This window comes from Solanum dulcamara, chromosome 5, assembly GCF_947179165.1.
Source record: "Solanum dulcamara chromosome 5, daSolDulc1.2, whole genome shotgun sequence".
NCBI lineage: Eukaryota > Viridiplantae > Streptophyta > Magnoliopsida > Solanales > Solanaceae > Solanum > Solanum dulcamara.
Genome location: NC_077241.1, coordinates 4,865,514 through 5,153,871, shown reverse-complemented (window position 1 = coordinate 5,153,871; position 288,358 = coordinate 4,865,514). Strand labels below are relative to the sequence as shown.

The following is a 288,358-nucleotide window of genomic DNA, read 5'->3' as shown; positions in this document are numbered from 1 at the left end:
AAAGCATGAACGGACGCGGCAACAATGTCGGCTTGTTGTACTGTCACTGGATTATAAGTGATGGTTGTCGGATAAGAGAAACTCCCACGTAAGTCTTAATAGTACTCTGAGTCGGATTGAGTTGAATGGTATGTGATTGGTCCCGTCTAGACCGTATTCTTGTTTAGATCTAGGACACTTGATTGAGTTATTATTTCTCTTGAGTTGAGTTCTGATAGAATTGATGTTTCCTTTATGTCCTTCCATTTGGCCATTTTACATACCAGCGCATTCTACGTACTGACGCCATTTGGCCTGCATCGTTTTATGATGCAGAGACAGGTACCAGAGATCATCAACCGGCACTCCGTTGAAGATCCCCATCCCCTCCCAACTAGCGGTGAGTCCTCCTAGTTCCAGAGGATGTTGAGCTCTTCTTGTATAGTTCTGATGTCACTTGTTTTATTTTGATTACTGGTAGCCATGGGCTTGTCATGGGCACCTTCCAAATTATAGATAGAGGCTTCATAGACCGGAGTGTAGAAATATTGAATTGTTCTTTTGAGTAGCCTTTTTAAAAAATTTCTTGTCGAGTTGATGATTGTTTGGCCTTTGGACCTAACTTATGAACAGTATACCCTTAATTGAGTTTTCCACTAAGAGAATGTGATTGAATGAACGTGTGACTGGACCAGGTGGTTTGCTCGGAAGTGAGAAATGGCCTTTGAGTGCCGGTCACGCCTAGGGTACCCTCCCGGGGCTTAACAGTAAACCTATCTCCTATTTGAGTCAAAGCATGCCAACAGGCAAGACAATATATAAATCGACGAGTCTATTATAACATATAGGCACAACTGTTCACACATACATATACAACCCACATACAGATCTATAGGGCTCTAATAGTAAAAAGAAATAAAAACATAAGGCGGGACAGGGCCCCCGCCGTACTACTGAATAAACAACAATATACATTATATGATCAGCACCAAAAGCTAGGCTCCGAAATAGAGGAGCACTTCTGACATAGCTGAGTGGGAGTCCTAAGCTGGCGAATCTCCAAAGTAAGTACCTATACCTGCGAGCATGAAATGCATCCCCCCCGAAGATAGGGAGGTCAGTACGATATATATACTAAGTATGTAAAATATAACACATCATAACTGAGACCATAACTGAAACAAGGATGCAGGGGACAAGTGTAACAATTAACAAATTAATGTACCTTCACCTTAGGACACGTAGTCATATACATCATCATACATTGTGCTCAGCTCGCTAAGGAACTCGGTATCATAACTATTTTATCATATTACCAAAACACCATATCCTCATCCCCTTTCGGCATGTATATTATTTCATCAGGTCATCGTATACGGCATCATATCATCGTATACGATATAAATTTATCGTATATATCATCATAGTACATCCGGTCCACTATAGGGCTCGGGGTCACAAGTGTATCCCTATATTTTCATTGCATACCTACGTAAGTATTCGGCTTTGTAGTGAGGGACTCGGTGAAAGAGTAGTGTACATAACATATCGCACCCGACCCCTTTATGGGACTTGGTGCCATTATCACATAGTAAAATATATCGAGGAACGTTCGACTCGATTCATAATTTAAAACAATGCGAAGGAACATACGGCTCGATCCACATTTTTATTATATCATCATATGTATATGTATCCGGCCTAGGAATTGGTGAATAACTTCATCACATATGGTGTCATCATATGATTCAACTTCATCGTAAATGGCATTTCATCATTGTATACTTCATACATATATACATACCCAGCCCGGAACTCGGTGAAGGAGTAATAAAGCTGCGTACGATAACGTACCCGGCCCATCGGGGGACTCGGTGAAAGAAGGGTTACCGTATGCAACTAAGTCATCTCCTGAGAATCGACAAAACAGTCAAGTGAATAGTCACTTGAAGACTAGGGAAGTAATTCTCCGAGGTACCCTTTAGATGTTATTAGAGATTTCATCAATTAGGGCCTCAGGAACCACAGGAGTGCACCAAGATAATGCCACATAGTTTATGCAATCAAAGACACAACTTATCCAATCAGACAGATAGCTTATGCAATCAGAGATACAACTTATACAATCAGAGACATTTATCCTCTCAGAGCCTTTCAGAATAGGAGCTTATATCTCCACTTACTATTCAATATATTGATGGCTCAGGAGTAGTAACCTATCTACTTTAGGACCTTTAGTATTCAAAAGTAACTACGAGTCACGAATTACATTCAAAACCTATAAATGGAATTACCTCTAAACTCATATCAGACATCATTTCCCTTACCTTAAGCCCCTTTCAAAGAGAGAAATAGGCGAGCCTTATATGTACTACTTATCATCCTATAGAAGACTTGAAAGGCGATGATTCTACTTATTGCAGGGGTTCTAACATCCAAAAGTAAATGAAGGTCTTCACTCATACTTAGAGCTCTATGAATGGAATGACTCCCAAGTTTCGTATACAAATAACTTAAGGCTAAGACATGCCAAAAGAAAAGAAAGGGTAAGCTTCACATACCTTTTGTGGATTAACTATAATCTAGCTCGCCTCTTTACCTCCTTGACCTAATAATATGAGATTAATAGTGAGGTTAATGACCATTTGCTTTCCAATTTCCAACTCTACACCCAAGTACTCATAGGAGTTATTTCCTTATCCATTACCCTCGACTAGTTTGTTACTAGTTCCGAATCTACCAAAAATTGGGCAGTATTTACCCTATAACTTCAACATCCCTAAAATTTCAACTCGGTGACAATATCAACAACCATACCAACAACAACAACCAGCAGCATATTTACAAGTAAATCACTTCAACCTTACACAATACAAGCTCCAAACTACGATATGAAAATAGAGTTTTTAATCTTTATTTCGTAAATTAATGTACCTTCACCTTAGGACACGTAGTCATATACATCATCATACACTGTGCTCGGCTTGCTAAGGAACTCGGTATCATAACTATTTTATCATATTACCATATCACCATATTGTCATCCCCTTTCATCATGTATATTATTTCATCAGGTTATCGTATACGGTATCATATCATCGTACTTGACATAATTTTATCGTATATATCATCATAGTATATCCGGTACACTAAGAGACTCGGGGTCACAAGTATATCCCTATATTTTCATATGCATACCTATGTAAGTATCCGACCCTTTAGTGAGGGACTCGGTGAAAGAGTAGTGTACATAACGTACCACACCCAACCCTTTTATGGGACTCGGTGCCATTTTCAGATAGTAAAATATACCGAGGAACGTTCGGCCTGATTCATAATTTAAAACAATACCGAGAAACGTACGACCCGATCCACATTTTTATTATATCATCATATGTATATATATCCATCCCGAGACTCGGTGAATAAATTCATCATATATGGCGTCATCGTATGCTTCAACTTCATCGTATAAAGAATTCCATCATTGTATACTTCATACATATATGCATACCCGGCTCAGAACTCGGTGAAGGAGTAATAAAGCTGTGCATGATAACGTACCCGGCCCATCGGGGGACTCGGTGAAAGAAGGGTTACCGTATGCATGAGTAGAGTAGTGAGAAACCATATGCAACTAAGTCATCTCCTGAGACTCGACAAAACAGTCAAGTGAATAGTCACTTGAAGACCAGGGAAGTAATTCTCTGAGGTACCCTTTAGATGTTATTAGAGATTTCATCAATTAGGGCCTCAGGAACCACAGGAGTGCACCAAGATAATGCCACATAGTTTATGCAATCAAAGACACAACTTATCCAATCAGACAGATAGCTTATGCAATCAGAGATACAACTTATACAATCAGAAACATTTATCCTCTCAGAGCCTTTCAGAATAGGAGCTTATATCTCCACTTACTATTCAACATATTGATGGCTCAGGAGTAGTAACCTATCTACTTTAGGACCTTTAGTATTCAAAAGTAACTACGAGTCACGAATTACATTCAAAACCTATAAATGGAATTACCTCTAAACTCATATCAGACATCATTTCCCTTACCTTAAGCCCCTTTCAAAGAGAGAAATAGGCAAGCCTTATATGTACTACTTATCATCCTATAGAAGACTTGAAAGGCGATGACTCTACTTATTGCAGGGGTTCTAACATCCAGAAGTAAACGAAGGTCTTCACTCATACTCAGAGATCTATGAATGGAATGACTCCCAAGTTTCGTATACAAATAACTTAAGGCTAAGACATGCCAAAAGAAAAGAAAGGGTAAGCTTCACATACCTTTTGTGGATTAATTGTAATCTAGCTCGCCTCGTTACCTCCTTGACCTAATAACATGAGATTAATAGTGAGGTTAATGACCTTTCGCTTTCCAATTTCCAACTCTACACCCAAGTACTTATAGGAGTTATTTCCTTATCCATTACCCTCGACTAGTTTGTTACTAGTTCCGAATCTACCAAAATTTGGGCAGCATCTCCCCTATAACTTCAACATCCCTAAAATTTCAACTCGGTGACAATATCAACAACCATACCACCAACAACAACCAGAAGCATATTTACAAGTAAATCACTTCAACCTTACACAATACAATCTCCAAACTACGATACGAAAATAGAGTTTTTAATCTTTATTTCGCAAAATCTTTAACCATACCAAATGGAGGATTGTGTGGCTTGCAATCGGAAGAACCCACACCATTTTTAAAACAATTTAAAGCCCTGCAACACGCAACCCAACCAGCTGCACCCGCAGTACCACAACGACAACCCACTACTCGACTTCGATTTCGCGATAACTACTTCAATTTAGTTTATTTCTAACGTCACTCATCCTTAAGAAATATTTCCACTTCAAACCTTATTGAAGACATGTAATATACCTCGTAAAAACACCATAAACTCCAATTTGAAACGAAAGCCCTTACCTTTCCCGAAACTCATCGAAACTTGCCTCTGAAGTTCCTTTAGCGCGCCGACAACTTTGTGGCTTCTTGCTAACGTTTTGGTGCTGCTCCAAACCATAAAGTTTCATTAATAATACCTTTATAAAATTTTGGTACACCCTATATAATTAATTCACAGAGCGCAATCGAAAAACTCAAAAAAAAAATTCCTTCCAAAATCGTGGCTCTCTCTCTCTCTAGTTTCTTCTCTTCTCTTCTTTCTTGTTCTTGAATTTTATAGAGGAATATAGAACTTAATGAGTCATAAGATATGTATATATGTAAGCTACTTTAAGGGGGGACACATGTCATCCCCTAAGTGGTGACATGTGTCAAGCCCTAAGTTGTGACACGTGTCAAGCCCTCATTGGGCCAACATATCCATTCCTCCAATCACGGGCTCCCACGTGGCATGTGGGGGGTCCACCCCCTTTGCTCCAGCTTCTGCATGTGGCACTCCTAGCTGCTGCCATGTGGCGCTCTCCCATGCTTCCACGTGGTACTTTCTTTTTCCTCTCGTGGGTTCGTAATCTCATCATCTTTTACAAACCTATGTAATCCTTGATACGTAAGCTTGGTATGTACTCCAGTAGCTTAAGTATGTAAGATTTCCAAGTTGGAAGCTTACGTAAATAAGTCGAGTCCTACGACTCATTTTTTGGTCTCCAACTTCTTCCTGATTCTTCTAACTCTATTTCCAATCTTCTCTACTATGGGGTATCGCATTCTCCTTTCTTTAGAGTTATTTGATAGCGTTATAGATTATCCGGCTCACATGGTAACTCTTAAGAAGCTTAATAGTTCTTAAGAAGTCTTAAGAAGCTTTAATAAGCTTTAAGAAACTTTAGGAAACCTTAAAAAACTTAAGAGGCTTACGATCCTTCCAAGAAACTTAAGAGCCTTTCAAGAGACTTAAGAACGCGTTCTAAGGTACAAAAGTATGGGGTGTAACAAAAAATTTAGCTAATTTCAAAGAAAAAACAAATTACTAAAAAAATCTTCTTTTTAGAAATAATTAAAACTCTTTTGACACTTGTAAGGTCTTAAAATAATTCTAATTTAACATTTTCATCCATAGTTAAGCTTTTAAACTAAAATATTCGTTTGAACTTATAAACGTAGATTAAAAGAACCTTGTTCAACAACTATGAAAGGATATAGGATATCCTTAAGTTATTCTTACAAAGTCCCAAAGTTCGTCAAAAAAGACAAACTAAATTAATTTTTAGAAAACTTACATTAAAAAAGACTACATAAATAACATGAGTAAATGAGAAAATGAAATAACCATTTAAAACCCAAAATATTGATGATTCACCTAAGTTAACAAAAGGAAGTAATCACAGTAACACAACAAAGAAACGAAACCAACAATATGAAAATCAGATAATATACTAAAGTTAGGCTTTTAAGCCTAAAATTAGACATTTTGGCCCCTGGACTCTGCTACTGCCTCACTCATGAGTTTTAACCCAATAATATTAGCTTCCATTTTGCACTTTACGTCTATCCAATTTCAAAGAGGCAGACTCAAAAAAAGTGATGGTATGACCTTCATGGTCTATTTGGTAATGCAAGGTTGAGATTGAGTCAAAAAGGGACTCAGATCAATGTCACATGTAAAAGAATAGATAAAATCACATAAGAACCTTGCTCATTCAAAGCTAATTAATGAAACACATAATGATATTTTAAAGTATCAGATTTAAGAGTATCCAATTGTATCAATCGAGAGAATGCAACTAAGAAGTGCAAGTGAGATAACCTTAACTTTACTGAGAAAGAACCTTTATGGAAAGAACAAATCACGAAATGAATAAAACAAATATATATGATTAAATCACAGTAACTCATGATAGCAACAAAGGCAAAACAAGAACATATTGATGAATAAAGCATCCTTTCAGACGTTAGCAACTTCTTACCAGAAATTCCGAATAAGATTTCTCATATTTGACAAAAGAGAACAAACAAATGGGTTGGAAACTAGTATTACACATAGTCATGTTATCAAACCTAAATGTATAGGAATCGAGACCCATTTTCGAAAAAAAGTTGAAAAGATTTTCATCCATCAAATAAAATCTCTTCTTAATTAATTATAATCTTACAAACAGAGGCATAGAATGAGTAAGAAATCTTAATAATAAGGTTTCAAATAGAGACATAGGACTGTGATGAGATAAGCCTTAACCATAATAGCGTGAGTTGAAACCAAGAAAAGATATGAACAACATTCAGATTGTAGAAGAACAATAACTCATACTACTTACTAAGCAAGATTAGGGACTAGAAGTTATCTTCAACCATGAAAATAAAGAACCATTCACGTCCACACATTTTACGAAAAATGAAAATAAATTCATAAATAATTCCATAGTTCATAACTAAACTTTAAATTCTAAAGAAATATATTTAATCATGCTTAATACCATTTCAAACAGAAAGTTACCAATTGGAATTATAAATGATATAAGAGCATGAGCACGTGAGAGGAAATATAGTTTTTGAAACATGAATTCATGCATCAAATAGGAACTATACCTAAACTTTCCAGCAACAATCAGTGACTGTTATATACTGGTGAAAATTGCTACAACAGACTATGAAACAATAGAGAAAATAAGTTGAACATTGCTACTGGACAAAACAATGAAGAAACTTGAAACTCACGACGAAAATTAACTGGTTTAAAGATAAGCAATCTTAGATTCGTGAGCAATAGGTAACACATGAACATAGATAGAAATGTTTAACATATTTAGATATGAGGCATAAAATGATTAAAGTATAGGTCTTGCTTGAATGAAATTTAAGAGAAGGACGTTGACATCGGAAATAAGCTAACCTAACTATCATGGTCATTCCAAACAAATAAGCGGCAGCGTGTTCAACCTGATAAACTCCAGAAATGTAACAAACATCAAACATCCAAGTATTTGAAGCATTGGTTAAATTGCAACATGTAATATGCCTAAACTCTGGCAGTTATTTTGCCTTAAATCTGCCTAAACATACAACAACAGTAGGCAGGCAACAATAAATCCAACATAATAGCAGCTAATAAAGACTCCATAACTCATGTTCAATTCAATAACATTTGACTACAGGCCACATTTGATCAAAGCAAAGAACTTGAAGCAGAATCACATACGACAAATAATGGTGACTGAAAGATCAATATAACATTGAGCAAATTTAGTGACTTTGTCACATTCTGACCATTTTAGACGAAATTAAAAAACAAGACAACAAATAAAAGAGCAAGGTTCTTTTTTATCCATATTTGATCAATAGGCAGAAAAAGGAAAACGGAAGACTGCAGCATTGAGTGGCTAAATATAGCCAAGAAACATCTTCAAGAAAATTCACACACAATATTCAACAAACAAAATGAAACTAGAGCATAATTTTAGGAACGTATAAGCATATGAACACACAACCCATTCTCCATCTTAATTTCAGAAATAATATATATATAAAAAATCGAATACATAAAATAAGAAGCTATATGGCAGAGTTAAAAAATAGAAAACTAAAGCTAAACTAGGCTACTGGGAATACACACATCCTAAAGAATACAAGACAAAAAATAATAATTCTTATGAACCAAAGCAGATAATAACCAAACAAAAAACTCTAAATAACACTAGAATAATTCGAAAAAAAATGATAAAATGACCAGAAGGTTACCTGGTTCTGGGAGCGATTCGGAACGACGGGTTGAGAAGATGATTCCACTGTCGACTTCGACTCGAAATAGCTGCAAATCAAAGAGGTTTCAGCTATTAGACTAAGAACTCCCAAACTTTACGGGGTGTTCTCTGTTCTAGACCTCCAAATCCCGTCCTAAAAACTTATTTTTATGGTAAAAATCTTGTACCCCCCTTCTACTCAATGGAAATAAGTGAACAATTTATAGCCAAAAATAGGGCTTGAATTTCAAAAAAAAAAGCCGTTTGAGAGAGGGGGAAAATCTTCTTTAAGATCTTGTTTGAATTCAAAATTCCACAGATTAAGAAAAGTAAGAGGAAAAGGCCGACAAAGGAATGTGATTACCTGCTCCCATATTGACTTGAGGGAGATGAATGGCCTTGGAATCTTGCGGATTTTGTAGGGAAAGAGTTTCTGGTGTTGTTTGTTGTTGAATGAAGGAAGAAGAGAATAGAGGAGTACAAAGGATTTTGGATTTGGGAATAAGGAAATTGGGTCGGGTTTCAGGTAATTTTGGGCTAGGAAATTGGGCTACTTTAGTTGAAATGTTAATGAAAATTAAAGGGGTTAAGCGACCTGGTCCTTATTCTCTTCGACAATTAAAATGATTCGGTTTAAAATGATTTGATAAAACGGAAATGCGACAAACTTAAACTCAATTACTTATTTAAGCTTCTTAACTTTGACAACACAAAATAATTATTTTGAAATAAAAGATTATTTATTAATTAGATAGTTTTAAACGAAATAAAATAAAATAAAATGCATAATTAACTTAAATTTTATTTTTGATAAAACAATAATTCCAAATTTTATTAAAAGTAATAAATAATAAATTAATAAATATATAGAGATATATTTTATAGGAAAAATGGCAAAGTTGTCTTGAAAACGATCTCAAAAGTATTTTTGATTTTTAAAAATAATTATTTCAAATTGTTGAAAATTAAAGAAACTTAAAAATTAACAAAATTGTGGAGGGCCAAAATTGGGTGTCAACAAATAGTCATGAACTTTCATTTTATTGTATTAAAGTGATTAAGTTATTCTTTTAAGAAAAAGTAATTCAATTTTATATAAGTGCTTTTAATTGTTTTTTTTTTGTAACCAAAAAGCAATTCAAACTTTACTAATCGTTTTTTGTAACTAAATTATTAATGTCCAGATATTTATTTATCGAATTTAATTTATACACAATAAACACCGTCTGATTTAAAAATACTTGTGCATTGGATTTAAAAGTATTTATTTTGACTTTTAAGGATTGTTTTAGATTACTTCACTAAACAACAATTACATGAGTAAATTCATTTTGGTAATGCAATTTAGTAAATATTTTTTGGCTTAATCATTAATTATTTGGAATATCTATGATGTTATTGATCACGGAGGTAAAATGTTCCATATTAAAAGGTTCTCTAATTTATTATTTTTCAATAATATCGATAATTTGGTTCTTAGACTAATGATATTGAATTATCATTGTATTCAAATATTATAACAATGCATCACTATCACTATTTTTTTTCTTGAAATTTCTCACTGAAAAATGTTCATCAGTTATTTTTTCATTGAAATTTCTCTTTTTTTATACTATGTAGCTTAATATTTCTCTTTTACCGTTATTTAGTTGGACCAAATATCCCTTATTGACACGAAAAGTAACAGGGAATAATTAGAATACTAGCTGGAAGTTGGTTACGAAACATAACAGAGCATAATTAGAATATTAATTGGAAGTTGGTTATGAATTTGCATGCATACATACTTATTTTAATGTAGTATTCCTAAAATACAAAAACTGATTACTTTCACGTATTAATATAATTATTTATAATAGTTGTATTAATTCAAGTTAATAAAATGTTGTAATGACCTTGAGGGTCATTTTTTAAAATTTGTGTGAATTTACCATTTTACCCCTATCGTTAGTGCCCCTGAGTATTATTTGATCGGTTTGTGTAGTTGAAAGTATCAAAATCTTTATGGTTTATAAATTGTGCACATTCTTCAGTTTTATAGAGTTAAAATGTGAAAAAGTGATTTTTGATACCAACTAGAGCTACGGTTTCGAAACAGAACTTCTTCAATTCCAGCTGCTTTGGATTGTGGAAATTGATCTAGGAGAGTTTACGGAATTAGTTTTGGAGTTGTAAAGAAGATTTGAGGTCTTCAGTTGGGAATTTGAGAAATTTTAGGCAAAGGTTTGACTTTGGTCAACTTTCAGAGTTTCTATACTAGGAATAGAATTTTGAAGACTCCGTTGGATTTGGGGGATGGTTTTTGGTCTAGAAGAAGTGTTGGCTGAATTTTTAGAGGTCCCGAACCCATTTTGGTATTTTGAATGCGTAAATTGGTATAGTTGCGACTTTTCGAGTTTCGGGTCAAGGAGACCTCAAATTTGAATTTTGATGGTTCCATCAGCTTCGAAATGGCAAAATTAGGTTACTAGCATTGTTGGCATGACTATCGAGGTAATCGATACGAGTTTGGAGCTATTTGGCGCTTTTGACTTTAAAAGTTAGCCTATGGTTGACTTTGATCAATATTCTTGGAAAACGCACTCGGATGAAAATTTTGACTGTACAGTTAGTTTTGGAATGTGATTTTTTCTAGGACAACCCTTTGTTTGCTTCCCGAAGTTTCCAGTCTAATCCCGATGCCCATTGTGGAATTTTGCTTAAAATGGCACTTGGGTGTAGGACTCATTTTTCATTAAAATGACCTTGTATGAGAATTTTAAATGTGTCATTGAGTCTGGAACGTCGAAATTAGTGTAGTAGCATATCTCATTTATTTTTATCGGGTTCTGAATGATTCCGAACGTCCATTCGGAGACTTTAAAATGTAATAAAAGCTGAAAATCTGGTGCTTTCAGCTTTTCTCTCAACTTTGAACCCCAATTTCTTGAGCTTTTCAAGTCCAAATCTAGCGATTCAAGAGGCTATTTTCAAGAGAATTTCATGGGGAGTCCATTGGTGACTCAGAATCTTGATTAGAAGCTTCGTTGGAGTAATCAAGTGGTGAGCTCAAAAACATGATTAGGAGCTTCATGTGAGTGGGTTGTCATTCCGGGCGTTGAATTCGAGAGTTACTTGTTCGGTGGACGTGTTCAAGTGTGGTTTTGGCAATTGAGGTAGGTTTGTCTATCCTTCTTTGAGACTGAGATGGGGCAATTAGTCATTCATATGTTATAGACTTTGGGATGGGGTTGTAGTATGAATTGAGACTGTTATTTATATTGTGATGCCCGTGTGGGGGTTATTATTACTGTGCTGTCGTGTGGGGCTTATTTATCACATAGCTCGTGTGGGGCCTTATTAGCTATCTTATTTGCTTTGAGAGCATATGATTCATGATTTGCCTATGAAAGAGGCTTGAGGATATTATTTAATTTGTGATGCCCGCCTGAGGGGTTGAGTTGGGGGTTTTGAGAACACTTGAGTACCGTAATGATTAAAAAAGGGCGAATATTTATTTCAAATACATTTCTTTCCCATACTTATCTATTGAGGGTGTAAATCATGCTGAGGTTAAGTTTTTGAGAACTTGGAACCTAATATTACATCTTGAGTTGAATATTGCCATCATGCCAAATGTGTTTTGATGCATTCATCCTTATTCATCATATCATGAAACATGGGAGATTGAGAAATATGAAAATTCTTTTTGAGAAAGAAAATGAAACACCTTTAAACATTTGTATCTTGAGTCCCTGACCGAGGCAGTTTTACGACAGGGTAGTGGATATATTGTGATCCCTTGACCATGAGGATGTGGCAAGAATGATGAGATATGTGATTGAAGTATATGGTCTGTGAGACCCCCATGGGTCCTGCTTGGTAGAACAGCTCAACAGGTGTGTATACGACAGGTTGTGCGACAATCTTGATTCCACCGTACCACCACATTATTGCATCATCATATTGCATTGCATTGCATCGATATCTATACTATTTGACTTAACTGGTTAACTGTGATAATGAGTTGATATTATGGCTTTACTTTACTCGCGCCATTATATATATAAACTGGCGGCATTGATGCCGAAGTGAGACTTTTCTGTATGCAGCTGGAAGCGTTCCTTAGTTTATTTCATAGGTTTGATTAATTTCTTTTACTCAGTCGGCTAAAATCTACCGAGTACATGTGGATTGTACTCACACCTACTTGTGTGTCCCTTTTTTATGCAGATACTAGTCAGGGTACCTACCGTGACAACTGATATTCTAGCGGATTGTGTAGTGAGGTCCTGGGATTCAGATTTTCACTAGTCTATCTATATTTCTCAGTCTTTTGTATTATTCAAAGACTTATGTTGTATCTTCAGACTCGAATCTTGTATTAGATGCTCATTATACTTATGACACCAGGTTTTGGGATAATTTCATTATTGTCCGTTTATTAGGTTTAATAGTGGCCTGACTTTCCTTTGAGAGTCTCATATGGTTTTATTTTTAGGCTTACACATCGATATGGGATTTTGGATGTGTGACATTATAACCTCGATTTTTGGGGTCGTGACACCCCACCCCAATATAACTATATAACTAAACCTCTTCTTCATCATTTAGTATCAAATAATTCGTATAAGTCTCTAGAGATGTGTTGTTTTATTTTGAATTAAAGTTATGCATGGTTCAAGAAAATAGTACTTATGGTGTTTGTTGTGAGTTCAATGATCAATATGGATCGTCATCGTCGAAAAAAATGAATTCCTTTTGTTGTGTTACACATGAATGTTTACCTTGGTCAATAGAGGAAATTAATGCAATTTCTTTAGAAGATAAAGAGGAAGAAGAAGAATTGAAGAGTAAAAAACATGGAGAGTTGATTGATTATTATATAAAACGACATAAAGAGAAAGAAGCAGAATTAAAGAGGCACGAAGAGTTGATTCAAAATGTGAAGGAAAAGAAAAAGAATGAAGTTTGTGTTGGTGCTATTGAACACTTATATTACCTTATTCCGCCAGGTAAGAGAAGCAAAATAAAAATAAAGTCGAGGTATAGCGTTTGTACTTCGACTTCCTTGAAAAAGGAAAATAAGAAATTGAAAATAGTTCTTAAAGAAAAGGAGCCAATTCAAGATTTTGAGTTTCCAGGAATCATAAAGGTTGAATCTTTATTGAAAAATGTACATGGGGATTTGGAAAATATCAAGAAGTGTGTGATTACAATAGAGCCAATGGAGAAAGAAAGAACCCTAAAGATTGAATCTTTCTTGAAAAGGGAAAACAAGAAGTTAAAAATAGTTCGTAAAGCAAAGGAGCCAATTCAAGATTTCGAGGTTCTAAGTATCATAAAGGTTGAATCTTTATTGAAAAATGTACATGGAGATTTGATGAAAATTCAAGAATTGGAGAAAGAGAAAACCCCAAAGATTGAATCTTTCATGAAAAGCAAAAAAATCAAGAAAATGGTTCAAAACAAAAACCCAAACAGAGTTTCACAAGCTGTTTTGCCAAGGAAGTTCAAGAACAAGATTCAAGAATTAGGGGTTTCAATATATGAAGTGTCATTAGTGATTGAGAAGCAACTTTTTAGTACAGATTTAAGTGACAAACATATGCGTTTATCGATACAAGTGAAGCAAGTGCTTAATGTTGATGAATTCTTCACTCCACAAGAGAAACATATTTTGAGGCGCAGGTTGCTCTCTCTAGTTGAGGCTGCATTCATTTATTCATATTCAACATGACACGTGGGAAGGGGATTGGTTTGGTTACTTAGAGAATCCCAAGCAAAACAATCTACTCAATTCCTTTTAGATTGCTTAGTACATCTCATTATTAATTGATTGTTAAAACAATTTGAATATAAGAATTTTTGTCAATAATGCTAGGCTAAAGTTTGGACATGTCTAATTATTATAACTACATTTAGTGTAGGTGTAGTTTGACATGATTAGCACTAATAATAGCTTTCTTTTTTATACTAGTTAGTACAGTTGTTCACTTGCACTACTTGTGTAAGTGATAGTGCTATAATAAACTTCTACTATTTAACATGTTTTGTAGTCTTGACTCTTTTCCTTTTTTGTTGAAAATTTTTTATTAAATATTTACTTGTATAGTTTTCTCTGCTTAGTGTTGATGGTAGAAAAAGTGGGTAAAAAGTGTCATATTGTTTGGGGAATGGATCGGTGGTTTCCTTGTATGGACTTGGCATCCTCTCCTCATTATCTAGCTTTTGGGGTTGAGTCATGCCTAAGTGTAATATTTTTACGTGGTATCAAAGTCAGTTCCATCTCTATGGGCTTATGGTTCACACTCTAGTTGGGCCTGGGAATGAAAAAGGATGTTAGAGTGGGTAAAAAATCTCACGTTGATTAGTGAATGGATTGGTGGTCTCCTTATATGGACTTGGAAATCCCCCTTGTGAGCTAGCTTTTGGAGTAGAGTTAAGCCAAGGTGTTATATATTTACATTTTTCATATGTGTTCAGTTATAGATGGATGTCGTGACTAATTGTAACGATCGGAGCCATCGTTAATCATGATTAAAAAGAAATTCGCAAGAATTTAACTTGACTTGGTCCCACCACCCCGCCAAAGCAGGATGGTCCTGTCGGAGCGCGCCACTAGAGTGAGAATAAGGCCGCCAAAGCGGGAAGTCGTGCGATAGAACTTAAGTCGTCATTTTTTTATTTTTCCCACTTCTCCCAAATGGAGGTTAGAGGCGAGGGTTCTTGCAAAACCCTCCAAAAAGGCTGCTTTTGAATGAATACGAGGAGGGGAGGGAATCTCAGCTTTTAAAAAGCTTCAACCCGTGGAATTCAATCTGGTCTTGCCCGTGGAATATCTGGAACCAATGATTTCAGCAGTGTTATGTCTCCTCGAATGCTTGGCACCCAGGTAGGCTAGGATTCTCTTTTCTGAATAGTAAAACGATACCTACAGTGTAGTATAAAAGGAAAATTAATGAGAATTCATATACTAAGTTATGGGTCATGGGTTACGGCTAGAAATCCGATTATGATAGGGTCAAATTCGAATGTGACCTGGGTAGAAAGGTGTTGTAGTGAATTGAGAAGTTATTGATTGTGATGTTTTTGTGTACAGCTGGTTAATCTATATCTGGCATATAATCTCATACAAAAAGTAAAACTAGTAGATTTTGAGGTCAGACCTGTAAGGTTTGGTAGTGTGGACATTGACTAGTTCCAAAATTTTCTTAAATGCGTAATTGAGTTACGTATGATATGCCTAAACGTGTACAAATAAGGGTAATAGGTTAGTCCTTCTATAAATGAGCACTTGTTGGCATATTTTTGTGACGAACCTGTTCTTGGTGATATAAATATTGTGCATACTGAATGTAATTGTCAATGTGGTATGTTTAGATTGGGTGTCACGTTCTGATACATATATGGATTAGGTGTCACGTTTCGACACATATTTGGATCGGGTATCACGTTTTGACATATTGTTGGATCGAATGTCACGTTTTGCCATAAATATGACTGAATTGGGTCCCCTGAGAGTGCCAAGTATGTGTGTGTGGATGGTCCCAGGAGAGGACCTGATGATACATATATTTTCATGTAATAATAAGGTTAGTGGTAGATGAGCCATGGACTAAGAACTATAAATGAACTCTTGAGTTGTGGTATGCTAGATATAGAGAATTATGATCATCAATACACTTATTGGTGAGTAAGAGGATGGGCCCTATTAGGCCTGGATGTGATATATATATATGGTCTAATCATATTCTATATCGCCTATACACTTAGAAGTTGAGGTTTCTAGTTGCTAGAGAGTATTACCATTGTGATTTTCATGAATAACTGAGGTAGGGATAGTGGTTATCTAGAACGCAAGTGAGTTGGAGAGTGTGGTTATGAGACGGATATAAGTTATATTGTGAGACAATTAGACCAACTAGTGAGGGTTGGGCGAAATCATTTAACAGTTAAGGTTGCTAGGTGGTGACTATTGGGGTGATGGAATAACAGTAAGGTGGGTACCTAACCCAAAGGTTTAAGTTGTGACTAGGGTGGTAGTGGTACCATGTTGTTTAGGGTGGTGAATACCCTAAGGGTGAGAATAAGGAGTGCATTTATTGGGCTGGGGTGACTAAATTGAGAAAGTTCAAGTATTTTGATATCTCTTATTTCTCTGTTAATATATTATGCAGTGGGTATCAAATTGATGATTATGCATACCAGTACATGTTGCTTGTACTGATAGTACTCTTGATATGCCACTTATCATAGCCTGTTTGCAGGGTCAGTTATGTCTCTTAGGTGAAGATGAAGGCGATTCTCCAGCAGCTTCTATTTTTCCCTTATCTTGGTGGAAGCTGGGTCATTGGTATTTTATTTTATTTCTACTCTTAGTAACTCTTGTACCTATTTAGACTAGTATCCTTGGGGGATTTTGTATAATTATATAAGCTCGTCTTTAATATAGTTTTTTTTAGAAATTTTGGTTTAATTATTCAAGTTTGTTTTGAATTTCGCAATTGTTCTTATAGAAGGGGTTAAGGATTCTCTTACTTAGGGTGTATACTGGGTTCCCCACGGCCCGATGGGTTGGGTCTTGACAATTTGATATCAGAGCCCAGGTTACCGGTCTCCTAGTACAAGAGTAAGTGTGGAATAGACTCCTTTGGATTGGTGTGTTGATGTCCACATCTAATCTTTAGGAAGCTATGAAGCATTTTAGGAAGTAGTTCCATTCCTTCTCTCTTATTCGTGCGGTCTGTCGCTTGTGGTATAGGTTTAGTCCAATTCGTATCTTTGGATTCCAATTGGTATCTCAATGAGGTAAACTGAATGTCGTTGTCACGGTTGAAGGAACACAAGTAAGGAAATTGGAACCAAGAAGGTTCCAATTGGTATCTTGCCTTTGAGACGGTGAGAATGCATAGATGATCAATTAATGGTCATCTATGAAGCGAACTAAATTACTTTACTTGCTTGAGTTATGTAGCTGAATATTTGATTATGTGCATAGTGACTCCTGATTTAAAGTGTGAAATACCCTTGCTTGTGTGTTGAATTTGTGTGGTATATGTTTTCTACTAAGTTCTATGAACTAGATGTCAGAGAGGAGTCATAATTGTATTATGTGCTTTGGATTTTGTAAGACGCAAGACTATTAAGGGTTGAGTCCTAATGTGTTGAATGATATACTCATGTGAGGGAATGTGGCCTGTAAATAGTGTATGGACTTACCATTAGTGCTGATTGGTAAGGTATGGACTTACCATTAGTGCTGATTGGTAAGGTAATTTAATCGGTGGGGAATGTGGAAAAACTCTAGTTTTGGGGCAGTCGAAATTTTATTTGAAATCAGGTAATAAGAATTTGATGTCAAAAGTTGGTTTAAATGATGCTTTGTTTATCTTGATGTCCTTGGTTCTAAGGGGAGTGATAATCCCCTATATATAGTGCTGGGTTCGATTCTGGGATAGTCCACGTCAAAATTCTCGTGGAAAAATGAGTTAGAGGGGTTGAGTTTAACCTTGGGAGTTTAAGAGGGAATAGGGGGCAGGAAGAATTCCCAAGAGAATTCTTTGAAGCTACTGTCTCGGTGAATCCCACACCTGCGGGCATATCTCGCCAGAGTGGGCCCTCCAGAGCAGGAACTATCCTGCTAGAGTGGGATCTCACAAGACAGAATACTCAGAAAGCGGTCCCCTGTTGTTCCCCAATTTTTGGCATTGATCTTTTAAGCGCAATGGCTAGATCTAAGGTTGTGTAGTGATTGACTAAGACCGAATAGCCATAAAAACAGTAGTGATAATATGTATGGAGATGTGAAGAAACTAAACAGCATTCGGTGATTACAAATTTAAGGAAAATAGTAAAGGAAAACGATAAATTATTTGTTCCTTACCCAAACGGGGCAACCTAATCAAATAACAAATCCTAATGGGGGCGAGTGGGCATGTCGACATCTGAATCTAGGTCCTCCAGGGGTACTCTCCCACCGAGGCCTCATTCAGGAAGGGAAAATCGCGAAAATCATCGGGTTCCAACTTGGGCAATTCCCTCTGGGGAGCGACACATGAGAAGATGGTGTTGATAGTCTTCCACGTCTTCATCATGAGGCGGTCCCTCTCTATGCTCTTCCTTCTCTCCCACTGAAGCCAACGATGAAGCATCTCCACCTCCATGGTAGTAGCTAGTGGCACTGGAGTAGGGGTATGGGCAAAGTAGCCTCCTAGTCGCCTCTGAACCGCGGCTAAGGATTCAGCAAAAAATTGATAGAAGGACTTGCTTTTTCTAGTATTTGGCTCACTTCTTGAATTAGTAGAAGAAGGTGTTGAAGTATCAAAAGGAGCAAATTTGTTGCTAGCAGGTTGCATCAACTGGTGACATAGTGGATGGACAAAAGGCGCGGAGCGAGAAGCAGCACGTGTAGATGAGATCTTTCCAGATTTGGAGATGACATGTACAGTACAGAAATCAGGAGCCCCTTTTGACACACCTCCTGGTATGTCTTCTTGCTTTAAATCTGCAATGTAGAAAGATCCACACATTCTAAGCCAAGTTTGTAGCATACATATGCATTAATATCGACATATTCCTATGGTGAGTCTAGAAAGATTGTAATATTCGAGGGTCTTAAATTGAAAAGACATATCTATTCGTGAAAGAGTATGACTTTTCATAAGGAAAATCTGCAGTATAGTAGACTTTGTTGGATACTATGTACAGAGTCATACCTGAGAGACCGCCTCTCGTTGAAGCACCAACAATCAATACCTCTACTCCTGTTCGATTCACATATTCAACGATTGCCTTGGCTACATCCGTGTCATCTAACACAACATCATAACATTGTATCTGTTTTTTAAGTATTAGAAGAACCAAAGTTAGAACCGCGAAAGCTGAAAGGAAATAATTAGCAAGACTTGAAAAATTTTATGAAATGTTTGTTATACTTTTCACATAGTTATAGAGGAATTCATCAAAGGTTTTGAGTTACTAACATCTTTCCGTGTACAAAATACTCGAAAAGGAAGAAACAACTCCTTTGTCTGCAGATCCAATTGAATATTTCCTGATCCACCTTCATTAGAATTCTGGTTTGTTTCTGAAATGTAAAATGTACACAGTTAATTCTGCAATTATGTGATTTTACACTAATTAGAACAACATTATAAGGTAGAAAAATCCCTCAAAAATCAGATTTGGATTAACCATTTCTGCACAAACAAATAACTAGCTTACCTTTTGGTAAGCTAATATCATTAGTCAAGTAAGATACAGCTCTAACACAAGGAAATCAAACAAAAAAAGATTGATACAAGTCTAATAAGTTTTGACATGTGAAGTACCGATGGATGTGGCCTACTAGTCGATAAAGTGGGATTAAAACAAGGGGAGGCCAGGGTTCAAGCCCCGAAGGAAACAAAAAATGATTTCTTTCCATTTGCCTGAGCAACATTTAACTCTTAACTTTGTTCCAACCAATGCCATGAACTCATATCTCTAACACAAGCAAATCAGACAGAAAGAGTGATATTTGTCCAATAAGATTTCGACATGTGAATGTATCCATGGTTATGGCCTACTAGTTAATGAAGTAAGATGAAATCCAAGGGAGAAGGGTGTTCAAATCTTGTTAGAGACAATAAAACACTAGGTGATTTCCTTTCATCTGCCTAAGTCTTGGTGGACAAAGTTATCCAGTATGCAATCAAGTTTTGCTAGTTTTGACGTTGCAAATATGCTTGCTACAATAATTAGCATAGATTTGACAAAAATGTAAATCATTCATCGTGCTTAAATTTTTGCACCTTTAAGCTACAACATCAAAAACTTATCCAGCATCAACAACATTTTCAGCACAACTTGAAGTTGATTCCTGCTTCTATTTATGCTAGACATTATGGGAGCCCAAAATATGCATAACCTACTTAATATTTTCATTTTGAATTGTACAAATGACCATTCTACAACATCAATATACTCAAACAAATACCATAACTATATATCTAGTACCCGTGTTGACGGGAGGGAAGATTTATTCAATGAAATAGTCCTTAATATCTTCATTTTGATTTGTACAAGTGACCATTCTACAACATCAACATGCACGAGCAAATACCATAACTATCTGGTACTCGTGTTGATCTGAGGTAACACGTATTCAATCAAATAGTCCGCCTAAAGATACACATTCTACAACATCAACATGCACAAACAAATACCATAACTATTTGGAACTCGTGCGGATGGGAGGTAATACGTATTCAATCAAATAGTCTACCTAAACATACACATTCTACAACATCAACATGCACAAAAAAATACCACAACTACCAGGTACTCGTGCTGATGGGAGGTAACATGTATTCAATCAAACAATTCACCTAAACATACACATTCTACAACATCAACATGCACAAACGTATACCGTAACTCTCTGGTACCCGTGTTGATGGGAGGTAATATGTATTCAATGAAATACTCCGCCTAAACATACACATTCTACTTATTTAGATTTTTAAAAGTGGTCATTCTACAACATGAACTTCCACAAAAAAATCCCAGGGTCTCTACCTACCTGTATCGGTGGGAGGTAGCAAGTATTCCATGGGATAGCCGAGGTCCATGCAAGCTGGTGGTCGGACATCATTGTTATTAAAAAAGCATAACATGCACAAACAAACAAATACAAGAGAGAAAGATTAGAAGAATTACTTGTAGAAGGGGATTGAAAGGAATTGGTAGATTGTTTAAGTTTGACATGGATCAAAAGAATAGTTTGTCCTTTGGCTAACAAATGATCAACAGTCCATTTCAAAGCAATTTGGCTTCCTCTATCTTTATCTATTGACACTGCTATTAACTTATTTGGTAGTGGCATTCTTTCTCCATTCATATTTGGTGGTGGTGGCCACAGTTTTTCACTTTCAAAAACTTATTTGTTCTTGAATTCACCTTAGAGAAGAAATATATGATTTTTAGTGATAAAAAAAATCAGAGAATTTTAGGGGAGCTCCATCTTTGGTGGATACTTAATCGGTTTTGTGTAATAGTAACCACTAGTAGTATTAATTACTATAACAAACTTCTAGTTTCAACTATAATTCCATTAGTTTTTCTAATATTTGAGCAATATACTTAATATTTAATTAATTCAAATGTGAATTTATTATTCTTTTGCTTGTGAATTTCATATATTTAATAAAATTATTTGTTGTTCCACCATTTAATTATCATATGTGTTTTATTAAATATCATTTTATTAATTCATATATTTGAGGGTAATAAAGTTTTATAAAATAATCAAAATACAACTTTTTTCTTTTAATAGAAGGACCAAAATAATTAATTGAGAGCAAAATCAAGACAATTTACCAACAAGTGAGGGATAGAAATGCTATTATCCTATAAAAAATTAAATTATATACACTACACTCCATTCGGATCATTGTTACCCATTGTTTTATAATGTACTAAAATATCTTATGTTATATATTGTATTGTACAAATTTATAGATATAATGTTTTGATAGATTGTATCATGTGTTGTTGTTTAGTAACATTATTATTATTCGATATCGTTCTATATTGTAATTGATAAGTTTACTAAAATGTCCTAAACTATTGTAATTATTAATCAAATTAATTTAAGAAGACTTCTTTCTGCTAACTTGTCACACATTACGCCTTGTAAGTATATTAATTTATTGAACGACTTTTCGTTATAAAAAAATATTTAGCTACAATTAAACTTGAGTGATAATTAATCCAATCATCTTGCATGTCTACAAAACATGAATTTTATTTATTTACAATAAATATCGCCCGATCTGAAATATTTCCATGAATTTTAAAGGTTTTAATAGATAAGTACAAAGAGTGATTAATTATTTATTGTAATCTGAAATAATTCCATGAATTTTATTTATTTACTATAAATAATTAACAACTATTTGATTTTATCTATTCCGACCTTTAAGGATTATTTCAAATTATGTAACGAAATGTTCCCATTGTTAGGGATAGGCCAATGGAGGAGAATTTTGAACCAGAAAACTTCGGGTAGTAACTTCAAAAAATTTGAGCCTAGGCCAAACTTGGACGAATTCTTAGTCAGGTGAAATATAGGATGATCACGTGAATGATGGATAGTCAAATTTATAATTGATTGGACAAGATGATAGCCCAGATGATACGGAGCATTTACGATTTCGTGGGATAAGATGATAGCCCAGATGATACGAAGCATTTACGATTTCGCGAAATCGCATTCGGGTGAGTAAATTCTAAGAATCAAATTTGGCGTGAAGGGTATAATTTTAAGGCGTCTTTAGAAGGGGTGTGTTGAGAAATGGGGGCTTGGAACACAAACTTCGAGCTCACGTTTTCCACATATCCCGCTAAAGCGGGATTATTCCCTCCGGAGGGGGCCACCAGTGCGGGATCTATCCCGCCAGAGCGGGACAGTCGCTAATTAAATCGTGAAAAAGACCAGAAACGGTCTTTTCTGCAACATTAGTTTCTAAAACCCCAAGAGGCGACCTAGGGAGATTTCAATTCATTTTCCCCAGATTTTCACGTTTGAGGTATACTTTTTACTCCCTAAATTCATACTTTGATTCTAAGTAACTAGAAGTATGGGTGATAATAATTAGGGGAGGGTTTGAACTTAAAATCTATGGTGGCAAATAGCCCTAGGGTAAGGTTAGGATCATGGATTTGGCCTAGGGAATGGAATAGTGTCATATTTCTTGATAGTTAGGCAATTGTATTGATCCTTGATATGTATTAAATATTTCTAGACCAAGAACGAGAAGAACGAATCCGAAAAGGGAAGGTTCTTGCATTGTAAGGTTGTGAAAGCTTGAATTTGAGGTAGGCGATGGTCTAGTTTTGTCATGCCCCGAGAGGGTACCCTAGGCGTGGCCGGCACTCAGAAACCATCTCTGGCCTCCGAGAGAACCACTTGGTCTCATCACTCATTCGTTCATCAGCGGAAGACTTAAGTGAAAATAAGAATACTTATGTGGGTTCACCATCAACATCAAGGAAAGAAATAATCCTTAAAAGAAGTAGTTTCAAAGGAGAACTACTCCAATTACATCATCAAACTCTGTTTATGAAGCCTCTAATACTCTTAGATAGTGTCAATGATATGTACATGGCTACCTTAAAAGAAACATAATACTCAACAATAATAAAAGAATAAAGAGTTCCTCCGAATACAAGAAAGACTCACCAAATAGCTAAAAAATAATGATCTTCAATGATGCGCTTGTTGAGAATCTCTAACACCTGTATCTCATCATAAAATGAAGTAGGTCGAATGAAGTCAGTACATAGAATGTACGAGTATGTAAAATGGCAGGAAGATAAGGACAGATATCAAGAAACTCCTCTCAAGAAAACTCAACTCAGAACTCAACATCATCTCAACATTAATATGTAATGCAAATTTCAAAATAATAATAAGAATTGCTTACTTAGTTGGGAGTTTCTCTAACCGACAACCATCATTTATGAGCTAGCGATGATACAACGAAGAGATATCGTTGCCACATCCATCCAATACCTTGCCAGGGTAAAGGACATCACCATCTTGGATTCCCTCATCAAAGTCCTCTTTTTGGGACTTAAGAGGCATAGCCTCCATCCTACGCTGGCTATGTAATTGTGAGGTTTGAGTCAATTAAACTCTTACCCAACTCGGTGTTCAATACTACTCCCAAAATATGTGCTCAAATTAATCTCACTATCTAGTCTCATTGGACTTTAATTTAAATCATCAAATTCATCTCATTACCTCTTCATCAATCATTATACTTCAAAAAAACATCATTTACATCTCATCAAAACATCTTGCTCAAAACATCATTTACTCAAATTCATTTAAAATCAACTATTTTGCTCTTTCAAAACTCAATAAAATAAATATATAGTATTAATTCATATCACTCTTTTTATCAATAAAAATATTAAAAAGCCAACATCTTTACTCAAAATATGTGTAAAAATATTCATGAACATCAAATCAATTAGGATTCATGGAAAAGTAGTCATGAACAATAATTCCAATAATATGAGAGATAACAATAATAATAATATTAATGCATAAATATATTTAACTCAATAGAAGAAGAATTAATTCATTTAGAATTCAAGATTTGGATAAAACTCAACTATAACTCAATTATAATGAATTTAAATATTGGGCGCATGAATGAACTCAATCTGATGCTATGAAAGTCTTACATACCTTAAATTCGAAGCTTTACTCCGAATGAGAACACTCTTGGACCCCTAGCTTTTTTTTATCGCCGGAGCATTTTTTATACTACCCAGAGTATAAGAATCATCGGAGTAGTATTTTTATACTATTAAAACTAAAACTATATTTAAGAATGAGTAAAAAAGTATATAGAGAGAAGAGTTGTTTAACAAAGCTTGATGAATAAAATGAGAAAATAAAGTGGGTATTTATAAGTGTGGTGGAGGGACTTAACAATAAATAAAAATAATTATAAAGGATGATATTAAAAAATCAATGGAGGATTTTGACATCACGAATGATGTTAAATGGTTCTAGATCTTTCTATGGTATGTGAAATGAGATTTCTTTTAACAGAATATCCGTTTTTGAAGCTGTGTTTGAACAAGATAAATTTCTTATTAGGATTTAGTGTCTTCATAATAATTGTAGATATAAAGGTCTAGTTTCAGTTAGTTCAAGAATCATCTAATTTTGAGCATGTTACATCGAGATATGAATTTTATTCTACAAATACTCCATTCCATCACAGCACTATATCTTGCAAAGATTAATTTATTTGATCTACTTAAACTCTGAATCATAAGATATGTTCTCATGAAAGTTGTAGGTAATGATGTTGTGGTTACTCAGAAATTTGAATCACCTAATTTAGATTAATATATGAAAAGTTATGCCCAAAATACAGAGACATTATCATTTTCATCGAGAATTGAAATACCGACATACAATGTTTTAGGGGGTGTTACAAGTTTCCGTATGTATTTTATATACTTGTTAAATTGTTTCATTATATGCATGTGTGTATATGAATAGGGAAACATGCTAGATTATGTGTGAAATAATCACATGCCGGCCTGTTATTGTGATGAACCTGTTCTTTGTGGTATAAATGTTGTAAACATTGAATGTACTTGTGATTGTGATATTCTAGGATCGGGGGTCATGTTTTGAGACATAGTTTGGATCGGGGGGTGTCGCACCCTATTTTTGAATGGGTCAAAATAGTTCACAACATAAAAGTGGCTATGCCTCTGATTTTGAAAAATGTTTAGTGTCGCCACCTAGTTTTAAGGAAAAATATTAGGAAAACCATTTTTAAAAAAATGTAAATGTAAACTCTGTTTTGATTTGCGAAATCAGTGAGATTCTAGGTAAGGGTTTTGGTTACTCGAGGAGAAGGTGTTAAGCATCCCTCAGAGTCTATCCGAAGATAGTCCTTAAACTTAGTTTTAGAAAAATGATTAGGGATATTTATTCATTTGTTCATTTTAGAAAATATTAACAAGAAGGATTTTTTATTAATTTTGAGAAAATGGTGAAAATATAAGGTATGTCATATATATACGTCTTATAATATGAATGGAGCAAATTTAATAATAATATATTTATTGTATGATAAATAATAAATAATATACTTGAAATATATGAAAATTTTATGTATGGAAATACAGATGTATGTTTAAAATCATTTGAATAAATAAGCTTATCTAAATTTATGGTGACTAATATGAATGTCGAGTATTAGAACTGGTTAGTTTATTTGTAGACACGATATAAAAGAAAATAAATAAAGAAGTGAATAAGATAACAGACAAGTGTAGATATATGGATGTGTAATATGTTATAAATGTGATTTGGGTGAAACTTCTAATAAGATTAGCAATGCCTAAAAATCATTAAGTTTTTAAAAATATTAAACTACCCCAAATATATACAAACGAAAATATTTAAAAGTTGACAGGAAATAAAAGTATCAACATTCTTATCTTCTTCGAATCAGCGCTGGCTTATTAATCGGAAGACAAAATATATAAAGTTTGTCATTTTTCTGCTCGGATCAACTTCCATCATTTTTGAAGGGCCTATCTACCCCTACCCTCCTAAGTTTATTTATTATTATAATCTTAAAATGATCTAAAACAAATAATAAAATCTAACGTCCTAAAAGGTGTCTAACGTCCCAACTTAATATCCAAGAGGAATTGGACGTACTATTAGGGTAGGTTTTAGATTAAAGAAAATATAGGCATCCTAATTAGACACATCGTCAAATAAAATAAATAAGACGACATTTAGCACATAAAATCTCAAATAAGCCTCTACATTAATTAATTAACATACTTAAAAACACAGATAAGTTGTGAATGTCATAATGATTATGTGTGTGCATACAATCAGATGTAGGTATCGTAAATATAAAAATTTATATAACATGGAGGCAAATTTTATGATTTAGACATATGAGGGCAATTTTAATTATTAAAATAATTATAAAAAAGAGAAGTCATGCTTGACAATTTTAGTTATTAACTAATAATAATGTTTATAAATCCTATTAATATGATTTTAGTTAATAACATGCTGAAGATTTATTATTAAAATGTAGACATGATTTCAAAAAGGAATAATACAATAAATATTTGTTAGAATCTTATAGACACGATTTCTATACATAATATCATGATAAACATTTATTAAAATTCTATAGGCACAGTTTCGATATAAGAATAATATGATAAATAATTATTAAAATTTTATTGGTATGATTCCACGTCAAATCGATATGTTCTTGAATTCACTATAGAGAAGAAAGATATGATTTTTAGTGATAAAAAAATTAGAGAATTTGAGGGGAGCTCCATCTTTGGTGGATACTTAGTTCATTTGGTGTAATAGTAACCACTACTAGTATTAATTATCATAACAAATTTCTAGTTTCAACTATAATTAATTGAGACCAAAATCAGGAGAATTTACCAATAAGTGAGGAATAGAAATGTTATATATGCTACACTTTATTTGGATCATTGTTACCCATAGTTTCTGTAACGAACTAGCCCGTTGTTACTAAAAATATCTGCGATAAGGTATACGAATCTCATTCATCATAAGTTTAGGATCAATACCTCTATATGTGAGTGCATTAGTTGTAAAACGTTATTCCCATTTTACTAGACACTATCCGTGTCACAACCCAAAAATCGAGGTCATGATGGCACACATCCAAAACTCAACCTGATGTGTAAGCCTAAAAGTAAAATTCATACAAGACTAAGAAAAAGTCATGCCACAATTTAAATGAAAAAAAAAGACAATGAAAAAATTATCCCAAAACCTGGTGTCATAAGTATAAAGAGCATTTAATACAAGGTTCGAGTCTGAAGATACAACATAAGTCTCTGAATGATAAAAAAGACTAAGAAATAAAGATAGACTAGTGACGATCCGAATTCCGGGACCTCATCACTAATCTGAGAATACATAATCCGCTAGAATATCAGCTATCACATTAGGTACCCTCACTAGTATCTGCATCAAAAAGGAACACAGAAGTAGGGATGAGTATAATTCACATGTACTCAGTAGGTTTTAGCCGACTGAGTATAAAAAATTAATCAAAACTATGAAATACACTATGGCACACTTCCACCTGCATACAAAAAAGTCTCACTTCAGCATCGATGCTGCCAGTTTATATATATAATGGCGCGAGTAAAGTAAACCCATAATAATAGCTCATAATCATAATTAACTAGATAATTAAAGCAGCACATATATCAATGCAATGCAATGCAATATGATGATGCAATGATGTGGTGGTACGGTGGAATCAAGACTGTCTCACAGCTTATCGTATACACCTGCCGAGTTGTGCTACCAAGCAGGACCCATGGGGGTATCACAGACCATATACCTCAATCACAATATCTCATTATCCTTGCCACCTCCTCGTGGTCAAGGGATCACAATGCATCCACTACCCTGTCGTAAAACTACCTCGGTCAGGGACTCAAGGTACAAAAATTTAAAGGTATTTCATTTTCCTTCTTAAAAAGAATTTCTATATTTCTCAACTTCCCATGTTTCATGATATGATGAATGAAAATGAATGCATCAAAACATATATGGTATGGAAGAAATAGTCAACTCAACATGTAGTACAAGGTTCAAAGTTCTCAAAACTTAACCTACACATGATACTCACCCTCAATAAATAGAAATAGGGAAGGAAATATTTTAATTTAAGTGTTCAACACTTTCTCCACAATATTTCAATACTCAGGCATGCTCAAAACCCCCAAATCAACCCCTCAGGGGGGCATGACAAGTCAAATAATATCATCAAGCCTCTCTCAAATGCAAATCATGGATCACATGCTCTCAAAGCAAATAAGATAACAAATAAAGGCCCCTACACGGGCTATGTAATATAAATAAGCCCCCAAATGGCAACACATTAATAAATAAGCTCCCACACGGGCTATGTAATATAAATAAGCCCCAGAATGGCAACACATTAATAAATAAGCCCCCACACGGGCATCACAATGTATATAACATTCTCAACTCATACCACAACCCTATCTCGAAGTCTATAACATATGAATGACTAATTACCCCATCTCAGTCTCAAAGAATGATAGTCAAACCTACCTCAATTGCCGAAACCGCACTCGAACACCTCCACTGAACAAGCAACTCTCAAATTCAATGCTCGTACTGACAACCCACTATCAACGATAAAACATACACATCACATGGAGTCCAATGACACCCATATTGATAGGTTATGGAACCAGAGATAAAATGGTCCAAACATTAATTATTTTCAAAAAGGATCAAATTTGGAATTTTATTTAAAAATTATGTTCTATATACCAAGTAGAGTTTGTGGCCAAAAATCTTATTAAAATCAAGCTAGAATCGAGTTCCAAATCATGAAAACACAATTTTTTAACTATGAAGAAAACCTCATAGCCCATCTTTAAAATCTTGATTTAAAGATGTTTTGGAAGATAATAATTGCAGAAACTGGTAAATCATAATACCACCATGATGTTCCTTGTGGAAAAACTCACAATTTAGACTCAACAATCATTAAAAATGGAGCTAAGATGACCAAGAAACAATCCTCCAAAAATCACCATAATTTCATTCCAAAAATAGCAAGAGACAGCAAATTTGAACAACGATGTACCAGAAATGAAGCCTCTACAGCTAACACTGATCACACGACAACGATCCTTACTAAAAACTCAATAATTTTGCCTCAAGAATCAGAGAAAACGGACCCAAAATGCTCAAGATATCAAATTTTAAAATTCATCAAAAATTGAATCCGAAAATAGGTTAGGCAGTTGCTATAACGCGAATTTTACCTCAAACAAATTTTCTCCATCACTTTCCAGTTACACCACTGGATTCCTATAGAAAAACTACACAATTTAGAGCTTTAAATCACTCTATTTTGATCTAAGATGGCAATAAATCATCTTCCAAAATTTACAAAAATCTAAATCCAAAAATGATCAAGTCAGCATCTAAAACATTAAATCTTACCTAAATAAAATCTTCTAATCAAGATTCTCATCTCACCAATGGATTCCTCGCGAAAATCTCTTGAAGATAGACTCTTGAATCACTAGATTTGGAGTTGAAAAGCTCAAGAAATGAGGGTTCAAAATTGAGAGAAAATTCTGAAAAATCTGATGCAAAATCTGTACTTTTGCACCAGATTTTTCTAGTTTTGCACTATTTAAAGTCTTCAAACGGACCTTCGAAATTCGTTTGGAATTCGATAAAAATAAACTAGATATGCTATCCCACTAAATTCGATATTCTGGACTCAATGGCGCATTTAAAATTATTATACGAGAACATTTTAATAAAAAGTGAATCCCACATCAAAGTGTCATTTTAAGGAAAATTCCACAATCGGCCTCGTGATTAGACCAGAAACTTTAGAAAGCAAACAAATGGTCATTCTAGACCAAACTCAATATTCTAAAACTAGCCGTGTTGTTAGAATTTTTGTCCAAGTACATTTTTCAAGAATGTTGACTAAAGTTAACCATAGGTTAACTTTCAAAGTCAAAAGCACCAAATGGCTCCAAACTCGTATCGATTGCCTCGATAGTCATACAAACAATGCTACTAGCCTAATTTAGCCATTTCGGAGTTGATGGAACCATCCAAATTCAAATTTGAGGTCGCCTTGATCTGAAAGTCGAAAAGTCGCAACTAAGCCAACTTAGGCCTTTAAAATACCATAATGGGCTCGTAACCTCTAAAAATTTAGTCAATACTTCTTCTATATCAAAAACCATCCCTCGAATCTAATGAAGTTATCGGAATTCCATTCTGAATATCAAAACTCCGAAAGTTGATCAAAGTCAAATCTTGGCTTAAAATTTCTTAAATTCCCAACTCAAGACCTCAACTTTTTGTTACAATTCCAAAACTAACTTCGTAAGCTCTCTTAGACCAATTTCCATATTTTGGAGCTGCTGGAATTGACAATATTCCGTTCTGAGACCCGTAGCTTCGGTCGATATCAAAAATCAATTTTTTACCTCTTAACTTTATAAAACTCAAGAATTTGCACAATTTACAAACCATTAAGATTTTGACACTTTCAACTATACAAACTGATCAAATAATAGTTGGGGGCACTAATGATACAGGTAAAATGGTGATTTCATATAAATGTTTAAAAAATGACCCTCAAGGTCATTACAGTCCGAGTTAGAGCGGGATAAAGGCCGCTGTAGCGGGATCCGATGGTCCAGAACCTAAAAGTGGCATAATTTTATTATCTCTTTCTTTCTGTAAGTGCCAAAATATATGAGGCTTACCCTAGAAACCCCCAAGAAGCTATTCTAGGCTTAGAGAGAAGGGGAGAAGAGATTTCTAACGCATGGAAGGCTACAACCCACGGATTCAGGCCCGTCTCCGTGGATTCTCCTTCCAAAATTCAAGGATCATGCTATAATATTTCTACAATTACTTGGCGCCTAGGTAGGCTAGGTTTCTCTAATTGATGAGTTGTAAATCTAGTCTCACACATTCTATATTATAATTGACAGTAGATTGCATGCTTAGGCCTTCGGGTACGGAGTTTGGATGGGTGAATGTATTGTTATTATTGTTTAGGATAGGAATATACCATGTGAGTATGATTATCCTATGACCAGTGATGATAGTCTAGTTCTTGGTTGATAACTGTAATACTGTTTGTTGATAGGATTGATAGTTCTATGTGAATTATCTAAGTAATGTGAATCATGAAGTAAGGGAAGGAGGTAATTGATCTAGTATTTATAAATCTCTTGAATGAACCTATTAATTAACTTTGGTTATAGGTTGTGGTTGGTCTATATCATAAAGAGACTCTCAAAAGTGATTAAGTAAGGTTATGACGTCTTCCATGTATTTCATTGTTGTGGTTGAATGGTTGATATGTTGTTGTAATGGGTCTATAATTCCAGGACTGTAAAATCCATAATCTTGAACTTTCTCTACCAAAAGTGATGCCTTAAATAAAAATGGCATGATAAAATATTGTTAATAAAGGAAAAGATAGAATGTAACTAATGAAATGACTATTGTAAACAATTACATGCAATGAATCTGTTACTTGATTGTGTAAGTATGTGAACTATTCATTGTGGACTGTGATTGTAGTTGTGATTGTGATATTGGATCAGGTGTCACGTACTGACCTATATATTGGATCGGGTGTCATATTCTGACATATATATATATATATATATAGAGAGAGAGAGAGAGAGAGAAAGAGAATCAGATGTCACATTTTGATATTGTCACATTTTGATATATATATATATATAGGATTGGGTCTCATATTCCGACATATATATAGGATCGGGTGTCATGTTTTGACACATATATGATTTGGGTATAGGTTCCATAAGAGAACCAATGTGTGACTATCATCTCTGAATTGATCTTGACTATATGTGTGATGATAGAGAAACTAATCAGATTATAACTCAGAATGCCCATCCTGTGTAATAACTGATATGAAAGGATCGAAGGTCCTAGTGTTATCATGTTGATTGCTGTAATTGAGATTTACCTTGTCAAATTGTATATTTCTCCTGAAATGGTAAATTGATAATGTGTTCGTGTATATGCCTGATTGGATTATGTTATGGGTGTTAGATGCATCCGCATAATAGGTATGAGATGGTGGATAAATCAATGGAAAGCAGTCAGTGTGTTGTTAAGGGAGATTAATGACTTAAGGTCAGTTATTGTTGATGTCTTGTAGGCATATGGGTTAAAAAAGGATTTGAAGGTTTTTGGAGATTTTGTCTACGGGTAGGACATCCTGGCGGGAGGAATCCCACTGTGGCGAGGCCGCCAGAGCTGGATAGGTCCCGACATGGCAGGACAGTAGCAGTTAAGAGGTGAGCTTTAGTTCCCCTAATTTTGTCCTCTTCCAAGTGAGATGTTAATTATCCTAAGGCTAAGTGATGGTGTGAAACCAAATATAGTAGACTGGTTAGACGAATTTAGTACTGACCTATAGTTTGGAAACTTCTCTATGTGATAGAAGGGTCAGGCATTGATCTGTATTAGAATTGGCAACGGACCAACTAGAAAGGATGAAAGTTAGGCTTGAATGACTCTAATGAGGTTAATGAGAGATAAGAGTTTTGCACAAGGTTTGGCGGTGAATCTCTTAAGAGCATATTTTCTTTTTGTTGATTCCTTTATTATGCGATGGGGTATCGGGTTGACCGATGATGCCTACTAGTAAATGTTATTTGTATTGATACTACTTTTGCTATGCCACTTTGCATACTATGGTTGCAGGGTCAGTGATGTTTCGTAGGTGAAGATGAAGATGAATCTCCAACAGCTTCTACTCTTCATTCTTTATGGTGGGAGTTGTGTCTTGCTTTTATTTATACTATGTATCTTTAGAAGCTCTTGTATCTGTTTAAACTAGTATCCTTGGGGGTGTTAAGTGACAAACATATGTGTTTATCGATACTAGTAAAGCAAGTGCTTAATGTTGATGAATTCTTGACTCCACAAGAGAAGCAAATTTTTGATACAAGAGACAGTTGCAACAGAAGGTCACAGATAAACTTCAATTTGGTTGATCCATCACTTGAAGTATGCAATATTCATTTGGATAAGTGTCCAATGAATTCAAGTTGTTGTTATGTGTTGTTGAATGACTGGATGTCAGTGTCAAGAGAAATGATCTCAAGGTTAATAGGATGGTCCAGTTATTGTATTTTCGTAACGACTCGAATCGATGGCTGGCACTTGTTGTGGTTCTTCCTGATCAAGTTTTTTCCTAAAATTCCCCTTTCCCTTCACCTTAGTATGCAACATTCATACTTTGTCTCAATGAATATTCACTTTAGATTGTTTAGTCCATCTCATTATTAATTCATTGTTAAAACAATTTGAATATAAGAATTTTTGTCAATAATGCTAGGCTAAAGTTTGGACATTGTCTAATTATTATAATTACATTTAGTGTAGGTGTAGTTTGATATGATTAACACTTATAATAGCTTTCTTTTTGATACAAGTTAGTATAGTTGTTCACTTGCACTACTTGTGTAAGTGATAGTTCTATAATAAACTTCTATTGTTTAACATGTTTTGTAGTCTTGACTTTTTTCCTTTTTTGTTGAAAATTTTTTATTAAATATTTGCTTGTGTAGTTTTCTCTACTTAGTGTTGATGCTAGAAAATTTTGTTTTGTTACCTGGCATTTGTTTTTTTGTTAGAGTGGGTAAAAAGCACCATATTGGTTGGAGAATGGATCGGTGGTTTCCTTATATGGACTTGGCATCCTCCCATCATGATCTAGCTTTTGGGGTTGAGTCAGGCCCAAATGTCATATTTTTACATGGTATCAAAGTCAGGTCCATCCCTATGGGCTTACGGTTTACACTCCAGTTGGTCCTGGACATGAAAAAAGTGTTAGAGTGGGTAAAAAATCTCGCGTTGATTAGGAAATGGATTAGTGATCTCCTTATATGAACTTGGGCAATCTCCCCTCGTGAGCTAGCTTTTAGAGTTGAGTTAGGTCAGGTGCTATATCTTTACATTTTTCATATGTGCTCAATTATAGATGGATGTCGCGACTAATGAGGCTTATGGACAAGTCTCACTAGTTCCTGACAATCATATATTATGAGTTTTTTTGTTGTCGTTGTTTTAGCATTTTTTTCTTGTAGAGTTCTCACTAATTGAAAGCCTTGTTGAGAAATTTTTTATTTTTCTTTAATATAAATAGTTAAACACATTGTCCAGTGATAAATTCGTTAAAGGATATATATGTATAAATCATCTCTTTTGTAACTCCAATTACTTCATATTTTTTTAACTCGTATATTTTGGTATCAAAATCACATTATTGTATGTTCTTTCGTTATATACATTTATATTATTGATATAATAATAATCTTGGAAGAGTTTCATACAAACTATGATTAGAACTCTTTCTAACAAGAATTCTAATACTAGTGAGATTTTATGTATGCTCTAAAATTACTATGTTTATTAGTATTTGAAAAAATGGTCAAAAAAGATTTTAAATAGCATTTATCCTCCATTAAAAGTTTGGCTCTAATTTATCGTTATTTAATTGGGCCAAATATGTGTTATTCACACGAAATGTAGCAATTTGATTTAATTTAGTTCCTAATTATAATTATACAACAATTTGGTTAAAATATAGTGAATTTGCTCACTAACTTTAGGCCTCAAATCGAACATATTTTGTGCATTTTTAAGGAATTTAAATTAGAAGTGTAAATTCTTACGTAGCCCCATTACTTGTAGTTAATTTTGCTAAGAATCTTTTATTTTTTTTAAAAAAAATCTAAACAATAATAGTTAAATAAAAAATCACAATAATTAAATTAGGATAATTATAATAAAAATAGAGAGAAAGACGAAGGAAAAGAGGAGGAGGACAGAGAGATGGGCACAAAAAAACAAAAGGAGGAGAGAGAAAAGAGGAGAAAGAGAGAGAGATGGACATAAGAAAACAAAAGAAGGAGAGAGAGAATCATATTAAATGCCTAATATATATAGGTATTTAGTTATTTTTGGTAAATAAAAGTTAAGTTATTTTAGGAAAAATTATTACTCCCTTCGTTTTTTATTTATATGTAACCATTTTAGATTTCACGTGCATTAAGAAATTAAGGTCTCATTTATTTTCATTAAGATTCAGACGTCTGAATCTGAATAGACATCTGAATATTAAGATGTGCATTAAGATTTAGATACACATCTGAATATTAAGATGTGGTCTCTAGATCTGTACACCTGAATGATAAGACGGTTGTTTTCAATATCTGAATGTGCATATGAGTAGAGAGTTTGATGATCAAAGAGTCTCAATAAAATTAGTTACCTAAAACAAAATTATAATAAGAAAATATACATAGTTCAATAATTAGTATATAACTTGGAAAAAGTTCTTTTAAGTTAAAAAATGTTAGTCATTTGTTGCAATATAATACCTTGATTTTCGTTCTCAAAAATATTACTAGTATATTAACTTTAAATAGTTTATTTTAAAATTTAAAAATATCAAATAAAATTCTATAGTGATTTTACTAAAAACTTTAAAAAAAAAATGGAAAGACAAGTTATGATAGTACTAATGCCAAAACTATATACAAGGAAATATTTAATATTTTTAAATATTAATTGTGATCTAAATCGAAATTTTAGTAAGAGACCTCAAGTATACACTTAGTTTAACAATAATAATAATATATCTAGTGTAATCTCACCAGAAGATTTGATCATACAGGCGAGTTTGAGAGTTTGAAAATTAAAGAGAGTCAATAAAATTAATGGCCTAAGATAAAATTCTAAAAAAAGGCCTCAAATATATACATAGCTCAACAATAATAATATATATAGTGTAGTCTCACAGAAGGTTTGTTCAAACAAAGTCTCAATAAAATTAGTGGTCTAAAATAAAATTTTAATAAAACACCTTAAGTATGTACATAGTTCAACAACGATAATATAGTGTAATCTTACAAGTGGATTTTATGATCAAAGAGTCTCAATAAAATTAATAGTCTAAAACTAAATACTAATAAGAAACCTCAAATATGTATACATAGTTATTGTTTTTTATCATAGCTAGTATTTACCAGTTCAAGAGGGAAAAATTGATGTTTGATTGAGAAAAGAGAGAAAGAAAGTTGGTAGCGGTGAGAGCAAAGTCGTGCAAAGAGCGAGAGAGGCGATCCATAATTATTTTATAATGTATTTAATAAGTCTGAATGTTGTTAAGACTCTCCTACAGATCTGATTCGTTCAAATCTTTTCAAATCCATTAAGAGAATTTTTTAAAAAATAATAAATGGACTTAATGGGCTGAATTTGAATTATTAAGATTCAAACCTCCATTAAGTGCAACCAAGTGAGGCCTAAGTAAGTTTACTATTTTACCCTTATTTAGTTTTTTTTTGAAGTCAAGTTTTCAATCAATAAACATAAATTAATTTATTTTGATTAATTAATTTGACCAATGGACATGAATTATTTACTTAGTTTTTCTATGTTGGTCAGTAACGACTCATTAGGTCGTTTTAAGAACTAGAGCTTTTTATTTCATAAAAGACTCATACCATAAATTTTAATGGGTATCTTGAACTATTCGATAACTACGATTATTTAGTTGAGGGATAACTTTATATAACTAATTTAATTGGTAGGCTAAAGTGATAGAAAAGAAAATGAGAAGAGAAGGGTTTGAGAAAGAACTTACTTGTGCGGCGTCGAACACTGAACGAAGCCGCCAATTGCTCCAGGTAAATCATCCATGCATAAGTCTTTTATTATGAATGTAGGTAGTTATATTATTATTATTATAGTAACTTGGTAAAGAGAGAAGAGTAATTGAATTAAAAAGTGGAAATTAGGGTATATGCGGTAATGAGTTTAGATTGAGTGACAATATGTGTGGTTATATGAATGAAAAGTCTCTGGCCAATAAGTGGCAATCATTTTGTAATGATTAGGAGGATATGTATCCTTTTAAAAATCCATATTTTGGAAGCCATTATGTCATATCTACCATGCGAGTAGTAATTGAATTCGGCACTTTTTCAATTCTGCATTCTACTTATCGGATCTCCCATATAGTTATCAACTATAGTATTAATAAATTGATGTTTAATCCTGGGCTTGAGATTTAAGAAATTGATTGTAAAATAGTGTGAAGTTTTGGATTTAGGCTAGGCATATAATAATAGGAGTGTCTACATACTCGTTTACTTATGAATATTTTTTACCTGATAGATGGGAAGCGTGAGACATTGAAGAAAGGAAAGACATTGATGAATTAGCTTGTTTGACTTCTGATTCTTCGGTTGAAGTAGGTTATGGTTTATTCTATATCATAGATAGACTCTTAATAGTGATTGATAGCTATTGAGTAATGTGTGAAATTTACTGTGCATTTAATTCTTGTGATTTGAACGGTTGATATATTGTTATGATTGGTCTGCAATTCCAAGACCGTGAAATCCATAATCTTGAACTTGTCCTATAAAAAGTGATGTCTTGAATAAAGAAGGCTTGATGAAATCCTGTTAATGAAGTAAAATGTGATAATAAAAAATGATAAATTAATTATATTTGGATCGGCTGTCACGAGCCAACGGTATATTTGGATCGGGTGTCACATTCCGGCACGATAATATTTAAGGAAAACAAATTAAAATGACTTAATGTTACCCAATCTACAATAACTCATTTTCCAAAAGAGTATGATATGGAGGCCTGAGTCCTCATATGTAATCTTGATATTGTTGACTGGTTATGTAATTATTCATTGTGTTATCACTTGATCTTGATCTTGTTGATGCCCACCTGTTAAGTAATATGGTTGATTTCCCGCTATTATTTTATGCATATTGATTTCTATTTTGAGTCAGCCGATAATACCTACTCAATACATATTGTCATGTACTGGCCCCTACTTGTATTTTTCTTTATTTTATTTTGTAGAGTGCAGCGAGTGTTCCATCAACTTCGACTCGACCTCAGCTCTAGCCAGTGTCCAGCACATTAAGTTCCAAGGTGAGCTATTCCTTCTAGCTCTTGTTGGATTCTCTCGGGCATAGCATGATGTCCTTAGTTTTTGAACACATTAAGTTATTTATTTATTCTGTTGTTTGGTATTTTTAGATTTGGTATTTTAGAATTAGATATCCTTGAAGTGATGACTTTCAGGTTTTGGAAAAATATATCTAATAGACTTTAGTGGTTTTATTATTTCTTACTCTCATAAATTGAGTTTCATCGTTATTGTCATATTTCATAAGTTGGGGTTTGTATCGTCAGTTCTCTCATCTAGAAGGTTAAGTGTGGGTGTCACTCATGCCATTTTGCGTCGTAACATGGTCAAATGTATATTTTTCAAAACTAATAACTCATAGGGGTAAAATAGGAAGAATAATGTCATTTATGTCTTGATTTTGTAAAATGACAAATATTAAGGATATTTATAATAAGGATGACATATAAATAGGAACGGAGTGAGTACTATAGTAAAACCTTTCTAAATTAATATTGTCGGAGTTATGAAATATTATTATTTTATAGAGGTATTATTTAATTGATAAATTAATATTTATTAATTAAATGAGTGTTTTCAAGATTCAATAAATGTTAATTTTGATTATATCGTTCGAGGGATGAAACCTTAAGAAATTTAAATGACATTCATGAATTTGATATTATGATTAATAATGTCAATTATTGCAATAAAATAGATGTTAATAGCCTATTAGATTACTCAAGTAAAAATGACACATGTTTAGAGATCCACAACTTAGAAAAAATTTGTAGATACCATCATAGAAAATAACGTTGATGATAAAAATGAAAATGATATAATCTCTTTGAAACTAGTTATGCACAAGAAAACATTTATCGCGTTTAGAACTCTTCACAATTTTTCGGTGCAGCTCTAATAGACAACACTAAAACTTTTCATGCAATTAGAAAAATTAGATATGAGTTTCAACTAGATTTAAATTTTTACAAAAAACACAAAAATATATTATCTTATTATGTTATCGAAATTGTTGATTTATTCCATTGGTCCAAGTTGGAACTGGAGAAAAATGTTATGTTAAAAAAGTTTATTAATTTACAGAGTATTAGTTTAGAGAGATTTTAATGTATAATTCGTAATTAAGACATTATAATAAATTATTCAAGTAAAAAAGCCAATTAAAAATCTACACAAATTTATTTTTCCCGATCTACATTTTCCCTTTTAACCCAAATTGCAAATAATAATTGAAATTCCTTTCGCTTTTGATCTCTCTCCATCGATTTCAACAAAGCTCAAGGTATGTTCTTCAATTGCTGAATCTTCAACTGATTGATGTGTATTAATCCCTTTTCCCAATTTTAATGATTATTAGAATTTGTGACATTCTTGATTTCTCAATTTTTTTTGTTTTCTTGGTTGTTGATTGGTATGATTTAATCGTTATTGCTTGAAATTTTTATGGGTTTCAACTGGATTGTAAACTTTTTTCATCCCTAGTTGAGATTTTTGTTTATTAAGCAAGAAAATTCAATAGAAATGAAACCCATATACAACAAGAACAGAACCCCCAAACCCAACAGTTAGGCCTTTGGATAGAGGTCTTTTTCCATTTTTGTGTACTTCAAAAGTCGTCAAAGTTTGATCTTTATGATTGTGTAATGCAATTTGTAGGTGGAGATTAGTTTCTTGTTGTAAGTGTATAGGTAGAATGGTAGATGGGACCTCAAAGTCTCTAGAAATCCATGAATGGCTAGGAAGGAACTGGTCCCTCATTTCCTTCTTCAATTTCGTTCAAGTATCAATCCTTGGCCTGCCAGCACTCTCATCGTCCGCATTCCTAGTTCTCTACCACAATTTCGCATCACCAATCAAGTACATCGTAGTGATGTTTAACTTGTCGTTTACAGAAAACCGGGCAGTTGAGATATACTACTCCATATCTCAAAGGAAATTTATCAAGTCTAGAGAAACCTCAAGATAAATACTCAATTCGTAACATAAAATTTGTGGTTGCGTTCATTGTTGATTTCTCAACTTTTTGTTGTTTTCTTGGCTGTTGATTGGTATGATTTTATTGTTATTGCTTGAAATTTTTCTGGGTTTCAACTGGATTGTAAACTTTTTCATCCCAAATTGAAATTTTTGTTTATTATACAACAAGAACAGGACCCCCAGACCCAACTTCCTTATGGCCGCAAAACCTCACACTTAGGCCTTTGGATAGAGGTCTTTTCCATTTTTGTGTACTTAAAAAGTTGTCAAAGTTTGATCTTTATGATTGCATAATGCAACTTGTAGATGGAAATTAGTTTCTTGTCGTAAGTGGATAGGTAGAATGGTAGATGGGACTTCAAATTTTGATCGAGTCTAGAGAAGCTTCAAGATGAATGCCCAATTCATAACATAAAATTTTTCAAGAGTTTAAATGCCCATTATGAGCATCGTAGTTCTAGTACTGGTCGGCCATGTTACTCGGATTCTTCAAAAATGTCATTGGGTACGTGTTGGTTTTGAAGGATCCGAACATATTTTGAGAGTCCGAGCAACATAGCTAGTCGGTCGTATTTTTTACTTTCCCAAAGTTTCTTATGGGGATTTTCTTTAAAGACAAATTATTTACCTGTACTACTCTTTCTTTAAACGAAAGCCCTTAGTTCTCTAATATACCTTTGCTCACTACATAGCGGGAGCTTTAGTGCACCGAGCTGCCCTTTTATCTCCTTTGATATCTTCTGACGTCAAGTCTATTACATATCAAACCATATTTTCAACCATTTGTTATATTTGACCCTAAATCTAAAGCATAAATCTGTTGAATCTCAAAATTTAAGTGGACTTATATAAGAGCTGTTATTCAAAGTCATTCTACGAATTTACCTTATTATTGCCGAGTTTAGAGAAATTGAGCTTTCGGGTATGTATTGTAGGTGCTTTGTTTTCTACATTTTGAGATCAGACTTCTTCTTCTTCTTTCTTTTCCCAAATAAAAGGAGAAGAAAGAGTCTGAAACTAATGTGGCAATGTTTTGATATATTCATGTCTACCCTTTTATGAAGTTGGTCACCTTTATTGTACTCCTCCTCTCGTTTAGGTGTTAGAACCAATATAGTAAAATCTTGAAGTTTGTAAAACTGAAATATCTGTATAACTTCAAATTGTTGGAACTGGATATAATATCTTCGTTTTGGACCAAAGCATCTGTGAAATTGTTAGAACAATAATAATCTTTTCATGCTTAGAGGTGCGTAAATACGCTTCTTGAAGATAGTTGAAGTCTTCCCTTCGAGCAGATGGAAAAATAGTGACAATGCCATCTCCAAGATTCAACTAAACCACAGTAAGGTAGCATTCAAGTACGCCACCTTCTATCCTTGAACAGGGTTTTACCTTCTGACCCATGTCTCTCGTTTGTTCGAATATTTTTTTCTCATGCTTTTTTTTGGAAATGAAAGAACCCGTATTTGTAGGTTTAGATTTCTTGAATAACAACATTAATTAGAGTTTATGAATAAATTCATGAGTCATGACTTTAAGAATATGAAAATGTATTTACAAAATCAATAATGTATTTAGGCGTCATTTGGTAGCTAGTTAAAGTTATGTGTTTATTAGTAATGTAGATTAGTTTCGAGGGCATTTTTTTTTTTTTTTACCCCCCATTTTGGAGGATTTATAGTGTTTCCACACTTCCCCTCCAGTGTGACTCGAACCCAGGACCTACCGGTCGTAGGTGGAGGTGCTTAACCAACTGAGCAAGCCTCACTTGTCAGTTTCGAGGGCATTTATGTATTATTTTATGCAGTATTAGTTATTCATGTATTATCCATGTATAAACTAATGTAGTGTTTGGTTTGCAATTTAGAAACTCACATAACTAATTCATGTATAAGTTACGAGGGAATCTATGTATAATTTTATACATGATTCGGCATGTCCGAATATGGAGTAAGGATGAAATGAAATGAAGGAGTGGAGTAGTAAAGAAACTATGATGAAGTTAGTTATTCCACCTTCTATCATGTATAAAATTATACATAGATTCCCTCGTAACTTATACATGAATTAGTTATGTGAGTTTCTAAATTGCAAATCAAATACTACATTAGTTTATACATGGATAATTTACCTCCTAGCCTACTACCAAATGTGGTATTACTTATACAGAATTTAATACATGCTTAAGTTACCTCTCAACCAGCTACCAAACAACCCATAAGAGTTGTAGAATGAAACTAACATTACCATCATCTAAAAAGAGTTCTTGAATGAATCTAAAGCAAATAAAAGAGGAAATATTTTCTAATACATGCCCACACAGATATTTCCTATAGGAACTTCATATATGCTTCGTATCCCTTTTATTTCATGAAGCAACAACATTGAGGATTTGAATTCTGATGTCATAAGCAATGACTTGGACTATAGAAATGGCCAAAGGGAACACACCATCACCATGAATCAAGAATAAAATGACAACAAAAGCGACGTTTTACTTTCTTAGCTTCTTTTTTAAAAATCTTTATTGTTATTGTTATGATATTTGTACGGAATCTATTGTCTACAATTAATAAGATAAATATCCACCTTATGATAATCTTGAGTTATATGCATGATTTATTAGAGATGGCATATGCTTATATGTTATACTTGTTATTCGTTTGTCAAAATGCTAATTAATTGGCATAACATATTTGTTGCATGCATGAATCACAAGAGATATGCTTTCATGTTTGTTAGAAGATATGAAATATATTTACCTAGAAGTTCATAATTATACTTGAAAGGTAAAACACATGTATGTTGCTAGTATGAGATCATGAAAGATACACCTTCAAGTTTTTGCAGTGTATGAATATACTATTGAGATAATTTCAAATACATACAATAAACTAATTAGTTTACAATAAATATAACCATGTTTTAATCACATAAAAAATAGCCAAAAATCATAGGAAATATACAGTGACTATACAATATAGCTTGCCAAAAGTCATAAAAAGTATACACTGACTATACAATATAGATTACTTATACATGAGCTATACACTGAATATACATTATAATACATTCTATGCATGAAATATACACTGAGTATACATGAATATACATTGAATGGCCATTTTTTTTGGGTAATTAAAATAATGGTCATCTAGTGTAATTATCCCTATATTATTTAGAAAGATCATATCAATGTTTGAAAGTTGAATATCTTTTTGACAATTGAGATCGGGAGAAAATGATATCGATTGCATTAAAGTTTGGAGACATTTTATAAATTTATGAGATAAATGTTTTCTTGTGACGAGCATAATATATAAATGCATGTTGCATTATGCTAGGAAAACAACATGATATTGAGTTTCCAATTACAGAAAAGATCTTGGGGTATTGAAACCTCAGCATGGTGCGTTTGGCTAGTTGTCAAAAGCCTATAGTAGACTGGATGTCTAATATAATTTTTAAGAACCCGAGGACATAGATTTGTTATGTCAGCCCACGATCTTGATAATGCCTAGTTGATTGAAGGAATGAGAATCAAGCTTGTATTGAAATCATTGTACTCTATAGACAACTCTACCTAATGATATTATCTTAGGTTCAAAAGGACAACAAGTAAAGTTACAATTGTTGAGTGGCACATTCGTAGAAATTTTCATTGGTGTAGATTAGATGTAATGGATGTACATATTCCTACTTGTAAAGGAAGATGTGATTCTATTCTTTTAATAAATTCTGTAGACTAATTTTGGTTGGACTGCATAGGAACATCCCTGATAGATTCATTGATATTTTTTTGTGGAGGAGGTTGTGATTAATTTTTCTTAATCAATTCATAGACTATTTTGATTGGAGTATGTGGAAGTACTCTTGATTAATTCGTGGTTCTAAGTGTCAAGTGGAAGACGATTCGATAAGATTTAGACATAATTTTTTAATAATAATTCGATAAAAGGATTAGGGCACATGGTCGTAAGGTGCCAAAATATTTCGATTTTCACCATATTACAGTAATGAGAGTGATGGTATTTCTACTTAATTCAATGAACTTCTAGGTCAAGATTCATTGACTAAGTAGATGATTTAAAATGTCTTCAGTAGCTAATGGTTCAAGTCTCCAAAGGACACCATTATTCATGCATGTTATTAAACAATTTTGAAACAACTAGGGGATTATTGGAACTTATTTTTCAAATATTTTGATACAGTGAATTTAGTTAAACACATTCAAGTCTTTTTTTTATTTATAACCGTGGTGTCCGGATCAGCTTGCGCGCACCTCGACTAATTTCACGGGATATCTGTCACCTCCCACCAGCAACAAATACTCGGTAACTCTTCCACCAATGCTAGGACAGATAGGAAGAAATCACCTAGTGTTTTAGTCTCTACTAGAATTTGAACCTGGGGCCTCATGGTTTTGAACCCACTTTGTTGGCCACTAGGCTACACCCTTGGGTAACACATTCAACTCTTCTGGATCTCCAAAGTGGATAAATCTTGAAATTTAATTTGGAAAGTTCATTTTAGATTCATTTTAGATTTCCTAAATACATTCTTGATTTTGAAAATACATTTTGATACTATAAAAGTCATGAATTTATTTATGAACTCTATTTAATGTTATTTAAGAAATCTTAGCCTATAATTTAAGGGTTCTTTCATTTGGAAAAACAAGCCCAAGAACAATTCTTTCAAAAAAAGAAGACATAGTTAGATGGTGAAATCATCGATTTAAGATAAGAAGAGAGTAGCTTTCTGGAATGCTACCTTGTTGCGATTTAGTTGAATCCCAAAGATAGTGTTGTAATTATTTTCCATCAGCTCGAGGAGCAGACTTCAACTATTTTCAGAAGCCTATATATGTGCCTTTAAGTATGACAAGATTATTATTGTTATTCTGACGATTTTGCAGATTCTTTAGTCCCATAATAGGCAGATATTTTTATCTCCTGTTCCAATAATTAGAAATTATTATATCCGATTCTAACAATTTGAAGATATTTCATTTTTAGGAACTTCAACAACAACAATATACCCAGTGTAGTCCCACACAGTGGGGTCGGCTCAGGGCAAAAACAGTTTAGGAAAAGACATAATGATAGTACAATAAACAATAGATAGTAACAAAACAACAGTTAGGAACGTAATAGTACTACAGCAAAATACTACTATAAACAAACTATACGAAACAATAGATAGTCACAGAAATTGACGAACAAGAAACTACAAGAGTAGTCCTATGACTACTAGTAAGTGTAACAAGACAAACCACTCCTACCTACTAACCTTCTATCCTAATTCGTGTAGTAGGAACTTCAAGATTTTATTATCTTCGTTCTAATAATAGGTTTTGAGTTTTTGATAAGTGAAAATATTTAATAGAAAAGTGATCAACCCCCATATACAAGAAGTGAAGCAAAAGTGAGAGTTGTACAAAGTGTCTTTCTGATCTTCATGAAAATTAACCTATCTATTATGTTAGAATAAATATGTGATCCAAAGACAACACCATTTGGGACCATGAAACCCATCATTCATATTAATGACATAGTTTCAGGTTGTTCAAATGCTAGTGAAGTTTTTACGTATGGATAGCTTGAATCTCTATCCTGTGGAAAATACATAATTGTTTTTTAAAAATGCTCCTAGAGTTTCATTTTAAAGGACATTTGAGGACACAATACAAGCTAGAAGCTACGTAGGATTGACAAAGAGAGGAAGGCGATATGAGAACTACGCATTGTGCATCCTTTTAGTTGTCTGAAATGAAAGAAATAGAAGAATGTTCCATGAAAGAGAAAGTGTAACATTCTTTTCACTTCTTTGGTGTAAAGAGAAAATCATTACTTGTATAGATGATTTGGATAACTTGCTAGTTATCAATGGTTGAGCCACTCATAATCCTTTGTACATATTTCTCATACCAACTTGGTGTGTTCAATGAATAAATTCTTTGATGTATCATAAAGAAAATTCTGACAATTGGATGGGGTTAAACAAGGTATCTGATATTAAACTAACAAATTTTCTTAAATGATATGATGATTGATGGTAACAGTTCGCTTTGTAACCTTCAGAGTAATCCGTTATTAAATATGTCAAAATTTTTAGTAACTTATGACATTTTTGCTAGACTAACCCCATCCGCACCTTCTTCTAGGTTTACTTGTTATCATGATTATATCTTGGATTTAAGGGAGAGGTCATTGAAATTTTATGACATCGATTGATTGTGTTGAATAATGTGTTGAAATTTGGATGGAAAAGGAGACAAGTGAAATAAAATGCAAATTGTGGATGGATGATTAAGACTAAATTGACGTTAGTTAAATAAGTTAGTTTAAATGTTGTCTTTGCTGTGTATAGTGGACAAGTTAATTGTTTTATTTGCAGCTTGATTTTGTGTTGTTTGCAGCTTTCTTGGTTTCTTCACTGTCTTCAAAACTCATGGATGAAGTGCATGATATACACATGTTTAACTTTTGATGTTTGAATTCTGGCTTATTTGATATCCGTTCTCTATGGCTAATAGGTGTCTTTTTTAGGACAGTTACAAGCTTTTGATCTGGCGATCGGTCTCTCTATAGCTTAATCTCCACTTTCCTGATTTGGGTTTATCTTGTCCCGAATTTCACAATGGTAAGTCGGAACTTTTACTCCCGTTATATTTTGCTTAAAACACATTAAGCCCATCCCTGTTACAATTGGATTTTCCTTGTAATTATAATCAGAATCATTGTTTTGTCTGGCCAACAAAGTCTATATGCACCATTCTTTTATATGTACTCAGAAATGCATTTCAATATCTGTTAATCTGGTAATTGTTTTTTACTAGATTAGGATTCCTCATTTCTACTCTTCACCTGTCTGAACTTTAAACCCTTAGAGTTTTTGTTTGTTGCATCTCTGTATGTTTTTATACATGCAAAATGTGCTTGCAAGAGAGAGGAATGCCATAATGATAGATTTACCTTGTAAAGCAGACTTAAAGACATGTTAACTGATCCTCAGCCTGGAGAGAAAGGATTAGTGGTTTGTCTAAGGTTTTCTCTTCTTCTTTTTTTCGTGTGTGGGGAGAGGGGTTGTTAGAAATTCATGCAGCATCTGGAATGAGTCAGGAGACATATGCTACTCAAACTAAGGACGGGGAGCTTGGGCCCTCGAGAATCCGCGTACCGCCACAGGGGAAACGATGTGTTGGGTACTAGGTTATCAGCATATAAATTTCATGCCACTATACATATATGCATTACTTTGGTAAAAAGAATTGGATGTGAATGGATTTTAATATTGTTTTTTATCTTTCTCAATTCCTTGCATTATTACCCTAATGATGTGATTTAAAGTCGTGCGGGCCTAGATCTAAAACGGACAATATCAGTAGCGGCTGGGCTGTTACGGATGGTTCAAAGCCACTGGCTTGTAACCCTGGGTGACAGTGGGGCAAACCTCAGTGTTCAAGTGAGTTTAAGATGATGGTGGGCAAACCTCAGCCCGGATGCTGAGTCCTTAAGGGGGCTGAGGGGATATGTGGACAAATCCCACATCGGCAAAACACAGGTGAGAGATGTTTGGTATATAAGGAAGCAAGCTTTAGACCCTATTGATACGTTTTAAACCCTTGCCGGCCTAGACAAAGTGGACAATATTACTAGTGGACGGGCTGTACATGTAGGTGGAAGAAAATTAATACTATGGTCTTATCTGATATCCCCTCAAGCCAAGAGGAAATGAGAACACAACAAAACAGAAGAATTGTGCTTGAATAAACATTATTGTTTCCAACACAAATTCCCCACTGGAATTAGTTATTTTGGGTCATTAGCTTGGATAGTGTCACAGTTTTGGAAATTGAGTTCCTATTCTTTTTCTGTATGCTCTCCTGAGCCTAGTTGTTACTGCATACATAGAATAGTGAAAGCAAACAAGACTTATTCTGACTATTGCTCTAACAGTTCATTTTCTTGTTACAGGCGGCAAAAATCCTTGCTAATTTAATTGTCATGGGCTCTACAATATTGGCACGGTCTTTTGTTCAAGCATATCGTCAGGCACTGGCTAGTAAGTACTTTCTTACGCCTCTTCTCCTCATCTTGCAATGAATTGATATAGGTGACTAATCTGGAGAGTCTCATCTGAATAAACATTTCAACGGCTATTGCAGTGTTTTTTTTTTTTATATACATATGACGTTGTGCAAGTCCTGAGGAAAGCAATGGTCACTTGCTAATTAAGCATACCATGAATCAGCCTATTTTGCTCTCACTCTCCTAAAATGCTGCTGCAACTGTGTCAGATCCTCCAAAAATGCACTATTTTGGGAGGATCCTACACGCAACCATTGACACTTTTGAAGAGTCCGAGCAACATAGGAATCAGCAATGAGCACTTCTTGACTCTAATATTTCATTCCAAGAAACTGTAGATCAGTGTTTAAAGAATGGGTCTATCAACTGATTCACATCATTACTCCTCGCTCTAGAACTCCGACTTATGTCACTTGAGTCTCATGTGGTTTGATTATCTTGTCCCGAGCGTATAATACATTTTTATACTTCCTTTACCAAACGATGGCAGATGCCTCTAAGAATGGGGTTGCTCAAGAAGCAGTACAGAATATCAAAAGAGCGAAAACCATGACTGATGCAGAGGCAAGGCAGATTCTTGGTGTCACTGAGAATGCATCATGGGAAGAAATCGTGCAGGTTAGTCTAATGTAGTGATATTTAGTATTGGTCCCAAGCCCGGATAAAGGAGGAGGATTGCCGAGGGTCAATTGGAAACAAGGCTACATACATCTTACCCTCCTTGGACCCCACTTGTGGGATTACACTGTTTTTTTTTGTTGTTGATGTTGATGCTGCTATTCATGTACGTGTGACCTTAAATTTGCTTCTTTCTGCAGAGATATGATAACTTGTTTGAGCGAAATGCTAAAAGCGGAAGCTTTTACCTTCAGTCAAAGGTTCATAGAGCTAAAGAATGTTTGGAAGCAATTCACCAACCTAAAGAACCAGAGGAAAAATAAACAACTTTGTTCAGCATGTTTAGTGTATAGCTAGCTCTGCTGCATAGTTGGTTTACCTATAGTCAGTTTGTAGGGTTTTGTTGTGAGAATAACTGTAGTAGATTCTTTTAGATGGAGGAAGCAATTTATACTGTAGTAACTTGAGGTTACTATTCAAGTTTCATGTGTGGTATTATATCTGGAATATATACCTAAACATTGTACAATAGCTGGACTTATAAAGGGTTGTTTACCACAAGTATGTTGACATTGTGTCAAACATAATTGACAGTTTGCAATGAGAGCTTTACCACTCACTAATAACCCTGAACCTGAACCCTGAACTCTTTCTAGGCTATCATGGTCAGAGTGCGGTTGTGAAGATGTCGTGCAAGTAGTGTGGTCAGCACGATGTCAATCGTATTCTTATGACCATCTATTTGATTCCCTAGTAGTCTCCGATATATGCTCTAGTTACAACAAAAATTATAATATTAGAATTGTGATAAGGTGAATAATAGTGAAGGAATTATTGTATAGTGAGTAGCAATGCATAAATTGTTATACACTGAATAATGACTTGTGAAGTTAGGATGTCGTATTTCAATTTGTTTATCTTACTTTTCTTTTAGTCTGTTTCAAAAAGAATGTTTCTTTACAATTTTTTAATTCTAACTTTCAACATGACATCCACAAGATTAAAAGATATTTTGATATATTTTTATATATCTTTAATTTAAGACTATAAGATACTTTCTTAAACTTTGTTCAAATCAAAACCAAACAAAAGTCTTTCTAGATACTCATTCATTTCTTGCTAATAAGCATACTATTATTCTTGTATAACTTGTATCCTTATTGGTAATACAACATTTGGTCTTCAAAATTAAGTCATGCACATGGTCTTGCTTTAGTTGCATCGATCATTCGTAGAATATATTAGCACTACAAAATTTTATACGTTGAACAAATTGACACATGTGTTCTACGTGACATAATACATGTAAGATGTCACATAGGATGTGGATTGGCACGTAGGACACATGTGTCTATTTTTTTTAATTTTAAACAAGTTTAAGTACCTATTTATGTACACTTAAAGTCGGAGGACATAGATATCAACTGATGCGAAATTAAAAGACATGTTTATGTTTATGCCTTTATTTTATCTATAATAAATGGTGAAGCATCAAGAATTTCAAGATCTCTTCCATCTTCTAAATATAAAATATGCCTTAGTTTATTCTTGCATATAACATGTTAAAGACTAGTTGGGCCATAATTCCAACAGAAAAAACAAACAAAACTATTAACATCACTTGGACAAAAAAAAATGAAAAGAGAAGCTAGAAGAGAAAAGATAGAAAAGGACATGTTTTCATCATGTCCACTTTCTTTCTCAATTCTTATACCAAACAAAAGTGAGAAAGTAACTTTCATTCACTTTCTCATTCATCTTTCCATTCTCAATTACCAATCTCAAGTCTATTTTGAAGTGATAGAAAAAAAAAAGAAGAGAAAAGATGTTAAGCCATAAAAGTTTTACTTTTTTGGACCAATGTGTTGTGTGTCATCAAAGAACCAACAACTAATCGACGTGAATTGCGATGAGATGATTGAAGTTCAGCTACTCTTAACTAGAAGTCTTGAGTTGGAACCTTTGAGAATGAGAAAAATCTTATTGAGAACATCACCTCCAAAAATGAGTCTTGAAATGTGCAAATTCAAATTTAGTGGAACATATAGAATAAGGAAAAAAAAAGAGCTAATAGTTGAATACTACGTGTAGAAAGAGGTTAGGTACAGACAAGCTACTCAAAAAGCATTAAAAGCCTATAAAGATAGAAAAAGAAATTAAAGTTAAACCACTTGTTTAACAAAGAAAAGTAAAGATTGGGAGTCTTTATTGAAGTACATAAAGTTAATTCAAATTAAACTTTCCTTTTTTTAATAATTACTCCCTTTATTAGTTTACCTCCATAGTATTAAGTAAGGACTAATCTAAAATAAGATCAAATTTAGTGGAATGGTCGATGAGAATCATATAGCCCGACTCTAGCTTAATTGAATAATATAATTGTTGTTATATTGAAAAAAGGACTACAACTTAAACTAGTCTGAGGTAGACTAAAAAAATATATTAATAATACCCTATTAGGGGAAAATATAATTTTGTAATTTTTTTATTAAAAAATACATAAATTCTTTTTTTTGTTTATCAAACATTATTTTGATATTTTAAAAACTAAACTTTAGTATTTACAGTAATCTTTTTTTAAACTTATTATTAGAGAAAACAATGTCATCCACATAAAAGTAGAAGTAGGATAATATATGATGTCGGCTTCCTTATAAACATTGAATGATTCAATTTATATTTTATATTTTTCAGTTACTCCTCAAGTGTTAGAAATCTTAATATGTCTTTTCCTAATGTTTTGTTTCCACCATGAGAAAATCAACATTTCTTTTATCAACTTTTCTAATGCATATTTGGTCATACTAACATGGTCCTACTAATTTATTTTTGATTGGAGCACAATTATAATATGATGCGCTGTTTTAGTGGTTCGATCCTAATTTAACTGCTATGAATACTGTTTTTACTTTTCAAATCAAGTTCTTGATCCCTTTTTTTTTTATATATAAAAAATAAAATTAACTTTGAATATTCTTTTCTTAACTTCAGCTATATTGTCCTAAAGTTTATTCATTATTTCAAATTTTCAATTGAACAACTTTTAAGTTCATCTTTGGATCTATAGCAGCCTTTTAAGGGTCGGTGCAATTAGTCCCAACTAAGGCCCACTTATTTTCAAGAAAGCCCTCAATGTTTGTCCTATTTGCATATTGACCTCTTGATTTTACATTTAACCAACAATACTAGTGAGAAGATTTATGGATTTTTTCTTAGTGAATAATATTTATGACTCGTATAAATCAATAATGAAAATTCTCACAACACAGATAAATATTTTTGTTTTCAAGGCTTAAAAAATTATTTATAAAAAGATGCGAAGAATTTTCTCTTATAAATCATAGTCATCATATTAATATGAAGACACTTGTTTTTTCCACACTTCATAATGATGTGTTTATACATTATAGGTAGAATTTAGGAGAAGGACAAGCTAATAGGCTAATTAGTATCTTTTATGAGTGGACTCAACCTGATAGCTAATTTTGGTTAAGAATATGGACTTGGGAGTGGAGGTTGTGATATGTACATTGATGGTGGTGATCATCATTCCAAGGTAATTATTAGCTTTTTTGACGGACATTTCAGATTCCACCAACGATCGTAATAATTTGGCTCAGTTGGTTTTCCATTTATCTGATCGGAGGTATGAATAACGAGGTCATCTTCACAATTTTCTTCCTTTTATTTCTATGTTGAAATAAGATAAAATCAATTTCTTGAGTTATTCAATCGTTCTTTAGCTCGATGCTCATGATGTGCTAAATTATAAAATCTAATGGTAAATTATTCATTCCCAATAAAATGATTGAGGTTTAATATTATTCTCGGTTGAAAAAAGTAATAAAATCTACTTATTTCTTGGTAAAAAGTTAAATCACAAATTTAAAATTTTAGCAATATTTTAAAAATAATCAATAAAATTAATTTTTTGTACAAATTTAGAAAGTCAATTAGATAGGCCTATTGGAGAATATACCAACAAGGTCTATTCATTGGTCCAATCTTCTTTCTTTTCAAAGACAATAAAGTTAGAAGAATTAAACTGACCATATTAATATAAGTTGATAAATTAATTAAAATACATTATGCTAAAATGCCTTTTATATATATATATATTATTAACAGTTGCTTAAAAAAATTATCGATAATTTTATTTAGACATTTGAAATATGAGTTATTTTATTAAAGTATTTGAACACATATTGATAAAGTATTCATGTTACCAGAAGATCGAGGTGCCGGGATTCCAACTTTATGATTTCTGAATTTTATAACGACGAGTTCAAGTGGTAATAGCTTGGTTCTAAATTAAATATTTGTACATATTTAATAATTTTTTTAACACAAATATACCAATTTGAGCAAAAGCTAATTGGTTCGACTGAATCTGTATTTGGGCTTTCAGCTCCACCCCGGACTTATTAGACACTTTTGATTTGATGAAACGTTTACCCATGTTATAAATGCATGTTTATTAAGTAGATAAATTAATCACTTAAAATATCTCATTTTCTTTAATTATATGCATGAGCCTTAATAAGTCAAGTCGTAAACTCTAGACATGGTTCAATTGAGTCAGATTTATATAATCGAAAGAGATGGGATATTAAAATTAAAATTAAGATAGAACAAAAAGTTGTGGATCATTCATGAAAAGATTCTTTTTAAAAAAACTTAAGGATTAAGAAACTTGACAGTCAAAAAAGCAGTCGATCCCAATGTGTCATATAAATATTGAGGAAACAAAAGTTACAAGTTGATATTATATTTGCCTTTCCTTTTTCTTTTCTTTCTTTTTTTGTTTTTTTCCAATTCTTTTTTTGTTTTTGGATTTTGTGGGACTGTGAAATGCTAGACCCAAAAAAGGTAAAAAAGAAAAAGACTAATCAATCGATAAAAAATATGATTAAATGGTAAGTATTGTTTTATTTCTAATCAGAAATTTTAAATTTGAGTTTTTTTAATATACGAAATCGTTTTTATTAGAGAACGCTTTTACACTTTAACGCAAGACTTCTTAACGCAAAATTGAGTTTTGTCGAAACTCAAATGTGAATATCTCAAACGGAAAAGCCAAAAGAAAAAAAAAAGAAGAGAAAGACTAATCAATCAATAAAAGATCGTGATGAAATGATAAATACTATTTATTCTTTGAATTTGAATTTAAATTTGAATCATTTACATACAATGTCATTTTTATGGAGGAGCTTTTACACCCTAACGTAAGACTTTTAAATACAAAATTGAATTTTGTCAGGATTCAAATACGAATATCTCGAATGGAAAATTAAAACCAAAGAAGAAAGAAAGAAGAGAAAGACTAATTAATATACAATGAATGAGTGATGGTTAGTGCCTTAGTGGGAGATCTTAGAAATGAAATCATAAGAAAATAAAAAGTCACATTTAATTATCCCATAAATTTTTTGTTTTCTTTTGTTTCTAGTTTAATTAATTGATTTTTTGTGGATTTTCGTTATTTTAAAATTTAAAGTGTTTTTCTTTTTGAAAAAATAATCTTTTCGTGAAAAATGATATTGTTTTGATACTAAAAGAAAATTTCCCATACTCTTAGTTTTCTCAGTAAAAGTATAATAATTTAATTTATTTTAATTTTTTTTTTATGACCATGTAACTTTATAATTACTCAGCTAAATATTTTACAAATTGATATTTAATTAATTCTAGCACCATCCACTTAATTCAAAATGCCCCACAGCTGTGCACCAGCAAAACAAATTATTTTAATATATTGATGGCCTAATTCAAAAATACCAAACTACGAAAACTAAAACTACTTGTGAGATATTTTTTAAAATTATTTGATATTCAAATATATTATCCAACTAATATTAATAATATTGCGTAAGATTTATTTTTAAAAATAAAAGAATCTTATTTATCACGTCACAAGGTGAAATTCTTTTTTATATTGAATATTAGTGAGTCACGTGATTTCATTTAACCCTTTTTTACACTTTGGTGCTAGGCATGCTTTAATTTTAATTTGTTGTGATTTCCACTTGGTGCAATGCAAGTACAATAACAATGACTAAATTAATAAAATACAGCTTTTGTAATATTAAAATATCCAAAATAACTGGTGTTCTATACAGAAAGTATCTCAAAATGTTAGTAAAGGATAAGAGTTAATAATTAAAAATACACTTAAACGAATAACTTTTTCTCGAGTTTCATATTTTAATTATATAGTTTGAAAAAAAAACCAGAAAGAATCAGATGTGAAAGAATTTTGTGAAATGGGTTTATATAAAAAGGATGCTATAACTATTCCGAAATAAGCTATACTGACTGAAAGAACTGCATCCTTTAAAAATTCATTCCAATCCATCGAATTATTCGAATTTGGATGCAAAAGATTTATAGATGGAGCTAACCATTTCGATAAGAGATCCAAATTTACTCCTTCCTGATTGAAAGGAATTCCTATAGCTCCAACAAACAAAGTAAAGAGTCCTAATACAAATATTGGGAATAGCATAGTATTGTCCGATTCATAAGGATAGAAAGAAACCACTTTATGCTCAAAATGAGCAATAGTCATAAAAGATCGTGTCATCTTTCTTCCATTTTTATCAATTGGATATTTTGTTTTTGAAAAAAAATAAGTACTTTCGTTATTATTCATTGTTAATAAACAAGAGTTTTTCTTAACTCCGTTTTTACCCCATAGAGATATTGAATATAAAGGTATTTTGTGTTTCCCACCATAATTTTGAAAATGAATGTTTAAATGCCCTTCAAAAGTAAGTAAATAGATCCATGCATAATATCAGGAAAAATGGATACAAATTTTTGACTGCTACTTAGTATTGGCAATAGGTCTGAAAAAGTATCTAAAAATATCAAATTTAGATATTTGTACCCTGTCGAAGTAAGGAACCATGGCATATATGTTTGGAATAGATTCCATTTTGAGAGAGTTGAAAAAGCACTACCTCGTTGAAAGGTTCTATACATCTGCCCTTTCTCAACGCATTTCTTTAGACAAAGACTCCATTTTTGCTTTTTTTCGGATGATAAATCTTTCTCAGAACATGAAGTGTGAATCAAACCCATGTTTGAATTGAAATTGAGATACTGATGCAAGTTCTTCCCTTCTGAATCAGATAGATTCATATCTGAAAGAGGTTGACAATAAGTTCTTTCAAAATTGACTATTTGCCCCTCTGTTAGAGGTGTTCCAGAAATGTCTGCGATCGAGTAAATAGCTCTACGAACGAATGGATCGGATCGACTTGGAAAATGGAAAGATTTGTACAAGTTATACGTTTCGTCACCACTTTGTGGAAAATCGTTAGGTATGAATATGTTAGATACCTGTGACTCGATTGGTGAAATAGTATCTCTCCCCCAAAAAGCATATATTTTTTTACCGACGCACAAAGAAAATATTTTGTTGCGAATGAACAAGATATTGAGAAATTGTCCATACGTAAAATCCGAATTATTGATACGGGCCTTTTCCAATGTATTTTTTTGGACATTTAAATTATCATTTATTCGTATTAAAAAGTATCTGGATGTTGAGTTAGTCACATATTTATCCTTAATCGATAACAAGCGTGTATAGTTCAACTCTGCATCAAAAGTGTGTGTTAATACAAAGAATGCGACTTGTTGAATATGTTAAGGGTACGCTTGATTCACTTTCAAAGAATCTACTCGAAGCTACTATCAGATCCGATTGGATCTGGTCCTATCCGATCCAACCCCGGGCTTCTAGCACCACCATTGAATTACTCCAAAAAGTTCACGATAAAAAAAATGTTGAATTTATGTTTAAAAAATTTAATCACTTATAATCAATGTTCAATAAGTGTGTATATACTCATAATAATTGTAAACACACATATAAATCATCCAGCATAATTAACAACTTACTTTCTTAATTAGACATAAACGTGAACATCAATTTAAGCAATAATATTCATTCAATAATCTATATATCAAGTATACATGCACTATATACAACTATATAATTTTCCCTTATATAATTTTCCCTAATATGCATTAGTATAGACACCCATGGAACCAATAGTGGGACTCACCATAAAAAGCTAAGCTTGAATTTCACCGTTATTTATTATTAAGAATTTTTTTTGTATATTTAAAAAGGGTAGTTTAATGTATAAATCTTTTAGTAAAAGATGAAATCATAAAAGTCTATTGTATGTATACAGTTTTATCTTGCATCAAAGTTTTATTTTCATATCTCAAACTCGTTATCTTATGATTACATGTAATCAACTTTATCAGTTACGCAAGACTCAAAGGGGATGCACATTCTATGTTCATAGAGATATCTCTATATAGTATGTTGAAGTACAAAAATAAATATTTTGGCTTAAGCAGAGCTACAAGTGAGGATTCTTTGGGATCTCTATTACCTAGGTAGCTTTTTTTTGTTGGTTTGTTTTTCATTCGGTGTTCGAAATTTATGGGACTCCGACTAAATTTGAATCGCGCACTGTAGGACCCATTCGGGAGTGGCGCTCCCAAAAAGATTTTTTTCTATTTCCACGGCTTAAATCTGAGATTTCTAGTTAAGGATGAAGCAGTTTCTATTCTCACCACAATCCATGTTGGTCCTAGCCAACTTCTTTACCAAGTGGTTCCTCTATACTACCTCACTAAAACCATTTATTATGTACACCATGTTTTTTTTTTCAAGTGAAAAAAATTTGAGATAATTTTTTGTGATTTAGAATTGAGAAATGTATCTTTATTATTATACAAATGATTCATATATATTCTTTTTTACTGACGAAAGTGAAAAATCAATTATTGTTTTTTTGATTTTTATTAAAATAAAATTCATATAGATATATATTTGATCATTCTCATTAAGTTTCGGAGTATACTTCATCCTTCTTAATCCTTCTTACACTTGAATTTTTTAATTACTTTTTTGATTCAATGACTAGCTAATTTGAGTTTATTATCCTTTTCTTTCACCACACTAAAATATGACATCATCTAAATGCTAACTTGATGGTAATTGTTATGATAAACAACGGAAAAAGACCTAAAATGCCCTTGAACTATTAAAAATGGTATAAAAATGTCCCTCATCCATCTATTGGGGCTAAAATGCCCTTGACATCCATCTTTAGGTCCAAAAATGACCTTTTCTTTAACGAAAAAGGGCATTTTAGGACAATAGATGGATGAGGGACATTTTTGTACCATTTCCAATAGTTCGAGGATATTTTAGGCCCTTTTAACAAAATTTTAATTAAATAATTTGAACAATTTTTTTAAACAAGTGGCGGTCATCTATTGATTACAATTTAATTATTTAAAATTAATTATAAATCAAAATTTATTTAACAAACTCAATCACAAGCAAATCCTTCAGTATAGAATATTATTTTCCTCCTTCATTCGATTTTTTTTTAAAAAAAGAAACTCCCATAAATTCAATCCTCACATAGGAATTGGACCCAGTTGTTACTTTAAAAAGAAGAAGTGAAATTACTCAACAAAATTAAATAATAAAAAAAGAGGTATATATAATATGGTAATTATAGCTCATCCCAAGGGTATAAAAGTAATTTAACACTACAAAACAACTTTATCTGGTGAAATTGATTCTTGGCTTTTCCTTCTCAAAACCTTTTCTATATAATCATTCACTTGGCTTCTCTTATTTCCCCCCCTTTCTTTCCTCCCCCCTACTCCCAAATCACTCCAAAATATACTTTCTTTCTAAGCGTCTTGATATATGTGGAGAAAAAAATGGCTAATATTCCTAGTAGAGATATGAAGAAAAGTCCTTCTGTATTGTCTTTGGAGGAGTTCATTAATCACAACAAATTTTATGGAGAAGTTGCAAAAATTGGTGATGATTTTGGAGGGAGTGATCATCATCAAAATACCAATAATAATAATAATAATATTAATCATGATGAAAACAACAACAACAATAATGGTCATCATGCTCAACTTTTTGATGATATGTGTTCTATTGCTCCTTCATTTACTATGAAAAATCAGGTTAGCAAACTTTCCTCTTTTGAACACTTCTTGAATAATTCCTTTTATAATTGTACTATTCAGCTCAATTTACGCATACCTCAATTAATTTTATAGATATTTGTTATCTTCCACTAACCACCTCCTGGATGCTTCTTGAATACATAATTCTTTTAAAATATGTTTATGTCTTTTTTGTTAGTTATGTCAACGTACTTTTAACGTGTTATAAAGATAATATGTTACTCGATTTTGAGATATTTGTTTGAAAGATTACTTGGTAAATAATATTTCTTTTATATGGTGTTAAAAAAATCCATATATTAGAACAAAAAAAGAAGGAGAAATGAATTGAAATGAAAAGAAAGAAAGATGAATTTAATGTTGAAGAATAAATGAAGAGGGTGGGTTGATATTTAAAGAGAAAGATGCTACAAAGATTTTTGGAATCTAATTGGGTGAAATAAAGTACAATTGGTGATTTAATTTATTTTTTTATTTAAATATTATATTATGATATGTCCTAGATACTTTATAATGTTTATACAAATAGTATTAAATACAAAAGAGGGGGCCAATCTTTATTTGGGACGTGACTCTATTATTGGTGGTGTACAAGTGATAAGTGACTACAAATATTTCTAATAAGTTTTTTTGTTTGAAAATATAGAAAATAAAATAAAGATTATTTTTTAAGAAATTATTTAGAAGAAGTAATGTTTAGTTGACATAATTTGGGATCTCACTTTTTTTAATCAATAAATTAAGGAATCAAAATAATGTTTTAGAGTTTTTTTAAAATATAAAGTCTTGAGGTTAATTAAATATTGAATTTCCACGTTACTGTGAACAGTCGGTTTTGCTGTGTAACTTTCAGAAGAATATAATCATATTATAATATGACAAAAACTTGAGTTTAAGAAAGTGATTGTACAGTTATCCGGCTAAGTCAGAATTTTAATTAAAATATGAAGAAAAGTGAACATCGAAGAATTTTAATTAAAATATGAAGAAAAGTGAACATCGAAGGGAGTCGTATGAAGTTCTACATCTATTATATATACATAAAAAGATGGACCCCTGAACCCTTACTAGTTCTGCCCCTGATTACCCGTGAGGATGAATAAATTGGTTAAACGATTGATTCCTCAAATAGAGATCCCAACCTCTCAAGTTCGAAATTCTTGTATGCTTTTTCGATTGAGATCATCACACGAAATTTATCTAGTGCGATTTATCTCTTCTGCATAATTTATGGGGTTATCAAACTGAAGTGGAATTTACCTTTTGTGCACTCTAAATAATTGTTTTTTTTTCAAAAGAAATTAATTTCTCTTTTTCTACTTTTATTTTTTAATATAGTGGGGAGTTGATTGATTTATGTCTTTGATTAGGTTGTATGGGCAGTTTGTGCTTTTGAAATCGTTTTTGTTTTTTGTATTATATAAAAAAAAATTAGGTATAGATTGAGAATGACAGCATCAAAAATTAAATCAAAAAAAAGAAAAAGACAACAATTATATATTCTTCTGTCTCTTTCATACTACACACACAAGTATAAAAAAATAAAGTAAACTTGAAAGCATAGTTTGAGTCTTTGAGAGTATTTCCCTAGGGACATATTTAGAAGATCTTCGTTTTATTTGGGGGTTGGGAAGAGGTGAGGTGGGGGTATAATTAGGATTAAATTTTTTGAAGTTTTTTTTAGTAATTTAACAACTCTAATGTCCTTTTGAGTAACTCAATAATATATAAAAAATATCAATTATTGGTAAAAATTAATTTTGTATATATATATAATTAAGAAACTGACAAGGTCTAAAACTCGATGGATAAGGAATGTTGATTCTTTTACCCTTTTTTAGTTCAATAGTAGATTCTCGACAGTAGCCAAATTCAAACATGTGACATACCATATCCCCAATTGAATTTATTGTTTATATTTTTCTAACTGGTATACCAAATTATACATGGTTATGTATATATAGATATTCACCGCTATTTTTAATTTAAGTGATTGTGTGAACGATTATTTATATTAACTTTTTTTTAAAAAAAAAAAGGAAAAAGAAGATATCTAGTTGAATAGTGAAATAGCCATTCAAGCTCTAAAAATATACCTTACTTGATGGTGCAACAATACCAACAACTTTTTAGAATATTGCAGTGATAATAATACCAACTTTTATTTCCAGCTTCTCCGAATAGTTGGATTTCAAAAATAGATAATTTTATATCTAATTGTTTTATTTCGTTAATATTTGCAGTAAAATTATGTCCTTCTTCAAACAGTAATATGAACTAAGGATATAATTATCTTCTTTTTTCTAAAAAGGAAAATACTAAAAATAATATTCTACTAGTTATTTATTTATTTATTTATTTTGCATACTTACTTACTTATTTTGCAATGTCAGGAAATATTAAATGGTTTCTCAAATTGTGCATTGACAGAAAAGCCCCTATGGTCTCCAACTGTGGATTCACAATCTTCAATATGTGGTATGTTTACTAATTCTCCCTCTAAAAATAAATTATTTTTTAAGATTATATTTGGTACGGTGAAAGTCATTTATAAAAAATAATTAAATTACGATGAAGTCATTTTTCAATAGTTTATTACCAAAAAATATTTAAGAAGGAGAAAAAAATTACATAAAAAAGTGGAATATATAGATGGAAAAATATTTTCCATGTGATTATCTTATTTTTTTGATTTTATATTTCTCGCTCCAATCAAAGCGTAAAAATATATATCTTTAATAATAAAATTTCATAATACACTGTCTAATTTGATAAGTAATATATTTTTGTCATTCATTTTATTTTATACGACATAGTAAATAAGAATAACTTTTGAATCTTGTCTTCTTAGATTAAACATGAAATAGCCTGAATAATAACTATTATCACCAATAGAACACTGGCAAAAATTGTTTTCATGAATTGTTTTTTGAAAAAATGACTTTCTTCATAGCAAATTGCACACTTATTTTATTTATTATATTTTTTTTGATAGAAAAAAATTTGAATATGGAATTTACATAAATTAATTAAATTTCAGCTGGAAGTCCAACACCAACTATTATTATGCCCAAAGTGAGAGACAATCAAGCTATGGGAGCTACTAGTGGGTCCTACCAGTCTGACGATGATGACCTGGAGGGTGAAGTGGACCCGGGCGAGGAAAGCACGGACCCTTTGGACATTAAACGTATCCGAAGGTAAGACCTGTACGACGAGTTCTATTCAGATCACATATAAAGAGTTTTGAATTTGAGAGTTGGAAGATTTACGCTCAACAATTCAACAAAAAGTCATATAAAAACAAAATAGTCCTTAAATTTTATAAGTTTTAATCAATATATAATTTAATTATTATAGAATAATTGTCAGGCAAGCCTCTAATAGGGAGTCTGCACGGCGTTCGAGAAGAAGAAAGCAAGCACATTTAGCAGATCTTGAAAATCAGGTAATTAAATTATATAATCATTATTATTATTATTATTATTATTATTATTATTCTATTGAGAAAAAAGAAAAGATATTTAAATTAAGAGTATATCTTTTTTATTTTGTATGTACATTTGTTTCTCTTTATATTAATATGTTAATTCACATAACTCACTAGATCCTTTCTAATTCAAAATGGTCAAAAATATACAAGGTAGAATACTTGGATTGTCCTTTAAATTTAATACAATTTGTAAATTAGACATTTAAACTTAGCTAGTGATCAAATAGGCACCTTGACTTGATAAAAATGTATTTACTAAACACTTTATTAAAAAAATCAAGGCATGTATATATAATAATAGGTACTAATTAGAAAATATATAACGTAGGATTTTTGGATCTTACATAAAAATGAAATAATATACAAGGATTGGAACAATTCCGGTATATTATTCAAAGAGAAAGACCTCAAATATCTGGAGTTTCTTTTTGTATATTGTATGAACGATTCGATCCGCAAGGATCGTGATTGAGAATTATTTGATTGTCTTTCTCTGAGGAAGAATCGAAATAGAATCAACTTGAATTCGGGGGCCACTATTCAAAATCTTAATGAAACATTGGATTTCTTATCTCATATCTTCTTTACTTGAAAAAAGTCAATTGAAGTGGTGGGTTTCTTCAAACAACAAGAGGCTGGGTCAACTATTCAATCAAATGATATTGAACATGTTTTCCATTTCTTCTTGAGAAATATACAAGGATTGGACCGAAAAAGCGAGTGGGGACACTATTTTTGCCATAGTTAATTTATTCATCCTATTTAACAGTTTCAGCTTTATATCAAGATTGCACTAATATTTATTTAATATGAGCACATTAGTAATATTAATTATTATAAGTTTTCCTTAATTTTACTCTTCTTTTTTTTAGGTTGATCAATTTAGAGGTGAAAATGAATCATTGTTTAAGCAGCTAGCAGATGCTACACAACAATACAAAGATGCTTTGACAAATAATAGAGTGCTCAAATCAGATGTGGAAGCATTAAGAGCCAAAGTATTTTTCCTTTTTCTCTTACACTCAATTTAATTTCCATTTGAATGTTTTTTTTTTATGATATGCTTAAAGGTAGAGATTCAAATTTAGCTCGTAAAAATATAATCCGTTTAGTTCATATAAGAAATGTTTACACTAAAAGGTTCAATTAATTGAACCAAGTTATTAAAACATTTAAGGGATCACTATTGATTAACAAAGTCCACAACAAAAATAACCTTGGTCTTTAATTTTTGGCAATTTTTTTGTCAATTTGCAGTGTACAATCTTCAATTTTATCACTATTGTTATTTCTTTTATTTTAATTATTTTTACTATTTTTGCTATCAATACTTTTATTTTATTTGATATTTTCATCATAGCTTTTGTTTACTCCTATATTTTTCAAACATGAGTTGAAGTACACTTTTCTGAGCCGAAGGTCAATCTTAAATAATCTATTTACCCCACTTATAGGATAAGGTCCGTATACACTCCACCTTTTTTATATCTTACTTGCGGAATCATATTGAGTATGTTGTTATAGTTATTTTGCAGTGTATAATATGTATATGTTATGTATAATATAATACAATGATTATATATTTTTGTTATACACTTGTTATATACTTATTATACATTGAGTATACACGGGCAACATCTACAAACTGTTATGGCTAGGCAGGTGAAAATTATACTAGCCGGCTTGCTACAAAATGTTAAAGAATTTTACTTATTCAACTCGCTTATGTGATATTCCTTGTACGATTAATTTTATGTGATTCTTTTTACATGATGCATTTCTCATATTTAATTTTTTTTTCATGCATTAATTATACAGGTGAAATTGGCAGAGGATATGGTAGCTAGAGGTTCATTAAATTCAAGTTTAAGTCAGCTCCTACAAAATTTAAATTACTTGAACACTCCTCAATCGATTGTAACCAATAATAATAATAGCAATAACAATAATAATAACACTATGTGTCGTCTCGATAACGTCTCTCCAACCATCACCGTTCCCGGAGAAGACTCGTGGGGTGCAATTTCTAGCCAGAATCCGATGATCGGAGTCGAAAATGTTTATGCATTCAATCGGAATTTCAAGAATGGAGCTATGAGTGATACCGTTAGCTGTGTTTCAGATGTTTGGTCCTTGGAATAGCATGTTCAAAGTGAATTATGGATTTTAATTAATTAGTTATATAAATATTATTATTGTGGTATTTATGTAATGATTATTTAAGGACAATATGTTTGTTTTATGTGAGACTTATCATAGTTGTAACTATTTAAGGACTTTTATATGTTTGAGTTTGTTAACACTATGAAGTTTAATTTAATGTATTATTATTTGATCTAAGAAAAATTATGGATTTTATTCATTGATTAATGTATATTATGTTATTGTTTAAGTTTTAGTTCTTGTTATGCGTTATAAAGACAGACGGACTAAATCATATTTCATCATACTTACTCATTTTTTTCCATCTCCGTCCACATCACGTTGTCGTCACTATCAAAAACTGGAATCGTTTCACATCTTCCATTAAAATCCATAGTTACTACGGCAAAAAAATCACAAAAAAAATAATTTATGTTATTTTTGGTAAGTTTTTGTCAACAATGATATACAACAAATACACACATATATATATATATATATATATATATATATATATACGCGATCGATAAAAGACATGTATGTTTGCCCTCCCATCCAAAACACCATTAAAAAGAAAACATTGTTTAGAGTGTAATTAATGTATATAGATGTATAAATGTGTATATACAACATGTTATACATGAAATATATACCTATTATACAATATATACACACTTGTACACCTGCATTCTAACACCATAATCACAGAGAGAGGAGGAGGAAGATTGATTCAAACTGGTTTTTGAGCTAGAAAGCTCAAAGTTTGTGTGTCATGTATGTGATTGGGTGTTCGTGGTTTGATTTGAATCGGTATTTGATCAAAATTAAATTAGTTTAATCCGTTTTTAATATTTAAAACCTGACCAAATCAAATAAAAAAATGTTGGTTTGGTTCGATTTTTATTTTATGACTAACTAGTGATAAATCGATAATAGTAAAACAACATGGACATGCGACAGAGCTGTACAGGGCAAACCGATAAACCGAACCAAACCGACAAACCGAACCAAACCGGAAAAAAACCCGACTAGTGGTTTGGTTTGACTTGGTTTGGTGTTTGGAAAAAAACCCGACCATTATAGGGTTGGTTTGATTTTAACTAAAAAAAGTCAAACCGAACCCAAACCGACCCTATTATAGATATACTACTTTTAAATTATGTTATACATAAAAATATTTATTAAAATGTAATTTATAGATATTTTTTAAATTTTTTTCATAATTTTTGTTTTCTTTCTTACATTTAGATTTGGACTTGAGAAGCTCATCTAAATAATATACAAAAAAAAGTCCATCTTATAAAGTTATATTATAAAGTTAAAACTTTAAACAATGTTCTGCCTCCATCTTATATGTTGATATTTTGTACTAGAACTCTTTTTAAGAAGCACTGTTCTGTGCTTTTTATTAGATACTATGAAAAACCCAAGAAACCCAAAAAAATCCGAAAAATCCGAAATAACCCGAAAAACCCGAGAAAAATTGATATCGAAAAACCCAACTTTTATTGGTTTGGTTTGGTTTATAGATTTAATAACCCGACACAAATAATTTGATTTGGTTTGTAAAAAATCCGAACCAACCCGATCCATTTACACCTCTAGCGACAATTATTTCAAATTAGCATTAGAAATCAACAAATTTCTCTCTACTTCGCAAGATAAATGTATTGGAATCTTATATTATACATTTCAACACTATTTCGAAGATTTTGCATGTTGCAAAACTATAGGGGTTCTTCCACTTGACATATCTAACATCCACAAAAGCAATATACAACTTTAAATAGAATGGTGAATCCTTCTAAATTATTATTTGCTAGCTAACTGTCACGATCCAAAATGGGTCATGAGTGACACCCATACTTAACCTCCTAAGTGGGAGAATCAATGATACAAACCCCAACTAATAAACATGACAATAACGCAGAAGCTCAAGAAAATACGTTTTCCCAAAACCTGAAAGTCATCCCATAAAGGACATCTAAATTCTAAAACTAAGTCTGGAAATGTCAAACACCAAAATAAATAAATAACATAATGTGTCCGAAAACTAATGACACCATGCCCTGACCGAGAGAATCCATCACGAGCTAGAAGGATAGCTCACCCTGAAATCTGATGAACTTGAGACTGACTAGAGCTGAGGTCGAATCGAAGTCGGTGGAACACTCGCTGCATTCCACAAAATAAAACAAAGAAAAATACAAGTAGGGGTCAGTACAGGACAACATGTACTGAGTATGTATCATCGGCCGACTCAAAATAGAAATCAATATGCATAAAGTAATAGCGGAAAATCAACCATAACACTTAACAGATGGCAACCAATGAACAATTACATAACCAGTCAACAATATCAAGATCACACATAAGGACTCAGGCCTCCACATTACGCTCTTTTGGGAAATGAATTATTGGAGATTGGGTAACATTAAGTCTTTTTAATTTGTTCCTTTAATATTACCGTGCCGGAACGTGACACCCGATCCAATATACCGTGCCGGAACGTGACACTCAATTCAAATATACCGTGTCGGACGTGACACTCGATCCAAATATAATTAATCTATCATTCTTTATTATTACATTTCACTTCATTAGCAATATTTTATCAAACCTTCTTTATTCAAGGCACCAGTTTTTGATAGGGCAAGTTCAAGATTATGGATTTCACGATCTTGGAATTTCAGACAAATCACAAGAACATACCAACCATCCAAACCACAACAATTAAATGGATAGTAAACTTCAGCATTACTCAATGACTATCAATCACTATCAAGAGTCTATCTATGATATAGAATAAACCATAACTTACCTCAACCGAAGAACCGAAGTCAAGCAAGCTAATTCTCCAATGCTTTTTCTTTCCTCAATGCCTCAAAATATTTTCAATCTATCAAATATATAATATTTATAAGTAAACTAGTCTGTAGACACCAATATTATTTATATGTTTAACCTAGACCCCACAACAAACCCAACTCTATAATCAGCTCCATAAAACTCAAGTCTAGGGTTAAGTCTTAATTCCTCCAATATCATAACTCTAATGGTATTTAGGTAATACAATACACCTAATATTTAATTATCTATCTCAATACATCAAAACTTAAATTGTCATGCAATAATTATATGGAAATAAAGACCGAAGCCACGTTTTACCATTGGTCGTGGTGTTACTGTATAAGAAACCAACATTATACTTTAATTAAGAACCCAACATTATGCTTCCTGCAATTACATCATATGTATATAATAATATATAACCTCTAACGAATAGTTAATAATTTCCTCACTAACGCTTACTTTTGAAATTTTCAATTGCCTTCCATTCTAAATATTAAAATAATCAATTGTATAAACAAGTAAACAACAATACCAATTCTTAAACCTAAATATTGAACTTTGTGGCTTTACCTGAGGTGTTTGCTGCCGAACCTTTCTCTTTTCTTCTCACGTTTCTGTTTCTTCCTTCGTTTCTTTTCTTTTACAAATTAGGGTAATTAATTATGAACCAATAAATAATTAATAGTTAAATCCCACAACTTATTTTAATAAATATGGATAAGTGGTATAACATATTAACTAAATTATCAATTAGTCCACTAATTAAATTAATTATCTAAACTTATCCCTCAAATAAATAACTGTAGTTATCGACTAGTCCAAATACCCATTAAAAATTTACGGGATGAGTCTTTTATGAAATAAAAATCTCTAGTACTCAAAACGGCCTAATAGGTCATTACACTAACCCAATTTAAAAAGAATTTCAAACTAATAAAACTAGTGAAATATATATATATATATATATATATATATATATATATATATATATATAGACACACACTCTTCGTCCTAATTTATATGACAATTTAAATTTTGATGGTAATTTTTTATATATATTGACAGTATATTCAGACATACATTTTTTAAGATTTTTGAAAAATAATTTACATATATAAAAACTACATAAAAAGTATAATTTAAAATTCATAAATCGGAGGTGGGTGTAAACAACAAATTTTCGAGCCGAGGAAAATAAATAATCAAGACCGGAAAATTGGAGTAACAAAGTGTAGTATTTGATTTCAAAATGTAATGCGGTTACAATCTCTATAATAATCCTCTGATTCTTCAAATAATATGAAACACGTTGAACTTGAATTTGAATGTGATTTAGAGTCAAGGGCCTGAATAGCTTGAACTTGAATCTTCGTCTTCGAATTTGGATTTGAATTATTCGTCACGAACACTTGTATGGTTATGACGAACAGTAAAGATGAACAAGTAACTTGATCTTGATCTTCTTCTTCGTTCTTGATCTTGAACTTGAATTTGATTGCTTGAACTTTGTAGCTTTGTAGAGAATTTGCGGTCTTTGATCCACGAGCTCTCTTCTTGCTTCTTGTTCTTCCCAAAAACCTCCTCTCTCAGAATAATGAGGACCCCTATTTATAGTTGTAGGGAGTGGTATGAGGGTGTGATTTGATTGGTTGGTTTGAACTGACCAATCAGATTTCTTTGTTGAAGAGTTTTAATTTGATTGGTCAGAACATGTCACATGGACACGTGGCATTATTTTAGTGGCTCATTTAATTTGACTTAGATTGCCACATAACTCTGACATGTGGCATGATTTTAGTGGCTTATTTAATTTGACCTGGATTGCCACCTAACTTTGACATGTGACATGATTTTAGTGGCTTATTTAATTTGACTTAGATTGCCACATAACTCTGACATGTGGCATGATTTTAGTGGCTTATTTAATTTGACCTGGATTGCCACCTAACTTTGACATGTGGCATGATTTTAGGCCTCTAGGATGAGATGATATTGGGCTTAACAAAGTGGAGTCATCTTTATAGCCCAAATCAATGGATTTTTTTTTTTATATAATTAAATCCACATTTATTGGGCTTAAATAATTGACCCAACTTTATTAATCCAAAATATTTATTTGGACTAATATATCTTGAATTTAATATAAATTGAACCATTCTACAAATTTATATTCAATAAATTGTAAATGATTACAAATGCCCCCTGCTTCAAGTCTTGTCGAGATATTTTATCTTTTGAAGACTAGGCTTGAAGTATTACTTGTAGGATAATGACATGCCATTTATTTTGAGATGTATCGTGAATTTATACTATATTGATGCACCCCTTCATCATTGTTGGAGTAGGAATGTAGCAAATTAGTTATATCCAATGAGGATTAGGAAAGAGAAGAAAGAAAAAAAATGATTTCTTTTTTTTCACGTTTTTTTTCACGTTTTTTTTTTGCCTTTTTTTTTGGGTGTTTACTTGTCATGCAAGATTCCACCACTAATTGGAATCCGATTAGGAGTCAATTTTGGAGAAGCCTAATTCAAGTTTGAATCTAATTATAATAGGTGCTAATAAACCTCTATAAATAGATGTCTGACCTTCATTGTTTTGCAGCAATGTGGCTTGACGATCAGCGTCGTGGTACTTTCTTCTTTCTTTTCTTTGATTTTTAACAACCTTTTCCTCATCTTGACATGTCTGTCGTAGAAAATTCATATCTTATTGTAGATACGTAAGAATCATGAACGGTGTGATTTTCTAGAAACTAGACTTCTCGATTTACAACATATCCAAAATTGAGAATTTAATACTTTCATGACCGTTCTAGATAGTTTATTTATTTTTTCACGTTTTTTTTTTCGTTTTTTTTTTTTTTTGCAAATGTCTACCCTTTATTCTGTCTTCCAAATCCAATTAGAATTCTGAAAGGACACACTTCTTTTAGAATATGAATAGCCCAAATTTTCACAATTTCACATCCAATTAGGATTTGGAGAGAATAAATTTGTATCATTTTACTAGAGTCCTACCCAAAAAGTAATTACAATTACTTTAGAAAAAGGACTCTCTCACCATCACTACTTGTCTATAAATAGACTCTCTCCTCTTATTTATTTTCATCATTGGAATTGATGGTTTTGATACTACTTTTTGCATATCCTCTTGAGTTCATCAACATATGAGGTACATTTTATATATATATATATATATATATATATATATATATATATATATATTACTTTTATTATTTCGTTTTAAATAATTCGTTTTTTTTTTTTGCAAATGAAAATATTACTTCATATGCAATAAACTTTTATTCTATTGGTCCAAGTCAAAGACTTTACACCGTCTGAGACAAAGACTTTACATGATTTGTGGGAAAGAAAAGGCATTCCATAGTCCGAGCTAAAGATTTACACCGTCTAAGGCAAAGACTTTACATGATTTGTGGCAAAGACTTTACACCGTCTGAGTCAGAGGCATTCCATAGTCCGAGCTAAAGACTTTACACCGTCTGAGGCAAAGACTTTACATGATTTGTGGCAAAGAAAAGGCATTCCATAGTCCGAGCTAAAGACTTTACACCGTCTAAGGCAAAGACTTTACATGATTTGTGGCAAAGACTTTACACCGTCTGAGTCAGAGGCATTCCATAGTCCGAGCTAAAGACTTTACACCGTCTGAGGCAAAGACTTTACATGATTTGTTGCAAAGAAAAGGCATTCCATAGTCCGAGCTAAAGACTTTACACCGTCTAAGGCAAAGACTTTACATGATTTTTGGCAAAGACTTTACACTGTCTGAGTCAGAGGCATTCCATAGTCCGAGCTAAAGACTTTACACCATCTGAGGCAAAGACTTTACATGATTTGTGGCAAAGACTTTACACTGTCTGAGTCAGAGGCATTCCATAGTCCGAGCTAAAGACTTTACACCGTCTGAGGCAAAGACTTTACATGATTTATGGCAAAGAAAAGGCATTCCATAGTCCGAGCTAAAGACTTTACACCGTCTAAGGCAAAAACTTTACATGATTTGTGGCAAAGACTTTACACCGTCTGAGTTAGAGGCATTCCATAATCCGAGCTAAAGACTTTACACCGTCTGAGGCAAAGACTTTACATGATTTATGGCAAAGACTTTACACCGTCTGAGTCAGAGGCATTTTATAGTCCGAGCTAAAAACTTTACACCGTCTGAGGCAAAGACTTTACGTGATTTGTGGCAAAGAAAAGGCATTCCATAGTCCAAGCTAAAGACTTTACACCGTCTAAGGCAAAGACTTTACATGATTTGTGGCAAAGACTTTACACCGTCTGAGTCAGAGGCATTCCATAGTCCGAGCTAAAGACTTTACACCGTCTAAGGCAAAGACTTTACATGATTTATGACAAAGACTTTACACCGTCTGATTCAGAGGCATTTCATAGTCCAAGCTAAAGACTTTACACCGTCTAAGGCAAATACTTGATATGATTTATGGCAAAGACTTTACACCGTCTGAGTTAGAGGCATTCCATAGTCCAAGCTAAAGACTTTACACCGTGTAAGGCAAATACTTTACATGATTTGTGGCAAAGACTTTACACCGTCTCAGTCAGAGGCATTCCATAGTCTGAGCTAAAGACTTTACACCGTCTAAGGCAAAGACTTTACACCGTCTAAGGCAAAGACTTTATATGATTTGTGGCAAAGACTTTACACCGTCTGAGTCAGAGGCATTCCATAGTCCAAGATAAAGACTTTACACCGTCTAAGGCAAAGACTTTACATGATTTATGACAAAGACTTTACACCGTCTGAGTCAGAGGCATTTCATAGTCCAAGTTAAAGACTTTACACCGTCTAAGGCAAAGACTTTACATGATTTGTGGCAAAGACTTTACACCGTCTGAGTTAGAGGCATTCCATAGTCTGAGCTAAAGACTTTACACCGTCTAAGGCAAAGACTTTACATGATTTGTGGCAAAGACTTTACACCGTCTGAGTCAGAGGCATTTCATAGTCCAAGCTAAAGACTTTACACCGTCTAAGGCAAAGACTTTACATGATTTGTGGCAAAGACTTTACACCGTCTGAGTCAGAATAGGTTTTGCTCAAAGAATATAATAGTTCATTATTGAGATTCATTACCATGATTTTTTTTTATGGGAACAGACCCTACACGAGGCTCCCACCTCTCGTGCACAGCCAGGGGTTGAGCGGCACACCCCCAAGCCTTATTATACATAAAACAGAAAAATACACGGAGGGGGACATAAACCTAACCTCCAATCCTATGGTGGTTCATAAGTCGGTCATCCTACTAAGGTCAGCCAACTCATCCCCGATACAAACATACGAAAAGGAAACCTAGAAACTATGCACCTAAAGAAGAGGACTCCTCTCGATACACAGAAACTAGGAAAGCATAAATAAGGGAGACTCGCCCTTTACATAAAATAAAGGAAAAATCTAAATAAAACTGGGGATGAATCCTCATAAAAGCTATATACATTTTAGCGTCAACGAGGATCATCAAATAACATGGCTAAAAATATAGCATGGAGACAAACACTGCAATTGGGCGCTCAATCCAATGCTGCAACACTAGTAGTAGATCATGGAGGCTTCTTAATCCTTTTGGTCTTCCTCCGTCTAAAGCTAGGTAGGCCGGCTCTATCTAGCATGTAGTATCCTCGTGTACCCCGAGGTAGCTGCTGGAGGGTGGTGTAGTGGCCTGGAGTGGTAAGAGTGTGACTGTGCTTGGAGAGAGCATCCGCAGTGAAGTTTGCCTCCCTGTATACATGCTTGCAAGAAAAGAAAACAAATAATTCGGAAATATCAACAAGGTCATGAGTTATCCGGTGAAGGCTCCACGGAGGTTTCGTCTGATGATTGATCCATTTAGTGATCAACTCTGAGTCGACTTCTAGGATAACGTGCTGAAAGCCCTGTTGAATGCACCATTTAAGCCCATAAACTGCCGCCTTTAGTTCGGCTTGATTGTTGGTTCCCTCCCCTAACGGTATGGCGTAGGCAAAGATGAATCTACCCATATGATCTCTTAAGATGTCACCCCCCCCAATTGCCCCCGGATTACCCAACGCGCTTCCGTCAGTGTTCAGCTTAACGAAACCGAGTTGTGGTTTAGTCCACGAGACTTGGGTGATCTTCATTTCATGAGCACACTTATCTATGTAGGAAATAGTGTGGATCCAGTTCGAAGGCCAATGGATATAGGGGTACGCGATTCTAAGTAGATTAGAGATGTCTTTGAAAACGGCAAATTTCACTCTCGCCAGGCTAGAAATCTTTCCCCCGTATTTGCTCGCGCACCTATTCTTCCACAAATTCCAACATATAAATATTGGGGTGGAGTGAAAGATAAGTTTGTGAGCTTCTGTGTGGTACTTGTGAAGCCACCAACTCATAACAAGAGGTTTGAGGGGTGTGGCTTCATGCTTTATCCCTAGGGAGTCAGAGAAGTAGCGCCAAATATTCCTAGCGAAGTGGCCCGTGCTGAAAATGTGCTCTATGGTGTCTGGACCTGGACTGTGGCAGCAATAGCATGGAGTGGAAACCTGACCGAATGCAATGATCTTTTCCTCCGTTGGCAGCTTGCCTCTAAAAGCCCTCCACAGCAAAAAAGAGCATTTAAAGGGGATGTTTTTGTGCCAAGTGTAATGGTCGGAAAGTGTCTTGGTCCTATGTTCCCTCACAAGCTGCCATGCCGAGGAGCATGTGAAGTTCCCATTGGTATTCAGCTTCCAAATGGCCTGGTCCGGTGTGTTTCCTTGCAGTTGAAGTGTGGAAGAAGTGATAAGAGGAACTAGTTGCGCTGGTGCCAATTGATTTAGCATATCGATGTTCCATTGTCCATCTATAAGAAAATCAGCCACCCTAGCATTGCTTGCTCTTCCCAACTCCTGCCTATAGTTGGCTAAGGGTCCGATACCTAGCCAATCGTCCCACCAAAAACAACATGAACCCGAGTGAATCCTCCATTGAATGTGAGGTTCGGCAATGTGTTTATTGTGCATCATGTGTTTCCACACAAGCGACTGGCCAGAATGGAATTTTTTGATGATGGGGTTGGCTCTCTGACAGTATTTGGCTCTAAGGAACTCACCCCACAACGTTGGTTTAGCTCTAAAGATCCACCATTGCTTTAACTGAAGAGATTTGCACACATCTATAGTTCTCCTTAACCCAATACCTCCTTTGTCATAAGGGTAACAAAGTTTTTTCCATGAAGCCCAATGGTATTTTTTTTGTTATCCTTCCACCCCCAGAAAAAATCAGCGGTGACTCTCTCAATCTGTTTGAGAGTGGTACGGGGGGGGGGGGGGAGTAATGGCCGAAAGAAGGTGAATGGGGAGCGACTGAAGTACGTATTTCACGAGTGTAGCTCTACTGCCGTAGCTGAGGATTTTGGAGTGCCACCCTCTAATTCTGTTGACAACCTTAGAGACCATGTCCGTGTAGTACATGACTCTCTGCCTGCCAATGTACAGAGGGCATCCTAAGTAGGTAATGGGACTATGCTTCTGAGTGAAACCCGTAACCTATTTCACCGTTTCCACATTGTCTTGGAGCGCACTGGGATGCATCATGAAGTGGCTCTTATTCTTGTTTATAAGCTGCCCCGATGTCTTTTCATACAGAGTCAAGGTCTTCATGATAATTTGAAGAATTTCCCTCCTTCCGGAGGAAAAGATGATAATGTCATCCGCAAAACTCAAATGATTAATCTGTGGGCCTCTTTTCTCCATATGAAAACCACGGTAGAAGTGGTAACAATGAAGACTATTCAACATTCTTGACAGCACCTCCGCTCCCAAAATAAATAAGGCGAGAGAAAGAGGATCACCCTGTTTGAGCCCTCTGGTGGAGTGGAAAAAACCATGTCTAGACCCATTAACGATAACAGAGTACCAGTTGTTAGACATGATTCGCCAAATCATATCAATAAAGGTCTCACCGAAGCCCATCCTTCTCAGTACCAGACAAGTATAGGACCAGGAGACTCTATCATATGCTTTGGCCATGTCTAACTTGATAACCACGTTGTCGCCAATAACAGGCTTTCGGATATCGTGGATAATCTCCTGTGCTAGCATGATATTTTCGGAGATGCTTCTTCCTTTTACAAACCCGGACTGATTAGGAGAAATAAGACCGGGGAGAATCGGAGCAAGCCTGAGGCAAATGAGTTTTGATATGATCTTATTGGTGAAGTTACTGAGACTAATGGGTCTATAGTCAGAGAGTGTGTTGGGGTGATATACCTTTGGGAGCAGGATCAAACAGGCATGAGAAAAGAACTTAGGCATAGCATACCCCCCAAAGAAAGAAGTAACCACTGCTAGTAGGTCTTCCGAAATAATCTCCCAACAAGCTTGGAAGAATTTTCCATTCATACCATCCGGACCAGCTGCAGAATTAGGATTCATGGAGAAGACTACCTGTTTCAACTCCTCTATGGTAGGCGTGGCTTGAAGGTTTTCATTCTGAGCATCTGTGATCATTCTAGGAACGTAATTCAAGATGTTCTCCGGAATCGGAGACTCATCGCCTGTAAATATTTTCTGAAAATGATCGCATGCTGCTCTAGCAATGTGTTCGTCGCCTTGAATCCACTCCCCCTCTTCGTTGGTAACCTTGTGAATGAACAGTCTCCTTCTCCTACCACGGATTAGAGCATGGAAATACTTGGTGTTAGCATCTCCATCCTTGAACCAATGTAGCTGACTTTTTTGTTTGAGAATGTTCTCTTCAATTTTAAGAAATCTGATATATTCGGCGTTGAGAGCATGCAATTGCATCCTGTTCTCTTCATTATTGGACACTATCAGATTTTCTTCGGCACTTTTCACCAATTCTTCATATTCCTTAACCTTGGCAAAAATGTCGCCGAATTCCACTCGCGACCATTTGCTAAGGGTGGAGGAAAGTCTTTTCATTTTATGGTGGAAGGACAACATTGGATTCCCTGTCATGGGTCTGCTCCAGCAGGACTCTACTGTTTCAAGAAAAGTAGGGTTATCCACCCAACAATTCAAGAATTTAAAATATTTAATCGCGGAATCCTGCCTAGCATTCATCTCTATTAGTAAAGGGTTATGGTCAGAACCAGTAGAGGGAAGATGGGTAATTGAAGTGTGAGGCATAACGGCTAACCAATTATCGGACACCATAGCTCTATCGAGTCGCTTCTAAATTCTTTTATGCATATCTCGTTGATTACACCAAGTGTAGTCTGAGCCATGATACCCTAAATCTGTAAGGCCGCAAGCTTCAATAACGCTGATAAACTCGAAGCTTTTTCGCATGTTATAAGGGATTCCACCTAGTTTCTCATTAGTGGAGGTAATGACATTGAAGTCTCCAACTGTGCACCAAGGAAGGTTAGTGGGAGCGTGGTGAAGGAGCCTATCCCAGAGCGGCCTTCTAAGAGTATCTTTGTATTTTCCATAAACAAATGTCATAAGAAATGCATTTTGATGCTCTACGTGTTTCACCTCGCAAGTGATCTGTTGGTCGTCAACATCAATAACTTTACAATCGACATCTTGAGTCCAGAAGATCCAAATCTTGCCATTAGGATTACAAGCGGACCCATCCATACCAAGGTTGATTCTAAAGCTTTGTAGATGAGCATTGTTAGAAAAAGGTTCTAGGATGGAAATTATGGACGTTTGATGGATATGTTTGAGAGAGTTTAGTCTATCTATGACTCCTTTGGTATTGATACCTCTTGCATTCCATACAATTGTGTTAATCATTGATGGGATCTAAGGTTGTGGAGCCTAGTGTTTGGTCTGCTAATAGAAGCACGAATAGTTGTAAATTTTGAATTGTGATGAATGCCTCTAGGTGATAAGCCTTGCTCACTAGCTAGTTGGTTCATCTCGTCATTCGTGACCATAGTAGTGGTCTTGGATGGAGCAGCTGTTTTAATGGACTGTTCAGTAGTCTCTCCTTCATCCTCAAATTCAACTTCACCTTGAAAGTCTTGGTCATATTCATCCTCCGAATGAATAACACCATATTCATCATCACTAGCAGGAGTTGAAGTTTGAGCCTCATTGTTAGTGCATGGGATGTTGGTGGCATTTTCAGGTTGCATAAAAGGAGCTGGCTGAATATTCAAAGGGGTAAGATTAAGGGGATCTTCACAACCAAAATCTGGACTTCTTATTGGAGTGGTCTGATCTAGGAGAACATACTGTGAGCAAGATATTGAAACCACCTCACCATTGTTATCTTTTTCACTTGTATGAACAGTGGTTGTAGGGGTGGAGGCTGCAACTTCTGGTTGCTTTTCTAGTTTCTTCTTTCTAGCTCTCTTTCTCCTTAGAGTTTTAGAGGTAGCATGCTGATTAGAGTTGCTAGGGGTAGCTGAGAATTTCATATCATTAATGTTGTAAGTGTCTTGTTGTTTGGAGTTTGAATCTTGCACTTGGTGGGAGCAAGGACTAGACACTTGGTCACTTAGGATTGTGCTGAAACTGCAGCCAGTAGCTTGGTCATTTTCAGCCCTCTCAATGTGACCAAAACTTTGCCTTTGGTGCTGAAATGATGCAAGTGTAGGAGCCATAGCTTGCACATTTTTTTCTTTCAAACTAGGGGCTGAACTAGCACCCAAAACCTGCAAATTTTCCTCCAAATCTGCAGTTGAGGCATGCCCCAAAACCTGCAGTTTTTGAGACTGCATATGGGCTGAATAACCTCCCAAACCTGAAGCTGCATTTTGACCAAATTCAATAGCAGTACCAGCAGGTCTGAAATCATGCACCTGAACAACCTGTTGAGGTTGTTTTGGGGGCTGATTTGCTCCCACATCTACACTCACAGTAGGGGTCAGTTTGGAAGCCATTCTTTGAGCATTAATAAGGTCCATTTTGTCACTTTGTTGGGAAGAAGGATGCTGAAACATATTTGTAGTGGTAGCAGGGGCTCTAAAGTCATTCCTAGGGTCAACCAAAAGATTCTCATGCAAAACATGAGACAAAACCCCCCCTCTGGACACCCCATCCTGCAGGTTAGTTGGCTTCTCCTGAATACCATCCTCACCTCCATCAGCTTCAGAATCAGACAATACAGTTAAAATATTGTTCGGGGAGCCATGGGGGATTGGGAGCATTGAGTCAATACCTGGTTGTCGACCGCTTTGTCCTGTTTGCATTTTACTAACAATATCACAATTAAGATGGGGACTGGGGTCTGGGAGTACTGAGTCAATACCTGTAGTCTTGGCTTGAGTGGGTTTATAGACCTGTTGAGTGTTACTTTGTATCTTTTGGGTGTTTTGCACAGCTTGAGTCTTACCTTTGAATTTTCTTCGCTTTTGGGTTTCCCATTGGTCGTTTGCAACTTCATTCCTGTTTTGATTAGTTGAGTGCTCTTTAGCCTTGCGGCTTCCTTCTTGAGTTGAGGTGGTGGTTTCTGCTAGTGGTACCTGTTGCCTGAAACTTACAGCATTAGTTAAGACAATAGGAGTAGAGATCATACCTGTGTTTTTTGGCGACACATCTTTCTTTGGCTCTTCTTCCTTGCCTTTGGCCTTGTTTCGTTCTGTATCTCTTCTGCTGACGGGGCAGGCAAGAGGAGTATGACCTTGGTGTTTGCAGTAAGTACAGTAAAGGGGCACATCTTCATATCCGATGTCCTGCCATCTTCCTTCTCCATTTGGATCATCGTTTTCGTCGAATCCAATCCATACACTTTGGATTCTAGGCTTAGTGATGTCCATTTGGACTTTTGCTTTTGCTACACTCCCCCTTGTCTTTTGCATGAAGGCCATGTCCAAGTACAACACTTGTCCCACATCCGCAAGCAAGAGCGTAACAAATTCTTTATGGAAACAATGCCAAGGGAGCTCCGGTAGTATGACCCAAACTGGGAGAATGGGGGTTTCATAGTTTGGATCGAAAGTAGGGGTCCAAACTTGAAATCTCATGAACACACCGTCGATGTACATTCTCTTACTGTCTAAAATAGTAGCTCTATCATGTTCATTATCAAGATCAATATATATATGTCTAGAATTAAAGTGGGTGATCTTGACCTTGCCCCGAAGTTCAGTTTGAGTAATGAACTTCTTTCTTATAACCTCCATCTTGGGCATTGGACTATAGAACTTGCCTATGAGAGTATACTTACATGATTCATCCATCTTAATCATGTAGTCTTCTCTCTTAAACATGATAGCCGGACAACCTTATTTTGTCACCCTTTTTGGAGTTATTAGGTCGATTTTGGTTGTAGGTTCGACTTGATTAGCTCTTAGTCTTGTAGCCATGGATTACTTTGGTATAGGGGGTGGAGGGTGGTTTGTAGTTGTGGGTTGGTTGTTAGGGGACTTAGTCTTTGGAGGTAGTGCACTAGGGGTTAAGGACACTATCAGATTTTTAGTGTTTTTCGGGTCGAATTTTTCAAAATTGGATGAAATGGTAGGAAATTTTGAAACTGTGGGGTGGTTGGCACCTTTGGGATCAGTGGAGGTATTAGGATTGTCCGAAGCAGTGGCATGTTCAACTAATACACCGCCGGACATTAAATCACTGTTTTTGGGTCTATTGGTAGAAGTTGAAATTTTGGAATTTGAGTTTGAGGTGCCTAAAAATTGAGATTTTTGGTTTTTATTATTTCTAAGGGTATGAGGGTCGTTCTGGGTTGGAGAATTGTTTTGAGCGTTCACCGGAATAGTGATTCCGGTGGCATTTTTGAGAATTCCAACACAAGAATTGACATTTGAAATGATGGGGGGGGGTCGTTTTTTAGAAAATTTTGTTCTTGAGGGTTAGTTGGAAGCTGGGGAGTACAATTTGATTGGAAATTAGTTTTTCCGGCAGTCGGAGCTCCGGCACCACCACTGTCTTCGGGACTAGTAACATTGGAAGTCCTAATTTTGAAATTCGAATTGTTAGGGGCCATACCTGATGGGGCTTTTTGCATGGTTGGGCTCCTCTCATCTTGCTGATCAACTTGGCATTGCCAATTTTGAATTTGGGGCTCCGCCACTGCACCACCTCCGGCAGGCGGAGATGTAACCCTAATTGTCAAATTGGAGGAGCTCGGAGATGATTCTGATGGGGCTTTAAGGATGGGTGTACTTATTGATGAGTCGCTCACAAAACCCATTAAAAAATTTGACTTTTCGCCACCACACGCGGTGGAGCCGCCAGTGCCAGAAATCGCCCCGCCGCCGGAAATCTTTGGATTGATATTCGACGAGCTCGACTTTGTATATGTTGGTGATTTTTGCATGGTTGTATTCGTAATAAAATTCTCTACAAGATGGAATTGGTCTCGTTGGTCGAATACCATCGGATCTCCGTCATCGGCATTCAACAGTTCCTCGCCGGCGCCACCATCAGCCATGTGTAGATTCTTAGCAAGTTGCTAGAAGAGAGGAGAGATCATGGAGCAGAGAAGAGAGGTCCGATCCTTTGGCTTTGGAAAGCAGAGGCGAAAGTATTCAACAGTTTATCGACAATTTTTTTCTTTGTTACCACCATGATTATTGAATTACTAATTTAAGCGCTAACACTTTTTTTTTTTTACAGATTGAATCATGGTTTACCTTAGAGATTTGACTTCCTCTTCTTCAGAGTTGCGATACCTTTTGTGTTTCGATAGTACAAGAGATATATCATTGTATGAGAGCACCAAATCCAGGAAAGGTTCAATTTATCAGAAACCAAACTTCTTAATATATCCAAAATTTATAGTTTAAGTCTAGCAGGATAGTTCTAAGCAATCTTCAAAAATGAATTTCACATACAGAAAAGCTGATAGATTCACATTCGCATGTTCTTATTAAAAGAAAATATTCGTAACTTAATGTAGAGAACCCAAAAAAACTACAACATGTACAATAAACACAGCTAATAGCTTTATGGATTTGTACGAATATTTCTTTGAAGTCAATTCAAATTCTGTCTTGATTGGCCCTCTTTAATTCATATGTCATATATGACAACATACAAGAACATTGTGATGCTCAAATAACAGTGTGCCCCATTTCTTTTGAACTTATGAGACTAAAATTTAGGATGTAACTCATGGATTATGGTGGAGAGGGTCAAGAGAGACTATGAGTTCTTTGGATACTCATGCGACTGAACTCAGAATGTAATTCTAAGTGCCTACGTACCTCAGTGAAGAGGATCAAGTCATAACGTAGTTCTGAAAGTTTTTTTTTTTTTTTAACTTTTGCCTAGGCCGCCTCTTTCGAGATTTTCAACCTAGCGGACATTTTTTTTATGGGGTGCCGTGCACAGTTTATACTCTTGCGGACCAGGAGAAACATGCAGTTTATACTCGTACCTTAAGGAGTGAGTTTCTTTTCTTCAAGGATAGTATCTCTTTATGAACTTTTCGTTAATGGGGCCAATGCGCAATCCTTCTGAGTCAACCAGTCTGTAAGCACCACTTGAGTATACTTCTTGTACCACATATGGTCCATCCCATTTGGCAGAGAACTTGCTTCCAGACCGACGAGAAGTAATAATGGGCCTTCTTACAACAAGAACTTGATCACCCACTTGGAAGCATCTAAGACGAATCTTCTTATTAAAAGATCGAGCTAGACGAGCTTGATAGCATTGCAGACTTTGTTGGGCCTCTAGTCTTTTTTCATCAAGAGCCTCCAATTCTTCAAGGCGCAGCCGAGCATTTTCTTCATCAGTGAGCCTTTCTTGAATGGCAAGGCGCAATGACGGTATTTGACGTTCAAGTGGAAGAACTGCTTCAACTCCATAAACAAGAGAGTAGGGAGTCGCTTGTGTTGGCGTGCGATACGTAGTCCTATATGCCCAAAGAGCCTCTTCCATTCTTTCATGCCAATCTCTCTTAGACTTGGAAATAACTTTTTTCAACAAGTTGCAGAGTGTCTTGTTAAATGCTTCAGCGAGACCATTAGCAGCTGCATAATACATAGAGGAATTGCGTTGCTTGAAGCCAAAAAGATCACATATCTTCGTCATTAACTTGTTATCAAATGGCTTGCCATTATCTGTCAATATGTATCGAGGAATACCAAAACGGTAGATAATATTAACTCGAATGAAGTTGGCGACATTCTCTTTCTTTACTTCTCTAAGAGAAACAGCTTCTGCCCATTTTGAGAAGTAGTCAGTTGCAGCCAGGATGTACAGATGTCCACCAGAGGACTTAGGCAATGGTCCAACAACATCCAAACCCCAAGCTTCAAATGGCCATGAGGCAATAGTTGGGTGCAATACTTCTGGGGGTTGATGTATAAAATTCGCATGGAATTGGCAAGTTTTACATCTTCGGACGTAATCCAAGCAATCTTTCACCATGGTTTGCCAGTAATATCCCATCCTTTTTATGTGAAAATGAAGTTTTGGTCCAGACTGATGCGCTCCACATACTCCAGAATGCCCTTCTTGCATAGCTTGAGTAGATTCATCTGCCCCCAAACATCGTAAGAGAACTCCATCGAACGATCGCCTGTAAAGTGTATTTTTATAATAAAGAAAACGAGGGGCTCGTCGTCGGATTTCTATTCTTCTTCGAAGGTTTTCTGGCAATATTCCATAACACAAGTAATCTATTATTGGTTGTCGCCAATCGTCAATTTCAGCTTCCGAAGTGGCGATAACTTGTTGAAATTCTTCTTCATGCTCAATTGGAGGTGGAGTTATCCATCTTTGGCAAACCACAACTTGTATTTCATCAGGAGATACTAATGCAGAAGCTAAAGCTGCCAATGTATCAGCCTTTTTATTTTCCTTTCTTGGGACATATTGAATAGTCACCTCTCCAAGCCATCCTATCATCTTTTGAGCGTAATTGCAGTAGGGGATTAACTCAGGCTTCTTTACTTCATAATTACCCAAGACTTGATTAATCACCAACTTGGAATCCCCAAAATCTTGTAGTTGCAATTGTTTCATATCAATGGCCATCTCAAGCCCAAGTAAGAGTGCTTGATATTCAGCAACATTATTGGAGCAGTTTTGTGTTAGAGTGAAGGAGTATGGCAAAACTTCTCCATGGGAAGTGAAAAATACCACTCCAGCACCGGCTCCTTCACGATGTGCAGCACCATCAAAATACATCTTCCAAGGTGGCTGATTTCTACTAGCATTGCGTCTTCATCAGGTAATTCATCAGATAACTCCCAATCATTCGGAATTGGATGATTGGCCAAGAAATCTGCTAGCACTTATCCTTTCACTGCCTTCTGAGATATATACACAATCTCAAATTGTTGAAACTGGAGGTACCACCTTGCTAGCCTATCACTTAAGACAGGCTTGGACATGACAAATTTGATAGGATTCGCTTTAGAGACAAGTTGTATAATATGAGCCTGAAAGTAATGCTTCATCTTCTGAATTGAGAACACGAGTGCCAGACATAACTTCTCAATAGGTGAATACTTGATCTCGTTTTGTGTCATCATCCTACTCAAGTAATATAGGGCATTTTCTTTCCCTTCATCATTTTCTTGTGCGAGAAGTGCTCCTACTGACCTTTCTTGTGCTGCAATGTATAAAATCAATGGTTTTCCAGGTATAGGAGCTACAAGTACTGGAGGTTTCATTAGATAAGACTTTATGTTCTCAAAAGCATTGGTACAAGCTTGGTCCCATTCAAAAGGAACATCTTTCTTCATAAGGCGACTGAATGGTTGACATCTCCCAGCCAGATTTGAGATAAACCTCCTAAGATATGCTAATTTTCCTTGTAAGCTTTTCAACTCATGAATATTTTTTGGCTCAGGCATCTTCAAAATAGCATCTACCTTATCTTGATCAATCTCGATTCCTCGATGTCGAACAATAAAACTGAGAAACTTTCCCGAAGTAACTCCAAAGGCACATTTTAAAGGATTCATTTTGAGTTGGTATCTTCGAAGCCGTTCAAACACCATTCTCAGATCTTTCAAGTGGTCATCACTCTTCTTTAATTTTACTACTAAGTCATCGACATAACACTCAACATTTTTATGAAGCATGTCATCAAAAATATTCTGCATGGCTCGTTGATAAGTGGCTCCAGCATTTTTTAAACCAAAAGGCATCACTTTGTAGCAATATATACCTTTAGGAGAGCGAAATGCAGTAAGTTCTTCATCCTTTGGTGCCATGCGAATTTGATTGTATCCAGATGAACCATCCATGAAGGACATTGCCTCGTATCCAGTTGTAGCATCAATCATAAGCTCAGGGATTGGAAGAGGAAATTCATCCTTAGGGCATGCATTATTAAGATCTCTAAAGTCAACACAAATTCGTATTTGGCCATTCTTCTTTCTTACAGGTACAATTCTTGAAATCCATGTAGGATATTTGACTTCACGAATAAAACCTGCTTCAATGAGCTTGTTAACTTCAGTTTCGATCAAAGGAACCAATTCAGGTCTAAAGCGACGTTGTGCTTGTTTAACAGGACGAGTACCTCGTTTTACAGCAAGACGATGAACTGCAACTTTAGGGTTTAACCCTGGCATCTCTTTGTAACTCCAAGCAAATACATCCCTAAATTCCATAAGCAGCTCAATATATTTCTTCTCTTCATCGTCATCCAGCGAAGCACTTACATATGTAGGCCTTATATCATCATCAACTCCAAGATTTACTTCCTTCAATGCATCAACAGTATTCTTTATCCCTTCCTCGAGTTCAGGTGGCGCATCTTCAGCATCCTCATCTTCTTGAGGATCACCATCATTAAAAGATATGTGATGGCATGCATGAATATTAACAAATCCATCATCAATTTTTACATATAGTGGAGTACTTTCTTCGTCACAAATTGTGATGTGATTTGATGATCCCACACTTTCTTCATCTTCATCTCGCTCCCTAGAGTGAACTATGGTATGAGTTTTTGCTCTCAGAACATCTCCACATGAAACTACAAGTTTTGTTTCTCGCCTCATTCTAGAAGGGATCAAACTGGGCCAATTCTTGGGTGAATTATGCTCCCGGGCATATACCCGTTCTTCCACTGTTCTATAATCTCCTTGGCGCTTGTATTTCTTCTTCATTGGTCCCAATCGATCGAATACTGAAATTTTTGGAGTTGATTCTATTAGTCGATCAGATGCAGAAACCTTAGGAGTCATGCCACTAAGTCGATCAAACACAGAAGGCTTTTTATTGAACATCATCGATTCTTCCACAGGGGTAATATAGTTGATGCTCATCCTTTTTATAGAGATTCGGATTAGTGACGGTTGTTTGTAACCCAAGCCTCCGCGCGATTGCTTGACATCATACCCTTTCTCTATCATCATCCTTTGAGTTGGATTTAGGCCATGATTTGCCCTTTCAATAACTTTATTTGGAAGCTTCCCTACTTTAGAAGCTTCATTGGGATTGTATCCTGCTTTCACCAACAACTTATATGCATTCGGGTCAAAACCCTCATTTGTACGATTTTTAGGGAGTGATTCATGTGAATTATGATTCGATGGTCTGACAAATCCCTGTATCATTTTTGAAGGTGATTTGATCACATCAATTTGCTTGATAGGGAATGTCAACTTACTACTCTGCAACTCAGAGGGTGGGATCTTGACTTTGTTTGTCTTTCGGACATAGTGAGAAACATGAATCATTTTCTTACTTGAAGATGCCTCACTTATCTTAGGTACTTTACTCATATCTGAAAGCGTTTTATCCTTTTCAATCATGACCCTCGCATTAGCAGGTGATACATTAACCCTTTTTGTGATATCAACAGGTATCACGTTATCAACTTTAACTTTTTTTGAATTCTTTAAGTAGAATTTTGCATCAGCAAAGTGCGCTTCCGTCTCGGTGAAAGGTTCATCATCAGCAACTACCTTCTTTTGAACCCCATCTTCAAAGTATTTGAAACATTGATGGTAGGTGGACGGTACTACTTTGTTCTCATGTATCCATGGTCTTCCTAACAAGATGTTATACGAGGTCTTTGAGTCAATAACATGCATCCATGCACTCGAACGCATATCCCCCATCGTTATATCTAATTTGACAGCACCAATGGCTCTCTGCCCCCCTTAGTTAAAACCTTGTATCATCAGACGACTTTCAGACAGTTCATTTATCGGTATTCCAAGTTCTTTCACAATACGAATATGGAGAATATTGACCCCAGATCCATCATCCACCATGATCCTATTTACTTTATGTCCACGCACAAAACCTACCATATATAAAGGACGATTATGCAACACTTCACCCAATAAAAGATCGTCATTAGTGAATGTAAACTTCGCATCACAAGTGTCCACTTCTTCAGAGTGAGGCTTTATAGGGACTTCATGTGATGGAGGTAATGATGGTGATGAGCTTTCTACCATCGTCTCTTCTCTATCAATGTTACAACACGAGGCCTTGGTGTCACGATGAGAAATCTTTTCACGAAACCAACTTGGCAAGAATTCCTCTAATGTCACCGAAGGGCGTTGCTTTTGATAGTAATTTCCCTCGACTCTTGACTTCTTCACATTCTTCTTTACCCTTTGAGTTTTAGGGGTAGGTGGATGGCACCACTTTATTCTTATCTTCGCTCTAGTCACTTGCTTATTTGGTTCTCTTTGCAAGCTCATTTTACGACGTCTTCGTCGTGTCACTAAAATCCATCCTTCATCATCAGTATAAGCACCGCAAGATTGGTTTTCCTCTAGAGATTTATCTTCCCATATTACTTCATTCATCAAAGGAACAAGTGATGATACGTCAACATTTATTGGTTTGAAGTCACCAAATTTAATCATCTTTGATGGTGATATGGCTAGGTCATCACCACTATCATGTATTTCGACAAAGTTGCAAAGAACTATGGGGTCAAGTGAACCAAAAGTGACAGAGACTTGATTTGAACTCTCCTTCTCATCTTCAAGCAATATCTTTCCTTCACGGGCCAAGTCCATAATCTTTTCCTTAAAGATAAAACACTTTTCAATAGGATGGCCCATCAAACGGTGATATTTGCAGTAATTTGGATCATTAGTCCTCCCAGCCTCATCTGGACGCTTCATTTCAGGTAGCTCAAAGAGTTTTAACGCCAGAAGCTCTTCGAAAATTGTTGGAACATCTGAGTCCAAGAAAGGATACTCTTTTGCCTGCATTTCCTTCAAAGTCAGCTTTCTACCAGCGTTATTCTGAAAAGTTGTGGTCTTCACCTTTTGATTCTTGCTTAGATTTGTATCCACTTTCAAAGGTACGGCATTAACACTCATCGACTCCTTGTTTCCAAACTTAGGTGTCGATTTTCCCCCTTTCTTTACCTCCATTTTGTCTTTTCCCTTGCGAGGCCCATAAATAATTGGTCCATCAATCCCGCTTGCAGACATGCTCAACTCCATATCATGAGCACGTGTAGCTAGTTCCTCAAACGATTTGGGTTTAATACCCTATAGGATATAACGAAGTCCCCAACGCATTCCTTGAATACACATTTCTAATCCGGAAGTTTCACTAAGCCTATCCTTACAATTGAGGCTTGCATTTCTCCATCGGTTGATGAACTCAATGACGGGTTCATCTTCCCATTGACGTGTATTTGTGAGTTCAACCATGCTCACAGTACGCCTTGTGCTATAGAAGCGATTAAGAAATTCATGCTCAAGTTGTTCCTAACTATCAATAGATCCTGCCTAGAGATCCGTATACCAGTCAAAAGCATTTTCTTGTAAGGAGCGCACAAACTGCTTGACTAGATAATCTCCATATGTTCCAGCGTTATTGCAGGTTTCAACAAAATGGGCAATGTGTTGTTTTGGATTTCCCTTTCCATCAAATTATTGAAATTTTGGAGGTTGATAACCTGCAGGCATCTTCAAAACATCGATTCTTGAAGTGTATGGCTTTGCATATGTGAATGATGACTTTGAAGACACGTCATACTTATCTTTGATAGTTCCCATAATGAAGTCCTTTAGTTGATGAATGGGAATTCCTCCTTCAGCAGATACTTGCAGCTCATCACCCACATTTATTTGTTTTGTAACTGAATCTCCCTTTTCTTGTATCATCAGACGTTTTCCAGGTGCATGACTTGAGTCTCCCTCCATAACATTCTCAACTATGTCCGTCAACTTGACAATTCGATTATCCTGATCTTGCACATATTTTGTTAGACCTTCAATTGCCTTCGTCAAACTCGCCAGTTGTTCTTCAACAGTTGAGGTGTTAGTCATCATCGCTTGGATGGCCGTTATGGATGATGGAGCAAAGCATGGATTTTCCCTCAAACTGAAATCTGTCTGAAACAAGTTACGTGGAGTGACTGAGGCAGATCTAGTGATCAAGACATCATCTTCATCTTGAATAGTGCAATTTCTCGTGTTAAAAGGACTAAGTCGAGCCAACGTCTTTTCAACAATATCAGCTATATTCTCTCCTTCTTCCAATTCATTCGGAAAAAATCTTGCCCCTTTGAAGATGGAAGATCAAAAATAGGAACTGATGCGGACGGCACTTGAAGTGCTTGTTGTCCTAGCAAGTTTGCTCTGTTCCTAGTGATGGGTCCCAAACTTCCCATAGTAGCATCCAGTATGTTCTCCACCTCAGAGGAAAACTTGGAATCAGTAGCCTTAGCAATAATAGTCCTGGAGTCAAACTTCTTAGATGCCATTTAAGTGTTCTTGAAGTTTGATGATCGATGTGAAGAGATGAGAGGTAGAGATTGTCCCACTGGGCGTGCCAAAATTTGTAAACAACAAATTTTCGAGCCGAGGAAAATAAATAATCAAGACCGGAAAATTGGAGTAACAAAGTGTAGTATTTGATTTCAAAATGTAATGCGGTTACAATCTCTATAATAATCCTCTGATTCTTCAAATAATATGAAACACGTTGAACTTGAATTTGAATGTGATTTAGAGTCAAGGGCCTGAATAGCTTGAACTTGAATCTTCGTCTTCGAATTTGGATTTGAATTATTCGTCACGAACACTTGTATGGTTATGACGAACAGTAAAGATGAACAAGTAACTTGATCTTGATCTTCTTCTTCGTTCTTGATCTTGAACTTGAATTTGATTGCTTGAACTTTATAGCTTTGTAGAGAATTTGCGGTCTTTGATCCACGAGCTCTCTTCTTGCTTCTTGTTCTTCCCAAAAACCTCCTCTCTCAGAATAATGAGGACCCCTATTTATAGTTGTAGGGAGTGGTATGAGGGTGTGATTTGATTGGTTGGTTTGAACTGACCAATCAGATTTCTTTGTTGAAGAGTTTTAATTTGATTGGTCAGAACATGTCACATGGACACGTGGCATTATTTTAGTGGCTCATTTAATTTGACTTAGATTGCCACATAACTCTGACATGTGGCATGATTTTAGTGGCTTATTTAATTTGACCTGGATTGCCACCTAACTTTGACATGTGGCATGATTTTAGTGGCTTATTTAATTTGACTTGGATTGCCACCTAATTTTGGCACATGGCATAATTCTAGTGGTTTATTTAATTTGACTTGGATTGCCACCTAACTTTGATATGTGGCATGATTTTGGGCCTCTAGGATGAGATGATATTGGGCTTAACAAAGTGGAGTCATCTTTATAGCCCAAATCAATGGATTTTTTTTATATATAATTAAATCCACATTTATTGGGCTTAAATAATTGACTCAATTTTATTAATCCAAAATATTTATTTGGACTAATACATCTTGAATTTAATATAAATTGAACCATTCTACAAATTTATATTCAATAAATTGTAAATGATTACAGTGGGTTGTTGAACCTTCTTTTTTATCGCGGTAGAATACATTTTTATCAATAAACCATTGGTGCTTGTTGGTTTAAGATTATGATTTTCTTTATTTATACTCTCTTTAAATTTATTTTTCTGCAAAAAAAAAAATGGACTTCCGAACATTGTTGATATTTTGTAATTTTTTTATTTTTTATTTTTTAACAAAATCATCTGGAGATCAATTTGCATTTTTTTTTATTTTTACACTAAAAACTTCAATATAAATAGATCAATTTTATTATAAGATAATTTTAAAAAATATTTTTTTCAAAAATCAATATTCTGAAATCGATTTCTAACTGTTTTTTTATAGTGAATGTAACAATATAACCTAGCATGCATGTGATTAAATCAGCCATTTTTAGCAGCCTGTAAAATGAGCCATTTTGAGCTTACTTTATTAAATTGTAGGGAGTTTTACCTACCAATCTTTGCCTTATGAAGTAGGTATACAAGTTAAAAAAGGATTCCTTATTGTGATTTCAAATTTTTGTTAAATATATAAAACTTGATTCATAATATTATATTATTTTATTTTTAAGAAAATACAATTTTAAATTTTATAAAAATTACGATAATGTAACTCCAGAGACAAATCACAAATCTAATATTTGTTGAAACAAACGATCTATACATATAATAAATTTGGATCATGACAAATATAATATTAGAACCTTTCGCCCCTAAGTAATGTAGTGGGAAAAGACTTAATAAGGATGTTGAGTCTTTAAAGGAGCGTGTATGTGACATTTATAATGGATGGCGCGGGTCAAATTAAAGAGAAGGTCTAGCAGATTTAATCTCACTTGGGAAAGAGAAATTAATTTATAAGTAGTAATACAAATTCACATGATATGTGTGTTTTTAGGCTCGATGATAATGATAATGTGTGTATGTGTTTGTACGTTGAGGGAATTTCAAAAAATCATGTATAGGGTGTGACTAATTGTCTGGGCCAGATATTTTGTTATGTCATGTGCAAAATAATGGTGTAAAGGATATCAAATTGTTGTTAATTAACAAGCCAAGTTGTTGAGTGCCTATCATGAACTAAATAGTAATACTAAATATATTGGATTAATTTTACTTATGGTCACAAAACTTTATTCGCTATAACAGTTTGATTAAAAAACTATTTTTTATCATGTTTAAGTAAGGAATCTTTATATAAATTGGTGAATGAATTTACTATTTATTTTTTTTAGCTAACATATATAAACTATATGATAATCAAATATGGTTATAACATATAATACATGAATTGTATATTATATATCTATATTTTTCAATTTAAACTATTGAGTGAAAGGTAAATTTCCCATGCTTGGCTATGAGCATCTGTAAAGGTCAAATTAAGTTAGGCCATTTGCTAAATTAAGAGTTATAAAACCTCAAATGGCAGTTAAGGGTCAAGTTCAGAAATGACTCTCTAAGATGGATTGATTTTCATATTTTGTCCTCCATGAAATAAGTTTAATAAAAATGTCATTTATAAAAGGAGGTCTTGATTTTTTGATTCCGCTTAATAATTTTTTTTAAAAAAAATAACCTTTATTTTCCAAAAATTCTAACTTTTGTCCATATTAGACGTTCTAAATATTTTAAGATAGTAAATCTACTTAATAAATCAGATATTTTACCTTATAGGCAAAAGTTAAAACATAGATATGTTGCCCATAAATTCTAACTTTTTTCTTTTAAGACAGAAGAACATTTTATTGTATATTTGGATGTGCCTGCAGTCAATCTAATTTCCTTTTTCATTTGCCCCACGGACCGATCCAACCTATAGCTTCTATCAAGTCTCTAGGAAACCTCACTTAGGTCGGGAAAAAAAGTCTCGATTTTAAATGAATTCGAAAATTCTTAGCCCAGTCCTATCAAACAAAAGGATTAGATTGTACCTGTCCAACGTACATGCCAAACTCATATTGACGACTCTATTTGCAATTTCTACGAGGAAAAAAAAAATACATCAGTGAATACCTAATTCATTTCAAGTAGATAAAATTGAACAAAACCATGCACATTAATTCTTAGTGATATTGTATAGTTCGTTTAATCAAGTATCTCATTATTTTCAATTAGACATGAGACAGTACAAAATCATCACCATTTTCAATTTTATACTCATGATAAATATTAAAATTAAGTGTCAAAAACACATTTTAACTAAAAAAAATTTGAGTTTTATATCTAAATTACTGGAGTATGAGAAATACACTTAAACTATCATTCATTAATTTGAGAAACACACATCAATATTAACTGGACCACTCTACACACACATCAGGCACGTCTGGCCCAAAATTTTCGTTCACATGACTTCTTTTTTTTCCGACGCATTTTTTCTTTAGTTAAATGACAAAAAAACACATAATCCATTTTTTAAAATTTCATACACAAATTATTATTGTGAGTGTGAGAAACACACCTATATTATCACTTGTTAATTTTAAAAATACATGACTTCAATGGTGATTGGACCAAATGTGTGTATACACACACTTAGGTGCATGCATCTGGCTTTGACTTTTCGTCTTTTGCTGACACGTCCTTTTTTTAAATTATATTTTCAATTGATTTTTAAAGAATGAAGTTATGTGTTCCAATTCATATTTTCAGCTGGCCGGATTATTACATGTGTTAGTTATGTGTTGCCATTTTTTGCCATGGTGGAATTGTTTTCCACGTAGCAATTCATGTGGTAATTTTTTTCTTTTTAAAAAGAGAGTAACGTGTAATTAATACCTTCACATATTACTGGAGGTGTGTTTCTCAAACTTATGAGTAATAGTTCAGGTGTGTTTCTCATACTCCGAATAATTTAGATGTGAAACTCAAAGAAATAGAATAATTTAGGTGTGTTTTTGACACTTAACTCTAAATATTATGCTTTATTCTTCCCTTACAAAGAAAAATGAGGCCCTAAGTTGAAAACGTAATCGATTATCCTCGTATTGTTAAAAATTGCTCAATCCCAAAATTGGTTCTATACCAAAAGAAGAAAATAAATGCTAATATATACCCCAAAAAACAAAGATATATACATTAATGAATAATTCTAAATTCAAGTAGATAAAATTGAATAAACCACATTCTTATTGATAATAATTCATAGTCAAGTATCTCATTACAATTAGACATGTGACATTACATAATCATCACCATTTCCCTTTCCATTCTCATGATGATGATGAATATTATGCTTCATTTTCCCCCCCTTGTGATCATCATGAGAAATCACAAAATCAAGATTGTAAAGCACAGTAACAAGACTAATAGAACTCAAGAAAACCAAAACAGGACCAAAAATCCAAAGTACAAGTGTCAATGCAGAATAGAACAACCTATTAGCTACAACATTCAAAATAAAAGCCTTTTCAAGTAACTCTGCTATGTAGTCAATACTCAAGATGAATATTCCCAAATTATGTTCTTCATCAATATCATTTGGACAATTGATGAGGAAATTCACTTGGTTGATGAACCTAATTGATATAGAATAACAAATAAATGAGAAGAGGAAAAATAGTAAAAGTGTAACATATTTTAGTGCAACCATAAATTCACCATGACCACCATAAACGGCATCGTTTAAGGGCTTTTTAACACTATAAGTACTACTTATAACAGCAGCTAGGCCAGAACATAAAAGGATTGAAGTTGTAGCCATTAGGGTTGATCCCATTATTGTGTTTCTAAATGTTTGAACAGCCAAAATGTTTTTCTTCTCATTATCCTGCAAAAAAAAAAATATATGTTCGTTACGGGACGATAATTTGATAGTTACGCTAGCTAGAGGATCAATAATGTTCTCACTTACTGTTCAACGTGATTCGAACCTTTAACCTACTACTGGCTGATGGTGGAGGTGCTCAATACTTTATGCATAAAAGTAATGATTTTAACTTTTAATATACTAACAATGTAGAAGAATTTTTCACTATCTGGTTATCTAAACGATAATTATAAGTAATCGTCTATAAAAATAGAATTACTTAATAACTGAAAAATAAAGCATGTTGATGTGTTAAAATAGGTTAATGTGATATAATAATAGTGTAAAAAATTATTTACATTATCGATATATATAGGTTGAATTCCTAGATAGGTAATTATAAGTAAAAGAAAGAAATAAATACTTTAGAGAGTTTCAATAATTTTATCCATTTAAAGTATTAAAGATACGTTATGATTTTATCATGTAACAACCCTAACAAACAAACCCACTTTTCCCAAAATTAAAATTAAAATAAAAAGGTCAAAAATTGTCTTTCTTTTTTCTGTATCATCTAAGGAATTCATTAGAATAATTTGAGCAAATGATAGTAATACTTTTTTTAAATTCTAGATTTGATCAACTTTAATTTCTCAAGGTAGGTAGAAAATGATTTTGAGAAAACAAATGCTGTCTCCCAAGTGCTTTCACTTGCAAAATGCAAAATGGCCATTAAATAAGGCTACATATATGGTCCACTACAAACAAACTTCTCATCCCCCATGCACCCCCACCCCCACGCAAAAGGTGAATTTTTGAAGGACGTTTTTGTTAGAATGTTGATGGAAATAGGGAATTTTTTATTAAAATTATGTTAAAAACATTTTTAACGAGCCAATTTTTGATGAGTTTCGCGTTTTTGACAATCACCCAATGCATAATAATAAAAAGATTTAACCTAGATAGTCGTTCACTCAATCAGTTAAGCAAAAAATAATTAATAAATATAGAATATATGTATAATTTATGTAAAAACAAATATATATATATATATATATATAATATTTATATAACCTATGTATACCATTTAGAAAAATAAATATTTAATCCCGCCTTATTTTAAACCCAAAAATCCTCTGTTATATTTTTTTGTCTTATTTTAACTTGACAAGAAGTTTAAGAAAGTAAAAAAAAAATTGTGATCATAAATTAAAGATATGTCAAATGTATTGAATTATCTTTTAATCTTGTGGTCTTAAACATTGTTGAAATTAAAGAATTGCAAAAAGAAAAAAACGACATTTTTTTTTGAAACAGATAAAAAATAAAAAAATAGGACAGATAAATTGAAACGAATGAAGTACATATTTTTACCTTGATAATAGCAGAAACCCATAAACGTCTTCCATTTGCATTGGTTCCAATAATAGTAGAAAGTGGTTGTGTCTTAACCTTATGCCATAACCAAATATGATATGTCAAGCTTATCATAAACCCTAATGGAACTAATATCACATCCAAATAACACTTTTTCCATTCCATTTTTCTCTTCTCTTTGTTTGTTTTTGTGTGTGTGTTTTTCCCACACCTTTTTCTTCTTCTTATTGTGTTAGTAGAGAGGAAGACTTTGTTTCTCCTATCTACTTTATTAGGTTTATGTGCTAGCAAGCAACATATATATAGACTATAAGTTACATCATCATCATCTAGTGTTAATATATTTTTGTATTATCAGGTCATTGAAATAAAGAGAAAATTTCACAAATAGCTATTATAAATATTTTCGCTTATATAATTTGCGGTCAATATACAAACAGGAAAAGTATATATAAATTCTGTATTTATACATTTAGATTATTTTTCAGAATTTATAAAAATCAAATGTATCAACATGATAATTATATACAAGTTAGGGTAAGGATATACAAATTTTGGATTTATACAATTAGGAAAATTCTAAATTTTTAAAATTAGGAACCAAATTATACAAATTCTGAATTTATACAATTGGGAGCCGAATTATACAAATTCTGAACATGGGCCACATAATTATGATTGTAAGTTAGTAGCGAATTATTCTTTAATTAAACTGTAATTATGTTAACTAATTAACTAATGTGTATTTACTTATCCGCATAATTTTTCCTTTAAATAATTTTTTTAGGTAAGTCTCTATAAAATGTAAGATTTGACATTTTCTATGATAATTAGGTAAAGTTAAATAACCTTTTTATCACAAAAAAAGTTTAATAACTTTCCCTAATAGTTAGATAAAAGTAATTGACTTTTTTTTTACAAAAAATACTTTGATGCGATTACAATAAATTAAACATTAAGTAATTATTCAAAAAAATTACTAAATAATTAACCGGTCAGAGGAACTGTCAAGTGTAAAAGCTTTAAGAGATAGGAGGGAAGTGATAGATTAGTTCATGCTCAAATACAGGCGGCAGTTGATCTAGTTGTTTCCGCTTTTGCTTTTCCATTTGCTTCTATGACGAAAGGCCTAGTAGATAGATCTATTGGATGCTACCTCCCAACAGACGTAGCAAGAGGAATCAGCCACATGGTAAGCCTAATACCATTTAGGTCTAAGCTCCTGAACCGACAGGAAGAAGAAGCGCACCCGAACCCCCCTTTGATGTGGTTAAGGCAAAAGATAGATATAGATATCAGAGAAGAAATTCTAAGGGAGCTTGCCGCTCGCTCGCTGTCTACTAAATGAGCCTTTACTGCCCGCCCGACCCCTATCTTTAATCTTAAGTAAAGTGAAGTCAAATCAATGAAGTGAACAGCCCAACCTCTGGGCGGCATTCTTTTCAGTCTCCCGATGCAATTGGGCTATTTTTGCAAGAGAAAGGCCTACTGAAATCTCGTTGAGGTCTGAAAGCGTAGGCGTAGGATCCGCATATATAACTTAAATTCGATGCACATGAATTTCATGGCAATATCCGAAATTAAAGGATAAAAGGCTTGTAGTTAAAATAAAATAAAATAAAAAAGGTAGTATTCCACTTTGTATTAAATTAGAGTATCTATAAAGAGTCACACCTACATATATGCTTTATAGTTCATATATTTCTTTAGTGTTTCAAACACAAAAAAAATTCAGTGGCGCTATTTCTCGTTTTTGCCCCATCAATAAATAGAATTTTTCTTGTTATAATTAATGAAAAATAATAACAAATTCATAATAAAACAACAAAATTTTATTAGGATTATTTTTAAAAAAATAAATAAATTAAGCGTTCATATGAGATCATTTCTTCCTGTTATTTTAACTTGTAAGCTCTATACTTCTTAATAGCCCTTTTTGACAAAATATTAAGTTACATAACAATATTTAGTTAGTTAGGTAAGTAATATTTAATTTAGTTAGGTAAAACATACTGTTAGGTATTGGTTAACTTCATCCAAAACTTTAATCAAACCAAATGATCCAAGCAATCACTATTATAAGGTATACAAATTACAAAAAAAAATTAATAATTTTATAATTAATGATAAGTTACTAAATCAAAGTATAGTAATCATTTATGATAAAAAAAAATAAAGGATATATAGTCTTAAAATAGTAAATAGTTTGGATTACTTGTTGCTATTATATATGTAAAAGGAGTAATTCAATTTATCCATACTAAATTTCTTGTTGACTAAATAGTTCAATATAATTTTACTAATTATTTCTGAACTAACATGTCATCAAGCTCATGAGTGTCATGCAATATGATGGTTTATTTATGTGGGTAAAACCTATTCGTACTGGATATTTATATCAAATTAATGTAACTTACTATAGTAAAGTAATTCAGTGAGGCGAGAATGCATATTAATTAATCATGATTACGTACTAAAGGTGTAGTGTGAACACATAAGTTATTTTATCTAATAATTCAAATTTTTAGATGAGATAATGACATACTTCGACAATGTGGAATTTCAACGTCCATTCATTATAAAATAAAGTAAAAAAGAACTTTCACTTATTGATTTCTTAAAAAAAAAAATCGCAAACGAGAGCGTATTGAAATCATAATTGAGTAAATATACATGTGATTTCATTTACTAACATAAGTTTTTAGATGAAATAGTACAACAAAAGTTGATTTGCACTCTTAACATTTTATACGAGCCTTGACGTATCAATTGAATTTTATATTAATATAAAGTAATTTATAGTTTGTGGGTTGGAAGTTCAACTTTTTTATATACCTAATTTGCTTAAGCAAATTGCTGAGTTAAAATCCACTGAAAGAAGTCCAAAAATATTAAAATAAACTTCACTAAACTAGAATGGATTTTGTAATACGAAACTAATTATAAGTTTTAAAGAGGCTACACACCTGTATGCCACTATATTAACCTTAGTATAATAACGTGCTAAGGGTCAAATTGGCTATTCAAAGCTTTTGGCGCTACTCCATATCATCGAGGACATGACCTTAGATAAAAAGGAGTGAAGTCGCGGATTAGGGTAGAAGGCTAGTAGAGATAGAATTGTATGTTGTTATGTGTCGGTTTAGAGTTAGTCGTAGGTCCAGGCATGTCATTATAATTGTGTTGTTATTGCCTTTAATTATCACATTACTTTGCTATCATTATTGTTCTTATATTGTAAAATTTGCATAGTTTTTTTTTGGTCATTATGCGATATATATTATTTTTCTCTGTTACTTGGGGCTGTGACTTTAAAGCTGAGGGTCTTTCGAAAACAGTATCTCTATCTCCATGAGATTGTGATAAGGTTTGTGTACATCCTACCCTCCCCAGACCCCACTTGTGGAATTTCACTGGATATGTTGTTGTTGTTAAGATTTTAAAGCTTGATATATATATATATATATATATATATATTACATGACTGATTAATAAATCCACTCAAAAAAAAATTAGCATATTTAGCATGTGATCTAACCCTAAAAAAAAAAGAAATTGTGATCGTCGCAAATAATAAGTATTTTTTGACGTGACTGATCAATAAATCCACTTGTGTCATATGTTTTGAAAATAGGTTAAGGCCAAGCTGAGGCTACGCACCAACTTGAGGCCAATTGATGTTAAGTTGACATGCCTAGTCTCATCAATATGTTTTCAGACCCTTACATGCCTAACATGTTTAATACATTATACTAAATAGATATCATATTTTAATAAAATGCAATTCACTTTTAAGATACATAAGACTCAAAATTTCATAAAAAGATCGTTGAGGTTTGAAAATGCTTGGAAAGATTCCAATTTAAAAGACAGTCTGAAATTTTAATTTCATGATGCTAAAGATCGTTGAGTTTTGAATCCTTATCAAAAATAAAATTAAAAATGCTTGGAAAGATTCCAACTTAAAAGACGAGTCTCGAAAAAAAATTCGTAAATGATCCAATTTACTGCATGCAGTCCATATACATGATCAAAAAAAAAGTTATATTAAAAAATTATCTGTAATTATTTCATAAATGACCTGATCGTGTAATATTTTTCGTGGGTGGGTGGGGTGGCTGCATAGGTGGAGTCTATGCTTTATTAGGTCAATATGTAACTACGTGATGATGATATAGTATTCTTAATCAAGATAATTAAAAGGTGAAAAACGGCTGTGCACTAATTCTTTTTTAATTAGTGTTAAAGGTTGGCTTTCTTTCTTAATAATAAAATATTATGAAAAGAAGAATAAGACAAATTAAGAGTGGATTAAGTGCTTTCTGATTAATTGGCCACTTTCTTAGCACTCAAATTCTGAACTCCCATGTTATTTTACTTCCTATTTTAAGCACTAAGGATGTAAAAATATATTTATATAATCACACTAGTTCTTAAATTACAAAATATTTTTTTGTTATTGTAAGTACAAATTGATAATTTTCTATTACATATTAAAATTCACTAATAATATATATTTTAAAAAAACTTTAGGCTGATAATATATACTCATTTTGTTTCAATCAATTTGTTTTACTTTCTGTTTTTATGCATTTCAAAAAGAATGTCTTTTTTATTTTTTAGTATTTTTTTAATTTTTAATTTTCCATACGACATATTTAAAATCATAAGATAAAAAGACATTTTGGTATATTTACTACAACAAAAATAATTTTTAACAGTAGTTAATTAACGGAAATAACTTAATTGCCGCTAAATATGTTTTTTAGAGGCAATTACTAGTGAAAAATACATTTTAACACTCTTTTTAAATGTCGCTAAAGCCTATAGCGATAATGGATCTCTATGACAATTAACTAGGTAAAGATTTAACACTCTTTGTTAATGTACATATTTATTACCGCTAAAAAATATTTTTATTATAGTGATTTGATATATCTTTAATTTATAACCACGAGATATGACAAATAAATTAAAACACATAAACTACAACTTAAATACTTTTTCCTAAACAATTTTTTTCTTTGTTAAAGGCTAGGACAAATAAATTGAAACACATGAAATACAACTTAAATACTTTTTCCTAAACAATTTTTTTCTTTCTTGGAGGCTCATTATGTTCCACATTTTTCTTTGGAGTTTATCCTAATTTGGTGTCTTTCTCTCCATCCCTTTTTCCACCAACTCATATTCATGGAAAAGTATATTTTATACCTTTAACAAATATAGGTATATATAGCCTATACAACTGGTAAATAGGTGAATTGAGTTGAATTTAATTAAAATAAAGATCAAATTAATCCTGTTCAAAGTTTATGAGAAGTGCATGAATATTTTATTTTTTTACATCATCATTTAATCGTGTGTACACGTTAAGTATAAACGTTACTCATATATATGTCACTTTAGACATTTTGTCTAACATTTGATTTTAGAGCCTGTTTGGATTGGCTTTAAGTTGGTTTTGACCAACTTAAAGCCTCTTTTCAGTTTTTGGACGTGTTTGCCTAATGCTAACTTTAAGTCAGAAAGTTCTTAAAGTCAGTCAAAAATGAAAAGTTAGGATTCCTAACTTTTTTTTTTCTAAGTGCTTAAAGTTATTTTCTTTGACCATGGAAATTACTTTTATATCCCTTATATTTTAACTAAATTCTCAAACTACCCTTTTTATTCTTTTAACCCTAAAATTCACATATTTCTTCTCATTTAAGCACTTTTATCCAAACACTCAACTGCTTATTTATAAAAATAACTTTCAGCACTTTAAAGTTCTAAAAGCACTTCATACATAAAAGTTATTTTTTTTAAGCTCATCCAAACGGGCTCTTAATTACTGATGTTTCGCTAAAAAATAAGATAACTAAAACCTTGTATTGTTGTATGACATGTATATACGTCAATGTATACAATTGGCATACATATAACATACAACAATATATATTGACATTTGACATACACAAATCATACAAGACACATACATGACATACACACAACATAAAAGTAATATACAAATTTACATATTGTATGTACTTGTATGTCAGTAAACATATGTATAGTGATACATAGGACATACATTATATATATACCTGATATACGTTAAATATATATTAAGTTTTGAGTGAGATACACTCAATATAAGTTTATTTTCACCTTCAAACCACACCACAATAATCATAACGACCATCTATCCCACTATAAATGCAAAACTTGTTTTTATACCAAGAAGAAGTTATAAGTATTTTTAATAAGGGTAACTTACACAAACTTTACTATGTAGGAGCTAATTACTTAAATACACGTTAATTTGTAACATTATGAATCTTACCAGATATCAATGCGCCCAGATACATGTATCTCGGGATAGATGGAAATTATGTGTAATTTGTTATAGATACAGTGTATTCTAGTGGATTTTTTGCATGTATCTGGGATACATAAACAAATCTCACTCGCCTCCCTCCCATCTCTCTTACCACTCTCCTATTTTGCTCGCGTATCTAGTATCCCAGATACATGTGAATCACTCCAGATACATGTATGTAGTGTGTATCTAGTGTGATTCGCATGTATCTGAAATACACAGGCAAATTTCGCTCGCCTCCCTCCTGTACTCACTCGCCACCCTCCTATTCTCGCTCGCCTCCCTCCTGTACTCACTCGCCACCCTCCTATTCTCGCTCGCCTCTCTCCCTATTTCATGGGTCAAGTTCATGCATAATGTATAATAGGTACATCCATATTCAAATTGTATTTAATTCTTAATTGTATAATATAGTTATACCTTCAATAAATACAAAGATAGTAGCTATAATTGGAGCTCTCTAAAACTAGTTCCATGATGAAGGCAATAGAAAGGACTAAGGAAGCCTAATATCCCTTGAATTTTGAGATGAGAAGAATTTTCAAATAAGACTTACAAATACTTTCTCCATTCCTTTTTAGTTGTTATGTTGCATTTTTCAAGAATCAATTTAACTAATTTACAAAGCTAAATTAGATTACATTAATTCAATATTTTAAAATAAAAATTTAGATATGCAAAAATTATACAAAAAGTATTATAAATTATAATTTTTTTCATATCAATATGACGAAAAACACATCCTAAAATGTTAGTCAAAATTCATATCATTTGACTCTCAAAAGGGAAACTATGAATATATGACAATTAAAAAGGAACGAAGAGAGTATTAATTTGTAATAAAAACTTTAGGAAGCACTCTCTCTTGCCCATTTATATAGTACTGTTTGAATTTTGAGAGCTAAATTTTTTAATTTTAACTGTGAATTTAGAGATTAATTTTTTTAAGAAATTAAAACATTTAATATATATGTTAAAAATATGTAAAAAAAAATATTAAGTCACAATTTTTGACCAAAAATATTGTGATAAAAATAATGTTTGACTCTGAAAATTTGAAAAATACCACCTAAGCTATCAAGTTTCCAAACGAATTGTCTTAATTAGGGGAAACTATCTTAACTTTCTTACTTTTATTATCTCATAAAAATATGATAGATGGACTCAAAACATGTTAGAATCAAGATTATTTTTGTCATAATTATTTTTCTATAACCAAAAAAACCATTTTATAGAAAGAAAAAAAAACTTATATATATATATATATATATATATATATATAGTTCAAACAATAATCTGCTCGATCAAGAATTAGAGTTGGCCTAATCAACGTAAAGATACTCTTAACGTTGATATTATTTGTTTTAATTTTAGTTCGTATGGTTTTTTTATAAAAGGGCTCACACCTTTAAAAGTGTTTCTACGTTGTTTTACATATAGCTCCAAAATCTTTTCAATTATCAATGTGGATTTAGTTTGTCCACCTAACAATTTCTCCCTCAAATTAATTAAGTTTCACATGACTCATAACATCTAAAATCTTTTCAATTATCAATGTGGATTTAGTTTGTCCACCTAACAATTTCTCCCTCAAATTAATTAAGTTTCACATGACTCATAACAACGATTGCGAATCTTTTTCTTAAACTAAGTTTTATGTGGCCCATCATCACAATCTATTAATTAATTCGAGATTTACTATGTGTCGCTCACATAACCAAGTATTTATAGCCACTAAAGTCCTGAATCCTTATCTAGATTATTAAGTGTTGTGTATCTCCTAGCTATTTTTGACATATTAAAGGTAATAAATCGAGTCTTATGTCATCACTCTGTCATCTTTTTACTCAGTATCGTAAAGTTATTGTCTTTGATATCAATTAATTATTAAGCTAAGTTAATCCAAAAATATTTTTAATATGGTAAGATAGTATTCCCTTTGGATCAATCCCACATTTTTTCCCCAAAAAGTCTCATACGATTAAGAATATTCTACAAGTAATATGTAACTTCTTGATATCTTTTCAATTACCTATATAAAACTTTGTTCACATGCCTAACAAATAAAAGTTTCAAAATCCCTCCCTAATATGAAAGTACAATATAGGAATATTCTTTTCATAAAATACACTTATAAATGATTTTAAAATATCATGCACAACAATGGAGTGTGTTAAATCAATGTTAAAGTGGAGAATTTAGAAATAATAATTTAGCATAAAATTTTATTAGGTGAAGTTGATGAGAATACAAGAATAAATAAAATCAATTCTTCTAAATCCTACTTATTCCATCTAAAAGTAAAAATCATATTTAACTTGGCACGAATAAATATGAAAATTGAAGATGTAGAATATTTATAAAAGTAAAATACATGTGCTTCATTATTATTTTTTTTTAAAATAAAATATAGTAGAGAAAAAGTTGATGCACAAAATGCTCAAGATTGGGATTAAAAAAAAAAGCTTCACATTGCTTTTAGAAATTATAAAATATATGTCAACGGTGTTCTATCTTTATTAAAGGAAAATACTTCAAATCTTAAGTGGTTATATTCTGTTGTTAGTTAGAAAAAAAAAATTAAGAAGAAAAGTTTTCAAAGGAAAATTAGACCCAACCCCACCCAAAAAAAAAATGTCCCAAATGCTTTTATTTAATTTTTCAAGTGGTGCTATTGCAAATAAAATGTGATTGCATTTTTTAAATGAGATAGACTACACATATGTTTATATGCACAATATGGTATTTTTTCCTTGATATTTATCTTGTTTTCTTTACAAGTAGTCGTAGGATTATTTTGTAGCTTTTTATTTTTATTTTTTCTATTATTTATTATTTTGTGTAGTTTGATTATAGTATTATTTTAGTATTGTTCTACTATTATCTATTATTTTTGTTATATTTATTGTTTCTTCTACTTATATTATGTTCTTTTTTAGATTGTTTCTATCTTGAGACGAGGATTTATTGAAAACAGTATCTCTAACTCACCTCTAAGCTAGAGGTAAGGTCTGTTTATACTCTACCCTCTTCAAATTCATTTTATGAAACTACACTAAATATGTTGTTATTGTCATCATCATCTTATTTCAAGAAATAACTTTTAAAGTTTTAAAACACTAATGATAATTGGACAAAATCATAAAGCTTTTCAAGTTGGACAAAAGTATTTTCTTGTTCTTAGAATGGGATTCTAAAATATATATAAATAAACTAAGTATGTAGGAGTAACAACATCTAGAAAGTTCCTTTCCCTTTCTAACAATGACAAGATAATAAATAAAAAAAATACTATATATTCTGGTATATTATATAAAATGTTCATGGGTTCTTGATGCTTTTTGAAAGAGAAAAAATATTTAAAATGTAATTTATTTAGTTATTTATTTTGATTATTTTATAAGAGCTTCAAATGGCATACAGCTGGTTTTGTCCCCTTTTAAGAAAGAAAAAAAATATAAGCTCCACCAATATATGTCTAGGACTAGATTTTAGGGATGGTTTGATTTGGATATAAATTATAATGACATTAATTATATTGAATAAGTTATGTTGGGATAAGTTATGTTGGGATTAGTCATATTGAGAGTATTTTTTGTTGCTTTTTGATTTGTCATATTTAAAATTATATTCATTGCATAATTTCTAAGAATAAGTTGTTTGTTTACAACAATACCCTCCACCTTATTTAGTTTATTTTTCTTATATTTTTTTTGCAAGTTTTAATTATTCATTCTTTAAAATTAAATTTTCATCATATTTAACTTAAATATTTTTGTGTATGTATTTTCATGATTGTACCGTGTGTTTTTTAAAATTAAACTTTCATCTTATTTAACTTAAAAATAAAACTTCTATCTTATTTAGTTTTAAATAAAATTTCCATCTTATTTAACTTAAAATAAAACTTTCATCATATTTAGCTTAAAAAAGAAACTTCCATCTTATTTAGCTTTAAAATAAAACTTAAATTTTAAGCTTATTAAAGTAAAATAAATTTTATTATTAAAATTATCTATATTTAAAAGTTATCTACATTTTAATTGATATATAAAATATAATTTTTAAGTGAGTAATAAACTATTTAATTTAAAATGTGTAATTTAGTAATGAAGTGAACATTTTAAGAAAGATCAAAATATAAATAAACATAAGAATTAGACAAATAAATTCAACTTATAATATATTAATAAATAGAAATTGTATTTATAAAATGTAATTTTTAATAGAAAAATATATTATCATAAAAATAACGATTAATTAAGGTTGTGAATGTTTTTATAAATGTTGTTAAAAATTGTGTTAATATACATGAATATAAAAAGTGATATATAAAAGAGAGTTTAGGGGGGTATTTTTATTATTTTACCTACTTTATCCCAAGATAAATTATCCTAGGATAACTAATCCACCCTCCCTGAGGGATAACTATTCCAGTATTAATTGTTAATTTTGAGATAAGTTATCCCATCCATTGCAATCAAACAAGAGATTTAAGGACACTTAAAAATTATCCCGAGATTAAACCCTCTTATCCATCACACCAAACGACTTAAAGTTTGTTGTTTCCTTAGTCACCCGATTTTAAGCTAACATTGTCCAAAAATCTGAACGAACAATAATTTCTTACTTTTTTAATGTACATCCAATTGTATGTCCACATTTCATCATTTAATAAAGGGAAAAGGATCAAAAATGTCCTTAAATTATTTGAAATGAACAAAAATGCTCTCTATTTATGATTTGGTTCAAAAATATTGTTACCGTCAATACTTTGGTCTAGAAATGCCCCTATTGTTACAAAATGGGTCAAAAATTTCCTTTTCCGAATAAATATATTTTTTTAAAGAAAAACAAATCTTGTTCCTTATAAAAATATTACTTTTAAGCAACTCTATTCTTGTTTTCTTTCCTTTTAAATCACTCTAAGTAATAAAAATGTAGCAAATTATTTTATTCTTCGTAATCTCATTTTATCAATTAAAATAGAATAATCTCATGTACTCTAAGTTTTAACGGATAATATATGTCATATATATAAGATCATAATAAATCTATCATTAATTTTTCAAACAACGATAGAAAATAATTATAATAAAATAAAAAATATTTTTAATTTTTTAATTTTTTTCTAATTGAAGTAGAATAAACATTTGCTAATAAATAAAATATTATTAGGAAAAAAATGTGTTCAAAAAGAAAATAAATAATATATTTATTTGAAATAGGGCATTACCAAGCTTGTCCTTTCATGATTCAAAACCTAGTCTTTCCTGCTGATTTGATTGAAATGCCTTTCCACGATTTTGATATTATTATCGGTATGGATTGGCTTTATAAATATCATGCAGTAGTGAATTGTAGGTCCAAGCATGTGACTTTTAAGGACCCTGCATTTTCACACATTATTGTACAAGGTGAAAGATCATTGTCATCTAGTATTATTTCTGCGGCCTTAGCAAGAAAGATGATTCATCAAGGTTGCAGTGCATATCTTGCTCACATAATTGATACACGTGTGGAGAGTCCTAGTCTTAAAGATATACCTACTGTGTGTGACTTTCCGGAAGTGTTTCCAGAAAATCTTCCTAGGTTACCACCAGAAAGAGAAGTTGAATTTCCGATCGAGCTCATTCCTGGATCTACTCCTATTTCTATCACTCCTTATAGAATGGCACCAGCAGAATTAAGGGAATTGAAAACTCAATTGCAAGAACTTCTTGAGAAAGGTTTTATTCGTCCAAGTGTTTCTCCTTGGGGAGCCCCTGTGCTATTTGTGAAGAAGAAAGATGGTACTCTTAGACTTTGCATTGACTATAGACAATTGAACAAAATAACAATCAAGAATAGATATCCACTACCAAGGATTGATGATTTGTTTGATCAGCTAAAGGGTGCCAATTTATTCTCAAAGATTGATTTAAGGTCTGGATATCACCAACTGCGTGTTAGAAAGGAAGATGTTCCAAAAACTGCTTTTAGAACTCGATACGGTCATTATGAATTTTTAGTGATGCCATTTGGATTGACTAATGCTCCTGCAATATTCATGGATTTAATGAATCGAATATTTAGGTCTTACCTTGATCAATTTGTGGTAGTCTTTATAGATAATATTTTAATATATTCCAAGAGTAAAGAAGAGCATGATAAACATCTTCGGATTGTTTTGCAAGCTTTGAAGGAGAAGGAACTTTATGTTAAGCTTTCAAAGTGTGAATTTTGGCTTAATGAAGTGGCTTTTCTGGGACATGTTGTGTCAGCCAAAGGTGTGAAGGTGGATCCTAGTAAAATTGAAGCAGTTGTTGAATGGAAAACTCCTAAAAGTCCTACTGAGGTAAGAAGTTTCTTGGGTTTAGCAGGATACTATAGAAGGTTTGTGAAAGGCTTCTCCATTATAGCCTCTCCTTTGACTAGACTTTTGAAGAAGGAAGTGAAGTTTACTTGGGATGACAAGTGCCAAGAGAGCTTTGAAACACTCAAATCCTTGTTGATACAAGCGCCTATACTTACTCTACCAATGGAGGGGAAAGAGTACGTGATATATAGTGACGCTTCTCATCGTAGTTTGGGATGTGTGTTGATGCAAGAAAGGAAAGTTATTTCTTATGCCTCTTGGAAATTAAAACCACATGAATTGAATTATCCTACTCATGATATAGAACTTGATGCTATAGTGTTCGCCTTAAATATATGGCGGCATTATTTGTATGGAGAAAAGTGTCATATATTCACTGATCACAAGAGCTTAAAATACTTGGGTACGCAGAATGAGCTGAACTTCAGACAATGCAGATGGCTTGAACTCATCAAAGATTATGACTGCACGATTGACTATCACCCAGGTAAAGCTAATGTGGTTGCAGACGCCTTAAGTCGCAAATCCTTTGCAAGCTTGCATCTGAAACCTTTGCCTTTGCTTCTGGAGTTAAGAGCCATGAATGTCTATTTTACACTTGATTCGTATGGTTCAGTGGTTGCTAATTTGCGAGTCAAGCCAATATTGCGTGAACAGGTGAAAGAAGGGCAAAAGTTAGATGAGAAACTCATAAAATTGACCAAAGAAGTTCAAAAGGGGGAAAAGAAAGATTTTACATTAAAGGAGGATGGTGTCTTGTTATACCAAAATAGGTTATGCATTCCTAATGATGACAAATTGAGGAGAGAAATCTTGAATGAAGCATATACTTCACCATATGCAATGCATCCTGGAGGTACCAAAATGGATCAAACCATCAAAGAACATTACTGGTGGAATGGTATGAAGAAGGACATTGCAGAATATATTTCTAAATGCTTAGCTTGTCAACAGATAAAGGCCGAGCATCAAGTCCCAACAGGGTTACTACAACCCTTATCAATACCTGAGTGGAAATGGGAAAGAATAACCATGGACTTTGTTTCTGGGCTTCCACGCACTCAAAGAAATCATGATGCAATTTGGGTTATAGTGGATAGTCTAACCAAAAGTACTCATTTCTTGGCCATCAAAATGGACTACTCACTTGAACATTTAGCAGAATTGTATGTTAATGAGATTGTAAGGCTACATGGAGTTCTTGTTTCTATTGTATCTGACCGAGACCCAAGGTTTACATCTAGATTCTGGACTAGCTTGCAAGAAGCTTTGGGCACTAGGTTGAACTTTAGTACGTCTTTCCACCCTCAGACAGACGGCCAATCCGAAAGGGTGATTCAAATCTTGGAAGATATGCTTCGAGCTTGCATTATGGAATTTGAAGGTAGTTGGGACAGACACCTAGCCTTGGTAGAATTTGCTTATAATAATAGCTACCAATCAAGTATTGGCATGCCTCCCTACGAAGCCTTATATGGGAGAAAGTGTAGAACTCGTCTTTGCTGGAGTGAAGTTGGTGAACGAAAACTGATTGGTCCTGAGATTGTGCAACAAACTGAAGATAAGGTAAAGGTCATCAAGGACAGTCTAAAAATTGCTTCAGATAGACAAAAATCTTATGCTGATCTTAAGAGGCGTGAAATTGAGTACCAAGTGGGAGATAAGGTATTTTTAAAGGTTTCTCCATGGAAGAAGATTATGAGATTTAGCCAAAAAAGAAAGCTTAGTCCTCGATTTATTGGACCATATCTAAAAGTTTCATGAAGGGGATAAAGTCCAGTTTTTCTGTTTTGAGTTTCGAAATTTGGATTCAACCTGTGGTACTTGACTTTCCAAATTTACTGTTTTAGTAACATAATTCGGGTCGAAACATTCTAGGCTTATTTGCAATAATAAATCTTATTCTATGTCAATATTATGGATATTATGGAAAGTTAAATAAGTCATTTAATGATATTTTCAAGGTTGGTTATATCGTGTGCAAGTTGAGGAACTTGAGACATTTGATGGCCTATTGTTTGAACTTTTCAAGTCGTGTTGGATTGTTGTATGCTAAAAGGCTGAGATTTGTGTATAAACTCTTGTTACCTACTAATATATTAAAAGCCTATCTTGGTATGGTTGCTATTGTCTTGAAATCTGTCTTGTCATATTGGTATCTTGGGAAATTTGCAAGACACTTGCTTAACTCGCCCACTTGTACGGATTGCTCGATCACTTGACATTCTTGTGGACCTTGTCCTTCTTGTGGCTGTGACTTTGTCACTATTGGCATGCCTCTTGTTTCGGACCCTTTTCCATCTTGATTATGGATTTTTAGTTCGTTTTAAGTATGGAAGTTGTCCATTTTAAGTACGAATTAGGAAGCCATTTTTAATATGGTTCTTGGTTCTCTTGATTATTGGGTCTTTACCCTTCTTGATACAGGGCTTCAGTCCTTCTTGATACTTGAATCATGTTTGGTGTGACGGCATGACGTACATATTGGGCGAAACTTGATGTTAAATCTTGTAAATATGCTTCCATGAATTATTGACACTTACCCTTTTACGCATCAAACTTGATAGTTATGATATATTTGTTGTCTTGATTTATTTATGACGTGTACATTTGTGTTGCCTACGACTTGAGAAAATAAGTTGAAGAACCCAAAGGCTTCAAACTTGTAGTTTTACACCACTAAGCTTTATGCTTAGCGATAGTTATTTCTATCGTAGGAAATGTCCGAGAAGGGGCTTGAGGTTGGCCATTGGAGATAAAGTTTTGGGAGCTTAAATGAAGATCACATTTGCATATAGCCATCTATATTTTGCAGTATTTTGGGACGTGTATATGATTTATGGGTTGCTTGTATATTTGTATTTATGTACGTATTTCTGAGGGTTGTAACTTAAGGATGGTTGCTTGTTTTGTAAATTTTGGGGTATGTACATTTCTAAGTTTTATGAAGCACTAAAGTTCCCCTTTGGAGTTGGAATATTTGAATGAAGCATAAATTATCGTAATATATGAAATGTCTCGGAAGCTATTTTTTTGTAAAAAAAACTATTTTGAGAAGTCGCCTATCCTAAATTGGAATTTTTATTCGATTTAATTGAGATGAAAAAAAAAATTAGTTGGCTAACAACTTACACCTTTCACTATTTTTTTAGATTATATAAATGGGTCTTACGGAAAGTTATTTGTTTTTGTGTCACGAATTTAATATACGTTTTTTTAAAGTAGTAGCATCCTCCCTGGAGGGTCGCTACAGTGCAAGTGGGTGTGTATGGCCATGTGGGGTGATGGTTGGGAGAAGAGGAATTGAACTTTATTTAGCTTGTTAGTGGTGTCGTTATGGCGGTTATGGTGTAATTAATAGTTTCATGATTCGAGACAACCTCAAAATTGGTTATAAGTTGTTATAGGGAATTATGTGATTTTAGTATAGTTTATATGTAATTATGGAAGTAGAACTCTATTGTGGAAATTATTGTCGTCCTTAGCGAATTTGGAAGAAGGTAATGCGATTTGGTAGTTTCCTTGTGTTCGTAGAAGTTTTGGATGGATTATGATTTTGGTGGAATTTTTGGTATATTGTATGGAATAATGTTAATTTCTTTTGAGTTACGTCTAAATGGCTTCAAATTAGTTAGTGAGTGAATATGAAATGTTGATATTAGTGGCAAGGTGTGAAGTTGGAGTAGAAATTATTGCTTTATGTAACAAAAAGAAAGAAGAGAAAGAAGAAAGAAGAAGAAGAAGAAGAAAGACTATTAATGTTACAATGTATTTTGTAGTGATTGTTGATGTTGTCGGTATTGTTGTGGTTGTTGTTGTTGATATTTTGGTCGAGTTAGATTCTCGGGGATGTTGAATTTATAGAGGAGGTGCTACCCAAATTTTTGTAGACTAGTAAGGACTAGAAATTGATCTCTTAAACGCTTATAACTTACAATTGGCAATTGTGATCATTTGTAGAGTTTGGAGAAAACGGGAGTTAAATTTGAGTGAGCGTAAGAAGCGGATAAGGTATGTAAAGCTCTTCCTTTTCTTCTTTTGGCATGCCTTAGGTGTAATAAGTCTTAATTTGAGCCTCGAGGGAAATCCTGTCCATGGAAATCCAAGTTTAAATTTCCTACAAATCCTTTCAGTGAAATTGAACTTAAACCTATGTATATTGAAAAGAAATGTGCAAACATCTGTAACTTTTACTTGTGAGATCGGATCATCCTACAACCTTTATAGATGATTCCGTAGAGCCAAATGTTTGAAATTCATGTACGCCACCTCGGCTTGGTCGGAGGTGGGCCCACTAACTCTGAAACTCACCTAAGTTGTTCTACTTAGTTATTATTGTACAACATAGAGGGAAAACTTTTGCCAATGATTTTTTCTATTAAAAAAATAATGTCTTAACCGTCCCCTTATGTTCTACTACCCATTTTGGAATTGTAAATATAATTTCGAAAATGCTTGATATATGTATATGGCTGCACTAGTTTCTCACTAATCCGTTCGTGCATACTACTGTGACATCATTCGTCGGAACCCGGGCCGACTTTGTAATCGTGTGCCCTATAATGTATTCGACAGTATGATGTGTTATGGATCCCGAGACCCCGCCATGAGGCCGGGTACCATTTATGGCGTTATGATGTGATATTGCATATGATATGTTCTGATGATACGACGTGTTGTGAAGATATGATATGTTCGGGGTTTGTACGGAGATTTAAAACCTTCCGGAGTATGATGTGTTGTGGTACCAGCGTCGGGGTGGTGACCACGTTCCTGAGCCGTAGGAATGATTTTTATTTGCATTATGTACATATGTTTCCGTATATATTTTGATGCCCTGGTTTGTATTTGCTCCTTGTACCTTTCCTTTCGGTTATGGTTGAGATTCTCTGTATTTCATACTTTACATATTCAGTACATATTTCGTACTGACCCCCTTTTCTCCGAGGGGGCTGCGTTTCATGCCCGCAGGTACCGACGTTTGTGATCCGTCCGTGTAGGTTACACACCTTCTGCTATTACAGAGTGCCCCTTGACTCGGAGCCCGCATTTTGGTATATGGCTTTCCTATGTATATGCATCTATATATATTTGACCATTCGGGTATGACGGGGCCCTATCCCGTCATATGTTTCTGTTATGCTCTATAAAGACCTGTAGACATACGTATGGGTCATGGATCGTGTGTGTTCGTCTGTTTATGACTGGTGTCTTAATGCGGTCCCTTACGTTATAATGGCCAAATCGGCCCACATGCTTGTATGTATATATGCACCTATTCGGCGATGCGCGTTCCGTCGCCCTTTTGTTGGATATGATATTTTTTGCACGCGCGACCGCTTAAGATTAAATAAAGAAGACTCAATCGAAATTCTTCTATAATATGACGAATCAGTATGTAAGTTCGTCTGGGTGTTCAGATAGGACGCCAGTCGCGGCCTACGAGGCTGGGTCATGACAGGGTAAATACGAATTCACAAATATCAAAAATGTGTTATGCAATGCAATGAAATGATGCATGTCTGTCCATGTAACCTGCCACGGAGCATGTGGCCTGTCCCCTCAATATACATATTCTGCCACGAAGCGTGTGGTCCGACCCCTTTGTTTTATAATACCTGCCACGGAGCATGTGGCCCGACCCCTTGGTTTCATATCATTTTCAGTCTCAACACAGTATATCAGAACTAATGCAATCAATTCATGTTTATATAATTCACGATAATAGCATGATATCAACAATAATTTTCACCTCTCATATCAATATAGTCATTTCACATGTCCAAGATAAGTCAATAACCTCACCACATCGATCACATCAATACACGTCATTAGATTGTCATTTTATACCCCTCATCTCCATTTTTAAGGTTAATCATACAGTCAATAACCTAGTCCAATTCTCATTACTCCCCAACGCACATAACAAGGAAATACTAGCACATATAAGCTTAAACTGAGGTTTAGAAGTTCACTTGCCTCAAAAAAAATTCAAGCAATCACTCTGGCACTTGAGCCTTCCTCTTTCATTGGACTTTCAAATCAATGTAATCTAAGCAAATAAATAATCACAATAATATTTCGAGACTAACAACACTCATATTACTATATATCTAGCCTAGATCCAAAAACTCGTCCAAGTTTATAACCAAGTTACTAATCTTGATGTCGATTAATATGTCCACCTCATATTTTCTATATTTCAATCCTAGGGTTAAGTTTCAACACCTCCAGGTATTATAAATTTAATGATGTTCATATACCGCAATACATCTATTATTTAATACATATACTAATATATCAAAACTTGAATCATAAATATAATAATTATACTGAAAATCTACAAAAATTATCAAAGATCACGAGAACACAGTATGCAACACTTAGTCTAATCTATCCTCCTCCAAATCATTACCTCATCATTACTAATTACTAACCATCAAAATGTATATGGCACCACTGTTCCGTATTCCCAATTTACTAAAATAATAAAGGTTACCATTCATTCTGTGTCCCACCCTATTACATACATATACATATTTAATTAAAAGAATGGCAAAATATATTGGAAGACGTGATGATATAATTGAGGAAGGATAAATTGTTTGATTAAAAATTCAACCTTCCTTACTAATTATGTATTAAAAATGACAAATTCTATTATTTTAATAAATAAAATGATCTAGAATATTAAATAAATTAACACTTTATCCCCCAATTAAATTATTTATTTAAAATCATTCATCAATTAATTAACCGAAGTTACCAAATAGTTCAAAATTCTCAATTTAAATTTACGAAAAAAATCTTTTATGAAAGGAAAGAATAATAGTTCTCAAAATGACCTAACAGGTCATTACATCAACATTATTAAGAAAAAAAACTTTGCATTTACACTCCATAGATCTTCAAATTCATAGATCAACAGTATATCTGACTAGATTTTCACTGTTCATACATATAAAGTGTAGATATGTAGATCTGGAGAACCATTTCATAGTTATTTGCTTTTTGGAGATTTCAAGATTGTGCTTTCAGGAAGATCAACAGTTGAACTAAAAGGAAGTTCCATTACTATTATCATCCCGCATTAACTACTCTCTACCGGTAAGTGGTTGGCAATGACCATAGCAATAGTCCAAAGAATTCACCACGATCAACAAGTCGAACAATGAGATTACACGTACTGCCTTAGCATGCTTCAAAAGTACGTCAGCCAGCAAGTGGATTAGCATGTATGGTCACCCGGTTGAGCCTGATCTCGGCAAGGGGCTTATCACCTGGTCCTATTGGAGTCTGCAAAATTTAGAAAAGAAGTAACTTAGGTTGATAGCGAACCAAATGCCACTTCCTCAAAGGGTCCTATAGAGCAACATATATACTGAAAACAGAAAGTTAAGCTATAAAGTCAAAATCTGTGTCTGTTTTATAAGTAATTCTGAATAAGATCCAAGAATCACCAATGCACATAGCTGCTAGAAAATGGTAGATTACTCTGCATTCCAAAATGACATAATGGAGAGCATCAGTCTGGGCATACCTTTTCCATGAGATCAAGAACCTCAAATCCATGTATTACTTTCCCGAAGATGGTGTACAAGCCATTGAGATGTGGTTGCTTGGCATACGTAATGAAAAACTGGCTCCCATTGGTATTAGGGCCACTGTTGGCCATTGCCAACATCCCTCTTGCATTGTGCTGGATGGAATGCAAGGCACACAAGATTCAGATAATTAAATAAAGGCAGTCACTGACAGTAAGAGTGAAAGACGACAAATTGAACATGCTAGACATAGTGCATCATCGACATAGTGTAGTGCAAGTATAATCAGATCCATATTGACTAGTTTGGCATCAGTTCCCAACCCTGACCCAATGATATTAGCTCCAATTTCAAGGAGCTAACAAAATCCAAAAGAAGCTCAGTGAATTTACAAGGAAAGGGTTGCACCAACAATAGAGAAGAAAAGACATCTAGCCTAAGCCCTTGAGTGCACGATTTGTGAAACTACAGAGTACCATTAAACAAACACCAAAGTTATTATTTAGTTTATTACCAACAGAGTATCATCATTAAATTGCCATGAAACAAGCACACTTTGCACTTGCAACGCTAGACAAACTTTTGTTAAAGGTGTAATAGAGACTACAGACCATATTACAGAATCTCCTACGTCTATGGGATCACCAATAACAATGTTCTATATCAAGTACAGGTCAAACATGATACTGTAAAAGGATGAATTAGGAAGTTGCTGAATATATTAGACAAATATGAATACGAACAAATGTTGCAAACAAGTACCTTGAGAGACTCCCTGATCTCGTCATTGAACTTTTTTCCCCAAATACTTGTCCCACTTTTTCCTGTACCTGTTGGGTCACCACCTTGGATCATGAAACCCTTTATGTTTCTATGAAATATGGTCCCATCATAATAATCACTTGAGCATAACGCCAAGAAATTCTGCAACCAAAGGGCACTTAATATTACTATCCATGATATCTCAATCTTCCAATTAACACAAGCACCAAATAATAAATAGTTTCAACACAACCTAATAAAAAAATTGACTGCTTCCAGATAAAAATAGAACTCAGTATAAACAAAAGAAGATTGATAATTCTGGAAGCAATCATGCCTTTAAAGGAGTAAGCAAAATATCATGAAAGAGGACTTTCAAGTTTCAAGGAGATTAATTAGTCTACTTATACCATGAAGCTTTTGCTCTTTCCGGTTATGAAATAATGTTTACCGCTTCATAAGTCCCTCTATGTACTTAAGCATATGGATTAGGAATTGGACATGCTACATCATACACTTCGTCGCATGGGATTGAACATAGGTATTATACAAGGGTATACATCATACGTGAGACATTTGAATTACAAGTTTTTATGTACCCGAATGTAGCATAGGCATATGGATAAGGAAATAGAGATACTGTATCAGACAATAGGTAGTATGTAACTCAATATAAATGTTGTTCAACAGTATATATATTAGAAATGAGCAACTCAAAGTTTTATATGTTTTTGATGTAGTTCAATAGATCTCAACAAAATCATACTGATATCGTAGTTGTTGAGACAGGAACCTTAATGTGAGAAAACCCGGTAATAGATTGATTATAGAAATATCCTTCTCAAAAAATGATTTATTATAGAAATATATAATTTTTGTAACTTTTTGCTACAATAGTGGCATTAAAAAAAGAACTGAAGAGTCAATCATGCTAGATAGATCCATATGAAGAATATACAGCATCCAATAAGAGCAAACAAATTTCTCTGTGCCTGCGTGAGTGTGTGTGTGTTTATCACAAAATATATCAATCAAGTAAGCATATGCTGCGGGTTATCTCATTCTAAAAGGAGGCATCTTATCTAGGCCTGATCAAGAAGTAATCATCATTAGTTGCCTTTGTTCCATCATTAATTGTTTCAATTAAGTACTACAAAAGATGTTGTTTCAATTAATCGAGGTAAGCGAGTTCAGAAACGTAGCTATGATATTTGGTATTTAATGCTTATGGCATTTTCTCAATTGTAATGCGACGGCTCGCTTCTCTCTCTCTCTAAGGAAGAAGCTCTCAAGAAGGGCACTTTAGTCATAATTTCGGATATGGGGTGGGACCCACCTTCGGACATCGAAAAATTTCGTTCGAAAGATAGAATCAAAGATTTCATCGATACGAACGCAACGCAAATTGTATCATCTCCAAACTCCAACTATAGCTCCTCCAATCATCAAAAATCAGAAGCGAGAACTGTTCATATATCTGTCATATATCTGAGGAGGAGCTGATGAATGTTCAACGAATTATTCATTTGCAGAAGAATGGGTGCTGCGAGTTAAACTAAATACAGGAATTGTATCTACATCCTATGAACTACATTCAGGCCAAAAATCACAAATATTCACCGGCCAAATTGAACACACTGTTCAGGCGATTTCTGCGCACAAAGCCACAGTGCCGCCGGAATCGCGATCTCAAAATCGAAGGGGCTCAGGTGTTATTCGAGCCAATATACACACTGGGTTTTATCCCCCAGGTCATGGCGCCACTGATGGTATAGTTTTCACCGGAGGAACAAACTCCGACGAAGAAAATGGTGGCGGCGCCGGAGGTCCGGCGAGGATAATGGATCAAAATCAATGCCAAATTATTCCTCATGATATGGAGCAGCTTCAGAACACCAAGCGCGACCTCGAATCCTCACCAAAACACTTGAATGTCGCCTGCAACACTGTCAACAGTGGTGGCGCCGGAGCTCCGGCCAACTATGGGGTGCGAGACCAATGTCAAAAGGACCACAATGGTGGTGCGCACCTTCCCAGCCACCTAAGGTACTTCGAATCTTCACAAATAAGCTCAAATTCAAAAAGTCGTCAAGAGGACTGTGGTGGTGCCGGAGCTTCGGCGAACAAATTAACGCGAGACCAATGCCAAATGGTTCCTACAAGTGTTATACAGCTTCCAAACTATAGGGGTGCTTCGAATCATATCCAATAAGCTCAAATTCAAAAAGTCGTCAAGGCACTTCTCAAGAAGAAGAACACTGTGACAGGGGTGTTCAAGCTGAAGCTGTGCTTGGTGTACTGATTAATGATCAATATCATCAGCAAAGAAATAGAATGCATATAGTGGAGTGTATTGAGGATTATGATCATGCCCAAAAAGAAAATTCGACTGATCATCAATGGAACAGTAATCCTACTGAGGCTCGACCAGTGCAACAAGGTAACATTCAAGCTGCTGAAGACACTCAAGGTAATGTTGACCCATATACCTTCCTGAATCCTGCTATCAATATGTTGAAATCCAGTGAAGGCCCTTTGCAACTTCTTGCAAATGAGCTTCCTGGTACTGCTATTAGTAAATCCCTACAGGGCTTTGTTCATGATCCTCTTAATGATAATAATATGGATCACAATGTGAAGAAACAAAATCATCACATAAGTGGTGCACATGCAACTGCAGGTATTTCTACTCCCTCTAATTTGATTACTGATGATGATAATATGTTGAAATCCAGTGGTGATCATGCAAATAAATACCCTGGTACTGTTGGTAATACTTATATGCAAAATGATGTTGTCCCTTCCACAAGTAGTATGCTGAAATCCATTGGAACTCAATTGCAATCTAATGCAAATGAGAACCATGGTGCTGTGATAGATTGTTCAATACAGGGGAAGGAAGGTTATATTCAAAATGATGCTAGCAATATGTTTAAGTACAGTAATGATGTACCTACTGCTACTCAGGGGAGGGAAGGTTATATTCAAAATGATGCCGGCAATGAGTTTAAGTCCAGTAATGTTGTACCTACTGTTATTCAGAACCAAGGCACTGACACTCCCAACCTTATAGCAGCTCATAAGAAGAACACTCCAAACCAGCACAATTTCCCTAAAATCTCTAGTAACTTTGATAAGCCAAATCAAAACCACCAAGCAACTAAGTTAGTGCCTAATCAATCCCAACCAAATGAACACAACTTAGTTACCAACTCTGCCCCATTGAGAGTTTCTAACAACTTTGAGGTTTTCAATCCTAACAATCATAAAAGAGATCAAAACAGCCATCCACCAAGTAGGAACAATCCTGTCCCCAAAAATAATAACCAAATCAGAGCTCCTAATTGATTGCATCTTCATTTGATGAAATTCTTTCTCTCTCTAACATCTCACTAAAGAAAAGCTCTCTACTAGGGGCAAAATTGTCATAAAAATGGATATGGGGTGGGACCCACCTCCGGACGTCAAAATTTCGTTCGAAAGATAGGAACGAAGATATCGGTGAGACAAACGCAGCGCAAGTTGTCCCATCGGAAAATTCCACCCACAGCTCCTCCAATGTGCAAAATCAGCCTGCAATCACTGTTGCACTATCGGAGGAGCAGCTTGCATGGGTTCATCAAATAATAGACTTGGAGAAATCTGGGTTGATTCGAGCTCAACCTAAAATTGGAGATAATACTACAATGAATGAACTACATCATAGCCAAAAATCAGCTCATTTGAATCATCCCATTGAGAGAAATCGAAGGGCGGCTGCTGGAAGAAATGCGACTGTGTCGCCTGAAAATCGATCGCCGGTTCGAGCTACTTCCGGCGACATTCGAGTGGCGCTCACCACTGGGTTTCTTCCCCACACCATAGCGCCCCTCCTCATGAAATTTCAGACCAAATGGTCGAAGGCATAGTTGGGGAGCAAGTTGCCGGTGAAGTCGCCGGAGCTTCGGTGACTTTTTCAGGCGAACACCAATGCCAAACTGGGCGCCTTAATGATACAAACGACTTCCACCAGGTGAGAGCTCTCGAATATTCACCCAACAATTCGAATTTGAAAAAAATAGCTATTGGTTCGAAAACTGGAGATAAGTTGAAAGAACAAATTCAAGCTTCGAATTTTGATAATTCAATAAGTTTTGGATTAATGCATATGGAAAATATGATTCCTCATCTCCCAATCATCAGAGAAACATTCAATCTTCTCCAATTCGCACAAACATACCAATTATACAGAGTCACTGTTCCGATGGTCGAGCCGGAGCTCCGGCAACCCAATCACTGCAACACCAATGCCAAAACATTCCTACGAGTGTTACGGAGCTCCTCAGCCAAGGTAGGAGCCTCGAATCAATGCCAATAAGTTCAAATTCAAAAAGTCGTCAAGACACTCGCAATGGTGATATGAACATTTCCACTGAGTTTCAAGCCGGGGAGCATCCTTTGGTTCATCATAAAGACCAGGAACAAGATCAATGTATTTATTAATAAATGATGATATGCACACAATTGATAAGGCAAAGTTGTTGCATCATAGTTCCAAGAATGATACTAACACTGTAGGAGTTGCGCAGCAAGGCAGCAGTGATGTTCCTGCAGACCTCCAAGGTAAGTTTTCTGAACCTCTTAACCAATATTCATTACCTCATATTAACTATGTTACTAATAAGGATCAAATAGTTGCTAAGCCTACTGAACCTTATTTACAAAATAACAATGTTCCTGCCACAATGCTGAAATCCATTGGAACTCCTTTGTCACCTAATGCAAAAGAGAACCATGGTGCTGTGATAGAATCTTCTATGCAGGGGAGGGAAGGTTATATTGAAAATGGCGTTGGCAACAAGGTTAAGTCTAGTGGAAATGTTCCTCAACTCAATGCAACTGAGTAACATGAGCAGCAGCAGTTTCTTGGTGCTCAGTTGCATTGAGTTGAGGAACATTTCCACTAGACTTAACCTTGTTGCCAACGCCATTTTCAATATAACCTTCCCTCCCCTGCATAGAAGATTCTATCACAGCACCATGGTTCTCTTTTGCATTAGGTGACAAAGGAGTTCCAATGGATTTCAGCATTGTGGCAGGAACATTGTTATTTTGTAAATAAGGTTCAGTAGGCTTAGCAACTATTTGATCCTTATTAGTAACATAGTTAATATGAGGTAATGAATATTGGTTAAGAGGTTCAGAAAACTTACCTTGGAGGTCTGCAGGAACATCACTGCTGCCTTGCTGCGCAACTCCTACAGTGTTAGTATCATTCTTGGAACTATGATGCAACAACTTTGCCTTATCAATTGTGTGCATATCATCATTTATTAATAAATACATTGATCTTGTTCCTGGTCTTTATGATGAACCAAAGGATGCTCCCCGGCTTGAAACTCAGTGGAAATGTTCATATCACCATTGCGAGTGTCTTGACGACTTTTTGAATTTGAACTTATTGGCATTGATTCGAGGCTCCTACCTTGGCTGAGGAGCTCCGTAACACTCGTAGGAATGTTTTGGCATTGGTGTTGCAGTGATTGGGTTGCCGGAGCTCCGGCTCGACCATCGGAACAGTGACTCTGTATAATTGGTATGTTTGTGCGAATTGGAGAAGATTGAATGTTTCTCTGATGATTGGGAGGTGAGGAATCATATTTTCCATATGCATTAATCCAAAACTTATTGAATTATCAAAATTCGAAGCTTGAATTTGTTCTTTCAACTTATCTCCAGTTTTCGAACCAATAGCTATTTTTTTCAAATTCGAATTGTTGGGTGAATATTCGAGAGCTCTCACCTGGTGGAAGTCGTTTGTATCATTAAGGCGCCCAGTTTGGCATTGGTGTTCGCCTGAAAAAGTCACCGAAGCTCCGGCGACTTCACCGGCAACTTGCTCCCCAACTATGCCTTCGACCATTTGGTCTGAAATTTCATGAGGAGGGGCGCTATGGTGTGGGGAAGAAACCCAGTGGTGAGCGCCACTCGAATGTCGCCGGAAGTAGCTCGAACCGGCGATCGATTTTCAGGCGACACAGTCGCATTTCTTCCAGCAGCCGCCCTTCGATTTCTCTCAATGGGATGATTCAAATGAGCTGATTTTTGGCTATGATGTAGTTCATTCATTGTAGTATTATCTCCAATTTTAGGTTGAGCTCGAATCAACCCAGATTTCTCCAAGTCTATTATTTGATGAACCCATGCAAGCTGCTCCTCCGATAGTGCAACAGTGATTGCAGGCTGATTTTGCACATTGGAGGAGCTGTGGGTGGAATTTTCCGATGGGACAACTTGCGCTGCGTTTGTCTCACCGATATCTTCGTTCCTATCTTTCGAACGAAATTTTGACGTCCGGAGGTGGGTCCCACCCCATATCCATTTTTATGACAATTTTGCCCCTAGTAGAGAGCTTTTCTTTAGTGAGATGTTAGAGAGAGAAAGAATTTCATCAAATGAAGATGCAATCAATTAGGAGCTCTGATTTGGTTATTATTTTTGGGGACAGGATTGTTCCTACTTGGTGGATGGCTGTTTTGATCTCTTTTATGATTGTTAGGATTGAAAACCTCAAAGTTGTTAGAAACTCTCAATGGGGCAGAGTTGGTAACTAAGTTGTGTTCATTTGGTTGGGATTGATTAGGCACTAACTTAGTTGCTTGGTGGTTTTGATTTGGCTTATCAAAGTTACTAGAGATTTTAGGGAAATTGTGCTGGTTTGGAGTGTTCTTCTTATGAGCTGCTATAAGGTTGGGAGTGTCAGTGCCTTGGTTCTGAATAACAGTAGGTACAACATTACTGGACTTAAACTCATTGCCGGCATCATTTTGAATATAACCTTCCCTCCCCTGAGTAGCAGTAGGTACATCATTACTGTACTTAAACATATTGCTAGCATCATTTTGAATATAACCTTCCTTCCCCTGTATTGAACAATCTATCACAGCACCATGGTTCTCATTTGCATTAGATTGCAATTGAGTTCCAATGGATTTCAGCATACTACTTGTGGAAGGGACAACATCATTTTGCATATAAGTATTACCAACAGTACCAGGGTATTTATTTGCATGATCACCACTGGATTTCAACATATTATCATCATCAGTAATCAAATTAGAGGGAGTAGAAATACCTGCAGTTGCATGTGCACCACTTATGTGATGATTTTGTTTCTTCACATTGTGATCCATATTATTATCATTAAGAGGATCATGAACAAAGCCCTGTAGGGATTTACTAATAGCAGTACCAGGAAGCTCATTTGCAAGAAGTTGCAAAGGGCCTTCACTGGATTTCAACATATTGATAGCAGGATTCAGGAAGGTATATGGGTCAACATTACCTTGAGTGTCTTCAGCAGCTTGAATGTTACCTTGTTGCACTGGTCGAGCCTCAGTAGGATTACTGTTCCATTGATGATCAGTCGAATTTTCTTTTTGGGCATGATCATAATCCTCAATACACTCCACTATATGCATTCTATTTCTTTGCTGATGATATTGATCATTAATCAGTACACCAAGCACAGCTTCAGCTTGAACACCCCTGTCACAGTGTTCTTCTTCTTGAGAAGTGCCTTGACGACTTTTTGAATTTGAGCTTATTGGATATGATTCGAAGCACCCCTATAGTTTGGAAGCTGTATAACACTTGTAGAAACCATTTGGCATTGGTCTCGCGTTAATTTGTTCGCCGAAGCTCCGGCACCACCACAGTCCTCTTGACGACTTTTTGAATTTGAGCTTATTTGTGAAGATTCGAAGTACCTTAGGTGGCTGGGAAGGTGCGCACCACCATTGTGGTCCTTTTGACATTGGTCTCGCACCCCATAGTTGGCCGGAGCTCCGGCGCCACCACTGTTGACAGTGTTGCAGGCGACATTCAAGTGTTTTGGTGAGGATTCGAGGTCGCGCTTGGTGTTCTGAAGCTGCTCCATATCATGAGGAATAATTTGGCATTGATTTTGATCCATTATCCTCGCCGGACCTCCGGCGCCGCCACCATTTTCTTCGTCGGAGTTTGTTCCTCCAGTGAAAACTATACCATCAGTGGCGCCATGACCTGGGGGATAAAACCCAGTGTGTATATTGGCTCGAATAACACCTGAGCCCCTTCGATTTTGAGATCGCGATTCCGGCGGCACTGTGGCTTTGTGCGCAGAAATCGCCTGAACAGTGTGTTCAATTTGGCCGGTGAATATTTGTGATTTTTGGCCTGAATGTAGTTCATAGGATGTAGATACAATTCCTGTATTTAGTTTAACTCGCAGCACCCATTCTTCTGCAAATCAATAATTCATTGAACATTCATCAGCTCCTCCTCAGATATATGACAGATATATGAACAGTGCTCGCTTCTGATTTTTGATGATTGGAGGAGCTATAGTTGGAGTTTGGAGATGATACAATTTGCGTTGCGTTCGTATCGATGAAATCTTTGATTCTATCTTTCGAACGAAATTTTTCGATGTCCGAAGGTGGGTCCCACCCCATATCCGAAATTATGACTAAAGTGCCCTTCTTGAGAGCTTCTTCCTTAGAGAGATGTTAGAGAGAGAGAGAAGCGAGCCGTCGCATTACAATTGAGAAAATGCCATAAGCATTAAATACCAAATATCATAGCTACGTTTCTGAACTCGCTTACCTCGATTAATTGAAACAACATCTTTTGTAGTACTTAATTGAAACAATTCATGATGGAACAAAGGCAACTAATGATGATTACTTCTTGGTCAGGCCTAGATAAGATGCCTCCTTTTAGAATGAGATAACCCGCAGCATATGCTTACTTGATTGATATATTTTGTGATAAACACACACACACTCACGCAGGCACAGAGAAATTTGTTTGCTCTTATTGGATGCTGTATATTCTGCATATGGATCTATCTAGCATGATTGGCTCTTCAGTTCTTTTTTTAATGCCACTATTGTAGCAAAAAGTTACAAAAATTATATATTTCTATAATAAATCATTTTTTGAGAAGGATATTTCTATAATCAATCTATTACCGGGTTTTCTCACATTAAGGTTCCTGTCTCAACAACTACGATATCGGTATGATTTTTTTGAGATCTATTGAACTACATCAAAAACATATAAAACTTTGAGTTGCTCATTTCTAATATATATAATGTTGAACAACATTTATATTGAGTTACAACATTTAGAAGGAATTTGAATGATGGGGACTTGAGTACTTCAGTCAAACAATTCAGTAGTTGAACTCATTCCAGCTTTGATTAGAGTCATGTAAATTCTCTGATTTGAACAGCCAGTAAAGATACATTTTGTCTCAGTTAAAAGCTGCTATAGTATACTGTTGAAAGAGATAGGTCATTGGGATAATACTTGACCTTGGAAGATAATATGGAAAACAAAAGCTCTTATTAAGGTTAGCTTGTTTGAGATGGACTGCAACCGGGGAGAATGTCGAACTCAAAACAACTGTCTTGTTGTCTGTTCATACCAGTAGTCGTAGTATTGCGCCTGCAGTTTCGAGTTCTTCGATTTTTGTTACTATATGTTGTTCCTTGTACCTCGATTATGGTATTGTTTTGTAGTAGTTTCTGTTTTATTACTATCTGTGTTTTTTGTTATTATTTGTTGTTTCTTGTACTTCCGTTCATTCTTTTCTGGACTGCTTTGGATTGTTTTTAACTTGAGCCTAGGGTATATCGGAAACAGACTCTATATCTCCAAGATAGGGACAAGGTCTGCGTACACTCTACCCTCCCTAAACCCCACTTTGTGAGACTACACTAAGAAATTAGGCAAAATAACCCCGTAACTTCAAAAGAAAACGTGCCTCTTCACAAGTAGATCACTGACCAGACTTGAACTAGTATTTACCAAAAATACACGTCCGTTCAAAGTCCTAAGACCATGTATGAGAAGGGTTGAAGCCCTCCTAGTTCTCAAAGAACAAATAAGTTGGTGACTTGATGATAGGGGAGCCAGGGACCAAAGCCACCGTTGAAAGGTAGTAAAACTCTTTCTACTAGAACAAGCATGGGAATTAAAACTATAACCAAAAGCATTGATCAAAGGATTTGACATCTGCTGCACCTAAGCTGTATAGTGGGAACCTTAAAAGGTTAAGGCCAAAACTACCACCCACTATTATATTCACCAAATTGGAAGAAATTGCAGACAAAGTTCTTAACTTTTTGCAACCAACTTCAGCCAATCATGAAACAAACAGCTAATGACCCCCACCCACCCCAGCCCCGTTGGAGCTAGGGTACCTCAGGGGTACACTAGTTGTGACTTACTTCTTTATATTTTAAATCCCCGAAAAATAATGGTTCCACCACTACCCCCAAGACCCACCCAAGAAGTGTTAATGTCTTCCACAACTAGAATAACTAGTCACTCTATGAATACAATAGCCAGATTCCTTAAAACCCTTCTTGGAGCATCTAAGAAAGAACATAAAAAAAGACAAATATTCAAAAAATAAAATCAAACTTCTAAAGAAATTAAGAACCTCAGCAGTTCTAGGGACTTCATCACAGAAAATTTCGCACTTGATGTCCCCTAAATTTGTATGAAGCGTCACTGACTGCAAAAACACCAAACATTTGCTAAATTTAGTCGGTTCAATTTCAATTTCAATAATAATAATTACAAAAACAAAAAAAATAGAAGAACACACCATGTTTTGCTGCTTGAGTATTGAGATTATTGGAGCTGACAAGGAAGCCCTTCTCTACTGGGAAAAAAAAAAAGGAAGCTAAATGTAATTAATAAAACTTTACCCATTTTTCAATAAGTCCTTCAATTTATTTATTTTACACTTTGACCCAACATTATATAAAAACCCTAATAACCTAAAAGTTTGAGTTTTTCTCCTTTCCTCATCTTCTTCCTCTTTGTATCGTATTGTTGTTTTTGTAACTGTTGCTATTGTGACTCTTTTCTTCTTCTCGTCTTTTGTAATTTGGAACCAAATTTTATTGGTGAAGCATTAGGCATTGCTCAAGTCTAAATATTATAATATATCATAATCACTTTATTTTATCATTTAATATAATTGATATAATCAAATTTTTATTTAACAAAAATTGGTAAACACAAGTGTATAGATTTTTACTTTACTTCGTACCAATTTATGTTTGAAATTTCGTGAGAATCAATTAAATTTGTCTTTGATCATTTTTTAAATATATTTTTAAAATATTTTAAATTGTGATTTATTTGCTGTATTTTTACATAATTTTTAAATAATATATAATTTTATTTTTAAAAAAATTAAAATTTATATATCTAAATTTACAGTCAAAATTTAAAATTTAAAAATCTCAAAATTTTAATCATGAAAATTAGAAGAAAAAAAAAGAAGTAAAGTTGAGACTTGAGCCATCTCAAAATCAATTTTCTGACTTTTAAAGAATGTTTAGCAAAGTGCAAAAATAACCATTTTAGGATTCTAATTTTAAAATAACCAAATTTTGGATAATATTTAAAGATTAACCACTTCATAAGCCATGAGTCTTTTATTATCAATAACTTATAGGAAAAAAAAAAGGAAAACAATATGGCGAAAGTTTAAATATAGCGTATTATGTAAATTTAATTTATATTATTTTTTGAAAGCACTCCTTTTGATCTGAGATTCTTCTAAAGTAATTAATAATAATGTGCACTTATTTTTAAAAAAATTACCTGCCTAAAAATATGTCGATGTTATGAGTCTTACAACAACAACAATCCAGTAAAATTCCACAACGTGGGTCTGGAGAGGATAAAGTATACGCAGATCTTACTCCTACCAAGGTAGGAGGACGGCTGTTTTCGAAAGACCCTCGGCTCAATAAAAGCATAAAAAGAGGTCATATAAGGCTAAGGAAATTCAAAGCGATATGGGAAAGCAAATAAAGAAAGCGACACAGATAAAATAGAGTAATCAAAATACAAAAAGTAATAGATAATAACAGAGATCAGAGCACAAAAAATTATAAGACGCTACAATAAATAAATAAATAAATAATGCAAAAATATTCTTAGGCAGTGAATGAACTAAATTCAACTAAATCAAGGACAAACTATACGCGAACAAGATAGAGCAGCAATACATTGAAAAAAAAAATAAACTACTAATAGTAAAGAAAAAACAAGACTAGACATCAAAAATTAAAAAAAAATCAAATCAACAAGTGAACTTTTGACTAAACGAGAAGACACTTTAAAATAGTGGACAATAAAAAAATAACAAAACATCATTCTAAAATAGTGGACAATAACCAATTTAAAGTAGCATCTAACTAAATTATCAGACAAGTGAGGATTGCTCAGTTGGTTAAGCACCTCCACCCACGATCGATCTTCACCCACGATCGATAGGTCCTGTGTTCGAGTCACACTGGAGGGGAAGTGTGGAAACACTATAAATACTTCAAAATGGGGGTAAAAAAAAAAAAACTAAATTATCAAATGAAACCAAAATATCACCTATTCAGTTCAAAACACAAAAGGATTGTAATATAATGAACAACATTGAATGGTTGGAAAGATACAACAACAAATCAACAAAATAGAAAAGAAGTAAAATAATAAAAAATAACGAAGCAAGAGTCCATTAAAAAAATCGAAAATATATCCAACAGGAATAACAAAATTAGCAATAAAAGATATTAAAAATAAAGTAGCAATATATTGAGAAACAATATCCAACTAAAGAAATCCACAACATCAACATATTCATAAAAAAAATGAAGAAAGAAAGGACCTTTAGAACAATACAGCAGCATTGAAAATAAACAGGAACGAGTCGATTGAAACAAAGTAGCAACAAGATAAACTAGATGGTGAAACGATAACTAAAACGGAGAAGAAATATGACTAGTCAGCATGTTACCTTTCTTACTAGATCTGTAAAGTGGTTGGATACGGAGTTTGTTTTCTCATTGGAGGACAGAACCTTTGCTCACCATTAATGGCTCGCTGGAGAAGGCTGAAGCTTTGAGCTTCAGAATGGTAGGTGATTCGTCGGTGGTGTTGGATATTGGAGGTTTAGGCGGTGGTTTGGAAGTCGGCAGTGGGTGAACGAAGGAGGAGAAGTGAGGTATTGGCCTGCTTAGGTGGTGTTGGAGAAGAAAGGTAAAGTCGTTGGGTGGTGGAGGCGGCTTGAATGAAGAAAATATTATTTAATGGTGAAATTATAGTGCGCTTGTTGCTTTGTTGTTCCTTTTCCCAATGATGTGTTGAGTCAATCTTGATTTTGTGCAAGTGCCATCTCCCGAACTATAATCACCAACATTAGGAACTTCTTTTTGTGTTAAAATAGAATTCAATAATCAACTTTTTTTTCTTAGAATAACCAAATTATACCCATGAAAATATTTCCAACAATACTTAATATTCCTTCCATTTTAATTTGACATCTAAATTTTTAAAAAAAAATTATGATCTTAAATTATAAATAAATAAATTATATTAAAATACATTTTAATCCTGTAACAGTAAACATGTAATATAAAATGTTAGAATTAAAAAATAATAAAAAGAGAGAGATATTTCTTTTTAAAATAAAACGAAAACAAAATATAGAATAAACAAATTCAGACAAAGGATGTACGATTTTTCACAAAAAGATTCAATTGATAGTGACATATTTTCTCCATTTAAATTTGTTCGGTTGATTTTGATTCGCTATAAAAAATAAAAAAAATTTAAACTTAACAATAATTTTAAAATTTATCTTTAAATATTATTGTTCATAAAATTTGATTAAAGATTTTATCCAAAATGTTCTCAAATTCCCCAAAACTAGCTTAGACTATGTTTTGATTTTATTTACAAAATTTTAATTTTTCTCCAATAAAATGTATGTTCATACTTCAAAAACTCGAATTTATGAAGTATTGAAAATATCTTTAAATTTGACATAAATTATTCGTTTAATTCTCGAACTATTGGCAGTCTTATAAACACAATCTATTTGACTAATTAAACTTAAATACACCCCAATCTATCACATGTCATAGCAAGTGGTCTCAAACTCTTATAGAAGCATAAGCTCTTAATAAAAAATCAAGAGAAGTATTGAAAATACCTTATAATTCGTGTTAAATTTAAAAATATTTTTAATACTTCTTTCTTTGTAAAATTTCAATTTCAAAATCTATGATCGTAGCTCGTGAAACTTAATCACAGTCTTAAACATTAGGGGTATCAAAATGCCCTTATTTGTATTATAAATTACAAAATTGCCACTAGATTATTCCATCAACTGCCAGAACAGAACAAACGCTTATCAGCAAAATCCTCTGTAAAATGAGCAAGTCAATCCTCGTCTTAACCTTATATGTAATTATAACCTTATCCATACCCTTTTTAGTCTTTTCACTCCGAACCGGCCAACCACGCCATTCCGACTCATGCAACCGGCCGCCGGCAGACCTCCGAACACTCCAAACCGATCAAATGACAGTACTAATCAACGGCTACTCCGATCACCGGATTCCACTTCTCCACTCAATCGCCGCCACTTACGCCGCCGCATCATCCGTGGCCGCCGTCATCATCCTCTGGAGCAATCCTTCAACTCCGTCACAAATCCTCTCAGATCTCTCCAAAAACCTCTCCCTCTCCACCTCCTCCTCCTCCACACCAATCACCATCCTCCGTCAACCTTCCTCCAGTCTCAACCTCCGTTTCTACCCTCACCCATCAATCACCACCCGATCCGTCCTCATCTGCGACGACGACATCGAACCTGACACAAACTCCATAAACTTCGCTTTCAACATCTGGAAATCCAACCCAGATCGTCTAATCGGATTCTTCGTCAGATCTCATAACTACGACTTAACCCATAAATCCTGGATCTACACAATGGAAACCCAGAAATACTCCATCATGTTAACAAAATTCATGATCCTAAACTTACGTTACCTCCATCAATACACATGCAATAAAGAATACGAGAAACTCAAGGTCATAGTAGATGAAAAGAACAACTGTGAAGACATATTGATGAACTTTGTGGTAGCGGAAGAAGTGAATAAGGGTCCGATTTTGGTGGGTGCGAAGAAAGTGAGGGATTGGGGTGATGCGAGGAATGAAGGTGAAGGGATGAAGGAAAGGGAAGTGGGTTTGAGTAGTAGAAAAGGAGAGCATAGGAAGAGAAGAGGAGAGTGTATTGGTGAGTTTCATGGATTATTGGGGAAGATGCCATTGAAGTATAGCTATGGAAAAGTAATGGACGCCATTGGAGAACAAGGTTTATGTGACAAAGGTGGTAAATTAGTGTATTGTGATAAACAGATTTTTAGATGAAAAAATTATGGTAATTTTCTATTTTTTATTTTATTTTGTCAAATTTTATTTTATTGTATCTTTTTCTTTTTCAATAATCTAAAGTCACAGTATTAATAAAATGATAATCAAAATATAAGAAATAATAGATAGTAGCAAAAATTGAAAGTCAAGGAACTATGAAAACAGTGCAAATAAGAAAGTGGAACGATACTCAACTATCTACTAACTTTCTATCTTAATCTGTAGCCTTTATATTCTTCTATTTAAGGTCATATCTTCGATAAACTAAAGAATGTATCATGTCGTATCTTTTAAACCTGTCAAACATTTCTTCGACCCACCTCTATCTATCCATAAAATACTTTTTTAAGGATATTGCCACGAAAATTTCAAATTGAATTGAATTTGTATTTCGAATTTGTAAATCAGCTTATAATTTGTTTCCAACTCATTTTTTCATTTAAAGTTGTATTTAAATATATTTAAGCATGAACACTATTTTAAATACTCTTTACAAAAGGCATAATCAAACACAACTCCATCTTCATAAATTCGAAATAAAGTGAAAAATGTATAAAAATTTTCCAATGCCTACTTAAAAAAACACTAGTATCTTCAAGTGTTGTCCGATGTTCTTATCAATCAAATATATCATAAAGAGGTCCATATCATTCTACATTCGAGAAATACACTATTAATAGTCACCCAATCACAAATGAAATTTAAGAAAAAAGAATCAAGAAAAATACACTCCTTGCAACCAAAGGGTAAAAAACCCATTGCTGCAACATAGCAACATTCTGCAGTGCAAACTGTACATCCATGTTAGCTCAATTGCTCAGACTCTTCAAAAATGTCAATGCGTGCATGTTGGATTTTCCAAAAATAATGTATTCTTTAACAATCCGACACGAGTGTGGTGAAGAGTCCGAACAACATAGCTAATTTATTTAGTATCTTTTGGTGGATAGGGAATGGAGGAATAGGGAGGCTTAGCCTTTGTTGTTTTATTGGCAGACTAATCAACACAACTACACATCAAGGCTTGGACTTTTTCTCTTCCTGTGCATAGAAGGATTCATATGTTGCTACTCTGGTTTTCGATTCAGGTAGCTCCATTTCTTCACTGAACCCCATTGTCATTTTCAAGAAGTCTCCCTTGTGCAAAACTTTCCATTCCTACAAACCATTGTCATAAGCCAAAAGAAAATATTTAGGACTGGCTTTTACAGAAAAAAATTCGTTAAGAGCAAGCAGCTTTGACTTTCCAATTCTCTCTCGGTGTATGTACAACAACATATCAAGTATAATCCCACAAATAGAATCTCGGGAGGATTGAATGTACGTTGACCTTACCCCTACCTTGGGAGGTAGAGAGGTTGAGTATGATAGACTCTCAACTCAAAGAAAAGCATATAAAAGCATATCGAAAAAGAAATAACAGAAGTGAAGAAATTACGGAAAAATACTATAGAAAGCATGACAAAGCATTCTAAATGAAAGAAACAGTAACTTCAATAAAATAGTGCGATAATGAAAGTACAAGAGACAATAGATAGTAACAGAAATCCAAGGACGAGAAACTATTGGAGAAATATTGTGATTACCAGTATGGAAGGATACACAAGACAACGCTCTACTAAGTTTAGCCTTTCACACAATGGTTGAACCATGATAGTCAAAAAATAAAGAAGTAAATACACAAAGAAGTCTGGCGGATTCAACATACAATAAATTTGGTTTATCTATCTGCACGGGGTAATTTACAACTAAGGGGCGTCTTGGACAAGTGTAGCTCCGCCACTGCTTGCACACGCACACACACAAAATTTGGTCCGAGGGCTTTGGGCCCCTAATATTGTTATTGCTCCCAATATTTCCATTTACTAAAGTAAAACAACAATTGTGCCTCAATCCCAAGCAAGTTGATTCAGCTATATGAATTCTCACTTTTCGGTTCTCTAAAGTGACATAAAAATACAAGATCCCACATTGAAGCTATGCATATTTGATACTACAGAACAATCAGCAATGAAGTTACTTCAGTTGATGGAGAAAACTATGAATATTTTCAAGCTCAAATGAAAACTCTGCTTATATTTCGAAAAAATTGTGGAAGAATTAGTAAAGGCTTCTTGGAATTTGATGTTGAAACTCAAAACTAGAAAGCAGCACAAAGGAAACATGAGGCATGCTAGAGAACTGTTGTTATCCAGCAAGGGTTAAGTAAACTTGAATTTTGGGTGCACATAATCTAAAGAAGAAGAATAAAGACTACACATCAAGGGTATTTAAAAGTTCATCTCTATTAAACTACAAGAAATGGATTTAATTATTAAATGTGGACCAAATATCAATTTAAGTTGGCCACAACTTTGGCAATAGACTCCTATGTCTTTGGAGTTCAATGGAGAAGCAATTCGAAGGTTTGATATTCAGCCTGTAAGTCTCTCAAGATTTTTCAGGTTTTGTGATACCCAAAATCCCAAGAACTCAAATTTTCTCAACATTGTCCGTTGAACAGCCATACTCTAGCATATTTTCCCCTAGTTTCCATTTTGGTTGATCCAATGCACCAGAGCTTCAGCACTCGGGACATTACGAGGAAGCAAGTTCATTGAGTAGAAATGTAGAATGAAAAGAAAAGCAAGAAAGAGGAATTTTTACCAAAATGGCTCAATGAGCATCAAAAAGTAAGAGATTGCACATACCTAACAAGTCCTAAATTATATACGATCATGTTGTAGGTTTTGTTCCCACAATAAACAAAGACTTTATACGTTGGTAACCTATGGCGCGGCCACAACAAAACTATTGGAACCACTTAAAGGAGGAATGGTAAGGGGCCCAGATTCCTGTGTTTGATTCATACATGGATCTACCACAATTCCATTCTAGATCTCAGACTATCCTATTATACACAAATGCAGAGACATGTTAAGTTCCTGATCTATTCACAGGCAGAGATATGTTGATTATATGCTCTGTAAAGTTTTTACCAAATCCCATCCACCTACTTTGGGCTCAAGATCAGGCAACCAAAAAATAGATATAACCCTTGAAACATAATGCATTTTCGAAATGCACAGTCCAATCAAAATGAAAAGAAAGGAAGACAGGACAGGAGAAAAAGTATATCCCCTCTTTGTATATTAGTACAACAAGCAATGAAGGGAGATGCAGATATATGAGATCACAAAATCACCTCAAAGTCCCATTCCCCAAATAAATCTGGATCCCTCTTGTTAACCCAAACATATGTTTCAACCTGTAATGTCTTGGAACTATCCTGCAAAACGAAGACATACACACTGAGGGGGTAATACAAAGCAAACATAAATTGATCATGCGCTGACTTTAAATTTTTGAATAGAACTTAAAAGCTAATGGCAAATATCATTAATAATAAGAGGGTTCCCACGAAAGTTGTAGTCTTTCATGGTCATCATAAGAAACGGGCCTGAAAACCCTAATCCCCAATGAACTAGAATTTTCATCCTTGTCGATCAAGAAACTTCAAAGGAAAGATGGCAAGTGAAGAAAGATTTACTAAGAAGAGGAGTTGGAACATTCTAACAGTCCAAGTTGCTAGAAATATCACTAGTATGGGTTCCCCCTTTTAGTAGCAATCCTGAAACTAAAACCTATGAGGAAACTATGGTCTAAAAGCTCTAAATTAAATAGCAACTCATTATATAGGACACATGTGCGTAAATGCAAGTACTCTAGTAAAAGCAGAATTCACTACAGTGCTTAATGAACACTAAGGAAACTGATGCTATCCTCTTTAGTAATTTATCTTTTGCATCAATGAGTTTGCAGCAGTCATTATCTCCCACGAATAGTTCAGTAGATCCAATAAATAGGAACATTTGAACTCATAAAAAGATCTGACTCATGCTCCATATCATGCTTGAGAGTTGAGCCATAAAAAAGAATATACATAAATGTCACATTTTTTAAGAACTTCAGTGAATCAATACCATCAAGGAAACATCAACAGTCGTCCTTTCATACTCGTCATCCTCAAATGCATCCAGGATATTCAATTCAGGAACAGTGATGTTAAAAAGAACCTGCAATTTCGTTAGAACAAGCGTATTTAAAAGATCTGCAAGAGGAATAGATCCAAAGTTTTCATAAGGTCTCAATGACAGAACTGTATCAGCAATTTGTTCTCACTTCTAGAAGTTAATTATAAAATATATGTAATGTGCTTGGACCTCAATAATGGAAGGCCATCCTTTCATTGACCATTGAATTCATCAGTTAGAGTATATGCTATCTTATTACTTACTAAGCGCAAGAGCTCAATGGTTAAGCAGGTAATGCTTGTTGAAGAGGTTATCATCACGTATGGAGTAAAATGATCACAGGAAAAGTTTAGAATTGATGTTTGCAGACACACTGCTTGAAAATGAAAATGTTTCAAGTAATTGATCGTTAAGCATGTCTTAAACAGCTCATAAGGATGACACAATACAGAACACCGATGTTGTCAATGCTCTACAATAACAAAGTGGGACGGTTCAAAAGACTTACATGTCAATGCTTGAAAATGAAAATGTTTCAAGTAATTGATCGTTAAGCATGTCTTAAACAGCTCATAAGGATGACACAATACAGAACACCGATGTTGTCAATGCTCTACAATAACAAAGTGGGACGGTTCAAAAGACTTACATGTCAATGCTCTACAAGGGAAGATGAATACACCAAAAACGTAAAAAGGAAACTCTACAACAAAAGAAAATATTAAAAAGTTCAACAAACCTTCCCATTAACTCTTTCGTTTTCAACTGGTAGAATAGCAGGATAAACACGCCCTTTGATGCTAAACCTATGACTACACCAAAATAACAGAATCAATGGTTACCGCTAACAAGATACTAGAAAAATATATCCCTCTGTAACTTAGACAAACAATGCGCAGAACAAGTAGGCACAACTTGGCATTGCATACACACAAAATAGGAAAAGAAATCCCATTAACGAGCATTTAGTCAACAGATAAACACAACATGAGAATGCATACAACAAAAACTAAAGCACATCCCATTACCAAACATCTCCTAAATTTCCCATGTAGTCGTATTGGTACACATTAGACCCAGTATTTGCCAGGAATCGTCTTAACTATGAGTCTTATCAGTTTGTTTAGCATTTTATATATCAATAGAAAACATAGAGAGCTCCAGCGTCAGAGAACTCTTAACTTGACTTAAAATTATGATTTATAGAGAACTAAATTAAACAGCTCCAAATGGAGCTAGATGAAAATTTAGGATTCAAACAGTTGAGCTCGACTAGCTTGGGATTGAGGCGCAGTAATTGTCATTATTAGGTCTCATTAGTCTGTATCAAGCAATTTGAAAACTATGCTGAAGGTAGCTCAATCTCATAGAATAATAAACATGAGAAGAATCAGTTGCATGAAATTTCATATAACCAGATTCAAATTCACAAGACTCAAGTGCAAGTAGTCATAACCAGTGGTTGAGCTACAATAGATTTGACAGAACCCATCAGCTTTGGCTCAAAATATAGTATTCCTGCTAAGAAATTCACTTAATATGAACAAAACTTTATCAAAAGTGCACTAAGCAAAAATAAATTGAGGTTCAAAATCCTTAATATTTTGTTAGATTGTTGTCATCTATTGTATTGCACTACGTTGTTAGTTTAAATACAATGTTTGTTTCGATTGTTACTTTGTATCGTATAGTTTAATCCATCTGAAAAGTCTCATTTTATGTAAGGACCAATTTGGTGTAATCGCGTAGTTACCTTGTTTTTTTCTTCTCATTTTATCTTTGAATAGTATCTAATAATCCTATTTTATCATTTACATTACCTTTTTATAACAGTTCTACCCCGTAGTTTGTCCTTCAAATTGCTTATGTGTGTCATTATGTAACCACGGGAAACTATACAACAACAACAACATACCCAGTGGAATCCCACAAGTGGAGTCTGGGAAGAATAGAGTGAAAAGCTATTTCCAAAAGACAATCAGCTCCAACAATGGAAGCTATACAATCTATTCAAATGTTGTATTCATCAAGACAATACACTATTGAAACTATATGTAACAACCATCCAAACAAAGTGTAAAATGTGGAAACCAAAGCCACAACTTCCCAATACCCGTTAGATTTCCAATTTGTCTGCTAAAAAATGCTTCAATTCTTAATACCCATTAAAGAATAAGCGTATTCACACTCATCTTGTTCGTAAAAATGGAACCATAAATCGAAACTGTGAAACAAGGTCGATGGGTAACGAATAGAAACAACAGATTTTAATCTATTCGATTACAGAAAATCAGAGAGAAATTGAAAGGAGTTAGACTTACTAGTTGTGGAGGATAGCGGGATTAGATGGAGGAACGCGTTTGAGGAGAGCACGAACGATGTCGTCAGCTAATAGGCTGCCATAGACGAACACATTGCAGACGGAATGATGAGGGGAAGCCATTAGTGTCATCTCCCAAACATTTGGAGATATTGCAATCTAAATGGTCCTTTGAGCTAGGCGTATTAGAGCCGATTGGATTAATTTATAAGTTGCTAAGTTGTTTTTAGCTTTTTTTTATTATTTGATTTGGCAACTTAAAGTTATTTTATGCTTAAAATAAATTTTAATTAATAATTGAATTTGTTTGAGTGGACTTATTTTAAATAGCTTATAAATTATTTTTAAAAAAATAAATAAATTGAACTGCATCTACTTTTTTTTTTTAACTTATAAGTAGTTTTCAATTTATAAACTAGTTAAAATAAGTTCATCCAAACAGACTTTTAGTGGTTTCTTAAAAACCCACTCCCGAACTAATTCGGAACCTGATGGGGGACGCAACACCGAACCCCAATTCCATTTTGTGACCTGACTCCCCATCTCGACTTTCGACCTGAGACATAATTACCTAACTTTCGAGCTGAGACTCAATTCCGACTTTTGAATTGACTGGGGATTCGACACTCGAACATTACCTGAGACCTGATTTCTAAGCTGATTCAGGATCCGACTTTCGACCTCGATCGGAACCTCACTTTTAATTCGGGATTCGACTCAAGGCTCGATTTTCGACCTCGACCCCTAACCCCGACTCCCATCCCCTAACTTAGAACCCAACTCTCAACCCTAATCTCGACTTCCAATCAAAGATTCAATTCTCGATCTCGACTCATGATTTAATTCTCGATTATAATATTTTTAAAATTTTATAGTATTTTTGAGTCTGATATTATAGCATTTTTATCACATTATACCTAATTGCTCTTTGAGATAAAAAAAAACTTACTAACCAAAGACCCGAAAAAAGGTAAGAAAATCACTTATTTTTCAATAAAATATTTTATAGAAGAATATTTTTCGTCAAAAATATTTTCTTCCGTACCAAAATAGTCTAAATTAGTTCTAGCATCTTGAGTAGTAAACTAAAAGATATTTCAACGATATTGAATAGTAAATTGCAATTCGTACGATTTAAATTTCTCTTATTAAATATTCGATTTCAATAATTTTTTAATTCCATCTTGATTAATTTATTTTTACTCGTTTGATCTAGATTATTTTTTTCCTTGCTTAATTTTGTTTTACACTATTATAAAAATAATAGAACGAATCTCTATTCTCTTGGCATCATCCATATTTTCCTTGCATTTAACACATTTCAAATAATAGAAGTGTCTAGAATATTTTTGTCAAAGCCCTAGGAAAGTATGTATGCTATCATATTCTAGTTTCTACTTGTGACTCTTATATGACATATTTAAAAATTATCAAAAAAAATTAAACGAATCATTTTGATACCGAAGTGAAATCAAGATGATGGTACCATTTCAAAAGGTCTAATTTTGATTATACAAAATAAAATAATAAAAAATTGATATAATATATCTTTTAGAAAATAGCCGATCAGACAGCACTATTAACATCCTAATATTGAAAAATTGATTTTATAGCTTTTTATAAATTTAATTTTAATTTTATATTTCTTTTTGGACATAAAATATGTTTTTATTTTATTAGTGGATCATAAGACATCATTTCCACCTCTAACATAATATACATCTGAAAATTATTAAATCATATCACTATTTTGGAGTAAAGTATATGTTGTAATCACTTATAAGTTGAATAGAATAAAATAATTTTCTTAAATCCCTTACATGTAAAAATAAAAAATTCTTATATTAAAAATAAATATGTAAAGAACTACAAAATCTCTTATAAGGTAGCAAAATTAGAAACAAAAAACAAGTAGTTTCATTAATAATTTTTTAATAAAGGAAATTTTTATGTGATATTCAAAACCTAATAAAAATAAAATGCATATTAGGAAAAAAGCTTAAATATACTATCGAATTTTGAAAAAAATAATTATTTATGTCATCTTTAAAAGTTGGCTCATTTATGCCATTTTCATTTGAGAAAATGCTCATCCATGCCATTATCTGTTAACTGAAATGGCATAGATGAGACAAACTTTTAACGAATGGCATAAATGAGCTTTTTTTCAAAGTTTGATGACATATTTAAACCTTTTCCATTTTAAATAATAATTTAGTTAATGATGTGGCCAGATCATTATTCTTTCTTATTAGTATTAGCGCACTATAATTTCCCGTGGTCTGATGTCTATTATTATTTATTACTTTCATTATTTTCTGTACTTTGAATGCTCTATCTTATCTGGCTTGCTTTCGTTACTTCCTATTCCTTATCGCTTTGAACTTCTTATTCTTATCTGACTTCCTTTTTGATTTTATTGAGCCGAGTGTCTTTCGGAAACAGCCGTCCTACCTTGGTAGGAGTCGGGTCTGCGTACACTCTACCCTCCCAGACCCCACGTTGTGGGACTGCACTGGGTCGTTGTTGTTGTTGTTGTTGTTGATGTGGCCAGATCATAATTGACCACGTGTATAAATAATTTTGCAAAACGAAAAATATTTTTAACTTACAAATAATGACATGGATGAGCCTTTTCTTTGACGAAAGTGGCATAAATGAGCCAATTTTTTAATGAATCCCATGGATGAGCCTTTTCTCAAAGTTCGATGACATATTTGAGTCTTTTCCCTTAATTATATTATAAACGCGGAGTAAAGCGTAAAGCATTCCATATCATCGCACCTCAACGATTGATGGTTGTTAATAACATACTTGTTATTCCACGTTCAGTCACTTTCGCATTAAACATTTCAATCAGTATGAATAATTGTGTTTTATTATATACACATTTACATACAACCAAATTAACAAACATTATTTTAGCAATGATTTAAGAAAGTGGGGTAGTGATTTTAGCATGACCTAAAAAAACTAGAACTTTATTCATTAAAACTTATTACATTTTAGGACCTAATTCAAGTTTGGTTGCTTCTTTAGTCTGTATTGGAATTTGGAAGTCTTAAGAATATTTATGCTATACAAATTTTCAAATGTGATAACTTATTTTAATTTATATGATTGGGTACAGCTTTTCAGTTTAAGAAAGATAAATAATTCCAAATATGATTTTTATGTTTTTATCACAAGGTAAGAGGCATTTCTAAAAATAGGATTTTATTTTTTTATAGTGGCCCGTGAAAATAATAGTCGATAAATTTTTAATTTTTTTTTACATTAAGATCAATCACATATTTTATACATAACAATGCATATTTTTGTATATTTAACTAGCGAATGTGATTATGTTTTAACACCCATCAAATATGTAACTTACCCTTCTAAAAATCGTACAATTTCAACTACCTTTGATACGTGCTGATTCTTTAATTTTATTTTTTTACGTGATATATTTAAGATTATAGAATTAAAAATAAATTTTATATACTTTTAGTTTAAGATTATACTAAGAAATATATTTTTAGTATTAGAGATAAGTGCTTACAAGGGCGGAGCCACCCTCGGGCAAGGGGTGTCAAGCGACACCCCTTCGTCGGAAAATTACATTGTATATATAGATTAAAATTTAGTTTAATGAATATATATACAAGTGTTGACACCCATTGACACAAGTTGAAGCTTTAGTATAATGGTTAAGGGATTGCAATAATTGTTTGAGGTTGTGGGTTTTATCTTTGATAAGAACATATATTTTTGTACTTTATATTTTGACATTCCTTTATAATAATCCTGGCTCCGCAACTGAGTGCTTAGATTAGAATGACACATCGAATATTGTCTTAGTATTGACCTATTTATATAGTCTATCATCCAGTGGTAGTCTAGAGCACCATATCTGTCGTAGTATTAATCTATTCATGTAGTCTGTTGGCTTTTGGTATTTGTTATCATTTGTTGTTTGTTATTTTTAGGTAATCGCACCTATTGTTGATGTTACAGTTCTATGCATATATGCTCTAAACTGATTTTTTTTTTAGTTATCATGTTTTTCCTTACTACCATTTCTCCCTTTTCATTACTGCTTTAATTTGCTTTACTTAAGCTGAAAATATTTTGGAAATAATATTTTTTCGTCCATGAGATAAAACTGAAGTCTATATGGTTATTGTTGTTGTTTTTTAGACTAAGTATCACGTTAAAACATGAAACTTAGGGCCTGTTTGATCATGCTATATGAAATCATGATTTGCAATCATCATATGAAATCATAAGACGAAATTTGAAGTTTTGTTTAGGCATGTAATTTGGAGTTTTTATATTGTATGTTTTCTCATAAACATAAATATCCCATAATTTGTAGAAATATTAAAACTATCTCAATTCATTATACAATCTTATCAAATAAATAAAAGATTCTAAAATTGCATGATGCACTATCACAAAACTATTCTAAAAAAGTACAATATTTATTGATCAAATTTTAATTAAATAAAAAAATAAAGGCAAAGCTACACAAAATAGACCAATTATGAAATTTACCCAAATTGGACTCAACCTAAATTATTTACCCTTAATAGACTTATGACTTAAACTATTTACCCTCTTACCCACTTTCTCTCTTTTAATTTCGCGCATGACATCATGCTAGCTTCAGCATCACTGCTTCTCTTTGATATCATCAGAGTATATATATATATATATATATATATATATATATATATATATATATATATATATATATATATATATATTCTCATTGTATCAAACATGTATTTATGCAAGTGTCCCTTCCCGTGTTCCTCTTTGATATAATCAGAGTATATTATACTTTGATAGTATCAAGTAGTTTATCAAGCAATTTCTTGTTGATACCATCAAAGTATAATTTATTTTGATGGTATCAAGAAGAAAGAGACAGTGCTTCATCGAAACTGCTTGATGCCATCAGAGTATATTATATATTCTCATGGTATCAAATGCGCGGAATAGTTAAAAACAAGGGGTATGAAAGTAATGAGATATCCAATGATAAATAGTTTTCTTTTTTGGGTATAACAATAATTATCCCAAAAATAAAAATGAACACAAGTTGCACTGTACTAGTATTTAGTATAATCCTCCCACATATTACGGACAATCTACTTACGTTGAACTTACACTTCTCAATTATTTATTATTTTTTCAATTAAAGAGGTCAGTCTTGTCTAGTCAGTATAACGATGAAAAATATTTTTTAAATTATTGGTTGATTTGAAGTAGTTATAAATTTGGCTGGTAAATAAATTTGATTAGAAAAATATGAATTTAGTGTATATAAATGGTAAAGTAGGAACTGATTTCAAGTAATAATAAATTTTATGTTGGTGAGAATAATTGTTATATAAGATATAAATGATTTAAAAAATAATGATATGAATTATAAATTTTATTTCTAGATATAAATAGTTTAAAAAGTAATGATATGAATTAAAAAATTTATTTACATAAGAAATAAATGGTTAGCATATATAAATATGTTTTTTTTTATAAAATATAAACTTATGAGTTAATTTTTATATTTGCAAAATTTCAAAGCATAATTTGAAATTCCTCAATATTGCTTTTTGGAGAATTTGAAATTTCATTTCCTTATATCAAATCAACATGCAATCGCATGTGAAAAGGCTAATATCATTTCATCATTTTATTATTGAAAAAATAATTAGGTTGATTATACTTTATCTTGTTTTTGTTCTTGAATATTCACAAGACGGTCTTTAAAATAAAAAAATAGCCATCGGAATTTCATTTCCCATTTTTTCCCGCCGGAGTTTCTTCACGTCGTCAAAGTTGACCGCCAGTTTCCGACGGCCACGACCTCCTCCTCCCGATCTCCTTCTCCGGTGAAATCCACTCGTAAGTTCCCCTTTTCCTATCTGCCGCCATCTCTCTCTCGATTTATACATAACAACTAACTGTTCTCTTCCACGGATTTATAGTGGTAAAATACGATTTGGAAATTCGATTGCCGATTCCATTGCATAATGAATGAGCTCCAATTTTCTAGTTACTCACTTTCCCTGTGATAGAGGCTATGAAGTATGTATAATACGAATTGGAAATTCAATTGAAGATTCCATTGCATAATGAATGAACTCCGATTTACTAGTTGCTACGTGTTGTCTTACTTACTTCTCCTGTGATAGCGTCTATGAAGTTCTAGTCATGTTCCATAAGAAATGTAGTTGTTGTCTTTGTATGCTGATTTATCTGCAATTGCGATAAAGTCACAACTTTCAAGTTGTTTAGTAGATCCAAATATTTGCAATTTATAGCCATTGGGAACTTGAGCATTTGATGTCAATCATTTAAGATACTCCTTAAACACCAATTCCTTCTATTAGGCAATGGACATAATTCTAGTATGCTAGAAAACTTGATGATTGATATCTCGTTAATACTTTTTTTCCCTGCCAAGATTTTTTTTTAGTTGAAGTTGATCTTTATTTCACCAAAAAGAGTAATTACAAATCAAAGATGAAGCTGAGCTTCAGCAAAGTCTGGTAATGTTCCTACTCAACTAACTTGCAGGATCGGAGCCAGGTAGGGTCGAGGGGGTTTTGAACCTCCTTCGGTGGAACATTACACTGTTTATGCATGGTTTTTATTATATATATATATATATATATATATATATATATATAATAGATGCTAATCCCCCTTCGGCTTCTTCTGTGTTTACTTATTCATATTTTGAACTCCTTAGCGAAAATCCTGGCTCCTTCATTGATAATTTGTACATGCAAATTAGGAGATAACTCACTAGACACATTTTTCCTATGCAACAACAACAAAAAAAAAACAGACTAAGGATAACAATCTATAGATACCAGAGTCATCTGCCATTTGATGTTGTTTCTTCATGTTGTGGACATGTTGAGCAATTTCTCTGTAGATCCTATCAGGAAGGAACTGTGTATGTTGAAATCTGAGTAGGTTCCTCCCTCTCCAAATCAAGGCCACTAGCATGCCGAAAATGCAGCAGATAATAGAGCTGTGGCCTGATTTCTTTTTAGCAGTCTGTGAAATCCACTGGGTTTCAGCAGTCCAGTCACCATTCACCAATTCCTGTCTTGGATCCCAACTAAGATTATAGACTAACATTGTTTGATATAATGGTGTAGCAGGGTAAATAGATCTTCTTGCTTCTGTTATGGGTCTTAACGTGTCTCAAAGAAATGTAAATTTGGCAGTTTTTTCTTTTTTAAAAAAAGAAATATAAATTTGGTACTTCATCTTAAAGTAATGTAAAACTTTCAATCAGTTTCTTTCACTTGTTCTTGAATTCACTGTATGGACAAATGACTGGAGTGGTGTCCCATCTCCAAATTACATGGTTTGACACCAGTCTATGGAGGCAAGATGTTTTTGATGCAGAAGTGCATATTTTGGACCTTCCGTATAGAAAGTAAAAAGTCATTTGGTATAGATGAGTATGAAAGACCTTACATATATTGTTCAAAACAATCTTTTCTCCTTCTATTATTTTCTAGTTAGTACTGACATTTCTCTTTATGCTCAGTCAAATGATACACCTGCCAAGTCCTCTTCAGGTCAAATTGCCTCCCTCTCTCTCTCTCTATATATATATATATAGAGAGAGAGAGATATAAAATGTGTGTGAGTGTCACACACACAATCAATTACCCATAGAGTCAAAATAGGGATATATATAGATATATAAAATGTGTGTGAGTGTCACACACACAATCAATTGCCCATAGAGTCAAAATAGGGAAATGTTTCATTGTTGCAAATCTGTTTTTGCCCATTCATTCAAATGGGAACCTAGGAATGTTGAAATTCCTATCAATGAATGAAGCTTTAGACCACAAGCCTCATGAGACGGATAGATCTTCCCATAAAGCAGTAACAACATGATCTTTAGGCTAAAATAAGAATCCATGTATAGTCATCCTCAAGATTTCTGAATAAACATGAGACAGAATACTAGAGAACCAAATAATCAATAAGGTGAGAACAACTCTCCACCTGCTGTGCTACTAAATTTGCTTCAACACCACCTTGACCTTCAAACAACCCTAGAGTTCCTGAAGATACATTTTAGATTCCTGGAGACAATAGCCCAAATAGTTTTGAGTTTTCTTCCTTTAGTCACTGCTTTCATCTCCTCTTTTATGTTGGACTATCGACTCCTCTAACAGTCTGGGGTAGAATCTAAACTTCATAAGATAAGGCTAGAATTAGGTTGTCCAACAGATGGAATGCATTATAAAACTACAGAATGAGTCAATTATCTCATGCTCTATCTTGAAATCTCCAAGATATTTCGGGTGTGCTAATTTCATTAGTTGATATTCATTGGGTAACAACACTCAAGTGAATCAATTGCTACCCAGTTTGGTACTAGGATCCTAAGGGCATAACAATACTGGTGGAATTGGCATTACATTTTTACAGACTATCCAGAAAGAGAGGAATTCCAGATATTTCAAAAATGACAAGGGCACAAGGCTGCGGTGCAGTCTCTGAGTGTTCGATATTTTCTTCTGCTGCAATCATGGTTTAAAGAGGACAGCATTGGATGAATGCATACTTCATTGCAGTTTATGGTTTCTCTATCATTACCATAATTTTGTCTTCTGAATGAGTTCCTCATCTTCCATTTTTCTCCTTTCTAATCATTTTTAATGCTTTGCACTAGTGCGGCTTGTTTGTTATCATTAAAATCGAAGATTCGCACTAAAACTTTCTGATAACCACTCTGAATCTGGTTTCCCAGTAAATTTCTGCCGTTATCCACTTGTGTATAGTGCTCTAGTGATGAAACCTTAGGGTCTTAATATTATGTCGTTGTTTCTCTTTGTTATTTCAGCTATTGGAGATGGGTATATACCTGAGTTCCCCGAAAACAGAGAAATTTTCAGAAGATGGTGAGAATGCTAGGGTTAGATATGGTTTATCATCAATGCAAGGATGGCGAGCAGCTATGGAAGATGCTGTGAGTAATCAGTAATGATTTTATCTGCTTTAGCAAATATGTTGCAGCATGTAAGTTTGTCGAATAAAAGAAATTATATTTTCTCATCCAATAGTTCTTTAGGGTATTGATGTTGTAAGAAAAAATGATTGTAATGCTAAAATAGGAAACCTGCTCACTATTACTCTATGCTTTTCAAAGCTTTTGATGTAGGAAAAGATTAGCTTGTAGCCTGTGCCTAAGGATATAGTCTTTTCTGCAATTCTTAAATAAAGGATTATTTTAGACTCTGTCTGATGCTCATATCTCTGTCCATTCTTTTCATATTGAGTTATGTGATCTGACACATCAATTCTAGTTGATCCCTGACTTGTCCGGCCTGAAGTTACAGTCAGACCATGCAGTTAGCATGTTATTCCATCTATTTAGGAGCAATTACCAACTGCCTTTTCTTTTCTTACTTGCTCTATGAAAACTAATAAACACATCTACAAACTGGAAATTTGTTGTTCTCTGGCTACTTCGTTGTTCCGGTTAGCTACAGAAATCACTTGTCAAGAAAGGAGAAAGAGAACCAAATAAGTGAAAAGAAATCATTTCTTGCAACGTGCAACTACCACACAACTATGACAACTCTTTGCTTCTCTAGCTGGAATTGTTTGGGTGACACCTCAAGATACTTTTGATATGTAGTTGGAACAGTATAGAAGAACAAGTCACAAGGAGTGGTGAAGATTGTTCCAGCTTGCATATGGTGGACAATTTGGAAAGAGAGGAATGCAAGATGTTTTGAAGACAAGAGCAGCTCAATTCAGAAGATCAAGCGTTCCTGCATTTCTCTTTTTTACTTTTGGTGTAAAGAACAATTAGTAGATGATTGTGAATCCTTACTAGACCTTTTGGTCTCATTGTAAGAATTACATGAGGGCTGTATTTGTAGATAGTTGATACCAACCCTTCTTTTTGGGTGTTGATGAATATAACATGTTACCACCAACATACCCAGTATATGGGAACAAATGGGGTCCGGGGACCGGATAATATAACATGTTACCATTTTCATTAAAAAAAATGGAAATTGGAAGAATCTCTCTGCAAAGGTTAGATTATTTAAGACGTCATTCTATAATGTGATTGTTGGGAAGGGGAGTTCACATCCGCATCCACTCAAGTTGTGATGTTTATTGTGCTACATTAGTTTGATACACAGTACATGTTATTGTAGCTACTTTGGGGGTGCCTTTCGTAGGTAATGTATGCTTTTATTTTGCAATACTTGCTCAGCCTCTGTGTTTATCATAGTGTATAAGCTATGGAAAGATTCAGCTTGATGCATGGTGCGCGTTATTTTGATCTGACTTTTGCCCTAATTTATTTAGCATGCAGCAATTACCGACCTGGATGCTTCCACTTCCTTTTTTGGTGTCTATGATGGTCATGGAGGTACGTATTTACATATATGCATCGCTGAAATTATGCTACCCCCTACCTTTTCTTTTTTATGAAGTTTGCCTCTCACCCTACTTTGATGTATGACACTTTGATACTTATATCCTTGAACAGTTGAGTGATGAAATATTCTTGAGTGGGATGCTGTTCCATCTTACGAATGGAAGTTTAATATTCAGTTGTTCATTCAAATGTATTTTCCTTCACTAGCCTAAGGCCATGGGAGAAATAGAGTCTAATTTAGATCACTATCACCAGGGGCGGACCTACATGCAGCCTAGGGGGTTCATCCGAACCCCCTAGGTCGAAAAATTACACCGTATGTATAGAATCAATTTGTTGGTTTATGAGTATATATTTAATAATGAACCCCCTGAACACAAGCCAAAGACTTGGTCCAGCGGTAAAGGAGTTCACGAAATTGCAAATTCTGGAGCTAAGTCTGCGGGTTCGAGCCCGGGTAGCAACATTTTTTTTTCATATTTTAGTTTCAGCCAATTTTAATTTTTATTTTCTTAATATGAAACGTCCAACCCCAATATTGTAATATTAAACTATATTATATGTGTTTAATTATTTTACATTAATATTTTAGAGCACAACATAAAATGAATTACACTTTACAATAAAAAAATTTCTATTTTTATAAAATTAAGTAAAAATTATAACTTTTTTTTGAGTTTTCATATTTAAAATTTTAAAAAAAATTCTCTCATACTCATTTTAAGTCAAACATTTAATTTTTATTTGATTATGGAATAATATGATTATAAGTAAGATTAAATAAATAGGATTGGATTTTGGAAGTATTCTCTTATCCTTCTACTACAGATTAGTGACCACAACTTAAGAAAAAATATGCTTTTAACGTACAAATCAAGAATTAAGAAAATCCTCATTATTAAACTTTCATTTAATTATTTCTCTTATTTTAATATATTTTTTTGGATAGTATAATCTTTTGTGTTCCTTATTTAGTTTCAAAAATTGAATAATGTATTTATACAACAATGACGGTGACAGAACCCATAATTAAAATTTTAAAAATACATTTTCTCATATTGATTTTAATATTATGTCAAACGCGTACTTTCTCTATTTTATTGTTAGTGTTGAGCTAAAGTTGAATTTTATCTAGTTGCTTATATTTGATCCGACCCGTTCATATATGACCCGATCCGATCTGCTTATTTGTAGATACTATTAGCGTGTTTATTTATTTTTTTGAACCCCCTCGATGAAAATCCTGGTTCCGCCACTGACTATCACCATGAATATTTTGTGGGAATGTTTGCGATTATGGGATTTGCAGCTTTCAAGTGACTTTTGTAGATCCATGCAAACTTGGTAGTTCTGTTTATAAAGGCATTATTTATTCAACCTAATTTTTGTATAGAGTTTTAGCAAACAAAAAAAAGGAGGATTGTCCCAACATAATTCTTCAACTAGACAATTCTCCACTATGATTCTCTGTATGACTGCAATTGGTATCACATAGATGCCATGCTGACCAAAAGACTTCTTAACATTTTTTTCATGATTTTTTCTCCCACAATTTGGAATTTGGACTTTAACAGATGAAGTCAGATGAATGAACTGCAGGATAATCTTTGTTTCTTCCTCTGTATCACTGTCTTTTTCTGTTAGACCCCTTTCACGAACAACACAAACAGAATGCATAAACCTATTTTGCGTAGCCATCCTAATTTCCAAATTAAGCTTTCAGGCCTTCTTCTTAGGGCTATTCCTGCTGTGAGCAGTTAAAATTGTGATCTTTGGTGGAAGGTTGTGGGTTTAAGTGGAACCTTTTGGGCTATGTAAGTGATTTTGAGAAGACATGTTCGACAACAATAGTTTGACCTGAGTGTATAAATAATATTTATTTTCTTAAGCTTGTAATACACCCTTCAAATTGTGTAATCCACTCTAAATGAATGATTCATTATTGACAGCTATCTTCTTCACATCTTTAGTAAAGCATGATACCTCTAATTTAAAGTATATCCTAGCGATATATTTTTTCTTGTGCTAGCATATGATTATCTTTTATGCTTTTAGTGGTCGTTTGGTAGCCGGTTAGAGTTATGCAAGTATTAGTAATACAAAGATTAGTTATGAGGAAACTTATGTATTATTTCATGCAGGGATTAATCATGCAAGGTTCAGTTATTCATGTATTAGTTATTCCATCTTCTATCCTACATTTATAATACATAGATTCCCTCACAACTTATATACGAGTTCCATCACACCCATGCTAAATTCCGGGCCCAAACTCAAAATATATAGTATTTTAATATTTTTAATTAAAGAAGTACAATTTGCATCACATTTTTTACTTCATAATTAATATAATGAATGACACATTAATCATGTCTTGTCGATAAGTGCTATATTAGAATAGGTAACATAGTGCTATTTATAACTATTGAAGTTATCCGTAATCACATAATTAGATAATATAAATAAAAAATTATTTATGACGACGGAAGTTGACTGGAGAATTAGAAAGTACCAAAGGGAGTTTGCTATTCTTTAAAAGAAAATGCTTTAAATAATTACAATGTGAGGGGGATCATAAATTGGAAAATATTGACATTCTATGAATTTGTGAGCATGTAATTTCTTAGTTATAGATAAAAATAAATTCATTTCAATGTTTATTGAGTTTTAACTTCATTTATAATTTCACGTGGCAAGAGTTTTCGCAAAGCTTATTTTTTTCAACTTTCTAGAGTCATCTAAATATAACAAAAATTCTCAATGACTTCAAGTTTATATTACAAGGTTTATACAAAAATTAATCTAATAATAATCTTATAAGGATATTAATAAATATAATTAAAGTACATTAAATAAAGCATTCCCTCTGATTCATTTTACTAGTCATATTTTATTTTTGCATGCCCCTTAAGAAGATACTTTCTCCATCCTATCTTAATTATCATTTTAGCTCTTTTCACGCCTATTAAGAGAAAACAATAAATACAAGGTATTATTTACTAAGTTACTCGTATTTATTAGATGTTTTGGAATTGAGCAATAATAAAAAATCTATGAGGGTATAGTTGAAAATAATTGCGAACTTTACTTTTGAATTCCTAAAATGACTATTATTTTGGGATAAGTTTTTGAGTTGAAGTGACCAAATTTGGGACGATGGGAGTATAGCCAAAAGAATAATTTCAAAATATCAACATGAATTGCCTTAATCTTCTATATTTTGTTATAAACAGGATATGATGGAGGATATAGAACTTTTTGTTGATTTTATAAGGAAGTTGTAAAGCTTCATAGACTAGTTCTTATGGCCTTTTGATTTTTGCTCTATGGGATGTAAGTGCTCCCTCTCATCATTGTTTGGATGATGGAATTTTGTAAATATACAATTTCCTTTTCCTCAAAAAAATTTGACTAAATTACCTTATATATTCTTTGATCTCAATTAATAGCTAAGTTGCGCGGTCTCTTCACTTTGATGTCGCACCCGTGTCGACACAACGTGGGTGTGGATGTGAGATCCGTACCAGCTATGGTCAAATAATTTTGGTACTTTGATCAAAATTGATAGAGAAATTCGAGACAAATACAATAATTATTGATTCAAACTTAGAGTAAATAGTAAAGTGATGCATCTACTCTTAATAATAGTTACAAATTCGAACTTCCTCTCAAAAGTTCGTGCATTCCTTTCCTTCTTAATAGCCCACCATTATTTAGGCATATTTATAAATCTATTTTTTGATATTTGAATCATTTTTAACGGAATTCCCCCACCTGTATCCATACTTAGATCTGTACCTTGGAATCTTTAAATTTAGATCATGAAGGATCTGACCTCTAGAATCGCATCCGTTGGGGACACCCGCACCCGAGTAACATCTTTCGTATCTTGTTCGTGTTCCCACGAACTGAGAATTTAGGACAAATGTTTATACACACACGAGCTCACTAAAGAAGCAAAATCCAAAATGTATAACAGAAAAGAATGTAAAAGATTATCTAATTAAGGGCCCGTGTGGAGTTTGATCTCAAGAAAAAGAATGAGGACAAAATGGAAATTCAACAACACGTGTAGCAGCTCACATCATCAAAGAAGTAAAATTTCTATTTAAGCCCTGTGAGGACTGTAAAAGTTAGCTATACTCCCTTGCATATAATAGTAATGTATTAGTTATGTGAGTTTCTAAGTTGCAAACTAAACACCTTACTAATTTTATGCGTGAATAACTTACCTCCTAACTAGCTACCAAACATGATTTCATACTTGCATAATTCCCCTCCAACAAGCTGGCCGATTTTAGAGTCTATTCCTAAGGCTCAAAACGTTTCATGGACCATGCTTGGTAGAATTTCAGAGGCCTTATACAGCTGTGAAGAAGCAGGATCACAAGCAAAGAATAAAAGCAATTGGAGAATCATTCCTGCTACTATTTGGTGGACTATTTGGAAAGAGAGAAATCTTAAGAGTTTCTGAGAATAGGGAGAGTAATATGCAGCAAGTGAAACGGAATTGTATTCTAACTTTGTGTTTTTGGTGTAATCAGATTTAGTCTAATGACACTGTCTCTATCATTGATGTTTTAGACTCATTATGGGGATAGGATAGTGCCTTTAGAGTTCATTATGTAAATATGGTTTTCAGTACAACCCATGTATTGATTTACAGAAATAGAAACAATTACCAATCTAAAAAAAAATCACCTCCAAACAAGCAACCAAATGACCCCTTAATGATTATGTCGTTTATGATGTTGAAGATATCCTGCATGTTTGGGATACTATGGCATGAATTTGATGGTGGATTGTGTTTCTTGTTGTGATGTTCCTTTGGTGAGAATGACATCTGTACATTTGGAGGTGTTCGGATTGTTCTACATGCTCAGTGGCATGTTTTATGTATTTCCCATCTAAATTTGCTGTCTTCTGGTTTCTATTTGTTCATGGTATGGTCTACGAGTAGTTTTGGTTTGTATGTTGTTGAAGTATATCTGATTTAGAATACTGAAGGTTCATTAGCTTGCTAGAATTCAGGGGAGAAGCTCCCTTAGCCTCGAAATTTCTTTGTCAACCATGATTGTTAGGCACTTCAATTCATGTAACTTTTTATGCACTAGAAAGATAAGTAGGCTAGTAATGTGCATTGTTAAAGATATCTTGCATAACCAATATGCTACCTTTTTGATATGTGAAATAACTGAACAATTTCAGGTAAAGTTGTTGCTAAATTTTGTGCCAAGTATCTACATCAACAAGTACTCAAGCATGAAGCGTATCTGCAAGGAGATATTGGAACTTCAGTCCAGAAAGCCTTTTTCAGGTGATTACTTGAAGTTTTGGTTGTATAATTGGCTAATTAATATTCTGTAGGTACTCTTGTCTTATCTTTTTGCATCAATATATGTGTAATTTTTTTATGTCAGCCTTATTCCAGACTTTCAGTTTGCTTTTTGTCTTTATATTCTGGTGGGAAAAATGAAAATGATTAAAATGTTGTATGCCTAATTGGTTAGATGTTGAATTATCTCTGCCTGTCTGCTTAAATTAATATCTTGTAGCTGCATTTTAGTCCTTATGCTCTTTTTATGACTTCTGAGATTTAAATTCTTTTATTGGTTCTCCAAATGTGCTTATCAGCTATCATATGCAATAAGTGGTTGTACTTCGATAAAAAGTGAGAAGGAACAAAAGTGAAAGCTTTAAAGTAATAAGCTGTAAGCTCGTAGGACTTTGGTAAAAGCACAACATGTTATGTATGGGCTACGCGCAGGTCACAGGTTCAAACCCTGCCACAAACAGAAACCTGGTATTTAATTGGAGAAGGATGGAGGGACAGACCCATTATCCACCGAGTTTCAAGTTTTGTGCCACTAACCCTCAAAATTTCTCCGTTATAAAAAAAAAGAAGAAGTAATAAGGTGTAGCCGTGGGTTCATTCACCTCCTCGCTTAAAAACTGTTGATCATATGATCAGGGGCGGACCCACGTGCAAGTGAGGGGTTTCATCCGAACCCCCTTCGTTAAAAAATTACACTGTATATATAAGATAATTTTTTTAATTTGTGTATATATTTAACATTGAACCCCCTGAGCACAAGCCAAAGGACTAGCTCAGTGGCAAATGGGGTTCAATATTTCGCCTTAGCTTGTCTCAGCTCGTGGGTTCGAATCCTAATAAGCATATTTTTTTTTTTCTTATTAGCGTGTTTAATTTTTTTTTGAACCCCCTTCATAAAATTCCTAGTTCCGCCACTGCATATGATATCCACAACATACTGTCCCAATATCCTCCACCCCCTGTATTCTGCACAACAATAAGTTTTAAGCATGAAAATCTTCAGTATATTTAGAGTAGTCAGGTTATTTAGATCAACACTATTTGATGAGATTGCAAGAACAACAATCTCTAACTAGTTTATCTCTACCCCTCCTTTCTTTTTTGTCTCTACTTTTTCCAGTCTCTCCTCCTTGGCGTTTGATCTAATTTGACTGTTCTAGATTTCTATAGTCAAGATAGAGGAAGAACTCTCCCTTCTCTCTGTAATATGGAAATGTGAATTGTAAATACCAAACGAGATAGGACTGATGACCTGACAAAACAGCAAAGATTCAACCTTTTAAGTAAGCTTAACCTAATATATGGCGAAATAAAAAATAGATTGAATTGATTGTTTCTCCCATAATGGATCCAAACTTGTTCTCCTATACAAATGCAGTTGTTTGATAGGTTGGGTTCCATCATAAATTGGAGGGCTTTTCTATTACAGTTTCTGGAGAAGAAACCAAGAGAAGATTGGGTTTCTTAGGTACATGTTGGGTTGGACGATTCAATCTTCGGACGGGTGAGCTTGGTGCAATTGTGGAATGGACAGTAAGGGGATGGTGACCGCTGATTAAACTCAAACTTGGTGGTGCATTATGGGGTATAAGGAAGAATTGTGATCCATAGGTTATTGTTGGTTGCGATGATTAAGTTGGCTAATGTAATTAGCACTGACTAATTTTTATTTTAAATTTTGTTAGTTCCCGTGTCTTAGGTTGCCACACTGTAAAGGGGGCCAACGATTCCTTTGGTTCTGCATTTCATATTCTTGCACCTATGCATCTACTTGATGCTCTTTTGTTAATGAAACTTCTCACTTCATTTCAAAAAAAGAAGATAGTGGTGGTGGTTGCAATTGGAGTTTGAAAGATGGAATGTTTGGTGGCAATAGGATAGAGTGTAATGTCATAGGAGGAGGGTATGGTTGTTTGGTGGGAAAAGATCTAGAGGAAGAGGCCAAAAAATGGAATTCAGAAGAGATGAGGAAAAGATTTTCTTTAACCTTCACTGCTCTGCAGTACACTTCTTATTTCTTGTTTGCTTATCATTTAGTCTGTCCAAGAAAGAAAAATAAGAGGATTTCAGTTAAATTTGACAGAAAATTAACAGAGGATACTGATTATACAGTGTAAATTCTGTGTCAGAACACAGTTTTAAGGGAAGTTCCACATGTTGTAAAAGATACAGGTTCTGACTCAAAATTAGGAAAAAACCTATTTTTGCATGATATAGAAGTGCTTTTAGAGAGAAAAGTGCAAGATAAAGTATAAGGCCGATGCTACCAGGGTGAGGGTGTGGCTTAGTGGTGAATGAAGTGGGTTGAGCACCAGGTCTCAGGTTCAATACCCAATATAGACAAAACACAGCCTTGGTGACAAAATTACCTGGTGTCTGTAGCTGGTGTGGGATGAGAGGTATCCCGTGGAATTAGTTGAGGTACGACAAGTTAGCCCGTACACCACGGTTATGAAAAAAAAGTAGTATAAGGCTGATCAGAAGAAGCAGTGAGTAAGGCAGAAAGAAAGAGATAATCTTCCCATATCGATTTGGAAGTCAATAACTTCTTATCCCTCTGTTCCCTGCCCCGTAACCATGCAAAAGAGAAACTAAGAAATAAATTCTAGTTCATTATATGCTACTCCCTTCGGCCCAAAATAATTGATGTTTTAGGCTTTAGCATTGATCCAAAATAATTGATGTTTCACAAACCAAGAAGGTATTTAATTCTTTTCCCCAAATTTGTCCTCGACGCATTCCTAATTTAATGATGATTATGTCAACCTAACAAAAAAGGAAATAATAATTAGGGTTTTAGTCTAAACCCCTTTTAATTTAAGGAATAACTTAATCCATGTGCTCAAGCCTAAAATATCAATTATTTTTGATGGGAGGGAGTAGTATGTAAGTTCTCAGTTCTTGCTTGTGCGCATGTTTGGCATGGAGAATAGACGGGGAGCTTACAAGAAAAGAGAATTGAGAAGTGCTCAGAAGGAAACGGTGCTTCTTAGGATGATATCAACTTCCCAGACTGCTGTCAACCGTTTTAATACCCCTATGAATTCATCTTGACTAACCTTCCACCAGAGCTCTTTTGGTATGAGATGATCTGAAGTTGTAACTGAATGAAGTCTGAGTCATGCTTACAATTTTTGCATTCTGAGATCACTAATTGTTTTATGCTGCTAAGCTGTGTGTTGAAAAATCTTGTTTTGTTGTTGTGCAGAATGGATGAGATGATGCGTGGTCAGAGAGGATGGAGGGAGCTGGCTGCGCTAGGGGATAGATTAAACAAGTTTTCGGGTATGATAGAGGGTCTTATATGGTCTCCTAGAAATGGTGATGGAAACGGAAATACTGATGACTGGGCGTTTGAGGAGGTATATGCTGTGCAGATAATACTGAGTTAAGAAGAAATTGGGATAGAATTTGATTTATTGCTGTCTTTTTGTTTTATAGTTGATATATAATTTTTTGAAATTGAAACTAGGGGATTTAATTAAGGACACATAATTTTCTTTTCCTTGTCGTTTCTCTTGTGGCCCATTAGGAGCTTCCTGCTTATTGCCATTGTCGTTCTCATTGCTTGTTTGGTTTATGGCTATGTGTCTGCCGTTATCAGGGTCCTCACTCTGATTTTCCTGGACCAACTTCTGGATGTACTTCTTGTGTTGCGATCATTCGAGAGAACCAACTCATTGTTGCGAATGCTGGTGATTCTCGCTGTGTGATTTCACGGAAAGGCCAGGTGGGATGCTATTGTCGTGTTAATTACTGTCTTTCCTTCCCTTGTATACTTTTTCCCTGGTGGATCTTTTATAGTGAAGTCGTGTTCCAACATGGCAGCTCAGCATGCCATGACACTGAATTTGCTAGGGCTGGGTCATAGTGTTAAATGCGCAGTCATGGACTTTTGTTGTTACAATAATTTTATTGTTTAAAAATTTATGGTTTAATATGAAGCATTAAAATGAATCTTCATGTGTCTTTTGTGAAGGCATATAATCTATCGAGGGATCACAAGCCTGATCTTGAGGTTGAAAGAGAGAGAATTTTGAAAGCAGGTGGTTTCATTCATGCAGGGCGTGTTAATGGCAGCTTAAATCTTGCAAGAGCTATAGGTATTATGTGTTTTTATTCATGAACCTATATTATTCTGCTTAAATGCTAGCTAATGGAAATACAGTTTGCAATGTCAGTAAGGGAGCAAGATAAAAAATGTAATAAGGATCAGAGACAGATCCAGGATTAAAGCTTTATGGGTTCAGTTATTAGGGTTCTTAGCGTTGAACACATTGTACTTTTGAAGTTATGGGTTTATATCTACTATTTGTTTCATTTTTCGTGGATTTGTACGCATAAATTTATGCTCTGCGACAAAAGTTCTGGGTTCATACTCTAAATACACCTCTCATTAGGATTTGTTTTCTAAGTGGGAAATTCAGAATTTGAACTTTTGGCTATTTGAGAAACGTATCTATTGGATGAGATAGTTATCATATCTTAACTTCATTGCAGGTGACATGGAATTCAAGCAGAATAAGTTTTTGCCAGCTGAGAAGCAAATTGTTACGGCCGATCCAGATATAAATATTGTATGTTCGTTCAGTCTCTTAATAAATCGTGCAATGTCTTCTATCATATAAGACATCTATTCGCTGAGAAGTTTTAATTCTGTTAGGTGGTGCATAATATTCTTTGCTCCATGTGTAAAACTGTGTGTTGGTCATTTGGAGACAGTTCTTTCCTTCAAAAATACTGTCTTTGAATGGACAAACTCTCTGAAATAGCAATCAGTGGTAATTCATGCTCGCATTTTGGAAGTTTAAAGTAGCCAAGTGTCAATCCAACAATCATTGGTTGCTCAAACTTATTGTGAATTTTTTCTATGATTAACTGTTGATCAAATTTCATCAGCTTGTTGTAGTAGTAGTTATATTTAGCTCAGTTGTTAATATCCATGTGATGAGAATAGATGGAATGCTCAAAAGAGGAATCAAATGCAATTGATGTCCAGGAAGATTGTTTGATTTGACGTAGGGGTGTCAAATAGGCGGGTTGGGCTGAATTTGGACCGGTCTAAACTCTTAATAGACCGAGTTAATAAAAGGGCTGGTTAGTAATGTGCCTAAAGGTTGCTCGGGCTGAGGTAGACCGGTCACGATAGGTTATAAACAATGGCTCATTGTTCAACCGCCCAACTTTTACTGTGCTTTAATTTCTTTTTTGATTTTAATTCTTTAAATATTTAATAAGGCTTTTCATGGATCAATTTGAGTTGCATGCTTAGCTCAAATCAGCCTAACTTTAGATGGTTTGATTTGGGTGGGTCAATATGGGCTGAATTAATAAACAGGCGACCATTAACCTGAACAATTTTGGGCAGTTTATAGGTGGGTCATATTTTAATGGGCTAATTTTGTCATCCCTAATGTTCTGATGTGCAGCCTACTGTGATCCTCCAGAATTGAGTTTATTTAACATTTGAAGCTTCTTTCTATTTTCAATTTGTTTGTGGAAGCGTTAGTCTAATAGTATAGAGGTTTAAAATACTGGTATAAGTCAGGCGTATATGTAAGGGCAGCCCAGTGCACAAAGCATTCACCGTTAACAGGGTGAAGGTCCGCACCCTAAGAGGTATGATGTAGACAGCCTACCCTAATGCAAGCATTAGTGGTTGCTTCCACGGCTTGAACCTATGACCTATATGGCACACAGAGACAATTGTATTGTCTCCAAGGCTCCCTTTCATCAGGTGTATATGTTGTTCTTGTAACATCTGTGAGTCTCCAGAGTTCTCTATTGGGGCCTTTTCTATTGGAGTCGTGTGTTTCTAATTAAGAATTTCTTTCTTGGAGCTGTCTGATGAAATGGAAGCCTAGGATGTACGGTTAAGAGTTAGATTTTGTTCTCAACACCGTTATTCTTGAATCTACGAATAAACCTTGAGGCTCTCCTTGGTCGAAAACTAAAACTTGAAGGCTTCCCTTGACCAAAAAATAATCCTTGAAGGCCCAACTATTATGTAACTCTTTCAGACAAAAAACTCCAGAAGAACAAGCCCCAGAACTGCTTTGTTTAATTCAAGGAAATGGGAAATGTTAGATTTAGTCTAATTTGACAGAGAAAAACCCCACACTTGTCCACTGTTAATAAATGGAGACAAGTATCTCGTAGAGGCAGCACCAGTAAGGTTCCTGCTTATGCCTCCATTTGAATCAAGCTAATCTTTGATTTGGAATGTGCTAGTGAAAACTGAAGTCCGAGTTACAGCTCATAGCTAAGGTTTATTAGATGATTGATATTGCGTCTGTTCAATATAATCTTCCTGTAAGGATTATGCTGTTGAACAACTTTTATCAATATCGCACTCTATAGTAAGTATCACACTCAAGGTATTAACAAATCATATCCATTTTGTCAATCCAAGATAAAATTTCATCATGTAAATCTGTTGCATAAAACTTCCGACGGAAGATAGGCTTTGTTTGGTGTATCTTGTTTAGTGGTGTTACATTTAACTTTATGGTTTGATGGAAGGGAAAAGATTGGTATGAACTACTGAAAAATTAGAAGTTCTTTTCTTATCAACTTTGAATTGTGAAATAGTATTAATGTTACATTGCTCTTTCCCCATCCCCCTATATTTATATACAACATATTCTAACATTTTTTGTTTTCTAATTAGGTTGATTTGTGCGATGATGACGATTTTATTGTCCTAGCCTGTGATGGTGTATGGTATGCTTTCTATACTCTTCGTTTCAATTTGCAAGATCCGATAGGCAATAAGACTACAGCAAAGAAGAATACATATAGGCAGGAAATTGTCGGTCATTTCAAATTGGAAGAAAATAAAACTCTTATCTTGAAGTGGGGGAGAATTAGTGGACAATGAAGTGGGGGAGAATCATGAGAAAGGAAAAAGTCACTAGGTGGTTTCTTCCCATCTACTTAAGCCTTGTGGGTTACCCGGTATCTGAACTGATGGAAGGTAGAAGATATCCATTGAGATGTATGCAAGCTGGTTTGGACACCATATTATAAACAAAAAGTTCTAGTTACATAAAATACTTAAAAGTAATGTTAGTATCAGTTTATCGTAAAAAAGAACTGAAGTATCAATAAAACAACAATCAATTTTTTTAATGAGTAGATGACTCACTTGTTACTTCATTTCTTTTTGCCATGAGGTGTCTTGTTCTCTGTATTTCTCTTCTTAATAAAAGGTGAACTAGAAGTAATCCTTTTTGAGGAAAAGGTACCATTCTTAGAACATGTTATTGATGGTTAAATGAGATTGTAAAAATTGAACAGTTTTTAGATATGGAAAGATACCATTCTTTTTGGCAAGTAAAAACAGGAAAAGAGTCATATACAAATTGTGACATGTAGTAAGTATTTTTCTTGCTGGTTTCATGTTGTTTTTTTAAAATTTGAAATTTCAGTTGCACATCTTTTTTTTAAAAAAAAATTCTTTTCCTTTTTAACATGTTTTCAATCCTTTCTTGTTCCAATAGTTTTTCCATTTTCCCATCATTCTTAAAATATCTTATTTGCTTTTTTGCATTCCTCTTTTTCTTGTTGTTCTTGAATATTTTGGTTGTATAAATTCCTTTAGTGTGATTTCTATCTTTTTCATATTTCCCCCATTTATGTTCTTTGTCGAAGTTTCTTTCCCATGTTTCCTTGGGATTTAGTTTTTGACTTTGAAAAGAAATTTAACTTTTGGAGTTGGAGGATAAACCCATTTTTTGTGGTAGTTGTGGGATGAGAAATAGATATCAAAACAAATAACTGAAGATTTTCTCACATAGAATAATTAACTTAATAGATGGTATTTCATTACTAAAAAATTTATTCCGATGTTAAGGCAAGTATTGCAGTGGATTAGATAGAATTATTGACTAGTTATCCTATGCGGGACCTTGAGTACCATGCTCTGGACGAGCATTTGAAATTTAAGCTATAATTACCTCATTACAATTTATTCTAGAAGAGTAGACCGACTTAATCCCTCCAGATGTTTTAAGAAGGTGAAGTTAAGGGGCATGCCTAGTGCTAGCTTTTGAAGATAGAAGCAATTCTTTACAGACTATTAAAATGAACTGTATTCTTCTGTTTCATTTCTGGTGTAAAGAAAGCTTTGTAGAGGAGGCAGAATGTGGGATAGACTTTCTAGGCTCTCTGTAATCTCAGGACATAGCTGGAAAACTGTGTTCCCAGAACTATGGCTTGGCACTATCCTAGTGCTACTTCTGTTAGTATCAATATATACATGTTACCTTCCTCAAAAAAGTGTATTCAAGATTTTAATAATACTCATTCTTGGTTCTCATTTTTAAATTGTTCCTGTGGTTTTTTGTCTCATCTATCACCTTTACATTGCTTCAAAGCTCTCTATTCTTTTGTCGGAAATGAATTTAAATTTTTTGAGTTGATTCTACTGTAATCAGATTCTCACGTGGTGATTCTTGTTTTTCAGGGACTGCATGTCGAGCCAGCAGTTAGTGGACTTTATACATGAGCAGCTCAAATCGGTTAGTCTGATAGATGATGCTTCTGTATCATTAAGATTAATTATTGCTCAAGTACAAAATTCAAATATGTAATTTAGCCATAGCATTGAGTTCTGTGTGCTACGTGATATATTCATCATGTTCAATGCATGGGTGTGTCCAAGGCCAAATATTATATAAAGCCACTAAAAGTGAAACCTGCGGAAAAGCTAGTTGAGGAAGTGCATTGCCCATAGAAAAGATTTTGCTGATCTGTTTCTTTCAAAACGAATAGCTCTTTTGGCCTTGCATGCTTGCCATAATTTGGAATGTACCTATTTGCCACAAATGAAATTCTTTGCTATGAGAAGAGGTATAAAGCTGAAGTGGAACCATGTATAGAAAGGTCACTAATTTGCACCTCCCATAGTTGTTGTGCCTTAGTAATTGTTTGCATAAAGATTAAAGCAACAAAAAAGAGTCTTGCTTTTTCTTTTTAAGAGAACCAAAAATCTTGTTTTAGCTCTAGAGTGGTATATGCTTACATACTCTTAACTATTCATATCCTTTTATGTAAGCAATCAAGCATTTTGTCTACTTTTTCTCAAGAAAAAAGTGATTATTAGGGTGGAGAAGGGTAGAGAGGCAGCCCATTATTCCCGAGTTGTGGAGGCTGCAGTTGGTCCTAATGGTTAGCCCCATACAGATTTCTTGGTCATAAAAAAAACAGTGATTATTTGTTTAGAGCACTGCATTTCCTCAATGAAAAAGGAAAGATCTTCTTTCCTATGGCACTACTGAAAAAGATTGAATTACTTGCCTGTACTGATGATACAAATGTAGGAAATTCTATGGCTATCGATCCCTCATACTATGATGGAGCTTAGGAACTTCGAAGTGCTTTAAGTAGTTACCTAGGAAATATGAGAACTCCAATTATTTTTCTTTGAAGTAAGGAGGCTCATCATTTTTTTGTTGAGTTCCTGATTGTACGAGTGCATTGACCCTTAACCTTAGGTTTTTGATGGCTCAACTGATTTAGTGGGCAATTGTACTTCACTCCCTCATGTATTTACTGGATTAAAAATTCAGCCAAGATTTAGGTCAGCTAAATAGTCCTCAATCAGTTTACGTCATGTTAATCTTGATAATGGTCTGTTCCTTCGTCATCCAATATGCTCTCAGGTTGAGAGCCTTTACCTGCTTTTTTGAGTCTTATGATGAGAGAATAGCGCGTTGAGACCTATGGTTTCCATTCCTAAGAGTAGCTTTGCAGTCAAGTGTTGTTTTTCATCCTTAGCATCTTCATTCAGACATCTATAGCAAGATTTGCTTGAGTTAGCTCACTTTACATGTTTACTCGTACAGTTTCTTTGATTGCCTACTGGTGACTTGGATCTCTGTCTTGATACATTCTGCTACTGGTTCCATTAATGCTTTGGTTTACCTCTGTTTTAGATATCTTTATTTGTTCTTAGTTTTTGCTCATTTTAGCCAGTGCAGGGGGTTAGGTAGATGTGATTCTTTGATGGGTATTGGGGGTGGTTAAATTAGATTCTTTGATCAGGGATTGCATAGATGTCATGCAGCAATCGAATGTTGTTATATGACTGAAGATACATTGATTGACTAGGAGTGACAAATGGGCGGTTTGCAAGTGGGTTAAACAAAAACAATAATACATCCGACCCGTCTATATTTAACACTGACAAAAAATGAATTAACCAACAGATAATATGTATATTCATATTTTCCATGGCTTCAGGAATAGTTAGGTGAGCCGCAAGCTGAAAGCCAAAATAAGCTTAAGACTCCGAGAAAACAAGAACTCATGAACATAACAAGCATGTAAATGGATACTGATAATATGGAGATCCATATTATCCATCTGGATATCCATTATTTTAGTGGACAATATTGATATTATTCATATTTGATCCATTTTTAAAAAGTTGATGATCCATATCTAACAGGTCGGATTGGATGGTTACTCAAATTTTTTAATACATTTTACCAGACCTATGATTGATCTGAGAGGTTTGATTCTTGTAGGAAAGCAAACTTTCTGCAGTATGTGAGAGAGTTCTTGATAGGTGTTTGGCACCTACTGCTGGAGGTGAAGGATGCGACAACATGACCATGATTTTAGTACAAATCAAAAAACCTGTTCCCTCCAGGGCTTCTCTGAGTGACGGACCATTGGCTTCTCCAGGTGATGAGCCGTCAGGTTCGAATGAGAAACTCCCTGCTTCAGATGGTGTAATTGCTGAAACAAAACCAGCTGAGTGTGGATCAAGTTCATAGTCACAGATACTCCTTATTGAATCTGGAACTTCTCTTAAGTCTCATCTGCAGTTGTAAATGATTGTTTTTGAGCTACAAGGATAAAAAAAAGTTCATAGCTTTTACTGCTGCTGGTTGTATATGTTCTTTTGTATTGTACTATATAACTCTTTAGATGACTTGTATAGATGACATGACCAGATGTTCTTGACATGAAAAGTAAAAACCAAAAATATTGTTATTCAAATTGATGACTTCCTTCTAATTTTTCTTTTCACAAACTACTCTCTCTCATCCTTTGGTTTTTGGAAGTTATTTGACTTGTATTGAAATGATAATCCCCTTGATAGTGGATACTTCATATGGGTTGTTAAAGAGATTTTCATCCTTTTTGTTTTATATTATGTTCAGAGAAGTTAAAATAAAAAAATAATGATAGTATAATTATGCAGACTTACTTTTTGAAGTGATACCACAATTTAACTAGATTGAAAAACTCTGTTGCAACTTCAATATCTAAATCTGGGGGAAATAACTGTGTAATTAAATAGCAACTTATCAACCATACAGGCTATAGGAAATGTTGAAAAGAATGACCATTTCTAAGTTCACAACATTATTTTCTTGTGATACATAATGAGCTATAAGTAATGCTACACTCAACTACATAACCAATAGAAGATTATCATCCCACTACACTACAGGTTGCTCGAAGGCTATGACTGATTACTAACGATGATAGTTTGGTTACAAATTTATGGCCAAACCATCGGTGGCCCCATAAAGTTGGCACCAACTTTCACTTAGACACTTTAACTAGGCTTTGTTCATTTTAGACACCTCAAGTAAGACCCGAATGTGTCATTTTGACACTTTTTTGACAATCACCAAAATATATTAAGTGTGTGTAATGCACTCGCCTGACGTGTCAAAAGCAACGAATTAAATAAAGACACGTGGCATATATATATATATATATATATATATCATAATTATGATAATTATTTTTGAATAGAAACAATGACCAATAATTTGATGACACGTGACATTTTAAAAATTCAAATAATAATTTTTTAAAAAATAAAAATTAACAACTATTAACCCCTACCCCCACACCCTATCTTCCAACACCACTCACCCCGCCGTCGTCTTCTCCAACCCCACCCACCCCACTGTCGTCTTCTCCAACCCCACCCACCCCAATCCCTACCCCTCCCCCACCCCGCCAGATCTTCTTCTCCAACACCCACCCAACGCTATCCATATCATCTAAAGATGGAAAAACTTACAGAAGATCCCCATCAGCAAGCAAATCAAAAATATTTAAGTGTTCATCCAATCTCATTTTCAGAACTTCCCCAAGCCATATTCTTGTTTGAGTCTGTAAAAACAATAAAATTAACCACGAATTTCAAAAAGAAACAAAAGGGGGCGTAGCAGATTCAGCTGAAGATTTTGAAGAATCACCACTGTAGCCGCCCATTTTTATTGGGTCTCACTTAACGATTTATTATGGAAAAAATCAACTAAAAATAAGCATTAGAATGATTTTAATATGAACAATTTGATAAGCAAACAAGCTCTAAATTCGTGGATACCCCTTTTAATTCAACTGGTACCAAACAAGCTCTAAATGAAAGCTTATGTATTTCACATTAATGGTGAAATTTAATTGGCAGATAAATAGTGAGAGTCCTTGTGGACTGTGTTTTACTTTTTCAGATTAGAGGAAAACAAAAAGAAAATTCAGTCTTTTTTTTGTTTTTCTCCCTTTTTCCTAATTTCCTAGTATGTTTGAAAGTAGACAAACATGGCAGAAATGAAGAAGAAGAAGAACAAAAAAAAATTAAAGAAAAAAATTTTCTTCACGCGCTTAAAATGAGTGCAACACACGCAATGTGCCAAGTCAGCACAAAGTGTCAAAATGACACATTCGGGTCTTACTTGAGGTGTCTAAAATGAACAAAGCCTAGTTAAAGTGTCTAAGTGAAAGTTGGTGCCAACTTTAGGGGGGCACCGATGGGTTTGGCCTAAATTTATTTTGATTTCTATGTATCAGTATTGTGGTTTTCTTCTTCTCCGTTGGTCCCGATAGGGTCCTTCCTCCTCCTGGTCCTTCAACAAGCCTAGGAAAGCAAGAAACCCGAAAAAGAAGAAACCACCTTTCCAATGGCCTCCACCACCCCCACCTCCACCTCCGCCTCCATCATCATCACGAGGGGGAAACCCAGTGCCACCATCATCCAGTTCAGGAGATTTCTCCTTTCCTGCATTCAGCCCGATATATCAGCATTCAAATGATACTTTACACTGGATCTTGATAAAGTGCAAAAGTAGTTGTTATTTTTTTTCTGGATAAACATTAGTGAAAATCATTGGTTAAGTGGAGCTAAACTGATTCGATGATCTTTTTACAGCAGCAGGACAGAGTGCAGACGCTACTAACCAGAAGTATAGCAGTGAAAACCAATGTTGCTCGAACCCTTCAAAAATATGAACAAGTGCATGGCAGATCCTCCAAAACGAGTGCATTCTTGGAGGATCCGACACGGGTGTAACAACATTTTGGAGAGTTTGAGCAACATAGGTGAAAACAACTAAGTTACAAAATACAAATTGTTTTATTTCCATTCATTGTTCTACGGTTCTAACAGTTGCTATTAAGAGCATGAACAGATTACCTTGAACTGGTGCAACTGTAATGGTTGATGATTCCCGTGTAACCGTCTGTGTCTGGCCTTCAGCACATCTTGCATTCTGCATTGATGCAAGAACAAAGGGTCAAACAGAAATGCTAGTAGCAGTATAGTTTACTTGAATGATGCAGGAAACGGTACACAAAAATGCTAAATACGGGTAGAAGTAGTAGTAGCAACAGCATCAAGAAGAGCAATGTATCAGTAATCAGTTCCTATTTCGGAATGTCTTGCCTGTAACTTGAAATGCTACCACTTCCAAGTACTCCCTCCATATCAATTTGTTTGTCCTACTTTCCTTTTTAGTCCGTTTTAAAATGAATGTTTCCTTCCTTTTTTGACAATTCTTTAATCTCAACTTTCCACGTGACATGTTTAAGACAAGTTTAAAGGAAATTTTTGGTACTTTCAACATATCTTTAGTTTAAGACCACAAGATTCAACAGGCTTCTTTGTTTTATTAAACTTCGTGCCAAGTCAAAACCAGACAAACAAATTGAAATGGACGGAATAATAAACAAACATATATCTCCACAAGTCCACATGTTGCATACGCATATCTATAAACAATAGCTATCAAATAGAGAAGCTGATAAAGATTTCAGGGTACTTGTCTAGTAAATACAGTTGATTTTCACTATGCTGACTGCAGAACCCGCTTGGCATGCGGAACTACATATACAGAGACAGTCTAACGTGATAACTTAAGCCATAAACAGCTACTTGCAGTAGCATTCTGAAGCTCCAAAGCTTCTCACAGCAAAGGTTGTACACGATTAATGTAAAAGACATGACAAGTACGGATTGACCCACTAGGATCGCTGGAGGCATGTAATGTTGGGTTTAATTGATAGTTTGAATGGGAAATTGAGGAAAAAAGAAGTGGAGAAGAAAATGATATGTTCTCTCTTGCTTTATTAAATAAGCTTTGGTCCCACATAAGTGGTGGAAATGAAAAGTCTCCTACTTAAAAGTAGAAGCACTCCTTCATGTTGCTAAAGGGTCAAGAAGAGGGTATCCCCTCGCGCCGTCGTCGTCGTCGCTCGCTTGGCTCGGCTTCAGCTTCGGCTTCGGCTTCGGCTTCGGCTTCGGCTTCGGCCGATTGATTGATTTGATAATCTCTTTGGACCAAATTTTCTTTACATTTTAATTAAGTGGAAAAATCCTGACCCGCGACCCGTTTCTTTCCCGGATTAATTTAAATATTTCCCTCCGTTTTTTCCAACAGATTTTTGAAAGGTTGCAACCTTGTCCGAAAAGTTGCAAACCTTTTCTCAACAGACAAATCTTTTCCCAACAGGTGTCTTTTCTTAAAAGGTGCAAACAGTCTATATATATGTCCCTTAATCCTCAGAATGTTCCATACGAAATTCTGAATATATACCATCTTCTTCTTCTTTCTGCACTTCCTAAAACTCGTGTGAAATACAGCCATCAAGTGGTTCGAAGTCATCAAAGATTTGCAGTACCTCTACTTTGGTGAGTAAATCGTTCTATCCTGGGAGGAAAGATTCTAAAACCTCGGGTACTTTGAGGGGAATAATTTCCTTAAGGACACACTGTGCAGTCAGTGGGCTCGATTTTGTTCTTGCATTAAATTTCCAGATTCTGTGTTTTATTATTTTTAGTTGTTATTACTGTTTTAATATTTTTCAATACAGTTTAGTAACATGTAATTAGGTAAACAAGGCACTGGGAACAATTATTTGAAAACAAGCACAGAAGAGACTGATACCAGAGCAGCAGCACATATTATTGAAGCACGCTTTTCTTGAACACAACATCTCAAGCATCTTCTATTGTTATTGAGTTGTAACTGCATGCCAGCCGGATGGAGGCCAGCTGGAACTGATACTATTGGCTTAAATTGTTTCTGGCATTGATCCCCTGCTCTCACTGTGATAACAATATTCAATGATTAACAACTTAGATAGCATGACTTACAGGATGAGCAGAAAATCTTCGAAAGGATTTTGCCAACATTAGATTTTAAAGTATGACACTGTTGACACACCTTAAATGTAAACGTTCAATCAGATTATCAAAAAAATATAAATATTCAATAACATTACTTCAAAACCTAAGTACCATCACATCAAGTTATCTAGAAAATCAAAGAGAAGTTTTTTCGTTACTTTTAAATCTAACGAGTTAAAATAGCCAATCCAACCAAGCTAGATGATAGATTATTTTTTTTACAACAACAATAACATATCCAGTGGGATCATAAACCAAAATTTCACTTCTACTGATTTGCAGTATGAATGTATTATATATTTGACATGAGCCAAAATGGAGTGATATGGGTAATGATGAGGATTTATATATCCGATTCCAACTTACTTGAGAATAACGGTGTAATTGTTGTTGTCGTGAGTATGATATATTTGGCTGTGAGTGGGTGAGTGCCAATTGATTTTTTCATAAAGAGACAAAAAGAAAGCTAAACAGTCTAATAATATAAGCAGAATAGCAACTACAATATTATAAGAGGATCATGACTTAACGTGACTGTCTTAACTCCTACAGCACTTACACAGAAATTGCTATTCAGATATTCTTACATCTATGTGCAAAGGCTTCTCAGTGAGCTAACAGCAAGAGATGCTAATCTATTGACGTTAAACAGGATCAACGATATGCCCGTTTTCAACATGTGATCCTAATGACATGACAAAACGTAAACCTGAAATCCCTTCACAAGAGATGCAGAGGTACCGATTTAAAAGAACAGATCAGGTGTATACACCACATACCAATTGGCAAAGAAGTTACACTCCTGGTGGTACTGGCAAGTAATGACATCTCTTTGCAAGAATTCAGACTCTCCCTGAGATTGAACTCCTACTATAATCCTAAAATCCAAAAGGAAGAGTAGATTTAACATTCAATTCATACAGGACAATAATTGCACATGCAAGACAGTACCATGAACTAAATTTCTTTGTCATGGCAATGGAAAACCTTTCTCGCCTTTGGCGCACTATAAGTGTTACTACCAACGGAAGGACGTAAGTATCCACTATCAGATTATGACTTCATTCAATTATTTGAGTCATGAGTATTTGATAATCAGCAAAGCTTGTACATATACAAAAAGTCGGCCAATATTTTTACGGCATGACTTCTATTCCAGAAAACGTACAGTTAATGATCAGTGAAGCAACTAAATTTCTCCATTACCAATTCCCACATTTTCTTTCCAAAGGTAACAATCATAGCACTAAATTAAGGAAAGAACTTAGAGGACCAACTCCATCTCAACTGCCCACAGCAAACCACATTTTCTCACATTTTTCCTTTCTCTATCCATCCCGCTCTCTCAATAAGACAATACAAAGTTCAACTTGGGTTGTACGGAGACAAATCAGATTGAAATTTAAAGCCTGAGACAGAAGATCCCTTATTCATCAAAGGGTTTCAAGGAGAGATGTGTATTAATGGGCTCCATAGCTCCTAGCCTCCAACACTAGAGGAAATAATTATGCATTGCAAGATCAAACCAAAATAACAAACTTCATTACAAATATTACGTTACAATCTTATAAAACTGTAAATAAAACCATATCATAGAACAGATATCAAGTGTATTCTGTAGAATAACTAAACAGAAAACACCCAAGTATACCTTATTAAGACGAGGCTCATAATGGCTCCTTTGGAGTATAGGGTGGTGTACTACATTAACTAATCTAGACGTTAGTGGCTTACCCAGGAATTTTCGCAAGCGATGTCTATAGTTCAGCTTGTAAGTAAGTTTGGGTCTAAGATTTTGTTGTTTTTAAGATTTTACTTCCTGATTCAAATTGATATTTACTTTGTATTATTCCCAAGCGGTGACATCTTATCTTATATATACCTGATATTCTTATAAAAATATTTACACACACATATATAAGAAAAATGTTCTGTGACGTTACTGCTAGACGCAAGACAGGGAAACCTGCACTTGTTTTTGTGATATTCCCAAATAGACAGATGCCTCTAGTTTAAGCTTCAGTTACATTACTTTCCATCTGCTTTGACATACTTAAATGTAAAGGTCTTAGGTGGGGGAGTACTTCCATTAGATTCTTCAAAATGTAGTAAAAATATGTTAAAATTGAATGTACCAGCTAAACACCCTACTGGTACAAAGTCTACCACTACAAAAAAAAAAGGAAATAGTGACGGGCCAAATTTGTAGCTAAAGAGCAAAATCCATCTCTAATCTATCTAACATTTCAGTTAGCTACTAGCAATTTAACGATGAAGTTCTTTCAAAAAGAATCCTCTTTTCTTTATTTGGAAACTCTGTTTACGATCACAAAATCATATACTAACATTTTGGTTTATTAAACATATTTTTAGTTTAAGACAACAAGATTCAAAAATTATTCCTTACTACTCAAAATCGGACAAACAAATTGAAACCGAAGGAGATTTATTTATCCACTAAATAAAATTTCAATTCTTTCACCAACAAAAGTAAGACACACCAATACCATTAAAACCTACAAAAACTTGAGCAATACCAATGGAAAAATCCAACCTTTTTGACAAAACAAAGTAAACCCAAATGATCATTCCACAAGAAGAGAAAAAGACAAACCCCCACAAAAAAACGGAAAAAATAAATAAAAAATGAGTAAAAGCACGAACCTTTTTTTTCCAGATATCCAATAGAAGAAAGAGAGTGAAACGTTGTACAGAATTTGAATGTAGAAGCCCAAAATTAGTTCCCCTTCAATCTTTTCTGAGTCGAATCTGTTGTACAGAATTTGTGTAGTGCAATTTATATCTATGTATGATTTGCAAATCTATTACACAGTGAGGATTTGTTTTATGCTCGCTCGAACAACAAAGACCAGAAAAAATAAAGAGAAATTTACATAAATATACCATATTAAGAAAATATTTATCATTTATAGTAATAAAAAAATAATTTTACTGAACACTTATAATATATTTATAATATAGTTTTAATACATATTGAACTATTTATAAAACATATATAATACAAGTTTTATAAATGGATAATACATTTATCACATATTTTAATAGACTTATAATACATTATGTTAGTTTTTTACTACACAAACATAATATATATTTTAAAACACTTATAATACATTTATATTGTATGCATAATTCACTTTTAATACAAGTGTAGATTTATCATAATATTGCTATATATTGCTATAAATGATAATAAATAAAAAATATCGCTAAAATCAGTAATTAATTTTTAAAAAACACTCAATCAAGTAATTTTTCCAAAAATAAATTTGCTTTCTTCTTTATCCTCCTCCTTCTTTTTGCATCTTCTTAGTCCTTTTTTTGTCTTTTTTTTTAAAATATTTCGCATCTTCTTCTTTTTAAAAAAAAATTGAAATAGGCCAAAACCATTTTACTAACAAAAAACGAGAATAAACACAAAACTAAACTGAATTCCACATATACAAAAAACAATAATTATATATCAAAAGACTTGAAACATAAAGACGATTTCATAACTTCATATATACAACAACAACAACAACAAACCCAGTGTGATCCCACCATGTGGGGTCTGGGGAGGGTAGAGTGTACGCAGACCTAACCCCCACCTTAAAAGGTAGGGCGGCTGTTTCCGAAAGACCCTCGGCTTAATAGAGAAGAAACAAGGGAGGAGAAACAAGGAAAAACAAGACATAGGTCAGTAAAGCCAGGCATATAACAGACAATATAAAGATATGAATAATGTATATTTATGCATAGTTAAATTATATTCAGCTTTTTAAGTATATCATATAATATATAGTCTGTGTATAACTCATATATATATAAATAATATTTTATAGTCAGTGTATTGATTTTATGATTTTTGGCTATATTTTATGTAAATAAAATTATAGCTACATTTGTTGTGAACTAATTATTTTATTGTATATATTTTAGGGATAAGAGTCAAAAATATCCCTCAACTTTCATTTAGTAATTTAATTTATCCTTTGTTATACTATCTGGCTATTTATACCCCGTCATTACCAAACTTAACAAATATACTCCTCAATTGAACGATTTCCCCAAATCAACTAAAATTACCCGATTTCCTCTTTAACCCGAATGCGACCCACTAAACTAAATCAATTCATACCAAATTAAATCTCAAAACTCATCTATTCCTATCTTTTTCATCTCCTTCCTAACGGCCTCCATGACCCTAGAATTAAAAGAAAAGAACAAATATATTGAGGACACAAGGATTTAACATCCCAGGAATAATATGTAACCTTTTTTGAGAATACAATGATAAATATGACCCTTTTCTTTTAATTTAATTATTAGAGTATAAGGACAAATATGACTCCATTCCTTACTTTAAAGGAAAAATTACCTAAATACACAACTTATTTTATCATATTCTATAAAATTTTCTATCATTTGAAAAAATTACAAAAATCCCTACTCTCTCGTATTCTCGGATACATCATTTTACACGATGTATCGATCGGATACATCACTTTTTGTGATGTATTGGAACATACGTGATGTATCGGGAAACTGAGTGATGTATCCAAAATCGAGACGTTGAGTGGTGTATCTGGAATCGAGACGCGATGTATCGGGGCGCTTTTGGAATGTACACGAATTCTACTAAATTTCATTTTTTTAATAATTTGGCAAAAAATAAAAATATGATATAATTAATTCTTAATACTATGAGATTTATCCATACCGTCTAGTTATGTTTTTGTCCCAAAAGAAGAAGAAGAAGAAAGAACCAAAAAATAAGTCCATTAGTGAAGGCCTAATACTTATAGCCCACTACTAAGCCCAAATTCAACAACCTTATATATAGCCCGAAATATTCAACCCAAAAAAAACCCTAATCGCAAATAGAGGCTTCATCGTCTTCACGGCCTCCAACCGAAGATGAAGGTTACTCAATTAACCATAATTTTCACCTTCATTGTGTGTTTTTCAGTGTAATAATGCAATTGATTTAACTTTTGTTATGTATTTTTCAGTTCAACATTGCGAATCCGACCACTGGGTGCCAGAAAAAGCTCGAAATCGACGATGATCAGAAACTGTAAGATAATATTTTTTTTTTCTTTTTTCAATTTTGCGTACTTTACTTATAGAGACGGAATTAATTAGAATGTGTTGTGATTGTATGTGTTTATGTGAGGTCTTTGATTATGAACGAAATTGTTAGTGTAAGTGTGAGATCTTAACAGATGAAATTATCTGCAGTTGTAATGAAATGGACCTAAATTGAGCTGAATGTTTGTAGTTCATTGAGGTTAGTTACGTACTTCCATTGTTTCCGAATGACCCTCAGCTTAAGTGTGTCAAATCAAAAAAGTTATTAAGGAGGAAATACAGCAATGAAGTGTTATTGTCCGGAAAAAAATGTTATTCCTATTTACTGTGATTTAGAGAATTTAGTTTTATAGAACCCTTGATTTGTCTTTCAAGACTCTTGTGAAAATCTGTCTTTTTAAGACAATTATTGAGTATTGGAATGGCGTTACACTAGATAGAGTGGAATGAATACTTAGAGGATTCATAGCCGACCATAACTAGTTTGGGATTGAGTCTTTGTAGTAGTGTTAGTTATTGTTGTAATTTTCTTAGCTTGATAGCTGTCAAGTGATGGATTTATGTGAGCAGTCTCTGTTTTTGTTTTGGAACATGCATGTTCAGTTTAGTTTGTCAACATTGGTGTATTCATGAGATACTTTGAAATAGCAATATCTAAGCTGGATTCTTGAAATGCAGCCGAGCTTTCTTTGACAAAAGGATCTCCCAGGAGGTTAGTGGAGATGCTTTGGGCGAGGTAGGTTTCTGTTCTCTTTATTCTGTGGTTTTTGGTTGGAAATCATGCTATTTCTGTCAACTCTTTTTTCAAAATTGTTGTGTTTAATTAACAGGAGTTCAAGGGTTACGTATTCAAGATAATGGGAGGATGTGACAAGCAAGGTTTCCCAATGAAGCAGGGAGTGTTAACTCCTGGCCGTGTTCGCCTTTTGCTCTACAGAGGTTTGTTTAGAATGAGCTTGATGGACATACCTAATTGTTTCTTTTGATCAAAACCTGTTATATATGTATCTTAATGTTTACACATGAAACAGGCACTCCTTGCTTCCGTGGTTATGGTAGGAGAAATGGAGAGCGCAGAAGGAAGTCTGTCCGTGGATGCATTGTCAGCCCTGATCTTTCTGTTTTGAACCTGGTTATTGTGAAAAAGGGGGAGAATGATCTGCCTGGACTGACCGACACTGAAAAGCCAAGGATGAGAGGACCCAAAAGGACTTCTAAAATTAGAAAGCTCTTTAATCTTTCCAAGGAAGATGATGTCAGGAAGTATGTCAACACTTACCGCAGAAATTTCACTACCAAAGCTGGTTAGTTGTTACTCTTGTATCTACTATATCATTAGTTTCTACGTTTTATTCAAGTTTGTTTATTTGTGCTTTCTATGTGGAAATCTTGAATTAGCTATGTGTTGTGATGTTCTGTGGGGACAGGTAAAAATGCAAGCAAAGCTCCTAAGATTCAGAGGTTAGTGACACCCTTGACTTTGCAAAGAAAGAGAGCGAGGATTGCTGACAAGAAGAAGAGAATTGCCAAGGCTAAGTCAGAGGCAGCTGATTATCAGAAACTTCTAGCTAGTAGGTTGAAGGAGCAAAGAGAAAGGCGTAGTGAGAGTTTGGCTAAGAAGAGGTCTAGACTCTCTGCAGCGTCTAAGCCATCTATTGCCGCTTAAGTTCAGTGGGATGTTATTCAGAGGAGGAAAAAGGATGAGTGGGATCTAATTCCTGCTATTTTTTAGTCTGGTTCTTATAGTTGTTTCTGGACTGCAGTTTTTGTGATTTCTAGTGTTCTCAGGTGATACTTTGATCTGATAGTTTGCCACATACAATTATCTTTCAGGTTCCAGATTTTGGTTACTTTGTCACTATATACAAGGATCAGCTGTTTTATGTTTTTCTTGAGATTGATCAGTTCTTTTTGGTTACTCATCTTCTAAACTAGGTTGAGGTTGATGACCTTAAAATTAGAGAAACATAGGCATGACCATGTCTTTGCCATCGGAATTTTGAGGGGTCGAGCTTGTCATCTGTCTGGATGTTGTGGCCTCATTTTTATTTGCTCTGGTGTTCTTGCGCCTGAATTGAACTCCCCAGTTTTTCAGTTTTAGCATGTTTTTGGTCAGGATTAGAAAATGAAACATTGTGCTATTATCATACTTGCTTGGTTAGCTTTGAGCATATTTGGGCAAACAAAAGACCCCTCAAGTCTTGAATGAAGGAAAGGGCACATTGGATTATAATTATTAAAATTCTGGGCGTAGATACTAAAACTCCTAAAAATTTGAAAGTTCCACTTCTAAATATTAACATAAATGTGCTCCTAGTTAACTGATGCATGGTGTGACCAAAACAATTCATGTAAAAATCTTGAACTTTTAAAAGAAAACCTGAACGTCAAAACCGGTCTATTTTGTCTTTTAATTCTATTCTTACTTCTTAACATTTGTTTTAATCCTATATAATTTATTGGGAATCTACTTATACAACAGTATGCATGATATTATAAAAATTACAAATATATGTAAGCATTCAATTCAAATATTTATAGATATCTGTATATACAAAATGTCGTCGATAACACGTGTTTCTTGTAGTTTAGACTTTAGACTATTACTATTAGTTTATACACGATTTTCCTCTTCTTTTTTTTCCCAAAAGAAATAATCTAAATAACCGTCCGCCACCCAACTAATTAAATTAAAAATAATGTCGAGATATATGTAATTTATATATAATTATATATATAATTATGTAAAATCAATATATACTTGTTAGAAAAAAGTAAATCGTAAATTCGATCAATTATACAAGTAAAGCTTTTCCTTTTTACTATGTGAGTTTCGAAACATAATTTAAATCCGAGGAAAGTGCATGTATATTTGATTTTTGATTGTTTAAGTTATATCCTAAATTTATGAATCTTTGTACGTCTATCACTTTGGTAATTGGAACAATTTTAGACATGCAATGTCTAAAGTTTTATATCACCAAAGTTTAATTATTTATGTGTGAAGTTCATGCATATATGGTGTATTTTTATTTAAATGTTAATCATATAAAATTTTGGACGTCAGACACCACATGTATGATATATGTAAAAATTGAGTATAAGTTCAATACAATAACTATATATTCAATGTAACTTCATAAGTGGAATATGACAAGGGTGTGTATGCTAACGTTATCCTACCTTATGAAGATAAATACGTTATTTCTGATAGACCCTCAACTCAAATAAGATATTTCAAAGCAAGTTTGAAAAAGAAATGCAATAATGAAGAAATCATAAATACAAATAAAGTACCTTGTGAAATTATTATTCCACTTTCACAGTGCTAAGAGACCTTTTACGAGGAATTGCTCTTACGAGAATCGTTTTTTATTTTTACTAGAACTCAAATCTAAAACCATTAATTAAAAAGATAAAAAAATAATAGTTATCCCATCACAAAAGCATTTCAATAGTAAAAGGTAAATTATCATGAGGTCCCAAAGGTTAAAAAATAAAAACGGTTGCCAAAGTCAATTATCGTGTACTTGAGCATTTGAGCTTACATGCTAATACCAACCACCAAACCTGAACGGATTTGGTGTAGAGAATGAGACTATTTTTTTATTAATCAGATATTTCAAGTTTGAGATTTGAATATTATAAAATTCTTGATAAAAAGCGTTATCTTCCGAATGAGGCTTTATTCAGCACAAATCTAAAATAGTCGAGCTCTAATATAAATACCGAGCATCGGAAAAGGACGGCTAATAATAATAGTACTAACAAACATGAGGTCCCAAAAGTTGCTCAGCCTTGTACATTTCGCTTGGTTACTTGTACCTCAGCTCAACTTTGACTTTATTAAGATTCAAAGGGTCTTGAAATTCCAGCCCACGTACCATAAAATCAAGAACCCAACTACCCCAACAAGATAATAATAATAATACTACAAAGACCAACTTCATCAGAATCATATTTTTTTTCTTATTATATAGTATTTTTTTTTTTAACCTTTGTAAAGATTCCCATTCTTGGCAAGTCCGAACAAGATTTGCTTTAGAAACCCAAAAAAGTTTATATCTTTGGATAGATTTCCTAATTAATACCCCAGAAAAGCTCATTTTTTACGCTGTGGGTTTGCAATGGCATCATCATTGAGGGGCATTTTCTTCACTTTATTGGTTTTTGTTGGACTCATATTTACACAGATCAAAGCTGAAGCTGAGGCATCTGTGGATGATGAAGTGGAAGTGGTTAAATCCCATGTTTCCAGTGCTGCAGAGCTGGACCATCTTAAGTCCAAGATCCAATCTTTGGGTTAGATTTGAATTTTTTTCCCTTTTGGTTGTGTTTTTGTTTAGTTTATGATTCTTTTTTCTTGTGGGTGTTTGGGAAAGTGTGTTTCTTGAAATTATGTGTGGAGTAGTTGATCAAAAGTGTAGCCTTTTAAGGTGCACTGGAAAATGTTTTGTATTGGAGCATGGAAGATCATTTTCAATTGTTTTGGTTGCATTGTTTTGTGTAGTTTATGATTCTTTTTTCTTGTGGGTGTTTGAGAAAGTGTGTTTCTTGAATTTATATGTGGATTACTTGATCAAAAGTGTAGCTTTTTAAGGTGCATTTGAAAATGTTTTGCATTGGAGGATCATTTCCTTGAACATTTTCCCTTTTGGTTGTGTTTTTGTTTACTTTATGATTCTCTTTCTTGTGGGTATTTGGAGAAGTGTGTTTCTTGAATTTATGTGTGGATTACTTGATCAAAAGTGTAGCTTTTTAAGGTTCACTGGAAAATGTTTTGCATTGGAGGATCATTTTCCATTGTTTGGTGGAAAATAGTATTATGTTGATAATGTTTTGATTTTTTTTTTTTTTTTTTTTTTTTGTTGTATTGAAGATTGGTAATGATATCTATGAGTTGGTTAAAACAAGTGGTGTAAACTATGATTATAAAAGCAAATAGTGGTAAAAGTAAGTTGTACCCTTTGGTGGAAAGCAACTTTCCATATTTAGAAATATAGGCAGAACCATGATTTTTACTTTTTTGGGTTAGATTAGAAAATTTCCCTCTGGGTTGAGTTTTTGTTTAGTTTATGATTCTTTTTTCTTGTGGGTGTTTGGGAAAGTGTGTTTCTTGAATTTATATGTGGATTACTTGGTCAAAACTGTAGCTTATAAAGGTGCAATGGAAAATGCTTTGCGTTGGAGGATTATTTTCTTGAAAATTTTCCCTTTTGGTTGTGTTTTTGTTTACTTTATGATTCTTTTTCTTGTGGGTATTTGGAAAAGTGTGTTTCTTGAATTTATGTGTGGATTACTTGATTGAAAGTCTAGCCTTTTAAGGTTCATTAGAAAATGTTTTTGTATTGAAGATCATTCCATTGTTTGGTGGAAAATAGTAATATGATGATAATGTTTTGGTTGTATTTTTGTCTTTTTTGTATTGAAAATTAATAATGATATCTATGAGTTAGTTAAAACAAGTGGTGTAAAGTATGAGATGGATCTTTATAAAAGAAAATGATTTCTGCTCATAAGTGGTATAAATCATTTATTTCCTTTGGTGGAAAGCAACTTTCCATATTTAGAAATACAGGCAGAACCATGATTTTTATTTTTTTGGGTTTTGAATCACTATCTGGATAGATTATTTATGCATATCAAATGATTTTTTAAAACACAAATACGAACTAAGCTATTGGGTTCTGCCGAGCACGTACTGTTGTCCATATTCCAAGGTAAACAAATAGGGGGAAATGATTTCATGAAAGGAGATCTTTTTGGGGAAACTTTTTTCAAGTCATAGGGAACTACCCTTAATCTTCAAATCTAGTAATGCAAGGGATTCTTGAGTTGGTAATTTGTAAAGTTCTTATCTTTTGAGAATTGAGTTAAACTTTGAGCTAGATTTGAAGACAGAAGTCTGTGATACAAGATTACAGGATGAAGAAATGTAAAGGAACTTTGTTCAATTACTTATATTGTTCAAACAAGGTGATGAAATGGCTAAAATTGAAATCAAATCTGAAAGTTGTATGTTAGAGCTACTTTTGTTGATCCCCGATGAAATTGCAAACTTAGATATATGGATATCTCCACGTGTCCAAGTAAATGATATTGTCAAGTACCTGATGCTTCAACTTATTAATGTTCGATGCATCTCTTCTCTTTGGTGTTCTATGCTATGTACTTTTGGGTAGAACTATCTATGATTTTGATATCATGTATTCTGGCCTTTGCTATAGGAAGTGAAGGAACAGCAGATATAAACTATTGCTTCAATTAGATGCATTCGTCGAACAGAAATCCATTGCTTTTACATACTGTGCCGCTAAATTAGTTATAAAGTTTTGACATCATATCTGTAGAGCTTCTTTCATTGGTTTTAGCTTTTAGACAAATGAAGCTGTGAACTCCAATATGCCATTCTCGCTGGCATCCTTTTTTCAAACCCAATGCAGAATTATGTTCTATCATTTGACGGAGCATCAATAGTAGTTAAAGAGCTTAAGATATGTCGTATTTACAGAGAAGTAGCCCAGTGAAGAGAGAATTTTTAACTTATGTAGTCGGGTCGCATTACCTTTCTGGCAATATGTTATTGAGAAAGCAGTTGGAAAAAACAATCTCTTGTCGAAAAGATAATCCAAAAGGAAGGAAGCACAACTAGTTTGTTATGAAGAAAAATATAGCTAAAGAGTTATCTTTTCATCCTTATAAGTATATTGCCTCCATTATACTTTGTTGTTATGCCCATTAAGTTATCTATAGTAATGTCCAGAGGTGGAACGAAATGTTAGTAGTAGTCATATTTGTCTGCAGTAAGATGTTTTGGCTTAAGCAATAGGGAGCTGTTCCTCGATTCTTGACTGAGAAATTTTTGCAACCTAAGAATGTGATTATTAGTTATCTACCGTGTCCTCTTAAAAGGTTTTTGCTTTTGAAGAATCAAATGTGAAGGACACTGTCTCGGAACTGAAACAGAAGGATGAAGCCATTGCTGTCAAGGAGGAAATGATAAAAGAGAAATCAGAAACAATTGCTTCATTGCTAGCTCAGATAGCTTCTCTCCAAGTGAGTCGACTAACTTCTTCATACTAGTGTTGACTCTTATGTGCAATTTTATATTGACTAAAATGTCTGAATAATGTTTCCATAAAACATATTCTCAAAGTTTCAATTATTTGTCCTCCCAGGAAAAAGGTATATTGGATGCTGAGGAGAAACTTAAAAAGGCTCATGCACGAGTTGATCAACTAGAAAAGCAAGTCGAAACACTAAAAAAGGAAGTCGATATGAAGAATAAGGAGAAAAAAGAGTTGGGAACCCAGATGAATGAATCAGAGAAGAGAGTAACTGAATTAAATTCAAAAGTTGAGAAGGTATGCTTCTCATGTGTTTACCCTTTACCACATAATATGAACTTATCTACTATTTTTCCACCATAATAAATTATGTTCCCCTGACCTTATCCAAACTCTGCTGCCCATCACTAAGACTTGATTGTTGTATGGTATAGCTGATTGTAGATGCTAGAGTCAGTGCATTTTAATTTATGACTGTATACTGCAAGAGTATGGCTATTAATGAAATTCAATCATCCCATCCCTCCTCTCCCAAAGAATGAAAATTAGAAAAGAAGTTCTATACATGATGAGCTCATCCTAACTGATAGTATATGCGATGAAATTCTACTGAGAACCTTAAGAGTTATGCGATGAAATTCCACAGAGAACCTTAAGAGGTAAGTGTAAGATAGAAACCAAAAACCTTCATGGTAATTTAGTAATTTAAGCTAATATTTGCTTTGGTTCCAAAAGTGGATTTTCTTTTTGCTGTTAACTAGACTTGGTCTACACTTACAAATGACCAGAAGTACTCTTCATCGTGTGAATGCTTAATCTTCAAGCTCTTGCACGCAGCTGAAGTTTAGTATTTTTCTTGGTACCTGCAGTACTTAGCCTAATTATAAGATGCCATTCCACATTCTTTTGGGTTTATGCAGCTTCAAAAGACCGTTGACGAGCAGGATGCAAAATTAAGAAAAACTGAACGCGCTCTTCAGATTGCTGAGGCATGCTCTTGACAAAGACACAACTCCAAACTTTTGAAAATTGTATGGTAGGATACAATTTATAATACCTCTTCTATATACTTTTCTTTCAGGAGGAAATGATTAGAGCTAGATCTGAAGCCACGTCAAAAGCTCAGCAGCTCGGAGAGGTATAGTTACTTGGTGTATGCTTTGGCTGTAATGCGGCAAATTTTATTCTTCTTGAGAGGCCATAATTTCTACTCCTTCCGTTCAACTTGTTTGTCTTGCTTTCCTTTTTAGTTCGTTTGAAAAAGAATGCCTCTTTCCAAATGGCATGTTTAAGACCACAAGATTAAAGGACATTTTGGTACATTCTACAAATCTCTAGCTGCTTAAGACCACAAGATTGAAATGCCTTCTTTACTTTCTTAAACTCGGTGCCAAGTCAAAGTCAAACAAATCAAAACGAAAGGAGTAGCATATTTTGGGGTAGAACTGCTTATCATTTGGTAGATGCTTTATCCCAATCTCTCAGTTGGACTAGAAATCTTGTGGTCCATGAAAAAATTTCATCCTAGCACCCATCGATTACTACCTATTATATTCTGCTTCGACATTTTGATTTATAGTTTAGCTAGTTTTAAAGGTCCAATCACAGTACTGGGGATATTTGTATGCTGGTGATATTACATATGTTTAGAAATAAAGGATGGTGCTGTTGGAGGAGTCAGTTTTTCTATCAACGGTAATAGCATACACCATTTTCCTCATGTACTCTATGGTTAGCATGCATGAGATTTCATGAGAGCAACTAACATATCCCTTTGTTACACTTTCTTTTAGTTTATTTTCTAACTTTCTGGGGTGCGCATTACACTGCCAAGTAATGGTCTGCCAAGTGACTTTTGTTGAATTGGTTGACCACTTCATATAAAAGTTTAAGCTGTCCTAAAAGAGTAAACTTTTTATAGTTTTAATTATTCTTCAACACACCTCCTCGTGTGCATGCTTGATTCTTTTTCACGAGCGGATCATGTGAAATATTTTGGATGAAGGCGATGAGACTTGAATGCAGGACGGTAATTGCTTAGCGTTAGGTTGCATATTTGGTTGGTAATAATTTATAAGGATTTTGTTGATTCATTTCTGCTTCTAAGAATTTGACTAAATGAAGCCAGGATATGCTTCCCACCAAGCTTTTCTTTTCGTAGCTCAAATAAAAGAAACAAATGAAGAAAGGCAAGAAATTTGAATGCTAGAATTGCCCGATACTAGATCTTTAATTAAATTGTGCATCACTCATTCCTGTAAAAAGAGAGATTGAAGGAAATTTGAAATTTGAATGCAGTAATGCAGCTATAGTTAACTATTAGAGCTAACATTTTTGTCGTTTGTGTCATTCTTTTTCCACCATACACTCCTTATGCCTAGTAATTGTTTGAAAACTTGAAAGGCGGAAGTCAGTATATCAGCCAAATAGGTTTTGCATGTTAAGTATGTTTTATTTGGTTTTCCTGTATTGCTGCCTTATTTTCATTTTTGCACCTTGATGTAGTTAGATTTCGGTGAACCTTCCTACCTGCCTGGAAATATGAGTTTTTCTTTTCTGAAAATTCAGGTGCATGGTGCATGGCTTCCGCCTTGGCTTGCAGTTCAGTTGACTCATTTCCAGGTATTTGGAGCAGCAATCCGTGTTTTTCTTAGAAGAACTTCTAATGTTATAGTAGTAATCATGTGTAACATGATAACAATAAAAGAATCTCGTGTAACATGAGTCATGATTCTACTCGGATTTCTCATTGTGTTGTGAATTGCAGTTTCTTTTGGAGAAGCACGGAAAACCTGCTATGGACATAGTGATAAAGAAGGTACACTCTTCTGTTTATTGTCTGTTTGATATCCCATTAGGCTGTGTGCTACTGTTATTAATGGATGCTTGTCCAAGTAACCAGTTTAACCTATTCATCTCTTTATTTGCTTTTCAGGCTACTGAAAAGAAGGTCCAAGCTGAAACATGGGCTGCACCACATGTGGAAACAATCAAAACAGTACGCCAACTTCGCGTTATTAATGTTGAACATCTTCCTTTCCTATAAGATTGTTGTTTAAACATTTCCATGACCTTGAAAGAAGTTGTTTATTCTTTATTTTACATTGTCGTAGTTTTTATTTTTTATTATTATAACTTCTAGTACTTTTTTATTTTATTTTGTATAACTTGTTTCCTAACTTGTTCAAAATTGAAGAAATTCGCTCGAAATCCAACCTAGATTTTCATTTTAAAATCCATGTGTGTACTGAACAAGTAATCATTCAAATCTATCCTTGAGCTACTTTTTCTTGCGAGGTTAAATCTCGCATGCTAAGATAATTGACCACAACAAACTACTTTATTTGTTGGAGATCCATGTTGCTAAGTGTTGATGTACATGCCGAAGTTTTCTCATTCTTTGTGAGGTAAAACCTCATCCGCTAAGGTAGTAGATCTTCTGGAGGTAGCCTTGGTGGGAGGTGACAAGTATCCCGTGGTATTAGTCGAGGTGCGAGAAAGCTGACCCCAGACACCACAGTTATCCAAAAAAAAAAGGATCTTTCTAGAGAAAGTTCCTTTAGAAATAGGAAGAGGCTAAATACTGATAAGAGTGACTATTAAATTGTGTGGAATATTCAATAGTTTCTATTTGATGGAGGTTCATTTTTCTGAATTTTATATTATCCAATATGTATTAGTTTTCCTGAATCTCTTAGCTATCAAGTCGGGGTATGCATTGACTCTCGTTGTACTGCTCTACTGTTTGAAGCAATGGATACCAGTTGCGAAGGAAAAGTGGTTGGTGATTTCCACTACCGCCGAGCCACATCTACAATTGCTAACTACAAGAGCTCTTGAAATCTACAAGACATCTAAAGGCGCCATAACTCCACATATTCTCAAGGTTCAAGAACTAGCTACTCCTCATGTTCAGGTATCACTCCCAAGTCTGTTTAAGAAAAACATTTTCCCAATTTGTCATGCATGTATGAATGCATAGTGCTGAGAAAAGTTTTCTGACAGGAAATTAAGAAAGTCAGCAAGCCGTACATTGATGATGTTGCTGCTGCTGCAAAACCACATGTTGAAAAAATTCGTGTTGCTGCCAAGCCATATACAGAGGTGGCAGTTCATCATTATGGGAAGTTCCTTGAGTCTGCAACTACATACCATAATCAGGTACGAGAAAGTAATCAGATATTAACCCCTGATATATGATCTCAGGCAGATGTATTCCATAAGTTTAAGAAGTCATATTCTCCCCTTTAGATTCCACATTTCTACTATCATGCTCGACCACTTGTGCACAATATATGTATATGTGTGTATATATCATAGATATGAGGTATATATTTTGATTGGCACCCTCCTTCACAAAGGTCGGGTAGCTGCACTGGTTGATACAAGGTGCTCAAATGATCCTTTAGTGCGCAGACCTGGATTTGATTTCCACTCTAGTATCTGCACATAATTTATTCCAACATTTTTGTAGCCACAGACCATTAGTGCCCCTACTACCCTCAAATCCCGAGTCCGTCTCTGGTCGGAAGATATTAATAGGTTACATTTCTAGTTTCTGATTTTTATAAGTCAAATGCAATGGTTGATTTTTAAAAAAATTAATCTGGTTGAAGTTATGGATGCCTCTATTAGATTGATGCATGTATTGTTCATAGTATTATATTGGATTTTTGGTCCACAATTTGAAAGACGTCTCATATCCTGTGAAGCTTCAAGGCACAGTCAAAGAAACACTGGAAAATCACGACCTTACAAAATCTCTCGCAACAAAGGAGCTGATTTGGTTTGCTGTATGTATTGCGTATTTCATTTGCACAGTCCTTTACGTCTCCACTGTTCCTCCAATTTAATATCTGATTATGTGCTGTAGGCCTCAGCATTGTTGGCTTTGCCCATTATAATTCTGTTCAAATTCTTATCTGCCATCTTCTGGTTAGTACATCTAATTCATTCCTCATTTCCTTACGTAAAGATTACCATTGGCCGCCAATGTGAGGCTCAGAGTTGTCTTTCTTAAATTGTATGTTGCAGTACAAAGGCAAAGGAATCTGATCACAGTGGTAATTCACCCAATTCACATCGTAAGGCCAACAGGGGACATCCAGACATGTAGGACAAATGATATTGACTTCTTTTCATCAAAACTGAGTCACACTTTAATAGTTCACAGGTATCTATCACTTTCAGCTATTCCCTTTTTCATGTATGGTTAGCCGTCTTGCATTGGATATGTATTTGTCCCGTGTGAGAAGGAACAAAGCAAATTTACAGTGTTAAGTTTGAAAATCATAAGCTATTGTTTTTTCGTTGCCCTCTCAGATATGCTTAATAATGTGTTTCTTTCCAAATGCACCCCATTCTAAACAGCTGCTCTGGGCCGAAAAAACAAAAGAAGATTCAAGATAAAAGGAGGAGGTGATTAAAAATGTTTTAGAAATCTCACTAGTTGATTGGAGTTGGTGCAAACATAAAAGTAGACAACTCCTCAGTCTCGATAGATCATTTATGTCGGTGGATCATGATCAAATCCTAATACCATGCGCTTGAGAGGCCATCATACACCATAAGATATTGCGATGTATCGACTTAGAGATAATTATGGCAATTCTCCATGCCCAATATCTAGAGCTGCACATCCAAATAGCTTTGTCCTTTTAAATGCAAATTAAGTACCCCTATATCTAGTGGTCTTATCGTTCAGTTTATACTGCCATGGGAATAAAGCCAGACACTAGTCTCTTTATCCCAATTTATATGACACACTTTTCTTTTTAGTCTGTCCCAAAAAGAATGTCTGTGGAAACAATTTAACTTAAAAAATTTCATTTTACTCTTAATGAGATGATCTATTGCGAGTCAAATGTTTAAGGCTGGTTTTACACCACAAGTTTCTAAAGATAGTCTTTATTTCTTAAACTACGTGCCCAGTCAAACAATGCCGAACAAATTGGGACGGAGGGAGTAAAATGCCTTTTTCATTGCTGTAAAATGTGTACTCACATTCTTGTCCATTACTGCTTGGTGTCTTAATCTGCAATATATGTTTTTTTCTGTTGTTGCAGATTGGCTGTCCTTTACTCCCTGGGCCATTTGAGGTTTTATCCCTCTACAAATTTTTTTTTGCTTGTTCATGAAGCTTTTGCCTTAGGTTTTTTCATTTTTGGGTTGTGTATAAGGCCAAAGAAATGGAGATACATAAACTTTAAGTTTGAAAATTTTGTGGTGGTGTATCACAACTTTCGCTTTGGATAGTCATAGTCTCATTATTCATGTATTATTGTTTTTATTATTATCAGTCCAACATGTTGCCACGTTTTCCTCATTGCCGTATTTTCTTGTTCACAACTATTTTGATTTGATGCACTTGAGCCGAGGGTCTTTCGAAAACGGTCTCTCTATCTCCACGAGATAGGAGCAAGGTCTGTGTACACTCTACTGTCTAACCCTTCTAGACCCCACTTGTGGATTATACTCGGCATGTTGTTGTATTATCAGTCCAACGAAGTTTTTTCCTAAATCTGTTCTCAAACAATTAGAGGCCTAAAATATGATTAATCCATCATAAGCTACATGAGACTTTATGTTGGCATGGGGTAACAACATGTTATTCTTCAAATTGATTTTGAATATTGTTTGCAAGTCGTGCATCTAAGAATGTAGCCTAGTGGTGAAGAAAACAAGTGAACCATGAGGTTATAAGTTCAAATTTTAGTGGAGGCAGAAAATATTGTGGTTTCTTCCCTTTCACCTTAACTTTAGTGAGTAAAATTACCCCGCATTTGTGTTGGTGGAGATTGCACGTAATTGATGGAATAGTTGAGCTGTGTACAAGCTATTTCAAATACCATTGTCATAAAAATATTTAAAAAAATTGTCGTATGAAAAACCCCTCAAATAAGCTCATTCAATTCGCAACAAAATGCAAATGAAGTATTGATTTGGTAATCTTATAATAACTTGTAGTGAGAAGAAAAAAATATGTCCCCCACCTATCAGACATTTGACAAGACACAATTATCCAATTTTGCACCAGACGCAACGTACTGGTGATAGTCCAAGGGAGAGGGCCAAGACTCTAATTTTGTTCTAGAATCAAAACAAAAAATGTAACTAAATAGAAATAAGCACATTTCTTATAAGACTTTTGTCACACTTAGGGTGTGTTAAAAATATTTTCTACAGAAAATGTCTTCTCAATACCGAACACATAAGGGGTAAACTTTCGATTTCAAACTAATCTTAGACTAGAAAAATATATTTGATATTAGTTAGCTATTATGTTTATCGTAAGTTGTATAATTTGATCAACAAATTAATTTAGGACGCATGTCGGAAGAATAGTTTCACAATTTGAGATACCTGAGTTAGATTATGTTTCTTTATGTAATATAATTGAACTGTCACAATACTGTTTTCTTTTAAACACTCCAAATGCCCCGAAGGATTAATTCAGGTTTACTTTTACTGATAAGCTCGAAGAGATACTTCGAGTCGGTCTGCAAATTGAATTTCGAGTTATATTTCTTGCATCCTATCAGTTGTCAAGTCCGAGGGATCATTCTGAGCAGCTCGAAGATTTTGCCGGACTTCTACTTTTATACATTGACAACATTTATAGCATCATCTTGTTTTACCCCTTTTTGGCTTTGATTGTATTGTATTGGTTGTTTCGTGCTTATTTTTATTAATATCTTCACCATTTGTAGCGAATCTCTCAATAACCGTTAAGTTGTACTTTTAGTATTATTATGCTTATTAAATTATGTTTTGATACTCATACTTTATTTCTGTATTTTTTTCTGATGCAGTGCCTAATAGCAAGGTGCATACATCAAGATTTACATATTTTTTTTTTGAGTACAATAGGAAATATTAGATAAATTCTTGAAATTTTTCTCCGCTACATTACTTAAATTAGTGAGGAGGAGAAACTTCATATTCATAAGCACAATTTCCAGAGCAATAAATCTTCTTTATGTTTGCAACTTTGTATCACTTGCTTGACAAAAAAGTAAGCAAATTAGTCTGTCCCTCCTATATGTATAATTCATATAAGAAACAATTAAGAAACAAATGTTGAGATGGCCGAGTTGGTCTAAGGCGCCAGATTAAGGTTCTGGTCCGAAAGGGCGTGGGTTCAAATCCCACTCTCAACATAATTATTTTTTGAATTTTTCCCCGCTTTAAATCCCGCTCTCAATATAGAAGGTTGTAACTTTTTTCCTCCGAAAAATACATAGAAGTTTATTGTAATTTATAAAAAAGATAAATAAGAGAGGGTGCATAATTTTTTTTATCTAGTACGTGTACAATCTTTATGTAACTTATTGAAGGGGATTGTTTTAGTTTGAGATACAAAAGTTTGAAGAAAAAAAAAGTGAAAATAATAATAATAATAATAATCTAACTTTGGATTATAATTGATATTGTCGAAAAAGAAAAGGACAACGTCAAACCTTCAAATAACATAGATGGCAACTCAACATTTGATAAGAAAATGATGGTAGACTTGTTTTGTGTGATCTAAGTACCGACGTTTAATGTTAGCTATTATGAACGGATATATGATTTTGCATATTCTTAACATAATGGAGAAAAAAATTTGCACTCTTCGCTAAATTCCTGATTCCACCACTAATTATCCTTCCAACTATTACATAAAGACTATACATGCATGTTGCTTCTTCAACTATGTTTATCTCACTATTTCAATATCATTATTTTCCTTTCAATCCTGCTTTAATAATGATTAATTTTGCCCCCACAATAATAAAAGTAAACTTTGCCTACATTATCCACCTTAAATTCTATTCGTGAAATTACATTGAATATATTGTTATTATATTACAGAAAGATTATTCAATAAAGCTACAAAGTCATTCATTCAAACTCTAGTGGCTTTGCCACAAAGTACTAATCAACACTCCTCAATAAACATTACAACTTAATTTGTTTCCTAGGTAGAAGAAATATAACATTAGTACCAAACTAACATAATCTAACACTGGCTATTTGTGTAAACCATCTCCTTCTTGATCAATAAGTAGTCCAATAGTTGTCTAATTCAGCACAATGGTCCATAGCCATGACATCACTATTCATAGTATTTGCATTATTCATTTCACCTCCATAACTTGTAATAGCACAATTAGTCATCATAGAAGAAGCCACTTCTTGTTGACTCATAACTTGTGGTGGTACAAGTGGTGCTGGCCCGGGAATTGACCTTAAAATTGGTTGAGATGAGGCAACGACTCCACCACCAAGATTCAAGTTTATGCCTGAAATGCTGAAGTAATTATTATTATTATCTCCTCCTCCGCCGCCGCCATTACTAGTACTACCACCTCCAATATTGTAACTCATTTGAGGTTGTATTGGGAAGTTGTTGATCAAATTTGATGAACCACTTTGAAAAATAACCCTATTATTGAGATCTTGAATTTCATGACCATGGTTATTCATGTAATTATGATTAGTTCTTCCCATTGCAAATTGGAACCCTTGATGATCATGAGGTACTTGCATCATTTGTGATGGCATTATTGATGCATTCTGAGTGTTGTTGATAGAGTTGGGATTTAGTGTTGTTGCCCTTGAAAATTGGTTGGTAGGGTACTTTTTCAACCCTACACTCTTTTGGAAAATTCTACAAACCACCCATTCATCTTGCTGCAAAATAGAGTATATATAATAGATGTTAGAGTTTAATTAACTGCTCTATACATAGTGTAAAATAAATTAGATATTGTCGGGTCACTTAAAAGACAACCACAGGTAATTGATCATAATAAGTGAAATTAGTAAGATGAAAGAAAATAAGAAAGCAGACAAACCATTTGAATATGATAACGAGTTTAACTTCTATAGACTGACAATGTAAAGAATTTTTATATTCGAAAGCTATCAAAAAGATAAATGTGCATGTAATTTCTCATAATAAGTGAAATGTAGATAACACTTTGAAAAACAAGGCAAATATAACTTGCTATAACAACTAAATTACACTGATAAATTCTTTACACATGCATGGAAATTGTTTTTAATGAATAAATTTTAACACATCTGGTGTTTAAAAAGACACATTTAAATAGATAATCCAAAACCACACATAACAGTTAACTTGAATGACTTAGGTGACCATTTGATATCATTCAATTTCACAAGAAAATTATTATAACAAATTAAAGTTCTAAATTTTAAAACATATAGGTGAATAACACATGAACATATCAACATGAAGAATTAAATAGACATAAAATTGAATAAAAAGGAATAAATATAATGTGGATTCAAGTTATATACACCGACAATATATATAATATAATATAATATAATATAATATATAATACAAAACATACATGACATTTGGTTGTAGGGTTCATATAATGACATTTTTTTTTCTATTTTTCCCTTAAATGTGCTCGATAAATGCTAAAATTAGAGTGCGGTGACAAAAATAGATCAACCAAAAAATCACAGTCTCAACTATCATATCACACTTTTTTTATACGATTGTTGATGCATACGAATTAAACTCGACTAAAATACAAGAGAACATACTATAAGAAAATAATGAATTAGCAACAAACAACAAAAATTTCATGCTAACCTCATTTAGTTACAAATTAACTAATTAACAATGAATTAACAATCGATAAATTCCGTAGATAATTTCAGATACGTACCTTGTTTGTTTTATAAGGAGATTTGGATCGAATTCTATATTCATGCATGACCCAATTTGATTTTTGACCTCTAGGTGCTCTTCCTTTATAGAAAACCAATGTCTTTTTCATCCCAACCAATTCTGTATTATTTTTGCTATTGAAAACCTCTTTGTCTTTTCCAGTAGTTTTCCAATATCCACTATTTGTTGCTCTATTTGTTCTTACTCCTGTTGGGTATTTTCTATCACGAAGACTGAAAAAATACCATTCTTTTCCTCCCATTTTTGCCATTCCTGTAATATAATTTTCACATGAAAAATAATAAAGAGTTAATTGATTAAAATGATGAATTTAACTTATACATGATTAATTGAGGCATATTAATGGTAAAAAAAACACATCCGGGCTATCATTTTTTTCATGAGTTTCATAACCTAAATACTATCACACTACTAAAAAAATACCATTTTTTCATTGAAATTTTCCACTGAAAAATGTTTATAAGTGACTATTTGTATAGATATTTTGATTGAATTGGTGGAAAAAAGAAAAAAAGTAGTAGTATTTTCATATTGAAAAATTGGGAAGCTTCCCACTATTTCAGCGAGAATCTGTGTTTCAGCATGTGTTTTCCCAGTGAGCTGGATTGGTAGGAAATGATTTCCCAATGAGCTGGATTGGTAGGAAATGGGTGGGAAATCATGTTTTATAACATAAACTTCCCATTGATTCGCCGTGGGAAAACTTTGTTTATAATAGTGTCAAATGTTTTTCCTTTTCTTGCCTGAACTATATATAACTAGTTATTCCATTTTCCTATCTAAACTATCACCAGTCGTTCTATTTTTTTTACCTGAACTATCATAATCTACATATTACAAGACACCTAGTTGAGTAAATGGTGATAGTTCAGGTTGCATAAGAAAATAATTGATAGTTGGGATGTGAAATTCACAATAATAGTTTAATTAGATGTGTTTTTATACAATGTATACACTTGATTATTATTATATATTAGTATTTTAACATGTTATAGCATGTTACCTAGTCCAACGGAGAAAATTTGGCTGATAGACTCTTAAAAGTATAAAACTCGTAAAATAATAATAGTTTAGATGGAAGATTTTTAACCTATTCAACTCTTAATTTATTGTTAGAACATTTTGATGAAGGTATTCAGTTTTTAAAATAGCTTGTAACTGCATCCCAAAATGAAAATAAAAACAAAAAAGTGTAAAGTAGAGGGAAAGATCCAAACTTGTTCTCTTATGTTCATGCATCAATAATCACTTCTCTGGAAATTTCTCATAAAGCTAAACATTTTTTTTATATAAATGAAAAAAAAAAACACCTAATTTTTAACAATTTTACAAATATATAAACAAATCTTTTTATTTTTTTTCCTATGTCAAGAAGATTCAACAATTTATATATACACGTTAACAAATCTTTTTTACCTAGCTACATGTACGTACACCTAGCATAAGTTTCTGGTCAAGGAGATTCAATTGAACCCCCTTTCAGATCGGGACATATAAATCTAACAAAATAACATCATACGACTTCATTTGAACTCAGTAATTTTGGCTTAATTAAGACTCTATATATGCATATGTTGATCTACTAAATAAGTACAAATAATATATTTCGATCCTAGTAAATTAGACGTGACATGATAGAATTCCAAATCTAAACCCGTAAAAAGTTCAAATCCTGAATCTGTCGATATAATTTTTTCCTACATGGACTAGCTAGCCCTATTTTCATAGCTAAATTCAAAAAAAAAAGGTAGAAACTAAATTCTACAAGTTTGAAGTTTGGTACTCCTGGACATATGAGCATAAACTGCATGTTACTCCTGACCCGCCTAAATTTAAACTGTGTACGTACGACCCAAAAATAGAAGAAGTTTGAAGTTCAGTATCACCTGGAAGATCCCATGGCTCAGATTTGTTTAGATCAACATCAGCAATAGCTCTTCCAGTAAAATTAACATCATTTATTTTGTTCACTAGATAATATGTTATAAGCTCTTCATCTGTTGGATGAAATCTAAATCCTGGTGGTAGTTGAGTTTCTTCTTTCACTTCTTCCATTTTTTTCCTCAAATCCTTCTTAAGTAACTTAGATAATATATTTTTGTGTTTCCAAAAGGAAACCCTAAAACTCAAATTTGAAAAAGTGTTGAAAAAAATTGATGAAAACCCTAAATAGGTTTTCCAAAAAGAGGAAAACCCTAGCTAGCTAATAATAATAATAAAGTTTGTTGTTTGCTATGTGTCGCAAGAAATATATATTTTCTTTACTTGGTTGCATGAAATTAATGCATGTCTAGAGAAAATGGATTTTTTTGGGGATTTGTGTAAAATTTTTAGCTAAGTTTTGCTAGAAGTTTAGGTTTTGAGGTTTCTTGATGAGAAATAGAAGAGAAAGTGTTTCTTGCTTGAGAATTTATAGAAAGTAAGAAGAAAGAAGGGAAATGGTAAAGTGTGTATTAGAAGCTCTCACCTACTATGGATCTTGAGGTACACGGCTGTACTAATATTAATTGACAATATTGGAGAGACGTGGATGGTAAGATGGATGTGTGGCAATAAGATTTCAATGACCGCATTCACGAAAAGGTTACAAGTAGCTTAGCACGGCGAGGATAAAATGTGAAACACTCGCTTGAGATGATTTGAGCAAGTAGTGTGTCAATCGCTAGATGTATTAGTCGAGAGTTGATTTCTCGTATGGTTATAACTCAATTAATAGTTATTATATTTCAGAAAATTACTTTTCTTGTTAAACAAAATTGAAATCAAGAAGAAAGATGACTATCTCAGATACAATAATAATTATTAATTGAGTGAGCATCTAAAAAATTAACTCTATCAATCAATAAAATGAGGTAAATCATGGTGAGAGAAAATTTTAAAAGAAAAAGAGATAGACCTAAAATCACTTAAAGAAATGTGTCTCGAAGAACCTACAATTTCTTGAAATTCCACTACAAGAAAATCTAAAACTCTCAATAACTTTTTTTCCAACTACTATAATCTTGTTGGTTAATTTCAACAATTAATGGAAACAACATATACCAACAAGTAATATCAAAGTTTCTAATTCGAATCTCTCTGAGTACGGAATCGCAATCAAGAGGTCTTACTAAGATTTTTTCAGAAAAATCTTTATACACCTGGAATTCTTTACCCCCCATATGTAAAACCTCTCGATTAGAATTCGAATTTAATCGAACTCCAATACAAATATCAAACTCGAGCCTTCGTATAAAGTAACGTAACTTTGTACAATATATATATTAATTTTAAATAAAATAACATATTCGCTTATTCAGTAAGGATCCGATTTCAGCTTGTTCTGGGACTAAAATATAATTATGAGAGTATTGTTATATTTATTAGTATAAGGAGAGTTTTTTTCTTAGTTTCTTAATTATCAAGTGTATTATGAATATTAAAAATATTAACTACTATAAAGAGTTATTAAAAATTGGGAAAAGGGTATGATATACCCCTCAACTTTATTATTTAGAATTGATATATCCTTCGTTATGAAAATGGCTCATATATACCCCCACCGTTACACAGATGGCTCACATATATACCATTTTCTTCTAACAGAAGTGAAACAATCAATTTTAAATTTGTTTTTCTAAGTTTTTTTTATATAAAAAACAATACATATAGGGGTATATTTGATGAGTAAGGGTGGCAATTGAGCGGGTTTGGTCAAGTTTAGAAGGATCATAATGGGTTAAGACAACAATTTGGTCAAGACCCAACTCAACCCAACCCAAATTTGTTTGGGTCAAAACGGATTGGGTAAAAATGGGATGGATAATGGGTTATATAATGGGTCAAGACCCAATCCAACCCAATTTTTACTAAGCTTAATTATTTTATTTGTTCTTTTAAACTATTTTAGTACCTAATAAACTTATTTTTTTCCTTATTATGGCTATATATAACATACCAAATTGAAAAAAAAATTAAAATATTTTAACAAGATTTCTCATCAGCCAATTCAGGTTACATACTAACCCAATTTTTTATGGGTTGAAATGGGTTGAGCTAATGAATGGACATGTTAATAACCAACCCAAACTAAATGGGTCGGGTTGGGTTAGACGGGTTGGGTTTGATTTTGCCACCCTTTATTTTAATCCTTCTCACACATAATTTATTTTTTTGACTTGTTTTTATTCAACGGCTAATTTAAATTTATTATTTTGATGGTCCAATTTATTTTTCTCACTACTTTTATTGTAAAACGTATTATACATGCCCCAATGTTTTAATAGATACAAAAACTAAATTACAATATAGCAGCAAAAAAATAATTTTAAATTACAACATAGCTGCAAAAAAATAGCATAAAACTTTTTCCTTATTTTTTTCTCTTTTTTCCATTCACTTTTTTTCTTTTCTTATATTTACACCAAAATGAAAAAATAAAAATAAATTAAGAACTAAAAACTCAAATAATGATAATCAAAGAAGTTAAAAAATTATTCATGCGTGAAAAAGATTATATATATACCCCTAAACTTTGCTAAAAAATAAATTCACATGTATGGGTATATGTATTTTTTTATTTATTTTTTACTTTTTCAAAAAAAATATATCCCATACATGAATTTTTTAAAAAATTAAAAATTAAAAAATTAAGTTTTTCACTTCCTTAAGATGAAAAGGGTATGTGGGCTATTTTTTTAAGGGTGAGGGGTATATGTGAGCAACTTTTATAACGATGGATATATATGAGCCATTTGTGTAACTGTAGAGGTATATATGACAAAATTGAGGGGTATATCTGGACCTTTAAGACCTTTTCCCTTAAATTTTTGTCTTCAATCGATTGAATGACGTTTGATGAAAATAATGAGTTCCGAGGGTAAATTTGGACTTGTTTCTATTGAGTGATGAATAATTTAAAAAGAGTTAAATTTTTAATATTAGGTGCAGATATCAATAATTAACGACTAATAATATGGCATTTGATACAAATGGCATTGTTTTAGTGCCACTATCGATTTTTAATTAAAATTTAAAATAAAAATTAAACCAAATCAAAGCAGTAATATGCCCATTTTTTCTTCACTTTGATTTAATTTTTGATTTGGTTTGATTTTACGTAAACAACCCTAGACTTTCACAGACCTAATTGTAATATATATCGTGTTTGTATATTTAATGTATACAACAACAACAATCCAGTGAAATCCCACAACGTGGGTCTAGGGAGGGTAAAGTATACGCAAATCTTACTCCTATCAAGGTAGGACGGTTGTTTTCGGGAGACCCTCGGCTCAATAAAGCATAAAAAGAGGTTAAATAAGGCTAAGAAGTTAAGAAGTTAATAAGTTCAAAGCGATATGGTAAAGCAAATAAGGGAGCGATACAAATAAAATAGAGTAATCAAAGTACGGAAAGTAATAGATAATAGCAGACATCAGAGAATAAGAAATTATAGTGCGCTTGCACCTACTAATAAGGTAGACTAACGTGACTATGTACTAGCTTTCTACCATAATGTGGGTCCTCCACACCCTCCTATCTAAGGTCATGTCCTCGGTAAGCTGCAGTTGCGCCTTGTCCTGTCTAATCACCTCTCCCTAATATTTCTTTGGCCTACCCCTACCTCTTCTGAAATCATCCATGGCCAACCTTGCACACCTCCGCACTGGGGCATCTGGATCTCTCCTCTTCACATGCCCAAACCATCTCAGTCGCATTTCTCACATCTTGTCTTCCACCGAGGTCACTCCTCCCTTGTCCCGAATAGCCTCGTTCCTAATCTTGTCGCTCCTGGTATGCCCACATATCCATCTCAACATTCTCATCTCGATAACTTTCATCTTTTGAACGTAAGAGACCTTAACTGGCCAACACTCCGCCCCATATAACATAGTCGATCTAACCACCACTTTGTAGAACTTGCCCTTAAGTTGTAGTGGCACCCTCTTGTCGCATAGCACACCGGAAGCAAGCCTCTATTTCATCCACCCTTCCCCAATACGGTGTGTGACATCCTCGTCAATCTCCCCGCTGCCTTGCATGATAGACTCAAGGTACTTGAAACTACTTTTCTTTTGGATGGCCTGGTCACCAAGCCTAACTTCCGCGCCAACCTCCTGAGGTATCTCACTGAACTTGCACTCTAAGTACTCTATGTTGGTCCTACTCAGCTCAAACCCTTTAGACTCTAAGGTATGTCTCCAATCCTCCAACTTAGCATTAACTCCACTATGAGTCTCATCGATCAGGACTATGTCATCCGCAAAAAGCATACACCATGACACCTCACCTTGAATTTGTCGCGTCAATCTATCCATCACTAAGGCAAATAAAAACGGACTAAGCCCCATCACAACTGGAAAGTGCTCTGAGTCCCCTCCGACTTTCCTTACCCTGATTTTGGCACCCTCATACATGTCCTTGATCACCCTAATGTACCCCACCGATACATCTTTAGCCTCTAGACATCTCCACAGTATCTCTCGTGGAACTTTATTCTAAGCCTTTTTCTAGGTCGATGAATACCATATGCAAGTCCCTTTTCCTCTCCCTATACTGCTCCACCAGTCTCCTCATAAGATGGATGACTTCTGTAGTTAAGCGTACCAGCATAAATCCGAACTGGTTCTCTGAAATAGACACTCCTCTCCTCACCCTTATCTCCACCACTCTTTCCCACACTTTCATAATATGGCTTAGAAGCTTGATACCTTTATAGTTGTCGTAGCTCTGGATATCCCTTTTGTTTTTGTATAGGGGGATCATTACGCTCAACCTCCATTCTTCGGTAATCGTTGCTGTCTTAAGGATGATATTAAATAACCTGGTAAGCCACTCCAAACCTACCGAGCTCGCGCTCTTCCAAAACTTCCTAGGAATCTTGTCAAGTCCGGTCGCTCTTTCATAGAGAATCCTACGAATAGCACCCTTAACCTCCTCGAACGTAATACTCCTACAACCCCCAAAATCATGACGCCTCCCTGTATGTTCCAAATCTCCCAACACAAACTCTCTGTCCCCTTCTTTATTCAAGAGTTTATGGAAGTATGACTGCAATCTCTGTCTAATGAGGGTCTCCTCTACCAATATTTTTCCATGCTCGTCCTTAATGCATTTCACTTGGTCTACATCGCGTACCCTTCTCTCCTGTGCCCTGACTAGCCTAAACAATTTTCTATCCCCGCCTTTGTTTTCTAGTTTAGCATAAAGACGTTCAAAAACTATTGTTTTTGCCATCGAAACCGCCGAATTCACCTCCTTCCTTGCTGTCTTATAAAGTTCCATATTCGTCCACTTCTCCACCTCATCCTTGCTTTCTATCAACTTCACATAAGTCATCTTCTTTGCTTCCACCTTCCCTTACACTTCTCCATTCCACCACCAGTCCTCTCGATGTCGACTACGACTACCTGTCGAGACTCCCAACACTTCCCTTGCTACAACTCTAATACAACTAGCCGTCCTATCCCACATATTGTTCGCATCCCCATTACTATCTCAGGCCCTCATATCCTTCAATTTCTTTTCCATCTATAGGGTACTAGCCGTGGTCAAACTCCCCCATCTGATCCTAGGTCGGTCATCCCCGACCATCTTCTTCCTCGTCATCTTGATCCATAAATCCATCACCAAGAGCTTATGTCGGGTTGTAAGGTTGTCGATTGGAATGACCTTACAGTCTTTGCACAGACCTTTATCATCCTTCCTAAGGAGTAGAAAATCTATCTGGGTCTTAGCCACCGAACTACGGAAGGTTACCAAATGGTCCTCCTTCTTTGAAAAACTCGAATTGCCTATCACCAGCCTAAAAGCTCTTGCGAAATTCAAAAGTGAGACTCCACCTCCATATCTGTCTCCGAAGTCAAAGCCTTCATGCACATCATCATACCCTCCCGAAATAGACCTGATGTGCCCATTGAAATCCCCTCCCATGAAAAGCTTCTCAGTAGGCGGTATGCCTCCCACTAATTTATCCAAATCCTCCCAAAAGCGCTTCTTAACCTCCTCGCTTAAGTCCGCTTGCGACGCATAAGCACTAATAATGTTCAACGTGATCCCTTCAATGACCACCTTAATCGACATCATCCTATCAGTGACTCTCCTAACCTCCACCACCTGATCTTTTAAATCACTGTCTACTAAAATGTCTACCTCATTCCTATACTTCGATCAACCAGAGAACCAAACCTTATACCCGTCTACCTCCTTAGTTTTAGAACCTATCCATTTGGTCTCTTGGACATAGGCTATATTAATCTTCCTCTTTTTTAGAATTTTAACTAGCTCTATGGATTTTTCCATTAACATCCCAATGTTCCAAGAACCTACTCTCAGTCTAGACGCTCCTTTAACCCACTTACCCCTCCTTATCCTTGTCTCCGTCCCCATCCCTGAGCGAGAACATAACCCTAGTCTACCATCACTATCCAAAGCCACAAAAATGTGTATGAACTACTAAATTATTCTAAGGTCTAAAGTCAAAAAAATGTAATTACAAGTGTATAAACAAAGAATAGATATGGAAAGATATGGAAATCGAAAACCGGAGGTACCAACTCCAGTTGAAATGAACCTGATTGTCACTGAAAAATACTATTCACTTCGGAGTACTGTTCACGTCGGCTTACCAACAAGCTCTTTTTCCTCTTAGACAATTTATCAAACAAATGGGGTGTATTTAAAACAACTCCAAACCCAACAAGCTAAAAACTGCAGAGGAAACAAATACTCCTATTCCTGCAAATATCAAAGATAAAATAGAACAAAAGGAACTGATAGAGAATGGTGTATATGAAAGCTAAGAAAATTAGTAAAATTCGAGAGTTTCAGGTAGAAACGTCAAAAATATGAAAAATATGAAAACTCAAAGAAGCTCATGTTGCTTCATCTTCAGCTTTAGAGATTTGAGTGAGAAGAGTGACTGCGATGTCGAAAGCAGATCTGGCTGATGCTCGGGTAATAAAATGGCCAGCTCGATAATCAGTCAAAACTATTTCTTCCTGCAGAATGAGAACTCCGACCGATGACCGAAACACGGAGTACTGAAAGCTGTCTCAGACCGATGAACAGACGAGTCGGAGTTTGCTGGAGCGCTGGCGTGGTGAGGCGCAGTGGAGCAGATGAGCGGCGACGGCGGACGGCTGCTGCTTTCTGCTGACTAGAGAGTCGTCGAGAAGTTAGAAGGGAAGAGGCAGAAGTCAAAAGTGTATAGTCAATATACACTAAAAAGCCCCTAAACTATGTTCGAAATCTCAAGGATACACCTTAACTTAACTAGGGTTCTATTACCCACCCCCACCCCCCGAACTCTTTTTTTCCTTATTTTCGTGTACCTTTTATGCTGACGTGGCACCTTTAACTAAGTAAGTTGATTGTGTTTGTACACACACGCTGCTCCATCAGCAAATATATATTTTTTATTTTTTTAAAAAAATAATTTTATTTATTTTTTAATTCTTTTTAAATCCTTTATTTTCTTTATCGTGTATTTAAATTAAGTTATTACATATAATTTATTTATTTATTTTAAAAAAAGAAATTTCCTTATATTTAAACTTTTTTTAAATTTTTTTTACCATCATTCATTCCCTTTTTCTATTGATTCTATTTACTCCTTTTATTTTCTTTGTCTTTCCTTTTGATTTGATTTCAAATTTAATTCAAAATGCCTTGTATTTAAATTAAGTTATTACATATAATTTATTTATTTATTTAAAAAAAGAAATTTCCTTATATTTAAACTTTTTAAAAAAATTTTTTACCATTATTCATTCCCTTTTTCTATTGATTCTATTTACTCCTTTTATTTTCTTTGTCTTTCCTTTTGATTTGATTTCAAATTTAATTCAAAATGCCTTGTATTTAAAATAAATTAATTTCGAATAAATATCAAAATAAGTGAAAAAATTAATTAAAACATTAAAATTAAAGGATAATTTTTAATTATTTTTTAAAAAAATCCACAAAAGTTTTTAAAAATAATTAAAAGTGAAATGATAAGAAATTAATGAAAGAAAAAAAGTTCAAACTTGGGAAGAAATATTAAAATATTTCACATAGAAATAAGTGAAAATAATTAAATAATTATAAGTTTTAGTATCAATAATTATGTGTACTAACTAATTATAAAGTTATCAATTAAAAAAGGACACGTGTCAAATTTTTTGCACCCATCACTTGCCTTCGAGAGAGTGTGCACACTCTCTGTGCCACGCTAACTTTTAGGGCGTATTTATTATATTTTAAAATAGTTTAGGGGGTAATTGAACCTTAGTTAGATTAAGGTGTATCGCTGGAATTTCGGTCATAGTTCGGGAGTATTTATGCATTATCCCTTTTAAAAAAATAGAATTGTTTCTTGTTGTGATTTTTATTGGACTATTATATAGTATACAAATCCCTATATACAAGTTGTATTACATAAATAGCCACTACATCTACACAAGGAATAGTCTAGTTCAATATAGTTTACTTATGCCCTGAATGATTATATGGAGGCTAGGAGAAAATAACAAGATTAGTTTCCAAGAAGATTGGTATTTTACTTGCCTAATACTTCAAGTTTAATGTATACTATTTAGTACATATATATATTGACACATCTTTTATGTTATATATATGTAACGATATTCGTACAAATTTATCAGAATTAAGACGTAAATGCGTATAAATTATATTTTTGTATCCATTGCATTTTGAAACTAGTCTTCTAATTAATCTTGACATTCAACCCTATCCTATGGTTTATTTTGCGTTTTAATCGACTATTTAGGAGAAAATAACAAGATTAGCTTCCTAGAAGGTTGTTATATTACTTGCATCATACTTCAAGTACTCTAATATATATTATTAGTATTAATGACACATCCATATATAATCGATCGATTTCTTTTTTATATTATCTGTAATAACGTTACAAATTTATGATTAGAATTCAGAATTATAACGTAAACGCGTGTAAGTGTTTTACTAGTATATATATTTTATTCTATTGTCATGATCATCATATCATGCATTGTATCTATTACATTTTGTTATGGTTGTAGAACTATGTCAAGTCATACAAGCAATTGTCTACGAGTAAATTAGGGTTTCGTGTTACTCTAGAAAAGTATTGCACGTGAATTCTAATATTCAAAGAATTTTTATTTTTTTTGGATTTTTTAATATGGTATCCGATACCTACATTAGAGATCGACTAATATAGATTCTTGCCATGAGGGCCTCATTTGGGAGAAAGCACTTTCCTATCAAATTTTTTTCCATATTCATAGTTAAAACTCAAAATCTCTGATTAAGAAAAAAACGATCATATCCACTGCATCATAACCTTTGGTGGTTATTCAAGAAAATGTTAGAGATATGTGTGATGCACTATATATTATGTAGTTATTTAACGAAGACTTTGTGCACTAATACGCTAAAACAATCATTGAGAAAGAAGTTGGAAAACAAAAGCGGATCCAAGATTTTTATTTGATGAATTTAATATTTAGAGTTCTACTACCGACTAGAATTAAATACGATTTAATCATTATTTTTCATGCTCATAATAAGCGGTATGAGCAAACTCCAGAAGCATCAACCGTCTGTAATAGTTTGTTTGTAGTGTCTTTGAACCAACTGAAATGCCCGTGAAAACAAGATCCTGTTCCAAGTTGTTCAAAAATAGTACCCATTGTTAAGTTTATCAATCCATAATACCTTAAATTTATGAGTTCAAATGTAATTTTTTTTATTAATAATTTTAGTAATTTTTTTATATGAATAAACTTTGGTTGATAAAACATCCGGTACCTATGATGGTAAAATGACGTACATATTCGATGAAATAGTTAAGATCCGAACACTACTGTTATCTAAAAAAAAAGTAGATGAAAGGTCTTCATCAAAAAGACTATCTAGAAGCACAAAAGACATTAATTCATCTTTAGCAGACTACTTGTCAAGCACTTCACCAGTGACAACAAACAATTTTAATATTTTCATCACAAAAATTTTAACATTTTTTTAATCTTATCATCACAATGATTAAGAATAAAAATGAAGCTTAATGTTGAAGAATTTATGTTAAAAAATGATCATTAATAGTAATGAGACCTCTTGCTATAATAAGTCTTTATTTGTCTCCAAATGAAGCCCTAAAAAATTCTTTTTGAGCAAAACAGGTGTCCAAAATCAACAACAAACTCGGTGGAGAGAGTAGACCGTATGCAGACCTTACCTCTTTTTCGTGGAAGTAGAGAGAGAATTTTCAAAAGACATTCAACTCAAGTAGAAAAGAAATGGTACTGTCGTATTAAAATTAGAATCAGCCAAAACTTAGGTCCTAAAAAGTGAAGAAAAATCATCAAATTCCTCTGCCCAATGCCCATAGTACAAATAAGGTAAATGAAGCAAAAACCTGAGCAACAAAGAATTATTAAAAGCATATATTTTACTAGTAACAGTTGTGGTTCTAAACTCAATCTTATAGTTTTGTTAGAATACTAATAAGTCGACGTTCTTTACATCAACTTGTTCAAAGTTATTGGTTATGGCTACCGATTTACCGTGTCAAGTATATATATATATATATATATATACACGATACTTACAACAACGTATACCACGACTAGGAAAGCAGGTGCAACTAAGGGAAGCAAATACTTCCTTGCATAGACAGGAAAGCCGATCCAAAGGTTCCATCACGAGGCCTTTTTGGACTTCAGAAAGTTGTGAATTTCCAACTGAGTCATCTCTTTGCCAGAGGCTGGGTCGAACTTGCATCTAATAAAGCTGCATGACAAGTTAATCACATATCAATAATTTGACCAAGCAAATCTTACCAAGAGAAGTAAATGTATGTAGAGAGTGCATATTCCAGTCTCTTTGGAAGAGTTTAAAAAGCCATTCACGCACGTCCAAAAACATACATAGGAAAAACCAAATTAATAGTTGAAAGAGAAGTGAAATTGTGTTTATGTGGGTGAGAAATACTTCAACAAACGAAGGGAAAAGTTAGACGGTCAATCACACACGTCAAAAATCTCCGCTGGGAAAACAGCTTTAGTAGTGGAAGAAAACACAAAAGAGTAAGGAAGACCATATTACTTCTTAAATCAATCTCTTATCTTTGTTATTTTGTTGGTTCTAATTTTTTGGTATTAAATCTATGTGCATGAATTGAATTTATCTTCTTCAACCCAAAAAATGATGGTGAACCGCCATATTAGCATTCTCTTTACTCCTTAAGTAGCAGGCACTGAGAAGTTAATGCTATGGCACTTTCTACTTATCGTCACTCTAAACTGTTTTCTACATACCCATTGCTAATAGTACACTACATGTATATCAATACACAGTTAGGTTAAAATTCTTTATACTCTGTGACACGTTGCACTATATTTTGTCAATTTCATCTGTTAAAACAAGAAAAGCATAATAGAGACAATGTGAGGTCTGTGCTTAATTCTCTCTGACTACATATATATCAATACACAGGTAGGTTAAAATTCTTTATACTCTGACACGTCGCCCAGTATTTTGTCAATTTCATCTGTTAAAACAAGAAAAGCATAATTGAGACAATGCGAGGTCTGTGCTTAATTCTCTCTGTCCTCCAACACGGACCTTTTGTTGGAAGTATAGGTATTTATATGTACTACAAGAAAAATATTATGTAATATATGCCACAAAATTCTCAGAGAAGTGGGCCTACCTTCCTTCCAAGCCAAGAATTAACAATGTATTCTTTTCATGACCAAAAGTAACAATGTACTCAGAATCTCCGGGCAATTTGAATTGAGCCACAGACCATTCTGAGCTAAAATACTTTGGAAGTACTCCTGCCAAAATGAAATCCAAATTCAGAGCCTGAGAAAAGTAACAGGAGCAAAGAAGTTATCGACTCAAAGCTTCATGTTAAACATTTTCAAGGCCATTTCAGAGAAGTAAAACAGAATATTATTGAGTATGCATGTGAATTACAGTGCATGGTAGCCGATCTCAAGTACGATAAAAGAGGAGGCTGTGATTGGTTGACCACCAAATTAAAAATAGTTATTATGAAAATACAGCCCCAGCTCTGTGATTAAGGTGTAGTTGATTGATGCGCGTGAATCACCAAAGTCAAAGATAACTCCTTTTCCATTTTAAACAACCTTATTACAACGAGTTACTCACCTCTAATGATCCTCCAATATATCAGAGAAAAGAACAAGTAATCCCAATTCGTTAGACTCAAATAAAGCAAAAATTGCCAGGCAAAACTTGTGCGCTAACATAGATCCTTCATTATTAATCTCCAGGAGCATGAAAGTTAATCTATTTAATAGCAAATGTGGGTGTTTAAATAAGTTACGGATAATACTACTGTACTAGAAAAAGCTAAAATTTAACGAGTATCAACTCCACCTTGAGGTTAGAAATATTTATCTGGAACTGTAATAAATAGACCAAGAAGGCATATACTTTTGTGCAGGAAAGTTCAGGGGTATGTAAAATGTCCGTTCAGGACAGGGAAGAAAGGTTTTTATAGAAGTGGTATCTCAATTCTCATATGAGGTGAACATGAGTAGAATAATGCAAAATTTAGAGAACCCCTGAAAATTAAAAAATGACTTGCATGCCGTTAGTACATAGTTTCACTGGATATATTAGGGAAAGGGGAATGTTAACAAGGAACGAGTGAACTAACGTTCACAACAAACAAAATAAGAGAGAATCTAATCTAGAGGGTAACCCAAATTGAAAGCCTTCTGAGTGAAATGGGGATGAAAGATGGGTCGAGAAAAAGCCAAGTTAGTACTAGTGTTATTTCCCTTAGTTTGGTCTATATAGTGAAAGAAAATTCCTCTATATTCAACAGAGAGGAAGAAACAAATGTCATATACTTCGTAATTGTACAGCAAGAAATCCAAAAAGATATATTGAAATAAATTAGTAAATCATGAATTTGCTTCCCCCCTACCCTTTATTTAGACTCTGTTGAATCATATGCTTTATATGTTTCCAAGCTATAAAGAAAACTCCATATTGAGTGGCAAAGGGTCAAAGCTTGAGTCTCCAGAGCTTGGTTGATGGCCTCATAAAGATGTTAAGAGACCAAAATAGGTAGATGACATTAGATGCAAGCTTAGTTATTAAATCAAAAGACAACTATGGTTGTTTAAATGCAAGGGACAATTTAGATACAGCAAGATGACAACCTGGATAGTTTTCCTTTTGGCAACTAGATTTTAGATGTGTAAAAACTGCAAGTACCTAATGTGGGATCAGATACTTAGTTTAAGGTGTCTAGATCTTAGGCCAATTGGTCAAGATGAAGTGTATAATGGAAGATTAAGTTGGGGTTCTAATGGAAAGATGTTAAGCAAGTAGGCTGTTGCTGTCTATGCTAACTGCTCTGGAGCATTTATCAGCTGAACAAGCCTACAACTGTTAACTATCATTCAAAGAATATTTGCATGTGATAAGTTGCCGTAGTTTCTTCTATAAGCTCATGGTGAGGACATCCATCCCTAATGCTGAACAATACTTACAAGGCATCCAGAGCAACGGTCAAATAATTAGTGTTTATGATTGAATTCTGCACAACTGTTTGCAACACACACACACACAGAGAAATCAGAAAATGTTAAATGTGTATCACAAAGGAACCATACCTTTGATGAAGGAAAGTGGTGAACTCGATGCAGCCAAAGTAACACGGAAATTAGGAGTAGTTCTTGTCTTATCCTGATTCCCCAGATTGACCTTGAGCCTAAAAACATGAACTGTGCCTTTGTCACTAGAGACTGCTAGCCACTGAGCAGTTGGATCAAATGAAACACTGTGAATTTCTGCTCTATCAGCACCTCTCCTTACCTGGATCCATGTGATTTACAAAACTAGACATCTCAAAAACATTGTTTAATTGGTGCAAGGGAAAGTTAAAAAGACTCAATCTAGCTTGTCATTTATGTGTATGGATTAAGAAATCCCTTAGCAAGCAAAGTAGAAAAAGAAAACCATCAAAACATTACAATCTTATACAATCTATATATCCGATATGTCAACGGAAAACAATAATAAAAATGACATTTGTAATTATGGATCTGCCAAGGCCGACGACGGAAGCTCGGGACGGAGCCGTATGAGGCGGAAGTCTCACGTACGGTTCTCATCTGATATGTCAACGGAAAACAATAATAAAAATGACATTTGTAATTATGGATCTATATCTGATATGTCAACGGAAAACAATAATAAAAATGACATTTGTAATTATAGCAGAATTTGAAGAATAAAAAGAAAATATAAGGAATTGGCAAATATTAACAACATTATGTTCATTAACTCTACATCCACTTCAAGATAAAATAGGTGATGAAGAAACATCTAGCTTTCCTCCACTCTAGAACTGTTCGTGCAATATCCAGATTTGACCCAAATGGAGGTTGACAAGGAATGTTGCAAGCAAAAGGCACATACGAATGGAGATTTATATAGAAGAAGAAACTTCTACATCCAGTTTTAATAAATTACAATCTGTTAATAACCAAAGGTTAATATTCAAGGCAGAGGCAAGCAAGGAGTGCACACTGAATATGCAGTTACCATTATCAAAAAAACAAAGAAAGAGTGCACACTGAGTACCAAATGCATCCTAAGACTTTCTGAATCATGGATCACGAGGAACACAGAATAAAGAATCAATAGGTAATTTTGAGACATTAGAAAATGCTATATAGGGACAGTTTACTTGAGAGTAGAAGGCTAGAAGCGAAAGTCGAGGAAATTCAAAACAACAAAGCCATTAACCTATCCATGTTTATCATAAGCAAATGACATCAAAGCATCATGTTTTGATCAAGGAGAGTTACAAAATGGAGATAAGGACAGATATGCTGGATAGATGAAGTACTTTGACAAGGTCAAATTTGCAATCCAGTAGCTACAAACTATTCATACTTGTGAAAGAGAAAAATACGAAAAATGCTACTACTACTTATGAAGCTTTGTAATAAAAGAATATGAAATATCTTGGACTGAACTAAACAACATTCAAAATCGTACCTCCTGTAACAATGTACCATCCTGTGTGCTGAAAATCCGGATAAGAGTACCCTTGATACTTGCTGTTGCCAGCACATGCCCCTCATGACTAAGAGCAAAAGCTGCAATCCTAGAATCATGTGCAAAGATAAACTTAGTCCTTTTTGATGTGAAATGCTCAACCCGAACTTGACCATTTTGCAACCCAGGGCACACCAGCACAGGTGATACAGCCAGTTGTGAAATTTCACAGAGTCCTTTTGGATTTGAAATTGTCTCAATCTGGTGGACGAGCTTCACATCAGCAAAATTATATATAAATATCTTCTGCTCAAGTATAACTACGATGCAGTCCCGTCGAAGCCGCACACCACGCACAGCCGACCTGAAACGGAGCTCTCCAATGCAGCGGCTTTGATGGTCATCCCAAATTATGACCTTGTTTCGAGGATATTGTGGATTATCTCCATTTCCCACGAAGACTAGTATATTACTTCTGAAGAGCATCTCAACAATTCCAATACCACCTCCATTATCAAAGTATCGTCGAAACATCTCACAGAAAGGGTCACAGCTATAGACTCTAATGCCGCAATCAGTGCCAATGGCGAAACAGCTACCATTTTGATTGAAGGAAACACGGTATAGAGTTGAGATTGCTTTATCAATGAAGACATGGTTAGGGCATGGATTAAGGTGACTCTGCTTAGGATCATTATTTACCTGTCCAACAGCAGCTTGTTGTGGCTGAAGCTGTTGCTTGTCTTGATCTTCTAGTTGCTCTACGTAAGGTTGAAGCATTGGTGATGAAAACTTTGAACTAGTATTTGGGTGCTGAAATGGTGAGGGGAGAGGGGAAACAGTGGCCATGGACAGGGATTAGGAAGAAAACTTAGAGCTGTATAAAGCTTAAGTTTAAAGCTAAATGGATAATGTTTTCTATCTGATACTCACACCACATAGACGGTCATCAATCTGCATCAGAAAGATAAAAATTAAAACTAGATGTATAATTATCAAACTGATAAGATCTGACACTAAACTTGATCTTAGCCAAAAGGCCAAGGAAGGCATAAATTAGCTCTATCCATATAAGCATTGATTAATACATCTTCAAAAGGAAAAAAAATAAAAAGATCTTCAAAAGAAAGTGCTACAACAAAATCAAAATTAGTTTTTTCATTAAGATATGCTAAACAGGCTCAATTGGTTCTCCCTACTGGTGGCCAATTGGGTAGACTCAATGGAAGTGATATCAGATCATTACATCCAAAATATTTCGTTAAAAGATTCAAATCATGTTGTTCTACCAAATAATACTTAAAATATTTGGAGGGGAGGAAAGACAAATACTCCATCTACAAAAGTGAGTGATGCAGGGTGTGTTGTCCTTCTTTATTCTTTCTTCAACATATATGAATTAGCTCCCCTGAACTGTACAATCCGCGCCAAAAAAACTAATAAATACACTAACACTATAAAAATACATCAATTTCATGAACAGATAAACAATTACAACAGAACAGCTGGTCATCCACCCCAGTACTATTATAAACTCAGTAAGCTTCAGCGATCACTTTCTGATCATTATACAAAAATAAAACTGTACTAGATTGCCGGAAAAAAAATTAAGCTAAAAAAGAAATCATGAATTCATAGTATCCTCCACGCTATTAATGAACATAATCAAATAAAATTCGCTAGAATTACATGACACCCAATTTAATGAAGCCATTGATCTAACAACACCATTCCAGCAAAACCACTGTTACTAAGCTCATTAAGCTTCTTCAGCAACAACTTTCTGATTATACAAGAATAACACTATACTGGGTTGTCGAAAAAAAAATGAATTTCAGGAAAAAAAAGCTATTGATTAACATAATTTTAACAAAAAAATGCTAGAATTACATGACACCCAATTTCATTAAGTCATTAATCTCAACAAACAAACAAAAAAAATACTAAACTCATTAAGCTTCTTCAGCAATAACTTTTTGATTATACAAGAACAAAACCGTACTGAGTTTTCTAAAAAAAAATGAATTTCAAAACAAAATCACGAATACCCAGTATCTTGCTCACTATTGACAAACAAAATCAAAAACAAATCAAAATAAATAAAATAAGTTGATTAAGCTTCTTAATCAATAACTTTTTGATTACACAACAATAAAACCGTACTGGGCTGTCGAAAAAAATCATAAATACTCACATTGATGAACATAATAAGAGAAATTTGCTTGAAATCCAATTTACTAAAACCATTAATCTCAATTTAAAAAAAAAATTATAGAGGAACATCAATGATACAGTAAACAGCTACTAATACTTACATTGAAGACAGAAAATTTCAGAGATAGAGATATTAATGGAGGACTTAATATAAATAGGGATTTGGGGTTTTGCTTTGCAGGGAAGAGAGAATTTTATTTTTTTTCAGTTGTATTTAGAGTAGAAAACGATTTTTATTTATTTATTTTAGAAGAATATTTGGATTAGGAGTCTTGATGTACAAGCATTATTTTTATATTGGTATATTTTGCTTGTGCGTGTAATTAATGTTTGAATATGTAATTTGGTATCATAATTTAGCGTGAAAAGATTGTTGATATTATATTTTTTTAAAATTATATTAAAAAATAATTAATTATTATTATTAATTAGTGGCTCTTTATAAAATTTATGTGTATATGAAAGTTATAATCACAAATATTTATTTATAAAATAAATATTGGAGGTGGTATGTGATTTATCTATATGTTGTTTTAGGATATTTTGATATCTTATTATGAGTTATGGTTTGCTAGTTTGGTAAAATTGTATAACAATTGGAGATATTTTGATAGTTTTCATAATTTGTTAGAAAAATACAACTTAATAAATTCAAATTATAATTGAAAATAAAAGTTAATATTCAAATCATGATTCCATATTGTATATCCAAACGGGCCCTTAATTTACACTCGCATAATCAAAAATAAACAAATTAACAATATTTATATGCACGATATACATACCTATACAAAAAACTCAATTTCATCTTTACAACTTCAACCACAAAACTCACTCAAAATGGATTATGTTTTCATCGAACAACTTCACATTTTAGTCACAAAATTATAATTTTGAGGTTCTTTTAGCTAATTGAAAAAAATCATGTCTATTGTATACAATATTATATACTTACTACGGAAAAGGGTCAAAAATATTCTTAGACTATTCGAAAATATTTAAATATACCTCTCATCCATCTATTGAACTAAAATACCCTTCAGTCCATCTTTTTGGTCTATTTTTACCCCTAAAACTAACAACATTTTATTTTTTAATTATTAATATTATTAATTATTACATGGAGTAACTGGTAAAGTTGTTGTCATGTGACCATGAGGTCACGGGTTCAAGCCTTGGAAACAGCCTCTGGCAGAAATGCAAGGTAAGGCTGCGTACAATAGATCCTTGTGGTCAGGCCTTTCCTCGGACCCTGTGCATAGCGGGAACCTTAGTGCATCGGACTATCTTTTTTTATTATTATTAATTATTACATGGCATCTTTCTATTGGACAAATTTAAATTTCATCCCATCTTTTTTCTCCTACATCCATACCCATGGCCCCATGCCCAAACCTATATATTTAAGAAGTGTTTATACATATTTTTATATCATTAGACAAAACTATACAATATTACACAAACTTGCATGAAATTGAGTTTCATTTCTATGAATGTCAACCACAAAAATTCATTCAAAATACGTCAAATCTTCATTAAATAACTTCAAATCTTAACCATAACTTCAAAATGACATCCCAACAAAACTCTATCATCAATTAGTCAAAATCTTAACAAGTCACAAAATACATTTGTCAAAATTTAAAGTTTTTAACAATCATTCAACAATGATTTTTAAAAAAAAATTAAATTCACTTAACAATATTTAAATTCATAGTAATAAATATGAATATCAATTTTCAATTAGTTTCTAAGAATAACAGAATAAAAAACTTCTTCTTTACTCCATCAATAATTCAAGGTACAAGTTAATTCATAGCATTCATACCATAAAAAAAATATAGTGTAGTGGATGAAGTTGTTTCTCTGTTAATCAAAAATTTTGAATTTGAGCCCTTTAGGGGTGGGCGTTTGGTTCTTCGGTTCAGTTTTGCTAAAGTTCGGTTCGATTCTTCGATATTCGATTTTGAAAAAGTGTGCACCGTATTTCGAACCAAACTAGATCGATTCGATTAGATTTTTTCAACTTTGATTCGATTTATTTCGATATTTTTTAAAATGATTATTTGGTTCAAATGAAAAATAAAAAGGACATAAGGTAGTTCATAGTTCCTACTTTGTCTTTTAAGTTATAAGTTATATTAATTGTTGTTCACACTTCACTACCCAAATAGCTATTAACTAATAAGTAATAATATCAATTAGCTATTCACACTTTAAAGTAACAACTAACAACATAAAGTAATAACATCGAGGAATTGGGTCAAAATATATAAGTAATAAAATTTTAAATATCATTTTATATTTATTTAATAAAACTTCGGTTCTTCGGTGCATCGTGGAATTGTGATCCTAACACCGAACACCGAATCGACGAATCGAAGTTTTCGAAAAAAAATCGACACCGAACCAAAACACCGAAGAATCAACACTGAAAAATTGAATTAGTTCGGTTCGGTTCGGTTCGATTTTTCGGTAGTTATGCCCATCCCTAGCCCTAAATATGAAAAAAATTCCTAGTAGGGAGTAGGGAATGCTTCTTCCCAAATAGAATCCTATGCTCCAGATTAGTCAAGCTTCAATACAAATATCAAACATCAAATGAACAATAAAAAAAAGGAAAAATTACTTGATTGGGTGCTTTTAAAAAATTAATTACTGATTTTAGCGATATTTTTTATTTATTACCATTTATAGCAATATATAACAATATTATGATAAATCTACACTTGTATTAAAAGTGAATTATGCATACAGTATAAATGTATTATAAGTGTTTTAAAATATATATTATGTATGTGTAGTAAGAAACTAACATAATGTATTATAAGTCTATTAAAATATGTGATAAATGTATTATCCATCTATAAAACTTGTATTATATATGTTTTATAAATAGTTCTCTGCAATATGTATTAAAACTGTATTATAAATGTATCATAAGTGTTCAGTGAAATTATTTTTTTATTGTTATAAATGGTAAATATTTTTTTAATATTGTATATTTACGTAAGTTTCCCTAAAAAAAATGCATAGCATTCATAGATAACAACAACAAAAGGAAAAAAAAGAAAACAAAAAAGATATAGTTTTCACACGTTTATCTTCGCACATGTAAAATCAACCCCATAAAATAAATTAATCACAAAAATGTAATTGTAAAGTCCTTTTAGCTAATTGAAGAAATTCAAAGACTTTATTATTATTTTTTCTTAACTATTTCGAATTACATACAAGATGAACTAAATAAGGTAAAGATATAAAATCATGAACTCATTTTAATTAGTTTGATCCAAATAATATAGAGTATAAAAATCTCTTTTGAAAATATTATTTGTACTTAAATAAATTGTTTTGATTTCTTCAAAAACCAAATTTAAGTTTTGTCAACCAATCCCATGAAAAAAAAATTATAAGACATCTTGCGAAGAATCTCATGGTTCTCTATCTAAAATAGGTGGTCTAAGTAGGTTTTCAACAATAATGACTTTCCAAACGGATAGAAGAGTTACCCACTAATCTGGTGCCTTTTGTAAAATAGAAGAAATTTTTTTAAAATCCTATCCAAACGAAGGGCTTCCTCTACTTTGAGTTCTATTTGGAATTAGGTCTCAATAATATTTTTAAAATTATTCTCGGCAAAGACATTCAATAATATTTATGGAAAAGTTATAACTAAAGAATATGAATTTAAAATTAAATGGTATAGCTAAAGTAGGTCCCATAATTTTAAAAATTTATACACTAATTAAATTAAAATAGAACAAAAAAAAACACTTTTTTTTTTACTTTTTTTCTAAAAATGCCTTTGCTGAAGTAGACACATTGACGGATGTGCCTTGCTTCAGCCTCAACTCTCTCTTATATTTTATGTAATTTATGAATAATTTTAAATATTTATGCTATTGGTATTATTCTTGTATTATAGAATTTACATGATATGATTTATATATATACTATTGCTTTTTCATTTTTAGGAGTGATACTTTTGAGCCAAGGGTCTTTCGGAAACAACCTCTTTATTTCTATGAAATAATGGTAAGATCTGTGTACACTATATACTCTCCAGTCCTCACTTGTGGGACATCACTTAATATGTTGTTATTGTATTTTTGAGGTCATTTATAATATATATTTTTATATATATAATATATAACTTAAAACTATACCTAAAATATCCTTAGATTCCTAGATGTATTGCATCAATGATCACTATGGAACTAGTCACTTTTCTAGAGAAAGTTCATCCATGTTAAAATGGATAAGAATCTTAAAACAAATATTGTAAAAAAGGGAAAAGAATCTTAAACAAATAAATACTTCTGAAGATCCTCATTTAGACGTTTACTCAGCTCCAGCGTTGACAACTCTGCTCTTCCCATATATATATATACACACACAAAAAAAAAGATCAACAGATCTGCAGAATTATCCTTTCTCTTCTCTATTCAATCATTCTTCCAAAAGGGTATGTTCTTTTTCCAGTTTGCAATTCATTAAAATGATCACTATTTGAATGTGTATGGTTTTACCCCCTTTTACTTTCAAGAATCTAAACAGTCTTTTTCTAGGTGTTTATCTTTTTGATTATTCTACTTTTGGGTACAATTCAGATGACCCCATCTTTTCAAAGTTTGGTTCTTTTAAGTGTTAGACACTTTATAATCTGCTTCTTGTAACAGTTGAAGTGATAACTTGTTTGATTTGATTGTAAATTGGGATTTTTCTGCTAAATTTTGATGAAAAATGGTGTTTTTGATTCATATAGCCATCCCCAAACTTGTTTGGGACTGAGATGTAGTTGTTGTTGTTGTAGGTAGTTGCTTAAAGGGTATGTTCTTTTTCCACTTTTGCAATTCAGTAAAATGCTCACTACTTGAATGTGTATAATTTTACCCTTTTTTTCTTTTCAAGAATCTAAACAGTCGTTTTCTAGGTGTTTATCTTTTTGATTATTCTACTTTTGGGTACAATTCATATGATTTGGTTCTTTTTAGTATTAGATGCTTTATAATCTGTTTCTTGTTAAAGTTGAAGTGATAACTTGTTTGATTTGGTTGTAAATTGGGATTTTTCTGCTAAATTTTGATGAAAAATGGTGTTTTTGATTCATATAGCCGACCCCAAACTTGTTTGGGACTGATTGATGTTGTTGTAGGTAGTTGCTGAAAGGGTATGTTCTTTTTCCATTTTTGCTATTCTGTAAAATGTTCACTATTTAAATGAGTGTAATTTTATCCCCTTTTTCTTTTCAAGAATCTAAACAGTCTTTTTCTGGGTGTTTATCTTTTTTATTATTGTACTTTCGGTACAATTCAGTTAACCCCATCTTATCAAAGTTTGTCTCTTTTTAGTATTCGACACTTTATAATCTGTTTCTTGCTATAGTTGAAGTGATAACTTGTTTGATTTGTTTGTATATGGGGATTTTTCTGCTAAATTTTGATGAAAAATGGTATTTTTAATTCATATAGCCGACCGCAAACTTGTTTGGTACTGAGATGTAGTTGTTGTTGTTGTTGTAGGTAGTTGCTGAAAGGGTTTGTTCTTTATCCACTTTGCAATTCAGTAAAATATTCACTATTTGAATGTGTATAATTTCACCCTTTTTCTTTCAGAATCTAAACAGTCTTTTTGCGGGTGTTTATCTTTTTGATTATTCTACTTTTGGGTACAATTCAGCTAACCCTATCTTTCAAAGTTTGGCTCTTTTTTTGTATTAGACACTGTTTACTATTATAGTTGAAGTGATAATAACTTGTTTGATTTGGTTGTATATTGGGATTTTTTTCTGTTAAATTTTGATTGAAAAAATGTGTATTTTGGATTTACTATGATAATGATATAATACAAGCTTAAATGAAGAAATGAGGATTCATTTGGGACTGAGACATAGTTGTGTTGTTGTAGGTAGTTGCTGAACACTATGCAATTCATCAATGTTGACTTAAGATATTCATTGCTTGATACGTATATTTTCACCCTTTTTCTTTCAAGAATCCAAATAGTTCTTTTCCGGATGTTTATCCTTAGATTGGAGCTTATGGATAGTACAAATTAGGGTAGAAGATCAGTAGGTAGTCAAGTCATGAGTGGTGTCTCGCTTATCCTTCAATACTAGTAGTCGTAGTATTACTCTTGTAGTTTCTTGTCTCTTTGATTTTTGTTACTATTTGTTGTTTATTGTACTTCGATTATCATATTATTTTATTGTAGTTATTGTTCCTTTTTCAAATTGCTTTGTCTTGCCTTGATTAGTACTTTTGCCTTGGTTTCTTCACTCCCGTTATTTTCTTGAGCTGAGTTTCTATCAGAAACAACCTCTCTACCTCCCAGGTAGGGCTGTTCACAGTTTTGGTTAAAACCAAAACCAAACCGAAAATTTAACCAAACCGAATAAAAAAACCGACATTCAGTTTGGTTTGGTTTGGTTTGGTTTTAAATTTGAATAACCGATAATATTTGGTTTGGTTATGGTTATAAAAAAAATAACCGAATAAATAACCGAACCAAACCGATAATTATATACTTAAAATTTATAATTATTTATATGTATAATATTAGTTTTTCACAAATAATTAAAGATATTTTATACCTTTTAATTATTAATTTAATATTAATATACTTATTTTTAAGACCCAACAATCCAAATCCAACTCTCAAACCCAATTATAAATTCTAATAAACACTAAACAGCGGTCCAAGTCCAACAATCCAAGCCCATTAGCCCAACTCTCAAGCCCAATTCTAAATCCTAAATTTCTAATAAGCACTAAGCACTTGAGCAGCAGACAACAACATAAAGTAAAAGTTAAAACTTTAAAACCCTAGTATCTGTTTTCCTTTTACATTTTTGTTCCTCTCACGTTGGTTTCTCACAAAGTCACAGACTCACAGTCATAGACTAACAGTGAAGGCTCAAGAGCAACCTCAACTCCTCAAACCCAAGTATAAGATTGTCAAATTTTGAGAAGGTTTGTAAGGAGTTTTTCAAATTTTAAATTGATTTTAAGTTGTTTTCTTTTTTTTCCGAATGTTTAAGTTGTTTTCTTTTCTGTTTTGAACATCTGTGGGTCGTGAGGAAAAAAGAGCTTCATAAGAATTTGAAGAATGTAGAGAGAGAATATTTGAATTATCTCGGCTAGTCATAAACCGAATAACCGAATCAAACCGAACCAAACCGACAATAACCAAACCCGTGGTTATTATTTTACTTGATTTGGTTATGGTTTTAGACATTTAATAACCGATTAAATTGTTTTGGTTATGGTTTTAATCAATAACCGACCCAAACCGAACCATGAACACCCCTACTCCCAGGGTAGGGGCAAGGTCTGCGTACACATTACCCTCTCCAAACTTCACTTGTGGGATACACTGGGTGTATTGTTGTTGTACTCTTGGATACAATTCAGGTAACCCCATCTTTTCAAAGTTCGGTTCTTTTTAGTATTAGCACTTTAGAATCTGTTTCTTGTTACAGTTGAAATGATAACTTGTTTGATTTGGTTGTATTTGGGATTTTTCTGTTGAATTTTGATGAAGAAATGGGTATTTGGGATTTTGAAATTATGTAGGTAGTTGCTGAAAGTTTGGAGGTCCAATGGCTATTGGTATGAAGCAGATGTCTATGATAATAGCAACTCTCGGTGTTTTATCCTTTATATTTGGAGTTATTGCCGAAAACAAGAAGGTTAGTTGATTAAATCAGATATGGGAAACTCTTGTAAATCCTCTACTTACCCTTTTGCTTATTATGTCTTATCCTTTAATTGTCTGAATTTCGTACGATAGGTTTGCCTAGATCCTTTTGTTTTTGTTGTGTGTGTGTGTGTGTGTTTGCTCCTTTTCTCTAAGTGTTTTTGAAGGCATTGGGTGATGTATTTACATAGAAAGTTTTCTCTAATATGTATGTATAGTTTGAGTCTACGAGACAGAGTGCACCCATATATATGGGGTGGGCGAAGGCGCAACATAGTTGCAGGATAGTGTTGAATAACTGTTTTTAAGTAAAATGAAGAAGCACTTTAAGTGATTGGACTGCTTCTTTTCCATGCGATTTGCCCTGATATGAGCATACTTTCTTTTTTACGTTGTTATCATTGCAAATAAATTTTCTTTGATAGTGATTAAAATTTTCTTGTTTCTGGGCATTGAGATCAAAAGGCTTAGTCTTACTCTACCCCTGTGATACCTTGTAGACAGGGATAACCATAGAATTATAGGTTACATTATATCATGGGAGGATTTGTGCTGATTCTTCATGGCTTAAATTACTCTTATTCGAATGATAGAGTGATCAATACTTCATTGGTGTTACTGATGTTCCTCTTCGGATAGAGTGATCAATACTTCATTGGTGTTGCTGATGTTCCTCTTCGGACTTCGAAGAGCTAGAATTGAAACATATGATGTTCGTAAAGGTCTTCTCTTTGTGTTTTTCCTATAGGACTGTATAATCTTTTCAAGAACTAACATGAAACAGTTTCTTGATTTTCCCTTTTCCTAAATGTGATGTGTCAGGCATTCTGGCAGTTTCCAAGTAACGTAATACTTAAATGGCTTTATAGATTATGAATAGTATACTATGTGGAACAAATGGAGCTATTCCTTCTTAATTCTTTTGAGAATAATGGAGATATTTGAGCATCATTGATGAGTAGATGCACAAAATATTGATCAAGTGTGTTCTCTCTTTTGTTACTTTCTCCTCCCTTATTTTGGATATTTTTATTGCAGCCTGCAGCTGGGACTGCAATATCTGGAAAAGGTGTTGTCATTTGTAAATACAAGTCTGATCCTACTGTTGCCTTGGGCTATTTGTCTTTTGCTTTTCTTGCTGCATCTTCCGTGGCTGGTTTCCTGTCTTTATTTTATCCGTATCAAGGGAAGTCAATTCCACAAGGTGCTTTGCTGAGAAACACTAGTTTCGTCGTGTTCCTAAATATTGCGTTGTAAGTACTCTTCGACTCGTCATCTTCATTTACCTTTTTCTTAATCCTAGTTAACTTTCCCTACATGTCTTATTGTTTACCCTTTTTGTCCTGAAGTTGGTAAACACATCATTCTGGGTCACATGTTCATTTGATTGTTGTTGTCTACAAGTAATAGCACTAATAATATTATCTGACAGGTATAAGAACAATAATGATAGCGGATACTTTTCCTTTTTGTAATAACAACAAAATAATAATAATGATGATGATGATGATGATAACAATTATAAGGTTAGTAATTTATTGTGACACAAAAATGCAACTGTGGGGAGGGTACAATATGCTTGGGGAACTGCGGCTCTTGACATTAGATGAATATCTAATTAAGCGATGAATTAAAGAAATATCTGATAACTGTGAATGCGGGATGCTTAGTGCACCGAGCTACCTTTTTTTATCTGATACCTGTTGAGGCATAATTCATTTCAGAAATAGTTTTACAGAGGTTAACTTTTAGCATTAGCTTCTTATGTATAGTTTCCTATTTCCTATCTGTTTGTTTGAGCAGATATTCCATCTATTAATTATATTTATCAGTACACACTTAGAAGCATTTTATCAGCTAGGAAGCTACTCGTGTATCAAAGATTTTTTTGCGCAGACACGCGAAAGAGTGCAAATACTCCAGGATATCAACTAAATCAAAATGCAGAACAAGCTCTTTAACATGGTTTAAGCAGGATGATTTTAACTGCATATGAGCTATCTAACGCCATTTGAAAGTAAGTCTTATTAAGGATGGCAAATTCCTGTTAGGCAGTTCCACTGAAAAATGTTGATTATGACCGGAACATTCCATAGGTAGATACCGGAACTTTTCCGTGGTAAGATATTTTCAAAACAAACATATGGAATGAAAAGCTGGTAGCTTGAAGGTGTTCTTGCGAGTCTGTCTGGCAACAAATTTAGTTTGCGTATATGGCATTAAGTGGTAAGGCAGTTGAGAAAATCCCTCAGATTATTATGCTGTACCAGAACACCGTACTCGTTTACTACAGTTTGTCCAGAAGGTGACAACTAGGCTCGGAGGAATTTGTCTTTGTGTTTTTTTTCTGGTGACATAGCATGTTTTCCCCCTAGTGTGGAGATGATCCTGTCTTTTAGTTGCCTCATTTTTCCCTTTTAGTAATTGAACTTATATCACTTGTGGGATTACACTAGGTATGTTGTTGTAGTAATTGAACTTATATGGGGACTACTTCTGGAATTGATACATCACCATAAACGATGCGATTGAGTTCACTGCCTTTCGTGAGGGATATGAATCTTATCATTATTCATCTACTTTTTCGATTTTCTGAACCTTATTGTCCTTTTTGGTGATTTTCTGCTGTTAATTCAAAGGGGCACAACTGGTTTAGCAGCAGCATTGTTGTTGTGGCCTACAATCTCCGAGCAACTTCATATCACACGCAACATTCATCACAACTTGCAGACCGATTGCCCAACTGCCAAGACCGGTCTTCTAGGTGGAGGTGCCTTCTTGTCTCTTGATTCCGCGCTCTTCTGGCTGGTAGCTTTGATGTTAGCTGATAACGCTCGCGAGGATTATTTCCAAGAAACGGATGCCAAGGGCGAGGTGAAAGCAAGTTATGCAGATGATGAAATTATCAAGAGCAGTGCTTAAAGTTGAATACACTACTATTATTCTACTTTCTCTTTGTTATTTCTGTTGTTGCAAAATGAACTTTCACCACAAACTGTAAAAAAAACATGATTTCCTGCCTTTTCTAAGTATAAAATATCATTGTGGATTTATTAAGGTAAAAAAATACTATCATTATGGATTGTGTTTCGTAGCCTCTTGCAGAAATGCAGGATAAATTTGCGATGCATCGAGCTGTCCTATGAATTGTGTTCCATATCATTTCTTGAAAAGGATCAACTTTGAACTTAGAATTATGCAAATTGGTATAAATATGCCTCAATTTAATGTCATGCTCTTCCTAAAAAAAGAGAGGCTATATCCGCTTTTAGTGACTAATCAAATCGATCGACGTGATTATTGTCATCATGTCAAAAAGTTAATATTGGAAAATAGTTAAATTTGCTTCTAAACTATGCAAAGTGATTTAAATATGCTCTCCATTAATTATTGACGCGTTATAGCGAAAAATGAGTTATATTTATCTTTATTGATTAACCAAATTGATAAACATGATTTGTTGTGTGTGTCAAAAGTTAATTATGAAAAATAATTAAATTTCCTCGAGAATTATGCAAAATGATCTAAATGTGCTCTTTGTTAATAATTGAGGTCAATCGTGTTCTTATTGTTTGTTATAAATAATTAATTATATTCACCTTTATTGATTCACAAAACTAAATTCAACATGGTTTATCGTAAATACATCAAAAAGTTAATCAAATCATGTCCTTGTTGTTACAAAAATAGATTATATTTGCCTATATTAATCAATTTATTAATCAAATTATGTCTTAGCTTTTGCAATTTTTAAACACATCTTGTTCCTAATAAGAATATTACTTTATTGCACGATGTTGACAATGTCATCTCTTATGGATGAATAAATAATTTTATTCCTGCATCATTTTTTTGAGTATATTAAAAGGTAAAATATATAAATGCCTCTATAGAAGCCTTTACAACCTGCTAAAGGTGTGGATTCGTATACATAATCTAATTGCCTCTATTTTCTAAAAAAAAAAAATGAGTAAAGAAGTTCCATATTCCCCATTATTGTACCTTTAATTTCTTTTGTTTCTACAGGGACATATATAATTTTTTTTAAAAAATCAAAAGAATAATATTTGAAGATTTTTTTTAGACAACTCTGATGTTCGGGTCAATTTATTGAGTGCACCTTAATTAACTCACAGATATTAATCACATTTCATTAACAAAAGATATCAGTTAACTCTATCTATTCAAATTATGATAGATCATAATTCATACTAAACACTAAACACTAAACTACTAAACTGCTAAACTTCATTTCAAGTTCAAATATATTAATAGTAAAGTAGCATAACTCTTTTGAAAAGAAAATTCGATTTGATGTAGATTGATTCTTTAATATTTGCTTTCTTTGTGGAAAGATTTTGTCCATTAGTTTGTAAACAATTGGTATAATACTAATAATAACAACTACTTTATTCCTAAGTTAAAGTTTAGAAGGTACTATACCTTAGAAAAGTTCAAGTTGCTAACAGAAAATGCTATAAGAAATATTCACATACTGGCTAAATACTTATTTGTATCGGGTGTTTATATCAATTAATGAATGTATAATATATATTTGAAATACATAATTATCACTTAACAATAATTAATTAATATATATTTTCACTTTATTAAATTACTTAATCATGATAAGTTATAATTTGGTATAAGATCTTAATCTTGATCATTCAGATCTCAGTTATTAAGTCTATTTATTTTCAAGATCTGAATCTTAATCATTCAAATTTTAATCATTACGTGCATTTGTATTTTTTTATTTTACAATCATATAATGAGTCTGAATTATTTTTACTCGCATATTGAGATTCAGTATTTGAAAATCAAATGAAAATAAAAACTTACTCGTGAAAAGCTTACACCAAATCATATTAATTTATTACAATTAAATAAATTAATGTGATGAGAATGAATATTACTTAATTATAACCAAGCAATAAATATAGTTACAAATAATGTATTATACATTTGATGTAAATATTTATTTTGTGAAGTTAACTATTTATGATCGTAAATTCACTTAAAAAGAGATTTCAGAATTATTAATTACATATTATATACTCCATTGAAATTATTCAATTATAATAATTTAATTTAATATAATATAAATATCAAGTTAAAAAATATGGGATCCATCGAAAAGTCAATGCCATAGTACAAAGAAATTGAGAGGTAATAGAAAAAATATCCGGAAAAAGACATTTTATGTTCTCTTTATTTTTTTTAAAAAGACAATTGAAAATTCAAATGGAGGTAAATAGACACAAAAGGAAGAAACCAAAATATCTTGGAAAAAGAAATACTCAAATGGAGATAAAGAGCCCGTTTGGATGGACTTAAATCTTAGCTTAGAAATATGAAAAATGTATTTATTTTTCATATTTTATTTCCTTCGACTTGTCGAAGTAACTTTTATGTATGAAATGCTTTTAGAACTTTGAAGTGCTGAAAGTTATTTTTATAAATAAGCAGTTGAGTGTTTGGATAAAAGTGCTTATAATGTGAATTTTAGGATTAAAAGAATAAAAAAAGGTAGTTTGGGAATTTAGTTAAAATATAAGGGATATAAAAGTAATTTTCATGGTCAAAGAAAATGACTTTAAGCACTTTAGAAAAAAAAAGTTAGGAATCCTAACTTTTCATTTTTGACTGACTTTAAGAACTTTTTGGCTTAAAGTCAACATTAGGCAAACACGTCCTAAAGTTAAAAAGGGGCTTTAAGTTGGTTTTGACCAACTTAAAGCCAATCCAAACGGTCTCAAACTCACTAAATGCTAAATTCAAAGGGCGGAGGATTGTACCTCTATTAGTTTTGCGTCCTAATTTATGTGATATGCTTTAATTGGATATAAAATAAAATAAATTTTATCTATTTTTTTTATATATTAATTAAAAATAAAATATATTTTATAAATTGGAATAAATGTAATACGAATATCAATAAGGACTATTGCAGAGTGGTAAATATCCTTTTATTCTTAATTAGAGGTCCATTATTTGAGCTCTAGTTATGAAATTGCCTTTATTAGAGAGTTTTTTACCTATAAAATAGATTTTTCCGATAAAAATCTGAATATTGTCAAACCTTAAGAAACCAAACACTATGCGAGAAACAATCAAAATTTAGTTGGTCCTTGTTAACATCAGATAATGAAAAATAAGGAATACAAACTATTACAACAAACAACAACATATTCAGTGAAATTTCATAAATAAAAATTTGGAGACGATGAGGTATGATTTTTTTTCCTATCTTGAATAAGATAGATAAATTGTTTCCAATAAAGACACTCGGTCAATGAAATCATTCTTGACTATAATTTGTCGGGTATGTATTTTTGCCCCGTTTAGACGGCAAGGCCCAATTTGGATCTAAAGTGTCCAAAATAATTAGTCCAATCTTATGAAAAGTATTTAAAATATTAAAAAGAGAAAAGAATATTTCGCTGTTTTTTCTATAAATTTTTGCGTAGATCGGAAGGCATTATTTTTCAATCCAGTTCCCGCCGATCAGAATTCCGGTGAGAACAGTAGTTCGAAATGGCCGGAAAATCCAGACCTAAGCCATTGAATGTTTACCTTTATATTCCGAATATCATCGGTGAGTTTCTCTTTTGAAATTTCTGTTCTGAACACTCAGTGTGATATTCGCCTTTTCAGCTCGGAAGTGTTGTATCCGTCGGTTTTGATGTATTGGTGAATCGAAATCATTAACTGAAAAGCAGAACGGAGTTCTGTGTTTTGTTTATCGAAATTTGTTGAAAGCAATGTTGCGTCATTTTGGCCCTTATCCCTGAAATTTCCGCTGATTTTTTCATTTCGGAGACAATATTTATCTTATTTTTGATATATGTTAGTAATAGTTTTTTAGATTTTGTGAAAAATTCTCTTTCTGGCAATCATGAATCATGTCTCTTTTTTTCAAAAGAGATCGGTAATATTCGGAAAAATATAACTAGGAAAGTCGTTTGGTGATGCTACATGCTAGTGTTTTGCGTGGAACACTAACACAAACCTATTTACGAGTTACTTGAGCTGAGGGTCTTTCGAAAACAACCCCTCTATTTTCGCGAGATAGAGGTAAAGGTTTGTGTACCCTCTACACTCCCTAGACCCCACTGGTGAGAATATATTGGGTATGTTGTTGTAGTTATTGTCGTGTATACAAATTTTAGTGTTTGATTTTCATCTTTTACACCTCAATTCCTCATCTTTTACACCTCAATTCCTCTAATGTTTGATTCTCATTAGAGATACTTTGCTGCACTGCAAGTCCTTGTGCTCTACTCAAATTAGAATATTAGTTCATTTTTCTTTTTCATGATGCTCTTGTGGTGGTCTTATCAACCAAGTAACAAGCTATGCCTTATGTAGTTATGGATTTCCCTTTTTGAGAAGGAAAAAAAAAGAAAATCCTTATGGATTTTTATCAATATCAAATCTCTGTTTTCCATATAGATGTCAAGTATTTAACTTCCACCTTTTTTTTTTTTTTGGGGGGGGGGGGTGGGTTTAATTTTCTTTTAACGTTCTTGCACTATGTTGTTTGTGCCTTTTTCATTTGACATCCTTGCTTAATTCGGTCGTAGTGAATTGCTTTATTTTTCTATGTTTCTTTCAACTTGATCCAGACCATATGTATATTTCTCTTCCTCTTAGATTCATAGGTGTTTTGATAGTTAATTCGTGAGTCTTTTTTGTATATATTCAATATTGAATTTTTTTGGTTTGAGATTACTGTCAAATTTAGTAGAACTCACAAGAAGAACTCTGTACAAACAAATGCCACTTAAGTAACTCTTCAGATGTTAAAGTGGGTATATGGATATGCTGTGCTGAATTGGTTGTTACATATGTTGTTGGATGCAGGGTACCTGAGAATTTTGATGAATTGTGTTGCATTTGCTGTGTGCTTTGTGGACAAAAAGCTATTTTCGCTTCTGTATTTTGTTAGGTGAATTCCCTTTATTTATGATTTTTTTTTTTTGGAGTGTATGGAAGTGGGATTGTTGGTTAATTGAGTTTTTTTTTTCAGTTTCGTCTGTGATGCCTTGGATGGTTGGTTTGCTCGTAAATTCAATCAAGGTAAGAGTTTTCCTTGTCTTATGTTTGATCGATACCATTTCTTCTGGGTATGCAGTAGTCTCAGTCCTTGATTTGCTAAGTTTATAATTGCAAATTACGAAAGTCAAAATGCTAAAGTCACAAGGTCCAATTTCTGTCTCAATTTGGACTAGGTTCCACAAATTTTTGGAAGTAATCTTATATTTTCAGAAATTACATAAAGGGTACTACTAAATACCTTTTATATATATATATTCAAGAGATTTAGGGAATAGTCAACGAAAAAATTGTTGACTCACTAAATAGTAATATTGTCATATAAAATGGACAAATGGGGTTTTGGATTTGGTAAACCCCACCCTCACCAACATCTTGGCTGGAAGTATGCTCATATGTGAAGAACACATGGAAGCAAGTCGTATCCTGAGCAAATAGACTATTCCTTATTCTACATTCAGCTCTCTGCCTGGAAGAACAGTAGTAAGAAAAAAAATTATCAAAAATGGAGCAGTTATTAATACTGCACATAATCTTCTTTATTTGGGGAGGGTGGATATGTAATTTGAGATGTATTTTTAACCAAAAAAACAACTATTCGTATGTTCCCTTATATGAAGCAGAACACTGCTGGAATCTTGTAGACAAAAAGGGATGGATACATTAGATTCAATGGGTCAGTTGGATAAATCTTCTGTGTCAATTAGTATTCTGTTCAAGTTATCAATCACTTTTTCACAATCAGCTCTACACCTCTTCACTCCCATTGCCGTCCTCTGTATTACTCTTCATTTTGCTTCACTTTTTCTCCCTTCTATGCTCCTATTCCATGTTATTTTCTCTTCCCCTAAAAAACCTAGCTTTCTCTCCTCCTAACTTTGATTTTTCTCCTCCACTTTTAATACTAGTAGCTATATGGATCAGGGGAAAGAAGTTGCCAGCAAGGGAGATAAATCACAGGATAATGTTGCCATAATAGCTTATTAAAAGATCTACACTTATTTGAGATTAGAACCGGCTACACTTTTTGAAGCTCAATTAGGTGGAGATGAAAATATTCCTTAGATTAAGTTGATCAAATTAAGGAATCAACAATCTATTTGAGGCTATATATTGCTGGTTTAGAACATACATGCATGTTTGACATTTTCTGTTTACATATTTTAAGTGTAACCAAACACAGTACCAGAAGGCTGGTATTATTGGACAGTTACAATATGCATTAAGGAACTTCTATCTACTTCACTCCCGCCCTTCTCCTTCACAATTACACACTCACACCTCTTTCAAAGACAAGTATTTGTGTAGCTTTCTCGGCCTTTTGGGTAAGATCAAGTGTAGTATATGTTCTTATCAATTTAATATCTGATTTGTGGGCAATCTGTCCACACGATATTAACTCAATTTTTAAGGGGGAGAGTCTGTTAAGGTAGCTTGCTAACTGACCTTTTGCGTGTCGCCCATGTGTTGCTCTATAGCATGGGCCTGGCGTACCCCACTAAATCTTTCTGGAGCTTAAGCTATTGGTTACTGGTGACATGTGGTCCAAAATTTTATACAGGTTAATAACTTCATTAAAAGAAAAAAGTTACAGTTTATAATAGTGTCTATCATCTATGAGTTTTAATTCTTGTTATCTGGCTTTGATAAAACTATATCTGAATTTCATATGTAAGACCCGCCATATATTTGATTGTCAATTTTCCTCTCTGGATTCAGCTTCAACATTTGGGGCTGTTTTGGACATGGTGACAGATAGGTAGTGCTACATTTTTTACCCTCAACTCTAACCCCCACCCCAAAACCCTTGTGGTTGAACATTTAATGCAGAGTCCTTGCTTTCATATTAGGACTCAATTCTGCTTTTTTTGTTTATGTGGTCCATATGATCTTTCAGGGTTAGCACTGCCTGTCTGCTGGTTATTCTTTCACAGGTTTATAGGTATCTTCATCAACTCCTGTCTGCATCAGTTTTTGCACAGTTAAAGTTCTGGCATATTTAAGATTTATTTCCTCCCGTGTCCTCTTGCTTTCAGGCCTGGTTTAGTTTTCTTGTCATTGCTTGCGCTTGATATTTCCAGCCATTGGTTGCAAATGTATAGGTAATTAAACTGTCCAATAGCACATATCCTTTAGGCAAAGATTGATTCTGCTTTGTGTTTTCTGTTATAATGTGTTTAGACTTCTGATTATCATGTGTTCTCAACCAATAGTTTTCTGGAAAAATTATGGCAGTACCTTCTTAGTAGGAAAGACAAGTCACAAAGATGTCAAAGACAGCAGCAGCTGGCTATTCAGGCTTTATTATGGAAATAGGATGTTCATGGGCTACTGCTGTGTGTCATGTGAGGTAACTATCTCTATCAATTCCGGCAAGCCGAGATGTTCTTCATGTGCACGCAATTGTTATCTGATTTTATTTCTTATTTACCAGGTTCTTTATATTACATTGTTCCTTCTTGCAAGGAAAGATACTGAAAGTCTTATTGATGTAAGATCTCAGCTATTATGATTTTTATATCTTTCTATTTTTGTTGCCTGTGTTTAAGAAGCTCATTGACAGTTTCTGCATTTCATATTTAGGTTCTTGTAAATACTGCAACAACAAGTTGGATTTATCTCGTCTTACTTGCTCTTCTTCTGTTCGGATGGGCAATCAAACAATTTGTTAATGTTATACAGGTAGATAATTGCTACCTCTGCTAGTTTTTGACCGCCAATAGATGAATTGTGCATATAATAATATCTTATTTGCCTTGTGTAAAATGCTGTTATCAATATGACAAATTATCTTCTGGTTCAGATGAAAACCGCGGCTGATGCTTGTGTGCTGTATGACATGAACAAAAAACAGTAGCACTGATATAGACGTAAAACAAGAGGCTTCTGCAATAATGCTTTTCTGGACAGTGCATTTTGGTTTTCTCTATACCACATTATAATCACACATTCGGTGGTCCTTCCAGGTAGCAGCTTCTTTGGTGATGACTTGAATTGGAAAGTTCTTTGATGCATACATTCTGTAGGAAATGATCTGAGATTTTCGACTAACAACTGCTTATGGCCTAAGACCTAATCATGTGTGTTATCACTCTCTCGTCTTTGTGCCTAAAGTTGGATATGATTCTAACGGTGCCTTTGCTGTCGATTTTTTTGTTTTTGGTTTGTTTAGTTGGAATGTACATACTCTTTGGCATATCATAGGGATTTCAATGCTTATTCATTGGATTTTGTCCCCTCTTGGTTCAGTAACTTTGATTTCAGTGCATGATTACTATTTGATATTTTGTAGTTTTGATCTTGTTGTCTCCAACTTAAGTTATATTACTCTTTAATAACTTTAGAATTAATTTGAATTGAAAGGGGTGAAGTAATGTAAAAATGAACTTCTAATTCATTGGGCAATACATCTCTGTATTGTATTCTTTTTAAGTAGGCCACAATCTGTTTGTACTTAATGAAAATGTTTAACCCTAATTATTCAGATTTTAAATTTGTATATTTTTTAAGTTTGAATCTTAATCATTAAACTGTCAAATAGAATTTTTAGAAAGATGAAAGTTTACTAGCCGTCCACCATTCACAAATCACAACCATCACAACATCAATCATTATCGATAATCATCAGAGTCATCCACGACTATATATTTAGATTAACCATAAGCTATTGATTCAATATCTCATAATCAAGTTTCAATTTAGACGGAATTAGCTAGTTCAAATCACAAATTCTTAATGGGAGACTAGGGCAAAATCTCTCAATAAAGTCTTTCGGATCCAATGTTCCTACGATTTAAAGTCAGACTAAAATCAAGTATTATATTAACCCAAAGGTGTTAGGGAATAATTACCTCAATGATTTGGGTCTGAAACAATCCAACAAGAAATTTCCCCACAAACTCCTCTTTGCCAATAAAAAAAAAGTAAAAATTAGGGTCTTACCTAAATTCGAAAATGTCCAATTTATACTCCTCTTTGCTATAAATATAATCATCATCCATCCAGATAACTGACCTTCGCATTTGCGAATGCACCAAATATCAAGCCAAAATAGGACAAATAAATTGAAACACACGGGTTGAAATTTCAACGATGAAAGGCTCAACCCGCCCGCTCCCTTTGCCAAACAAACATGAATTAAAACTTGCAAGTAGGAACAGAATGATATATCAAATGATAGTGAATGCTTCCCAGTCCATCACCTAATAATGAAGATAAACAAATGAACAACTTGAAGATATCATTAATGATGCTACAAGATGAATCTTCAATCAAAAAATATAATCTCAAAAAAAAATACATTACCTAATATTGAAGATAAACAAATGAAACGCCGGATTTCGGTTAGTATAGGCTAAAACCAAAAAATTGGCTGATGATTATAGCAAGGCCTAAACCAATTGCAATAAGGGAAGAGGCCCAAGTGAGCTTTTCAGTAATTCTAGGAACTCTATCTTTCAATGCCTGACTACATGAGCCTATAAACACAGTATAGCTACCCATAGCCATAACAGTTCCAACCAAGAACATACCCAAGAAGGCAGCACCAGCTAACCGAGAAGGCAAAGCAAGCGCTGGCAGGATTATCAGCAGCGCATCAGGTTGAAGCCCGTGGACAATGCCGGTTGCAAAGGTTGTGAACCCCACTTTCTTCTTCTTCCCGATAACTGGAGTATTAATGCTTTCATATACACTAACCTCACTATCACCATTTTCCAGGGCAACAAACTGGGAATGAACTTCAGATGCTTCTTTAATTCCCATTGCTCCAATAACAAGAAGGGTGAACCCTACTACTCTTGTTCCCCATGTACGAATAACTTCAATGTGGAGTCTGTCCTTTAAGAGCAGAAACAACAGGCCAAAGATCAACTGCCCAGCATCATGACCACAACCCCAGAGGGCTCCCACTGCCGCACTCTCCATCCTTGTGCGGCCTATTGACAAAGGAGCCAAAGCAGCAAGATGGTCAGGACCTGATAGGGTGTGTAGGCAACCAGCAAAGAAACCAGTCCATGCACTGCTTAGTAGTTCATTGCGAACAAATCGACTCCCCAGTGCTGCTGCAGCCGGCCCTCCAGCCTTAGCTGCCGTTTGGAAACTAGCAAAAGCTGGTGAAACAATGACCGGATGGATGAGCACAACAAACACAGCCGACAGAAGAACTATGGTACTTGCAGAAAGGACCTGAATGAAATCATATAAAACACAAGACAAGCTGAGGAAAAAACCGAGTGTTGTAGAAGTAAATTGCAATGCATGGACCATCAATGACATTTTGTAGTCAATTACCTTGTGCTATGAAGATCAATGTATGCTATGCAGCTGAATAAATAAAGTTAAATGGTATCATTGAAAAACTATATACTGAACATTGCGATTTTAAACCACAGCAAGGTGAACCTTTCTGTAAACCCAGGTTCAACTTCCTAGTGTTTTATCCGACAGGTTTGACAAGTGTGTGTGCTGATTATGCTAAAAGCTCTCTACTACTGGCATCATCTTGACATTGGTATTTCAGTTTCATAGTGTTGTTAACTTTCAACAACAACAACATACTCCGTGTAATCCCATAGGTGGGGTCTTGGGAGGGTGATGTGTCGCAGCCTTATGTGAAGGTAGAGAGGTTGTTTCTGATAGACTCTCAGCCCAAGTGAAGCATATAGAAAACAATGGAGAAAAAGGTATATTTCTATTTGAACAGAAGGCTATTGAGTATAAACTAGTTCCATATAGAGATGAATAACTACTTGTAAATCAATAAATATTCTCACAAAAAGTTCATAAGATAAGAAGACCATAGAATAAAGATAAGAAGACCATACAATAAATTGTTGAAGAGACCCCACCTCCGTCCTTTTGTATAAGTAACAGTTCAATCCTTAATGCTACGATATTTAAGATTATTTTTCTTCTTTTTTGATTGCCAAAGATTATTTTTCTTCTTTGCTTTCATTGTTGAAAAATAGACACAAAATTGAAAAGCTGTGCTGCATATCCATTTCCACAGATCATTACCGATCATAAAAAAAAATCTATCCATTTCCTCAGACTATTCAAATGACATTCTTCTATCACAAAAAAAATTCACACTGTTGTTGCAACTTTAAGGTCTAGTAATTTAACACATGGAGAGAATGTATTTCCAAGTATTTATTTTAAATATTGAGGTAAAGTTGCAAAATATGCTCTGCAGTGATTTTTGATTTTGTATCTCCCTTTTTTTGCTATTGTTTTCCAAATAATTTGATTGGTTTTACTTGAACAATGGTAAAGATTGAGTTATTACCGTTCGGTAAGCTACAACTTTGGAAAGAATATCTGTGTTTTACTGTTTCAAATAGTAGATAAAAAATTCATAGATTGAATGTAAACGCAAATAAAGTAGAGGAATAGTTAGGTAAAATTTTCATTGTTTTTATTTAAGAGCATAACTCCAATATTGAATTTAATGCTAATTGATGTACCTGTACAGTACTTTCCAAATTGAATCTGGCAAAAGGATATAAAGCCAAAGCATTCCTAATATCAAATGCTTCAAGAGATCAATACGTGGAAAGTTAAAGAAAAGGAACCAAAAAATTATGTCCAAAATGTAATTTTTCTTCTATTTATAGTACATAGACACTATATCAGAAAATGTTTCCATGGGGTAACTCAAAATAGTGCATTCAAAGATAATTCAATCCTTGTAAGGAGATTCATTTGATTTGTATTGCAAAATGATGGCAAACTCGTCAGCCGTCGTTTTAATTGAGTCTAAGTGGGTCAACTAATTTTTAAATGAAAGACAAAATATTTCTGTACCGTAATTGCAATTACAGAAATGCAGGAAACAAGCAAAAGCCTGTAGAAAGCACACTGACCTACTTGCCATTCGGTACTGATGCGAGAGCTTTGTTAAAGTTTAAGAATGTAATAACTCATTTGACAGCATACATGAGATTGTCATGAGTGCATTTTATGCTTTTCAAGTACCCAAATGATCTGTCCCCATAAACCAAGCAACAGAAACACCTCATAAGCAAATAGTAGAACCTAAAATTGTTGATCAGCCTTTTGAATTCTACCCAAGTCAACAGTATGACATAGCAATAATGTTCTAAGAAATTAGCACTTTGTTTTGTTGAACTCAAGTATTCCGGTTCGCCAATTATGAGTTGGGCGATTTAACCATTCAGCCATGGATGCAAAAGGCCCCAGAAACCAGAGTGCATTAAAAATCATGTAATGCATGTGTTCCATTGGCACTGAACGTGAGAGATAATCCCTTTTAAAGTTAGTACATCCAAATTGTGTAACTGTGTAAGGTCAAGCAAAAAGAAATGACCAGCTAATGATGTTTTTTCTGGTTACAGAAACCACGGGTCTAAATGCAAAATCTACCAGAAAGCTCTTCAAGTACTTCATAAGATTTTGATGAAGATGAAATATCCAATGAACTTGAAGGCATGAATACTACATTTACAAATATTTCATCAGGATTCCTGAACTATAAAGATTTTATCTTCCCTTCTGTTATCATTCCTAACACACAAAAATTGCAGCTTAACTGCAAACTTAGTTTTCTTCCTGAAATTCAAAGATGCTCAGAAGTATACTTTCCACAAAAAAGAAGTGGAACTCCAAGAATGACTTGCATACGGATCGCATCTCAACTGCGATCATAGTTATCTTCCTTTTTATCTCATTGAAAGATGCTCGGGTATATGATATCCTTGCAAAAGATAGGCAAATCCATGAATGGCTTGCACTTAAATTGCAGCTTAATTGCAACCTTACAGGGGTATCAAATTGCTAAACCACACTTTGAAGATTTGGGAGAGAGTGACGGAGATGAGGGTGAGGAAAGGAGTGTCAATCTCAGAGAATCAGTTAGGATTCATGCCGGGGCGGTCGACTACTGAAGCAATCCATCTTATGCAGAGATTGGTGGAGAAATTTAGAAAAAAAAAAAGGGATCTCCATATGGTGTTCATTGACCTTGAAAAGGCTTATGACAAAGTTCTGAGGGATGTTCTCTGGAGGAGTCTGGAGGCTAAAGGTGTCCCGATGGTGTATATTAGGGCGATAAAGGACATGTATGCTGGAGCTAAGACTCGGGTTAAGATGGTGGGAGGTGACTTAGAGTATTTTCCTATTGAGATGGGACTACATCAAGGATCTGTGCAAAGTCCTTTTCTTTTTGCCTTAGTGATGGATGAGCTGACACAGTCTATTCAGGAGGAGGTTCCATGGTGTATGTTATTTGCGGACGACATAGTTTTGACTGATGAGATTCGGGACAGAGTTAATGATAGGTTGGAGGTTTGAAGGCAAACTCTGGAGTCCAAAGGGTTCAAATTGAGCAGGACCAAAACAGAATACTTAAGAGTGCAAATTTAGTGTTGCGATGGATGAAGAGGGCATGAAAGTGAGGCTTGCCACACAATCTATCCCCAAGACAAAAAGCTTTAAATATCTTGGATCCATCATCCAGAGTAGTGGGGACATTGATGATGATGTCACGCATCGCATTGGGGCAACGTGGATGAAATGGAGGGCTGCCTCAGGAGTCCTGTGTGATAAGAAAGTACCACCTAAACTTAAAGGTAAGTTCTACAGAGTGGTGGTTAGACCGACGTTATATGGAGTGGAGTGTTGACCAGTAAAGAACTCTCATATTCAGAAGATGCATGTTGCGGAGATGAGGATGCTGAGATGGATGTGTGGACACACTAGGAGTGATAAGATTAGGAATGAGGTTATTCGGGAAAAGGTGTGAGTGGCCTCTGTGGCAGACAAAATGACAGAAGCGAGACATAGATGGTTTGGGCATGTGCAAAGGAGGGATGTCGACGCCCCAGTTAGGAGGTGAGAGTTGTAGGATTTGGGGGTTATGCGGAGGAGCGTACATCCTACCCTCCCCAGACCCCACTTGTGGTATTTCACTGGGTATGTTGTTGTTGTTGTTGATTTTATTTCAAGATATTATATAACTATGCTCAGATCAAGATGAGAGTTATGTGTCGCCTTGAGATTTATGTTAAGTTCAGACCATGAGATGACCACATTACCACTTCTTGGTGCAGAGACTTCGACGGGATTGGTTCACTTTCTAATTTAAAAATCTTTTATGAACCAAAGGAGACCAGTCACTTTCTACTTTAAACTTTAGTAAACCACTGCTAATCAGAAAGCGGACCAACACCTTATACTTCTAGTTTTCACAAAATAGCATAGTCTTTTAGAATTAGAGTTGGATATGGCAATAGATGCAATTATTCGAACTGAAAGCATCAATATATATTTGACTTTTGAGATGGATTTGACCCTTCTACAAGGTTCAAATGTAATTGTTTCGGCTAATTAGATCGTTTAACGTTGTTCTTTTGTTCCATATGGCCCTTTCTCTTTTAATCTAATAAAAATAGGATCACCTTAAACGAAACCGGTAGGCACAACTAATGTTAATATGTAGTTATGTTTTCACATGCTAGAAAATCACCATTGATGGTTAGTTGAAAATAATGGTTACAAGACCACCCTAACCGAACAATGGCCACCCTAATTGTGAGATTTCTAGTCATGCGCTATAACTCTTCACTTGAAAACAATCTAGAACCCCATTAAAAAGCAAACAATGACATTAAATTAAGCTTTATCCTAGTTAACTTTCTTCAAATGCACTGGAATTAAGCGAATGGATATTCGGGTCCCACCAACATGGATACCAGGTAACTCTATCCAGCGAGGCATAGGCAGATGAGAAGAACCAATGTATATCAATCAATGACCCAATATGGAATTTTATGGACTTTAGAAGCTAAATGGGACTATTAAATTCAATTTTCTGACTTAAATTATAGAAATTATAGTTTGCAATTTTTCTAGCACCAAATTCAATAACAACAACAACATATCCAATGTATGATCTGGGGAGGTTAGAGTGTGTACACAGACCTTACCCCACCTCATTAGGCAGAGAGAGCGACTCCGATAGACCCCTCAAGCTCAAGAAAAACAGTCCAAAATGACAAAATAAAAATCTGAATCTATGCAAAAGAACAGTCAAAACAGTTTGGAAAGACAAAGGATTATTTATTACTACCTTGTTTTGCTGAGATATCCTTTCACCAATCTCCTTGAGAAAATGAGTTTTCGACCCGGATCCATATCCAAAACCCGGAAATGCAAATGGGTTTTTCTCATACCCATTTTCGGTTTCGGTTGATAATGATGATGAAGAAGAAGAATCATGGAAGCACTTGATGGATAACGAGTTGACTCGACGCGACTGAATACGCAACAGTGAAGGAAGCTTAAAATCTACATGGCGAATTCTACTTGGAAGGAGAGGATGAGAGGAATATAGTTTAGAGGGAAATGAGTTTGTTGAATAGATGAGTTTCTCCATATATAACAATGGCGGATTTCACTACAAAATTATCTTCTCCTTTCTTTCTGTATGTAGTTTATACAGAATTTTGCAGGAGAGAGAGAGAAGGTTGGATTTGTTTGAGTTTGGTATAAAAGAGGATAAATAGCAATTTTTCAAATTTTTTAAATTCATATTTTATTTATTTATTTGGTTGGAAATTATTTTATATTTTAAGAAAATTATCAATATTGGATTTGATTTTGTTTACTTAAAAAACAAAAAAAAAGCCTATATATATATATATATATAGGATTGTTGGCATAGAGTTAGTTGATGTTTATTCTGTAGATATAGTCATTGATTTTTCTTCGGAGAAATAAGTTCACGGCTCATGAATATTCTATCATCATGCGGTATTGTTTTGTGACGCTTTCGTCTATGCTTCTTTTTCGGAGAAACAAGTTTACGACTCTTGAGCCTTTTACTTCCATGTCGTATTGCTTTCTCATGCTTTCGCCTACTGTTAAAAAAATTTCATTGTTATCTTTTGTAGGAGTTTGTGCCATGTTTCTGTCTCAGTGGTTGATAATCATTTCAATATATATATATATTCAGAGTGCTTGTGTAACTTTAAACATTCAATATACTTTTTCTTTTTTAAAAAAAAGTCGATTAAAAAAGTCAATATCTTTTTAAATTTTGTTTGATTTGATTTTACATTTTAAATAATCGATAAAATTTGATTTGCTTATTAATAAATTGACGATAAAATTAAATCAAACTGAAAATATTATATACATAATTTTATTTCTAATATGAGTCATTAAGTTGTTCATGATTAGGTTTACAGGATGATATATTTCATATTTTTTTCTATTATTGATATCATTTAGGCCATGAATATGTGTATGATATATTGTCTTTGATAATTTGCTTGAATACATGATTGCAGTGAGATTATTTTATCGATTTTAACTAAATATAAGTCTTGAATTCGAGTATATATTAAAAAAAAATCATACTAAAAAATATTGTTACTGGAAATGAATTTTAGATAATGTATATTTCAACTAATCGAAACCTTAATGTGAATATAACGAGTGAAAAATCCAAAAAATGAGTTGAACATGGCTATTTGTTTCTTAAGTTACACGAAATAGTACAATAAATATCTAGATACAAATTAATTAGGTGTTGGATAAAGTTAGTATATATATGAAAGAAATTCAACATTCTTCGTGACGTTAATGTTATATTGATAAGGACATTACCATAACTAATGCATAAATAATTAAATCTTACATAGCTAAACACTATATAGTTAATATTCACATTATTATTAATCTTCACGTAACTAATTTCTACGTAACTCTAATCAACAACCAAACAATATCATTGTTTTTCTCCTCTTTAACAGATGCACTTCTTTTGTTTTCTTGGCCATCATGTGACTAAAACTAAATATTTAATTAACCATTATATATATTTGCAATTTTCAGAGGTATTCTGTGTATACTAATGCATTTATATAGATGTTATATACAATTCAATTATATTATAGTTTTATTAATGAGATATGCTATTTAATATACATGGTATAATTCATTTTTAGTTACTGATATACATAGTATAATTCAGCATATATTATAATAGTACTAAAGTACAATATTAATGTTTTCTTTGAGAAATACCATGTATATATAATGTTATGACTTATGATATACTTTTTATGACCTCCCTTATTATTTTTTCACTCAAAATTAATCACAAAAATTCAAAAAAACAACTCAACTTGTATTCATGATCAAAACACAACTCCAATTTTCAAATATCATTTTTCACTTTGAAAACAAAACTATTTTTTTTCTTCAAATTTCACAATTTTTATGGTCAAACGTCCATACACTGAATAAGAAAGATCAAAATAGAAGCAAAATAATTTAGGTAACTTTTACTAGTATATATGTATTTCTTTATTTATCTCAAGTTACTCCTCTCCCATGTTAAGGAGATACAATTAACATTCATAAACACATCTACACACAAAATTATTACCACTAGCTTCACAATATCCATCAATTATATGCTTGTCTGGAAATGCAACTTTTGAACACCACAAAAAACAAGTGTTTGTAGGTGGAACATCAATCTTACAATAGTTGATACCCCATGGAACACTACATCTTTTTCCTTCTGCAAACCATATAATTCCATACTCTACATAAAAAAAGAACAATTAGCTATAGGAAAACTACAAAAAGGTAACAAATATGGAGAGAGAAAAAATTAAAGTTATATGACAATTGATAGTGGAGGTGACTAACGGTGATGATTGAGGGTGTCAATAAGTGATGATATTTGTTGATGGTGTTAGTGGTGAGTAGTAGTAGCAAGTGGTAATATTATGGATAGTCGATCATGGTGATTGTCGGTTGTTACAGTTATAGTGATTCTTATGATAATGGTGGTTAATTGATAGTGATGATGGATATTGTAGACAGTAGCAAGTGGTGATGTTGTCTAGCAATGGTGGTTAACAATGGTATTAGCTGATGGTGACGACTGATAATTGTGAATGATTGTGATAGCTGATAGTGTCAGTTATTTACAATATGTAGTGATGGTTGATAGTTAGCAATGGTGTTTGTCAGTAGTAATTAATGGATGTTTTAGTTATAGTGATTGTTATGACAATGATGGTTGATAGTAATAGCGATCGTGGGTAATATCAAGTGGTGATATTGTTTGGCAATAATAGTAAACAACGATGGTAGTTAATAATGACGATAAATAAAATTTAAAAACAAACATATTTGGTCATTAAGATCCAAAAAATTATAATTTAAACTTGAAAAAACAGACATAATAAATTAAATCCAAATCACTAAGGGAATGTTTGAATTGACTTTTTAAAAACAGTTTATAAAATAAAAGCTAAAAGTCATAAGTTAAAAACGCCACTAAGATTAAAATATTCATTAAAATCATCTAATAATGAATGTCTTAGTCGAAATCTAAGTTGCCAAAACTTTTTTTCACCTTCTTTTCCTTCCCAAATCCACCTTAAATCCCCTCCTCAATATTTATACAAAAAGGGATATGATGACACCTTTTTTCTTGTGATTTTTTTATTAGTGCATTGTCATCAAAAATTACTGATGGATAAATTTTATAGTTAAATAAAAATTTATTATTAATTCTATTTAATATTAAATTAGTGGTAGATATTAAATTTTTTTATATTAGCTACGAGTAATTTAATAATAAAATAATAATAAAGTTTGTATCAGTACCTGATGCAATAGCAAGAAGGACAATCATAACCAACAATAATTTTAAGTGATTTGTCATCTTCAATCTCAGAGCAATTTGCAACACAACAAATTCACTTTTTTTTCTTAATACTTTATGAAAAATTTTGCTTGTCCAAACTAGTATGGTGATTTCTAATATTTAACTTAATGGAGTACATGTTTTCCATTAATAAAATGGGAATAATGCATTTAAATTCAATTAATGAAAATACCCCCCAAAAAATGAAGATAATTTTGGTCAAACTCAATATGAATGAATGAAAAATTACACAATGTGTCAGTAGTCAATGCAAACAAATCACCTACTTGACAAGAAAATATTTTTTTTAAAAATAAATTCTTTTTATATTCTGTACGTGATAAAAAATATTATTTTAAAAATATAAAAATTATTATCCTAAAAAACATATGTTATTTTTAATTATTTTAATTTTTTTTTTAAATTGCTTTTTCCGTCAATGAAGCAAGCGCTTCACTTCACTCCTCATGCTTTAGTCATATCATTTTTTATTTTTTTTTGCTTCACACTTCTTTAAACACTGAATTTTTTTTGAAATAAATTTTGTTAAAAATAATAAATATCAAATTCTAAATCTATAGTCATTGCTACAATAACTCAAACAACTTTTAAAAAAAGTACTCAATATTAGCTTTTTATAAACTTTAAGTTTCAAGATAAGATATATTCAATCCATCAACGTTAGTTGTTGGCTACTAGACTTTGAGGTAAGATTTTCACATTATTTTATTTTGTATATTTAATTATAATTTCTTTTTCCTTGAAGAAAAGTAGATATTTTTGAAGCCTCCATAATAGAAGAATGATCATGTACTTAATTGTTTAATGAAACTAATTATAGATCCCAGTTTACATTTATAGAACAAATTTTCATACGCCTCTTCGTAATAAGAGTGGTACACCATATGATTATGATTAATATAATGAACTTATTGCTTTTGTTAATTGACAATGTAGGATATTGTAAAGGGGAAAATATTTTCATCCCATGTTATTGTAATTTTTTGGATATTTAATTCTATCAAATTTTATTTATTGCAATAGCCGTTGGATAGCGTTGAAAAATAAAAAAATTATTGAACTATACCGAAATCAAGACAATTTAGATGGTTTCAAAAAATCTAAATTTAATTATACATCACACAATAACAAATTTTTTTTTAATAAAATATATTTTTTTTCTAAAAATTAACCGATCGAATTATAACTATGTATCAGACGGTTCAGTCCGATTTTGAAATTTATCGATTCGACTTATCGATTATCAGTTTGTAGACATGCTAAATCATTATAGAACCATTAAGATATTGACTTATCGATTATTGATTTATTAGTTATTGATCGTTGGCGGTTCGGCTATTGATTCAACCATTAAGATTTGACACACCAAAAAAAAATTGAAAATTACTTAGAAACAAGATGATAGACCAAATGAATCATGCACATAAGTTGACAGATTGCATCTTGCTCAAAAGTAAACATTATCACATTATAGAATAATCGAGAGTTTGAGACCGTCAGAAATAGAAGTATGAATGTGAACTCTAAGTCAAGGAATTTATATACCAAATAGTATAAATATAATTATTTAATTTGCTATCGGGTTGTCAGTTAATCCGTTAAAAAAATAATTAAAACCATTAAAAACCGATAAGTTGATGATAAAAAAATCAAAAAAATCATTATCAAAATCGCTAAATCGAACGGAAATATTAACACCCGCTGCATAGATTACCTTCCCTCTCAGCCCGAGTTTGTCAATCTGGTTTTGTTTTCCCTGAATTGATCCGACCCGAGTAAATTCAAAAAACCCTAGCACCTCCGCTTATATGAGCTAAAACCCTCGCAAAACCCTCCCTTCGTCTTCACTCTCGAGCTCCTCCAAACGCAGTAGAACTTGAAAAATGACTCTTGGAGAAAGGCAAGGAGACGAGAAAAACGACTCTAAGTACTGCGGAGTGGAGACGGAGTTCAATGATGACATGCCTCAACTTCTCTCCCTCAACATTCATGGCGGATTCGACTTTGTTGTCGCACCATTGGTTAGTAATCGAAGTTTAAGTTCTCTCATTTACCAAGAATTGATCGACCCATTTGTTGTTGTACCATTAGTTAGTAACCCATAATCCTAAATGTGATTAATGGTTGGATATTATTGATTTAATTTGCAAAATGTAATTACTGGTGACCAATTAGCCAGTCACACACGGGCCTGAATTGCCTATTTTGCTATGTGTGAATGGTCAGTATGTCACCTACAGTAACAATAATGGTGTTATATAGCCCAATTTTTGGTGAACTGTGATCTTCGTACGTTCACTCAGGCTGTCGACATTACATTTAATTCCAAGTATCAAGACTTGGTTTTCTAGCTGAATAATGATTGGGTAGACATTTGATTTTGAGAAATGGGAGAATTTAACGATTGCAATATGCTAAGCAGCTAAGCAAATCAATGGTTTTTGTCATCTTTTGCAAGAATAATTTGAGGAATAGATTGGTGGGAAGGAGCTTTCAATGCCACTATCTTGCTTGGTGAGTCAAGTTATCAAGGCAGCAAAGTGGAAAGAGACCGCTATTGACTTCTCGACATGGGGTTTGGAATGGGTAGTGGCTAATAAAATAAAGTTTGGGGTTAGACAGGAGAAATTTGTAGCTAACATTGACCATTGTATGCCAAAAAAATCCGACATTGTCCATTGTTTGACTTGCTATGTGTTTGTCAGTCTGTGCAACAACATATGATTCACATCCTCTGGTAATTGCTTGCACATAAATGCCAGCTGACATAACTTATCCATGTTATTTTCAGCTATATTATAATTTGTGTTGAGATTGACTAGGTGAAGAGAAACCTTCCCAGCAGCTCTAGGAACCATATTGTTAATGTGGGAACATGTAATCTTCTCTTCTTAGTAGTATCGAGAAAGTCCTATCTCCTTCTACACCAATTCATGGCATACCTATATTTTGCAACCCCATATTTTTGCACCTAAGAATAGATGAGCTTAGACGGTGCCAAATGGTCAATGAGTATCCATATCTCAACTTGCTTGGGATCAAGGCATTTTAGTTGTTATTGTACTTTTCTACAATGCTTTATCAAAGCCACCTAGCAGATACCTAGGTCTCAATTGTACAAACGTATTTCCATCTTGTTCTGTAGCACAGGATGACACTTTTACAATTAATCTTCCTTTACCTTAAAGAAAATTTCTCATTAGGCTTTCTCACTTTTTTGTCGCCTATAAATGGATTTGGAATAGGGAGAGATATACGTTGGGATGTCACATTCGTGTTATGAAGATATTCTTGACTCCCTAATATAATGTTTGGTTTATCATGATGGAGCACCTTATGTGCGGATATACAAAACAAACCAATTTTCTCCACCTTTATTTGAAACCCATGTAGTTGGATTGTTACATAAGAAAAATTTAGTACATGTGGTAAGCAGCTCTATGAGTTGTTTGGTTACTAGGATTAGAAAAATGATATAAAATCCATGATTATTTTATCTTGTGCTTAGTTGATTATTGCTTCCAGTCTGGATTATTAAATACGACAATTGTGGTGTTATTTTATCTAGGACCCAATATTGGATTCTAATATCGTGATTAGCGATCCTTGGATAAAACACTTTAAAGACTAAAAAATCAAAAGGCTCACCTGCATTGTTGTTTTAATCATGGGTTTTCTACTAAAATCAAAATTGTTCACTATGAAGGTTACTATTTGTATCTATTAAATTGTGTGATCACTTCATTTAAAAGTTTAAGCTATTAGAAAGAAGACACTTTTATTATCTTAATCATATCATCAATACACCTACAAACCTCCACATGGGTTGATTCATTTTTTAAGGGTCTATCATGTGGAAATTTGTTGTTGTAGTGATCCTTGAACCTAAGATCTTTGCCTGCTCTAATACATGTTTAAAAGTTTGACCACATATTTTAAAAAGCTATTAGAGGAGAAGAAAAAAGGCTATTAAGAGGAGCACACTTTTGTTTACTTCATTATGTCTTCAACTAAATTAGTTGTTTTATTTGTTAATTTATGGTTTGACATAGAGTTATCAAATGAGAGAAGTGTAGAAAAGCATCAAGGTCTTCTAGAAAGTTAGTGCAAAGTGCAATTACGATGTTGGCTTTAGAAAAGAAACAAAAATAATAAAAAAATATATGTAGTGCAAGAAAAAGTAAATATAATCGTAGACACTTATTATTTTCATATATGAGTTGAAGAAAATTATAGTTTAAGAAAACTTGAAGTAAAAATCAAGTCAATTAAGTTCAAGAACCATTTTATATTTTTGATTTAGATGTATAGATGTACTTTAAATTTTCAGTGACTAGTTGTCTTATATCAAATCTAATTTCTTAATTCTAAATTTCTAATGATTAAAAAGATTCAGCCATAATGTTTTAGTGCTTGGTGCCTTCACTTGAACTAGGTCATCTTTCCAACCATGATATCACTAAGCTTGAAGGCTTAAACTTGCCTTAAATAGACATCTAACAACACTAGTTTAGTAGTATCGTAGTATCTTATCATTGTGGCCAGTCTAGTAAGGTGAGCAATATATTATTTTTGTGGCCAGCGTCTAAAAGTTTTCAGTGGATTGTCGGCTATACATATGTTTATGATCAAAATCATATGTCATTTGTTGTAGGCTCACCTGTAGACTACAGTGAGGTGATACTTTCAGGGCCATCATTATTTCCTTTATGTTTTAATACACGTTTAAGTTTCCTTTTTTTTGTTGATAAATATGCATCTAAGTTTTTTCTTTTATCTTGTTCAATTAACATGTTGGGGTATTGATTTCATGAGAAACATGGGTAAAATCCATGTTCTTTGTATGCATAGAGCACATTAGCAACTGTAAGGTTTGACTTGATTTCAGAGGTCATCTGGTTCTTGGTATTGGGCAGGTTTTGGGGGGATAAGGTGGATATCATTAGTGTCTATTTTTGTTTCGAAATTGGTTCATGGGGCTGTCATCTAGATTATTTAGTCAAGCTGAACTTTTTTCTTCAATGAGGGTGTTAATTTTATCTCGTGGGTTGGCAATGGAATCCTATGTCTAAAAGTGTAAAAACTCTTACTCTTGTGCCGTACCCTTCCCCAACTCCCATCCCTCATACCTCGCTTCCTCTCTGGCCTTCAAAGTCCATATCTGCCTGCCTCCTACTTGGTACTTTTTTTATAATTTGGTTGATAATAATTATCTAAAGGAATATCCTCACAATCATCTCATACATAGTCTATGACGAAACACAAGGAAAACTACCAAAATCATTGACAGTCTTCTCAATAGCAGTCATTTCACAATTATACCACTTACTCTCAACTAGTAAATGTTTTCTCCATTCTTTGGTGTCATAATAATTCTCCTTAATCTTGCAAACCAAATGATACCCATGAGTTAAAATATTGATTAATACTGTTACTGTAAGGGTAGAATCTTAATTTGAAAGATATTCATAATGAAAACACGCTTCCATATCATCATGAATATAAGAGTAGTAGTTGATTTCATCACGAATGCCTTTTGACCTTTTAGCAAGAGAATAGTTCTAGATTCTTGAAAAGACAACTAATATTTATCAAATTATTATCACTTGTACTTCATTAGTATCCTTTTCAAACTATTGCTTTTATAACCTATGATTATTGCCAAATTATGTCATTAAAGGGCGATTAACTTGTTTCTATTCCAATTGTCGAGGATTAAAAGTGGAAAGACTAGATTGTCTTACTATCTAGTTTTGGTAATATGGAGCTCATTGGCAAATTCTGGTAGTAGAAGCTCAAACAATCTTTTCCTATCAATCCTTTATTAGGAAGCTATTGAGAAAATACCTTCTTTTGAAATCTCATTGATGAAGGCACAGAGAGGGTATGAAAAGCTGGGATAATTGTTGAAGAGAGGGTTGGAAAAATAGAAAAATCGCTGATAGACATCTGGTAAATAAAATTGAGTAATTAATTGGAACTTCCCGATTCCCGTGAAAGTGGTGATTGATAGATGGTCTGGAGACAGTAAGGCCTAGCAAAGACAAAATCTAGCACAAACATTGAAATTTGGAGAATTTAGTGAAAGATGGTGTGTTTTTTAAGTGAGATGGCATGTAGCGACCACAAAATTCTATTACTATTGTTATATGGTCTTTGTAGCCATAATTTACTAAAAGCATCATTAACTTTATGAAGACATTTATTGAAGTTTATGTTGTGTGTGTTTGCTAAAGATATGTGTTCTCTTGTTTTTTCACAATAAGTATATGTCACTCGTTAGAGTGTCTTAAACTAAAATAATATATCTATCTTTGCTTGGAGTCTAGAGCAATATATAAGGCTTGGACTGCTAATAGTCAGGGAAACCTTAGTCTATGAAATGAAAATAACAATTTATAAATTTCATTTTAAGCAATATAGCTTTGCTTAATCCTTAATTTTGTGATGCAGATGGATCCTGCTTACAGGCCTAGTTTACTGGTGAGTAGCAATGGTGGATCTGGGGTGCTTCCATTCGCTGGGTCAGACTTGGTGCTAAGCCCTTCCCAATGGAGTAGTCATGTTGTTGGTAGAGCTTCCTTCTATTCATTGTTAGATTTAATTTATATTTGTTGAACTGAGTGTTGTGTATTATTTTGTACGGTGAGTGTCTTCCCAATCCCCCCCTTCGGTTTGAAACCCTTGTTAGTCTCTTAATGTCTAATTTACACATTTACTGCTTTTTTCGTGACAAGTATTGACACATTTAATGTTGTTTCTTTCATTGCACTGCAAAAAAGAGCAAGTGTATGTGGGTTTATTCTTTTTGGGTTTACTCCTCAGTGAATTAGATGCAGCCTTAGTGTTTTTTCTCGAATTGTGGAGATGCTAGTCAAATTGGATCATTACATGGATCCTGAGCTAGGTGGAAAGAATCCAATTTTTATTTTGTGATGCTAATATTGTTTATTGTTCAGATGATGTACATTGTAATATCCATGGTTGACCTATCATTGTAAAACAAATTGTTCATTAATTGTCTCCTTGATAGACCTTACCATGAATTCTATTCATGAAGGTTCTAAGTAGTGAGTGATTTGTTAAAGGATCATTCTTCATATTTATCTCAATTTTATTATTTCCTGGCATGTGTGATCTAGGTAAAATTAGCTCATGGCTTGACTTGGATTCTGAAGATGAGATGCTTCGGAGGGATTCTGAGATTACTTTGAAACAAGAAATAGCTTGGGCTTCTCACCTTTCACTGCAGGTGAGACTGTTGCAATATTCTATGTTGTGCAAACTGAATGGAAACTGATTTCCAAATGCTTTCTTTTCTCATTATTTTTATCATCTCCAGATTTTTGTAGTTTCTTGCAGTTTAGTTTTTATATATGCTTCTGTGGCTGTGTCTTTTGTTTCTACAGTATACAGGGTTGGCACCCACTTGATCCCCAATTCAATGGTAGTCCTTTGTACTTATCCAACATACAAACGTGTGCTTCATTCACATAAAAGTGTATCAACATGCAAACTAGTATTGGATAAACTTCTAATAACAACTTCCCTTTTTATGCCAAAGTGTCTTAGGGATATAAGAAATGTGCTGCTATCATTTGTTTCTCTCCATCAGGCTCTTTTTAGCTGCATTAAACAATGTTAGAAGTTTGACCAAAAGCACCGTGTTGACTTGACATGACAATGTACCAGTGGTGTGAAAATGGTATGCCTGTTATATCAGCTTTTGTCAAATCTGATCTTATACTTTGAGTCAGTAGATTAAGAAGATGAAGGGCAACAAGCAAGAACCACATGTTACTGTTACTCTTCATTCTCCTCTGTTTGTTACTTGTTCTTTTCGTGTCTGTGATATGAAAGAATGTCGGTGAGACAAGTTAGGCTGAAAGAGAGCATGTTTATAACCAATGGTTTTGAAAGAAGATGTTAACACTTTGTGTATATATATAATTTTTGCACTTGGAGAGCAGGGGTTAAATCCTAGCCGAGACAAAACACACTAGATGATTTCTTTTTATCTACCTAAACTTTGGTGGACCAGAGTTACTCGGTACTTGTGATGGTGGGAAATAGCAGATAGCTGGTAGAGTAGTCAAGGTGTGTGTAAGCTGGTCTGGACACTGCCATTATACGAAGATTTAGTTCTACTTCTTCAATTTTTCTCCTAATTCTCAGCCTTAAACTCATTGTATGTACACATGCATTGATTAGCCACTAGATTTTCCCCGGGCAGACAACTGCTAAAGATAACTCGAATTCTAGCGTTATTGTTTATTTTTGAAGGCCAACCCTCCTCGGGCGGAGAACTGCTAAAGATAACTTGATTTATAGTATTATTATTTATTTGTGAATGCCAACCGATGCATGTGGCCTAACTGTGGATGAAGCTAGAATAAAGACCATGTGAGACTAGTGTCTGAATACATCCAGCCTTGGTGGACAGGATTACTAGGGATCAATACTGGTGTAGGTATCCGATGGAATAGTTGAGTTGTTGAGGCATGCAAGTTGATCCGAACACCACTATTATGATTTATGAAAAGAAAATTCTAGCTGTGAATGCTTCTGTTGGGTTGGCACCTTTTGCATGCCTCTCCATGTTTGCCTCCATCAAAGAATACGGAAAATGGGGGAGGGAAATGATTGTGTAAATGCAGTTACCTTTCTTTTTGCTCTCTGTAGTGTGTGCGCAACCTTTATTTGCTTGAATTAAGCAACATTTTTGTATATTGCTTACACATTTCCTGATCCTGCAGGCCTGTCTTCTTCCTGCACCCAAGGGAGTGACCTGTGCTAATTATGCTAGATGTGTGAATCAAATTCTGCAGAATCTAAGCAATATGCAGGTGTCAATCTTGTCTTTTTTTTGGTTTAGTTATAATTCCTCTGTTTTTATTCACTTTAAATACTTGTTCCAGGATTGTTTGTTTTATGTTTCATATTCTCATTTTGATTTTATGTGGTTTGAAGTTGTGGCTAAGGATTCCATTGGAGAAACCTGATGATGATGATGATGATGATGATGGAGATAGAAGTCCTAACTCTATGGTGAGTAATTGCTGCATGACTGCTTAGTGAAGAGCTATATCTTTATATTCACCTAGCTGTCAGACTGGTCATCACTGAAAGTCAGTGCCAATGACAGATGTTATAACATTCATCATAATTTTAATGGTCAATTTTGGTGGACGATATAGAGAGAGAAATAGGAGAGATGTTGATGGAATTAAGAATGATTTTGTATAGTTGAGAAGCAGTCTCTTTTCCCTTATTTCTTTTTAGGGTACCCATGAGATTCCTGTAGGTATAGAAGATTGGGTGTCGTTTGTATAAAATCATATCTTTTGTAAGATGTGTTACTTTTGGTATACTTCTTGTTTAAAGGTATCTTTTGCCCATTGTTAATAAAAAATTTTCTTGATAAAAAATGGTTTATTCGGTGGCATTTTCTATTCTATACTTGGATCCTTCTGTCTGAGTCGTTGACTGTGATGATTAATTTCCCTTATAGTATCCTTCTGATAAGGAAGTGATTCTGGTTTTCTTTTTGGTGGTACTGGGGTTGTCCTGGTAGAAGTGAACGGAGTGCTTATCATTTTGTATTGGCTGCATTTAGTCTGTATTGGCTGCATTTAGTCTCAAGTGTAAAATTTAATTATTGGCTCTGATAAATCTCCCGAAAGCTTCTCTTTCCAAATTTTCATTTATGTTATTTGAGCTATATGCCATAATTAGATAGGAGGCTATGGAGGACTCAGACTAAGATAGTGGGCTAGGTGGCCGATCGGTTCTCCATAGTAGTCGTAGTCGCGCTCATTTGTCTTAACATAGGATTTTGCATGGGATTACTGCTTATATTAGTTGGCCCAGTCTACTTTGGGTATCCTATTTTATCTATAGTAGTTAATGCCCCTTTATCCCCGATCTTTCCTACCCTGACTTTATCGCTTTATCGCTCTCATTATTTATATCTTTATATTGTCTGTTATATGCCTGGCTTTACTGACCTATGTCTTGTTTTTCCTTGTTTTTCCTTGTTTCTCCTCCCTTGTTCTTCTCTCTTAAGCCGAGGGTCTTTCGGAAACAGCCGCCCTACCTTTTAAGGTGGGGGTTAGGTCTGCGTACACTCTACCCTCCCCAGACCCCACATGGTGGGATCACACTGGGTTCGTTGTTGTTGTTGTTGAGCTATATGCCATAATGCTAGATTTTAATAGATAAGTTCAAAATTAGTACTTTAGTTTGACGATGGATTTCTTTCTACCAAGCAGGCTGAAGAACATAGAGATTCATGGGAAATGTGGAACTCATTCCGCACTCTCGGTGAACATCACAGTCAGCTCTCAGTTGCACTTGATGTTTTGTATGTATATAAATTTGTGAAGTGTAATTATTTTAAATTTAATGGTTTCTAGGTGATATACTCTGAGGAAAATTCTTTGTTGAGATTCGTTGTCGTGATTATGTCAGAATACTTACATGCGGTTTACTTGCCGTAGATCCTCATTACCCTCTGTGAATTCACTTGCGCGATGGTTTGGGGAGCCTGTTAGAGCTGCTATAATTAATTCCAATGTAAGAAATTCAAGGGGTTGCCCCATCTTTCTCCACTGTAGTTCTTGATACTCCTTTTGTTCTAAGTAAGAAAATGTTACTGTGCTGATTCAACAGTCTTTTCTCACCAATGCCCGTGGCTACCCCTGTTTGTCGAAACGACACCAAACTCTAGTGACGGAGTTTTTCAACCACTCAATTCAGGTAAGCACGTTAACATCCAGCTCAATGATTCAATATGGAGTATTGCATTACCAATATAGTTAAATGCATATCTGAAAAATTGGGTTAAAAAACTGGTCAAGTTCATTGAGTAGCACTGTCTTTTGTTTTTTGATTATTTGCTGGTAAAGGCCATTACTTTGAACTGTTTTATTGATTATAAAGAAAATGCTTCTTTATCTCTCTAAAACAAATTTGCGCATACATTTGTAGGGAAAATGTCTTAGCTGTGGGTAGATACCTTTTATTTTTACAAATTCTTATTGTTACTGCGTTACAAACTCGGCCATATGTACATATGCAACATGGGTGTCTGGAACTATACTGTAACAGGTACATGCAGCTTTCACTTATTTTTAGTGGATAAAGAATCCACAGGAAGTACTGTCACAAGTACGTGAAGGATGCATGTAAGTTTAGCACAATTCAATTGATCTTAACTGTTCCAATAAGGGGCTTCTCTGGTTTGCTTTGTATCTCTTTTACAGGGACAATAAAAATCCTGCCAGGAATTGTCCAATATCATGTGGACATGGTTTTCTTTGGCTGGTTGTTGTGTAGTTTCCCTAACTGAACTAACCAGTGTTTTCCGCAACTAAAGCAGAATTGCTTTGATTATCTTTGAAACTGGTGCTCTAGGTTAAATAAATTGCTGGAAACCAATTCTAGTTGTCTAATTTGAATTTTGACCTTTTGATTTAATTATTACTTTGGCGGCAAGTATGTAAGATAAGGCGGTGTCTGGAAGGAGGAAGAAGGATTAGCCGCATAATTAGTATATCTGGAAGCAGTAGAACGATAATGCAGGCTTGCGAGAAGCATAATGGCAACTGCCAAAATTGGTCTTTTTATCCTAAGATACTTCATCTACCTACTGCTCAATGGAGATAACTCTCCTGTGACTCCGTTGTAGGGGAGAAGACCTTTGGCGTGATGGAATATTAGCAGGGTACGTGATCGTTAAAAATAGGAGGTTCAGAAGCAGGGTTAGTATTGATGATCAGAGTCTCTTGTGTTGTCTTCCATTACGCAGAGCACCAGAAGGATGATGACGCATCTGCCCTGTGAAGAAAGAAGAACAGGTCTATCAGTATCAGGTGGCACAAATAATTCAACCATTTTGTGGATACACATCGAATCATGCTGAGAGAAAAGAAGATAGAATCATTTAGTCAGAACTGGACGTGGATATGGGATAGTTAGTGATAACTGGGAAACTGCGAAGTATGTTTAGAAAAGAACACATTGACTATATAAACGGTCTCTGATTGGTCTATGCTATGCACAGGCAGAATATTAAAGGCTTTTTAGCTATCCACCGAGTCTTGGATCTGGAAACAACCAATTTTTTGATTATTACCAAAAGCACAAATAATCATATTGCAGGACAATTTTTGAGCTGTTTAGAGCTGTAACTATTTCTTAACAATGTGAAGTAGCCCCTTGGTGCTCTTTGTGATAAAAAAAATAATGTAGCATATTTGAGGTGGGATATAGGTTAAGCTGAATGAGATGCAACGGAAAAGACTACCCAATAGTCCGGGTTCCTCAGTAAGGTACCTAACCAAACTACTGTCATGGTAATTGACTCGTCAACCCTGAAGAGAAGTTGAAGGAAAAACAAAAATGATTGGGCGACATAACAAATCAACATGAAAAGTTGGTCACGTTTGATAAAATAATTCTGGGAAATGCTTTTATTCTAGGTGATTCGTCTTTGCCATTTGTTTTAAATTCCGTTATTCATTCGCTAAGAGTCCTGCAAAAAATAGTTTAGCATAACAATTGCTGCAAAGTGGTGTGAAAAAGGAAATAGGGTCCCTACCAGAATGTGATACAGCCGCGGATGAAGACCCCTTGTGAGTGTTTGGTTTCACTGTCTAGTTTCATTTGGAAAGCAACTAAAAGTTTTGAGTCAATCTTGGTGTAGGTTCACATTGGTGGTAAACGCATGGACCACTTGTCAGTGACTCATTTCTGGGGAAAGGGATTATAGATGAAGAAGAAAGCTCAGTAGCCTGGTCATATTAATAGCCAGTTACAAGGCAGGATCTTGAAATAGAATTGGAGCATTGCCTGATAGAAGAAAATTGCGTGTAGAGTATGAGGAGAAATAGAAATGATAATTGGAGTGTTGGAGGAGTTTTATTAACTTGATAAGAAGGGTGGAGTGTTTGAGGAGGTGAACGAAATCGGGATTCTTTAAAACTGAAGAGCAAGTAGGACACTGAGTGCTAGAGGAGTTGAAAGGAATTGATGGTTTGAAACTGGGGAGGAAGTAGGCAAGTAGTATTTACACTACTACCGTTTTATTTATCAAGATTTCTTGTGTTATGTGCACTTATTCCAGTTTTAGTATTTTTAGTAACTCATTACCGAAATTTTGTACATAGCTTGTGGTTTGAGCTGATACATTGGTAGGTTTATTCAACTTGCTCCAAATCGGTTTTAAAAAATTTGCCTACAAATGAGTAACTGAAGTTTTTGCTCAAGTAACATGCACTTGTATCAATACTTGATGGATATGTAAAATTTCTTAGATGGCTTTATAGTAATTCATCTGTTTATCAGGGGTTTCAATATTTTCATTAGATTGAATGATCTTTTTTAAGCTCACATATTTTTGGTTAATGTGCTTAGGCTTCCAATCCGAGTGTAGCATCTTCATAACATCTAACCATTTGTTAGCAAGTTGAGAATATGTTGTCTTGTTGTCATATATACTCATTTTTATATGCTGAGTTATTTCCCGATTTGTTATCTGCATTCGATACTTCTACTTGTCTTGTTGGATAATCATATGATTTTCATCATTTTTGGGATCTTACGATGAACTTTCTCTTGCTAATGTCTCCTGCAGATAGTCATCTCTGGACAACAAATGCAGAATCTCCCCACGGGAACTTCAGTGCCAAATTCTCACAATAGTAATAATCAAAGTGAGGGCGTTGAGGGTATGGTGTTGAGCTGGATTTGAGATTTATTTTGATAATCAGAAATTAACACTGATGTATTTTAAGCTGCCTTAGTTCAACTCCAATCTTTTGGTTTGTCCTACTTTGCAGTTTCTTTTTCCATGTCACCCGTAATACTCATGATATGTTAAATATCCATAAAACCACCATTTTGGTCGTCCAGTCAGGGCTAAAGTGCAACCAAAAGATGACCTGTATCCTCCATGTGTATGAAACACCAATTCACACATTCATCTCCATCCCCTTTAATTATTTGTCATCAATATAGCACCAACTACTAACCAAGCTAAGACCATCTCTTCGATGCTTTGGTGCGACATAATTTTTCTCTATCGCACTCTTGTCTCCTTCTCTTAACTCTATATTAAGATCTCACCATAAAAGAGTTCATTCCTATCAATTTCAAACCATACAGTCTTCCCCCCTTCCACCATCAGGCAGAATTCTTCAATCCTGTCCTATTTGCGTCTGAGTGGCCTTATGATATTTATATCCTTCGTGAGCCCCTTGTTTATCCATATAAAACAAATTGACCACCATATTCTCTTTCTCGATCGCCCGAGCATGCACCTATGGGAATGCAGGCATTAGGTTATCTATTCCTTTATATCCACTCTTATTGTTAGCAAGATTGCTTTAGTTTGTAACATTGTTCAGGCATGCAGCGACATCCTCTAAGGTCATACCTGGACTACATTGCTTATTTGTACCAGAAGATGGATCCACTTCCTGAACAAGAACGCTTTGAGGTAGTATATCTCCTGTGCGTTGGGGATGTTGTTGACCTGTTGGTTCGTTTGTATTAAGTTTCAATGACACTCCGACTTTTTCTTATTCAGCTTGGTTACAGAGATTACTTACAGTCTCCCTTACAGGTGCATGCTTTATTCTCTATCTTCATAATTTTCTACTATAAGCATATGGTAGTTGAACTATATTTTTATGCATTTCTTTCCTTCAGCCTCTCATGGACAATTTGGAGGCCCAAACTTATGAAACATTTGAGAAAGACACGACCAAGTACATACAGGTATGTGTAAGCTTATTGTCAGCAGTAAAACTTAAACTAAACTTAGTCAGGGACTTGATTGTAGTTGTTATAGTTTAGAATGTTTTGAAGTGCTAAGCATGTGGCTTTTACAAAAGAAACTGACAGTGGCATACTTTTGCAACTGTCATATGCTTGTTGTGTGCTCCTTTCTGATTGAAAGAAAAATCTGTTAAAATTTAATCTGTTATCATCTATTGTTGTTTTTGGGAGAAACAAGGGGCTGCCCCTTTAAGGAGGTATACAGATGTTGACAACATGGTGTTAGTAAGAGATCAGACTCTTTCATTGTGCTTGTGTATATTCAGATTGGTGAGCACAAAGCGGGAAAAAGCTACAAGGCCCTTCTTCACGCTTTAAGCAAAGCGCTCGCTTCATTGAAGTGAAACACAATTTAAAAGAAAAAAGACCAAAATAAATAGAGACAATATATATAAGCAAAATTTCAAATTACAAACTAAGAAGTAGATACTACAAAATCCTCCATAGACCATAGCACAAACAAAATCAAAGATATTAATGGTTCAACATCTAATTCTTATTTTTCTATAGTTCTACCTCTACAAGTTTTTCAAAATCTTGTATTCCTCAATTATCATTATATTGCTTGTCATGACCCAAAATCTGAGGTTATGATGGCACACATTCCAAAATCCAACCTGATGTGTAAGCCTAAAAGTAAAACTCATACGAAACTCCCAAAGAGAAAGTCATGCCACGATTTAAATGAAAAGAAAGACAATGAAGAAATTATCTCAAAACCTGGTGTCATAAGTATAAAGAGCATCTAATACAAGACTCGAGTCTGAAGATACAACATAAGTCTCTGAATGATACAAAAGACTGAGAAATAAAGATAGACTAGTGACGATTCGAATTTCGGGACCTCACCACTAATCTGAGAATACACAATCCGCTAGAATATCAGCTGCCACGTGAGGTATCCTGACTAGTATTTGCATCAAAAAGGGACACAGAAGTAGGGGTGAGTACAATTCACATGTACTCAGTAGGTTTTAGCTGACTGAGTATAAGGAATTAATCAAACCTATGAAATAAACTAAGGAACGCTTCCACCTGCATACAAAAAAGTCCCACTTCGGCATTAGTGTCGTCAGTTTATATATATAATGGCGCGAGTAAAGTAAACCCATAATAGCAGCTCATAATCACAATTAACCAGATAATTCAAGCAGCACAGATATCAATGCAATGCAATGCAATATGATGATGCTATGATGTGGTGGTACGGTGGAATCAAGACTGTCGCACAGCCTGTCGTATGCACCTGCCAAGCTGTGCTACCAAGAAGGACCTATGGGGGTTTCGCAGACCATATACCTCAATCACAATATCACATCATCCTTGCCACCTCCTTGTGGTCAAGGGATCACAATGTATCCACTACCCTGTCGTAACTCCAGTTGGTACCGAAAATCACTTTTTCACCTTTAACTCTATAAAACTCTAGAATTTGCACAATTTACAAACCATTAATATTTTGACACTTTCAACTACACAAACCGATCAAATAATACTCGGGGGCATTAATGATAGGGGTAAAATGGTAATTTCACACAAATTTTAAAAAAATGACCCTCAAGGTCATTACATTGCTCATCATCTTCTTCAATTCCGTCATCATCTTTTTCTATTTCATCAACCATGGATTGACTTGTAGCTACTTTTTTTATCCTCCTATGTAAGCTTTAAGTATTCCCCTTAAACCATAATGGTTCTCCTCAACTCCACTTGCCTCTGCATCAACACCCTAAGTGAAATAAAGATCTCCCTAAAAAATGCTTCATCTTTAGTGTTCCAACTCCAATTAGTTATTCTTTGATATCATCAGTATTATCCAAAAGAATTGGATCGATTATATTATTAGTATTGTTAAGACGCCTCAAAGTTCTATGTATTTTATGAACATTAGGTCATTGAGGTGCTTCCGGGCTAGTCTCTTCCTCAATGACATAAAATATAATAGAACATTAAGGCGTTGTTATAATGCTCACAATGTAATTGATCCAGTTCTTTTGCATAATATTGATGATAAAAATGAATGACTAACTGGAGTTGAGAATGTTGAAGATAAAATAATTTTTGAGAGATTTTTTGGTTTCACTTGGGGGTTGCTGTAGAGGCAAGTGGAGTTGAGGAGAACCATTATGGTTTAAGGGGGCTTCAAGCTTACATAGGAGAGGAAAGGAAGTAGCTACAAGTCTATGCCTAGTTGATGAAGTTGAAAAAGAGGATGATGGAGTTGAAGAAGATGATGAGCAATATAATGATAATCGAGGAATATAAGATTTTGACAATTTTGTAGAATTAGATTTGTAGAAGAATTAGATGTGAACCATTATTAGTTTTGATTTTGTTTGTCCTACAATCTATGGAAGATTTTGTGATATCTACTTTTTAGTTTTTAAGTTGAACTTTTACTCATATATATCGACTCTATTTGTTTTGGTCTTTTTTCTTTTGAATTGTGTTTCACTTCAATGAAGGGGGCTCTTCCCTTAAAGCGTGAAGTGGGGCCTTGTCGTTTTTTTCCGCTTCGCGCTCTCTTAACATTGATAAGAATGTACCCTAACTGCTTTAGTGAAAGCACCTGTGAAGGGGTCTTTCCTTGATAATGTCTCCGAACATCAAATTTATTCAATGAGCTGCATCTGGAGTCCAATATATCTGTGGGTACACCTCCTTCAACATATCACCCTCTTTAACGTTTTCAGCTGCATTATCTGTAACAATTGACCAACGTTCTCTGCAACGATTTTCTATGTAGTGTTCTGAAACAAGTAGAACATTTTGATGGAATCAATAGACGAGTTGCTCGCAATCTCGCATCAAGGGATTCAAGAAATAAGCTTCTCTTTGGAGAATTCACCAACACATTGATGATCATTTTCTAGTTCTTGTCGTCCACTCATCCATCATAATGGAACATCCAAATATGTTCCATTCTATCCGAGGGTCCTCCACAATTTGTTTGTCTCTTCCACTTCTTTAGTTACATAACTAATTTCATGATAAGTGGGGGGCTTCATTCTCGGACCACATTGTCTACGATCTCAATGAAGGCTCCAAAAGAGTCCGTAAAATTGACACAATTGAAGGGGAGCTCTGCATTGTAAACCCATCGTGAAAAGGCTGCAACTGCACGTTTCCTCAAATGTTCCTTGGCAACATCATGCAAACTTTTTTATTGCTTTTCTCTGCATTATCTCCCGGCTTCTATGGAAAATAACACTCTAATAGACTTTTCCTACCAGTTGATCTACAACTTGACGAGACTGTTGCGTTGTTTGCCCCTTTGTGTGATTTTGCAGGAAGCGACAAATCCACAACTTCACCTTCTTCCATTTCTTCATCATCATCATCATCATCAAGATTAGTCATATTTGGTTGATGTGACATTTGACTTTTTAGCTCCTTTTCTTCCTCAACATGCCTTTTTATTTCTTCCCTCACAATCTCTGGGCATTTTGCACAATGTGCGACAATGTTATAAAGTACCAATACGATGTCGTTTGTGGTGAAAACTTCCGTCTTGAAATGTATTCTATGGGTTTTGGCCTAAAATGGAGACAATGGAATAAGTTTTGGATATCTTCAGTGAGCTTCTCAGTGTTGATAAATGGCTCTCCAGTAGGGGTTTTTAGTGCACAAAGAGGCTTAAGGCAAGTTGATCCCCTTATCACCTTTCCGTTTCCTATTAATCATGGATGGACTCAACAATATGATTAAGAATACAAACAGAGAAGGATGACTCAGAGGTTTTGAAGTAGCTAGAGCTGGAAGGGAAAGCCTAGGGATAACTCATCTACAATATGCAGACAATTCCTAGATATTCTATGATGTTGAAGGAAACCACCTCAAAATTCTGAGACTGATTCTGGTCTTGTTCGAAGGAATGTCTAGACTTCATGTTAACCGGAGGAAAAGCTTCTTGTATCCAGTTAATGAAGTGCCAAGTATGGGAAATCTGAAGTCAATTCTTGGGGGTGAAGTGAGTGCTCTTCCAACTACTTATTTGGGAATGCCTTTAGGGGCCAAAGACAAGTCTTTGAAAATTTGGAATGGTGTGATTGAGAAGTGTGAGATGAAACTAGCAAGGTGGAAGTCTCAGTACCTCTCACTTGGAGGAAACTGATTCTGGTCAACTCGGTGCTTGATACATTCCAACATATATGATGTCTTTATTTCCTGACCCTCCAGGTGCCATTAATAGGTTGAATAGCATCAGGAGAAAGTTTCTGTGGCAAGGGATCAAGGAAAAGAAAGGGTACCACTTAGTCAGATGGAAAGAAGGGATGAAAAGAGAGTTGGGGGTTTGGGGATCAAGAACCTGAAGAATCAAAGCAAAGCTTTGAGAATGAAGTGGCTTTGGAGGTACTCCTATAGTAATCAGAATTTATGGGGCACATTCATAAAAGCAAAATATGAAGAGAGTGACAATTGGATGACAAAGGAAGTTACCGCTCCCGATGGTGTTAGTTTATGGAAATCCATCAGATCACTATGGAATGAATTCAAACCAAACACCAAGATTAAAGTAGTAGATGACACTAAAACTAGATTCTCATCCTTCTCAAAATACATACTTGAATGCACACACATTTTATACCTTATTATCTCTCTTTCACTTAATTCCTTTACCTACTCCTTTTAATAATTCGCAATTTCGTTTGCCTGCATGGTGAGGAAGAGTCGGTGGTTTAATCAGTATTGTGCCTCAACTGTATTGCTTTACTAGTATAATTGTGTCCCATGATCACTGTTGACTCCTATTCTGGCAGTATCAAAGAGCAGTCGCAAAAGCTTTAGTGGACAGGGTTCCAGATGAAAAGGCATCTACAGTCACTACTGTAAGGGTTTTCTCTTGAGAATTATCTATCTTGCTTTTCATGTTAACTTACTCATTTAAACAGCTCGAGATGTCGTCCTGAGTTTACTTTTAGTGGCATCCTCAGCTGTTAATGTGACTTCTTCAAATGCTTGTTGCAGGTCTTGATGGTTGTTGGAGCTGGACGTGGACCTCTTGTCAGAGCTTCACTGCAGGTTTAAATATCTTCCTATAGAGAATGTCAAAACAAGGAAGAAATGGAAGATATGCATTTGCCTTATGCCAACTTATCTATATTTTTTGTTTACCTTGTTGCTGACAGGCTGCTGAAGAGACTGGACGCAAGTTGAGAGTTTATGCTGTCGAGAAAAATCCGAATGCAATCGTCACCCTACATGTAATCAATTCACTGTTGTCTTATGTGATTTAGTTTCATGAACTTTTGATGTGTGGCTATTGTTGCTATTCATTCTCTTCTCAAGTCTAGAATGTGTTTAGTTCTCATAAACTCCAGTAGCTATTCTAGCTAGTTGAAAAAAGAAAATGTGGAAATAGCTGGATTATTAAATTTTTGGGCTGTTAATATGCTAATTTGAGTTATATTTAATGAATTTGAACTCTTGAGTCTTGTGAAAATTGAATAGAAATGGAATGGTGTCAAACATGTTGAGACATCCCAAAATGTGAAGTGTGCTAACAGACATATTACATATACCTGATGGTTATAAATATGATACATGCACCTGATATGTGTAAATGGAGAAAAGCATAATTTGCATATTAGAAAAATTCTGATTTCCTTGCATCTAACCTCTGCTAGGTTTGAGTTGGCCTCTTTGGCTATGTATACAATTCTATGTAAGTCCATATCTGATCTATCAAAAAAAAGAACATTACCTTATCTTCTTTTCTTACTGGAATAAGGAGTACTCCACTTGGTCTTCTAACAAAAGAAAATGATAACTTTGCTTGAATTAATAAGTTTACTAGTTGGTGGCTCCTCTTGTGTTGGATACATGTCTTTTGAGCTGATGGTTCTTTCGGAAAATGCCTCTCTAGTATCTACCCCACGAAGGTATGGATAAGGTCTGCGTACATCCTACCCTCCCCAAATCTCACTTTTGGGATTACGCTGGGTATGTTGTTATTGTTGGATCCTGGACAGTCTAGATTGGATTAAGTAATAACTAGTTAAACTGGACTGAATCCATAGAGTTTCCTTAGTTTCGTGCATGTGGCATCACTTATGGAGTCGGGGTCTTTGTTGACTTCAAATTTGATGGAAAATCCAATTTGTTAATTGATGTTTTATTCTCTTTCCATAAACCCTTTGTTGGAAGATTTGGGAGCAGACAGACTTCTACTTTACTACGTTAGCGGACTCTCACTAATGTTTTCTTTATTTCTTTGGTGAACACTATTTATTTGAGACAGAGTTTACTAAAGATTGAGGGCTGGGAAAAACTTGTCACCATAATTTCAAGTGACATGCGCTGCTGGGATGCACCTGAGAAAGCTGACATTTTGGTATTAAATTGACTCTTCGGATGAAGAAATAAACCATTTTATCCATAAAATATAATGTTTGATCTTTCATTTGCAAATTCTCAGTTGAATTCCTCTCATCATTTATTTTTTACTAATACAGGTTAGTGAATTGCTTGGGTCATTTGGAGACAATGAGCTGTCACCTGAGTGTCTTGATGGTGCTCAAAGATTCCTGAAAGAAGACGGAATTTCAATTCCATCATCGTATGTATTCAGATTTTTTATAGTCATTTGCTTTTCATATTCAATGATATGCACTGGTTTAACACGATCTACAGAGTTACGTCTCTGGTGGTGAAAATCATACGAGTAGGGGTAATGCTGCTCATTTTCAAGCATCTGCTGTAGAAATGTACTCATTAGTTCACATGTCTGATAATTTAGATTTGTGTGGTTCCGCTTGAACTTATTTGGAGAGGTAGTGTAGAGGAGCAGTGTTACCTACTTACCTTTTGGTGACATAAACACATAAAATGGGAGTTTGTCTCCTTGACATATGCTGTCTTTCTTTTCACTTCTCCCTATAGTTTCACTATTTAATATCTCCTCGACAGCAAATTTCTCAATTGACCTAAAAGTGGAATATTTTCCTCTATACCTAGAAATATTTACTAGTATGCCATGATATTTAATTACTTTGCTTATCTCAGGTATACAAGTTTTTTCCAGCCTGTGACAGCTTCAAAATTATACAATGATGTAAGCACTCATCTTTTTATATTATATATATGGGGTTCATTGACCTCCATTTTGAGTTTGCATTTTCTCTCTACCTTTTTTAACTGTTACATGGATTGATGCTATTGTTACAGATTAAATCTCACAAAGATCTTGTGCACTTCGAAACTGCTTATGTTGTCAAGTTCCACCGTGTAGCAAGGCTTACTTCTCCTCAACCAGTAAGTTCATTTAAGTCAGAAGCATCTTGATTTAAGTTCTATAATTTTCCAGAATTGAGATCAGAAAATAAGTTTATACACTGTTGAAAAGACTAAACATTGCAAAGTGTTCAAACACTCATAAGAGTTGCTTGTACTGCTGACCCAAGGGAATAGAGATTCATAAAGTTATCTTTGTTAATTCTCTCCCTTCAAAATGTTGCAACTGTTATTGGGAAAAGACAAAAAGAGCCTAGTACATAAACATTGTGAAATTTGTACAATTAATTGAATATACTCTGTGTTCCAGGAACTAAAGTCAGTAACATGAATCAAACATAACACCCATGTTTTTCACAAGAGTAGGGAAGAAAAGAACAATAAATTAATGATGCTTGAAGAAGGAAAATGTTTTGACTTTATAAGTAACAGTGACTTTGGAATTTGGTGCATCTCATTCCTACCTCACTGTAGTGAACCACATCATATGTGCTACAGAATGTAAAGAGAACCTGGTGTTAAAAGAACAGAATTATAAAGGAAAGAAGGCATAGGTTGCACTGGTGCTAACTCAAATGTATTCCTTGATGCAATGTATTCACGTATGTCATTGGGAGGAGCTATCCCTTCTGTAACTTACATTTGGTTATTCTATGTTTTGTTAGGTCTTTACATTCAATCATCCAGAGGACTCAACTAAGAAAAGCAATCATCGGTATAAAAAGCTACAATTTGATATACCCACTGACACTGGATCAGCCCTGGTTCATGGTATTTGTTATGCTTGTACTGATTTCATGTGCTTTACTTTCTGTGGAAATGCCATAAATATGAAGAACGATATTTGTAGTTACTAGTCAGCTACATACTCAGAAATTTGTGATCATGTGTGACAAAGAAGAGGGGTATGTAAACACACTACCATTGTGAAATTGTTGCTGGATAATATAGTCAAACTGTTGCCTTAGTCTTTAGTGAATGATGGTGTAAAGATAGATACACTAAAGAAAATCGTGACATTTTAGAGATACACATTGAACCCAGTCTACATCAATCCAGAACAAAAATTATGTTCCCGTGTTACTAGTTTCACAATTGACTCAACTGTTGAACCATAGCTTTATTAATTTTGTTCGCTGGGCTAGTGGTTTAACCTTTTGGTCGGAGCATATGATATATATTGTCTTGGATGGATAGTTGGGCATGTCTGCAATTCAACTCTGGTTGTGTTTCCTGGTTCTGCCCTAACAATAAATCTGTTTGTGCAATTGTTTTAAATTTATTCAACAGTTACCAATTGGTCTTTTGACCTGACCCCAGTAAAACCTCTTTTAAGAAATTATAAGCATTGATTTTATGCTAAATAAGATTTAAATATATCTTAGAACTTGGAAATTTTAATGACTTGAGGAAAAACCTAAGTTAATGAATATTTAGTGAAGAATCCCTTTTGTTCATTTGATTTGGATAAGCATGAATGTGCAAGAGCATCTGGCAATTAAAGGTCTTTTTGGGCTCCGGTGTGTTTATCTTTTTCTTCTCCCCTTTCACTTCCAGGATTGTAAGATTAGTTTTGGATACCGGCATATGTGAATGTTTTCTGCACTGTGAATTGAGTTCGACCCTCTTGATCTTAATCGGTCCATTCCCTTTATCCAAATGGACGTTGAGAATCTATATAGCTGTTCCAAACTAGCTTGGGGTTGTGGCATAATATGTACTACTTCTGCTCAATTGTTTCCCTGTCTGGTTTTAGTCGTTCATCCTTATGACTTCATTTTATTGATGCCAATGGTAATATATGGATGAACATATAGAAAAAAAGGATTCTCTTTTAGTGTTTAATGCCGTCAAGTATATCGTCTAGTTTAATTGTCCAGCATGTGGAATTCATCTTCTTTCCATGAGCAAAGGGAGTGGTGAGAAAGGGTTACATAGTTCTGGGTAATCTTTTGGACGGATTTGGTGTTAGATTGTTGGTTTTACATGCTTGTTTACTTAAGCTTTATACAAGAATAGTTTCTTTTTACTCCTCGACTTCTCATTGATTTTACCTATGAATAACAGGATTTGCAGGCTATTTTGATGCTGTACTTTACAAGGATGTTCATCTTGGTATTGAACCATCGACAGCAACTCCTAACATGTTTAGCTGGTATGCTACTTCTTTTTTCTGCCTACTTTATTATAGAGGCTTATAGAGGCATTTGACCTATCTTCCTTTTAATTGTTTAACCTTGGGGTAGATATAAAGTAAATCTTTCTTATATATAAAAAAATACATACCCTTGTGGGGTCTGGTGAAGGTAGGCTACACGCAAACCTTACCTCTACCATTGTGGGGTAGAAAGGTTGTTCCGTTGTCTCTTACAAAACAAGTGTAGCAACAATTATTGATACACATTGGAGAAAAAATAACTACGCACCTAAATCATACTACTAGAGTAGTATGACAACGCTCAACTACCTAATAATATTCTACACTAATCCTCGACCTCCCATACCTTCCAATCTAAGGTCATTGTTCTCAGTCAGCTGAAGCTGCACCATGTGTTGTCCAATCACCACTCCCCAGTTCTTCAGCCTATCTCTACCTCTCCTAATTCCTACTATAACCAACCTCTCATACCTTCTCAGCAGTGCATCCTCCACCTCTTCTTAACATGTATGAACAATCTTAACCTCGCTTCCCTCATTTTGTCCCGTATAGCTTCGTTCTTAATCATCTCTCTCCTAGTATGCCCGCACATATCACTTTATTTTGGTGAAGCCCAACTAATTACCAACTAAACCATTAGGAGACCTTTAACGAAAGTGATATTTGTGTATTCAAACACCAATCTCTATAGGTATATTTTGGTCGGGGTTTAAGGATTAACAACTTCTTACTCATTCTTACCAGGTTCCCTATATTTTTCCCATTGCGGACACCCATGTGTGTTCATCCGGGCATTCCACTAGAAGTTCATATTTGGCGTTGTTGTGGTACTTCAAAGGTAATTACTTTCATAGTTTCATGCATGTTTGTGAACTTGCCATTCTGTATCGCCTAGAGTAATGGTTTTGAGGATAACTACATGGTGTGATTTGGATGAATTTCGGGCAGAAATGAGTTTCCCATGTGATGATTGAAGCATCATATACATGGAAGAAGCAAAATATCCTTGCTCTCCCTCAGGAAAAAAAAACTGAATCCATGTCCGTAATTGGATAATACAAATCTCCATACTCGAGAACCCAAATAGTAAAAAATTACTTGAAGTATGAATTTGCTCTCATCTTCATTGATATTTTGTTAAATGCCAATCTGTGGACTTTTTGCTTGATGAAATCTAGGTTTGGTACGAGTGGGGCGTGACTTCTCCCAGCTCATCTCCTATACACAACTGCAATGGTCGCTCATATTGGGTTGGCTTGTAAGAATTTTCTTCAGTGTGGTCTGGGATTTCGAGACAGCATGGCGTGATGTTGAATTTCAAATGACTAACAAGTCTAATGTTGCTTGTTAAAACTGTCATAATCATGGCTCCAAATCGCTTATCTTTCGTGAAAGTTGCTGGAAATGCCAACTGGTGCTCGACACGCCAAATTGATTGTCTGTGCTCTTCAGGGTGGTTAAAATTTTTGTTCAGTAGAAATTTTGTAGAGTTAGGTTCAGATACCTTAAACCAATGTTGTCAAATAATCTTTTTCTTTTTTTGGATGTATTTTGGCTTGTGCTATATGTGATCTTTCTTGTGTAAAATCCTTTTGCAAGATTGGTGACCATCATATTCATATTTCTTGATCAATGTCGTCTTTTGCCCTCACCAATATTGGTGCAATTTGAAACTTTAGTCTTTTTCTAGAAAAATAATAATTAAAAAGCAGTATATATGTAGTGTGTTTATGTATTAAATATACACTCCAATATGTGCTCATATATATAAGTACACACGTTCTAATATTGGTTTGGTGTAAATATCAGGTGATGGTAAGTTTTGCCCTACCACATTACAAGAATTTCTTTTTTTTTCCAGACATAGTTGAAGTCAATTTAAGTGTAAAAATAAGCCTGCCATAGTTTAAGTTAGAGATATAGAATTCTTTAGTATAGTTAAATAGATAAGCACTACGACTATATAAGGACAACCACATAAATAATTATATTTTTAACGCTCAATATTATTCTATTATCTTTTTCGAGAAGCTATAAAATGGAGATTGGAGTTGAAGAGACAACGGATAGTGCTAACGTGACAATAGCGTAAGGCGTACACTACAACAAATAAAGAATTTAGCATCAATTATTAAACAATAATAATATAACTGTTGCTATATCATATTTAGCGGCACTAATAAATATGAATATTTATAATCAACAGTCTATATAAATGACGTTATAAACTTTAGTGACTTAGAATGCAATGCCATTAACTTAACTGTCGCTAAAAGAAAAAATCTATTAATATTAAACAATAAAGATTCTTTTGATTTAAAGCGATGTTTTAATATGGAAGGATATTATATGCTTTTTTTTTAAGTAACAATGGTAACTACACATTATCATGATATTTGTATCAGAAACAAATCTAGAATTTAAATTTTATGAATTTAAATTCGTAATTCTATTATGTTCATCAAACTTATTGGTTCAAAATCTAATATTTTTATATATATATCTAATGAGTTTTGAAACACACACACACATATATATATATATAGCGTAAAGTCAAAATTTATGGCTTCTCAAAAGATATTTGCATAGAAAAAAACAATGTTGCAATAAAAGCTAGTTTGAGGATCTCTTTGTACCTTCTCAGAAGATATTTAAATTAATATAAAGAGAGACAAAATGCTCATTGATTATAACGATAATGACTATAGATTTTTTTTTCTTATATTAAAAAAATAAGAAGAAGATAATGACTAGATATTTTTTTCTTCACAGAGTTCATCCCATATTTGTGTTCCCTAGAAATCCACTACGATAATTTTTGGACATGTTAAAAAATACATCCTAAGCTGGAGGTATTTTTGTTCTTTTTGTAATAAATAAATGTAAGGAAAATTAATTAACGTTAGGTATGAATTTATACATAAGATATTTTTTGAAAAAATAAAAATAAAAAACTCACATATTTATAAATTATATAAGTACTATAAGTTACAATAATTAATAATTTAAAATATTTAAAAATTATTTAAAAATATTATAGTTAAAAAATATATTCTTTGACTGTTCAAAATTCAAATAATAACTAAGACAAACGAATTAAAATGGAGAAAGTATATCAAAATATGTCATATTGGTTGGGATTCACTTCGAATGTCCTGAATAACCTTTTGCATGTTGTTCAAAAAATTCAAAATTTATATATATACATAAACATAAAAAATCTACTTTATATATATAATATAATTTTTTTATTGAAAAATTTTAGAAAAACACCTGCCCACCCCTTTAGATCCGCCCCTGTTAACACTAGTACTTCAACTAGGTCCAATTACACTTCACATGAGATTATATGCAAAAACCAATAAACTTAGAAAGTACACTATTTGTAACTCTATTCTCTTGAAATGTACACATCTTCCACAGTGGTAAAGTGACAAAGATGTATTAATTCGATGCATATTTTTTATCTGATATATAAGAGTAGATATTAGATATTTAATTTTACATGCATCTTTAATGCAATTGGAAAAAAAAATTCGCACACCCTTCACTAAATTATTGGATTCGTCACTAATCATGATGGTACGTACTGAGCTAGGTTAATTGGTCCTAGGTTGTTCTTTATGAATTATATATAGGCATAATACATAGATTTGCTCTTTAATTTGACCTCATTTCTCATTTATATCCTTTAATTTTGGGCGTGCATAAATAAACACTTAAACTTGTATAAAGTTGTACCAATAGACATATTAGTCTTATGTGGCATAATACACATAGGACACCACGTAAGATTCAAACTGTCATGTAGAATGCCACATAGGATGTGTTTGTGTCTATTTGTTCAACTTTATACAAGTTTAAGTGTCTATTTGTGTACACCCAAAATTGAAGGACATAAATGTCACTTGATGCCAAGTTAAAAAGCATATTTATCTATTATGCCTCCATATATATGTGTGTACTTTGCTAATCTTGTCTAAGAATTTGGACCAACCAAACTCTTATATTTTGTTCGAATTTGAGATGGTGTATTAGCAATAATTTCCAAAATTAAAATTAAACAAAGTGTATCAGTTTCCATGTTTTATATTGAGTTCTCTGTTCAATTCTTAAAATTTGGTAAAGTTTGAACGATTGCATCATAAATAATATTGTTAGAAAATAACAAACATGTGTTTAATAATATATATGTCTGTCAATATGTCCATATATTGATTTATTAAAATGTTATCGATAAATTCAAAAAATTGATATTGAAATAACATTTATGTGACCAGAAAACCAACCAAGCCGATACAAGTTATTTGGTTTTGATAAAAATCAAACCAAAATGCTCCATATATAAATACTAATCAGTTTATGTGCATATCAACTATTTTATCGAATATCTATTATCTCCACCAGTATATGTACCGAATAACTAGGGTCCTTATATAGAAGTCCGAGCGACTATGCATAATGGCAAACTAGAGGTGATTCATCTTATTTTATTTTCCTTTTCTTATAAGTCAAAGATGAATATAGGTGACAAATAAATGGGTTGAATAAAATTTGAGTAGATTAAAATAGTCTGAGTTAATAAATGAGTGTGTTATTTACCTATCTAAAAGTTATTTGAAATGAAATAATAGCTAAATGTTGATTATAACCAAACTCATCCTACTCTGACTAAGTTTTAATTGTGTTATTTGATTTTTTATTTGCTCTTTCATAATTTTTAGTATCTTATAAAATTTATTGTTTTTCTTTAGTATAACTATATATAACCTATCAAATAAAATAAAATGTCTTTTTGAAAATATTTTGATAAAATTTCATCGATCAATTTGGGCTAGATATCAGCTCAAATTTTAATGGGCTGAGTTAATAAAGGGCGGAAACATAAAGGGGAATTTTCAGATATGACAAACCTTTTAAGTATAATTACTCCATATGGGTATAATTTTCCTGATTACTTATAATGGTAAACATAAATTTTTCCATTATACAAATATTGTAGCGAATTATACAAAAGCTGTAGTGAATTATACAAACGCTATACCCACGAATTATTTGTATATCGAAATATACAAATAATGATATACATATGTATTTGTATATTTGGAAAGTGAGATTGAGAAAGAGGAGGAGAAAGGCGAGTGAGATCGAGAGAGGGAGGAGAGCGGCGAGCGAGATGCGAATTGTATATGTATATTTTTCGAATTGTATATGTACATTTGTCAAAAAATTATATATATGTAATCGGTATACATATGTATTTGTATATCTGGCAAGAGAGATTAAGAAACAGGAGTAGAGAGGCGAGCGAGATCGAGAGAGGGAGGAGGGAGGTGAGAGAGATTGAGAGAGGGAGGAGAGAGGCGGATTGTATATGTATATCTGTCGAATTATATATGTATATTTGTCAGAAAAATTGTATAATGGTAATTGATATACATATATATTGTACATCTGACAGTAAATTTGCCATACCGCGTAAATATATTTGTTGCGAGCCGTAATTATTTTAAACTATACCCTAAATGCATAATATAATAGTAATATTTGCCATACTGCATAATTTTCTCAAACATAAATGGACGAATTAATAATAAGCCCAAACTTAAGCGAATTATGATTTCATTGACTAATTTTACCACCTTTAAAGATGGACATCTACATACTTTATATAAAAAAATAAAAATAAGAGTAAAATTCACGTCTAAACGTGATTTGAACATCTACCAACTTTTTTTTTGAACTCCATATTCAATTTTTTTTGGGGCTTCAAGTATTAATAATGTTCAAGTACTCTTTACTTCCAAATGTGAGAATGGATATTGGATTTCTAATGCAATTTAAAGAAAATAGGATAAGGGTAAATGACTTCAAAGGCCAAGTAGAGAGATTTCGTGTAAACTTTGAAAGAGATGTTTCATACCATAAGAATCAAACATAGCCAACTATAAATTCAACTAGGATGTGTTTGCTACAAAGGAAAAGATTTTCTGTTTTTTTTTTAATTGGTTAAATTTTTTAAAAATATTTTTTCTATGGAAAACATATTTCTTAAAAATAAAGAAATAAGTTTTCTAATTAAAGTTCAAAATACAGGATTCACAAGTGTCATTTCATAATAATTGTCTTTTCCATAGTAAAAATGATTAGAGATATTTATGATCTAAATCAGGCACGAATAGATTTTTTAGACCAAAAACATGCGTGGAAAGTAAAAATCTAACGTAATATCAATCAAGTGCTTAGAAATTGCTAGCCTATGTTATCTGAATTCGTCAAAATATATTTTTATAGGATCTGGCATCAGCGGCAACACCCAAGCAACATATATAACTACTGGCTACATATGATGCTTTTATATCTCAATTTATGAAATCAAACATGTTAAAAGAATGCATGCCCTTACTTATATATAATTATACTTTATACAAATTAAATTCATCTCAATTTATCAATTGAGTTTCACATGATCATGATGTTACGATTCAAATTTATGACACATATTGTCACTTTGGACCTAGATTTGTAAGAATTTAACTATGGGGCTAAGCTACATCGAATTTCTAAGTTTTGCCTTATAAACATTTTTACATTTCTCTCCTATTTTCGTTGTGAAATTCACCCGATCAGTCCGACTGATTCCCCCTCCTCACAGAATCAATTTCTTGTCTAACGGACGTCTAAAATGTCACCTGTAACTCGTTTTCGAAAGGTTGTCAGTTGTCCTCCCTCAGATGCATCACATCATGAAGCACCAATGTTGCACATGAGGTCATGTAACTTTCCATCTCTCATTCCTACCTTCCCAAAAACCAACTAGAAATGCAACTATTTATTTCAACACAAATTCCATTAAAAGAGAGAGAATTGAATTATAACTAAAACAAACATTTTTTTTTAACTAAACTCCAAAAGAAAACAATCACTGCTGATGAAACAAAAAGATACATATATATATATTTGGACCTCAATCACTAATATAAAGAAGGACAAAAACCATATGGTACCATATTATACATATAGCCCACTGTTTTTTTTTTAAAGAAGTATGTGTTCTAAAATAATTAAATTAGTTAGCTGGAAAATAAGAAAACCACTTGCATGCTGTTAAATCTGATGAATATTAATTAACAGATCAAGAAATTCAGAACCCAACTTGTGTATATATTGCAAACCTCCAAAATATTGGCTGTGTTTTTTGCATAGAGCCAAAGATAATACCATAATGGCACATGGGTGCCTATAATTTCTCCATCTTGTGAGTATTATAACACCAAAGCAAATAAAGTAGGAAGAAGATATTCTACTTTTGCTTAATTTTTTTAGCATAATAATAATTGTGTCTCAATCTCAAGTAAATTTAAATCGATTATATAAATTTTATGTTACTTTATTTAAAGCGTAAAAATTAGTTGGGATGACTAGTATTTTAAACGGACAATCAAAATTTAGTTAGTGTTTCAAATGTAATTGGAAAGTAATTATCTTTTAATGAGAAAATAAAATTTGAAAAGAAATATTCCTAGATAAAACATGGAATAACTCTTGTACGTAAGGTTAGAGTTCGAAACTTTGACAAGTGAAAATTCAAATAATGTATGTTGGAGTTCGAAATTTTTTGCTAGAGTTTCAACATAAAGATGCATTTTTCCTTGTATTTATTATCGTCCCAAAACCTCAAGAAAACTAGTGTACGCCTTACAAATACGTGATATGTTAATAATTAGGCACGTTACAAATTTGAACCCTACCATTAATAAAATGTTGTTCTATATGTTTAAACGGAGAAGAATAAAGGGGTAAACTCATTAATTGAGTGAATTAGAAACATGCCAAGCTGCCCCTTAGAGATTTTTCTTGATTAATATGTGAAAATATTGCAACTAACCCAAGTAAAAATCCTCATTTGGAGCATTACCTAAATTATAGCTTGTTTTGGGTAAATGAAATTAGGTTAACTATGTTATGTGACAAAACAGAAAAAAAATTAAAAGAAGAGCAGTACATGAGTGAGGGAGGACAATAAAAATAAAAATAAAAATAAAAATAAAAATAAAAATACCCCCATGCTATTTTAACTATAGTTTTAACTTCTTTGACTATTATTAAGAAAAACAATAAATATAAAATATAGTTTGCTAGGTTATCCCTATTAATAAAGATACACTAATTTTCCTCTTAAATATTATGCGTACTTTTTTTGTCAACTTTTGTCTTGAACTTTTAAAGTAATAATTATTTTACACTACAACAAATAAAATTTTTTACGATAATAATATAATTATTGTTGTATTATAATTAGCAATAATATTTAAAATCAACACTCTATATAAATGTCGTTAAAGACTTAAGACTCTGGATACAATGAATTAACTCAATTATCGCTAAATATTATTGCGGCGATAAATATTGCTGTTAAAAAAAATATATTACCACAAAATATCTTTTTTTGTCTATGGTGTTAGGATAAATTTTTAAAACTAAAACGGCGGTTAAAATGGAACAAAAGGAAGTAAATAACTATGATAGATATATCTACTATCTCAACCCTATAAATACCTCCATCCATTCATAAATCTTTCACTCATCATTTCACCAAGAAAACAATTTCTTGAAATCAAGAATACATTTATTTATTTCTTTTTCACAATGGCTTCCAAGAAGTTTTTCTCTACTCTTGCTCTTTTCCTTTCCCTTAACCTAATTTTCTTCACATTTGTTTCAAGTTGTGGCACTTGTCCTAAACCAAAACCACCCCCAAAACCAATTAAGCCATCATGTCCACCACCATATGCACCAAAATATAAAACTTGCCCAATTGATACCTTAAAGTTAGGTGTTTGTGCAAATGTTCTTGGATTAGTTAATGTTGTTGTTGGTTCACCACCAGTCACACCTTGTTGTAGTCTTATTTCTGGACTTGCTGATGTTGAAGCTGCCCTTTGTCTTTGTACTGCTATTAAGGCTAATGTTTTGGGGATTAACCTTAATGTTCCTATCTCATTGAGCTTGCTTCTTAATGTTTGCTCCAAAAAAGTTCCCTCTGGATTCCAATGTCCTAATTAGTTGAATTGTTTGTTTTAAAATTCAAAATAGGTAACACCAGCACTGGCTCTACAAAGTCAGAATCGAATCTTTAATTTATGTTGACTTTCTTAATTCATTCGTGAATAATAATTTCGAGTGTTTCCCTTTTCATTGTTTGTATTTTCTTGGAGAGCTTATGATTTTTTTTTGTGACTAAGTGTTGATTGGTAAGTGTCTCATTTACCAATTGAAGTTGTTCAAGTTTATCTTCTTGGAGAAAAAAAATAATCTAGTTTCTTTATATTTTGCATATGGTATTGTTTTCAATTTGATTGTGATTTGAGTTGAGATGTTTTTGTATTTGAGTATGAGTTCTTTATATTGACGGTGTTAAAAAAAATCTATACGATCGTTCAATTTTACTTAAAGGATAATTATATGTATTCACTAATTGATAAAATTAAACTAAAAAAAATGGAAAATAATCTTTTATAATGATCACAATATACTAGTAGTGTAAAAAGAATAATAGTTTTCCAAAAAAGAAAAGCATGGAGAGAAGAAATATAATCATATACTTTTCCAAATTATCTTAATTTGAGAGGGAAAAAGAATAATAGTTTCATTTAGTTTAAAGAAACTTTAAGGTTAATTGTATTAATATATTCAAGGGCAAAAGATCAAGTTTACTCTTCTACTTTCAAATATCATTTAGTTCTAATCTTTTTAACACTTTGCGGATAAAATCACTCACTCACATCGTTATCATTCATTATAAAAAATAATAATATAAGATATCTCTTATTAGGAGAATATGTAACAGAAATAAGTTCGAAATTTCGAGAAAAAATAGAATATGGTAAATTAAAAAAAGAAAAACGAGAGTTTATATACCACGGATGATACTTTTTTATGTTTGCCAAATTATATTAATTTGAGAGTAAAAGTAAAGTTTTATTTGTGAAAAGAAAAACAAATTAAGATGTTATAAACAATTTAAGGTTGTTTTGTGCCATAATGTGGATTAAGATTTCTTTGACTCTGACAAATATATATTTTTTCTTCTTATATCTGTTTTTTGGTTTTATCTGGCGTCTACTATCCGCATTGAAGTTTGACTAATATGAATTCATATTGGATAGTGTCACGATCCAAAATGGGCCATGAGTGACACCCACACTTAACCTCCTAGGTGGGAGAACCAACGATACAAACCCCAACTTACAATAACGATTCAACTTATAAAATACGACAATAATGCGGAAGCTCAAACCTTATTAAAGTAAAAAATAACAAAAGCCACTAAAATCTATTACGTAACGTTTCCCAAAATCTGAAAGTCATCATGTAAAGGACATCTAAATTCTAAAACTAAGTCTAGAAATATCAAACACCAGAATAAATAAATAACATAATGTGTCCGAAAACTAAGGACACCATGCCATGACCGAGAGAATCCATCACGAGCTAGAAGGGTAGCTCACTCTGCAATCTGATGAACTGAAGACTGACTAGAGCTGAGGTTGAGTCGAAGTCGATGGAACACTCGCTGCACTCCATAAAATAAAACAAAGACGAATACAAGTAGGGGTCAGTACAGGACAACATGTACTAAGTAGATATCATCGGCCGACTCAAAATAGAAATCAATATGCATAAAGTAATAGTGAAAAATCAACCATAACACTTAACAAGTGGCAACCAACAAGATCAAGATCAAATGACAACACAATGAGCTGTTTCATAACTAGTCAACAATATTAAGATCACACAGGAGGACTCATGCCTCCACATCACACTCTTTTGGAAAATGAATTATTGGAGATTGGGTAACATTAAGTCATTTTAATTTATTTTTCTTTAATATTATCGTGCCAAAATATGACACCCGATTCAAATATACCGTGTCAGAACGTGACACCCGATCCAAATATACCGTGTCGGAATGTGACTGTCACGCCCCGAGAGGGTACCCTAGACATGACCGGCACTTGAAAAATATTGTTGGCCTTCAAGTGAACCACTTGGTCCAATCACACTCTCATTCAGTCATATTTTATCTGCGGAAGACTCAACTCACAAGGATTCTATTCATAAATAAGGCCAAAGGCCAACCACATATCCAATTTAAGAACTAGTAAGAATGAAACTAGTCAAAACGAACAAATCAACATTATCCATATTCTAGTCTATGAAGCCTCTATCAACAATCTAAGAGGTGCCAATGACAAGTTCATGGCTACCACAAATCAAATAAAGGAAAACTAACTCAAAGCTAAAAAGATAACTGTGGTATCCTCCGAAAACAGGGAGGACCTACCAACTAGCTGGAAGCGAATAATTCCTCAACAGTGCGCCTGTTGATGATCTCTAGTACCCGTCTTTGTATCATGAAATGATGCAGACCAAATGACGTCAGTACGTGGAATGTACGAGTATGTAAAATGGCAGAGTGAAACATGCATCAGGGTAGAATCATTCAACTCAGGAGAAGAAATAATTCAATTAAGATGTCCTAAGTCTAAAAAAGAATATGATTTAGATAAGACCAATCATGTACAATCCAATCCAATCCATTCCAATCCGACTCAGAGTACTATAAGACCTATATGAGAGTTTCTCTTATCCTACAATCATCACTTATGAGCCAGTGATAGTACAACAAGCCGTCCGTTTGTACCTTGATAGGGTAGGAACGAATCAACAATCATGGATCCACAATCAATCAAGTTCTATCATGTTAGGATAGTAATTTGGGAAACATCTGACTTTAACGGTCCAATTCTCTCCTACGTTTGGCGACGTAGTTATTGGTTTCGATTTATTACTTACTCTTACCCAATTCGGTGCTCGATACTCCTTCAAAGACTCAATGCTCATAAAACTCTATCCAATCAGTTTAATCTAATCATATCGACAAGTCTCATGTGGACCCCTATCAATTTATCAATTTTATCACAATCAAACCTTTCAACAAATCATACTATCGAATTAGTCCCAATCACATCTTTCAAGAGTAGTTAGATATACTTGTGTGACAACAATAAATTATGTTCCTATTTTATACCATTCACATTCTTAACTATCCCAATTCGTGCTTTTCATTCCAATCAATACATATACATAATCATTTACAATCAATATATATATATATATATGGCTACAATTTATGAAGTATCATGTGAAAAGTAATTTGTTCAAGAATTCAAGTAATGAAGATCATCAATCAATTAATAGTATGTAAAGGTATTCTAGGGTTTTAGGAACATTCAAGAAAACATTCATGGAGGGTTCAAGTCTTTCACAATTTCTATCCAACACATCAATGGGGCATATGGAAGAACTCAATCCATATTTTAGGTTAGTCTTACATACCTTAAAATCTCCATAAATCTTGATGAAAAATCTTAACTTGAAGAAGAACAATCAAGAGACCCTTTCTTGAAATTCTTTGACTTGTTTTCTTGAAAACCCTATGGTTAGGATTTAAGATTTCTCTTAGCGATTCATGAATAGATGAAGACGTTTGGTTTGGAAAGTTTGAAATCTATGAAGGAATTATCTTGTTGAAGAATCTTGAAAAAGAATCCTAACTTGATGCTTTCTTGAAAATTCTTGAGTGTTGATGTTTAGAAGTGAATGAGAGGGGTTTTAATGAGGAAAACTGATTTCTACAAGTTTAGGGACATTAGAATAACTCTCCAAAGGGTTATAGGACAAAAATACGCTAAAAAAATAAAGGGGGCGTCGTTCGTCTTAGGCAGTGGAGTCCGTGTCCTATCCGCGTCACGGATCCATTGCGTACTTCTGCCAGGATAAAGCGTCTACAGTAAAATGACCATAACGTTTTACTCCAAACTCCAAATGGGACAAATTTGGTGGCGTTGGAAAGAAGACTCAAAGATATTTAATTTTATAGTTCATGAGCCACCCAATTCTTTATATTTTAGGATATATGATCATTTGAAGTTGACCCTTATATGGACTCATCAAAAAACTTAGCCGATAGAAATTTTTGTACTCGACTTGGTGTTAGGGATCCCTTATGACCCTAAAACACATCTAATATACTTCAAATACTTAGTAATTGATCCTAACTCATATATACAATTAAAAGTCACTAAGTTCGATCATAAAAGCACATGAAGAATGGTTCGAGTCTTGGCGAAAAAAATTAGGGTGTTACATGACACCCGATCCAAACATATTGTGTCGGCTCATGACACCCGATCTAAATATAATTAATTTATCATTCTTTATTATTATATTCCACTTCATTAACAATATTTCATCAAGCCTTCTTTATTCAAGGCGCCATTTTTGATAGGGCAAGTTCAAGATTATGGATTTCACGGTCTCGGGATTTCAGACCAATCACAATAATATATCAACCATCCAAACCACAACAATTAAATGCACAGTGAACTCCACACATTACTCAATGACTATCAATCGCTATTAAGAGTTTATCTATGATATAGAATAAACAATAACCTACTTCCACTGAAGAATCAAAGTCAAGCAAGCTAATTCACTGGTGATTTCCCTTTCTTCGATGACTTAGAACGTTCCCAATCTAACAAGTATACAATAGTCGTAAGTAAGCGAATTCATAAACACCCATATTATATGTATGTTTAACCTAGACCCAACAATTCACCCAACTCTATTATCAATTTCCCTAAAACTCAAGCCTAGGGTTTCAGTTTCTCAAGTATAAAAAAAATTCAATAGTATTCATATAATATAATACACTTAAAATTAATTATCTATCTCAATATATCAAAACTTGAATTATAATATGATAACCATAAGAACAATTTCAAATCAAAAACAAATTACGTAAATTAACATCTAAACCACAGAATGAAAATAATTTAATAAAATCTAACAACAATAATGTACACGAGAATCCAGTTAAATGTAGAAACTATGCTTCATATTACAATACCCCTAATATATATAATTTGTAATCATTACTCATGAAACCCACACCCCAATTCCAGAATGCTATTAGCAGTAGCACAACTTTAAAATTGAAATTTTGATTCCTTTCTTTCTTAATTTCAATAATAAAATAATATCCTCTATTCAACTATTGGTTATATACATATATATATATTCTTTTACCTGAAGCCTTCAATGGTTTCTTTTCGGTGTTCGCCGCGCAGGTGAGATTTTCTCGCTTTATTCCTTTTCTCTTTTTCTTGTTTTTTCTAATTTAGTAAGTACTAAAAGTGACATTCCTACTAACTATTTTAATAAATATGGAATAAGTGGTATAAGGTATTAAATATATTACCACTTTAGCCTATTAATTAAATATGTTATCTAAATTCATCCCTCAATTAAATAACCATAGTTATCAAATAGTTCAAAATACCCATTAAAAATTTACGGAATGAATCTTTTATGAAATAAAAGGTCCTAGTACTCAAAACAACCTAATGGATAGTTACAGATAGGTCCTACTTAAGGATAGTGTTCTCTATCAAGATTTATTTTTAACCAAAATTTGAAATCGAGACTTCTAATCAAGAGAATTGCAACAAAACCCGATCCACTATACCACATTCTTTAGTGGTCTACTTTTTCTTATATCATTTATGTAAGTTTATCCTTTTTCTACCTTTCAATAAATGACATTCTCAACAGTGTAGACCATTGGAAACACCTATAATTTTTTCCTTTTTCAAATTTAAATCAGTGTTTTAAAAGTTGGGGCACTTTAATATTAAGCAAGGTCTGAATATTAAATGTCAGACATTTAAGGGTACATTATTGGACGTTTAGGACGTAAGCCTTATAGAGTTAAACTCCATACGTGAGCCCCATACGAATCCCATGAAAGCCTTTGAAACAAAGATGTAAACTAAAAAAAATGGGTTCCACGCATATCTAAATTAGAGCAGGATTAGTTATTGGCAGCTTTAGCTCAAATGCACAATTTTTTTAGACCAAAATAATCATGTAAGTATGTTGCAAAATTAATTAGGAGACGGCATCAACAATAATATATTTAGTAAAATTTTATAAGTGAAGTTTGAAAAGAATAAGGGGTATGTATCTCTTACCCCTATCGGCTATCTCATAGAAAGCCGTTACAAAAGCCTCCTAAAAGAAAGAGATCTTTGTTACTTGACTGCGTGATAAAAATATTATTTTTGAAGGATCCAAAATTAAGAGACAACTAAAGAAAAAGAAAATGAAAATAATTTTAAAAAACCAAAGAGGAGAGAAACACATACATTTCATACTTTTCTAAGTTTGCCAAATTATCTTAATTTAAAAGAAAACATAGATAAACAATTCACCTTAATCCAAAGGGAGTAGATTGAGGCGAAATCATAATTTGAAGTGTATGAATTTAGAATTTTAGGTCTTTTAAATTATTTGGATTCTAACTAAATAATTTATACATATTTAATAAATTTCTTATGATAAATATAAAATTTAGAATAATTAAATTCCCAATTCGTTGAACCTGCAAACTCTATATTAACTCCGTCTCTGCATTAGGTTCTGTTAATAATTTTAAGGGAAAAGACTAAATTTACTCCTTTACTTTCAAATATTATCTATGCTTAACTTTTATAATTTCTCCGTTTTAATTTATTTATCATACTTTCCTTTTTACTTTGATTTTTTTAATTTTAACTTTTCACATGACATGGTTAAGACGGTAAGACTAATGATATTCTGATATATTTGACGTATATTTAATTTATAATCACAAAAACTTAAAAATATTTTTTACTTTCTTACGCTTCGTATTAAATTAAAATAAGATAAATAAATTAAAACGAAAAGAATACTTCACATACAAAACTTCTTATGTTGTTATCATTCTTATATTCTCAAATATCTAACAAAGGTGCAACATAGGGGCCCAAAATTTAGATGTTATAAATAATTTAAGGTTGTTTTGTGCCCAAATCTTTATTATAACAAATATATTTTGTTTTCATAATAATAATGAAAAATTCCGTTGTAGCACTGGCAATTTTCAAATATGAAAATGGAATCCGGGTTCAAATTCCGGCAACGGAATAAATACTTTTTTTCCAATATTTTTTTTTTTAGCTTTTTATTCAGTGTTTGGTATTTGCATTGGAGTTTGACTAATTTGGATTTGGGAGTATCTTTCTCAATAAAGGATTTTTTCTTACCAAGGATCAAAACCGAGATCTCTAGTTAAAAACTACAACCTCATCCAATACACAATATTTTTGATGGTCATTTTTTTCTTATAGTTATATGTAGCTTTTGCTTGAATACACAATTCTTTACACCAAAATAGTTTTCACAAGCAAATATATAAGTTTGTACCAAAATTAAGAGAATGTGACAATGATAACATATTCAATAGAATTTCATATGTGAAGTTTGGAAAGGATAGAGTGTATGCAGAACTTTGTTAATTCTGTATCAAAGTTAGCAGACCAGAAACAATAAAGGTGAAAAGAAAAAAAATATCCGAATCTACAGAATTCACTGTGTGTCCTTGAGGAATTTAATCCTCTCACTGTACCCGAGATTATGGATTATTTTCTTTACACAACCCAATTCATTAGGTCATGATGGCACCTACTATAACCCACTAGTAGGTAAGCCAACCCGTCAACCCAAAACTTCAAGTAATGGGTTTGAGGGCAGAAACTAAACAAGAGTGACAAATTATAAAGATAGGCAGAAAGAATAAGCGGAAGTAAATCAAAATATGATATAAACAACTAAAGATCCCTCCCAAAACCTGGAAGTCACAAGTACAGAGCTGCTACAAAATAAAAAACGAGTACAAGTCCCAAAAGTGGACCAAAAATATATATAATAACTGACTAGTTTCAAAAGGCAAAAGACGGACCATCCATACTGAAGGAGACATGAATGATCCAAAAATGCCAAGTACTCACCCTAGTCTCCGAAGCTGACTACAACAGGCTCGATCTATCCACGACGGTAGCTGGTGCTCGGTCCTGCATCACGAAAGTAGATGCAGAGTGTAGTATGAGTAGCAAGACAACAGGTACCCAGTAGACATCATAGGCCGACTAAGAAGAAAAGGTAAAAACAATATAAAAAAGAGGAATAGCCTAAATATGAGTCAACATAAGCATCAAAAAGGGGAAAGAGTACTACCTATGAGAACTACAGCTAATTATACCCAATTGGCCCCTCATAAACCCATCCAAGACACTCGTACGCAAGTTAAATAAAAACCTGGATGAACCCCTATAAGCCCGCCGAGTACACAGAATAGCTACAACTACCAAGGTTAGGAACCAAGAATCAGCGATGTTAGGAGTCGAAGTATTATATCATTTTCAAATCTAGAATCTCCAAGAGTTAATCGATCTAGTGGTGACTTAGGGTCGAGGCCGGGACTGAGACCCAGATGCTCACCCAAATGTTCAAAGTGGCCAAGACGGGACTGGATACCCAGATGCTTGCCATAATACATAAGTGTCGTCGAGGCCGGGACTGGACCCAGATGCTCACCCAAATGTTCAAAGTGGCCAAGACCGGGACTGGGTACCCAGATGCTTGCCATAATACATAAGTGCGGTCGAGGCCGGGATTGGGTACCTGAATGCTCGCCGTAATACATCGGTATGATCGAGGCCGAGACTGGGTACCCGAATGCTCGTCATACTAGCAAGCCAGTAGAGGCTGGGGGCTGAGTACCCGGATGCTCCCCGATAATTTAGAACAGAGGCCGGAACTTGGTACCCGAATTCTCACAAAGACCATGATGCCAAACATTCTACTTCCCAACTAGAATACAATAATATCAAAAACAAATTCTCAAATGAGTCAACCGATATGCCGCCAAAACTGGAATCGGAGCCAAAGTTAACGATCACGAAATATAGTGTTGACGACACATCACTAAAGTCATGATTATATCGATTTATGGATGAAGATATTTTTAAGAGCAAGGGTAACGCCTAACTAAGGCTAAATTATCAGGCACTAGCCCGCTACACCATTCTACAAGGATCTAAGTCCATCGAAGCGATGCCGGGACATCTAAAGCAAGTTTACATCCTATACTAAGGCCAACATACCCCACAGTAGCAACAACATGCTCATTCAACTCTCTTTATAATACTAACAAATAACGACAAGATACACATGCTTCTAAAATCCAAAAAACTCGATAACAAGCCTAAAGCATAATTTCTAACACCTAAAATATACAATCAAACTACTCAACCCAAATTCCAACTATTTTAACATGCTTTCACATATTTCAGCTCAATCTAAAGAAAGGTAAAACCGTAGCCTACCTATAGGCTAAACACGCGAGCTTCAAATCACTATGCTGGAGCTTTTCCCTTTTGAACGACCTCGGAATGCTGCCATACTGTCAAAAATAGAACCATAACATCGATACGGTCGTTTAGATACTAATTTCATAATTTTTGAAGATAGACCAATTTCGAGGTCTAAAACGGGAATTGTGGGACCCGCATACGAAATTCTGGATTTAACCCCCAAAACAGGTTCCAAATGTCATCTTGAGATTACAAATTAGATTTATAATATAATTCGGGGTAGGAAGATACGCGGGACGAGCATGCACCAAAAACTCATAAATTCCGATTAAAGGACCAAAATGGCAGCATCAAAATTAGCAAATTCTGAACAAACGAGACTCTTTCAACCCAAACAAATTTATACTATGACGAGTCTTGCAAAAAACCCACAATCTAGCCTTAAGAATCAATCAAAACGGAGTTATATTGACCAAGATACACTCTTCCAAAATTAAATAAAATTTCATTTCGAAAAAGACTAAATCAGCAACTAAAAATGCATTTTTACCTCAAACGAAGCTTTCTCTCGCATTTATGATATCACCACGAGATTACTCACAAAATTCTCTTGAATTTAGACCCTTGAATCACCAAAATTGGATTTATATAGGTCAAAAATTAATTTCTCAAAGTTCTTCAAAACTCAATCCGAAAATGGACACTGTTGCAAATAATATCATGATTTTTACCTGAATTGAATGCTCCAAATCAATTTTCAATCTCTCCAATGCGTTCTCCACAAAAGATCTCACAAGTTTTCCTTTTGAATCACCCAATTTGGAGCCCTAATGCTCAAGTTATGGGATTTTAAAGTTGGAGGAAATATCCCAAAACAAGGGCTTCTAGCTGCTGCAATATCAGATTTTGGAAAATCCAAAATCTCCGATGGGATGCTCGGAATTCATTCGGAATCCGATAAAAATAAATCAGATATGCTACACCACTAAATTTGATGTTACAAACTCAATGGAGCATTCAGAATTCCATACGAGATCATTTTAATAGAAAGTGGGTCCCACACCCAAGAGCCTTTTTAAATCACATTCCACAACGGCCTTCGAGATTAGACCGGAAGCCTCGGAAAGCGAACGAAGGGTCGTTCTAGACCAAAATTGACATTCTAAAACTAATCACGCTGTCAAAATTTTCATTCGAGCGCGTTTTCCAAGAATGTTAATCAAAGTCAACCATAGGCTAACTTTCAAAGTCACAAGCGCCAAATGGCCTCAAACTCGTATCAATTGCCTCGATAGTCATTCCAACAATTTCACTGAATGTTAATCAAAGTCAACCATAGGCTAACTTTTAAAGTCACAAGCGTCAAATGGCCTCAAACTCGTATCAATTGCCTCGATAGTCATTCCAACAATTTCACTAGCCTAATTTGGTCATTTCGGAGCTGATGGAACCATCAAAAATTGAATTCGAGATCTCGTTGACCCAAAACTTAAAAAGTTGCAACTAAACCAACTTAGACCTTCAAAATATCAAAACGGACTCGGAACCTCTAAAAATTCAACCAACACATCTTCTAGACCAAAAATCATCTCCCGAATCCAATAGAGTTATCGGAATTCCATTCCGAGCATCGAAACTTTAAAAGTTGACCAAAGTCAAACCTTGACTTAAAGTTCCTCAAATTCTCAACTCAAGGCCTCAAATCTTCGTTACAACTACAAAACTGATTTCATAAAGTCTCCTAAGCCAATTTCGACATTTTGGATCTTCTGGAATCGATGAAATTCTGTTTCGAGACCTGTAGCTCTGATTGACCTCAAATACCACTTTTTAATACTTAAAACTTATGAAACTCAAAATTTCTAAAGACTTAACTTTTCATAGAATTTTCTAAAAATCAACACCTAGTAACAATCAGAAATGACTCGGGGCATCTAAAGGGAGGGGTAAAATGGTTATTTTACAAAATTCCAACAATGACCTTCAGGGTCATTACATTCCTACCATGATAAAATGAATAAATTATTAAAAAAATAGCTATACCTCAAACTTCAATAATTTCAGCGAACTCAAAAATCAGCAACAAAATCACACAAAGACTCAACTTTGTTTGTAAGAAAATATATGCAGAAGAGGGAGAAATTTGATGTTTTTCAAAATGAGAGGAAAATCCTCTATTTATAGACAACAAAGGATAGTGTGAACATGTGCTTATTGTGGATTATCGAAAAAGGCACAACCCTTTGCAAAAGTCTCAACCTTTCAGAAAAATCGCAATTCTTCAAAAAAGTCACAACTTTTTGGAAAAGTCACAACCTTTCGAAAAGTCATGATCTTTTGGCAGGGGCGACTCAACGGATCTTGTGACCTAAGGCAAAATCATATTAAGAGGCCTTTAAGTTTTTATAAAATTTGTAAACTAACAAAGAAAAATTATTGTCTAAACAATAGATTAATCATTTAAGACAAAGAATAAGAAATTTCAAAAAAAAAAAGACTTGGCAGAAGAGCACAAAGAATAAGGTGGTGGATTATTAATGTTGAGGTCTGAAACTCAAATTGAAATTTTAATTTGACTATCATCATAAACAAGAAAAAGAAAAGAGCGTACACAACTTAATAGTTGAAGTTTTGAGAATGGATAGTGTCAAAAATATATACAACTTCGATCAAATTTCTGATCAATTTAAATGACAATTGTAGTTCATTCTATTAAGTATCACTTATTAGTGAATATTTAAATAAATTATAAAAAAATAATATAATATGTTGAATTAAACGAAAAGAAGACCGATGCATGAATGGTTTTGTGTTAATGCAGTTTTAGAGAAGATTGACAAAGAAATTCATTATATTATCAATGTATATAACTTAATTCCTATAGAAAAATAAATAAATTGAAGGATGAAAAAAATATACTAACTAATGAGAGACGAAAATTATCATAATTTATGATCTTATTGATACAAAATAACCTCAAATAAATAAATAAAAATTATATTGTAACAATTTTATTTATATACATTATCTAATATAATAAACTTAATGATAAAATTTAAAGTAAATTTAGGGCCTCCAAATTTTTGGGGCTTAAGGCAATAGCCTCATTAGCCAAGCCTTAGAGCCGTTCATGCCTTTCGAAACGGTCACAAATCTTTAGAAAAGCACAACCTTTCATAAAAATCACAATCTCTTATTTTTCATTCACGCTTTTAAAATTCAACAAACTTTAACAGTCATGTATATCTTAAAATGTCTAATGTTTGGCCTTCATAAGACCACGCTTCCGACGAAAATGTATTTTAGACGCCAATTTTGACAATTTCAATCGAGTGAAGTTATTCTTTTTTTGGTAACTAATGATGTATATATTAATCACCAAGCAAACTTTACAAAGCCATAGTTCTGTTCACACAACTGACTATCTCATATGCAAACACAAAGCAGCCTATACATTGCTCAAAACACTTTTGCAGAATAATAAAAGATCATCAGCAAAGCTAAAAAAAATTAAGAGACAACTAAAGAAAAAGATATTGAAAATAATTTAAAGAAAGCAAAGAGGAGAGAAACACATGTCATACTTTTCCAAGTTTGCCAAATTATCTTAATTTAAAAGATAGCAGAGATTAACAATTCATCTTAATCCAAAGGAAGGAGACAGAGGTGGAGCCATAATTTAAAGTTTATGGATTTAGTATTTCAGTTCTTTCAAATTATTTGCATTCTAACTAAATAATTTATACACATTTAATAAATTTTTTATGATAAATACAAAATTTAGAAAATAATTAAATTCCTGATTCGTTGAACCCGCAAAGTCTATATTAACTCCGTCTTTTTATTAGGTTCTGTTAATAAATTTAAGAAAAAAAGACTCAATTTACTCCTTTACTTTCAAATATTATTTATGCTTAACCTTTATAATTTATCATACTTTTCTATTTAATTTGTTTAAAAGAGAATATCCTTTTCCTTTTTTGACAGTTCTTTAATTTTAATTTTTCACATGACATGTTTAAGATGGTAAGACTAAATAATCTTCTGCTATATTTGACATATATTTAATTTATAAGCACAAAAATTTTAAATTATTTTTTACTTTATTACACCAAGTGTCAAATCAAAGTATGACAAAGAAATTGAAACAAAAAGAATACTTTCAAATCAATATACAAAGCCTTCTTCATAAAAACTCTCTTATTTTTTTATAATCTAGCGTTCTTTTAACGATCAAAACTTCCTAGGTTGTTATGATTCATTCTCAAATATCTAACAAAGGTCCAACATAGCTAGGGCCCAAAATTTAGATGTTATAAATAATTTAAGGTTTTGTGCCCCTACAAATATATTTTGTTTTCATAATGATAATCAAAACCTCCGTTGTAGCACTGACAATTCCCACAAATGAAATTGGAATCCGGGTTCAAATCCCGGCAATGGAATACATTTTTTCCTAATATTTGTTTTTTTTTAAGTTTTCGTGGTATTCGCATTTGAGCTTGACTAATTCAGATTCACATCAGACATCGTTTTCTATTAAAGATTTTTTCTTACCAAGTCTCAAAACCGAGACCTCTAATTAAAGACGACAACCTTATCCATTGCACAACATTCGACACATCGCA

General features: G+C 33.7%; 17 protein-coding genes, 1 long non-coding RNA gene, 2 other non-coding genes and 1 pseudogene across 32 annotated transcripts; 13 read left to right on the top strand and 8 right to left on the bottom strand.

The window, feature by feature from the left end:
- Nucleotides 1–37,421: 37,421 nt before the first annotated feature.
- LOC129890421 (uncharacterized) lies at nucleotides 37,422–38,755 on the top strand. The gene is made up of 3 exons (XR_008767026.1): nucleotides 37,422–37,494; nucleotides 37,985–38,060; nucleotides 38,696–38,755. It is a non-coding gene; the product is annotated as an uncharacterized LOC129890421 (long non-coding RNA).
- Nucleotides 38,756–39,917: 1,162 nt separating this feature from the next.
- On the top strand, nucleotides 39,918–50,043 carry LOC129888860 (mitochondrial import inner membrane translocase subunit PAM16 like 1-like). 7 transcript variants are annotated; one of them, XM_055963904.1, is made up of 6 exons: nucleotides 39,924–40,047; nucleotides 41,990–42,092; nucleotides 47,302–47,390; nucleotides 48,725–48,812; nucleotides 49,329–49,456; nucleotides 49,657–50,043. In XM_055963904.1, the coding sequence occupies exons 3-6, from the start codon at nucleotides 47,388–47,390 to the stop codon at nucleotides 49,777–49,779; spliced, it is 342 nt and encodes a 113-aa protein (XP_055819879.1). In that variant the 5' UTR covers nucleotides 39,924–40,047; nucleotides 41,990–42,092; nucleotides 47,302–47,387; the 3' UTR covers nucleotides 49,780–50,043. The 7 variants fall into 7 exon arrangements, with proteins under 7 accessions (XP_055819877.1, XP_055819878.1, XP_055819879.1 ...); XM_055963906.1 differs by having other exon boundaries at nucleotides 47,297–47,390; XM_055963905.1 differs by having other exon boundaries at nucleotides 47,284–47,390.
- A 9,086-nt stretch (nucleotides 50,044–59,129) lies between these two features.
- LOC129888859 (basic leucine zipper 9) lies at nucleotides 59,130–65,217 on the top strand. The gene is made up of 6 exons (XM_055963901.1): nucleotides 59,130–59,479; nucleotides 61,876–61,960; nucleotides 62,523–62,682; nucleotides 62,855–62,930; nucleotides 63,848–63,973; nucleotides 64,794–65,217. The coding sequence occupies exons 1-6, from the start codon at nucleotides 59,222–59,224 to the stop codon at nucleotides 65,115–65,117; spliced, it is 1,029 nt and encodes a 342-aa protein (XP_055819876.1). The 5' UTR covers nucleotides 59,130–59,221; the 3' UTR covers nucleotides 65,118–65,217.
- A 28,553-nt stretch (nucleotides 65,218–93,770) lies between these two features.
- On the bottom strand, nucleotides 93,771–96,050 carry LOC129890361 (uncharacterized). Its single transcript, XM_055965920.1, has 2 exons — nucleotides 95,782–96,050; nucleotides 93,771–94,428 (listed from the first exon to the last, which is right to left on the bottom strand). The coding sequence occupies exons 1-2, from the start codon at nucleotides 95,947–95,949 to the stop codon at nucleotides 93,826–93,828; spliced, it is 771 nt and encodes a 256-aa protein (XP_055821895.1). The 5' UTR covers nucleotides 95,950–96,050; the 3' UTR covers nucleotides 93,771–93,825.
- Nucleotides 96,051–115,335: 19,285 nt separating this feature from the next.
- Nucleotides 115,336–129,993, bottom strand: LOC129888858 (peptidyl-prolyl cis-trans isomerase CYP18-1). Of its 3 annotated transcripts, none has more exons than XM_055963897.1 (6): nucleotides 129,651–129,993; nucleotides 127,449–127,505; nucleotides 127,281–127,355; nucleotides 116,810–116,971; nucleotides 116,044–116,202; nucleotides 115,336–115,799 (listed from the first exon to the last, which is right to left on the bottom strand). In XM_055963897.1, the coding sequence occupies exons 2-6, from the start codon at nucleotides 127,449–127,451 to the stop codon at nucleotides 115,716–115,718; spliced, it is 483 nt and encodes a 160-aa protein (XP_055819872.1). In that variant the 5' UTR covers nucleotides 127,452–127,505; nucleotides 129,651–129,993; the 3' UTR covers nucleotides 115,336–115,715. The 3 variants fall into 3 exon arrangements, with proteins under 3 accessions (XP_055819872.1, XP_055819874.1, XP_055819875.1); XM_055963899.1 differs by having other exon boundaries at nucleotides 127,449–127,502; XM_055963900.1 differs by lacking the exon at nucleotides 129,651–129,993 and adding an exon at nucleotides 128,459–128,573.
- Nucleotides 129,994–131,068: 1,075 nt separating this feature from the next.
- On the top strand, nucleotides 131,069–132,116 carry LOC129890360 (glycosyltransferase family protein 64 C3). The gene has a single exon (XM_055965919.1). It carries the CDS (start codon nucleotides 131,069–131,071, stop codon nucleotides 132,071–132,073), a length of 1,005 nt encoding a protein of 334 aa, XP_055821894.1. The 3' UTR covers nucleotides 132,074–132,116.
- Nucleotides 132,117–132,583: 467 nt separating this feature from the next.
- On the bottom strand, nucleotides 132,584–138,576 carry LOC129888857 (AIG2-like protein D). The gene is made up of 5 exons (XM_055963896.1): nucleotides 138,411–138,576; nucleotides 136,829–136,901; nucleotides 136,039–136,131; nucleotides 135,261–135,344; nucleotides 132,584–133,234 (listed from the first exon to the last, which is right to left on the bottom strand). Exons 1-5 carry the CDS (start codon nucleotides 138,539–138,541, stop codon nucleotides 133,094–133,096), a joined length of 522 nt encoding a protein of 173 aa, XP_055819871.1. The 5' UTR covers nucleotides 138,542–138,576; the 3' UTR covers nucleotides 132,584–133,093.
- A 5,529-nt stretch (nucleotides 138,577–144,105) lies between these two features.
- Nucleotides 144,106–165,193, top strand: LOC129888856 (probable protein phosphatase 2C 60). Its single transcript, XM_055963895.1, has 11 exons — nucleotides 144,106–144,304; nucleotides 147,285–147,410; nucleotides 148,769–148,832; nucleotides 154,050–154,158; nucleotides 157,385–157,538; nucleotides 157,781–157,906; nucleotides 158,156–158,279; nucleotides 158,677–158,753; nucleotides 160,847–160,899; nucleotides 162,644–162,698; nucleotides 164,709–165,193. The coding sequence occupies exons 2-11, from the start codon at nucleotides 147,294–147,296 to the stop codon at nucleotides 164,958–164,960; spliced, it is 1,131 nt and encodes a 376-aa protein (XP_055819870.1). The 5' UTR covers nucleotides 144,106–144,304; nucleotides 147,285–147,293; the 3' UTR covers nucleotides 164,961–165,193.
- Nucleotides 165,194–166,787: 1,594 nt separating this feature from the next.
- On the bottom strand, nucleotides 166,788–172,456 carry LOC129888854 (protein FERTILITY RESTORER RF2, mitochondrial-like). The gene is made up of 5 exons (XM_055963894.1): nucleotides 172,277–172,456; nucleotides 170,392–170,490; nucleotides 169,371–169,531; nucleotides 167,621–167,696; nucleotides 166,788–167,206 (listed from the first exon to the last, which is right to left on the bottom strand). Exons 2-5 carry the CDS (start codon nucleotides 170,438–170,440, stop codon nucleotides 166,995–166,997), a joined length of 498 nt encoding a protein of 165 aa, XP_055819869.1. The 5' UTR covers nucleotides 170,441–170,490; nucleotides 172,277–172,456; the 3' UTR covers nucleotides 166,788–166,994.
- A 1,983-nt stretch (nucleotides 172,457–174,439) lies between these two features.
- On the top strand, nucleotides 174,440–176,601 carry LOC129888853 (40S ribosomal protein S6-like). Its single transcript, XM_055963893.1, has 6 exons — nucleotides 174,440–174,538; nucleotides 174,628–174,692; nucleotides 175,385–175,442; nucleotides 175,537–175,645; nucleotides 175,738–176,010; nucleotides 176,134–176,601. Exons 1-6 carry the CDS (start codon nucleotides 174,533–174,535, stop codon nucleotides 176,370–176,372), a joined length of 750 nt encoding a protein of 249 aa, XP_055819868.1. The 5' UTR covers nucleotides 174,440–174,532; the 3' UTR covers nucleotides 176,373–176,601.
- Nucleotides 176,602–178,528: 1,927 nt separating this feature from the next.
- LOC129888852 (uncharacterized) lies at nucleotides 178,529–188,098 on the top strand. Its single transcript, XM_055963892.1, has 14 exons — nucleotides 178,529–179,008; nucleotides 181,635–181,762; nucleotides 181,885–182,070; nucleotides 182,694–182,762; nucleotides 182,855–182,911; nucleotides 184,342–184,395; nucleotides 184,541–184,591; nucleotides 184,709–184,771; nucleotides 185,525–185,689; nucleotides 185,779–185,934; nucleotides 186,486–186,566; nucleotides 186,647–186,708; nucleotides 186,808–186,946; nucleotides 187,839–188,098. The coding sequence occupies exons 1-13, from the start codon at nucleotides 178,834–178,836 to the stop codon at nucleotides 186,887–186,889; spliced, it is 1,329 nt and encodes a 442-aa protein (XP_055819867.1). The 5' UTR covers nucleotides 178,529–178,833; the 3' UTR covers nucleotides 186,890–186,946; nucleotides 187,839–188,098.
- A 1,753-nt stretch (nucleotides 188,099–189,851) lies between these two features.
- On the top strand, nucleotides 189,852–189,932 carry TRNAL-AAG (transfer RNA leucine (anticodon AAG)). The gene has a single exon. It is a non-coding gene; the product is annotated as a tRNA-Leu (tRNA).
- Nucleotides 189,933–190,639: 707 nt separating this feature from the next.
- On the bottom strand, nucleotides 190,640–194,861 carry LOC129888851 (NAC domain-containing protein 92-like). Its single transcript, XM_055963891.1, has 3 exons — nucleotides 194,374–194,861; nucleotides 192,465–192,739; nucleotides 190,640–191,448 (listed from the first exon to the last, which is right to left on the bottom strand). The coding sequence occupies exons 1-3, from the start codon at nucleotides 194,540–194,542 to the stop codon at nucleotides 190,813–190,815; spliced, it is 1,080 nt and encodes a 359-aa protein (XP_055819866.1). The 5' UTR covers nucleotides 194,543–194,861; the 3' UTR covers nucleotides 190,640–190,812.
- A 9,167-nt stretch (nucleotides 194,862–204,028) lies between these two features.
- Nucleotides 204,029–211,944, bottom strand: LOC129888850 (autophagy-related protein 18a-like). 3 transcript variants are annotated; one of them, XR_008766735.1, is made up of 6 exons: nucleotides 211,822–211,943; nucleotides 209,507–210,460; nucleotides 208,114–208,315; nucleotides 206,169–206,295; nucleotides 205,066–205,246; nucleotides 204,029–204,116 (listed from the first exon to the last, which is right to left on the bottom strand). XR_008766735.1 is itself a non-coding variant. In XM_055963890.1 (6 exons), the coding sequence occupies exons 3-6, from the start codon at nucleotides 210,353–210,355 to the stop codon at nucleotides 205,156–205,158; spliced, it is 1,269 nt and encodes a 422-aa protein (XP_055819865.1). In that variant the 5' UTR covers nucleotides 210,356–210,460; nucleotides 210,839–210,919; nucleotides 211,822–211,944; the 3' UTR covers nucleotides 204,875–205,155. The 3 variants fall into 3 exon arrangements, 2 of the variants coding, with proteins under 2 accessions (XP_055819865.1, XP_055819864.1); XM_055963890.1 differs by lacking the exon at nucleotides 204,029–204,116 and adding an exon at nucleotides 210,839–210,919 and having other exon boundaries at nucleotides 204,875–205,246; nucleotides 211,822–211,944; XM_055963889.1 differs by lacking the exon at nucleotides 204,029–204,116 and having other exon boundaries at nucleotides 204,875–205,246.
- Nucleotides 210,447–210,559, bottom strand: LOC129890879 (U2 spliceosomal RNA; annotated as a pseudogene).
- A 4,004-nt stretch (nucleotides 211,945–215,948) lies between the features above and the next one.
- Nucleotides 215,949–222,510, top strand: LOC129888849 (uncharacterized). The gene is made up of 4 exons (XM_055963888.1): nucleotides 215,949–216,188; nucleotides 219,298–219,413; nucleotides 220,460–220,674; nucleotides 222,061–222,510. The coding sequence occupies exons 2-4, from the start codon at nucleotides 219,324–219,326 to the stop codon at nucleotides 222,341–222,343; spliced, it is 588 nt and encodes a 195-aa protein (XP_055819863.1). The 5' UTR covers nucleotides 215,949–216,188; nucleotides 219,298–219,323; the 3' UTR covers nucleotides 222,344–222,510.
- Nucleotides 222,511–225,825: 3,315 nt separating this feature from the next.
- Nucleotides 225,826–230,715, top strand: LOC129888847 (probable CDP-diacylglycerol--inositol 3-phosphatidyltransferase 2). The gene is made up of 10 exons (XM_055963887.1): nucleotides 225,826–226,019; nucleotides 227,288–227,372; nucleotides 227,454–227,503; nucleotides 229,199–229,238; nucleotides 229,377–229,421; nucleotides 229,516–229,581; nucleotides 229,715–229,829; nucleotides 229,914–229,970; nucleotides 230,063–230,161; nucleotides 230,283–230,715. The coding sequence occupies exons 1-10, from the start codon at nucleotides 225,959–225,961 to the stop codon at nucleotides 230,334–230,336; spliced, it is 672 nt and encodes a 223-aa protein (XP_055819862.1). The 5' UTR covers nucleotides 225,826–225,958; the 3' UTR covers nucleotides 230,337–230,715.
- On the top strand, nucleotides 228,784–228,978 carry LOC129890877 (U2 spliceosomal RNA). Its single transcript, XR_008767069.1, has one exon. It is a non-coding gene; the product is annotated as a U2 spliceosomal RNA (small nuclear RNA).
- Nucleotides 230,716–231,279: 564 nt separating the features above from the next.
- LOC129888846 (chloroplast protein FOR GROWTH AND FERTILITY 2-like) lies at nucleotides 231,280–237,991 on the bottom strand. Of its 2 annotated transcripts, XM_055963886.1 has the most exons (3): nucleotides 237,570–237,991; nucleotides 231,785–232,666; nucleotides 231,280–231,681 (listed from the first exon to the last, which is right to left on the bottom strand). In XM_055963886.1, exons 1-2 carry the CDS (start codon nucleotides 237,873–237,875, stop codon nucleotides 231,824–231,826), a joined length of 1,149 nt encoding a protein of 382 aa, XP_055819861.1. In that variant the 5' UTR covers nucleotides 237,876–237,991; the 3' UTR covers nucleotides 231,280–231,681; nucleotides 231,785–231,823. The 2 variants fall into 2 exon arrangements, with proteins under 2 accessions (XP_055819861.1, XP_055819860.1); XM_055963885.1 differs by having other exon boundaries at nucleotides 231,280–232,666.
- A 4,951-nt stretch (nucleotides 237,992–242,942) lies between these two features.
- Nucleotides 242,943–267,058, top strand: LOC129888845 (protein arginine N-methyltransferase 1.5). 2 transcript variants are annotated; one of them, XM_055963884.1, is made up of 23 exons: nucleotides 242,943–243,214; nucleotides 247,647–247,764; nucleotides 248,336–248,445; nucleotides 249,950–250,039; nucleotides 250,164–250,241; nucleotides 251,465–251,556; nucleotides 251,693–251,768; nucleotides 251,865–251,951; nucleotides 254,830–254,923; nucleotides 255,602–255,693; nucleotides 255,784–255,819; nucleotides 255,906–255,974; nucleotides 260,795–260,863; nucleotides 261,003–261,056; nucleotides 261,164–261,238; nucleotides 262,276–262,368; nucleotides 262,490–262,593; nucleotides 263,040–263,088; nucleotides 263,202–263,288; nucleotides 263,933–264,038; nucleotides 265,335–265,422; nucleotides 266,170–266,263; nucleotides 266,604–267,058. In XM_055963884.1, the coding sequence occupies exons 1-23, from the start codon at nucleotides 243,077–243,079 to the stop codon at nucleotides 266,685–266,687; spliced, it is 1,983 nt and encodes a 660-aa protein (XP_055819859.1). In that variant the 5' UTR covers nucleotides 242,943–243,076; the 3' UTR covers nucleotides 266,688–267,058. The 2 variants fall into 2 exon arrangements, with proteins under 2 accessions (XP_055819859.1, XP_055819858.1); XM_055963883.1 differs by having other exon boundaries at nucleotides 251,462–251,556.
- A 6,930-nt stretch (nucleotides 267,059–273,988) lies between these two features.
- Nucleotides 273,989–274,753, top strand: LOC129890359 (14 kDa proline-rich protein DC2.15-like). Its single transcript, XM_055965918.1, has one exon. The coding sequence runs from the start codon at nucleotides 274,075–274,077 to the stop codon at nucleotides 274,489–274,491; it is 417 nt and encodes a 138-aa protein (XP_055821893.1). The 5' UTR covers nucleotides 273,989–274,074; the 3' UTR covers nucleotides 274,492–274,753.
- Nucleotides 274,754–288,358: the final 13,605 nt, after the last annotated feature.

What these genes read in the sequence shown, in the direction of transcription:
- LOC129888860 (XM_055963902.1), top strand. An exon ending in ATATCGTCAGGCACTGGCTA is followed by an intron (nt 48,813 to 49,328) that starts GTAAGTACTTTC and finishes AAACGATGGCAG; the next exon opens with ATGCCTCTAAGAATGGGGTT. An exon ending in CATGGGAAGAAATCGTGCAG is followed by an intron (nt 49,457 to 49,656) that starts GTTAGTCTAATG and finishes TTCTTTCTGCAG; the next exon opens with AGATATGATAACTTGTTTGA.
- LOC129888859 (XM_055963901.1), top strand. Translation starts at nt 59,222, where the DNA reads ATGGCTAATATTCCTAGTAGAGATATGAAGAAAAGTCCTTCTGTATTG. An exon ending in CATTTACTATGAAAAATCAG is followed by an intron (nt 59,480 to 61,875) that starts GTTAGCAAACTT and finishes TTGCAATGTCAG; the next exon opens with GAAATATTAAATGGTTTCTC. An exon ending in GACATTAAACGTATCCGAAG is followed by an intron (nt 62,683 to 62,854) that starts GTAAGACCTGTA and finishes AATAATTGTCAG; the next exon opens with GCAAGCCTCTAATAGGGAGT.
- LOC129890361 (XM_055965920.1), bottom strand. Translation starts at nt 95,949, where the DNA reads ATGGAATGGAAAAAGTGTTATTTGGATGTGATATTAGTTCCATTAGGG. An exon ending in GGGTTTCTGCTATTATCAAG is followed by an intron (nt 94,429 to 95,781) that starts GTAAAAATATGT and finishes TTTTTTTTGCAG; the next exon opens with GATAATGAGAAGAAAAACAT.
- LOC129888858 (XM_055963897.1), bottom strand. An exon ending in AAGTCCCTAGAACTGCTGAG is followed by an intron (nt 116,972 to 127,280) that starts GTTCTTAATTTC and finishes CTTTGGTTGCAG; the next exon opens with AATTTCTTGGCGTTATGCTC. An exon ending in TTCTTGATCTCATGGAAAAG is followed by an intron (nt 115,800 to 116,043) that starts GTATGCCCAGAC and finishes TAAATTTTGCAG; the next exon opens with ACTCCAATAGGACCAGGTGA.
- LOC129890360 (XM_055965919.1), top strand. Translation starts at nt 131,069, where the DNA reads ATGAGCAAGTCAATCCTCGTCTTAACCTTATATGTAATTATAACCTTA.
- LOC129888857 (XM_055963896.1), bottom strand. Translation starts at nt 138,541, where the DNA reads ATGACACTAATGGCTTCCCCTCATCATTCCGTCTGCAATGTGTTCGTC. An exon ending in ACGAAAGAGTTAATGGGAAG is followed by an intron (nt 136,132 to 136,828) that starts GTTTGTTGAACT and finishes ACGAAATTGCAG; the next exon opens with GTTCTTTTTAACATCACTGT. An exon ending in TTGGGGAATGGGACTTTGAG is followed by an intron (nt 133,235 to 135,260) that starts GTGATTTTGTGA and finishes AATGGTTTGTAG; the next exon opens with GAATGGAAAGTTTTGCACAA.
- LOC129888856 (XM_055963895.1), top strand. Translation starts at nt 147,294, where the DNA reads ATGGGTATATACCTGAGTTCCCCGAAAACAGAGAAATTTTCAGAAGAT. An exon ending in GTCCAGAAAGCCTTTTTCAG is followed by an intron (nt 154,159 to 157,384) that starts GTGATTACTTGA and finishes GTTGTTGTGCAG; the next exon opens with AATGGATGAGATGATGCGTG. An exon ending in AAATCTTGCAAGAGCTATAG is followed by an intron (nt 158,280 to 158,676) that starts GTATTATGTGTT and finishes ACTTCATTGCAG; the next exon opens with GTGACATGGAATTCAAGCAG.
- LOC129888854 (XM_055963894.1), bottom strand. Translation starts at nt 170,440, where the DNA reads ATGTCATTACTTGCCAGTACCACCAGGAGTGTAACTTCTTTGCCAATT. An exon ending in TGTAACTTCTTTGCCAATTG is followed by an intron (nt 169,532 to 170,391) that starts GTATGTGGTGTA and finishes TTGTTATCACAG; the next exon opens with TGAGAGCAGGGGATCAATGC. An exon ending in TAATATGTGCTGCTGCTCTG is followed by an intron (nt 167,697 to 169,370) that starts GTATCAGTCTCT and finishes GCATCAATGCAG; the next exon opens with AATGCAAGATGTGCTGAAGG.
- LOC129888853 (XM_055963893.1), top strand. An exon ending in ATCGACGATGATCAGAAACT is followed by an intron (nt 174,693 to 175,384) that starts GTAAGATAATAT and finishes CTTGAAATGCAG; the next exon opens with CCGAGCTTTCTTTGACAAAA. An exon ending in GTGGAGATGCTTTGGGCGAG is followed by an intron (nt 175,443 to 175,536) that starts GTAGGTTTCTGT and finishes TTTAATTAACAG; the next exon opens with GAGTTCAAGGGTTACGTATT.
- LOC129888852 (XM_055963892.1), top strand. Translation starts at nt 178,834, where the DNA reads ATGGCATCATCATTGAGGGGCATTTTCTTCACTTTATTGGTTTTTGTT. An exon ending in GCGCTCTTCAGATTGCTGAG is followed by an intron (nt 182,763 to 182,854) that starts GCATGCTCTTGA and finishes CTTTTCTTTCAG; the next exon opens with GAGGAAATGATTAGAGCTAG. An exon ending in ATGTGGAAACAATCAAAACA is followed by an intron (nt 184,772 to 185,524) that starts GTACGCCAACTT and finishes TACTGTTTGAAG; the next exon opens with CAATGGATACCAGTTGCGAA.
- LOC129888851 (XM_055963891.1), bottom strand. Translation starts at nt 194,542, where the DNA reads ATGGAAGAAGTGAAAGAAGAAACTCAACTACCACCAGGATTTAGATTT. An exon ending in TGAGCCATGGGATCTTCCAG is followed by an intron (nt 192,740 to 194,373) that starts GTGATACTGAAC and finishes ATTATATTACAG; the next exon opens with GAATGGCAAAAATGGGAGGA. An exon ending in CTCCTTATAAAACAAACAAG is followed by an intron (nt 191,449 to 192,464) that starts GTACGTATCTGA and finishes TCTATTTTGCAG; the next exon opens with CAAGATGAATGGGTGGTTTG.
- LOC129888850 (XM_055963890.1), bottom strand. Translation starts at nt 210,355, where the DNA reads ATGGCCACTGTTTCCCCTCTCCCCTCACCATTTCAGCACCCAAATACT. An exon ending in ACCACTTTCCTTCATCAAAG is followed by an intron (nt 206,296 to 208,113) that starts GTATGGTTCCTT and finishes TCATTTTGGCAG; the next exon opens with GAGTACTTCCAAAGTATTTT. An exon ending in ATTCTTGGCTTGGAAGGAAG is followed by an intron (nt 205,247 to 206,168) that starts GTAGGCCCACTT and finishes CTTGTCATGCAG; the next exon opens with CTTTATTAGATGCAAGTTCG.
- LOC129888849 (XM_055963888.1), top strand. Translation starts at nt 219,324, where the DNA reads ATGGCTATTGGTATGAAGCAGATGTCTATGATAATAGCAACTCTCGGT. An exon ending in TTATTGCCGAAAACAAGAAG is followed by an intron (nt 219,414 to 220,459) that starts GTTAGTTGATTA and finishes TTTTTATTGCAG; the next exon opens with CCTGCAGCTGGGACTGCAAT. An exon ending in GTGTTCCTAAATATTGCGTT is followed by an intron (nt 220,675 to 222,060) that starts GTAAGTACTCTT and finishes GTTAATTCAAAG; the next exon opens with GGGCACAACTGGTTTAGCAG.
- LOC129888847 (XM_055963887.1), top strand. Translation starts at nt 225,959, where the DNA reads ATGGCCGGAAAATCCAGACCTAAGCCATTGAATGTTTACCTTTATATT. An exon ending in TCGCTTCTGTATTTTGTTAG is followed by an intron (nt 227,373 to 227,453) that starts GTGAATTCCCTT and finishes TTTTTTTTTCAG; the next exon opens with TTTCGTCTGTGATGCCTTGG. An exon ending in ATACTGAAAGTCTTATTGAT is followed by an intron (nt 229,971 to 230,062) that starts GTAAGATCTCAG and finishes TTTCATATTTAG; the next exon opens with GTTCTTGTAAATACTGCAAC.
- LOC129888846 (XM_055963885.1), bottom strand. Translation starts at nt 237,875, where the DNA reads ATGGAGAAACTCATCTATTCAACAAACTCATTTCCCTCTAAACTATAT. An exon ending in GGATATCTCAGCAAAACAAG is followed by an intron (nt 232,667 to 237,569) that starts GTAGTAATAAAT and finishes GATTTCATTCAG; the next exon opens with GTCCTTTCTGCAAGTACCAT.
- LOC129888845 (XM_055963883.1), top strand. Translation starts at nt 243,077, where the DNA reads ATGACTCTTGGAGAAAGGCAAGGAGACGAGAAAAACGACTCTAAGTAC. An exon ending in CTGCTATAATTAATTCCAAT is followed by an intron (nt 251,769 to 251,864) that starts GTAAGAAATTCA and finishes CTGATTCAACAG; the next exon opens with TCTTTTCTCACCAATGCCCG. An exon ending in CTTCAAAATTATACAATGAT is followed by an intron (nt 263,089 to 263,201) that starts GTAAGCACTCAT and finishes CTATTGTTACAG; the next exon opens with ATTAAATCTCACAAAGATCT.
- LOC129890359 (XM_055965918.1), top strand. Translation starts at nt 274,075, where the DNA reads ATGGCTTCCAAGAAGTTTTTCTCTACTCTTGCTCTTTTCCTTTCCCTT.